The 288,358-nt window shown below is 43.9% G+C and overlaps 2 protein-coding genes, 4 long non-coding RNA genes, 2 other non-coding genes and 1 pseudogene across 13 annotated transcripts; 2 read left to right on the top strand and 7 right to left on the bottom strand.

Annotated features, from left to right (window-relative positions):
* Positions 1-88,810: 88,810 nt before the first annotated feature.
* Positions 88,811-90,502, bottom strand: LOC125163427 (uncharacterized). Its single transcript, XR_007151457.1, has 3 exons — positions 90,483-90,502; positions 89,276-89,324; positions 88,811-88,890 (listed from the first exon to the last, which is right to left on the bottom strand). It is a non-coding gene; the product is annotated as an uncharacterized LOC125163427 (long non-coding RNA).
* A 1,955-nt stretch (positions 90,503-92,457) lies between these two features.
* LOC125163379 (uncharacterized) lies at positions 92,458-97,798 on the bottom strand. The gene is made up of 3 exons (XR_007151428.1): positions 97,746-97,798; positions 97,176-97,374; positions 92,458-92,818 (listed from the first exon to the last, which is right to left on the bottom strand). It is a non-coding gene; the product is annotated as an uncharacterized LOC125163379 (long non-coding RNA).
* A 60,490-nt stretch (positions 97,799-158,288) lies between these two features.
* USP46 (ubiquitin specific peptidase 46) lies at positions 158,289-217,689 on the bottom strand. Of its 3 annotated transcripts, none has more exons than XM_047856028.1 (9): positions 217,428-217,674; positions 193,582-193,662; positions 190,336-190,549; positions 188,663-188,892; positions 175,034-175,110; positions 166,269-166,352; positions 163,997-164,194; positions 160,772-160,850; positions 158,289-159,729 (listed from the first exon to the last, which is right to left on the bottom strand). In XM_047856028.1, the coding sequence occupies exons 1-9, from the start codon at positions 217,461-217,463 to the stop codon at positions 159,628-159,630; spliced, it is 1,101 nt and encodes a 366-aa protein (XP_047711984.1). In that variant the 5' UTR covers positions 217,464-217,674; the 3' UTR covers positions 158,289-159,627. The 3 variants fall into 3 exon arrangements, with proteins under 3 accessions (XP_047711984.1, XP_047711985.1, XP_047711986.1); XM_047856029.1 differs by lacking the exon at positions 217,428-217,674 and adding an exon at positions 214,895-215,001; XM_047856030.1 differs by lacking the exon at positions 163,997-164,194 and having other exon boundaries at positions 217,428-217,689.
* A 32,820-nt stretch (positions 217,690-250,509) lies between these two features.
* On the top strand, positions 250,510-256,982 carry LOC125164582 (putative uncharacterized protein DANCR). 4 transcript variants are annotated; one of them, XM_047857405.1, is made up of 3 exons: positions 250,510-250,849; positions 251,121-251,258; positions 256,627-256,982. In XM_047857405.1, the coding sequence occupies exons 1-3, from the start codon at positions 250,572-250,574 to the stop codon at positions 256,649-256,651; spliced, it is 441 nt and encodes a 146-aa protein (XP_047713361.1). In that variant the 5' UTR covers positions 250,510-250,571; the 3' UTR covers positions 256,652-256,982. The 4 variants fall into 4 exon arrangements, with proteins under 4 accessions (XP_047713361.1, XP_047713359.1, XP_047713358.1 ...); XM_047857403.1 differs by lacking the exon at positions 256,627-256,982 and adding an exon at positions 251,552-251,873; XM_047857402.1 differs by lacking the exon at positions 256,627-256,982 and adding an exon at positions 252,141-252,850 and having other exon boundaries at positions 250,520-250,849; positions 251,121-251,385.
* On the top strand, positions 251,539-251,660 carry LOC125165092 (small nucleolar RNA SNORA26). Its single transcript, XR_007151978.1, has one exon. It is a non-coding gene; the product is annotated as a small nucleolar RNA SNORA26 (small nucleolar RNA).
* Positions 254,575-259,394, bottom strand: LOC125164583 (uncharacterized). The gene is made up of 4 exons (XR_007151815.1): positions 259,073-259,394; positions 258,801-258,865; positions 256,977-257,111; positions 254,575-255,546 (listed from the first exon to the last, which is right to left on the bottom strand). It is a non-coding gene; the product is annotated as an uncharacterized LOC125164583 (long non-coding RNA).
* A 12,329-nt stretch (positions 259,395-271,723) lies between these two features.
* Positions 271,724-279,123, bottom strand: LOC125164894 (60S ribosomal protein L14-like; annotated as a pseudogene).
* A 921-nt stretch (positions 279,124-280,044) lies between these two features.
* Positions 280,045-281,651, bottom strand: LOC125164504 (uncharacterized). Its single transcript, XR_007151796.1, has 2 exons — positions 281,567-281,651; positions 280,045-281,293 (listed from the first exon to the last, which is right to left on the bottom strand). It is a non-coding gene; the product is annotated as an uncharacterized LOC125164504 (long non-coding RNA).
* LOC125165091 (small nucleolar RNA SNORA26) lies at positions 280,757-280,878 on the bottom strand. The gene has a single exon (XR_007151977.1). It is a non-coding gene; the product is annotated as a small nucleolar RNA SNORA26 (small nucleolar RNA).
* Positions 281,652-288,358: the final 6,707 nt, after the last annotated feature.

The raw sequence follows: 288,358 nt of genomic DNA, 5'->3' as shown, positions 1-288,358 counted from the left end.
CTAACCCTTTCCTTGTCCACTGAGGTAAACAAGCCAGAAAAGGGATTGGATTTGGCCAAGAATGAAACATTCTCTATTCCACCAAGCATTTTTCCCTTTGTCATAAGGGAGTGCTCAACTGGTATTCCAAAGGCACACGTGCAAAATGGAATTATCTCTGCCTGGTTGTGGTGGCTCTTCCTGTCTCAGTACACTTTTATAAAGGCTGTGTCTCTCCCCAGTGGGACGTGTATGACTTATAACTCTGGAGGGAAGCTTACACTCCATCTAATTGGGTGGTCGACATTTGGACTCAATTTTAAAATTCTTTTTCTCCTGCTGTCCTTATAAACCAAACAGAATAAACCAAGTGTAGTTAATTTGGTTGTGTCTGGGCTTTAATTTTCATCCATGTGTACCTTACAGCTTAAATTCAAAAACAATGAGACCAGATGACTCTTGCCGTTGGAAAAGCATTCTCTTTACTGTGTGTGCATGTGTGTGCGTGTGTGTGTGATTCCAATAAAGAAACATAAGGAGTCACTAGATTATAAGCTCCTTGAGGGCATATCTCTTGTTATTAAACTTTGCATTTCTTGTGTCTCCATTTAGCACCCAGTATACAGCAGGCACTCACAAAATGTTTCGTTCAGTTATTTTCTTATTTAATTCTCACAACAGCCCTATCAGGTAGGCTCCATTATCCCCACTTCCTAGCTGTGGAACTGAGATGCAGAGAGGTTAAGTAACTTCCCCGGGGTTGCACAGCTAGTAACCCCAGTCTGACCCCAGCATCCATGCTCCTGATCGTGCCACTCTCCCTCCCCTCTCTGCCGTCCTGCCAGTCCATACACAGCAAAGAGGAAGGCCCACTACCAAGCGCTCTATCTCCTTAGGGCAAACTTTCTTCTCACCTCACAATCATAACTTCAGTAAGGAAACAGATGATCTGGTTGAGCTGTACTGACCAGCAAACAAGAAAGAGCTGCAGGAACCAACATGAGTGTAAGGATTCCATTTGTCCAACATTGCATGTGCCTGTGTGTGTGTGTGTGTGTGTGTGCATAAACAGATGCAAGAAAGAGTACTTACCAAAATATGATGTTTGTAATCTCAGGGTGCTGGGACTTCAGGTGAATTTGACCCTTTCCCTTATATTTTCAAGTGTTGCTTGAATTTCCACAATGTTTACAAATATGCAGAAATATACATATATAATATGTATGTTTGAAATATTGTATACAATATACAAATATAATCAGAAAAAAACATGCTAAATTATTTTTATTATGATATAAACAGTCATGGCTCTGGAGTCAGCTAGGGTTTGAACCACTTTGCTCCTGAACTTGGGCAAGTTGCTTATCCTTTCCACTTTGGGCTTGTTTGGAGGCAAACAGGGGCTGATGGAAGGTGTCTGCTCTGACAGGACTGGGCATAGTGCAGAGCCCTAGTCACCAAGTTGGCACTCTCATCAGGCCTGAGGAGGAATGACAAAGGACAAATGCCCTGTGTTCAAGGAGCTCATGCAGGTGGCTTCTGGGGAACAAATGAAATTTGCCCATAGGCTCTTATTTCCAAGGATGGCCCAGCCGCCCCATGGCCACCACTCAAGCAGTTAGATATGTTCCGACTCCATTTGGGTTGTCAAAACCCCTTTTCTGGTTTGTATCAGGAGTTCAGAAGAGTCCCAGGCAATAGCACTCCTAATGACTCTGCCCTTGGCTTTCCTTGCATGGGAATCTGCGTGTGAACAACATTCCAGAATGTTTAGTCCATTCATCTCCTTTTATCTGGCCAAAGAGGAGGCATTTCACATAAGACAGGGACAATAGTTCTTTTCTTTAACGCTGTCACTACGTGTTTGCTCTTTAAAAAGAGCAGTGATGGGCAAGAAAATCCATCCTCGCCAAGGACGGAGGATGATCACTGGGACAACTGGTTTCACCACTGCTTGTGGGGTGGAGGGCACTCCTGGAGAAGGTGGTGGCAGCTCAGAAAAGAAAAATGGGCCTCAGCAATAATAACCACACCTTGTCACCTTCCCTGGCTGTGGAAGAACTTGGTGAGGTTTGGAGGAATTCCCTGACTTCCATGGCCAAGTTCAGTAAGAACCTGCATCCCTAGGTTTCCGTAACAGCCAGAGCAGGGCTTGTGACGGGGGCTCCTTTAATGACGCTCACTCAGGTGAGACTTGTATTTCAGGGGACCTGTTCTATTGGTAAGGGCTGCATGGAGGCATCTGGCTTCCAGAGGTGTCAAAGGTCAACAACGTCAAGTTCCTGGTGGGGCCGTGGCCCCAGTGGTTCTGCCCACGTCTGATGGGGAAGCAGTGGCAGTTTCCTGATCAGGCCATCCTGGGCTTGGTTTTGTGCACCGCTCCTGGAAGCTTAGCCTCAAATCACTCCATAACTTTTTACCAAACTCTTTCTGCCTAGTTAGCAACAAGCTTCTTTAAGTACTAAGAACCCAGAGAAGAGTTTTCAGCCTTCCAAGGAGGCTGAGCTGAAGGAGCCAATCACCACTTCACATGCACTGGGATTCTAACGCCCTCATCATTCTTCACATATGAGTTTTTGTTCCCGTGTCAGTGGTTCTCAAATTTTGCCGCACATTGCAATCATCTCGGGAGCTTTGAAAACCTCTAGTTTAATCGCAGTCAAATTCAATGAGTCACTGGGGCTGGGGGTGGGGGACCATGGGCATCATTCATTTTTACATAGCTGAGTCTCAGAACCAGTGGGTCTAAAAGTGCCTCCCCAGACCAGCATCACCTGAGAGATTGTTAGAAATGCAGCTTCTCGAGCCATACCCAGACCTACTGAATGAGAAACTCTAGGGAATGTTTACCACCCCAGAAAGCAGCCTTCTAGATGGTTTAGGGGCACAATCAAGTTTGAGAACCACTGGGCTAAATCACTGTCAGACCATCGTTTAGGTATTTTTTAAACCTTACTCTTTCGGTGCAGTGGTTAAGAAAATTTTCATTCTTGCAATAAATATGTCATGATACAAATTTCTGCATGGAGAGAATTTTCTGTGTCCCAAAGTACAGATTCCAAACCAACTCAATTCCTCCCATTCAAGTTTAGAGTGGATCCATTTTTTTTTAATGTCTATTCATTTATTTTGAAAGAGAGAGAGAGAGCACACAAGATGAGTGGGTCAGAGAGAGAGAGAGCGAGAGCGAGAGAGAAAGAGAGAGAGAGAGAGAGAATCCTAAGGCTCTACGCCACCAGCATGGAGCCCAACGCGGGGCTCAATCCCATGAACTGCATGCAAGAACATGACCTGAGCTGAAATCAAGAGTCAGATGCTTAACTGACTAAGCCACACAGTGGATGCCCCAACCGGATCCGGTTTTGAAAGCCTAAAATATCTATTTCACTGTATGTATTTAACCAGAACTACATTTATTTAATTTTGAAAGATTGAACTAGAAATAAAATAAGGGGGATCAAGCATCAACTTGATGAGCTGAGGATCAAGCCTCAGCTTGAACCACAGCAGATGCACATGTACATGCGTGCATGGGCACAAATGCACATATTCACACACGTGCACAGACTGTCACACACAATTCCATGAAGCGACTATTGCCTGTCCCTAGCAGCGCTCCTGGACCTACGGGACAGGAAGAAATTGCTGGTTGACCGGGAGAGGCCTGTAGGAGATACTGCATTGCTTAGTACAAACTCATACTGGGTGAGGAAAGGTTATCCTGTGATCTTTTCTGTGCAACAGAAGATCGGGCTTGCTTTCAAAGCCAGCTTCTGCCACTTACCAGCAATGACATGAGAATAGTAATTATGATCCTTTAGTAGCAAGTTCCATCAATAAATGGGTTTATGGTTGTTAATTTTATTATTGTTATTACCGTCATCATGGCAGTGGGCACCTGGAGGGCTTCCAGATACAACCACCCACTTGAGACTTGCAAGCACAGAGAAGAATTTCCTCATCAAACTTATTTTTTCCGTCCAATCTTGAAAAAAGGGACCCTCCAAAAAGCCTGAAAGGAGAGGCTGAATAAACTTTAATCACGATGCCTCTTCCCCAACCTTCAAAATAAAATGGAGGATCTGAGCTTCAGAAAATCATATAAGAGGGTGGGTAATTAAGAATGTTATAAGGGGCACCTGGGTGACTCAGTCAGTTAAGTGTCTAACTTCGGCTCAGGTCTTGATCTGTGGTTCACGAGTTCGAGCCCTGCGTCGGGCTCCCTGCTGACAGCTCAGAGCCTGGAGTCTGCTTCAGATTCTGTTTCCGTCTCTCTCTGCCCCTCCCTTGCTCACACTCTGTCTCTCCCTGTCAAAAATAAAGTTTAAAAAAATTACAAAAAAAAATTTTTAATAAAAAAAAGGAATGTCATAAGATGTCTATTCTGTATGTAATACGCTCCTATTCATTATTTTAAAGCTAGCATTGTGATTCGCAGTCATCACCTTCCCCTGAAGGGCCTATTAAGGGACTTATTCCTTATTTTTCCTTATTAAGGAAAAAGGAAGAGCGATGTTTACACCTCATCTTATGTGGGGGAGGCCCTTGGAGGAGATTATAGCAACTTAAAAATGAAGAAAGCAGAAAGCCAGGGGTCTCAGAAGTAATGGTAAAATCACAACCAATATTAATTCAGTACTTAATAAATGCAAATTAAGCACTAATGGCCAGGCCCTGAGATAAGGACCCCAACTCATTTCATCCAGGTCCAATCATGAGCCCTGTTACAGATGGTAGCTGAGGCACAAGCATATTACCTAAAGTGTCCCAACTGGCGGATGTCTAAATTGGAACCTATTTGCCACTCTTGACCAACCAAAGAGTAAGAGGTGACTACCCTTCTTCCCATGACTGAAACCTTCTAGAGTCCTGTTTACCTCTGTTATAAAGACATCATTATATTTATTGCCTGCCAATTATGTGGTAAGTACTGCCTTAGTTTGGAGTGGATGTAACGGCAGATAAGGGAGGCACAGAACATCTTCCAGTGGGCATACAGAATAATAATTTCAGTAGGACCCTGCGGTCTTCTCAGAGAGAGTTACAGCTGAGCTGAGACCTGATAGTGTTATCACTGGCCAAGGAGGGTGAAGAGAATCCCAGACCAAGGCAACAGGCTAGTGAAGTCCTGGAGGCTGGAAAACATGGCCCTTCAGCAAGATGTGAGTTCAGCATGGCTGGAATACAGGTCAAGACTCTTATTAGGTTCCTTAAGGACTTTTGACTTGACCTTGATAACTGAGGAGTCATGGAAGGGCCTTAAATAGGAAAGGTCTTGATCAGATTTGAATTTTACAAAGATTGTTCAGATTGCAGCATGGAAAATGTGTTGGGTTTGGATAGCTGCTAACCAGAAGCAGGGAGCCCATCAACAAATATTTACCGAGCACTTACTATGTGCTGATCACCATTTGAACATTGGCTTCTGTAGTAAACAAGACATCAAGAGCCATATTCTCCTAGGACTCACAATCTAATCAGAGAAGGAAAAAGATTAGTCTCCACATACCCAGAGGCCATGGTAACCTCCCTTTAGGTGACAGACACCCCCACCCAAGCTTCTCAAACTATTGGTAGTGAAAGATTGGATTTTCCCCCCTTCATCCCAGACTGATACGTGATTCTAATGGACGTGATTAGCACAGCCTCGTGCCACATGTGACCTTCCACCCCGATATGACAATACCTCAGGTGGCTGCTACTCCATTCCAAGGGACAAGTCCATTGATTTGCACGTAGATGCTGCAGCAAGGGGAAATTACAATAAAAAATGTTGACCTTTATCCTCGCTTGCTAACCACTAGGGAGGTTATGAGATAGAAGAAGGTCTGGAGGAAGGCTCAGTGTTGGAAGTACTAGGTTATACCTGGTAGGATACAAGAGATGTCAGGGCAAATGGATATGTAGGTTTGAATTTTAATCCACAAACTCAGGTAGGAAAGGAAGTATGCATTGTTATTTCCATTAGTTCCTCCAAATCAGCTTAAGTCTGCTTCTCATTCATTGTCCCAGCGTCTTGGACCAACTAATTTAAGTGATAAAGCTCCTTGCAAAAGACTTGAAAAAGAAATGAATGATATTGTTAACCAAATTATCTTTGAGGGACTTGAATGCCAGTGTGGTGGGGGAGGGAAAAGGGGTGGAAGAGACTCTAGAAGCAGTGTGATTCCTAGTATACACAGCAAGTGTATGCCCTGGCCCCTGCTGGTAGGAAACTGCATTTTCCCAAAAGGATTTGGCTCCCCAGGGGGAGGTCTGCGGTCTGAAACCTGAAGAGAAATCCTTGTTCCATCATTTGTTGGAAGCAGAGGGAGACCCCAACTTTCTCCTGTTGGGCAGCCAACAGCGGAGATGTACTTTCAGTGGCCTTGCTTCTACTCTTGCGGTCGAGTTCTGGGATCAGGGCCTGGCTCCAGGCACTTCTGATGTCCTTCAGCCCCGGGGCAGTGCCTGGTGGTAACCAACCATCCCAGAGAAGCTCTACACAGAAACACTCCTTCCTACCCCTAAGAGAACCCTTCTAACAAACATGGCATCCAAGGGAAAGTACACAACATTTCACCTTGCATGTGGGGGTACTGGGAAGACTGGGGTGGGGGACAACTCTGTACTCCCCACCTCCCCCTTCCTTTGCTCTGCCCCCCTCACTAGAACCTCCCTGAGAGTCAGTCTCCTCAGCACTATCATTGGGAGGGTGGGAAGGCCTCTCTGCCTCACCTCACTATGGAAAAGGGCCTCGCCATCATCCCAGATGCAGTGCCAGATGCAGTCACAGACCAAGATGTACTAATAGAATGAGAGAAGACTACACTATGTCGCATCACTAGGCCAGCTACCACCATATTTTAAATTGATACTTTTACAAATCTAATTATCTTGTGGAAACACAATTATAGTATATTGTAGTTGTGTGTGTTTGAAAATACTAAGCAGTTAGGGGCATCTGGGTGGCTCAGTTGTTTAAGCGGCCAACTTCAGCTCAGGTCCTGATCTCACTGTTCATGAGTTCAGGCCCCACATTGGGCTTCCTGCTGACGGGTCGGAGCCTGGAGCCTGCTTCAGATTCTGTGTCTCCCTCTCTCTCTGTCCCTCCCCTGCTCACACTCTGTCTCTGTCTCAAAAATAAATAAACATTTAAAAATTTAAAAACATACTAAGCAGTAAAATACAAACATGTTTCAAATATCACAATTACCATCTCTTGTTTTTGAAAAAGTAAGAATTTCAAATAATGGAAACTGTCTGGCCCTCTCCCTCCTTCTAAGACACTTTGCGTCTCCCTCACTCATCCACCCTTAGGAACCTGTTCAGTTCATTTCCTTAGTTAAAAGAAAGGAAGGAAGGAAGGAAGAAAGAAAGAAGAACAGAAAAGAATGATTTGCCCAGCAGGGGGCAGCAAGAGACAAAGAATATAATACAGCTTTTAGTTTCCGGCTCCCCCACCCCAACCTTGTCTGAAATCTTAGATTAGAAAGGTTTAAATTGGGAAGAGGGCGGTAGGGGAGCAGGGACTGGATCCAAACCACAGAACCCAAATTCATAAAGTTAAGTGGATACAGAACTTGCTGGAACAAGATCTACTGAAAACAATAGCTAGACGGCCATTTTTTTGGGAGCTGTATGCAAGAAGGCAGCCCAGTGGACTTTTTAAAGAAAATCTGGCTCTCTGTGGTGACGTCCACAAACTTGGTAATATGAATGTGATTTAGGAAATATCCCATAGATAAGAGGAAAGAATATGGTTCTCTTTGAATAAAATCTCACAACCTATATTCATGCCACTATGATTTGGAAACACGGCTCTCACAGGCTGGGAGTACCTGGGCACTTGGTTTGTATGGTAGCCAGCACTGGGCATCTTAGGTAGGACTCACCTGACTGGGTGAGAAGGGATGTGGGATGCTGGAAAGAGGGGGGAGGAGGGGCATGTGGTCCAGGACAGAATCTCTCATGAATCCTTGAGTTGTGTGAAAATGCAAACCCTGATATAAAGGACCTCGGACCTGAAGGGAGAGTATGAGGAGAAACAGGAAAGAAAAGGATTGTAGTGGGGAGTTCTGGCTGGGACATGTTTATTTGGGGTCCTAAGCTGTAACCAGCGTGATTAAAAATCCTGGCAACAAACGTATGGAAGACACGGGCTTGTGTCCATTTTGAGAAATCTATATTGGTTTCCCAGGGCTACCATAGCAAAGTACCACCAACGGTGTGTCTTAGAACAACAGAAATTTATTCTCCCACCGTTATGGAGACTAGAAGTCCTAAATAAGGTGTTGGTGGGGCCATGTTCTGAGGTTTCTAGGGAAGAATCCTTCTTTGTTTCTTCCTAGCTTCTGGTGGCTCCCAGCAATCCTTGGGGTTGCTTGGTTGGTAGCTACACTACTTGATCCCTGCCTCCATCATCACATCCTTCTTCTCTGTATGTATGTGTCTGTGTGTCCAAATCTCCTGTCTTTTCTCTTGTACAGACACCAGTCACCAGACTTAGGGCCCACCCTGATCCAGTATGACCTCATTTTAGTGTAATGCATCACATCTATTGGATTTGGGGGAACACACTATTCAATCCAGTACATAGCCCAAATAGTAGTCATGCTATGACAATAAAGCTAGACGATGCTACTCTCGGATCCTGGCTCACCTTCCTCTGTCCCTTAGTTTCCATAAACCTTGTGAAAATGGTAGCCAGAATCCCTAATGGAACCGTGAGACAGGTCAGAAATCATGCTCTTACTTCAGCTGGTGCACCACTTCAGTGGTGCAGCCAAGAGGTTGGGGGTGATGCAGTGGAGGCACCTCTCTTTCCTGTGCAGGCTGCCCCAGGGACTCATCCAGAGCTCCCGGAACGTTGCAGGCATTTTCCCAACTGCTTTGCCCCAGACTCTACTCTCAGGAGTTTTGTTTGCCAGGTTTCTGCTTGGGATCTGATTTATTAATCTTTCCCTATGAGTTGGTACGTGCCTCCTCCCGGGAGAGATAACCTTTAAAGGGGAGATGGCCCGCTTAGGTTCTGTTTCAACTTCAGGGGGTGGTGGCAGGGGTCTCTGAGACCATTGGGAACCAATGAGGGGAAAGGTTGGGGGCCCTTTGAGCAGGGCCATGATTCTTCAACCTTCAAGTGACTCCGCGTGGTCAACGTCTAACCTTGCTACTGGGGGGGCCAACCTGGGTGCAGCAGGGCTTTGCTTTGGGAATCTGGTGCAATCAACAGTCACAACTCCTGGTTGGGGGGAAGACAGCAGGAACATTCAGAGTTGTGCTGCAAGCTTTTTACAGGAACATTTCTTGCTTCCAGCGGCTCCTACTTTGAGGCTGGTCTAGGTCTGGTTTCTGCATTTAGCCTCCATACCAGATTCACTGAGATAGATAATGGCAAGTTATTTGATATTTGATGTTGATACTCATTTATTAGTCTGAAGTCTTTTTTTAAAGATTTTTTTTTATTAAGTTTATTTATTTAGAGAGAGAATGAGTGCAGGAGAGGGGCAGAGAGAAAAGGAGAGGGAGAGAATCTCAAGCAGGCGCCACACCGTGGGTACAGAGCTCAGTGTGGGGCTGGAACTCAACAACCATGGGATCATGACCTGAGCCAAAATTGAGAGTCAGACGCCTAACCGACTGAGCCACCCCGGCACCCCTGGTCTGAAGTCTTTATTGTATCTCTGTTGGAAAAATTTATTAATTCCAAAAGTGGATGGGGAGGGGGGGTGCTGATAATCATCTTTTTCTGTTTGATCAAGGAAATATTTTCTTTTATAAGCCCAAGATATTTTTAAGCCTGAATCTTTCTGAGTGGGTCAATAATAGCTCATGGGAAATGCTTAATTTCCCCAGTCAGATTGGTAAAACCCAACCAGACGCAAATCAATATTTTATGGAAGTGCCTTCTCCATGCCCTACTGATTCAACTTTTTATTTTTTTATTTTTTATTTTTATATTTTTGGGACAGAGAGAGACAGAGCATGAACGGGGGAGGGGCAGAGAGAGAGGGAGACACAGAATCGGAAACAGCCTCCAGGCTCCGAGCCATCAGCCCAGAGCCCGACACGGGGCTCGAACTCACGGACCGCGAGGTCGTGACCTGGCTGAAGTCGAACGCTTAACCGACTGTGCCACCCAGGCGCCCCCACATTCATCTTTTAAAGAAGGTAAGTGAGAAAACAAGTCATAATTCAAATCCAGTACCTACCTTCACGACTGCCTCTGCCGCGTTCCGGTCCCATGTCCTACCCAGCTCAGAATCCAACATGTTCCCCACCCACAGCTCCTGCTTTCCTTCTGCATGTATGTATTAATGGAGAATATTGATCAGTAGCTTTCTTTTTATGTAGTGTATTCATTTGATTTTAGTATCCGGGTAATGCTACCTTTATAAAACGAGTTCATAAGTATCCCTTCCCTTCTGTTTGGTGAAAGAGATTGTGCAGAATTGGTTTAATTTTCCCTTGTATGTTTGGTAGCTTTCTTCAGTGGAACCATTTGTGCCTGGAGATTTCTTTTGGGGGAATTTCAAAATTACAAATTCAATTTCCTTAATAGTTTTAGAACTATCCAAATTATTTCATATTGGCTGAGTTATGGCAGTTTGTGTTTTTCTGAGGAATAAGTTTATCAACTTAATGTCAACACGATGTCAAATTTGTCATCAACAAACGTTGAATTTATGTGTGTAGAGATTATTCAGAGTATTCCCCTTTTATCCTTTTGGGGTTTGCAGGGTCTGTAGTGATATTCTCTGTGTCATTCCTGATGCTGATAACTTGTGTTTTCTCTCTTTGTCAGGCTTGCTAAAGGTTTGTTTATTGATCTTTTCCAAGACTCAGCTCTTTCTTTCATTGATTTTCACTACTGTTTTTCTGTTTCAGTTTCGTTGATTTTTGCTCTTATCTTTATTATTCCCTTCCTTCTACTTTCTTTAGGTTTAATTGACTCTTCTTTTCAAAGGTTTTTGAAATGGTAGCTTATATTATTTATTTGAGAGTGTTTTCTTTTTTAATTTCTTTTTTTTTCTTTTTTTTAAATTTTTTTTTCAACGTTTATTTTTATTTTGGGGACAGAGAGAGACAGAGCATGAACGGGGAAGGGGCAGAGAGAGAGGGAGACACAGAATCGGAAACAGGCTCCAGGCTCCGAGCCATCAGCCCAGAGCCCGACGCGGGGCTCGAACTCACGGACCGCGAGATCGTGACCTGGCTGAAGTCGGACGCTTAACCGACTGTGCCACCCAGGCGCCCCGAATTTATTTTTTTTTAAATTTACATCCTAGAGTGTTTTCTTTTCTAATGTATGCATTCATTGCTGTGCATTTCCCTCTCAGTACCGCTTAACCGTGTCCCACATTTTCTTCAGTTTTATTGACATATAATTGACAAATAAAAATTGTATTTACTTAAGGTGTATGACTTGATATTCTGAGATGCACACACACACACACACACACACACACTGTGAAATAATATCCAAAATTAAGCCAATTAACATCTATCGCTTCACTTGGTTACCATTTTCATTGTGTGTGTATGTATGTGGAGGGGAGGACACTTAAGGTCTACCTTCGCGGCAAATTTTATCTATACAACACAGTATTGTTAACTATAGTCATATTACTGCACATTAGGTCTCTGGTACTTACTCATCTCGCAGAACTGAAACAGTCTTACACAGTTTTATATGCTGTATTATTTTCATCCAATGTGTTTTTTAAATTTCCCTTGACACTTTCTCTTTGATCCCTCAATTCTTTAGAAGTGTGCCGTTTCCAAGAGTTTGGAGATTTTCCACTTATCTCTTTTATCGATTTCTAGTTTCATTCCTGTGTGGTCGGAGAACACATTCTCAACACTGTATGAATTCCATTCTTTTCAATTTGTCGAGGTTCGTTTTATGGCCCAGGATGTGGTCTGTCCCGGTATGTATTTCATGGGCGCTTGAAAATAATAGGTGTCCTGTTATTTGGGGTAGAGGATTCTATAAATATCAATTCTACCTTGGGTGGGTGGCGGTGAGTTCTTCCATCCCTTCGCTGATTTGGTTCCAATTATTTCAGTTGGGCAAAGGGGGCACGGAAGGCACCAACTGGAACTGTCGATTTGTCTATTTCTCCTTTCAGTTCTATCAGTTTTGCTTCACATGTTTTGTATCTCTGTCGAATACACATTTCGAATTAATACGTTTTCTTGGTGGACTGGCCTTTTTTATCATTACGTATGTTCTTCTTTGTCTCTGGTAATTTTCTTTGCTCTGAGGTCAACTTTATTTGATATGAAAACAGCCACCCATTCTTTCCTTTGATTAATGCTTACCTTAACTTTTCCCATCCTTTTGGTTTCAAGTGGCCTATCCCATTATATTTGAAGTGAATTTCTTATGGACAGCATATAGTGGAGTCCTGTTTTTTAATTCACTCTGCCAATCTCTATCTTTTAATTGGTGTATTTGGACAATTTCCATTTAATATTATTATTGATGTTAGTGCCTAAGTGTGCCATTAAAATTTCTATTTTATTAGTTATGCTGTTTTCCATCTCTCTGTTTTTCCTTTTTCCTTCCTTTCTATGGATGCCTTGAACATTTTTTATTTATCTACGGTAGTTTTGACTGTATATTTTTTTTTAATTTTTTTTCAACTTTTTTTATTTATTTTTGGGACAGAGAGAGACAGAGCATGAACAGGGGAGGGGCAGAGAGAGAGGGAGACACAGAATCGGAAACAGGCTCCAGGCTCTGAGCCATCAGCCCAGAGCCCGACGCGGGGCTCGAACTCACGGACCGTGAGATCATGACCTGGCTGAAGTCGGACGCTTAACCGACTGCACCACCCAGGCGCCCCTTGACTGTATATTAATAAAGATTTTTTAGTGGTTGCTGTCTATATTACTTTACATAGACAGAAGTCAACACAATCTACTGGGGTAGTGTTACCAGCTCTACCAGGATGTGTAGAAAACTTACTTTCCTTTATGTCCCTTTATTTATTTTTACATTTATAATGTAAGTATTGTAGATATCTTCTAGACATGTATTTAGAACCATAGAGACAGTTTTATCCCTTATGCTTTCACCATCAAAAATAATTTAGAAAACACAAGAGGAGAAAAAAAGTCTATTGTATTTATTAGTATGTTTGCTGTGTTCTTTCTTTCTTCCTGATGATCCAAGGTATATTCCATTACTGTTTGTTTGGTTTCGTTGCTTTGGTTTTTTTTTCCTGTTTAGAGAACTTTAGTTAGCCATTCTTTTAGGATTGGTATGCTGGTGACATATTCTCTTAGTTCCTTCACCTGAGAAAGCTTTGATTTCTCCTACATTCCCGAAGCACATTTTCACTGGGAATAGGATTCTGAATTCATAGCTCCATCTTTCAGCGCTTGAAAAATGTTGTGCACTGACCTCCGTGGTTTCTGATGAGAAACCCAATGGCATTCGTTTTCCCCCTTCGTTTTGGGTGTTGTTTCCCTCTTACTGATTTTAAGATATTTTTCTTTGCTTTTATTTTCCAGAAGTTTGACTGGAATGTATTTTGGTCTTAATTCCTTAAGGTCTTAATTCCTTAATTCCTTTAGGTTGATCCTGTTTGGGATTCACTCAGCTTCTTACATCTATGGTCTTCGGTCTTTCGCCACATTGGGAATTTTTCAGCCATTACTACTTCAAGTACTTTTTCAGCCCCTCTCTTTTGGGGACGCTGGTGACATGAACATTAGAACTTTGGTTATAGTCTATCTTTAGTATAAGAAACGTCATCCTGATGAATTGCAGGGATGGCTTGCCATTTTTCACACAGTCCCGACCAGGCACGGTATCCAGCAGGTACGCAAAAAGAAAGCCACGCCCACTACCAATCCACTTCTCTCACAATGCAGTGACCTTCTGTTAGGGCTCCCACATTTCTTTCTTTATTAAAGCCAGGTTGGAGCTTCACAGCGTTTAATGTGCTCTTTATCTCTTACCGACAATTTTATAAAGGGTATATAGAAAAGGCAAAATGAAACTTGGAATAATGAAAATAATTTTTAGAGAAAAAGATCAAAGTGGTAAAAAGATTAAATATAATGCTTTGTAAAAAGGCTGGCTCTGAACATAATACTCCCTCAAAGAGGCTTGAAGAGAAATAAAATCGTGGTCTAAAATTCCTCATGCAGCCTTCACAACAGAGTAATTTCCACTTGATAAATGATTGGAAAGCCCTGTTCTGGGAGCAGTTGCGCCTCCCTTATTGAAGACAGGTGCTGCCACGAAACAGTTTACCAGTGTTTGTAAAGATGACAAGTCCATTTGTATCAGCTCTGGTCTCCTCATCTGTGGGCTCACGCCTTTGCTACTCAGGAAACTAAATCCAGCTTGACTGACATGTGCAGAGTCTAATGAGATCAGAACATCGTTATTTGTCCCCAAACCTCGAAGTGCTTCCAACCCCCCCTGAACCTCCCCTGTTGACACGTTTCACACTTTACTGATACTCCTTTTTGAACATCTGCCTCTTGAGAGGAGACTTGGCTCTGTGAGGTTTGACGAAAATCCCATCTTGTTAGTCAGCAAGTGGGGGGCACTGAATAAATGTCTAATAACTGCCTAAATGCACAAGATGTCTCTGTAAGTGTAGAAAATATACCCCCCATCTCAAGCTGTATACCTCATTCATTCAGTCATTTATTCCAAAAACGTTTTAGGGAATGCTTACTATATGCCAGGTGGGATGCGAGATGCTGAGAGTCCAAGAGAAAACAGGATGTTATTTATATTCTGGCCAGACGCTCCTGTGGACATATCATGTCTGACCTGTGCTCATACATGGTGGCTTGGGCTCCCACGTGTGTCCCCAGATCAGGCACCGGCAAATTATGGTCAGCGGGCCAAATCTGGCCATTGCTTTTTTTTTTGGGGGGGGGGAATAAATTTTGTTGGAACACAACCACACTCATTTATTTACCTATCATCTACAGCTGCTTTCACACTACAATGGTGTGCAAATGCCTAGGGTATTTGTTAACTGAACATTGATGGAAAAAATGTTGCCGCCCCCTACCGTAAGTCATGAATTGGGGAGTGTCTGATATACCCTCCCTTACCTAAAAGTTCCTGCAGTGTCACACAGGCAAAGTCATGGTTGTATCCTTTAGGCAACTCATCCTTTGGTCAAGACTATTGGCGGGGGGCGGGGGGCGGTATATTTAATACACAAAATAGATATTGTCCCCCAAACTCTCCAGATCACATATCAGTGTCACCCACAGTCCTTGATTCTATTAGAATGTCTTTTATATTCATTAAAACTCACAGGATGGAAACAAGAAAGGTGGTGTGCGATCTGAGTCCAGGACAATTGTTTGGTTCCCATCACTTAGCAGCGGGAACCCTGAGGGTTCAGGAATATACAATGTACAACTCATGTCCCGTTGGTGTGCTTGGCATGTTGGAGATGTTCGCTGAACAATGAGGGGTTCAGTGAGACTGGAGGGGAGTGGGGGAGAGGCTGCAGTGAGAGATAAGAGCAGATCACTATGGGGGGTGGGGAGAGAGAGAGAGAGAGAGAGTCTCTGAAAGGATGAGCTATCGGTTGGTTTTGGCAGAAAGGTGATCTGATCTGACTTGTGTTTTGGGAAGATCACCCTGGTTGATGTGTGGGGATTAGACTGTAGGGGTGCAAGGATGGAAGCAGGGCCATCAGTGAGGAGGCCATGGGAATGACCTAGATGAGACATGACAGTGGCTAAGTCCAGGGAGCATGGTGGAGGTATAAGAAGTGTTTAGATTCTGCGTTTTGGTGATGGAGCCAATAACATTTTCTGATGGGTGGAATGTAAGAAGAGGAGAGTCAAGGAAGGCTCTGAGGTTCTCAACCTGAACTACTGGAAGGATAGAACTGCCTTTGAGATTGGAAAGACTGGGGAGAATCAGGGTTGGGGGTGACATCAAGACGTGGTGTGTTTGACATGTCTTATTTTGTCCCAAATGTCATCCTTCTCCCTTGGGTTACCCTCGTTCTGAATCCAGGGCCTCTCCATTCGTTTCTAGGTCTGCCCTACTCCCTTCCGTTCATTAGCCCCCCACCCAGAGATGGCCTGTAGAACAGTGGTGAGAAAAGTGGACTCCAGAGACAAAATTCTGCATTCAAATCCAGGTCTGCCGTTTTCCAGCTGTGTGATTTTCCTGAGGAAAATTGACTGTAATTTAGTTCTTCTCTTTATAAAGTAGGAAAAAAAAAATCATTGTCTCTCAGAGTTGATGTGACGATTACAAGGGATAACATATGCGAAACGGGCAAGCACCCGGTCAATATTGGCTCTCTGCCTATATCCCAGGCTTTGGTCTCCAAAATGTCCAGTATCCTGTGACATATTTCAGGACTGGGGTGTGGGGATGAGGTTCCTGTGGGGAGGGAGACAACGTGGGGCGGGTGGGAGCGGAAGGAGCCAGGGTCCAGTGCAAGAAGCCCCGCCTACTTTAGAATGGGTTGGAGGCGGGGCACAGGTATGATTCACAGAAGAGAGCTTGAGCAGACAGGTAAGTAACGTTAGCATCCTTCTGGTTCTCGGAAGTAGCACCTCTCAGCTGTAGAAGTGGCAGACGGGGGGTAGGGGCAGGAGGAAGCCAGGACCTGACATGAGGCAGGGCCAGGAGAAGAGGGTAGTGGAATAGTAGCTGTGCAAGTAATGCCCGGTGTTCAAGGATGAGGCAAGACCGCATTAAGATGAAGGCAGTGGCCTGTTGTGGGCTTGCAAGAGGAAATGGAGGGATTCCCACAAAGGCAGAGCCATAGGGATGGAGATGAGACATCATCTGGAAGGCTTGTGCATGGCTGGGGACCACCAGCGGAGCTCAGGCCCTTGGTGGGGAGCAGGTGAGAATGGCAAAGTTACTCCTCCAGACCCACGACCCAGCTACCCCTGCCTGAATCTGGGCACAGATTCAACTAAGTTGAATGACTTAGTTGAATCACACAGTACGTGCTCCTGAGATGGCAGCCATGACTGTGATTATACAGGTAACTTGCCTGCTATTCACTGCTTGGTCATCAAGCGGGGTGACTATCTCTTGCGGTATGGAAAAAGGTAAAATGAGTCTAAATTTCCTTTTGTAATGCTGGGTACGAGTGCAATTCTTTTTTTATTTTTTAATGTTTATTTCATTTATTTTTGAGAGACGGCGTGAGCAGGAGAGGGCAGAGAGAGAGGGAGACCCAGAATCCGAAGCAGGCTCCAGGCTCCGAGCCGTCAGCCCAGAGCCCGACGCGGGGCTTGAACTCACGAGCCGTGAGATCGTGACCTGAGCTGAAGCCGGACGCTCAACCCGACTGAGCCACCCAGGCGCCCCACGAGTGCGATTCTTTAAGAAGTGTTTCACGTGTGCAGCAATGACATGAGAGGTTCCTATGGAAGATCTTTGGAAGATGGCCCTCGTTTATATATAAGAACTCTAGTGTGTTTATTAAAAGCCAGTCACACCTTCATGAATGAGACATGAGCCTCAAGAAGGCGGGGAAGGAGAACGTTTTATTATCAGGAGAGTTCACACATCCAGAGCAAGAACAGTTTTGCTTCAGAAAATTCCAGTCAAGGCGGCCTTGGTGTTAATTTTTCCTACACGTGCAGCCGACACGGCTGTCTCACCAGATGCCTTTTCATTCTCTTTAAGGAGATGCTTCATCCATCAGTTGTCCAGACTCTCACCCTAAGGAGACACCTGCCTAGGGTTCATAGCAAGACACCCCCTCAAGCTCTAACCTGGTTCTCTAAGTTAGCAGAAGCACCTCAGCAAAGCCACGTGGTATGATGTAGCAGAAGCCACAAAGATGTCAGAAATTCTCTTCCTAAGAATGTGTTCTAGGGAGAGGTTCACGGGAAGGCAAAAATTATACGCGAGAAGATGCCTCCTGCAAATGTTACCTAAAAAACGACGAAAAGGAGGGAGGGAACTAATTGTACAACAATGTAGGAATAATTTAGTAAGCTCTGGACTGTTGTGCAAACACTGAAACGTTTAAATATGAAGGCTATGGAAACAGAGAAACTGTTTTGGATGTGCTGCTAAGTGACATTGCAGAATGCAAAGCAGGCCTTGCTTTGTGGTTGCAAGTGTATAAAATGCTTACGCGCGGATGAGCCGGGGTAGATAATGGGCAAAGATGAAACACGACCCGAGGGGGCTGGAAATAGAATTTGTCCCTTCGAAACGTTTCTTGATGCGGTCGCTATGACAACTTTTCAACAAAAATGTTTAAAATAATTAAGTAAACCCGAGGCACCAGAGATGTGGACTCCCTGAGGCTGGGTGAAATGATACGCTCTCATATACAGCGATTACATGAGAAAATTCCTTCTCTGTTGCTTAGGCACAGGTTATAGATCACCTGCTGAACATTTGTCTTCTCACCGAGGTGGGAAGCCTCTGCTGCCTGGTAAATCTTCGATACGTGACTCACAGACATCAAAGCCCCCAAACCTACGTAGCCAGAACTAGAAACACTGGCAGCCTCTACCTGGAATTTTCTGATGATTGATTTCCTGTCCAGAAAAACTGGGTTTGGGGAAGAGAGAGAAGTTTGACTTATATCCCTTTACCTATAGGAACCACATGGTCCACGCCTTTGAATAATTAGTCCTCTAAGCCAGACTAGGCTTGTCAACAAATTCATTTTTCCTGGCCTGTAGTCACTCACTCACTCACTCACTCACCAAACCTGTATGAAACATCTTTCATGAATCCAGCATTTGCTCTGTGTGAAGAGTGAAAATGCATAAGAAATAATCTTATCAAGGAGCTCAAAATCTGATTAGAAAAAACAGACACCGCTGTAATTTTGTATGATGACTTAAGGTCTTGCTTTCATCATCTGTGAAGTGGGGGGAGGAATTCTTCGCCAAGTCAAGAGAAGGTTTGATGCAATGACACATGCACTAAATACCCAGAAAAGAGACAACGCTCGGGAAATATTGGTTTCTCGCCCAATATCTGAGCGTCAGACTGCTGTGTCATCCTAACTTGGAGGAAGAGCAGAATTCCTAGGATTTTGCTAATGATAGAGAAGCCTCTGCAGAAGCAGGGACTCGTGCTGAGCCCAGGGAAACGAGTGGGATTTCTCCAGGGGGAAGAGAAGAGACAGGACCATCCAGACAGAAAACACTGGGTGCACAGACACAGAAGGGGCAGGGGCAGGCTACACGCATGCCTCTCCACGACCTGACTAGCTTGGGGTTCAAAATTAGGCTACATGACTTCCAACACTCGATGGAAATAAATGAAGACCAGCTAAATGAGAACAAACGAAAGCTATTTATTCAGCGCTTACTATGGTCAAGCTGCCATCGGTTATGTCTTGGCCAAGACCCACAGGCGGGTAGAGCTGCAGGAAAGCTCTAAGCGGGAACAAGGGGACGCTTCAGTTTTGTCCTGACTGCAGGCTGTTGGCCTGGGGAGGCGGTGCGGAGAGGGGGGCCGGAGGGAGGGTCCTAACTAGAAGCAGGCTTCCTATGTGATTGAGAAAGAGTGCATGTTTGGCTTTCTCTGACTGGTCCTAAGTTGGAAGTGGTGATAAAAATTAGGGAAGCTGACGGTTATTAATCAAGTCCTAGCCCTTTGGGACTGATGGTTATGGGAGTTAGTATTTGGCTTCCTGGATTGTTGCTAGAAGTGGCAGTCTGACCTCCTACAGGTCTCACAGCAGGGTGGCTTCCTGAGCTGGTTATTCTAAATAACGGATTGGTTTCCTGAACCGTTTGCTGCAGGTGTGGGGCAGAGTTCTATTCCATATGGTCTGGCCACCGTCCATTGGTATACTCGGACTTATTTGAAACTCAATGTCCCAGGTCTCCCATTTCACTTAGAGCGAAAATGTCTTTTTTTTCCTTCCCTAGGTTTCACCTGAGGGCTTGCTTGTGTCCAAAGGACCAACTGTGAAGGCTTGGAAGATGCCCAGGCCAGCCCAGCCCCCACGTTTGCTGTGTTACTCCAGAGCGGGCTTCTTTCCTTCACACGCACTCACCACGGTCATTTCTTCTGGCCCTTCCTGGTCCCGGCCTTTGAAACTGCCCGTGTTCTGTCCAAAGGCACCTTCTGGCTTTTCTTATCTCACTGCTGGAACCGGAACTCAGCTCACTCTCAGGAAGCAGGCATTGGATTATAACTGACAACAACTCTGTGATTTCTCAAAAGACAGATTTTCTTGTAGATGAGTATTTCGTATATTTCCCTTTACCAAAAAAAAAAAAAAAAAAAAAAGGCAAAATTACAAGTAGGCAAAGGCACTTCTGTGAAAAGCTTGAATAACAGAGCCCCAGACCTGTTGTTCTTCTGACGAGCTGACTCTGGGCCGGGGTAGAATGAGAGAACTGAGAAGAACAGGGAGTTAATATGCCATTTAGACGGGCTCCTTGAAAATCAGATGTCTCGGTCCCACTCTTGGCAAATGCTGAACTGCAATCAGTTCTTTGGTAAATTCTCTGACAGGTGTTCAAAGTGATGATATTCTGGGCTGTTGATTAAAGGGTGACCCATATGTTTCAGGTACCAGATGTGCAGTCAGCAAAGTCAACAGTTAGTTGAGAAACGTAGGGGCCTGACTGGTATTTTCCCCAGACGGACCGCGGGAACACTGGCAAGTGAGCAAAGTATTATTTTTTTACGGGTTAGGTCATAAAGCATGAAAGAGATCATTCTGGCCTGGAAAAAAAAAAAAGAAAAAAAAATCATTTTGAATCTACTCAGATCTTAATCAGTTTATTTTTAAGTAACCTGACCTTCCATTTAAGAAAATAAATGTAAACTGAGGACCTATGAGATTAGCTTTCAATTTACTGCAAAAGAGGCCTTTTAAAGGTAACCGTAATATAAAGTAAGGGGTAACTATTCTATATTGGGTGATTCTCAGAACACTGTTTTGAGCCAGCACAGGGCTACTGGCTGATGGAACAAGGCATTTTGTCTCAAAGGGGATCTGTCCTCAAGTTATGTAGACCTACTAGATGGAAACACTATATTTAATTCTATGGTGGGTGATCGAAGCTAGGTGACCTCTGTCTAAAGCCGTGATTCTCAGCCGAGCCATTCTGTCTCCCAGGAGACATTTGGCAATGTCGAGGCAGGCATTTTCAGTTGTCACAATTTGGGAGGTGCTATAGACATCTAGCAGGCAGAGGCCAGGGGTGCTGCTAAATGTCCTACAATATACAGGAGAGCCTCCCACAGCAAAGATTTATCTGGCCTCAAATGTCAATAGTGCAGAGGTGAAGAAACCCTGGTCTTGAGGGAGCCATATGCTCACCTCCCCTTTCTAGCCTCACCTTCCTGGCATGCCCCATGTATCAGCCAGTCACCCCCCGGGAAACCCATGAATCTTGACCAATATCTATTAGTCTCTCTGCTCGCACGTCCCTCTCCTCCTTTCTTTCTGGCAATTTCTTGCCTATCCTTCAAGACCCTCTTTAAATGCTAGATGCTTTCTTTCTGACATCTCTGATCCCCTCCTCCCGGCCCACCCTGACTCTCTAGGCAGAGAAAATTCTCTCTTTCCCCTGCCTCTCACTATGGCATGCATCACATTGTACTGCGATTGTTTGTTTGCATTTTAGAGAAAGCTGACCTCCTGAAAATTAGAGATGAAGCCTTTTCCATCTCTGCTCCTAAGACCTGGCACGGACATTCTAACACCTTGTGGGGGAGCAATGATTTTATGCCAAATTATTCCTTTAAAAGGATCCCCGAGTACTATGCCTTTCCCACAGGGAGCCCAAATTTCACAGAGAGAAACAGCTTTTGTTGTGACTCAGGGAGAACATGTGTTGTCTGGGTTGTATGTAAATCACCTAGCGTAGTGCCTGACACATAAATTTTATTAAACGAGCATCGTTTTCCTTCAGTTTCCCTTCAGAGCAGCCAGGGTAGCTCAGGGAGATGCGTGGTTGTTTTGGGGAGCATGCAGGCATGAAGGTATCATACCCCACTGCTGTTATAGACTAGTAATTGTCATTGAGCAGATGGTAATCCTGCCCAGTTCTTATCATTGCCGCTCACCTGCATTCTAGGCCCGTACACGTGCAGCAGGAGACCAGGTGGACAACCACATCCAACTTTCTCATCATCACATAGGGATGCAGCTGAGCGGTAGGGACTACCTTGTCCAGCCTCCTTGAATTTTGCTGTGGGCATAGGATCGGTTCTTACCAACAGAACGCAAGCAGATAAGATGTGCGTGCTGCTGGCCCAAAGCTTTTGAGAAACCTATGTGCCTCTTCCACAACTTTCTTCTCTCCTGCTGGCCAGGCATGCTAGGGATGGCAAAGGCACAAAGGTCGCTGAATCTCTGCATTAAGGACAGCAGCTGCCAGAAACATTGGGCTATTATCGTAATGTGAAATAATCTATCAAATGCATCCTAGGATCAATTTGTTACAGCAATTTAGCCTCCCTTAATCAACACAATAAACCATGTTTTTATAATTAAAACAAATGGAACAGTGCTTAAGGTGACAAACTAAGCATAATGCTGATCTCCACTCTTTCCCATGATCATGGGAAAGTGACACTAAAGAGTAACAGCCAGGACAGGAGGGACCCCAACAGATTATGAGAGATCTTAGCAAGTTCCCAGGAGACTGGAAGTAGATGGAAGAATATTGGCGGATGAAGCAAATTGGACAGTGCGACACTTAGTCCTGGCGGGCCCCGTAAGGACAAAGGCTTCAGTGTATCCGGGATCTTGTTTGCTAGCATCCCGAGGACATACCACCCTTGCAAACTGCATATGGTACAATGGAGGGCAGGAATGAGAAATGAGATAGAAAACACAGGCGTTATTTAAGAGTCAGATGGGACAAATGACCCTCCCATGACACCCCTCCCCCAGTGTGTGCTCAGAACAACCAGCAGTCGGGCATCTAGCTCCTCTACCCCCACAAATACATAGAAGGTTGTTCTCTAAAGAGACCACAGACGGAGAAAAAGGAACCCCTGTGCACCATTGGTAGAAATGAAAATTGGTGCAACCACTGTGGAAAACAGTACGAAGATTCCTCAAAAGACTAAAAGTAGAATTGCCATATGATCCAGTAATTCCACTACTGGGTATCTACACAAAGAAAACAAAACACTAATTTGATAAGATATATAGCGCCCCTGTGTTTATTGCAGCCTTATTTACAGTAGTTAAGACATGAAAGCAACACGTATTTATCCATAGATGAATAGATAAAAAAGAGGTGGTACACACACACACACACACACACACACAGTGGAGTATGACTGAGCCATAAAATAGAATGAGCTCTTGCCATTTGCAATGACCTGGATGGACCTAGAGAATATAATGCTAAGTGAAGTAAGTCAGTCAGAGAAAAACACCATATGATTTCACTCATATCTGGAAGTTAAGAAACAAAACAAATGAACAAAGAAAAAAAAAAACAAACAAATAAAAAAAAAATAAACTCTCAAATACAAAGAACAAACTAATGGTTTCCAGAGGGGAGGGGGGAGGCAGGGGTGGGTGAAATAGATAAAGGGTATCAAGAATACCCTTATCTTGATGAGCACTGAGAAATGTATAGAATTATTTAATCATTATATTGTACACCTGAAGCTAACATAACACTGTATGTCAACTATACTTCAATAAAAAAATTTTTTTAATTTTTTTTAAATCTTTATTTATTTTTGAGAGAGAGGCAGAGTGTGAGCAGGGGAGGAGCAGAGAGAGAGGGAGACACAGAATCGGAAGCAGGCTCCAGGCTCTGAGCTATCAGCACAGAGCCTGACGCGGGACTCGAACTCATGAGCTGTGAGATCGTGACCTGAGCCAAAGTCGGACGCTCAACTGACTGAGCCACCCAGGCACCCCCAATAAAAAATTTTTAATAAAATATGTATATTTTATTACTTAGCTTAAATTAAAAAAAAATAAAGAAACCACATAAGCTAAGAATTACCAGGATAGCTACTGTGAGTGTTGGTGTGTCAGATAAATCTCTCTGTATTCTGAAGGGCCCCCAGCACAAGGAACAGCTCTCTTCTTACCCTAAAGTGACACCTGTAAGCTAACAAGTTCCAACTCCCACAGACAAAGGTCTGAGTCCTCCTGTTTATTGATTTCCATCTGAATATAAATAACTAACCAAGGATCTACAGAAATTTGAAACAAAAAGGCCTGAAAAGTTGGAGAAAGACTAAGATAAGCCAACTCCTAAAGAAACAGAGACATTCAGAGAACGAGAGCTTTCCTTCCTTCTAATGACATCGTCAAAAAAAAGTGGAGAAGATATAGCATATGTGGGTGGGACGCTATGAGAAAAGGACAATCAGAGAACAAGTTTAAAATTTTGGAAATTAAAAACCTGATTACTGAGCAGAGGAGACAAATCTCCCATGCAGAACAATTCCAAATAATTTATATAGGTACTTCACCTTCAAAGAGGGAGAACTCTTCACTCCTCAGGGCGTGGACTGTGCATAGTGACTTCCTTTCGAAGACCAGGATATGGAAAAGGAAGAAGGGAAAGGGCAGCGGTGGAGAAACATGGCAAGCACAACCCCAGCCAGGTGATCAAGGCCAGGGTCAGCAGCCATAAATCATGCTGGTGGAATGTGCCCTTGATAGTGATGTGATGAGTATGTCTTCCTCCCAATAATCCCTACCCCTACTGATCATGAGGAAGATATCAGACAAATTCCAATAGTGGACAGGAGCCAAAAGAGACATGACAATTCAGAGTAATGTGGTCTCCTGGATGGGATCAAGGAAAAGAGAAAGGACTTAGGTAAAAGCTAAAGAAATCCAGATAAACTACGAACTTGAGTTAATAATGCAGCAGTATTGGTTCCTTAACTGCAACCGATGCCTCGTACTAATAAGATATTAATAATAGAGGAAGCTGGGTGCAAGGTGTATGGGAACTCTCTGTACTATCTTTCTAATATTTTCTGTAAATCTGAAACTGTTGTAAATAAAAAAAAAAATGTAGTTACTGAATTTAAGAAGTCAGTAGACTAGTTGAATAAGAAAACTGGAGAAGTTTTCCAAAATGAAACAAACAAAAACCAAGAAAATGGAAAGTAATAATATTAAGAGATATTAATGATTTATTTGGTAGATCCAGCTTACTACTAATACGGACTCTAGAAAGAGAAAATAAGGAAAAACGAAGGTGGGGGGAAGATTATCAAAGAGTACAAGAATATTTATGAAATAAGACATTAGTCTTCAAAATAAAAGTATCAAATGCCAAGAAGGATAAATGAGGGAAAAAAAAGATTATTAACTGTAATGTTCAGTTGTTGTATTGTTTGAAAGTATGCATTCCTGCTATAGGAGAAAAGAAAATAAATAGGATGGATGAAACTCATAACATGTCTTAAGCACAGATAAGTAGTAAGCAGAGCACGTATGTGTTAAGCATAAATAGAAGGGATGGAAGAACCAAAAGATAACTAATATTCATGAGCAACTAAATATACAAAAGGTGCCCAGATGCTAAATATTCGTGATATATTGAATATACAGCAGGCACTAACTAAATACTCAAAATTCACTGAATATACATGAGGCATGAAGCATTCAGTCTATATTCGGAGGCCTATCAACCAGCCATTAGTGATGTCCGTTCTGGCTCTATGTGTCCTCTGCTCATGAAACAATAATAAAATCCGTGGCTACTAAGCAGGCTAATTGGCTAGCTCTAGTGGTGGCCCGGCATCCTTGTCTTGCATCCTTCCAACAAGACAAGTCTGTACTATTGGCCGAGGACACCTTCCATCTGTGAGCCCTCTTGCTTCAACACTCTGGTCCTAATAACCTACCATCATTGGGGAAGGTTGGAGTGGCAGAAGGAGAGATAGAGAGAGAGTGCTGACACAGGAACATCGCATACCCCAGGATCAGTAGCATTCTTTTACCCTGCTCGCACCTTATCCGAAGGGCCAACTTACCCAATAACTTGTCTTACCTTCTTGCTGTATGCTTTCAACTGATTTAATAAACTATGTGGTCTGAACGTTTTAATTTGTTCTGCAAGCCTTTCTCTTCTGCGACTTGTGGAGCAAGCAGGTATATTTGGAAGCTCTACCGCAGCGAGGCAATTTCCCACGTGACAATACCTGGTATATCATTGTGAAATTTCAAAACTTTAAGGATGAAGAGGACATTTTTTAATGCGTTCATAAAGACAAAAGAGTTCACTTACAGAGAAATGAGAATTAGACAAAGCCTTCTCACCGACATCAGAGACTAAAGGACGAATGAGCAATGCCTCCAAACAAATCCAAAGTTATTTTCAAACCACGATTCTATAGACTGCCAAAATACCAGTAAAGTGTGCTTTCGTATTAAAGTTCTTGTCCGGTATGCAAGGATTCTAAAAAACTACCTCCCTCATATCCTTTGTCAGAAGCTGCTTGAAGATGTGATCTAGCAAAATGAAGGAGTCCAAAATCAGGAAGACAGGCATATAGAAACCTGGAAAACAGGGGCGCCTGGGTGGCGCAGTCGGTTAAGCGTCCGACTTCAGCCAGGTCACGATCTCGCGGTCCGTGAGTTGGAGCCCCGCGTCAGGCTCTGGGCTGATGGCTCGGAGCCTGGAGCCTCTTTCCGATTCCGTGTCTCCCTCTCTCTCTGCCCCTCCTCCGTTCATGCTCTGTCTCTCTCTGTCCCAAAAATAAAAACAAAAAACGTTGAAAAAAAAATTAAAAAAAAAAAAAAAAAAAAAAAAGAAACCTGGAAAACAAAAGATTTGTGGATGTTTCTAGATATGTAGTACTGTGCATGAGGCTTAAAAATGCAAGTAAGAGGGGCACCCGGGTGGCTCAGTCGGTTGAGCGTCGGACTTTGGCTCAGGTCATGATCTCGCGGTCCGTGGGTTCAAGCCCCGTGTTGGGCTTTGTGCTGACAGCTCGGAGCCTGGAGCCTGCTTCGGATTCTGTGTCTCCTTCTCTCTCTGTTTCTCTCCTGCTCACGCTCTCTCTCTCTCTCTCTCTCTCAAAAATAAAGATTAAAAAAAAATTTTTAATGTGATTAAGAAAAAATAAAGGCCATTAGAAACAACAGAAAAGACTAAACCTACAAACAGCAGAGCAACAGGACCAAGGCAAACCATTTGGCCCTGAAATGAACAATCTTTATGGAGGTATAACGACGTAAGCACTATTTGCCAACTTTGTACAGTTAGAGCTAACCTACAGACATGGCTTAGTTCTGGTCACAGAAAGGAAGCCAAATGTTTCAACCACGAGGATGTAAAGGTTAAACTACCTATGGCAAAAATTGGGGCAAGGAGACTACTATTTTCATCTTATAAAGAGGAGAGTCGAGGGGCGCCTGGGTGGCGCAGTCGGTTGAGCGTCCAACTTCAGCCAGGTCACGATCTCGCGGTCCGTGAGTTCGAGCCCCGCGTTGGGCTCTGGGCTGATGGTTCGGAGCCTGGAGCCTGTTTCCGATTCTGTGTCTCCCTCTCTCTCTGCCCCTCGCCCGTTCATGCTCTGTCTCTCTCTGTCCCAAAAATAAAAAAAATAAACGTTGAAAAAAAAAATTAAAAAAAAAAAAAGAGGAGAGTCGAAAGATCGAGATGATCTTTGTATTTGTATTTGATAACTCAAGAAATAATGATGTAAGTCTTTTGCTTAAATTTTCAGAGGTAACCAAGGCAAGCACTAGAAAGAGTGTTGAAACTATTTGGGGGAACTGTTTTATGTGGACTAATCCCTCTTCTCTCAGGGAGAAATTAATACATAATTTCTTAAATTGGTAAGTTATATAGTAATATACTTAGCAACATGGAGGACCCATCGGAAGAATCCAAAACAGAAACTATTTTTTTTTTCAACGTTTATTTATTTTTGGGACAGAGAGAGACAGAGCATGAACGGGGGAGGGGCAGAGAGAGAGGGAGACACAGAATCGGAAACAAGCTCCAGGCTCTGAGCCATCAGCCCAGAGCCCGACGCAGGGCTCGAACTCCCGGACCGCGAGATGGTGACCTGGCTGAAGTCGGACGCTTAACCGACTGCGCCACCCAGGCGCCCCCAAAACAGAAACTATTAAATAAATTAACATAACCACCCCTGAGAACTGATCTTGGGAGGATATTGACCAGGGGGCTGTTGCTTTAAGTTTTAAGTCTTTGTTTATAATTTTTATAACACCACATACTCACGTTGCTTTGATAAGTATTTGTTACGCTCCTCACTCTAGGCCGGCACCAGGCACCTGGCTTGGTATCTCCCCTTTGCAAGTAGCCACGAGGACTGGAGCTGAGATGTTGGACATCACCTCTCTCATTAAACAAGCCTTGGTCAAGCTTAAAGGCACAGCACAAAATAATTTTTTAGAATCAGGGTCATTCAGTTACAAGTTCAGCCCATACATCCTGCAACACATTGGCTCTTACAAAGGGAAAATGCCAAAAAAAAAAAGAATTAAAAAAGCAAAAACTGATCTTTCTCTCCTCTCCTGAATGTCCCCTTGTACCTACCCCCACCACCTCCACTACTGTTCACACACACACACAACCACATACATTCAGACACATACACACTCACACAACCACACACACATTCTCATATACACATGATATACACATGCGCACACACACACACACACACACACACACGAACTCATACGAACAAATTCTTGCTCAATCTGTTCACCTGTCTGAGACTTTTCATATAGTTTCCCCTCCTGAATGGCTTCTTTACCCACCTCCACCACCATGATACACACACACACACACACACACACACACACGCACACACACTTGCACATATGTTTTACCCACTGGAAATCTCCTAGCCGTCTATCAACGGTACCTGGTTCATGGTAGGGCCTCAAATAGTATTTCTTGAGTAAATGTGTCAGGGCACGTCCTGGGTGAGAGTGTCTACTCTCCACCCTGTGACTGAGCTCTGCAAAGCAGGGACCGTGTCTCTTCTGCCATGACTCCATAGCAGAGTGATTTAAGGCTTAAAAGCAGTAAGTGGAATTTTGAAAATACGTTTGCTAAGTTGAAAAGTAGTGAATTATTAAGTGCAATATTGCAAATCAAAGAGGTTTTTAATTCAACAGAAATTCTGTGTCAATGTTTTAATTTACTATTAATTCACACATTTGGGCCAAGTTGTTATGTCTTAAGTCAAACTCAACACTTTTGAACTCAAAACAGTTTTTTTTCCCAAAATTACCTTCACCATTCTCACACTTTGAGAGAAGCTTATTTTCTCCACAGTTTAAGCAGGGTGTGTTTGTTTTTGGATGGTGATAGGGCCAAGCAAAAACATGGGGCCGCTAAGAACTTGAATTCTAGAGTTCGATTGCCTGGATGCAAATTCTTATCTCCACCACATAATAACTGAGTATTTGAGAGCAGACTACTTGTCTCTTACATGCCTCACTTTCCTCATCTTTTAAATGGGAATAATAAGACTTAATATGACTATTGAGCAGATGAAATGAAATCGTGCATATATTAGTCTCCTTGGGCTGTCATAGAAAGTATCAGAGAATGGGTAGCTTTAACAACAGAAATTTATTTTCTCATATTTCTGGAGACTGGAGGCCCAGAATCAAGGTGCCAGAGTTCGATAAGAACTCTCTTCTCGGGTCACAGATGGCTGCCTTCTTGCTGTGTGCTCATTAGGACTTGCCTCTATGCGCGTGCTTGGAGGGAAAGAGAGTAAGCGTGCTCAAGTTCCCTGGTGCCTCTTCTAACAGGGACACTGGTCCTATTGGATCAGGACCCTACCACTGCAACCCCGTTTAACTTTAATTACATCTTTAAAAGCCCCATCTCCAAATATAGCCACACAGGAGGGGGTTAGAGCTTCCCTACATGAATTCTGGGTTGACGCAAACGTTGAGCCCATAGCTGCGTGTGAGGAAGTTAAGAACACCTGGTGTACGTGGGCAATAATGTTAACTGGTTTTGTATGCCTCTTTCTGTTTGCAAGAAGAATCATGCTAGACCTCTCATATTCCATCTGTAAATATTTATTTCATGCCTGAACCTGTCCCTGGCTTAAGTATGACTCAGTTTGGATGAAAAGATTGGGAACTGAAGCAATGAAGTAAGTGTAAACCAGGCAAGGTATTAATGGCGAGGGAAAGCCAGGAGCCACGAAAAAGAAACAGATCAGAGCATAGCAGAGAATTCAAAAGAGAGGGGAGGGGGGAAGAAAAGAAAGGAAAAGCAGGGCAGGGGGTCGACAGTGAGAAACTGATGGACAGGGAGGAGGACAAGCTATCTGTGGACCCAGCAGGGACCCAAGAACACCTGTCTTGGTGCTTTTGCATCATTCCAGGGCTTGGCTCATCTTCACAGACTCAGAGTCTGGATTTTTGTCTTCTCATCAATAATGAGTCACCTTTGGGAGAGAAACTCCTGAGAAACAAGTTGGTGAAATTACAAAGAATTAATCATATAATCAGTGTATCTATTCTTAATAATAGACTTATCTCTCCAAAGTCATGAAGGCTAGATGCGTGCTCCCCTGGTACCTACTACTGATGCACTTAAGAAATAAAATCAGCAGAAGATGCTCTTGGTAAGCAAAGTATCAGGTCAAAAAAACGGTCCTGAAGTATAGTTCACAAGAAAGGGATCCATTATAGAATAGCCTTCATTTGCTTCTTGCATGTCCAGAATGTTCATATGGGATTTTTCTCTTTATTTGCTCACTTAGGACTAACGCTTAAAAACGAATCTCATTGAAAATCGGTCTCAGTCCCCCAGGGGTAGGACTGAGTAGGCACTTAGAGAGTGCTAGTGGTTTGTGAAAGGGTGGAAAGAGAAGTCTTTGCACACATACCGCATAATCGACATTCTGCTGGTTGTTCAAAGATATTTTATGACATGTAATCCTCACACCGTTTTATTACCCTCTAATTTTCAGTTAAGGAAATTAAGCTCAGAAGCATTGTTAATGACCTAAGCAAGAGCACACACCTGACCAGACTTTGAAGTAGGTCTAATGGCAAGCATCGTTGTTGGGGACTTCTGAACACAAAGACACACAGATACGAAGAGTCCACCGCCATCATGAGAGCTCAGTGGCTGAACGCATAGATGGCACAGAATTATCCATCTGCTAACAAATACCTGTAATCAGCAGATCGTGTTATCGTATGTAATACTGACGTTCTGTTATTTGAACTCAGAGAGGGAAGGAAAGCCTCAGTGATTTGTCACAAGGCAAAGGTAGTTACGGTTTAAAGCTTACTAATAATGTAGGCTGTGTCTCTGAGTTGAAGCAAAGAGAACCCAGGGAATCCAAATAGATGTCTTCTAATTAAAAGCAAATGCAACCCTTCGACACACATGATTAGGGCGAGTTACGTTGGCTAGAAGGAAAGATAGTCTGAGACTGCGTGATGGCAACCATCTGGGTTTGGGAGAACGGATGACTGGCTGAATTGAATTGTACATATTTGGACAGCTGGATTATATCATATTTAGGGCACTGTCTTCTCACCACCCTTGCCCCGGCTCCCCATCAAACAAAAATAAGTTACTTCTCCAAAGCAGTGCCGCTCATGTTTCCAATCTCCACTGGTGCGCAGATAGTTGGGGCTAGAGGCCATCATTTCCTCACGCGACTGACCTGTGGCCTGAGGCTACCAGGCTAAGGCAGGAGGCTGAAAGCCTTCCAATCATAATCTTAGCTTTTGGGAGACATCGGCAATAAACATCTCTCTTGGTTTCTGAAAGAGCAAAGTCACATCATCTCACTGCTGCTGGGTCTCTCTTTGCTCTCTGCTTAGAAAAGGAAACAAGGTCATCATCAGATCCAAAAGTACTTTTTTTTTCAGCTCTTCAAGGTCCTGTGTAAAGTGACAATTTGGAATGCTTCTGTTCTCCCTTAGGTTTCACTTGAGCAGTGGTCACTTTTTTAGCCGAGGAAGCAAAAAAGAGGTAAAAGGTGTGATCCCTGTTCATACACAAGAGTTTTCACTGTAGCTGTGTTCATTACAATAAAAAAATGGAGACAGCAAAGATATCTAATAATAAGGGGCTGGTTAAATAAATAGATCATGGAACACTTGTAACTTATACTGTGGCACTATTAAAAATTGTGCATTTAATTTTTTTAGTGTTTATTTATTTTTGAGAGAGAGAGAGGAGAGGAGGGGCAGAGAGAAAGAGAGAGCGAGACACAGAATCCGAAGCAGGCTCCAGGCTCTGAGCTGTTAGCAGAGAGTCGGAGGTGGGCTTGAACTCACAGACCATGAGATCATCATCTAAGTGGAAGTCAGATGCCCAACGAACCGAGCCATCCAGGTGCCCCCAAATTTAAAGAAACGTTTAATGACACACAAAAATATTCAAAATAAAACATGTTAACTGTTAAAGAAAACAGGTCATCCCCAGTTTTGTTGAAGAAACACAATTAGCTATAATAAGGAAAGGACTGATCCCCAAAACGTTAACAGTGGCTATATATCATAATGGGAGTATGGGTAGTGTCCATACAATTTAACATCCAAACTGAAACATTAAAAAAATTTTTTTAAGTTTATTTATTTTTGAGAGACAGAGACAGAGTGTGAACAGGGGAGGGGCAGAGAGAGAGGGAGACACAGAATCTAAAGGAGGCTCCAGCTCCCAACTGTCAGCACAGAGCCCAATGTGGGGCTTAAATTCACAAACTGTGATATCATGACCTGAGCTGAAGTCAGACATTTAACCAACTGAGCCACCCAGATGCCCCTAAACGGAAACATCTTTGAAAATAAAAAGGGATACAAAAAATAATTTAAATGATATAATCATTGAAATCGTTATTTATTAACTGACCAGTGGTTTCATTATCCTGGTAAACCCACAAAATGGGCCTAAAAATCATCTTCAAAATATAAAAAATATTCCTTAAAAACTAAAAATATGTTTATATGTCTTAAAGCAACATAAGAAACTATTTTCTGTTGATCATTAAAAAATATCATAATGATTATTTTGACACATATTGACATACTTTGGTTCCTTTTAATGTACTTGACTCTTGGCTTATCTTGCTTTGTCACTGGTATTTTTAAAGAATGTGTTTGTTCCAACATGCTTTAAATTTTCCAGAAGAATTGTCTAAAATCTTTGTCAAAAGTGCACTTGAAGGTTGTGGTAGATTGCAAAATGGCCCCAGTTCACCATCCCTCCCTGTATCCCAGCCCTTTGTCAGGGTCCTTCGTCAGACCATCGCCCTCCATGCCTCTAGGCCCAGCCATGTGACTTTTTTAGACCAGTGGGATGGTAACAGATGTGATGGGAGTGCGGTCTTGAGCAACCACCACAGGAACCCACCCAGTCTACTGCTAGTGAACAGTGACAGGCAATAGAGTGAAGGTCATCCTAGCCAAGGCCACCTGAGGGCAGTGAACAGCCAGCCAACACCCCAACAATGAAGCCCAGCCAGGATCAGCAGAGCCCCTCTCTGACCACCCACATATGTGAACCATAAACACCTATTGTTACTTGTCGCCGAGCTGTTGTGTGCTTGTGGGTTAGCTACGCAGCATCGTTGTGGCAATAGATGGTTGATGCCGTAATTACTACGTTTAAAAATACCGACCTTTTCAACGGACTCCTCTCTGGGGTCATAATATTTTAAATTAAGAATATTTTCTCCCTGTAGATGCTGAGTTTTGGTGCCCACTGTGGCAAGTGGAGGATATTCTCTATTCCTTATGGGGTTCTTTTTTTCATATCGAAATATAGAACGATTCTAGTTGAAATGTTTTCTTTTTCTTCATTGAGGTTGCCATTTTCTAGACAGAAAATGGAAAAGAAGAGAGCTGGAAGGGAGACGAGGGAGTTGTGGAAGAAAGGCAGAAGAATTTAAACTTGACAAGGGAGTGAAGTGGGCAACATGGCCAGTTCACAGTCCTTACTGGTGGAAGGAAAGTGGGCTTCGTGTATATGTGCAGGATGAACTGGACTGAAGAAAGACTGGAAGCATGGACCCCACGTCGGGGGCATTTGCAGTAATAGAGGCCTGGAGTAGAAAGCACCTGGGCTATGTATTGGGCTGGGGGTGACGGTGAGAAGGGTGGTGAGGTGCTGCTGTGCATTAACGATGGCGATGAGTCATGGAGGCGATGATGGAGGGGCGGTGATGATTATGGTGGTGATGGTGCTGGTGGGCATCGGTGGAAGAAGAAGAGGAGGAAATGGCTTATATGTTTCTTTAGAGAGAATCCGTGTGTTCTAAGCATCACCTACTCCGCCCACTCTAAGCGTTTAGCTTCTCTTGACGGCCCTGGGCAAATGGTCCAACTGAAGCCGTACAAGGGCCACCCTCACAGTTTTGACACAGTCACGTCTTATCTGAACTACCGTTTGCTTCTTTAAATCACTCACTTTTAAAATCCAAGGAATATTATTTTTTTTAAGATTTTTATTTATCGTGATGAAAGGGAAATGTATTTTTAAAAGGAACCCCGATGGTTTATTCTCACAGATAAAAACAATGTATCATTTGGCATAAATTCAAAACGCCAGTGGAATTAAAAACTGCAACCCAAAAAAAAAACCCTCTGTAATTAAATTCTCAGTGTGCCCAAGACTCTGAACATGTGATGTGTTCTTCCTTTGTCACAAAGGAAGACTAAAACGTTAGAGAAATGTTCAAGCATAATTGTCCTACCCGGAGACTTTCCCCTTCATGGAATCGAAAGGACTAAAAGAGAATTGAGATGAAAATGGTTTTCTCAGAACCTGATAAGATGTAACTTAATGACACATCTGCGTGTCACCTAAAATCACCTAAAATCACAACCCACAGTTTAGAAACCCTGTTCCAGGAAAGAGTTGTTTCTGCCCACCTGGAACACTGGGGACTTCTCTTTCTTGGGACTAATGGGCTCATGAGGGAAGAGGCAGCGAAAGAAGAGAAGAAGGAGGGAGAGAGACAAATAGGCAGGGTCTGTTCACACAGCAAAGCCTGAGGGATGGCTACAGGCTGCTCCTAAAAATACCTTTGCTTGTGCTTTAAAAAAAAAAAGTATCATTAGCAAGAAAGAAACCATAGATGATCATGTAAGTACTTCATGGTCAAGAAGTCAAAAATCAAAAAGACAAAAAAAGCACTTTGTTACAGACGAGCTTTGGAAAATGCCCATATGAGCAAACACATGGTGGCTGGCAGGCTCATGGGACGCCATCTGCGAAGCCGTGGAAAGACTGGGGTGTCATCGTCTGTGGAAATTTAAAAGTGTGTATTTCTTTTATATTTGGGGAAAAAAAAACACAGAACCTTGACATATGCCTCCCGACTTATGTAGCTGATTTCTTACACCCTTAGGAATCGAACCATGTCTTCAACAGGAAGAACACTGTTTTCCCTCTGGGAAGTGGTTGGAAGGGGTGACAGGCCTCTCAGCATCTCCCCCCAGCACTCCACGGGTGTTTCCATAAACATTCTCATTTTTATCCTCACAACTGCCCTATTAAATATGTGATTCTAGCCGTGCCCTAGAGCTGAGGCTCAAGGAGGCTGGTGAAAGGCTAGTCGGAGGTTCATCACAAGTCCCTGCCTTTCCCACCATCCCCAGTGCCCCCAGATAAAGGGAATGATCTTTGGTGTTCCAGAATTGTGTGTGTGTGTGTGTCTTCTCCTCTGTGCTCATAAGGACTTCCACGCTTTGCTCAGCAACGCCATCAGGTGATAACGAGCAGTCCTCAGCAATTTCATGGTTTTTCTGCATCTGGTTATTAAGCTGCCCGAGAGTCTGGTTGGCCCACAGACATCACAAATAGGTGGACAGAAAGCAAATGCCCGGCACTGGTTCCAAATAATATCCAGAAAACCCAGTGAGTCATTTGATTTTAAGGCTAGGGTTTTCACATCCAGTATATACTTTTCTTTAAAAGGGGTTGTTATTCAGGAACAGGAAAACGCCTTTTGGTTTGATGAATAGATATTAGCCTCTCCAAGTAACATTTATCCAGTGCTCACAAGCATGTGAAAACTGCAGTATTGTTTGGTGTGCATGCAAATTAATTGGTGGCTTAAATGTTAATAACAAGTATCTTAGAAGCACCTCAAAAGAAATTGCCGAAGGAGTATCCGAAGCTGACTTGAAGGGAAGTCCTGCAGTTATAATCAACACAGAGGTACTCAGCTGCTTCCTGGGTTCCAGGAGAATTTTTACTCTCCCACGGGTGCCATTTAAAATACCCAAGAAGCGAATGTAATGCCGTAGAGTGAAGTGCCTTCTGTTTATCCTCACGCCTCTACTAGAAACCTTTTCTTCCTGCTTCTGAAAGTACCGCACAGCTGGAGGGTGAGTCAGTGACATTACAGTCGGTCAGTGATTCAATGTTCAGGGACTGCCCATGTGCCCGGATCTGTTTTCCTAGAGGATCCAGAATTCCTAGTTTTGCTGAGTGAGCAGATGATCACAGGAGATTGATTATTCAGGGTGGTGTGAGCTGGGGATCACGATGACAGATTTCTATTTCTACTTTTGCTAACTTGCTGGGTCTTGTGAAATGTGTTACATTTTACCTCGGTAAGATGAGGAAATGAGTTAGAGAATCTCCAGTTCAAAAAAAAAAAAAAAGAAGCCGCAAACCTCTGGAGCTTGAATTCAGCAGAAAATCTATAAAACGCATTGTTTCTCAGTGTGAACTACCATAGTGAGTCTGAAATGTTAAGAGGCTCTGTGATGTATCAGGTCTACAATAAGCCAGAGCGATGTCATCCCCAAGCCATTCCCTGCACATGGTCATGGCCTGTTCCTCTGTAGGATCCGTAAAAGAGACAGCAAGTTGCAGGTGCTCACTGGAACGTGGTCCCTCCGAATGCCCCTTAGGCCAACCTTGGCTTCATTTCATGGGCTGCGTTGTGCAATCAGTTTACAAACGAACCTTGGGAACTCAGGCTCTTCTGTGAATTGATGCCATCCGCTGTGGAGCCGAATTTGGAGTTATGAAAACATGTGCTCTTAAATGCGCATATCCCGATTGGCCTGTGGGACCCACCTCCACCGTTAAATCGGACACTGAGCTTTAGTTCCACCTAGGTCTCAAGTACACGAAGAAGGAAGGGTATTAGAATTAGGCCGGGCTACAGGCGATAGAAAGCCCGGAGAAACATTGGCTCAAACCGGTGGAAAGTTGATTTCTTTTTCAGGCAAATGTAGATCATCCATGCGCAGAAACGTTAAAGCAGCAACTGTGAGACTGCTCTCCTTGGAGAGGTCTGTCTGCAAGGTCAGCCCTTAGCTGGCAGCTGGAAATTCAGCTCCTGGGTGTCCTGAGTCAACAATGAGCTGATATTGGGGAATAATGCGAAAAAATGCTGGGGGATATATTTTTAATTGAGATCAGGGATCTTATACCACTAAACACTGTGCATTGACTCTCTGTCTCCTTCCCTTGTGAAGGTTTGGAATTTTGGTGTGTGCTGGGCAGGGGGTACCTACTGTGACCAGTTCCCAACTGGGCACTGAGTCTCTAATGAGCTTCCCGGAGCAGAGACATCACACATGTGTTGTTGCATTTTCACTGCTGGGGGAAGAGTGAGTTCTGTGTGACCCTCACTAATGAGGAGAGCACAAGGAGGCCTACATATGGATTCCTCCGGACTCTGCCTGTGTGTGTGTGCGTGTGTGTGTGTGTGATTTTTTTTTCCCTTATGATCAGGCTGTGTATCCTTACCACATGGCCGTAATAAATCTTAGCCACGAGCACAATTAGGTGATGACTCCCGAGAGTCCTTCTAGCAAATCTCCAAATGTGGGGGTGGGATTGAAGAACCTGAAACAATTCAGGACCAGTGGGGCAGCTCCACAATGCAGGCTCTTCACTGTGGGGGGTCCAAGATGGCTCTTCCTTATGTTTACATTCCAACCAGCACCAAGGAAGAAAGGAACAAGAGAAGAGATACCCTCCCCCACCAGTATTTAATACAACATCAATCAAAACCCCTCTGCCAGAATTTCGTCAGATAGCCACACCCAGCTGCACGTGGTGGGGAAATGGCATCTTTACTATGAGCAGTCATGTATCCAGCCAGGACCCTTGATTCTCTACTAATGTACATATGATATACAAAATCGTATGGAAATGTCCTTTTTTGTTGTTCATTTCATCCGCTGATCAAAGAAGTGCGTAACTCCCAACGATTATGATGCATTCCTTACACAGTTTAATTTCTGACTGTCTAGCGGTGACAGATGTGCTGTGATCCGTTCATGCTGACCTCCTGAAGACTAGCAGGGAGGGGCAATTGACCAGCCAGCCTGTCAGTCGGGGCCAGAGGTGTGGTCTGGATAAGAAGCAGAGCAAAGCAGCAGGCCCCGGACAATTGGGACTCACAAGCTAGATTTGAAGTACAGAGTGTCTCTACCAAGCAACAGCTTTTCTTAGAACAAGTCACTCTTAAGCAACTTGTGTGACTTCCATAGGATGGCTTGTAGTCTTCTAGATTGGAAGTTAGTGCCAATCCAGGGGCCCCCGTTTTCCCTATAAATCCTGAGCTCCTTCCACTGAGCCTCCTGCCGCAGTCCCATTGGTGCCATACCATGAGTGTGACTTCTGCTGTGCCCTGATGAGGGCTACAAGGGAGCATTAGGGCTGGAGAGCACAATTCAGGAGCCCTGGTTCAGACAGGTAGTGATCAAACAGATCACATCTGCTCTGGTATCCTTCAGAAGCCAAGGTCCATGAGATACGATAACATACAAGACAATCAGTGTGTTGTCAAGGAATACGGGGGACGAAACTGATCACTTTCGTTTGGCACATTTCCTTCTCTAGACATTTGACAAGAAGGCTGCAGAGAAATGTAATGATCTGAGCCATTCTGCTCAGTGATGGGAAAGCAGACATCTTCTGAGATTAGAGCGATTGCAGTCTCCAACCATTTGTCGTTACGTATGGGCACGACGTGGTCTGACATCTGAAGGTTGTGGTAGACCTCTAAAGCAACAGGGACATCCAGGATCACACTGTTTAGGGACGAAGGTTGGTAATACCAGAAGGCAAATAAGCTTTTGCCAAGGGGTCTTAAGTGGCAACCCATCACCACTGGCCCTTTTTGTATATCTGGAATGGCACAGCTCTGACACCTTTGGAAACTTTGAATAGTGTTCTTACATCATGGACATTATATTAGTTAGGGAATAATTTAGGAGACAAAAACATTACGGTGGCTCAAATAGAAGAATAGAAGTTTCTCTCTCACCAAGTGCCCAGAAGTCCAAGCGCCGCTCCACCAAATCGTCCAGGGACCCATGTTCAGAAACTTGCTGATCCACCATAGCAGGGAAGACCACCGGCACCATGCCAGGTTCTGGCCACGAAGGGCAAAAAGAAAGTGGAGAGCAGGTAGCCTCCCCCTCAGGATGTGATGCCCAGGTAGCTTACAGGCACCTTCGCTCAAATTCTGTTGGGGAGAACTAAATCAGAAGGTCACATTTAGCTACAAGGCAACCTTGGAGATGAAAGCCACAGCTGGGAGGCCATGTGCTCTGCTGAAACTGATGAGGGTGGGAAGGAGGCAGTTCTATCTCCAGAAAGAAAAAAAGGAGAACAGATTCTGCGGAACAGCGATCCGTCTCTGCCACAGTGTGAATTCCCTTTAACAGAACTAGTCAGAGGCAGCAGGGTAGAGTAGAGAGAGCTTGGGGTTTTGAGCAAAACAGACACCTCTCCACCCTGTGTCTCTCACTTAACATCCGTGTGATTTTGAGCACATCACTCTGCTTCACTGAACCTCAGTTTCCGTAACGATAAAATAGCAATAATAACACCACCTAACTCACAGATCTGTGAGGATTAATGATGTGCTCCCGGTGCCTGGTACATAAGACAAAAAGATATGGACGCGTACGTACACACATAGCTCTATATCATCTGTCTCTCTAGCTGTCTATACCCATGTCTATCTATATATGCTTTCACCAAGTTGTTCAAGGAGAAGATACAGGGAAGGCAATGACCGAGGTTGCAGTGACCTTGTAAATGGAAATAAGGAATGAGATAACTTGCCCTTGCAAAAGTTCCATTTGGTCTGTGCCCTTAACGAAAAGGCACATTCATTTCTGAGAGGGGAAAGGGACAGAATGCTTCCGTTGTTGTTAATAAGTCAGCAGATTTACAGTCTAAGGCCCTGTCCCATAACGAATTGGGAGCCGACGTTAAGCTTCCAACTTCGGCTGTTAAAAGTCGGAAGTGAATATTCTTTCTTTCTCTGTAGTATGCCCTATCTTCTCTCATCTTGAGGATCTTGCTTTTTCAAGGCCCAGCCTACGAGCTAGGTCTTCTTCCTCGAAGCCTTGCCTGTTCGCTCACGGGCAGAATGAACGTCTCCTTCCACCCTGGTTCCAAAACGGTGGCTTCGGCCCCTTCTGCCCACGTGACTGCTGGAGGTCTACCTGCCTGCATGCTGTGGAAGACACTAAGCCCTTGAGGGCAAAAACCACATTTTATATCACATGTGTCATTGTCTCCCTCCCTCTCCAGCCCCCGGGGGCAAAACGTCACACATAACACATGCAAAATAATCAGTGGGGGCTAAATGGATAAATGAAGGATAAATACGTAAACTCCTACTCAGCCATGCCGGGTCAACATACCAGTGACTATGTATTCTGAGTAAAAAATTAGGACCTGTTGTCTGATAAAGGAACATACTGGGAGAAAGTCCAGATTCCCTTAAATCTTAACCGTCCCGGGGCGCCTGGGGTGGCTCAGTCGGTTGGGCGTCGGACTTCAGCTCAGGTCACGATCTTGCGATCTCGAGGTCCGTGAGTTCGAGCCCCGCGTCGGGCTCTGGGCTGGTGGCTCAGAACCTGGAGCCTGCTTCCGATTCTGTGTCTCCCTCTCTCTCTGCTCCTCCCCCGTTCATGCTCTGTCTCTCTCTCTGTCTCAAAAATAAATAAACATTAAAAAAAATTTTTTTTTAAATAAATAAATAAATAAATAAATAAAAATCTTAACCGTCCCAGGGAAGATCTGAAACATTTGGTTACGTTCAACAGTCACGCATCTCTCAGTGAGTTGATGTGGTTTTAAGTTTGTTTTTTCTTAAGTAAGACACGTAACCGTTATAGCTTCTCGTTTCTTCTCTTGGCCCAGTGTGGGTAATAATACTTGACATGCCTACCACAAGGGGTCGCTGTGATGAAAAGCGATGGAAATCACCGTGTGGGCGAAATCTCTTTGGGAAATTCTAAATCACTGTAAGATCTGAGGTCATAGCTACAGAAGTAGCTCCTCATTTTATGGAACGTAAAAATTAAGCCCCCACTTTGGATCTTCTGGCCCCACAGCCCCATCATCTTTCAAGGCACAGGCTGGAGTTTCTTCTTGTTTGGGGGCAGTAACTTCTCATCTTTCATAGCTAAGAAGTTTCAAGACTTGGAGGTCACTTCATAAATTTGGAGGTTTGAGTTAATCCAAAGAATGTAATGACCTGACTCGAACTTTCATTTTACCGCAAAGAGATTAGACCCGTTGGTTCCTTTTTCTATCAGTGGTGGACTTTCCTCTCTTGCCTTTTGCCCCAGAATGTACAATAATCCACGCTCTTGAAAGGAAATTCGACAAAAATAAAGTTTCACCGAAATGATGGATGAAGGCCACCCTCGCTGTTAAGATGTTAGGTTTCTGCAAAAGCAGAGCAGACTGTAAATTTAAACCTTAACAGGCTCAGCATCAATCTAAGATATGGCCTCGTTTCCTAAGGCTACAGTCTACTAACATTACAAAGAGAGTTTGACTGAGGACAGGCTTCTCTGGTTTTAGAATTATTTCCGAGAGGAGGAAGAAGTGTGCAAAATTCTCCAGGAAACAGGAAATGATCCAAGGATCAAAAGCTCTTGTCCCCGAAGTAAGCTTTCATTATTCATACAGTCCTTTTTTAAAAACCAGAAGGGTCCAGAGGAAGCAGATAAGTAACATCCGAGTGCTGAAAGCTTCTTCTCGTGTCTGAACAACACAGAATATAAAGGAGAAATTCAGCAGAAAGGTGTGGGGGAGCTGCTGGTAGACGAGGAAGGTGGCGATGCCACAAAGCTAAGAAAGCCTTGGAACGTGATGCCTTTTTAAAATTTCCACGTTCTTTTAGAGCAGAGTTTCTCAACCTCAGCACGATTGCTGTTTTAGACCAGATGATTGTCTGTTGGGGTTGTGGATGCGGATCTTTGCATTGCGGGATGGTTAGCCACCTCCCTTGTCTCTACCCATTAGATGCAGTCAGCATTCCCCAGTTGCAACGACCAACATGTCTCTGGAATTGCCGAATGTCCCCTCACTGCGTCCCCCAGGTGAGAACCATTGTTCTAAAGCCTATGAGTACCGGGAGTGTGGGGGTCAGTTCTTAGCTCCTCATTCTCATGCTTCGTTTAGAAAGAAGTTCCAAGTGTGGTTCAGGAATGTGATGCTGTCCTTTGGTCTTGCTCAGACATAAATAGAGCCGGCAAAGCTGGTGCAGAGGATAGGGACTTGGGAGGAGGACAGGACTGCTCTGGAAGGAACTCTACAGGAAGGGGTAGAATTCTGGGACAGGGTGGGCCAGGGGATGGGGAGGAGGTCCCTCGGGGGAGTATGCAGGCAGGGAAGATTGTTTAGGTAAAGTCAGCTCAGGTGGGAAGAATCCAGTCAGCACCACAGGCCAAGGCAAGCAAGGTCAAGACTGCATCTCCTATCTCTAAGTCTGATGCACTTTCACGGGCTGTGCTTTATAATTACATAGTTACTATGCCCTAAATGCTTTACTGAATGGTGTCCCCTTGGAATGATTTCAGCTGCAATTATATACAGAACACAAGTTAAAATGGCTTAACCAACAAGACTAGTATCTCAGATTACAAAAAGCCCCGAAGGAAAATGTCTTCAGGTTTGGATGATTCAGCAGCTAAACAATGTGGTTGGACACGCAGGTTCTTCTCTCCTTTCTACTCTGCCATTCTCAGTGGGTTAGTTTGACCTCAGCTAATTCCCTTCACAGCTCCAGAATGGCTGCCACAGCTCCAAACATCACAACATGGAGGCAACAACATAAGGAATCACTTCCTATGCATCTCTGACTAAAGGAGAGAAATTATTTTAATTTGCCTCCTGGGCCTGGAGATAGAGCTTAGCTACCTTGAGCCTGTGGTTCTGTGGTTCTGTACATCCCCAAATTAAACCATGATCCATCAGCAAGGAAGAAGTGGAGAACGGCTACAGAGCAGGCATTCAAGGATATCTACCCTATATGGATGATTTGATGCAAACTCACTACAATTCTGTAAGGGAGGCACTATTGTTAACTTCATTTTACAGATAAGGAGTTTTGGCAAATTATGTCACCCAAGATCATTCAGCAGGCAAATGGTGGGGTAAGGTTGCAAATATGTGGTCTGACTTTAGACCTCATGTTCCTAAAGAGTCATTCTGTGACCCCTACACCCAAGCTACCTTATTTGTACTGAACTAGGCTACTGCAATTATCCTGCCCCATTATGTTCCAGAAATAAGTCACACTTTCAAGGTCATTTTTTTTTAATTTTTTTTTTTAACGTTTTTATTTTATTTTTGGGACAGAGAGAGACAGAGCATGAACGGGGGAGGGGCAGAGAGAGAGGGAGACACAGAATCGGAAACAGGCTCCAGGCTCCAAGCCATCAGCCCAGAGCCCGACACGGGGCTCGAACTCACGGACCGTGAGATCGTGACCTGGCTGAAGTCGGACGCTTAACCGACTGCGCCACCCAGGCGCCCCTCAAGGTCATTTTTGAAGAACTCATAAGTTGTGAGGAGTGTGTGTGTGTGTGTGTGTGTGTGTGTGTAAACACAAAAACTAATAGGTGAGTTTTTTCCTTTCTTTCCTCTTTCTTTCTTCCCTTTCTCCCTGCATCTCTCCCGACTCAATCTTTCACTTTTTCTTTAAACACCTAAGTCAATAAACAGATACTTGTTTTAACCCCGCACCCAGAAATCTGTGGAAATCTCTCCTGGACCACCCAGGAAACTGACACCATTTCTGCCATTTACAGATAGCATTTACAGATTTCTCCATGATGTGTTAAAGGTAGTTTAACGAAGCAAAAAGAAAAACCAAGAAACATCCTTTCTATGACACCATCTTCAACAGTAAGTGGAAATGGTCAGAGCTCATTCCTGAATGGAAGTCTAGGAATGAAAATTGGATTTCTGCGAAATCCATTGGATGTTAAAGCTACTGAGGAAATTCTGTGTGTGCAGTTAGGTCAGACACTGGAATTAGCAAAACTGACATCAAGATGATGTGCCTCTTAGCATTCTCAAAGCTTATTAAACATTTTTGCCTGAATGCAGAATGGTCCTGATGTGCTTAGGATCCAGAGAGGCCAAATCAATTAATCCCTTGTTACATGGCCACTTCTCCATTACATTTGGGTAGTGCAAGTGCTAAGAGTGCTACCTTCCCTGGCATCTGGAGTTTTAGAAATTCCTAGAACTAGCTGGGAGCAGCCTCTCACTTCTAGGGAGTTCATTGGCTGGTTAGTAGATTATCCAGAATGCTGAGACAATGGCCACATCAGTTAATGATTTTCTGCCTTTTCGGGTAGAAGCTAGAAACCTCTTTTTCATTTCTCCTGGTTTTGTCAGGATTTGGCCACATTTAACAGGGGGAGAGAGAGAGAGAGAGAGAGAGAGAGAGAGAGAGACTCTGCTGTTGTATCAGAGCAGGGAAAAATGCCTGTCATGAGGGATGAACAACTTTGGAAGCCATCTTCCTATTAGTGAAAGTTTAGGAGTTTAGAAGACTTTTTTTGTTTAATCATAAACTGTGTCATCAGTTTGTCTTTATTTTTCTGAGCCTTAGCTATAAAACGCTGAAATTCATCCAAGTGTCCAAATGGTAATTTATCTTTTTTTTTTTTCAAGGATCCAAGGACATCATTTCTCTCTCCAGACAATATGATCTTTAAGACTCTTGCTATTAAAAGATTTTCACAGCTCTAGTGAATGTTACGCATTCTAAATGAAGGGAAGTATACTGATGTCTGCACCTTCCTTGAAATGCACCAAAAAATAAAATGGATTGACAGATGGATAGGGGATCGGCTGAATGGACAGAAGTGTGATAAATCCAGTATAGGAAGGTGTTAATTGTGGAATCCAAGTGGCGGCTATGTGGGGAATCACTGGAAAATTCTTTCACGTTTTCTGGATTTAAAAAAATGTTCATAATGGAGCACCTGGGTGACTGACTTCGGCTCAGGTCACGATCTCATGCTTCATGAGTTCAAGCCCCAGTTCATGTCGGGCTCTGTGCTGACAGCTCAGAGCCTGGAGCCCGCCTCAGAATCTGTGTCTCTCTCTCTGCCCCTCCCCACTCATGTTCTGTCTGTCTCTCTCTCTTTCTCAAAAATAAACATTAAAAAAATTTTTAAATACCTTTGTAATCCCTTATAATTTCCTTTGTTCAAATTTAGACATACCTGTCCTTGAAATGAAAGACAAAAATTTTATAGACAATCAATCTAACCACCATATTTTTTTAATCTCATTAGCATTATCTTATCACCTCTCTCAACCTTAACTGCTCATGAAAATCTCATTTCCACTGAGACCTATAAAAGGGAAATTACTTTCAATTACCCACACACTTTCCAAGTAAAACATAGACACACAAAAAACTAGGGATACCGTGCCCCCAAAATGAATTTCTATTTGTTAAATGTATACTTACTCAATAAGTTTTCCTTTGAAGATAGCCTTACACTAATTTAACTGCCTATTTAAAAGTTCAATTAAATAAAAAAAACAGACTTTTACAAAGGATAAAAGAATACATTTTCCTTGGCTTAAGATTGTCAAGATACAACTGATATATTTCTAAACTAGCAAGGGCCGTTTCCTCCTTTTCTCAAAAAGTTTCCTTTACTTACTGAAAGACATTAGCTTCAGATTTGCTCCTTTTGTCTGGCGAAGAGAAAATTACATCTATTTAAACATCTAATTCCATTAATTTAGCTAAGAAGAGCTAGTCAACTAAACCCACATGCTCCTGCTCGTGGTAGTTACATCTTTCATTAAGTGAGCAGGTGTATAATATTGAGGAGTTTGAGATTTATTTCCCGTGAGAATGGAAGAAAATGCAACACAAATACACAAAGGCAGTCATGTGCGTATCCCAGAATTGCCAAATGCACCTGAGAAATGAAGGTGTCTGCACACACAGGGGATGGAACCAACGGCATTCATATATTGTGCAGCTGTAGCCTCTGATTCCATAAAATTTTAATTAAAATTATACAGCAAGAAAAAAGATGCGCTGTATAACGCTCATTCCATTTTTATAGCAAGAAAGCAACTCAGTTAACCAGGTTGTAATAATTCTTATCAATGATTTAGAATTTGTATGGGGGCCATAAAAATGTCCCACATTTATACTCATCATTCAACTGGTTCTAACACATACTACGCATGAAATTCAGCTTCTCTTTGACATTCACTACTCAGGGCAGATCTCTTCCTTTTCACATTGACTAACGCTTTCAGAGGAAATGTTACCTGAAAGAGGAGGTGAAAAGCCTAAAACGAGGGGCACCTGGGTGGCTCAGTCGGTTAAGCGTCCAACTTCGGCTCAGGTCTTGATCTCACGGCTTGTGAGTTCGAGGCCCGCGTCGGGCTCTGCGCTGACAGCTGGGAGCCTGGAGCCTGCTTCAGATTCTGTGCCTCCCTCTCTCTGCCCCTCTGCCCCCGCTCTCAAAAATAAGTAAACATTAAAGAAAAGAAAAAAAGCACAACATGAGCTACCACGAGGACCATCAGAGCACCTGCCACCGTTCGGACATGATTGCAACCATGTCTTCAAGTGGAAGCAGCACCAGGAGATGGAATGATCTGTGAGCATCAGGCCACCAAGCTGAGATGAGGGTAGTTTCTGTCCCCCCCCCCCCCCAATCAAAAGACCAAGGACTGTTGACCTTGTGGGCTCAGGCACTCTGCAAGTGGCCACTCTGTATCAGCTGAGGCTAAAACCACCCCGGCCACTTCTGTGAAGCCTCAGGAAAGCACATGGCATTTATCTTTAAATGAGCAGAATCTTCCCCACGACATTTAGCATCATTTCTCAGGTAAAGTAGATAATGTAGCAGAAGGACTGGGTTGTAGCTGGAAGCTGTTGCTTATGGCTACAGGGGCTGAAATAATGTCCGTGCTGGTGGGAGCAACTCCGCTTGTGCCAAAGGTCAGGTTCGGCTGCCAGGGCAGAAACAATTACGGCGCCTATTCCCTTCCAGGGAAGTGCTATTCGCTATTGCAAAATTTATCCTCTTACGAGAAGACAGCTTTTCAACGTTGAATATGTTCCCAAGTCATTTTGCTTCATATGTCGTCCTCTGAGAGTGGAAGCCAATGTCATGGTTGCCAGCAACTGCGCCGAGCTTCCCATGAAGGGGATGGCTCCACACCCGTCAACATCTTCGCACATCATCCGTCGGCCTGGAAGGAGCTCTGAGCATCCCTGAGTAAAGATGATTTCAGGTTACAGCAACCATGGGTGATCTGGAAGTTTCTCTCCATTGGCTATTGTCTTCATAATCCCTCTATCTAGTGACTTCTTGTTTTCCCAAGATGATCAGTGCTCGCACAAGTTCCAGAACCCTGGTTCTCTACGAAAGCTGGCATGTTCACCTCAGGCCAACGATATTGAAAGATCACTAAGTCATAGATTGAAAATTCATAAAACAGAAGACCTGCAAAGAGAACAGCCACAAGCATCAACTGCAAATAGCTCTCCCTCTTTAATGGAAGAAAAGATTCCGCCTTCCAAATCCTAAACTGATTGAAGACTTTTCTTCTGCATAAATTCGGTGCCAACGGTGACGTGTTAAATCCAGTAAAAAATTGCCATGAGAAAACCTGGAAATGCCAAGCCAGATGAGGATGTCCAGATCTCAGCTTAATACTTGGCATAAAGACTTCAAGTTGGCACACACTCACCAGGAAGAAAGTGTGCTTGTATCTAGTTTATATTCCTCTAATCCCAGGTGTTTCTCTATTTATTTACTTGGTTTTTTTATTTATTTACTTACTTACTTTTCTATTTTCTTCGGTCCTTAACATTGCCACTTATGGAACACGTAGACAGTTCCTTGTGCTTCTAGTCCTTGAACTAGAAGGTTAAAGATGAAGAATTGGGGCGCCTGGGTGGCGCAGTCGGTTAAGCGTCCGACTTCAGCCAGGTCACGATCTCGTGGTCCCTGAGTTCGAGCCCCGCGTCAGGCTCTGGGCTGATGGCTCAGAGCCTGGAGCCTGCTTCCGATTCTGTGTCTCCCTCTCTCTCTGCCCCTCCCCCATTCATGCTCTGTCTCTCTCTGTCCCCAAAATAAATAAACATTGAAAAAAAAAAAAAATTAAAAAAAAAAAAAAAAAAAAAAAAGATGAAGAATTGGGGGGTGTGGCCTAAATTTCCCATCAATACGGAGGTTGGCTTAGGGATTTTTTAGGCGTTCGATTTGTCACAAACTAATCTCAAAGACCCTCTGGAGACAGTGTTCCCTCAAAATTTCATAGGCTTCTGCTCGATTTGTTCCTATCAAAGTGTTCCAGGACTCGCAGCCAATGCTCTGGTCTTCTAAGAAGTATACTTAAAGGAGGCTACTTAAAGAATTTACAAGAATAGTTTTGGGGACTAATTTTTAACCTAAATACAATAAAATTAACTTTTTTTATGCACGGTTCTGTAAGTTTTGAAAAATGCATAGAAGTTATGAAACTACCTTCACAATCGGGATGCAGATTAGTTCCCTCCCTCCAAGGAGATTTACTCCTGCTGCGGCTGCTGCTCTGTGGTCAAATCTCCCCCACCTCTAACCCATGGATCTGTTTTCCATCCCTCAGGTATTGTCTTTTCTAGAACATCAGGTAAATGGAATCAGACTGTATATAATGTTCTAAGTCTGACTTCTCTCACTTAGAAAATGCCTCTGAGAGTCACCCATGTCATCGCAAGTATCTACAGCGCATTCCTTTTTATTGTTAAGTAATACGCCATTGTACGGATGAACTGTCTCCTGTGTATTCGTCTACCAGTTAAAGAATGATGGGTCGTTTCTAGTTTTTGGTGATTATGAATAATGCAGAGACGAACATTTGCCTCCAGGTTTTTGTGTGAACATAACTTTTCACTTCTCATTGCTGGGTCATATGGTAGGTATATATTTAAATTTATAAGGAACTGCCAACCGATTTTCTAAAGTGGCTGTACCATTTTGCATTCCCACCAGCAATGTATGAGAGTTCCAATTGCTCTACCCTTGCCAGCAACTGCTGTTCTCCATTTGTTCTTACTTTACCCATTTTAATAGGTGTGCCACGGTATCTCATTTGCACTTCCGTAACGACTAATGATGTTGAGCATCTTTTCGCATGTTTATTTGCCATCCATGTATCTTCTTTGGTGAAGCGAAGGTTCTTTTGCTCGTTTTTTAATTGGGTTGTTTGTTTTCATTTTTGAGAGTTATTTTCAGATACAAGTCCTTTGTTAGATATTTGATTTGCAAATGTTTCTCCCAGTCTTGTTTTGTCATTTTCCAACAATTTCTTTCGCAGAGCTGAAGTTTGGAATATTGACTAGGTCCCATTTATCGTCCTTTTCATTTATAGATTGTGCTTTTCATGTCATATCTCAGAATTACGTGCCTAAACCAGGGTCATGAACATTTCCTCTTATGCTTTCTTCTAAAAGTTGTATTGTATCACATTTTAACACTTAGGCCTATAATTCATTTTGATAATTTTGGTATAAACTGTGAAGTATATGTCAAGATTCATTGTTTTATTTTTTATTTAATTTTTTTTTAATTTTTTTTAATGTTTATTTATTTTTGAGACAGAGAGAGACAGAGCATGAATGGGGGAGGGTCAGAGAGAGAGGGAGACACAGACTCTGAAACAGGCTCCAGGCTCTGAGCGGTCAGCACAGAGCCCGACGCAGGGCTAGAACTCATGGACCGCGAGATCGTGACCTGAGCCGAAGTCGGCCGCTTAACTGACTGAGCCACCCAGGCGCCCCAAGATTCATTGTTTTAAATATGGCTGTCAAATTGTTCAAGTGTCTTTTATAGAAAAAGGCAATTCTCATTGAATTGACTTCACAACTTGGTCAAAAATCAATTCCATTGACCGTATATTAGTGTGCATCTGTTTCTTGACTCTAGTCTGTTCCCGTGATGTGTGTGTCTATACTTTCACCAATATCCCATTCTCTTGATTACTGTAACTTTACAGTAAGTCTTAAAATCAGGTAGTCTGAGTCCTCCAACTTCTTTCTTCTTTCTTAAAATTATTTTAGCTATTGTAATTAGTTTGTGTTCTGTATAAATTTCAGAATCAGCTTTTGATATTATAAGAAAATCTGAAGTAGTTTTGATCAAGATTGCAGTAAGTCTATAGATCAATTTAGCGAGACTTGGCATTTAACAATATTGAGTCTTCTAATCCATGAACACAATATATCTCTCCATTTATTTAGGTCTTTGATTTCTTTCATCAGCATTTTGTAATTTTCAGCATACACAGCCTGTCTATATTTCATTGGATTTACAACTAAGCATTTCATTTGGGGGGAACTATTGAAAATAATACTTTTGTAAATTTTTGTTTCCAATTGTTCCAGGTGTAAATATACTTGATTTTATATATTGATTATGTATCTTGCAACCATGCTAAACTCACTTATTCCTTCTAGGAACTTTTTTGTAGAATTCTTGGGATTTTCTATGTAAGTAATCATGTCATCTATGAATAAAAGCAGTTTTTTTCTTTCTTTTCAGTCAGTATGTCTTTATGTCTTTTTCTTGCTTTATTTCCCTGACTAGAGTGACAAGTATGATGTTGAATATGAATTCTCAATGCATACCGCCTTGTTTTGGTCCCAACCTTAGAGGGAAAGCATTCAATCTTTCATCATTAAGTAGGTTTTTGTTTTGGTGGGGGGGGTTGTTGATAATTTTTATCAGTTGGGTTTTGTCGTGAATGCACATTGAATTTTGTCCATTTGTTTTTTGCATCTGTTGAAATGATCTTATACTTTTTCTTCTTTAGTCGATTAATATAATATGGTGAGCCATACTGATAGATTTTAGAATGGTGAACCAGCCTTGCATTCCCAGGATAAACCACTCCCCCTGCCCTGCTTTGGTAGTGTTATGTTATGTTTTTATTTATAGCTGGATTTGAATCATTAATAGTTTGTTAGGAATTTGTGTCCCTGTGTTAATGAGGGATATTAAGCCATAGGCTCCTCCTCCTCCTTTCTCTTCTTCTTGTTAACTTCTCTAGTTTTGCAAGCAAGTTATGCTGGCCTCATACAATGAGGAGAGATCATGTGGTATTGATACTATTTCTTACTTAAATATTGGAATAATTCACCAGTAAAGTCATCTAGGCTTGAAGTTTTCCTTGTTAGGAGGTTTTTGACTATGAATTCCATTTTTAAAATATGTATAACTACTTGGGTTACCTACTTCTTGTATACATTTTCATAATGGGTATCTTTCATCAAAGTTGCTGAATTTATCAGCATATAACTGTTTATTGTATTCTCTTGCTGCATTTTCAATCTCAGTGTCACTGGGGTCTATCATGATATTCCCTCTTTTGTTCTTGATATTGGTAATTCATGTCCTCTCTTTCTCTCGGCTCAGCATAGATTCTCTTAGTCTTTTCAAAAAATCAGCTTTGGCCTCATTGATTTCCTCTATTATTTTTCCGTTTTCAATGTCACTGATTTCTGCTGTTTATTGTGTCCTTCCTTCTGCTTGCTTTGGGTTTAATTTATTTTTCTTTTCTTAGCTTCTTAAGGTATAATATCAGATTTTTATCTGGGACCTTTCTTATTAATATGCCTTAATATTTTAAATTTCATATTTTTTAAAAATTTTTGTAATGTTTATTTATTTTTGAGAGAGAGAGACAGAGTGTGAGTAGGGGAGGAACAGAGAGAGGAGACACAGAATCTGAAGCAGACTCCAGGCTCTGAGCTGTCAGCAGGGATCCCGACACAGGGCTCGAACCCATGCACAGTGAGATGATGACCTGAGCCGAAGTTGAACACTTAACTGACTGAACCACCCAGGTGCCCCTAAATTTCACATTTGTACTCAATGTTTTAAGTTTTCCTCTGAGCACTGCCTTAGTTGCATCGCACAGATTTTGATATGTTCAGAATATTTTTAAATTTTCCATGGCTAATTTCTATGTATCCATTTTCAAGTTCCCTGATTCCTGAGTTATCTGCATTCTGCTAGTGAACCATTCTGCAGGGTTTTTTTTTATTTCAGTTATTGTAAGATTTGAGGTCTAAACTATTCATTTAATTTTCTTATTTCTTTCTTTTACTTGCTTGCCGAAAATTTTAATCTTCACCTTCATTTCAAGAGTGTTTGCCCTTCATAAAGTATATCTATATAATAATTGCTTTAAAGTCTTTGTCTGATATGTCCAACATCTGGGTCATCCTGGCATTGGAATCTGTTGATTTTATTTCCATGAAAATGGTTGAGATTTTCCTGGTTCTGTGTATGTTGAGTAATATCAGATAATATCCTGGGCATTTTGAATATTTTGTTTGGAGTCTCTGGGTCCTATTTAAGTCCTCTGGAAAATGTTGATGTTTTGATTTAGCGAGCAAGCAATCTGATTAGATTTAGAGTACAGTTCCTGATGCCCCTTTGTGCACTGTGGTTTCTGTCTCAGTTTAGTTGTCAAAGCCTTTGCTGTACTACTTGAGTCTGTCCCCATGTGAGCACTTCCTAGGTTTGGGACCTGAGAGTTGATTCATATTGTGGTTTGGTTTCCCAAACATTTGCTGGGCCGCTTCAGGTCAGTTTCATGCATGTGTAACTCCGCGATGGGTCCAGGATCTGACACACAGATTTAGAGGATCTCTTTGTTCAGTCCCCTTCTCCCTGTGGTATCACCATACTCTCCATCAACAAGGGGCACCTTTTCTGGTCCTATAGGTAGGAACCTGGATGTTTATCGTCCCTGAACGGTGTCACCCTCTCTGTGTCTGTGTGCCTCAAGGACATAGCAGTACAAGACCACAGGGCCTGCAAGTCAGAGAGAAAGGTTTTCTTTCAGAGACTTAGAAGTCTGTGTTCTAGATCTGAGGTTAACTGTCTTGGTGATTTCACGTACAGCCTTTTCTGCCACTATGGAAGTACAGCTTCACAACAGGGGCTTGCCTCAGAGTAGGATTGGGAGAGTGAAAAGGAGAGAAAATGAAGGGCCATTTCTTCCCCATGTTCTGCTCTGTAAAGGTCCTACTTCCTGGTGAGTAGAAAAAGCGAAGGTTTTTCTTGGAGGTTTCTCTGTCCTTACCTCCTGTATAATTTCAGGATGCAGTCTGCTCTCAAGTATAAACCAGAGGTTATGGTGGATTCAGAGAAAGAAAGAAAGAAAGAAAGAAAGAAAGAAAGAAAGAGAAAGAAAGAAAGAAAAGAGAGAAGGAAAAGAAAGAAGGAAAAGAAAGAAAGAAAGAAAGAAAGAAAGAAGGAAAGAAAGAATGCATGAGAAAGAAAGAAAGAAAGAAAGAGAAGAAGGAAAGAAAGAGAAGAAAGAAGGAAAGAAAGAGAAGAAAGAAGGAAAGAAAGAAAGAAAGAAGAAAGAAAGAAAGAAAGAAAAAAAGAAAGAAACGCCTGTATCAGTCATTCCTCAAGATTGTACTTTTTTGCCCAAGATGCCTACTATTATTTACTCCTCAGAGTTCTCAGACAGTTGCGTATGTATTTAGGGTAGAGTGTGCTTAATCCACCGCCGCCACTCAAAATTTATTTGGTCTACGAGCTGCGTATTTTCATTTTATCCACTGACTGTAGACTCTAACCACTGATTTGGAATTCAACCCCACTCTTTTTGTTTTCTCTCTTATCACAGCTGCTGTTTTCAAAATGTCATCAGAGGTTCCTCGTTGTCATTTCTCACGTGAAAGCACTTACCCCTGCAAAAGGTCTCACAAATAACAACATTGGGTCAGGATGAGAGCACGTGGGTTGGTGACGAAGAACTCGGGTCGAGTCCAGTTCTGCCACTTACCGGCGGTGAGATGTTGAGGAAGTTCCTGAATCTCTCTGACCTGTGGTTTCTGACCTGGGTGAGGCCAGTCAGAAGCTTTTTTTAAATTTTTTTTTTAATGTTTATTTATCTTAGAAACAGAGCACAAGCAGGGGAGGGGCAGAGAGAGAGGGAGACACAGAATCCAAAGCAGGCTCCAGGCTCCGAGCTGTCAGCACAGAGACTGATGCGGGGCTCGAACCCATGAACCGGGAGATCATGACCTGAGCCGAAGCCGGCTGTTCAACTGACTGAGCCACCCAGGTGCCCCAGTCAGAAGCATTTTTAAAATAAAGATCCATAAGAGATCTGTTTGTTCGTGTGTTTTTTGAAGTTGTGATTATGACAGATGACAGTGACCCAACAATCGCCGAAACACAAGTGTCTTCTGGAGAAACATTGATGAGAGATTTGGTAAACCTGAATGAAAGAATCAAAATAGCTGTGGAAACACAAAGGAGGGTATGAGAATACGGTGACATATTCTACCTTTGGCAGAATTTTCTCAGCCTCCTAGCTTTTTTTTTTTTTTAACTGTATCTTGGACTCAGTTCTTTCTTTGTTCCCTGAAATATCCTGATAGCAATTCTTTTCTATTCATCAATCCTCATTGTAAGTTGAAAAGCTTGTCGCTGCCTGGAATTTCTTTGTTGAAACTGAAGCAGCATTTTTCATAATTCAGCCTTTTGGGGGGGGGGCTAATTATCTTTTTCTATTTGCTAATTAGTGGCCATAACTGTTCCTTTCTTTCCTTTCTGAATTTCTATTGCCTTTCTCATATCTGGCAGGTTATAACTTGCTTCAGCGTTTGCTTCTTGAATTTTTCTTCTTGCTAGCTCTCTTGTTTATGAGCTTTATGCTTGCCTGGGACTTTTTAATTGCACTCTATTTGAACACAAATGGCTTCTGAACTTTTTATTCTTCACATTTTTGCAATGATAATAAGTAGTAGAGTCAAATTTAACTAAAGAAGAAGAATATCAAAAGTTCTCCAGAGCAGAACACCGAATAATACAGCATTTCATTAGTTTTCAACACCCACACTAGAAATCTCACTTGCTGATAATTCTTTTCCATTCCGTTGCTATTGCTTCTGCATTCACAATGTCTGCCATTATTTCAAAAGTGCCAAAATAAAGCAATGATTCCTTCCACGGGGAGACGTAGGGCTGAAATGAGCTGACTGCTAAGAAAGGAAAATTACCAGTTATACTGAATATTGAAATTCCGTACCCACCAATAACCAAGTGTCTGTTTTCTACACGAACACCTACTGTATACGTAGCAATGTACAAAAATAAAAATGAAATATGCCCAAAGTTCCTCCCTTCTCTATACCATTCCTTGCTTCCTTTTTATTCTGGCCAACCCATCTTCATCACAAGTACTCTTTCTTGAAAAGCATGAACCTTAAAAGCTTCACGGGTTTAACTTTTCAGCCCACCAGAAATTGTAGGTACAAAGAATCCCAAGAGCCTGAAGGAGCAGACTACCAGAGCTCCACTATGGAGTGTGCTATTTTTTTTTTTAACGTTTTATTTATTTTTGAGACAGAGAGAGACAGAGCATGAACAGGGGAGGGTCAGCAAGAGGGAGACACAGAATCTGAAACAGACCCCAGGCTCCGAGCTGTCAGCACAGAGCCCGACACGGGGCTTGAACTCACTGACCGTTCGATCATGACCCGAGCCGAAGTCAGCCGCTTAACTGACTGAGCCACCCAGGCGCCCCAACACTCAGGTTTGTGAGGGTTCTTGCTCACAAGAAATGGCCTAGGAGTAGAGCTCAACCGTGAAGGAAGCTATAATAGATCTCTTCTGTTTGGGCTGACGAGTCTGGAAATCTGCCCTAAAACATGTTTATAGGATTCATTTGATCTTTTTTAAGGATATTATCATGATGGTAGGAGAAGTGAACACCTGAAGATAGATCTACATTAGCGAGATCTTCCAACCTGTGATCTGGGTTTATTGCTGTCTTTTGTATTTCCAAGATTTTTTTTTTTTGTATTTCCAAGATTTTTAAACGTTTTTAAGCAGCTAAGGAGCAATAGACCTTAGAATGATAATACTGTGTCAAAAATAAATTTCTAAAAATGATAATGAAAATAAATGTTATGTAACTGACTATCAAAAGCCTAACTAGAGATGTTTTCTTCCCAATGTGATGGAGTAATGGGTCTTCAGCCAACCTCCCTGTTGAAAACAAGTATAAAACTGACAATGATATATGGAACAACTAATTTCTTTGCCTACAGAAAGTGCAGAACTGTGATCCTCGAGTGAAGGGAAGTGAACAAGGGGAGCCCCCCAGATGGTCTGGCACCTCTGGACCACAGCACAGGAAGCAGAACACTGTTGGATGCTGGCCATCTCTGAGACCTGAGTGACACAGATTAGAACTCAGATTCTGGGGGTGCCTGGGTGGCTGCGTCGGTTAAGCATCTGACTCTTGATTTTGGCTCCCGTCTTGATCTCATGGTTCGTGGGATCGAGCCCCACGCTGGGCTCTGTGCTGACAATACGGAGCCTGCTTGGGATTCTCTCTCTACCTTTCTCTCTGCCCCTCTCCACCCTCTCAAAATAAATAAATAAACTTAAAAAAAAAAAAGACTTCAGATTCTGATTTGGCTAAGATGGGTGGGGGTCAACTTGGCTGCTGAGTATTGTCCCGTCTACTGTCAGGGCCTTCTTGAAACAACCTGCAAGTCAAGGTATAAAGGCTAAGCCCGAAGCTCTCAGGAACAAGACTGGCCCCAAAGCTCCCTGCCTGCAAGGTTGACCAAGGCTTGCTAGGCCTTTACTAAAGTTTCATTTCTACCTTAAACCCATACTTCACCCTCTCCCAGTATAGGTGTTGATCACTAAGAGACATCTTTCACCCTCAAACCCTATCTCAGTATTCACATATAGAGAATTCAACTTGCCACACTGGTAAATTCTAACATTTGAGGATATAATAATGATATTGCACACACTCTGAAAATAGAGAAGGAGAGAGTACATCTACTTTATATGGCCAGTGTAACCCGATATCCAAAGTCTGACAAGGGCATTGTAAGAAAACTAAGATCAAGGGGCGCCTGGGTAGCGCAGTCGGTTAAGCGGCCGACTTCAGCCAGGTCACGATCTCGCGGTCCGTGGGTTCGAGCCCCGCATCGGGCTCTGGGCTGATGGCTCGGAGCCTGGAGCCTGTTTCCGATTCTGTGTCTCCCTCTCTCTCTGCCCCTCCCCCGTTCATGCTCTGTCTCTCTCTGTCCCAAAAATAAATAAAAACGTTGAAAAAAAAATTAAAAAAAAAAAAAAGAAAACTAAGATCAATATCCTCCAAAACATAGGTGTAATTTTTTTTAATTCTAAAACAAATCCAATAAGTTATAAAAAAAAGAAAAAATGTCATGACAAATGGGGTTTGTACTAGAAATGCAAGATAGAATTACCATCTGAAAATCCATAATCTCCTGCATAACGAAATAAAAGAGTTAAATCATGTGATCATTTCAATAGATGCAGAAAGAGCTTTTGACAAATTTCTACATGGCTTCATGATAAAAACCCTTAGCAAAATAGAAAAGAATACCCTTCATCTGATAAAGAGCATCTGTGAAAAGTCTACAAATAGGATGATTTTTTTTATTAAAAAAAATTTTTAACATTTATTCACTTTATTTTGAGAGACAGAGACAGAGCGTGAGCGGGGGAGGGGCAGAGAGAGAGGGAGGCACAGAATCTGAAGCAGGCTCCAGGCTCCGAGCTGTCAGCACAGAGCCCCACACGGGGCTCTAACCCACGAGCTGTGAGATCATGACCTGAGCCGAAGTTGGACACTCAACCAACTGAGCCGCCCAGGCGCCCCCAAACAGCATGATATTAATGGTGAAAGAATGAGTTTCTTTCTCCTAAGATCAGGAATGAAATGAGGATGCCTAAAATCACCACTCTATCCGACATCATCCTGAAAGTTCTAGCTAGATCAATACAACAACAGAAGGAAATAAAAGGCAAACATCTTCAAAGACAGGAAGAAGGGGCGCCTGGGTGGCGCAGTTGGTTGCGCGTCCGACTTCAGCCAGGTCACGATCTCGCGGTCCGTGAGTTCGAGCCCCGCTTTGGGCTCTGGGCTGATGGCTCAGAGCCTGGAGCCTGTTTCCGATTCTGTGTCTCCCTCTCTCTGCCCCTCCCCCGTTCATGCTCTGTCTCTCTCTGTCCCAAAAATAAATAAATGTTGAAAAAAAAATTTAAAAAAAAAGAAAGATAGGAAGAAGTATGACTCTTTCTTGTCCACAGACGACATGAATGAAATCCTAATAAATATATAGAAAATGTTAAAACAATCAAAGGAATTCAGTAAGATTGTAAAATACAAGGTCAATATACTAAAATCAAATATTGCTTATTTATACCAGTGACCAAAAAAACCTGGAAAATACATTTTAAAACAATACAATTTACAATAACAAAAAGTACTAAAACCTTTACGAATAAATGTAATGAAAAACACACATTACCCCTACTTTGAAAACCGAGCCAATAAAGACTGAAATAACTGGGGAGTTATCCTATATTCACAGGCTGGAAGACTTGATTTTGTTAGGATCTAATTTCTCCTCACATCAGTTCATAGATTGAAAGCAATCTCAGTCAGAATCCCAAGAGGCTTTTTGTAATAATTAATAAGCTGATTCCAAGATTTATATAGGAATGCTAAGACGTAGAATAACCAGAGCAATCTTGCAAACAAGATCAAAGTTTAAGAACTTACTCTACTTGATTTCATGACTTACTATAAGGCTATAGAAACCAAGACCATATGGTATAAATGAAAGGCTAGACAAATAGATCAATACAGATCAGAATAGAGCGTCCAGAGATAGAACTTAATGGTGATTGATTTGATCAAGTAGTCAAGGTAATTCAGTAAGGAAATGGCTACAAGAAGTGCTGGGACAATTGGATACCATATTGGGGGAATCTCAACTTTTAACTCATACCACATAGAAAAATTAACTTGACGTGCATTATTAGCCTAGGCATAGACGCTACAAGTCCAAAACTTCTGAAAGAAAACACGTAAGAAAGTTTTCACAACCTTGAAATAGAAAAAGATTTCATAGACAGGACACTAAAAACAGAAAACACAACAGGAAAAAAAAAATTGATAAATTGCCCTGGAATCAAAATTAAAATTTCTCCCCTTCGCAAGACATTAAGAAAATATAAAAAGCAGGTTACACACTGAAAGGACGTACGTGAAATACAAGTATCTAACAAAGAACTTATTTAAAAAACTCAGTGTTAACTCCAGAAAACAATTCAGTAATTCCCCAAGATATATGACCCAACAATTATACTACTAGGTATATACTGAAGAGAACTAAAACCACAAAACTTATAGCCCAAAAGTAGAAACAACCTAAATGTCTGCCAACTGATTAATGGATAAATAAAATGTGGTATATTCATAGCATGGAATATTACTTAGCCATAAAAAGGAATGAAATTCTGATACATGTTATAATGTAAATGAGCCTTGAAAACATTACATGCTAAGTGAAAGAAGCCAGACACAAAAGCCACATATTATAAGATTCCTTCTATTTGAAACGTCCAGAATAGGCAAACCCCAATGGACAGAAAGTACATTGGCGGGTGCCAGCAACTGGGGAGAAGAGGAAATAGGGAGTCACTGCCAATAGATAAGGGGTCTCTTTTTGGGGCGAGGAAGGTGTTCTGGAATTAGACAGTGTTGATGGCTACACAACATTGTGAATATACTAAACTCCAAGGAAGTTTAGTTTTTAGTGAACTTTATGCTGTGTGAATCATATCTCCAAAAAAAGGTGGGCTTCTTAGTAATATAGAAATAGAATAATTGGCACAAATTCCCAGAACACTTCAGTCATTATCAAACTAGAGTTTCTATTAACTCCTTGCTAAAAGCCATTGCTGACATGACTTAATTTTTGGAATGGAAAAGATTGTCTCTGCATCCATAGAAATTATGATTGTTCCCAACATCTCCCCCAGACAGACCAACAGTTGTCCTCTCCCACCCACACACGAGGGAGAATGGGGCATGGTGTTACTTATACAAACTCTGCCACAGCAAGAGGTTAATTTATTTTTGAGCTTTGAAAAATAAAATCTGGATTTTAGTCTGCTTAATGCAAAATGCTTACAGTGTTTCTTTGTTCTAACACTTGAGTTTTTACTTTAGTGATGTTGGCGTTTGCTTGTGGAATTCAATCACCAATTCAGCTACCAGACAGGTTCTAAACGCTGTTCTGTTCCAGGGCTGACCATTAAAATAGCTCAGTATGTTTGTTTTCCACATCTTCCCATCATTTTAGCTCAGGGAAAAACTTCATATGAAAAGTGAATTTTTATTTTACAGTTCCTATGGAGATTGCTCAAATAATGTGAAGCTTAAGATCAACTTTGCTTGAGAAGCAGTATATGAATATGCCTTTTAGTGAAACCCAGTGTGTTTTCATCTGTGATGTGACCTGAAAGACAAGAAAGCATTATATGGAGAGAACATTAGACTATTAGAAAAGTAGGTCTAGGGGCGCCTGGGTGGCGCAGTCGGTTAAGCGTCCGACTTCAGCCAGGTCACGATCTCGCGGTCCGTGAGTTCGAGCCCCGCATCAGGCTCTGGGCTGATGGCTCAGAGCCTGGAGCCTGTTTCCGATTCTGTGTCTCCCTCTCTCTCTGCCCCTCCCCCATTCATGCTCTGTCTCTCTCTGTCCCAAAAATAAATAAACATTGAAAAAAAAAAATTAAAAAAAAAAAAAAAAAAGAAAAGTAGGTCTAGTCCTACTTTTGTGGCTACCTGATTTGTGGGGGCCACAATGATCCTGGGCCCCAGTTCTCTCATCTGTTACATAGAGGGACTCACCTGTGGCTCAGTCACCAAATTAACAACACAAGTGGGTAACTCTTTGTTCAAACTGTATCTAATGCAGAAGTCAAATATGGAAAACAAATGGAAGGAGATGCTGCACCTGTTGGAAGATTTATGGCAGGGTCACCCTGTCTCCTCATCCTGTGATGATCCCAATGGTGAATGTGGACTAAGAGGCAAGACAGCCACATGCCCAAGTGCCTATCTCGAAGGGAGCACTAAAAACCTAAAACATCATAGGAAAAGGAAATCGTTGCCAGGTTTATATCAGTACCCATCTTATCACCAATGGTGGTTTTTAGCTGAGCATAATGCTCCTCTGAAGAAAGGCTATATAAACTAGGCACCCTTGTGAGTGGGTGCTGGGCAAAAGGATGAGAATGAAGTAATGTGTGCCACTCTAGGCCCTGGCCTTAAGAGAAAAGGATGCACATCCTCCTTCCTCTTTCCTCATTCTAACTGGCCAGAATACAAACATGGCGGTGAGTCATTTTGCACCATATGGATGAAAGTACCATCACCCAGTTGGTGGGTCAAGAAGCGAGAAGGAGTCAAGGTTCCCAGTGATCTTGCGGTGCAAAGCTGCTACGTCAGCACAGATTTTTCTGTGTGAGAGAAAGAAACTTCTATTTAATTTACACCATTGCTATTTTGTTTCTGTTACATGGAATTGAAATTATAGCCTAACAGAAAAATGAATCTATTGGAATTTCTCTAAGGGAGAACAATATGTATGTTTAGAAGGAATATTTGGAAAAGTGAGATCCTTAATAAAGAGCATGCTTAATGGAGACATTTTACATCTGTGAGGTAGGCGCATTGGGTCAGTGCTAGACCACTGGCTTCCAAAGAGACTGATAATGACCATCAGTGACTTTGTGACTTGATCCACAAAGGACAAAGCTCACTTTCTTCTCCAAATAAATTTAAACAAAGGTTTTAAAAATATCACTATGAAGAGAAACTAAAGTACTAGCAGGTATAAGTGACTATGTGCCCCCATCCAATCTTGAGGGGCAGCTCTACAGATTGGTTAGAACACTTCTTTTTTTAAAAAAGTTTATTTATTTATATTGAAAGAGAGAAAAAGAAAGAAGCACAGAGAGAAACGGAAAGAGAGAATTCCAAACAGCCTCTGTGCTGTCAGCATAGAGCCAGACACAAGGCTCAATCCCATGAACTATGAGATCATGACCTGAGCTGAAACCAAGAGTCAGACGCTTAACTGAGCAAGCCACCCAGGCACCCCCTGGTTAGAACTCCTCTTAACAATCATTTGAAGATACCAGACTTCAAGCTGTATTACAAAGCTGTAATCATCAAGACAGTATGGTACTGGCACAAAAACAGACGCTCAGATCAATGGAACAGAATAGAGAACCCAGAAATGGACCCACAAACGTATGGCCAACTAATCTTTGACAAAGCAGGAAAGAATATCCAATGGAATAAAGACAGTCTCTTCAGCAAGTGGTGCTGGGAAAACTGGACAGCGACATGCAGAAGAATGAACCTGGACCACTTTCTTACACCATACACCAAAATAAATTCAAAATGGATGAAAGACCTAAATTGAACACAGGAAGCCATCAAAATCCTTGGCAAGAAAGCAGGCTAAAACCTCTTTGACCTTGGCCGCAGCAATCTCTTACTCAACACATCTCCGGAGGCAAGGGAAACAAAAGTAAAAATGAACTATTGGGACCTCATCAAAATAAAAAGCTTCTGCACAGTGAAGGAAACAATCAGCAAAACTAAAAGGCAACCTACAGAATAGGAGAAGATATTTGCAAATGACATATCAGATAAAGGGTTAGTATCCAAAATCTATAAAAAAACTTATCAAACTCAACACCCAACAAAACAAATAATCCAGTGAAGAAATGGGCAAAAGACATGAATAGACACTTCTCCAAAGAAGACATCCAGATGGCCAACCGACACATGAGAAAATGCTCCACATCACTCATCATCAGGGAAATACAAATCACAACCACAATGAGATACCACCTGACACCTGTCAGTATGGCTAACATTAACAACTCAGGCAACAACAGATGTTGGTGAGGATGCGGAAAAAGAGATCTCTTTCGCACTGCTGGTGGGAATGCAAACTTGTGCAGCCATGCTGGAAAACAGTATGGAGGGTCCACAAAAAATTAAAAATAGAACTACCTTATGACCCAGCAATTGCACTACTAGGTATTTATCCAACAGATACAGGTGTGCTGTTTCGAAGGGAAACATGCGCCACAATGTTTATAGCAACACTTTCAGCAATAGCCAAAGTATGAAAAGAGCCCAAATGTCCATCGATGGATGAATGGTTAAGGAAGATGTGGCATATATATATATATATATACACACAATCGAGTATTACTCGGCAATCAAAAAGAGTGAAATCTTGTCATTTGCAACTACATGGATAGAACTAGAGGGTATTATGCTAAGCGAAATTAGTCAGAGAAAGACAAATGTAATATGACTTAACTCATATGAAGACTTTAATATAAAAAACAGATGAACATAAAGGGAAGCAAAAATAATACAAAAACAGGGAGGGGGACAAAACATAAGAGACAAATATAGAGAACAAAAAGAGGGCTACTAGAGGGGTTGTGGGAGGGGGGATGGGCTAAATGGGTAAGGGGTATTAAAGAATATACTCCAGAAATCATTGTTGCACTATATGCTAACTAACTTGGATGTAAATTAAAGAAATAAATGAAAAATAAAGTGTTAGTGTAAAAAGTGTTGGTGGTTTTCATTTTGAGTAATGAATGAAGGGAAAAGCTGTAACATTTTGTCTTGATTTTGTAGAAAGTAATACCTAGTAATTGTCATGAATTGTTTATCAGTTATAAATTATTATGCAGCATGCAGATTGTATGTGTATATATAATTTTGTGCTACATGAATATACGTATGCATATATTAGGGGAAAAAATAACAATCATTGGAGGATAGGGGCACCTGAGTGGCTCAGTCGGTTAAGTGTCTGACTCTTGGTTTCAGCTCAGGTCACGATCTCATGGTTCATGAGTTCAAGCCCCATATCAGGCTCTTCACTAACAGCAAGGAGCCTGTTTGGGATCTTTCTCTCTCTCTCTCTCCCTCCCTCTCTCTCTCTCTCTCTCTCTCCCAAAATAAATAAATAAACATTAAAAAAAAACAATCACTGGAGGATATGGTTCTTAAGCCCCCATCCAGCATCATCATTCTCTAGTATATTCTTTCCAGAAAACAGTATGCAAGACCCATCAGTATTGTTCAAATATAAAGAGCATTATGTCATCTCATCTGATCAACACAGAAGACACCACCTGGAAAGTGTTCTGCACTTTACTGTCCCTTCATTTATTCTCTTTAACCCACCTCAATCAGGCTCACATTCCACCACTCATTTTTAAAGTTTTTGTTTTAATTTTTATTTTTAATTGAAGTATAGTTGATACATAACATTGTGTTGGTTTCAGGCATACAAACACAGTGATTCATCAGTTGTAGTCGTTACGATATGCTCACCACAATAGTATAGTTAACATCCGTCAGCACACAAATTTATTAAAATACTACTGACTTTCATCCCCATGACCTACTTATTTTATAGCTGGAAGCTTGTACCTCATAATCTCCCTCACCTATTTCACCCATCTTCCCACCCTCCTCCCCTCTGGAAACCACTAGTTTGTTCGCTGTAGTTACCAGTCTGTTTCTCTTTCTGTTGTTTTCATTTGTCTGTTCATTCTGTTTTGTTTTTCAGATTCCACATATAAGTGAAATCATATGGTGTTTGTCTTTCCCTGCCTGACTTACCTCACTTAGCACAACACCCTCTGGGTCCATCCGTGTTGTTGCAGATGGCACAATCTCATTCTTGGCAGTGTGACATTCTTGTATGTTTCTTCTTTTAAAGTTACCAATGGCTTCCATCTTGGAAAAAATGGATGAGCGGTTATTAGTGCCCATCTTTCTGTATCTCTAAACAGAATATGACATGATCATTCTGTGCTCTTTGAAACACTTCCTTAATTTGACGTCTTCATCCTCCTGGTTTTCTTGTATCTCACTAGTTGATAACTCTCCGTGTTCTTTGCTGGCTTTCCTTTACTACCCCAACTTCTAAGCGTCAGCGTGCCCCTGAAAGCCTTGGTCCTCTGTCTTCTGTACTTTTAGTATCTGAGTGATCTCATTCAGTCCTGTGGATTTAAACACCATGTCTACATAATGACTCAAATGCGTAACTCCAGCACCAACCTGCACTTCAGACTCACATACCCAATTTACGTGTCACTTTAACATCCCCACCTTGGTATCAAATAAGAATCTGAGCCATAACATCTCTACAACTAAACTTTATAAATTGATGCTCAATTTAAATACTGAGTATATTTTACCTAGAGGAAAATACGTTGATTTTTAAATATAAACTTTGAGAAGTTTTCATAGATGTATATACCTGTCTATAAAAGATATCAAGATGTAGAATGCTTTTATCATTCCAGAAAATTCCCTCATTATCTTTTTTAGTCAACCTCCCTCCCCTCTGCCCCTGAAGAAGCAACCACTGCTCAGATGACTATTAGCAAGGACTGATGTTGCTTGTTCTGGCAACTATTGAGAAACACATGTTAATACATGCAATTGTGGGGTGTTTATTTCTTCCTTTACTCTGTCAGTTTTGCTTTGTGTCGCTAATAAGTGCATACATATCTCGGATTTACTTGACTTCTTCACGGATTGGCCTTTTTATCATTATGAAAAGTCTTTCTTTATCTCTGCTAATACTCCTCATCTCGAAGTCTATTTTATTTGACACTAATGTAGCCAAATCTGCTTTCTTATTATTAGTGTTTATATGATATTTTTCTATCCTTTTACTTTCAAGCTATCTTAGTCTTTGTATTCAAAATCTAGGTCTTTATATTCAAAGCAAATCCTTGCAATGTTTCTTTCTTTTTTATTTTATTTTATTTTTTAAAAAAAAATTTTTTTTAACGTTTTATTTATTTTTGAGACAGAGAGAGACAGAGCATGAATGGGGGAGGGGCAGAGAGAGAGGGAGACACAGAATCGGAAGCAGGCTCCAGGCTCCGAGCCATCAGCCCAGAGCCCGACGCGGGGCTCGAACTCACGGAGCGCGAGATCGTGACCTGGCTGAAGTCGGATGCTTAACCGACTGCGCCACCCAGGCGCCCCTGTTTCTTTCTTTTTTAAAAAAAAAAAATGAGTCTGACAATCTCTGCCTTAAACTGGGGTATATAGACCATTGGCATTTACTGTCAATTTACTGCAATTATATGGTTGTGCTGACGTCTACTATTTTAGTATGTTTTCTATTGGTCCCATTGATTGCCCTAGGGAGTTGAGCATGTATCCTTAACTTTCATCACTTACCTTGAGTTACTATAATACCATGTAACATGTAATGTCAGAATCTTACAAGAGTAAAATTCCATTTGTAATCTCTATTATCCTTTATGCTATTATAGTATTATACTTACATTTGTTATCTAGCTCAAAACACATGTTTTTGCTTTAATTTTTTTTTCAACGTTTATTTATTTTTTGGGGACAGAGAGAGACAGAGCATGAACAGGGGAGGGGCAGAGAGAGAGGGAGACACAGAATCGGAAACAGGCTCCAGGCTCTGAGCCATCAGCCCAGAGCCCGACGCGGGGCTCGAACTCCTGGACGGAGAGATCGTGACCTGGCTGAAGTCGGACGCTTAACCGACTGCGTCACCCAGGCGCCCCGACATGTTTTTGCTTTAAATAACCAATTGTAGTTTAAAATCATTAAAGAGATAAGACAATTAAACAAAAAAAAATTCTTTTATATTTACCCACATCTTATCCATGTAGTTTTTTTCATTGCTTTTGAATATCCAACTGGTCTTATTGTCCTACTTGAAAAGCTTCCTTTAGCATCGCTTATAGTATAAATGAGTCTATTGGCAAAGAAGTCTCTCAGCCTTCATTGTTATGAAAGCACATTTATTTCACCTTCCTTGTTGAAGACTATTTTTAGTAAATAAAGAATTTGCAAATGACAGGCTATTTTCCTTTCAGGACTTAAAGATGTTGTTCCCTGCCTTCTTTCTGCATGGTTTCTGATGAGAAATTAACTGTCATTATTGTTACCGTTCTCCTGTCCGTGATATGACTTTTTCCTCCGAGTGCTTTTGAGATTTTTCCTTCTATCTTTGGTTTTCGGCAGCTTAATTACAATGTGCCTATGTCTGGTTTTCTTCGTATTTGTCTTATTTAGGCTTACTGAGCTTCTCAGTTATGTATTACCCACAAAATTTGGGTTTGTTTTGTTTTATTTTTGCTAACGTTATACCACACTGGCTTTGTGACTATTCTTCAAGTAAGTCAAGCTCCTTCGTTGTCTTTGCATGCACTCTTTAGTACAAATGTCCCCTCTTCGAGGAGGTCTTCCTTGACAGCTCTGTTGGTCTTTAATGTCTTATCCCGCATTGTGTTTTCATAAGATTTTTCACCGCTAACCATTATAGTGTATACATATTTGTTTGTTTTCTATTGTCTTCATCATTGGCCGTCCCTGGTGGTCTAATGGTTAGGATTCAGCCCTCTCTATTGTCTTCATCATTGAACTCCATAAGGGAAATGGCTTTATCTTATTCATCATAGTATCATCTATAACAATGCCTGGCAGTAAGTAGTCGGTAAATCTCTATTATCTGTTGATAAGTGCCTCAAAGCAAACCAGTTCTCTCAATGACCTAGTATATAATGGCTTCTTCCTAAATTAGGCTCCTGGAAAGATACATTCCTTTGTGCTGCAGAATTCTGAGAAGCTCTTCATGGTGAAAGATGGGAATATCTTTCTAAAGAATGAGGGCTTCTTTGACTGTGGCCTTTTAAAACGTTTCTCTCATCTTGTAAAGGAAAATTTGCAATGATAGGAAATCAAGGGATGTGTACTCAAAAACTTGTAGACGAGGGGCGCCTGGGTGGCGCAGTCGGTTAAGCGTCCGACTTCAGCCAGGTCACGATCTCGCGGCCCGTGAGTTTGAGCCCCGCGTCAGGCTCTGGGCTGATGGCTCGGAGCCTGGAGCCTGTTTCCGATTCTGTGTCTCCCTCTCTCTCTGCCCCTCCCCCGTTCATGCTCTGTCTCTCTCTGTCCCAAAAATAAATAAACGTTGAAAAAAAAAAAAAAAACTTGTAGACGAGATGCTCATATCTGCCTCCACTAATGCACTCATGAGACTGTGAGTCTGCAGCCCATCAAATAGAGAGAGAGAGAAAAAAAAAAATCTTTCCAGGAGCTCCCATACCCATGTCCAGTGGCTGGCTTGCATGAGACTACTATTCTAATGCAGAGAGATGGCCATGATAAAATGGATTTCAAGAATGACTATGTCACAGGGTGAGAAAGACTGCCACAGCTCCCCTATTCTGTTCTCCTATGAAAAAAGAACATTTGGATAACTGAAACTAGCTCAACTGAGTACAATTTAAGAAACATTTCTCAAACAGACACTATGGAATGTGTGCCACGGAAGAACAGAGGAGAAAATGAATACCCTCCATCATGGTCTTTGACTAGGTTAGAGTTCCAGGAGTCTAGACTAGTCTAGGCAAGCCCAGTTTAAATGCATAATGCACTTCTTTTTTAACTCTCTTGCACTTATTATTTTGGATGGGGAATAGTCTTTCCCCAATATGGTGATGTTTTGCTACATTTCAAAACAAGCCTAAATGAAATGCATCCCCTTTCACATTGGCACAATATATTACAATAGCTTCTCCGGGGTTATAATAGTCTATTGTCTTCTTTTGCTTTCTCTGTGAAAACATGCTACACTTTCGTTGGGAACATGTGGGAAGAACCTGCAGAAATTCAGCTGCATGGATCTAATGTGGCTGTCAACTTCAATAGAGTTTGTTTGTTGCCTTAGTCACAGTAATTATGGAACAATAGCTTTTAACAATCCCAGCGGAGGAGGTCTCTTTGCTTTGACCTGGTTTCTGCCTGTTTCTTCACTGATAAGAAAGACAAATTGGGTTTACAGTTACGCCAGAGCTCTGCTTCATTTGGAAAGATCACATATCCCAGTCAAACTAAGAACCTGATGTTTAATTGGGCAGCTAAGAAGCCAAAGGGCTTGCCATTCTAGTTGGCATTGCTGCATTTTACAGCTAATGTTGGTACCGTGCCAAAGGGAATCTAACTCCAGAAATGTGGTTACTGGGGAGATAAATTCTTTCGTGCTACAGAATCCTGAAAGGCCCTTCATGGTAAAAGACGAAAGTCTAACAAAGAAATACGTTGTCTCCTGTTGGGACATTAACACCCATCTTCATATTCTCCATTAAGGTGGATAGGCCGAGTGTGCTTAAAATGTAAATGCAGAGTGCATTTAGTTATTTTCCTGAAATTAAATTTCCTTGCTGGAAGTGGCTCAGCTTATGATCTGATTGGTCCCAGCACCTTTCTTTTTTCTCACCCCGCTGCCACCCTCCACCCGCACAGTAAGCACGTATCATCAAAACCCTGAATACTTGGCTTCTTCTGGGCTTCATCAGTTCACACAACACGAGCACAGATTTTACAGTTGCTTATCAACCCTCTCTGCACAAAAGCTCTAATGTTTGTTCGTCAAAATGAGAAAGGCTTCAATATTTATTCCAAGTTAATGAAGAGCAAAATAGGGGGAGGAGGAAAGAAAGAGTGAGAAGGAAGAGGAAAAGAAAGATAATAAGGAAGAATAGGAGGGGAAGGAAGAAGACCAAAAGACTAGCGAGTCAGTCTCTGAAAGGCCAAATGGAGTAATGAAGATAATTCCTGTTTCTTCCCACCTTAACCGAGTTAACACATGTCTCTCTCTCAGCTCTCAGTGTAATTGTCACTTTTACAGGGAAGTCTTCCCTGACCCTCCAGCCCAGGTCAAACCTCCATTACAGGTTCCCTTGACACTGTATACCCTCTCTTTCCTACTCTCTAGGATAGATGGTACGTTAGGTGACAAAACAAGTTTCGGTCAATTTAAAAGACTGATACCATACAAAATATCTTCCCCAGCCATGACGGAATAAAGTTAGAAATCAATGGCAGAAGGAAATCTGGACTATCCGCTAATATGTGGAAATTGAACAACACACTTTTTTTTAAATGAGTATGTTGTCTACATACAGCAGGTCCCATGGGGATCAGCCAAGTGTCAGGTCACAGTGAGGTCAACACCTGCTGGAGAATGCATGGGAAGTATGCTGGTAGACATCATTGGAAGGTCCACAACCCAAAGGAGCAGGCAAAGAGCTCTGCAGCTTTTCTTCTAGAACAGCGTGCACTCTTCCCTCTGAAGGCAATGTCATGGTCCGTGGATGTTGGCTAAGCTCTCCCTCGGTGTGAGCCAACAAGTGAGGGCCTGTGTCGGGAGCATTCTGTCCCCTTCCTCCCACCAAGTCAGATCTCCTTCGATGCCCCCACCCAACTCCTCTAAGATTCATCTGCTCCATGTCAAACCCAAACCCAGGTGAAGGTGCATAATGATCTCTTTCTTCCTCTATATGCCTACATTCTTTCTAGTTCCATTGTTATGTCGTATACTCCATGCCTGCTTTTCCTCAATATTTGCCTTTGAGCCTCAAAAAGCCTATTTATTTTGTTTTTTTAAGCTTGAACTTTGACATTGAATAGCTTTTATTCCTTCCATACTAATCCCTTCTATAGACAATATGTTGTCTTTTTTTATTTTTCTTAATGTTTACTTATTTTTTGTAAGAGACAGAGCACGAGCGGGAGAGGAGAAAAGAGAGAGGGAGGCGCAGAATCCAAAGCAGGCTCCAGAATCCGAGCTGTCAGCACAGAGCCCGACACGGGGCTCGAACCCACGAGCTGTGAGATCATGACCTGAGCCGAAGTCGGACACTCAACAGACTGAGCCACCCAGGCACCCCGACAGTATGCTGTCTTTGACTGACTAGGGGTGACTAACTTTCAAGTGATCTGACATAAAAAGCTTAACGATGAATATTTCTAGATATTATCTTGGTTTTCTTTTATTTGTTTTTGTTTTCAGGTTTTATAGGTTTTTCTGCGCCGTTCAGTTCCCATTCCCTATGTTTAATACCAAGCATGTAGTAAAGAAGTTTTGTTGTTTTTTAAACCAAGAGTTGGCTAGCTAATTCATTCAGCAAATATTGTTTGCTCACCTACTATGAAAAGCACAGTTTAGTTCCAACAATACACTGCTAACACAGACTATCCCTGGCATTGCTTCTTTTTTTCTTTTGACCTTGACCCCCTTCACTCGTTTTTTTCCCACCACTCTACCTGCCTGCCTCTGACAACCTGGCAACCACCAATCTGTTCTCTGTATCTATGGTTTTTATTTTCGTTTTAGATTCCACATGTAAAAGAGATCATTTGCCTTTCTCTGACTTATTTACTTTTTTATGGCTGAGTAATATTCCATTATAGATAGATAGATAGATAGATGATAGATATCATGATCTATTTATCCATTCATCCATCAATGGACATTTAAGGTATTTCTATACTTTGGTTATTACACATAATGCTGCAAAAAACATGAGGGTGAAGGTATCTTTTCAAGTTAGTGTTTTCATCTGCTTTGAAGAAATACCCAGAAGTAAAGTAGCTAGATCCCATGGTAGTTCAGTTTTTAATTTTTTGACTGTGGGTTTAAACAACACACTCTGAAACAAAGAAGAAAACACAAGAAAAAGTAGAAAATAAAGTAAAACCTTGATTTGTGAACATAATTCATTCCAAAAGCACACTTATAATCCAAAACGTTTGTACATCAAAGCGAATTTCCCCATAAGAAATAATGGAAACTCAGGTGGTTCATTCAAAAACCCAAAAATATTCATATAAAAATGATTACTGTACTGTGATACAAATATAAAGAAAAATAAACAAATTAACCTGCGCTTGCCTTGGAAAACCTTCGTGGCTGATGTGAGGGAGACAAGAGAGAGGAGGGTTATTATGTAGGACGACTTTCACTATCACTAACGGAATCACTGCTGTCTATTGGCTCAAAGGAATCTTTTTCTACATGGGGGCCATTGTATACACTTGCATGGATGTTGACTACAGTTTAGGGTTAATGAACTCTTGTCATATACTGTATCTAATGTAACAGGCAATAAGGCAGCAGAGGAAAGGGTCTATATCTGCAGGCAGCCTAACCTAGAATGAAGCAAAGCATTCCTAGGCTTCCTCTTGTATGGAAAAGCAAAGGACTGTCCACAGGTGCTTTGAAGCAACAAAAAGTACACTCGTGTCAGTTGTGGGCACCTTCCAATGATCTGAAAAATCACTGATTTCTGCCAAACACCACTGCCTGAGACCAAGCATCAGAGCATGGGAGACAATCACCCACAATCTTGCAGTGAGAAAGAGAGAAAGAGATAGAGAGAGAGGGAGGGAGAACCATTGGCTCAGTTGTGGTCATGTGCTACTCATATTGAAAGACATCGCTTGTTTATCAAATTAAAATTTATTAGACATGTTTGCTCATCTTGCAGACTATTCGCAGAACAGGTTACTTGCAATCCAGGGTTTTATTGTACTTTGGGATGAGTGAAAACTAAAAGACAACATACCAAACATGCAGCAAAAACAACACTCAGGGAAATTTAGAGCTCTAAATACCTATGTTTACAAAAAGAACAAGACATATCTCAAATCTCTAACATAACCTTCCGCCTTAAATAATTATGGGGGGCAGGGGGGAAGAACAAACTCAACCCAGAGAAAACAGAAAGAAGGAAGTAATAAGGATTAGAGTGGAGATCAATGAAATAAGGAATAGAAAAGCAACAGAAAAATCAATAAAACAAAAGCTGCTTTTTAAAAAAGATCAACAAAACAAACTTCTAGCTAGATTGACCAAGAAAAAAAAAAAAGAGAACACTCAAGTTACAAAAATCAGCAATAAAAGTGGGACATTACTAATGACCTTACAGAGGTAAAAAGGACTATAAGAGAATATTCTAAACAATTATGTGCCAACAAATTAGATGACCTAGATGGAATGGACAAATCCCTAGAAACACACAAGATACCAAAACTGACCCAAGTAGAAATAGAAAATCGGAATGAACCTATAACTAGTAAGAAGATTGAATCAGTCAGCAAAAAAACTTCCATCAAGGAAAATTCAGGACCAGATCATTTCACTGGTGAATTTTATCAAACATTTAAAGAAGAATTAATACCAGTCTTTCTAAAAATCTCCTTAAAAATAGAGGAGGAAGAGGAATCACTTCCTAACTCATTCTGTAAGGTCAGTATTAACCTGTTAGCAAACTAGGTGAAGACATCACCAAAAAACAAAACAAAACAAAAACAAAACAAAACCCTATGGATCAATATCTTTTTAAAGCATCTGTGCAAAAATTCTTAGAAGACTCAGTCCTGTTAAGATACAGTTCTCTGCAAATCACTCGATATATTGAATATGACTACAATCAAAATCTCAGGAAGATTTTTTGTAGAAATTGACAAGCTGATTGTAAAATTCATATGGAAAGGCAAAGAACCTAGAATTGCCAAAACATTTTTGGAGAAGGAGAAGAAAGTTGAGGACTTATACTACCTGACTTTAAGACTTATTATAAAGACAAGTGACCAAGACAATGTGATTTTGGCATCAAGATAGGCAAATAGGTCAACAGAACAGGGTAGACTTTAGAAATAGACCTACTCCTCTGTGGTCAATTTATTTCCCACAAAGGTGTAAAGGCAAGTTGGTGGAGAAAGGAGGGTTTTTTTTACAAATGTGCTGGAAGGATTGTATATTCATATGCAAAACAATGAATTCCATTACAAACCATATACAAAATTACCTAAAAAGGGATCATATCCCTAAATGTAAAACCTGAAACTATAAAACTTCTAGACGAGAATATGAGAAAATCTTTGCAGCCTTGAATTAGGCAGATTTCTCAGTCAAAACTCCAAGCATGATTCAAAATAGAAAAAATTGACAGAGTAAGTTTTCTTCAACATTAGGGACTTCTGTTCTCTGAAAGACACTATTAAGATAAAAAGCAAGCCACAGACTGGGAGAATATATTTACACATCTCATATCTGATTAAGGACTTTTATCTAAGATACATATTTTTAAAACTCAAAAGAAAATGATGAAAACATTCCAATGGAAAGTATACAACATATTTGAATAGACACTTCAATAAAGAATATATATAGGTGGCAAATCAACGCATGAAAATATGCTCGACTTTATCAGTCATTCAATTAAACAACAAGAAGATGTCAATACACAACTGTTAGAATGACCAAAATTGAACAACCATTCCCAGCATTGGTGAGAATGTGGAGAAACTTGAACTTTCATACACTGCTGGTGGGAATTTAAAATGGTACAACTACACAAAAGCACTAATTCAAAGAGATATATGCACCTCTATTTTTTTTTTTAATATATGAAGTTTATTGTCAAATTGGTTTCCATACAACACCCAGTGCTCATCCCAAAAGGTGCCCTCCTCAATACCCATCACCCACCCTCCCCTCCCTCCCACCCCCCCCCCCCCCCCATCAACCCTCAGTTTGTTCTCAGTTTTTAAGAGTCTCTTATGCTTTGGCTCTCTTCCACTCTAACCTCTTTTTTTTTTTTTTTTTCTTCCCCTCCTCCATGGGTTTCTGTTAAGTTTCTCAGGATCCACATAAGAGTGAAAACATATGGTATCTGTCTTTCTCTGTATGTATGCACCTCTATTTTTTAAATTTATTCATTTATTTTGAAAGAGAGAGACAGTGTTGGGGGTGGGGGGCAGAGACAGAGGAAGGGAGAGAATCCCAAGCAGGCTCTGTGCTCTCAGCATGAAGCCCCACTCAGGGATCAATCCCACAAACCATGAGATCATAACGTGAGCTGAAATCAAGAGCCAGATGTTCAATCAACTGAGCCATCCAAGTGCCTCTGCACCTCTGTGTTTATGGCAACATTATTTACAATAGTCAAGATATGGAAGCAATCCAAGTGTCCATTCATAGATGAATGGATAAAGAAGGTGTGGTGTATATACACAATGGAAGATTACTCAGCCATTAAAAAAAAAAAAAAGAATGGAATCTTGCCATTTGAAACAACATGAATAGATTTAGAGGGTATAATGTTCAGCGAAATAAGTCAGTCAGAGAAAGATGAATACCATACGATTTCACTCACATGTAGAATTTAAGAAAGAAAACAAAGGCAAAAGAGACAATTGAAAAACAGACTTAACTATGCAGAACAAACAGATGGTTACCAGAGGGGAGCTGGGCCGGGGGAAGGGTGAAATAAGTAAAGGGGGTTAAGAGGACACTTAACCGTGATGAGCCCTGAATAATGTACAGAATTGTTGAATCACTATATGGTACACCTGCAGCTAATATAACACTGTACATTAATTACACTGGAATTTAAAAAACAAATGAATTCATTTTTAAAAATAAAAAATACATTTAAAAAATTAAAAAATTAAATGGTACGACTACAGATCTTCCTCGACTTATGAGAGGGTTACATCTCAATTGAAAAATGTCATCAGTTGAAAATGTCGTTAAGTTGAAAACGCATTTTTAACCCCCCTCACCTACCGAACATCAGGTAGGTGTAGCCTCGCCTGCCTTAAACGTGCTCAGAACACTTACTTCAGCCTCCAGTGGGGCAAAATCGTGTGAGACACAATTTTCTAAGAAAGTCTTGAGTATGTTGTGTAATTTACTGACTGCTGTACTGAAAGTGAAAGCGGATTGGTTGTCGGTGTATCAGTTGTTTGCCCTTACAGCCCGGCGGCTGCCTGGGAAGTGCCACACAGTCACTGCCTGACCTCAGCAGAGTCTGTACCAACACATCACTAGCCTGGGGAAAGATCAAAACTCAAAATTCAAAGGTCAATTTCTACTGAACACGTATCACTTTCGCACCATTGGAAGGCTGAAAAATGTCAAGTCGACTTATTATAAGTTGGGCGCTGTTGGCGCGTCGGAAAACTCTGGCAATTTCTTAAAATGTTAAGCAGACACCTAGCATATGACCCAATCATTTCTCTCCTTGGTATTTACCAAAGAGATATGAAAGCATATGTCTATCCAAAAACTTCTTTATGAAGAGTTCGTGGCAGCTCGATTTGTACTAGCCCAAACCTGAAAACAATCCCAATGCCCATCAGCAATTATCTTAGTCCATCTGAGCTGCTATAACCAAAACTCACAGAGGGAGAAGTTTATGAACAATGGAAATTTATTTAGTTTTTACAATTCCGGAGACTGAAAGTCTGAGATCAGAGTGCCAGCACAGTCGGGTGAGGGCTCTCTTCCTGATTGAAGACTTCACAGTGTATCTTCATGTTGGTGGGACCAACACACTCTCTGGAGCCTCTTCAATAAAGGCACTAATCCCATTTATAACGCCTCTGTTCTCATTATCTAATCACTTCCTGAAGGCTCCACCTCCTGGTAGCACCACCTAGGGTATTAGGTTTTCAACATAATGAAACTGGAGGGGACACAAACATTGAGACCATAGCAATAAGTGAATGGAGACACAAATTATGCTATAGCCGTACAATGGAAGAATGCTCAGGCATAAAAATGAATGAGCTTCTGGTACATGCAAAAACACAGGCGAATCTCAAAATAATGGTCCTGTGAAAACAGCCAGATGAAAAAGTGCACAAATTCTTTGATTCCACTCATATAAAATTGTAGAAATTGCAAGCTAAATTAGAGTGACAGAAAGATCAGTGATATTCTAGAAATGAGGGAGGCAGGCTAGGGAGGAAGGGATTAAAAGGGAACAGAAGGAAACTTTGGGGAGTGGTGGTTATATTCATTATTTTGATTTGGGGGGATAGCTTCATGGATGTATCATATGTTAAATCTATCAAATTGTGGAATTTAAGCATGGGTGGTTTGGTGTATTTCAATTATACCTTAATAAATCCATTTGAAGAAATAGCGACGTTTTCTAAAATTAGTGAGAAAGGTGTCATTGCCTGATATTTCTGCACATTTGTTTTGTCACACTTAATAAAAGACAGCTGGATTCTCATATCTGCTTGCTACATTTAATATGTAGAATTATGTCGTTTTAGTTTAAGTATATAAAGAAAATCCATTTTCACACAAATATATAGCGAGAAAAGGGAGAAATATTTTAATAGCCTTCTCAGGTACTTGTCGATATTCTTCCTTGATATCACATCAAAACTTGACAAGTGGTACTTTCTTAGAAGTTAGTTGCGGTGTGAAATCTTAAACCAGATTAATGAGTTTTTCATACTGTGCTATGTTAAAATCCCCTGATTCATTTTATAGTTTGAATGGATCTTTTTCCATGTGTAGTTTTATTATGGCATGCATTGGTCATTTGGAAACTATTGACTCACTGAGTTATGCGGAGTTTTCGAGTGTAGACACTGATCTTATCAAAAAGTCCTCAAGTATTGGAGAGCTGTCAAATTCACTGTGGCAAGTACAAGTTTTCCAAAGCTCCTAATTTTCCCTTGAAAACTCAAGTCTTAGAATTGGCAGCAGATGCTATTCATTGTTTTTCTCGAAACAGCCTCCTTTCAATCATTTTCTGAAAAAAAAAAAAAAAAAGAAGAAGCCTGCCAAACATTCAAATCTAAATACCCATAGTTTCTATGTCACTTATTCTCTTAAAAAAAATGGTTTCCCCTAAGGCTAGTGGCGAGTTCAGCTTGCAACTCCACCATTTCACAAGGGCTCTGTTGGAGACGGCCATCTTCCTTTGGTAGACAGCAAAAGTGCTTCATGCATACCTCTCATCCCATCACACCACATATTAAAATGTTCTTTTCCAAGGATTTGAGACTGAGTAGAGGAAGTTTTCACATTGAGAACATTCTTTTTTTTTTTAATTTTTTTAAATGTTCACTTATTTTTGAGAGAGAGAAACAGAGTGCGAGTAGGGGAGGGGCAGAGAGAAAGGGAGACACAGAATCTGAAACAGGCTCCAGGCTCTGAGCCATCAGCACAGAGCCCCATGCAGGGCTCGAACTTGCAAACCGCAAGATCATGACCTGAGCCAAAGTTGGACGCTTAACCGACTGAGCCACCCGGGTGCCCCTCACATCGAGAACATTCTTAAGTGACACTGGTCCTTCTATTTTGGTGAGGGCATGACAGGGAATTGGACATTGAGTGCTCTGCTAATAGTTTGGTGCCACTGCTCTAATGTGTACTATGCCATTGCAGGTTTACTCCCCACTGTTTCTGAACTTTGTGTCCAAATGTTAACACAGTGAAAAGGGGTCTCTGGGACCCCTATGGGAGCACAGACCACATTTTAAGAACTGCTTCCCTAGAATGAAATTACAATGCTTGTGCTTGACCCTCATCATCCTGCCTAGAAATCAGTGTGCCCTTAAAACAAGTCAAGCTTCCAAAGTCCTACTCATTCATCTCATACGTGTTTACTGAGTGATTACTTTGGGCCAGCTCCAATTCTAGGTGCTGAGAAGAGAGTGAAGGAAACATAAGCCTTGCCCCCTTAGATCTTATATTCTGGGGGGTGGGGGGGAGACAGACCATAAACAAACAAAAAATAAATAATTACGATGCCCGATGATGATAAGTGTCATGCAGAAAAACACAGTTGGGAGATGGAGATACGAGGAGGGAACCTCCATTAACAGAGTGTCAGGAAAGCCCCCCTGATAAGATGCTTGAGGTAAACCTTAAAGAAAGTGAAAAAGCTGACTGGGCAATATCTGTGGGAGGAGCATTTCTTCGGAGAGGAGCCAGTGCAAATGCACTAGATGCTTGGCTCATTGGAAGGACCTCAAGCAGGATGTGTGACTGGAGGACGGTAGGTGAGGAGAGGAAAATGTAGTATCAGAAGTGATGAGGGAACATACCATGTAGAGTTTTGTGGGCCAGTGGGTTTTAATCTAAATAGGATGGGATGTCATTAAATGACTTTGACCCAGTGAATAAATAACATGATCCACTGAATGTTTTCTAAGGACCCTTCTAGTTGATGTTTTAAGAATGGACATTAGAAGGTACAGACAGAAGCATGGAACCCCAAGCACCAGGCCAGAGCAGGAGCTGCAGAAGAGGTGAGAAGCAGTCAGGTTAGGGATATACTTTAAAGGAAGAGCTAGTCGCATAGTATAAGAGAAAGGGGTGACATTTAACCCCAAGACTTGGGCCTGGATAGCTAGAAAAATGGGATAGCCATTTATGGAGACGGGGAAGCCTGCTGAAGGTCGGAATTTGGAGGCCAGAGGAGACAAAGAGCTCCATTTTGGACATCTTAAGCATGAGATACCTTCGGCCACCCAAGCTCCCTTACTCTTTCCTCCCGGTAGTCACCTTGCAACATAGAGTTGCTTTATGTCACATGACACCAGGGCCGGTTTTACAGGCACACGATCTGTGTAGTGGGACAGGACCCACCCTCAAAAAGATCCCATTCTTAATTTAATGCTCTGTCGTCACTGCCTTGAGACTTCTAAGAATTTTATCCTTGAACTTGTGCTCTGTAGGGGAAGTCCGATGGGGAAATGGGGCGTGCCTGTGAGCAGCGGAGACGCACCAGGCGGCCACACTCACTCCCAGGCACAGGGGGCAGCTGGGGTCTGAGCAGTTGGCCTTGCAGCCTGGAGCGCATGTGCGTACCTCAGGGCGGTGGGACCTGGCCACAGGTTGACTGCGGTAACTGAGGCAGCAGCAGCAACAGTGCAAGCATGTGGCCGAGGGAGGAAGAAGGGCAACAATGAGACCCTCAGGGGGAGGCCGGCTGGTCCATCCAACCTCCGGAGCTCACGCCTGCAACATCAGCACAGACAACTTCTGGACCTGAGCACCAAGACCGGAACTGCTAGCTCTTGGGCAGTGACCTCTGCCGATAACTTATTACAAAACAGAGACATACACGTGGATATTGCAATAAAGATAAGCAGGGAGTTATTAGAATTCTTGAAAGAAACTCCAGTTTTAAAACCCAATGCAACATCAAGGCGCCTGGGTGGCTCCGTCAGTGAAGCCTCCAACTTCCGCCCGGGTCATGATCTCACGGTTCGTGAGTTGGAGCCCCACGTCGGGCTCTGTGCTGACAGCTCGGAGCCTGGAGCCCGCTTGGGATCCTGTGTCTCCCTCTCTCTCTGCCCCTCCCCCACTCATGCTCTGTCTCTCTCTGTCTCTCAAAAAAAAATAAATGTGAAAAAAAAAACCTAACGCAACATCACAAAGCAAATACGCACAAGCCTAGAAATTAAGATGTAAAGGTCATCACAGCTGATAGAAAAGAGAGAAATTCTCAGATAAAGTTTCAGAAGAACCAATCTTTGAGGAAGATGATTTTAGAATGATCTTTTGCTGCACTGAAGCAAAACAGGCTTTTGGGATGATGTCTGTATCACGACACCACTTTCTGTTTCTTGCACTACCTCCATGTGCTGCAGGAACCACCCGGAGAAAGACTAAAACGCTATTGTATAAATTAACAGTTAAAATTAAATCATTTCAGACTTACTCAACGCAGATTTGGATGAAGGGTCAAATCCCTTTAGAAAAATAGGTCGGCGAGAACCATCAGCTCTAGATGTGCTAAAAATTCTATTTTGAAAGAATTGGCAACACATAGGTCAGTGTTGTTCAAACTATAAAGGAATCTTAGTAACTGCGATCATGGTTGTCAGCAGAAAGAACCTTCTCAAAATGGAAAATGATTAAAAAAAATGATTTACAATCTCACGTTGGTCGAAAGCAACTGAGGTCTTTCAATTATATCAATTGAAAATAAAGCTGCTAAAAGTATAAATTGTGATGAGCTAATACATTTACAGAAAACTGAGCCAGGAAAGAAAAATCTCATGATCAAGTTCTCACATTAATAAAGCATTATTATGTAGAATATTGTACAAAAATATAACACTAAAAATATTCTTTGCAGCTTGCAAGCTTATGTTGTTACTCACTTATCACTCTTCCTCCTATTGCATTTTATAAGTAATTAGTGGTTTTAATGGAAAAAGCTTTATATTTTAGTAAGTATAATAGCATTTTTTCCCCTGTTCTTTTTACACAAAGGCCTCCTGTCTGACAAAGAAGTCTGACCAAGCTTTCGGTGGGTTTCAGTGCATTCCGACCAGACTCTCCACATTGGCCACAAACCAACAGGGCAGTGACTGGATGGGGCCCGTGTCTTCAGGTACCTGCCGAAATTAGCATTGACTGAGTGATGCATGAATTCAGGGATATTCTGGCTTCCTTCACTGGCAATGCCAGGATACTTAGAAACTACTTGTAAGGGGATTGTTTTGAGTATGGAAACGAAAAGACACAACAAATGATCACACATGGTTTATTTAACTATGACCCTGTTCATCTCAGGTTCTGGATATCCTTTCTACGCAAAAGTAGTTTCACTCGAGACCAATATAAATGTCATTGACTGAGGTCATCGTGTCATGAAGAAGCTTATTCATAACATCGTAGGTCCCAGATGGAGTCTAAATGACAGCCAGATATGTATGGGCACATTTGGTAAAGTGGCCGTGTGGGTCTGCCAAATACTGACTGGCAGAAGAAGATACTGGATAAAATTAGCAGGGCTTAATAAACACACCTGTGAGTAGAGGGGAAGGAGGCTGTTTACAGCACGGTGGTTGTAACTTGGTTCCCTCTCTGTTCCAAACCCATAGCTGGGGGCCAGGGTTATAGAGAGCAAAGTAAAAGCCATAATAGCTACTTGGCTGATGTGTGTAATTGGACCCCAAGCAGCACTAGTATAGGGCACTTTTAACAGAGTGTAGCACAGGGGTGCCTGGGTGGCTCAGTCCGTAAAGCGTCTGACTCTTGATTTCAGCTCAGGTCACGATCTCATGGTTCATGGGTTCAAGCCCTGCGTCAGGTTCTTCACTGAGCGCACGGAGCCTGCTTAAGATCCTCTCATTCCCTCTCTCTCTGCCCCTCCTCTTCTTGTGCTCTCTGTCTCTCTCAAAATAAATACACAACAAAAATTAAAAGCAAAACAAAGAGTGTAGCACAATGCAAGTACAGACAACGACACTGGGGGGGTGGGGGGGCGGTGACGGGGGTGGCAAGGAGCATGGACCTTCCCACACTTTCATCTACCTTCAGTCCCTAGTCCAACCAACAGCCAGAGAAACCTCAAGAAAACAACCAAGTTTTGCCTAGAACCTTTCAGATTAATCTAAGGACGTGGTTTTTCTAAGATAAGATCTTGGGATGAAGTCCAAGCTTAAGTCACAAACATGTCCACTAAACTGCTATGCAGAAGACAATGAAGGAAATAATTCTTACTCCTAGAAAAGATGGAGAAACGGGTGTCCCATCCAAATCATCAGTAGAGTGCCTAACACCCACAGATGTTTAGTGTGAGGGCACAACCAAGGCAGCATTGGGGGCAGCTGGTATCCAGGATTCAGAGGAAGCCAGAAGAGCCAGAGTTCCCCTGATACTTGATGGAAATCCCTGGAAAACCATTGGACTTGCACATAGCATGGGATGGTGGTGTTCAAACAAAGCTCATGTAGATCTCACAGAATAGGGAGTTCCTGGTTGGCATCTGAGATAAGGTTGAGTGAATGGAATGAATGAGGAAATGAAAGAATGAATGGAGTTAGAGGTGTCAGTTACTTTGAAGTGAGAATGGAGAATTTTAGCATTTTATATACTTCAGTAATCCCAGAGGAGTCTACGATGATGTCTGAGTATCAGACACTCCAAAGTCTATCCATTTGATTAGAAATACCTCCGATAATACTTCTAGGCACTTTAGCACCAGATTTCAAGTTTTCATCAGTCTAAAACCTTGAGGTCAGTCTTGTATCCTCTTTTCCTCTCATACCCCACATCTCAGCTGTCAGTAAATCCCAGTAAGTCTACCTTCAAAACATATCCAGAATCTGGGGCCCCTGGGTGGCTCAGTTGGTTAAGTGTCTGACTTCACTCAGGTCATGATCTCACAGTTCGTGAGTTCGAGGCCCGCATCGGGCTCTGTGCTGACAGCTTGGAGCCTGGAGCCTCCTTCAGATTCTGTGTCTCCCTCTCTTTCTGCCCCTCCCCTACTCACACTCTGTCTCTCTCTGTCTCTCAAACATAAAAAAAAATTTATAATTTTTTAATTTATAAAAAAAAAAAAAGTATCCATAATCCAACAACTTCTCACCAGTCCACGGCTACCACCCCAGTCCCAGCCAACACCATCTGTTTCCTGGATAATTGCGGTAGCTTCTTTATTGATCTCCCTGCCTCCATGCTTTCCTCCCTTGGAATTGTTCTCAACTGTTCTTAAAGTTTTCAGGTCATGCTACTCCTGCCCAAAACCTTCAGTTGTTTCCATATCTTGGTTACTTTGAATAATGCCGCTACAAACATGTGAGTACAGATGTGTCTTCTGCATAATTATTTCATTTTCTTTGGATAAACATCCAGAAGTGGGATTGCTGGATCATATGGTAGTCCTATTTTTAATTCCTTGAGAAATCTCCATTCCGTTTTCCATAGTGGCTGCACCAGTTGACCTTCATGGATGTGTTAACTCAAAGGGAGAACCCTTCCACAATGTATGCATGTATCAAACATAGGGTATGCTTTAAATATCTCGTAATTTTATTTGTCAATTACACCTCAATAAAGTTAAGGGGGAAAAGTCTTCAACAGCTTCCATTTCACTCAAAGGGAAAGTTATAGTCCTTACAATGGCCCACAAAGCTCTATGGGATTGGCTTGCCCTAGCCTCACCTTATCGCCTCATCTCCTACTGTTGTCCCCACCTTCTCTTCACTTAGCCACACTGGGTTCCTTACTTTTCCTGCATGTGTCTCATGTCACGGCACTAAGCATCTCCTCTGCCTACTACATTCTTCCCCCAGATAGCTGTACAGCTTCCTTCCTTGATTTCTTCAAGATTTTGCACAAATGCCACTTTCATTGTGAAACCTTCTCTAGACACCCTTTACCACTGTGAAACTCTCAACCACCTGGGACCCTTCCCTTTTCCTGCTTCATTTTCCTCTAACCATACATTATCATCTGACATAGGATATATTTCACTTAATGGTTTTATTTGTTATCTGTTTCTTCCCAATAGAGTGAAAGCCCCACCAGAGCAGGGATTGTTATCTATTTTATCAGAAGCATATCCCTAGCTCCGCTAACAACACCTGACCCTACCAGGTGCTCAATAAATAAACAAATCAATGTGTTGGTCATTCTAACTCTTATTAGAGGCCATTTCTCCTGCCAAACCTCAGTTTATTTACAACCCTCTTCACGGCGACCCAATCCTGGCAGCTGGCAGTGGCATGTGAAGGAAACTGTGCTTGGAAAAACACAGTCCATCATCGGAACCCCTAGGGGCATTGCTAGGGTAACACAGATTATGGTTCAGCAAGTTTGGACTCAACTGCTTCCTCTCATCATTCATAAATCTGGAGCTGAGATTGGCAGAGAACAAGTGGACTCTGGCTGCCCAGCAGTTAGAGGAGGGACCTTTGATAGGCCCCCCCTGAGAAGTCTAACAACCCCGTCCGAGAACCAGCTGGACTCTGGCAAAATCCTCAGAATTCTGGGAAGCTGTGTCTCAGCACAGGAAGTACTAATTCTCCCTTTCTTGGCCTGCTGACTGGTCATTCCCCACAGAAAAGTCCTTCTTCCTAAACAACAACTATTTCACTAACATCAGACCAATACCCCTGCACTGCTTGGGATATGTATATTCTTCACCTACCCACTAGTTTTGAGGTTAAAACCATGACATCTTATGTTGGCTGTGCATCTGTCCATGAAACGCAATAATTACAAGTTGACTTTTGATGATGCTTTCTGTAAGAACAGACTCTGGCGTGGGGTGGGGGGGGGGGTGGACATTCTAGGACAGATAAGGTAACCTTGCCTGCCTGGTGTGAGTGCTGACATTGGGGGAGTCTACCAATCCCCAGAAATTCTTCCTTACTCTAACTCACCAAAACAATAGAAAGGTTAGTCAAGAAGGCTTGCTGCCTTGACAGGATGGATTTTACCACATTGTATGGGCTGGACTGTATCTTCCCAAAGTCATATGTTGGAAATCCCAAGCCTAGTACCTCAGAATATAACTGTATGTGGGGATAATGTCTTAAAGAGGTGATTAAGTTAAAATGAGGCCATTAGGTGAGGCCCTAATCCAGTATGACTGGTGACCATAAGAAAAGGACAGGGTGAGTGCACACAGGGACGATCATGTGAGGATACAGTGAGAAGGTGGCCATCTCCAAACCAAGGAAAAGAGCCTCACAGGAAACTCACCCTTCTGGCACCTTGATCTTGGACTTCCAGCCTCCAGAACTGTGAGAAAGTAAATCTTTGGTGTTTAAGCCCGCCAGTCTGTGATATTTTATTATGGCAGCCCCTAGCAAACTAAGACATGACCTTATTTCTCATGCTCTATTTCTGTTCCTATCTGATCCATCAAAATCACAAAACGCTGAAAATTCTGAAGATATGAGGGCCTTCTGAAGCAAATGCATTTCTTTTTTTTTTTTTCCTTCATGTGTATTTATTTATTTATTTTTGAGAGAGAGAGCACAAGTGAGAGGCAGAGGGTGAGAATCCCAAGCAGGCTCTACTCTGTCAGCCCAGAGCCTGATGTGGGGCTCGATCTCACGAACTGTGGGATCATGACCTGAGCCGAAATCAAGAGTTGGACACCTAACCCACTGAGCCACCCAGGCACCCCTGCAAAGGCATTTCTTACGTACCCACTGCAACGTTCTTGTAAATGCCTTTAGAAATTATAGCCCGCAAGATGATTCTTATGGCCCTTAACTCTCATGGCGCTATAGAGTAACTTAGGGACAACCACGTAGGTGATTTGCAGGAAAAAGCTGACTGGAATCGTGCCCTTAATTTTGCTAGTGTACCAGAGTTGGGTGAGAACAAGAATGCTGACTTTTACCGCTGAAACTCACTGAAATATGTAAACCAAACTGCAGACGTATTACTTGACAGTGAGAGTTATCTCTCGCTAGTGGCTGAAATACTGCTACTCCTATCTGAGGCATGGTGTTCCCACTCACAGAACACTGTGGGAGACGTATTGGCAACTGGTGATCAGAAGTGAGCCATGTGTGTGGCATCAGATCAAAGGAGGGTAGTGGATAGTCACCCAGGTGTTTTTCCAGGTCATGGTCCCTGTGCCAGGAGAGAGCCCTTCTCCAGGCACCAGAAAGCTGGTGCTGCCCCAGAGCATCTCCCTCATCCGGACAGCACCAGGTACACACGGACAACTTTGCACGCTCCAAGCTGATGCCGCCCTTTCCTGTTCACCTACCCTTTCTCCTCACAGGACACTATGTGATTGATTCGACCTCCTTTTTCTCATGACAAATCACATTGGAGTTGGAGTTTTAGCTGTTCCCAAATTCTCTGAGCCCTCATTTACAGTTTCTTGCTTTACTCTCAGAGACAACAGTCATGTTCATTGCACGTGGATTTTATTAGAGAAACACTGAGGGCAGCCATTTCTGGCTGGCTAAAAACCAGGGAGCACGTTAGCACTACAATTTCATGAATGGATAATTATGCCTGGTTTTCAGTAGGAAAAAAAATATGTTCTGGGTGTTATTGTTTATTTTATTCCCCTTTTTCAATTCCTGGGGGGGCCGGGGGTGACAACCCAAACCGAAGCCTCCTTTCGCTTCTCTTCCCCTGCTTCCTGCCCTGTCATGTGTGTGTTTAGCTTCTCTGGCAAGTTCCATGTATGGCGGCCAACATCCCTCTTGAGTACCTAGGACAATAGAAGTAAACACTTCAAGGGATCTAGCCAGAATTTGTTTGGTTGCAAGAAATACCCAAGCTAGTTTGAATAAAAATAAGACTTCCTACCAAAGATACACAACCTATGGGAAACTGAAGCTATTAAGTCCAAACCTCACCCAGGCAAAGCACATCCAGTCTGACTCCAGTGCAGGGGTGGGAGGAAGGGAGAGCTGTAAGAGCAGGGTTTTCCCAGCCCTGCAGCGATGGATCCAAAATCCATGAGATCTTGTGTAAAACACCCTTCAAAGTTACTTGGGGGGCCTAAGAAGAAAAGGAAATCATTAAAATATATCTGTACGTGATTTTTGTTCAATTATAGAAAGCATTCTGCTGTGCCTCAGGATGAGAGGGTGTTTTGATGGCAAAGACCCCCTCTGTGCATCTTTCCTGTTCTTTCCTGTTCAGGAACTGTTGGAAGATTGATTAAGAGGGTCTCTCACAGAGCTTTCAAGTAATCTTTCTCTGCAGGTCGCCCTCTCGTCTGGTGTCTCCACCATTTCTCTTTGTACCTTGCTTCCGTTCTTTCCCTCGCTCTCTCTCTCGCTCAGCTGGCTTTTTCACTGGACCATTTCTGCACCTTCTCCCTTAACTGAAACTTGCCCTGTGGCCTTGGCATCTCTTCACTGGGCACAAAACTTATTCTGTAGCACCTGTCAGTGCAAATTACTAGTTTCTGTTACTCCCAGGCCAAATTACCAAGAGGGAGAGAATCTGAAGGCCATCAGGTAGCTGGATAGGTCTGCATCAGGCGTCCCCCATGGTGTAATCAGCATTGATGAAGGTAGACGTGCTCACCTCTCACATAGGATGGGGCACAAGAAGCCAAGAGGGAGGGTTGGGTGGCAGCAAATAGATCAATATGTTCTCTACTTCCAAGTCTCCTGGCTCCCCCTGGAGACACCAGCCCTGGAGGCCGAGGCTCCTGATGCCCATTCAGTGCTGCACCCACTACAACATATGCAGTGAATACACTAACAGTAGAATTCCTCCATCCAGAAATAGACCCACAGATACGCTGTCGCTTGCTTTACGACAAAAATGCCACCATACCGCGGTGAAATGGGATGGCCTTTGCATTAAGTAGTGCTGGAACAATTCGATATTCATATGGCAGGGAAGGGAAAGGAATAAACCCTGACCCCTACCTCAGGTCACACTCAAAAGTTAATTTGAGATGTATTATGGATACAACTGGAACTCTTACACACCGTTGATGGGATCTCAGCCATTTTAGAAAACCATTTGGCCATGAGCACTAAAGTTAAACAAGCATATACCCTCTGAGCCAGGAATTCTGCTCCCGGGTATGTACCAAAGAGAAATGAGTTCTTGTGCCAACTAAAAGACATATGCCAGTGTGTCCTTAGCAACCTTATTTATAATGACCCAAGATGGAAAACAACCCATATGTCCATCAACCGGAGAATGGTTGAATTCTGATATAGCCAGCTAATGAAATGCATTACCTAGTTTAAGAAAGAAAAATCCACTGATGCAAGCACCAGCACGAATGAGCCTCACAGGCATGTGGAGCGACAGAGGCTAGACACAAAAGACACACCCTGTGTGCTCCCGTCGATACGAAGTCCACCAGAAGGCAAAACTAATGGACGGTGATAAAAGTCATGAGTAGTCACGACTAGTAGGGGGCTGCACACGGGCAGGGGAGAGCATAAGGAACCGTTCTGACGTGCTGCAGATTTTCCTATCTCGATCTGAGCGATAGCTACGTGAGTGCACACATATGTCAAAATGTATGGAGCTCCCTACTTACAATTGTACGTCTTGCTTTGTCTACTTCGGCAGGCGTTCATTTTTGTGCCACAAGAGAAAAGTAAATGCAGCGATTCCAAGTAAGAGTCTAAGTGGTGGAAGCAATGGTTCTTCTCATTTTTTGTCTTTTCTAGACTATGCTCAAAGCCACCATGAAATGGAGTGAAAAATAATAGCACTGCCACACTAACGAATCACGAATAGTCTTTAAAAGAATCATCACGTCACCATATTGGGGGTCTTAAAACCATTTGTCCAGAAATCTATATTTTCTCTCATATGGAAAACAAAAATACATTTTACATGTTCCGGGCAGTCTTAACTTTTCTCATCGGTTACCCTGACACCACTCCGGAAATCTGGTGGGTTAGGAAAAATGAAGCAGGGAAAACAGTTTTTATCTTCTCCATCTGAAAAAAAAAAAACCACAAAACCCTAAGGGGGTTTCTATAAAGAAAGAATAGAATGGATGCTTCATGCTATTAACCATGTGTGCAATGGCCTCTCTGGCGGGCAATGCAATCACTGTACAAGTACGTCCCACACTCGGTCTCCTGTTTGTTAGGAAAATAAGAAACAAGATGTGAACACTGGGAAGATAAATCTTGAGCAGAGCTCTGCTCCAAACAAAAGTAATAGAAGCAGCCGCCGGTTCAGGACTGAAGGGGCGAAGGGAGGGTGGTGTGCACACGGAGATAAAGTCTGGGAAGCAAGAGGCTTTATCTGGAAGCAGTGTGCAGAAAAGCATCAATAAGCTTGAGCAGACAGAACACGTGGGTCTGAGTGATAGCTTACCTTCGTCCTGAGTGCCTCTGTGCTGACCTTCCAAACACTAGATTTGCACCTGACGGGAAAGTCTGCGTAAGTTTCCTTAGCCATTATTTATTTTTATTTTTTTATTTTTATTTTTATTTTTTTAAAAAAATTTTTAACGTTTTTTTTGAGACAGAGAGAGACAGAGCATGAACAAGGGAGGGGCAGAGAGAGAGGGAGACACAGAATCGGAAGCAGGCTCCAGGCTCTGAGCCGTCAGCCCAGAGCCCGACACGGGGCTCGAACTCACGGACCGCGAGATCGTGACCTGAGCTGAAGTCGGATGCTTAACTGACTGAGCCACCCAGGCGCCCCCCATTATTTATTTTTTAAAAATATTAGATAAGAGAGTAATAACACTTTAAAGGGGGAGGGAAGAGTGGAATTGTGGAACTGAAAGAATTTTCCAAGTATTTCTCAAAGCCTGGTTCTACTGTGAATGGGTTATGTGGCCTGGTGTGAGTCCCCCAGCATTTCTGGGGGTTGAGCTCTGCACTTGCAAAACAGAGGGACTGAGTTAGAGTCTGAGTTTCTATCAGCCCTCCCCGCCCTGACATTAAATTGTGCTCCATATTCCCCATTTAAAGCACTTTTGGAAAACATGTGATAAAGTTTCAGAAAGATGTTCATCAAATATGCTTCACAGTTTTATTTGTTTGTTTTGAGGGAAAGAGAGAAAGAGAAAGAGCATGAGCAGGGGAGGGGCAGAGAGAGAGAGAGAGAGAGGATCTCAGGGATTAGAGGATCTTGGTGCAGGGCTCGAACTCACAAATCGTTGAGATCATAACCTGAGCCAAAATCGAGTCGGACACTTAACCAGCTGAGCCATCCAGGCGCCCCTCAGATATGCTTTAAAAATGAAGGTTGGTGCTTGAAGGGCTAAGCTTCTGGTAATGTGACATTTTGCTCCTTTGAACATCTTTTGTGAGCTGGTTTCATTTGGGTACTTTTCCTCTCTACAGAGAGGCTCTCCCAAATGACAGCTTCTCGATTATCATCAGCCTCAACTCAGAACATCAACCACCCTTGTTCTACTTCTTTTCCTGCACAGTCTCGGGGGCCCCAAATAGGGGACCACTAGAAGAGCAATTTTCGTCTATTCACATGACTTTCATCTACCCTCATAGAGAGGAGAACATAATCATGGCCGCAGTTCCCTCCCTTTGAGACCCGGAACACGGAAACCTACCAGCCACAAGGGAAGGGGGCTTGACGCTCCGCAGTCCTGCCAGGATTTCTCCACTGGGCCTCCAAGGCAGACCCTGGGAAATCTGAAAACAGATGAGTGTCATGCTACACACAAAAGACAAGGCGGATGTTTATTCTGCATTTACATTATGCTGGATCTCAAGTTTTTGCTGCCCTCAAGTTTAGGCCAAACCTGTAAAATGTCCGTGACACAGAAACAATTCACAGCGCATGAATTCAATACAACAGGTGTTTAACTTTGGATCAGTCCAACAAGTTTCTGACTCAAGATTCTTTTTCAAATGAAATTGTCTTTTTTTCCAGGACTGCCTGGCTCAAGATGGTATCGCTGCTTATACTTTATCATTCAAGTTAACCGGGAAGACATTTGACACAAGTCTGCTAGGCTGAGAGAGTGAAATAGCCTCTCTTCATCATAAAACGTTCTTTCTTTTAGTGGGGAACCAGCAGGAAGACAGAAGGCAAAACGCTTTGACCACAGTTGACCTTGAAAATGGTGATTTGGTCTCAAGGGACACTGATCACAATCTTCAATAGAGCTCAGAGATCTGAAGGAAATGGTGGCATTTAACACCACCCTCTCTTCTTTTCTTAACTTTTCTGCATCAGATACCATGCTCTCGTCTTTTTAACATTTTCTGCTTCTGAAATGTGTACTTAAAATCCCCAACCGCGGTCACAAAATAGCGTTTGTAAAGATATAATTCCCAAAACACGACCCACGAACAACCGTCACCCAAAATCCACTGGGGGTGGGGGCGTGGTCCTCGCTAAAACGCAGATTCCTGGGCCCAACGTCAGAGCTAACAAGTCAGAATCTGTGAAAACGGAACTTGGCCGTGTGGGCTTTTAGCGGGTGTCCTGAGTGATTCTAAAGCACAATGAATTTGAGAACCATTTGTCCGGCTTCCTTGGCCTAAACAAAACTGAGGTTTGACCGTTCAATTTTAACAACAGCTTAAAGGAAGACAACAGAAAGAAGTCCTCAGATTTCTGATATATTTGAGGACAAGGCAGAGGAGCTTTTCTGGTTGACCAACGTGGGCTCTGAGGAGGGGCGTGGCTTGTCTCCACGACTGCCACCACTCCAGTGGAGCCAGTGGAGTCGCAATATGGAGATGGGAGGCCTCTGGGGGGATCGTCCTTGGGTGATGGCATGCAGCGTGGGCCACACGAAGTCTGAGGTGCACGCTAGACATGTAAATGTCAGCATCAATTAGACAATTGAATAGGATTTTCCAGTTTGGGAGACTTTACTTGTCCACACCCACAGAATGTCCAACACCAAGAGTGAACCCTGATGTAGACTATGAACTCTGGGTTACAATGAGTCAACGTGGGCTCATCGGTTGTAGCAGAGGTATCATCTGATGGGGATGTTGCTAATAGGGGACTGTGCATGTGGGGGGCAGGGAGCATATGTGAAGTCTCTGCACCTTCTCCTCGATTTTGCTGTGAACCTAAAACTGCTCTGAAAAATAGTCTAGTTAAAACAAAACAAAACAACGACCACAAAAACAACCCACAACCTGGGATGCCACCCCCCTGATACTGGCCACCAGGCCAGTTATCTCTTCTTTAGAAGAGAAGTTTAAATGACCACAGATCGTTCTATGATGTGGGGTATCAATGTGTGTGCGTGTGTGTATGTGTGTGTGCTTTTCATGCACGCAAGGCTTACCTGGGGATCTTGTTAAAATCAGATTCTGGTTCAATGGGTCTAGGGTGGGTCGTGACCTTCTGTGGTTCTAACCAGCACCTGGGTGATACCGTTGCTGCTGATGCATGGTCCACACTTTGAGCAAGAAGGGCCTAGAGCTTTAGGTCCATTCTGGAGTTCTCTATGTGTCTCACAACTGAAGGACCTGGTCTCTGGCTTCTGTGAACCCATGTATCCTCTTACTGATATGCCTGCATCTGGAACATTATGGTAACTGATTTGGCCACAGCCCTTTCAGAAGCTAGCAGCATTCTGAAAATAGTGATGAGTGTTTCGAAGTTACAAGTTTGGCTTCATGTCCCATTTTCACTGCCTGTTTCCCGCGAACAACCTTGGGCAGGATACTTAAGAAGCTATGCCTCAGTTTCTTCGTCTATAATGTGGGTATACTAATGCCTAACCCTCCATGTTGTTGGCAGAATCAGGTGAGGAGATGGAAAGTAACAACACTGTAAATTACAAAGGGCAGCGTCACTTCATGGGTGATTGAGAAGGTGGGCTCCAAAGTTTGACAGAGTCATTGTTTTCCAGTTGTGGCGCTTTAGATGAGCCCCATAATCTCTCCGGGCTTCAGTTTCCTTGTCTGTACAGTAGACCTGTCTCACGGAGTTAAGAAAATTTAATCAGATCGTGTGCAATGCAAGGTCCATAATTGATATATTGATATATCATATATATATATCATATATCACACATATGATATATATATATATAGATATATCATATATATATCATATATCATAATTGATATATTTCAAATGTTAGTAAAAACATTTTTTTAAAAAAAGGGGGCCCCTGGGTGGTTCAGTGGGTTGGGCATGCGACTTCAGCTCAGGTCATGATCTCACAGTTCATGAGTTCGAGCCCGGCGTTGGGCTCTGTGCTGACAGCTCAGAGCCTGGAGTCTGCTTTGGATTCTATTTCCCTCTCTCTCTGCCCCTCCCCTGTTCATTCTCTTTCTCTCTCTCTCTCTCTCGCTCTCGCTCTCTCAAAAATAAATAAAGATTAAAAAAATTTTAATATTACGATTTTTTAAAGATATTTTTTATTTCACTATTATAAGCATTTCAGTACATTCCGATTTTTTTAAAGAAAACATGTACTATATTCACAAATCAGCTTAATAAGTCACAGTTCCTCATGTGACAACCTTTCCTGGGTTTATCTAATGTCTAAACCCAGTTAAACATGAATCTCCTGAAAAAGACCATTAGGAAGGATCTGTGGTAGGAATCTGGGCAGAGTGGATGCTGTGGGATGAATTGTATACCCCCAAAATTCAAATGTTGAAGTCCCACAAGAATATAACAAGTACTTGAGAATATAACAAGTTTAGAAATAAGTTCTTTAAAGAAGGTGATGAAGGGGCACCTGGGTGGCTCAGTCAGTTAAGCGTCTCTTGATTGTGACTCAGGTCACCATCTCACGGTTGGTGAGATCGAGTCCCGCCTCGGGCTCTGTGCTGGCATCACAGAGCCTGCTTGGGATTCTCTCTCTCCCTCTCTGTCCCCCTCTGCCTGCTGCTTCCCCACTTGCTCGCTCTCTCTGTCTCAAAATAAATAAATAAACACTTAAAAAACATTAAAGGCGGTGATAAAGTTAAAATGATGCCCTTGGGGTAGGACCCTAATGCAATATGACTGGTATCCTTATAAAAGGATGACTCCAGAGGCGTGTGGATAAGGGGGCGACCAGGTGAAAACACAAGGAGACGACAGCCCTCTGCAAACCAAAGAGAGAGGTCTTAAGAGAAACCAACCCTGTTGACACGTTGATCTCAGACATCCAGCCTCCAGAAGTGTAGGAAAATAAATGGTGCCAAGCCCCCCCAATCTGTGGTATTTTGTTCTGGCAGCCTGGCACACTTCGGTAAAAGGAACTTGTGTCGTGCGTAAAGCATACTCTACAAATACGCTGCTGTTTTCCAGGAGTGCCCCCCAATTCCACCTCATTATTATTACATTCAATAAAACTATTCAATGCACAGCTGACATGTGTCATTCTCATACTTTCACATGTGGAGGTTCACATTTTTCACGTGACCCACTTTGTGACTCTGTTCGTCATACCGCCGTATGAATTTTGACTCATACTCCAGTCTCCCCTCTGGGAGCTAACAGGTGCGCCTGTACGTGAGGCTCACGCGAAGCCACCACACGTGGGGACCACTCTCTCATCTGGCATGCCTGGGGAACTGTGCAGCTTGAGGAGGAGCGTGCTGTGCAGAATAACAGCCCCTCAAAGAGGTCCACGCCTATGGGGCGCCTGGGTGGCTCAGTCGGTTAAGCGGCCGACATCGGCTCAGGTCATGATCTCGCGGTCCGTGAGTTCGAGCCCCGCGTCCGGCTCTGTATTGACAGCACAGAGCCTGGAGCCTGTTTCAGATTCTGTGTCTCCCTCTCTCTGACCCTCCCCTGTTCATGCTCTGTCTCTCCCTGTCTCAAAAATAAATAAAACATTTAAAAAAATTAAAAAAAAAAAAAAAAAAAAGATGTCCACGCCCTAATCCCTGGAACCTGTGAAAATGGTAAAAGGGACCTTGCAAGTGTGGTTAGGGTAAGCATCTTGGGATAGAGGGTGATCCTGGATCATCCAGGTGGACCCAATGGATTGACAGGGGTCCTTATAAGAAGGAAGCAGGAGGGTCAGAGTGGGGAATAAGGGATGTAATGGTGGAAGCAAGAGGTCAACAGGATGTGAAAAGGGAGCCATGAGCCAAGGAATGCAGAAAAGGGCAAGGCAACATTCTTTCCGGAAGCTTCCAGAGAACCATAGCTCTGCTGACACGTTGATTTTAGACTTTGACCTCCAGCACTGCGAGGGAAGAAATCTGTATTATTCTCAACCTAAATCTGTGATAATTCATTGTGGGGAGCTCTGGTTTGCAGAGGTGACTGGTTCCCGAGGAGCAGGCTGTCTCCCCAGTGGGTGACAGTGTCATCCAGGGTGTGCCAACTGCGGGAGTGTTTGTGGCCACCTCTGCTTGCTCCCAGCTCTCCACTGCAGGGCATTGCCAGCCCCCCATCTCTGTCTGGGCACCTCACCAACCTGTAGCCAGTCTGACACCCCAGCCTTCCCTGCCCTGCTTACGGGCATGAGCGGTCAGAACTGTCCGTGCCAGGACCTGGAGTGAGGTCTCAGAGGCCCAGACTGTATGGGTTCTACCCTTTTGGTTGCTGGATCCTGGGAGTCCGGAGGCAGGGGCCTGGGCAGCTGAGGGCAGCAGGGAACAGTGGAAGGACACCGAGGGACCTGGGATAGTAGCTATAGAAATATTTCAGTGTTTTAGCCTCTTTGGCAGCCTCATTTATCTGACCTGCTTGTGATCTAACCCCGCCACACTCCTTGTAGGGTTTTGTCCTTGATCTCTGCCTGAGATAGAGGCCCCACAGGTGGGCGACAGGGCCAAGATGGATTGGGTGTCCCACCCACGGATACTCAAACCGGCAGCACAGCCACGCCGGGCAGCAAATCACAGCCCAGCCACGGGGCCCGCGTTGGACTCCAGTCTGCAAGACAGGAGGAGATGGCAAGACACCAGTTATTGGAGCCAGAACTCGGATAGGGGAGCGAGAGAGGCCCCCGTTATGGAAGGACCTTCACTGTCACCAACCAGTTGGGAGCAGATCTGAAACACAGCTCTTCACGTGGCGGGATCCTGCTCTCCTGATCCTGCGTTGCTCTTTGAAACAACAGTGATGGAAAACACCAGCAGGAGAGCCAGGGTCCCTGGAACCCGGAGCAAGGAAGAAGGACCAACAGCATCTGCCCACACACACCGGCTGTTTGCAGCCGTCAGTCCGCAGCTGCACTTCCCGGTAGAACCGAGATGACCTTCTGCCTTCAGATGCCGGAGGAACATGCTGGAAAGCGGCCAGGGAAGGCAGTGGGAGCAGGAGTGCTTTTAGCTTATGCAGCACTTAGAAACCCAGATCTCCATCTGTGTTTCCCCCAAAGATGTTTTTGGTCTCTTTGAAAAGAACTCATTCATCTTATAAATGTCATTAGGGAAATTGCATGTAACAGGAGGTAAAAGCAGGACCAGAGCATCCAGAGGCTTTGAGGACTCCCTACCCCGCTCTCCCCATCTCTTGCTATTGTGCTCTGTGCTCTCTCTCTCTCTCTCTCTCTCTCTGTTTGAATCATGCAAATCTAGAAAGCTCTACTATTTGTAAAAGATTCAAAACAATAATATTTTTCAATAGCAACAGACATTCAATATGTTCAGCATTCTTTCACTTCTTCTTCCCTTCATGTACATTACACACACACACACACACACACACACACACATACATCAGCTTGATCCCCGTATGATCTACAGGGCCACACTGCCAACTGTGACTTCGGGACTGGAGATCTTCAGCTGACTGCCAAATCAGGAAGGCAGCAGCCTGCCAGGATGTATCCCTCTCTGAAAGCTAGATGGACTGATAGCTGGGGAAGCCTTAATCCCCAGATCAGCTGCCTATCCTTGGGCAACACTGTTTCATTCATACCATGAAATGAACTAACCAGATTCTTTGGGTACCTTTGATTATTTCCAGATGGGACTTGGGTCTTAGAACCTACCCGAACAGCTCAACTCTGGTCCTGCACACAAGGGAGTTTGCCCTGCATCTTAAACTTAAGAGGCTCCCCAAACATTTTGCATTGTCGTAAGTAATGTGTATGGAGCATTCAGCATTGATGTCTTGGGAGTCTATAAATGATACCCTCTTTCTTCCCACTCCAGAGCTTGGAACGTGAGCAGTGAAACATGGAAGGACAGATGGAGACCAGAACACAGCCCTACTACTGATGAAGTGGCCACAGGACAAGGCTTTAGCTCATACACAAGTAAGCAAATGTATATATTTGATCCCTGAATTGGACTGGATCGCCAATTACAGACAACACTCCACAACCACAGACCCCTCCCCCTGAGGGCAGAGCTAGTCCCCCTTAACCTACCTCATGCGGAGACAGACCAGAACACATCCCTCTGTGGCCTGGCTTGTTTGAAATGACAGTGACTGAGCCATTAGGCTCATTTCTTCTCCCAGACTCCGTATTAGAGAAGTCACTCTGCTGTCCTTCTGGATAGGGGTTGGGCGGTGGAGGGGGAGGGGAAGAAGTAGTGACTGAGGAAAGATTCCTGAAGTCCCTTCACCTGGTAATACAAAAAGTGACATTTCCCCAACATTTCTTGTCTTGGAGCGCTGTGCGAATCGTCTCCTTAACAAGCGTTAATTCACGTAATTCCCCGAATAACCTTGTGAGTTAGGCTCTCTCATTTAACCAGATGGGCAAATCTGGAAACTTTGGCTCAGGGAGATGCCCAAGAACCTACGGCCAGTGAGTGGCGGCACCAGACTTTGAACCGAGCCAGTCTGATGCTAGAGCAGGCAAGCCTAAATCACTTCATTGTAACTGCCCCCATCCATCAGTGTTCCTAACATCCCCGTAGAAGAGAAATCACAAAGGTTACAGGCGGCAGGGCAGTTACATCCAGCCATTCCACCCCTAAAGAAACTCACGTACCTACGCACAGGAACTCTGTCCCAGAATGTAGAAAGTACCATTGTCAGTGAGGGCAAGAGCCAGAAAGAGCCCGTGATGGAAGAATGGATAAATAAATGATGGGGCCGTCCAACAGCCGTGCAGTGCAGGTCAGTGAAAGACAGTGAGTCACAGCACACGCAATGATGAAGAAATCTCGAGAACGTGATGGTGGGAGAGAAGCAAGAATGAGAGTATGGTTCCATTTAACCTAAGTTTACAACATTCAAAACTAAAATGTACACTGTTTAGAGACAATCAGAGGTGATAAGGCTAGAAGGAAAAGCAAAGACTTAATCAACAGAGAATTCAGACAATGGTCACCTCCAGAGGAAGGGAGGGAAATTCAATCAGGAAAACCGCACAGGAAGCTTCTGGGCTTTAGAACATAGTATTTCCTGGCCCAGGTAGGAGACGCTTTTATGTTGTGTTACTATTCTTCACACTGTAGAAGTATTTTGTTAAGTTTATTTATTTATTTTCAGAGAAAGAGAGAGAGAGAGAGAGAGAGAGAGCAAAAGCAGGGGAGAGGCACAGAGACAGGGAAAATCCCAAGCAAGTTCCCCACAGTCAGCTCAGGGCCCAACGTGGGGCTCGACCTCACGAACCACAAGATCATGACCTGACTCAAAATCAAGAGTCAGATGCTTCACCAACTGAGCCAAGCAGGCGCCCGTGTACAGGTATGTTTTATACACTCTTGTTCGTAAGGTATGTTTTACAATAATGTTTTTAAAATAAAAACAGTGGGAACATTAAGACGCAAAGAAGTCTGCAAAGTGACCCAAGTACAACGTTCATGAAAGAGCTGAAAACAAAACTCAACCTTTTCTGATGCATGTAGATTACAACTGTTATGGCAAATTCTCCTCTACATACAGTGAATCAACATTAACTCATTCAGTGAGAAGCAAGAGAAGATTCCTTGGCTTTGCAAAACACCCAGCTGCCAGTCAGTATCCTTTGTCCTGGGGATGCAGGGGTGAAGAGGGCAGACCCCAGAGACTGACTTCATTGGTAAAATGAGCCTAAAAGTCACGCTTATCTGTCAGGATTGATGTGTCTTAAAAATGATCGTGCACATAAAACCCTTTAATCAGGGGCGCCTGGGTGGCGCAGTCGGTTAAGCATCCGACTTCAGCCAGGTCACGATCTCACGGTCTGTGAGTTCGAGCCCCGCATCAGGCTCTGGGCTGATGGCTCAGAGCCTGGAGCCTATTTCCGATTCTATGTCTCCCTCTCTCTCTGCCCCTCCCCTGCTCATGCTCTGTCTCTCTCTGTCCCAAAAATAAATAAAAGTTGAAAAAAAAATTAAAAAAAAAAACCCTTTAATCAGTCCCTACAAAAGACAAAGTAAAGACTCAATGACCATTAAGAGTTATTACTGGCCTAGAGATGAAGAATCATTTCAGCAAATTTAACTTTCAGGGCACTAACAGAGTAGATGTTTCACACCTTTTAGTATTTTTGTGTTGAGGGTAGGATAGGGACCGTGGTTTTTCTGAATTAGGAAATCAATGAAAAGAGAAATCTGAATTCGTAGCCATGGGAAGAAAGACTTGGCTGCAATCGTGATGTGTTTCAAGAGTGGAATCTGGAACTTGGTCAGAGGCTCTAGTTTCTTTCACCTACCGCCTGCCTCCAGCCTCTTTGGTGCCTGAATTTTCAGGGATCGAATTGCCCTCAAGTTCCTTTCCAAACTGAGGGTCTCATGGGATCTCATGACACCTTCACATTAGGGGTCTTTATTCTTTTACTCAACTATCCAAAGACAGGAGTCTGCATACTGTTGTTGATATTAGTCCGAACAAGACAGAATTGGACAAGCAAATATGTTGTCCCGCCAATGTCTCCAACACCCACCCCCCGTATTTCTTGAACTCCCTCCTTGCTCAATTTCCCAGTGCTAGCACTGCAAGCCATATGGGGTAAGAACAAAGACTCTGAAGTATAACAAATCTGGGTCCAAATCTTAGGTCTGCCACAGGCTAACGGTGTGACCTTTGGTGAGTTATTTACTCTCTCTAGACCTCGATCGCCTCATCTATAAAATGGGCATGATTCCAACTTTATAACCATTTTATTGTTGTGAGAATCAAATCACATACCGCATGAAAAAGTATTTAGCATAGTGCCAAGCATATAGTAAGCACTCAAAACAATGCTAGCTATTCTTACACTCGCCCAGATGTTATCAGACTTGATAAGCACCCTGTTGGTTTCATTGCTTGGCTGACCCTTTCTGCCTGCACCATTGACATCGGGTTTCATTTCTCCCCTGTTTTGCACACTTATCCAGGGAACCTCACCCAGTCCCATGACTTTCACTGCCTACCACAGACAACACACACACTGATGATGCCCAGAGCTCTCTGTCCAATCTTGTTTCTAGATTTGCATTTCCACCTATCTGCCCCAGCCCCCTACTGCCTCTGCTTTGGTTCTGGTCCTCCTTACTTCAGGCTGCTTGAAGGAAATGGCCTCTATTTGTCGCCTCATGCCCCACACACTAATTCCCTCGCATACCCAATCATTCTCTAAATGCCACTCAATATGTCTCCTTCAAAAACAAGCCATGGTTGGACTACATCAATACTCTCTGAATGCGGGAGAGAGGAAACATCTTAACAAATATTTAACAGTGAAATATTGGGGGCATACCCACGAAGATCAAGAAGCAAAAATGATGCCTAATAATGGTTTTATCGAACATGGTCTGGTTTTTATCATTTACCATGGGTATATCCTTCTCCCAGATGGAAGCAGTCGCTCTGCCTTCTAGCCCCCCACCACACTTGCTTAGCGCTTGACATGTATAGCAACTCATCGTTCCCTCCCTGCCTAGCCCACATCATTGTCCTCTTTATATTTCCAGAATATGCTGTCATGCCTAACGCATAGTCAGAACTTGTTAACAAACAGAAAACAATCTTATAGTTGACTTTTTGTGCTTCCCTTTAAAAGCAAAGGCAATTGAAATTTTTCTTGAAGTCACAGAACGACAGTATCATTTTTTGTGGGATATAAGCATTTTCCCTTCTTAATAATTCAGAAGTGGTTGTTTTTGTTTTTGTTTTTTTTTAATTCATTGGCTAGGACCAAGGAGTGGGAAGGCAGCTTTGACCTATAACAAATGATTCATTTCTTAGCTTTGAGTTTCAAACTAGACTTTTATTAAGGAAGTAGGGAGAAAGTCTTGAAGGAACCAAAGCTTGGACAACGGAATAGACCAGAGAAGGAGGTCCTTGAAGGAAGCTCTCGGCCCCTGGGAGGAGGAAGCCTTTCCACTGGCAGGAGACAGTGTTCCAGAAACTTAATGTTATCTGTGTATACAGGACAACTAAGTTTGGAAGGTCAAGCTTCACCCTAACTAAATTCATAAGAGATCAGAGCATAAAACACAATGGCAGGGGTTGGGTTGGTTTACAACTGATTCACCCATTTAACAAGGACATACAGCAAAAGGTTAACACCAGTTCCCGAGTCAAACTATCCGGGCATGAGCCATTCACTAGCTGTGTGACTGGGGCCACAGACTCAGTCAGCCTGTTTATTTAGTCCTTTAGCACAAAGCGAAGATGGTGTTCCCCCTCCTGTAGAGTCTCAATCTTCTATTCTGTCTATGTTTGTCACATCCTTAGATTAGCATCTAGGAAGAAGTTTCCAAATATTAGCTATGGTTATCAGAACTAAAGTTATGGATACCTGATCCCTGTCCTTATGGTGTTCCCTGAATGCCGGACTAGAGTTCTGGTGTTCTTCATCAATGCGTTCTTTCCCCACGGGAAATCTGTGGAAGCCAAATGATCAATGGCTATGTCCCTGGCAAACAGTAGTCAAAGCCAGGGATGTTAGTTGGCCCATTGGTTCTAGTTGTCACACTCTGAAGCATCTTTCCTTCTTTGAAATCACAGGTGCATGCTTCTCGAAAACAAGGAACTCATTTATTGTAGCAGAAACTGCTGTGTTTGCATCAAAGACTCTTCTTACCAGGCACCTACCTAACCTCCTGTCTCATCTCCTAGCTTTCCTTGCAGTTAGGGGAGGTCGTGTGACTGGGCACTAGCCAGTGCAATGTGAATGGAAGTCGTGTGTGCCCGTCCTGGCCTGGCACATAGAAACTCCCCCCAAGCAATCCTCCACACTCATTGAGACTTTGAAAGCCGCATATTGAAAAAGTCACAGCCACAAGAGGAAGAAATCTGGGTCCTCAAATTTCTACTTGAATGAGGCATCTACTCACCAGCAACGCCCACCGTGAACTTCATATGAGGAAGAAATGAACTTCCATCATATCTGAGCCATTACACACTCTTGAGTATATTTGGTATATTTGCTACACATTGAATAATTACATCAACAAATACATGTCTTTATCTTCATGAACTTACAGTTCCTACAGCAGTGCCGGGTACATAGTAGGAACTCATGCCCACAGAACCTCAGATTTCACTAGAAAACAGAGCCTGGTGTTCAAACAGCAGAGTAGGGGTCATCATTAACATGCAGGAGGGGCGCCTGGGTGGCTCAGTCAGTTGAGCGTCCGACTTCCACTCAGGTCACGATCTCGCAGTCCGTGAGTTCGAGCCCCGCATTGGGCTCTGGGCTGACGACTCAGAGCCTGGAGCCTGCTTCCGATTCTGTGTCTCCCTCTCTCCCTGCCCCTCGCCCGTTCATGCTCTGTCTCTCTCTGTCTCAAAAATAAATAAACGTTAAAAAAAAATTTTTTTTTTAATTAAAAAAACATGCAGGAGACAAACTCCGGAAATTTACAGACGAATGTAGTTATTGAAATTTCCAAAACATAAGAATGCTACGTCCAGGAAGAAAATATAAAGCATTTTTTCCAATTTCAGTTCTCCTTAGATCTCACAAATCAGATAGATCATCCAGATCCAGAATGACCGGAAGTGATTTCACTTAGAAACAGTAGAAACCAGGCCATGTACGTGTGAGGAGAGCAGCCACACTCCGAGAAGATTCTTCTTTGCACAATCACTGACAGCTATTTAAAGAGATGGAAAATTGATATTGAATAGATGGGAGAAACTCTAGTTTGCACTAAATAAAAAGACTGACTGAACCATGTGACCCCCAGACTGGCACTGTCCCGGGATACCAGCAGTGTCTGGATAGATGCCTGAGGGAAAAGAACAGTGTTTGGATAGACGCCTAAGGTTTCTTTTCCAATACCTCCCACCCCGCTCCACTTCTCCACATTCCCCAGAAAGTTCTTCCTCTGGGAAGAGTCCCAGCATACTGCATTTGCCACCGATGGTGCACAAGATGTGTGTGTTGTTTCACACCACCATGAAACACTTCCTTCTTCTCAAAGTTTTTTTTTTTTTAATTAAAGAAGCAAAATCATACCAGCTCTCCACCACCCCATCTGTCACTCCCAGTTAAAGAGAAAAGTAACACTTGGGCTCTGTCCAAGTAATGCAGGTGGCAACCTATAAAATGTGATCTTGGGGGACACCTGCGTTGCTCAGTGGGTTGAGCATCCGACTTTTGGTTTCAGCTCAAGTCATGATCCCAGGGTTGTGGGATGGAGCCCCGTGTCGGACTCTATGCTTAGTATGGAGCTTGGGATTCTCTCTTTTTCCCTCTGCCCCTCCCTCCCACTCACACTCTCTCTCCTTGTCTAAAATATAAAAATAAAAAATAATTTTTAAAAATTTGATCTTAGACCAAGAAGATGAGCATTAGACAGGAAAATGTCATTGTAGGTGGGAGTTAGAGGCAGTCTACGGGTGTATATGGGACAGGAGAAGTCTTGGAACTCACCACTCCCACTGACCCCTCATAAAGGGTTATACACAAGGTTCCTCACTTCACTGAGATGCTGGTCTGTAAGCAAAAATGGCCATATCTGTGCCCTGCCTCCAGACTCACAGCTTATCGAACCAGAAATGGACATCCAGCCCAATGTAGTCAACTTAGGGTTGACCAGAAGTCTATGGGAAAGCCTGGTGAGAAATGGCTTCCCCCAGAGATGATGGTGATTAAGGCATCAAATTATCTTTCTCAGCAATATGAAATAAAGCCAAGAAGAGAGTCTGTCTTTGGTCGCAAGAGAGAAGGATAACAAACAACACAGGGAAAGGACAAACAGGATTGGAAACAAATATTAGAAGGTCAAGGGAAAGCAGAAATTGTGAAACTCGAGGAAGCAGAAGCTATGGGGACACAGAAGTCAAGATATATGCACGCAGAGAAGTAAGTAGCTATTCACAGTGGGTTGGAGATACAAACGGGAGGGGTGCCCCAGAATAGCTGACCACTTGAAGATCAACACATTCCAGCTTCTCAGAAGGAGAAGACAGGAGCTGAGGCTGGAAACAGGGTAACTGGTCTCAAGGACGATGTGAGTACTGAATGACCTTCCTGGTGCCATAATCCATTCTGGGTTCTGTGATGCTGTGCTTCCCGGTGGCTCTTACTCCTCTAGACAGGTTGCATGGCTTTACTTCGATTCCCAAATGGCCCGGCAACAAGCTTGAGATTCCGGTCTTTCTTATTTCCATGAAGACACGATCAATACCCACCTTAACTTGAAGTGACACAGGTAAGTATATTCCTTTGTATTCCTTGCTATTGAAGAGTGGAGTGTGTGTGTGTGTGTGCGTGCGTGTGTGTGTACAATGCGCATCAGCGTGCGGTGGGTTGGCAAGATGAGATAAGGATGTTGCGGGCAGCAGAGCAGTGATAAATTTGGGACAGCAGGGTTCTAGGGGAGGAGACCCTGGTAATGGGGGTAAAACAGAAATGGACAAACTCATTGGCGCCTTTTCACACTTTGTCTGGCACCAGTCTGGCTTCCTGTGTCCCTCAGATTCCCTTTCTCCTAAATATATTGCATGCAAAGAGAAAAGGGCCCATGTCCCTTCCATTCACATCCTTTATCTATTATATTTACTCAGAAAGTCAGCTCATCTTCTTCTAAGGAAGCACTTCATGCGCTGATTGCTCAGGACTCTCGGTGGAAAAGGGCAGGAGCTCAGTTCGGGCTAACCTCTGGGGCTGGTCTCTGATGGCTCGTCGGGTATCTTCTCACAGGCCTGCTGTCTGCCAGAAGCAGGAACCGTGAGGGGGTGGCTCCTGCCCTCACTCACTTCCCTGCGGCTTCACCAGCCTGGACCCCAGACATCCCTAGAGCGAGAGCTGTAACCAGAAGGGAACCATCAGTTCCTATTTGCGTCAAATGTTAGACCCGTGGCAAGGCGTGGAGGGAAGACTGGGCAAACTGCCGGGGGTTGTTGGGACCCCCCCACACACACACTGTTGCGGGGCCTGGGGGTCTCACTCTGGGCTGTGACCAGCACAGCAGCAGCTGTGTGTGGATGCACACACACCTGCAGCTCCCCTCCAGCCCAGAAGGGGGCAGCATTGTCTCCCTCTGCCTGCTAGGCCCTGGCCTCCCCACTGGCTGGAATTCCAGGCTTCTGTCTCAGCAGGACTAGAAATGGAAAAAAGATTTTATCTTCGGAAAACCATCATGCTGCCAATGTCAAGACTCTCTGAGGTCAATCTAGATTTTCTTCCTCCTTTTAAGGTCTCAACTTTTAGGGGAACCTGGGTGGCTCAGTAGGTTAAGTGACTAACTCTTGATTCAGGTCATGATCTCACGTTCATGAGTTCGAGCCCCACATCAGGCTCTGCGCTGACAGCACTGAGCCTGCTTGGGATTCTCTGTCTTCCTCTCTCTCTCTCTCTGCCCCTCCCTTGCTCACGCTTTCTCTCTCTCTCTCAAAAATAAGTAAATAAACATTAAAAAAATAATAAGGCCTCACATTTTAAAACAGTCATAATACCCCAATGCCAGAAGGAGACTTTCGGATTATATCCTATCTAGCACTCCGGTTTAAAAATGAATAAATAGGGGCGCCTGGGTGGCTCAGTCGGTTGGGCGTCCGACTTCAGCTCAGGTCACGATCTCGCGATCCGTGAGTTCGAGCCCCGCGTCGGGCTCTGGGCTGACGGCTCAGAACCTGGAGCCTGCTTCCGATTCTGTGTCTCCCTCTCTCTCTGCCCCTCCCCCGTTCATGCTGTGTCTCTGTTTCAAAAATAAATGAACATTAAAAAAAAAATTAAAAAAAAAATGAGTAAATAGGCCCTATAAAGGAAACGAGACTCAAATACATATTTCAACATTTGGTAGCAAATTGCTAAGTCATCTGAATCAAACATAAAAAGCAACGAAGGAGAAATAAAATATCTGAATGAAATATTGGGTATCAGTTTCTAGAAGGCAGGACTAAACTTTCAACAGGAAGACAACTTGTTAAAAAAATACCCAAATAGCCTTTAAGAGGAAACACGTGCACAAACGTTTTGGACACGCACTGGGCAACAGAAATATGATGTAAGCCAGATGTTAAGTCATAGATGTAATTTTTTGTAGTTTTCTGATATGAAATTTATTGTCAAATTGGTGTCCAATTTTAAAGTGGTTGCTAGAAACTTTTTTAAAGGTAAAAATCAACAGGTGAAATTAATTTTAATGGTACTTTAATTTTTAACCCATATATCAGAAATATTATTTTGCCAGGTAATCAATAAAAAAATTATGAATGGTATCTTTCACGTGCTTTTTTCATACCAAGTCTTTGATCGCTGGTATGTATCTTATACTTAGAGCACATCTCAGTTCTGACTAGCCACATCTCAAGTGCTTGGTAGCCACACGCAGGGAATGGCCACTGTATTGGACAGAACAGAACTGAACAACACATTCCTTCTAGACCTTGCAAAGACACTGCACAGACATTTACACTCACTCCAGAGCCCCCTCGAGAAATGTCTTTTACAAATAGACTATAATGGACTGATAACTTTTGATCAGAAGGAGCTTCCTGTTTCAAAAGAACCTGCTTTTAACTTCCCCCCTCCTCCTCAGAGAAACCCCAGAAGGACGCATCATAATTGCAACATTATTATTCCTAAACAATGAACTGAAGTTGACATTGTCCGGTCAGTGCCAATGGGAATTTGGTGGAAGAGGCCTTCTGTTTTACTCCCAGAGGGACCACCCACTCCATGAGCCAGAGGGTTTCATAAGATCTCATCAAGCCAGCTGAGAACAAATGGATATTTTTTTTTCCCCAGTACTGCAAACACCAGCGACAAGTTTTGTACAGCTGCCCTCCCTTTTTCATAGGAGGTGATGGGAGAGGCAGGCCGTAATCACAGTGTGTTATTTGAGGACAAATAGAGCACGTCAGGCAGATTGCTCTTTCGAAAAAGCAAAACAGCTTTCAGGGTTTCAAGTCACTTTCACGTGCTCAGGAAAGAATGGCAGTTTAAACTTGCCATCAAAATGGCGGACAGTCAAAGCCAACCGGGGCACAGCAAGGAGTGGATTCAGAATTCCCCAAGCCCCTCCTTCCCAGTAAAGATGGAGGTGCACGCCAGCGTCCCTTTGGGGGAGTGGATGTTTCACACTCTGCTCTCCTCAGCAGCAGCCTTTGAGATTTGTTCGTTATTGTTGTCTGGCATGGAGACAGGCACAATGCTTGTGCACACCTCCACCCACCTCTCCCTGGGGCTGCTGCTTCCCTGTCTTCCTCAAAGCCCTTGGCAGTGACCTCTGAGGTGAGGGTTTCTCACCCAACGGTGAGCCGCGCTGCAGGCACACCTTGACCCAGCCTCATCCTAACTGCATTGAAGTACAAGCATCCCCCCTAAAAGGAGGCAGTGTCATCCCTTTATTGATGGCATCTTCCTTCCATGGAAGAATCTGTGATGAGGATATTTGTCATTCCCAGCCTCTGAGTCTTCTGTTCTAACAATAATGATTGACCTTCCCTGACCACTTAACTACAGTCGCCTGGGGTTCGCGTAGTAACTCACTTAGTGCCCTTTTTCTGTTCCAAGTGCTTTACTTACTGTATCAGTTTTATGGGGCTAACAAAGGATCACAGACGGGGTGGCTTGCACCACACAGTTTTATGAAAGTCCAAGGTCAAGGTATTGGCAAGGTTGGTTTCTTCTAAATGTTTCCAGAGAGAATCAGCTCCTTGTCTCTCCCCTAGCTTCTGGTGGTTTGCTGGCAATCCTTGGCGTTCCCTAGCTTGTAGGCACATCAGCCCAATCTCTGCTTTCATTTTCACATGCGTTCTCCCCGTGAATATCTATGTCTGCGCTTCCCCCCTATCTATAAGGACACCCATCACACTGGATTAAGGCCCACCTAAATCACCTCATCTCAATTAATTGCATCTACAGTGACCCTATTTTCTAATGAGGTCACATTCTGAGATATTAGGGGTTAGGACTTCAACATCTCTTGTTTGGGGGACCAAATCCAACCCGTTTCATATACATTAACTCATTTCATCTTCCCCAAAGCCCTCTGAGATACGTTCTTAGAAGATTTATCTCCATTTGCATAAGACACCTGAGACACAGACAGAGGAAATGACTTGCCAAGGTCATATGGCTGGCCAGTAACAAAGCCACCCCAGACCACCCAGCTGCAGCACCCAAGAGGCAAGTGTGTGCTATGCAGCCCTGTGAGATAAGCACTGCTATTTCCAAGTAGAACTTACCCCTGAGGAAACTAAAGCACACAGAAGTCATGAAACCTACCCAGGTCTACACAGCTAGTGATTGGCAGAATTGAAATTTGAACCCACTGCTATTTGGCTCCAGTGTCCTAGTTGTTAACCACTAAGCTATACAACGTCTTTAAATTAAAGCAAGTTCCCAGAATTCAGGAAAGGCCACACTTTCCAAGGCTGCACAATTTTTTGGTATTGTTGATTCTATGTCATATTAGCCCGTGGAAGGGAGCGATACTGGTCATTTGTACCCAGTGGAACCAGGCTAATACCAGGAGTGGGGGGAAAAGGACTTAGAAACTTTGCCAAGTGCTTGAGGCTGCTTCCCCAGCATCGCCCTGGACCACCTCAGGCTCTACCATGGCCACGGGAAGAGGGTGGACAGGTACGGAAGCCATTCTGGGCTGCTTTGGCTAAATGAAGAGGGGGGTGGGGGTGAAAGGGTTCAGGTCTTTAAAAGAAGAGTCTGACAGACCCCACCTGATCCATTCTCCATACCTAGAAGTAAGTGAGGCTCATCCCACTCTCTCAGGAGGAATGGGAGAGTCTAGCTCCCGAGCAAGCGGACCAGTCTTGCTCTGCGTCACAGTGCAATGATTTTTCTCTCTGAAAAATTTAAATGAAGGGACACAGAAACTGGGAGCTGAGACCTGAGTTTCACTAATGTCATCGCTGGTGAACCACACAGGCCTCGGGATGGGCTGTTCAGCTTCTCCTTGAAATCTGAGAGAAATCCATTGAGTTCCCCTCTCCCAACCCTGCTACTTGCTGTCGGTTAAGAGAGCTTGAGTTGTCTTTTCAATACATTTAGTAAGAGTCCCATATAGTCAAAACAGTAGTGGCGCTAGCTTTCATTTCATCATTCCAAAAACCCTTCTCCCCGGGTTCACCCAACTGGAAGAAGGTTCCTTTACTTGGTTCTTACAAACTAGGTACCATACTTCAACTAGCTGCTTCTAAAATAAACCAGTTCTGTTTGCACTCCTAGGGTAAAAGCGCCCCAAGGATAGCAGTGTCGTCTGTTGCATTTACTTCTGCATCCTGAACACCTAGTGAAATGCCTATTACGTGGTGGGATTCAGTAATATTAATGATGGATGTATAGCTATGCATAAATAGTTTCTCCCATTTTATGCATTTACTTGCAATATATGCCGTTCTGCATGTTGCTTTTTTTTTTAAACTTATTCGTATGCATTGGAGATTGTCAACTGTTAGGCAGGAGGCAGGGGGTGGGACTCTCCTTTCTGTAAAGCAGAAAATAGGAAAAAAAAAAAAGCAATTCTCCGACCCCTTCATGCACTAATCCCAAGATACAGCCATCACCCAGCGTGAATTAAACCTGCCGTGTAGGGCATGCCTTGTATGTGACAGAGCCTTCTCTTTGTTGTTTTGAAGCAAGATGACCCACACGACAGCCACTAGTTCTTAGTGCCCAGCATTCAGGATCTGGCTACATTTTTTAATGTCTATTTTGCCTGTGGACTCCTGTTATCTTCCTGTCAAGCTAAATATGAGTGACGTCCGCATCACGGGTACTCAAACACGTATGGGATGGATTAAAAGTTAAGGTGCACTACGACATAAGTTATATTAATTTTTCTAATTAGGGTCATTAAAATAACAATAAGATACCGGTACTGTGTCTGGCCAAAATCCAAAACATTAACAACACCAAATGTTGGAGAAGACAGAGCAACCGGAACTCTCACCCATTGCCGGTGGGAATGCAAAATAGTACAGCCACTTTGGAAGACAATTTGGCCATTTCTCACAAAGCCTACAAAGCTAAACCATACAACCCAGCAGTTGTGCTCCTTGCCATTTACCCAAAGGAATTGAAAACGTATGTCCATTTGCGAGGTGGATGGAGTTAGAAGGTATTATGCTAAGCGAAATGAGTCAGTCAGAGAAAGACACATACCGCATGATTTCATTCATATGGGGAATTTAAGAAACAAAACCGGTGAACATATGGGGGGGGGGGGTAAAAGAGAGAGAGAGAGAGGGAAACAAACCGTAAGAGACTCTTAAAGATAGAGAACAAACTGAGGGTTGACGGAGGGAGGGGGATGGGAGATGGGCTAGATGGGTGATGGGAATTAAGGAGGGCACTTGTGACGAGCCCTGGGTGTTGTCTGTAAGGGATGATCTGAATTCTCCTGCAACCAATATTGCACTGTATGTTAGCTAGCTAGAATTTAAATAAAAACTTGAAAAGAAAAAAAGAAAGAAAACATATGTTCATTCAAAAACCTGCACACAGATGTCTGCAGCAGCTTTACTCATAGTTGCTGAAACTTGGAAGCAACCAAGATGTTCTTGAGTAGATGAATAAATGAATAAGCTGTGGTATGTCTAGGCAATAAATATCATCCAGGGCTGAAAAGAAGAGAGCTGTAAAGTCATGAAAAGGTAGGCAGAGGCCTTAAATGCAAATTACCAAGTGAAAGAAGCCAGTCTGAAAAGGCTGGATATGGGATGATTTCAACCATATGACATTCTAGAAAAGGCAGAACTGTGGAGACAGTAAAAAGATCGGTGGTTGTCAGGGCTGGGGGAGGGGGGGAGGGCAGGAGGATGATTTTTTAATGTTTTTCAATAAAGTAGCCTTTGGGATACCCTTGGGACTTAACACAACAGGCTACTTGTAAAGTCTTTTTTTTTTTTTTTTTAATTTTTTTCAACGTTTTTTATTTATTTTTGGGACAGAGAGAGACAGAGCATGAACGGGGGAGGGGCAGAGAGAGAGGGAGACACAGAATCAGAAACAGGCTCCAGGCTCCGAGCCATCAGCCCAGAGCCTGACGCGGGGCTCGAACTCACGGACCGCGAGATCGTGACCTGGCTGAAGTCGGACGCTTAACCGACTGCGCCACCCAGGCGCCCCTGTAAAGTCTTTTAAGTAGCTTGTCCCTGCTGCCTGCCCACCCATTGTCTTCATGCCCTAGAGCCAAATTCTTCTGTCTGCACTTGGGTGTGGACTGCTTCCATAAGAACCAGCTAATTCAAGAGTTCTATTCCCAGACAGAGTCAACTTTCTCATTTATGGCCAGGGACATCTCGGTTGCTTCCAGATTTTGGCAATTGGTGCACCGTAGGATAAAAAGTGGGATGTGGGCAGATGTCTCGGAATCTAGACGTTGTAACAGCGGGAGACAAAGAGGTCATCTGAGATCAAAGGGGACCATTTATCAGAGTTACTCTTGTCATAGACTGTTTCTTCAGGGCATTTACATCACCCTCTGAAGTCACTGTGACCAAGAGCTTCTTTTTGTCTCTGTCTCCTCCCAATGGGATGTATGCTTCAGGAGATGGGAGCCTCTGCCTGTCTCGTTCACAGTTCTATCTCCAGTGCCTAAAATCACTCCTGGCATGTGTTTGGTGCTGAACGGTTATCTGTGGAACGCACGAACAAAGCAAAGAGAAGGATGGGGATGGTTTTCGGCTTTGTACCAGTCCGGGTGCTTAGGAGTCCTTCATTTTGGGAACCCGTCTGGAAATTAAGAAAGCTTTTCCCTGACACACGAGAGGATCGTGGAGAAAGGAGCAGCCATCTGGGGATCGGTGGACAAAATGCTCCGAAAATGCAGTTACGGCCTGATGTCAGTGGAGCCTGACTTCAAGTGTCTCTTGGTCACAGTGACTTCAGAGGGTCACTTGGTCAAGTGTCTCCGGTCATTCTTCGGGCTTTCGCTAACATTCCTCTCCACGTCCTTCGGCCCACCACCCCACTCAAAAATCACACTCCTGGGGCGCCTGGGTGGCGCAGTCGGTTAAGCGTCCGACTTCAGCCAGGTCACGATCTCAGGGTCCGTGAGTTCGAGCCCCGCGTCAGGCTCTGGGCTGATGGCTCAGAGCCTGGAGCCTGTTTCCAATTCTGTGTCTCCCTCTCTCTCTGCCCCTCCCCCGTTCATGCTCTGTCTCTCTCTGTCCCAAAAAATAAATAAACGTTGAAAAAAAATTAAAAAAAAAAAAAAAAGAGAGATGAGGATAGTGGCGCCTGGGTGGCTCAGTCGGTTGGGCGTCCGACTTCAGCCAGGTCACGATCTCGCGGTCCGTGAGTTCGAGCCCCGCGTCGGGCTCTGGGCTGATGGCTCAGAGCCTGGAGCCTGTTTCCGATTCTGTGTCTCCCTCTCTCTCTGACCCTCCCCCGTTCATGCTCTGTGTCTCTCTGTCCCAAAAATAAATAAACATTGGAAAAAAAATTTAAAAAAAAAATCACACTCCTATTTTCAGGATTTTGTTATGACGTCATCCCTCTTCCAAGTACCGATATCTACATTGGTTACCAATTGCTGAGTAAAAACATCACCTCAGAGTTTAGTGGCTTAAAACAATCATGGTATAATGGGAAATATATATCTGGTCTTTGTCCCCAGTCCCCGACACACAGCTCTTAAAACTCTTGGAATGTACTGAGTGATAAGTGTCTTTATATGCTAATGAGATGAGGGGCGGCCGGGGAACCCCTAGATAGCTTCAGGATGGTGGCTGGCCCCCAAAACACCAAGGCATGATTAGCAAGTTGGCTCAGCCCCTCCACACCCCAATGCCAACCAGTGGGGGGGCAGGAGGGGGAAGGGCTGAAGGTTGAGTTCAATCACCAATGGCCAATGATCTAATCAATTGTGTCTATATAACGAAACCTCCATAAAACCCCCTGAACAATGGGGTTCAGAGCTTCTAGGTTGTTACACACAACAAGGTGCCAGGTGGGTGACGTCCCCAGGAAGAGGATGAAGGCTCTGCCTACCATCCCCTCCCCTATACATTGACCTGCGGATCTCTTCCACTTGGCTGTTCCTGAGTTGTATCCTTTATAATAAACCAAAAATAACAAGTAAAGGGTGTTCCTGAGTTCTGTGAGCAGTTCAAGCATGTTATGAAGCCTGAGGAGGGGGTTGTGGGAACCCCGATTTATAAGCTGATGGGTCAGAAGTACGAGAGGCCCAGACTTGGGGTTGGCGTCTGAAGTGCGAACGGTCTTCGGGGACTGAGCTCTTACCCTGTGGGGTCTGCGCTAACCCCGGGTAGTCAGTGTCAGAATTGAATCCAATCGTTCAACACCCGCCTGGTGTGCAGAGAACGGGAGAACCGGTATGGGTATGGAAAACCCACACACATTTGGCCTCAGCAGCGTTGTGAGTGAAAACAAGTCAACAATAGACGTTTACTACCGCGTAGTTTCTGTGAGGAAGGACTTAGGGAGCCGCTTACCTGGATGGTTCTGGATGGGAGTCTTTCTGTGAGGTCACAGTCAAGACGTCAGCCAGGCGGCGGCCACCAGAAGGCGTGACTGGGCCCGGAAGTCCACCTCCAAAGCTCCACTTCACCGTTGCCAAGTTGGTGCTGGTTGTTGGCAAGAGGCCTCTCTTCCTTGCCACTTGAACCTCTCCAGGGGGCTGCTTGGGACATGATGGCTCCCCTCCCAGCAAGTGCCCCCGGAAAGCAAGATGAAAGCTATAATGTGTTTTGGTGTCTGGGCCTCATAAGTCACACCGTGTCATTTCCACAATGTCCTGTGGGTTTCCCAGGTCCGCCCTAGTGTTTGTAGCCTGGAACCACACAGAACACGAATAGCAGGAGGCAAGAATCTTTGGCAGCCGTCTCGGAGGCTCAAACACGGGGCTCAAATATACTTTTCAAATCAATGAATGAATTACTTAATCAACTCCGCGTTTCTCTAAACCCAGTCCGTTTGGATCTAGTATTTAGCACAGGAGCTTAGGCTTCTGGCAACACAAAACTTTTTATGGGCTTTAGTGTTTTCACCCTGGAGAACCTCAGACAAATGGTGTACTTTCATTGTGTCTCGAGTCTGAAAATGGGAGTTGTAAAATCACCATGAAATTAAATAACTTCAGAGCCATGAAGAATGTTCATCATTAAAACTCTCCCACAGGCCTGGCCCCAGGCAAATCTGTGAAGCCAGGGAAGCTTGGCTTTTCTAACTTGACTCTGCAAATCTCCACGGCCCTCCCCCCGCCACCGTCACCTCAATGTGCAGTATCCCGTTTAGCGGACACAGACGTGCATTTTGCAGGACTCGCTTTCACACACTTTGAGAAAGTTCCGGCTGGAGATGGTAATACTGTGTAAGTGCGTGGTTAAGTAAATTCAGCAAGGTCAGTTTTTCTCCTCTGGCTTTGAAACACATCACCAAATCTTGGGGTGCCTGGGTGGCTCAGTCGGTTGGGCATCCGACCTCTGCTCAGGTCATGATCTCACGGCTCATGAGTTCAAGCCCCCGCATCGGGCTCTGCGCTGGCAGCTCAGAACCTGGAGCCCATTTCAGATTCTGCGTCTCCCTCTCTCTCCGCCCCTCCCCCACTCACCCTAGGTCTCTCTCTCCTTGAAAAATAAATAAGCATTAGAAAATTTTTTTTAATAAAATTGCAATTTAAAGCAGAGCCTCCCCACCTATCTTACTGTGCTGTAGGCTTTGTTTCCCAGCACTAGCAAGTATTGAAAGTATTCTAACAAATTATGTTAGTGTTACCCGCTAACATACTACAATGTACTTCCTTATTGTCTTTAATTTGTGTCTTTCTCCCACACCCGCATGCCGGGCCAGAATTTCAGCTCCACGAGGGCAGGAATCTTCATCTGGTTTTCGTTTGTTTGTTTGTTTGTTTCACTGACGCAGTGCCTGGCCCGTAATGCATACTAAATATCTGGTGAATGAATGAATGAGTGCTGGCGTGCTGGGGTCCAAGAGTGAATAGAACAAAGTTGTGTCTTCTGCGGGTTTATCTTTCTCTCTCCCGCTCTCCCCATCCAAGCATTCCGTCGCCATTCTCTGGGTTCAGTCCAACAATGATGCAGGTATCCTGTCCTGACCTTCCAGTTTTTTCCCGCAGGGGCCTCCAGCAAGCTGTGGCATCTCCTTTCCAGAGCAGCCCAAGTGCCTTTGCTGCAAAACCTAAATCCCCAGGTCACTCCAGATTCCAATTTCACACTTGTTCTTAGGAAAATAAAGTTTGCCTCCCAAATGTAAACATTCCAGAGCCCCAGTCATGCTTCCTAGACTCTCTTCGTGGCAGTACCTCTGGGCTTCGGGCAGAACACCTGCCTGTTTTTGCTCTCAAAATGTTCAGCAATGGGTTATAAGGCTACACGCGTTTGTCAGTAAAGATTACCACCTGCCCCCTTTCTTTACTATGAAAGAGACAACGCTGGCTACTCCCCAAAAGCCACATTAAGAGGAAGAACATTCCAGTAACAGTTTATTAAAAACACAGGACATGCCAGAGGGAAGTGCACAGAGAATGCCAACTGGAATCAGACAAGGTGGCCGGAGAAGCCAGATGACAGGAACACAATTAACAACAACCAATCGAGAACGTTTAAAGGGTTTCATTAAAGTGCAGGAATGCAGTAACCAGCTTATGTAACATCAACCACCTTTCTCCACAGATAATCACATTAGTGTATGTGCTACTGATGCAGATTAGACCCGAGGAAGTATTTTTCCAAGTACCAAAAAGAAAATGGGGACAAAAGGCATTGTATGTCATGACCAACTGGTTGAAAGACTGGAGAATTAGATATTTTTAAAAAATAGTTATTCATTTTTGAGAGACAGACAGACAGACAGAATCTGAACAAAGCAGGCTCCAGGCTCCGAGCTGCCAGCACAGAGCCCCACACGGGGCTCGAACCCACGAACAGCAAGATCATGACCTAAGGTCACGTCGGATGCTTAACCAACTGAATCACCCAGGCGCCCCCAAAGGCTAGAGAAATAAAGACAGAATGTGAGTGGGGGAAAGTTGCTGAAACCAGCTACTAAGAGCTACCTTGGGAATTTAAAGGAGTGTTTTGGGGGCAGGGAGTGGGGAGGGATGGACGCACAAAAAGGCTTTGTGACGTTTGGCACTTTGCTGAAGAAAGAAAGGCCAGTGGTACCGGTCCGCAGTCAAGACCGAATGGCCAAACCTGACCCTCTACAACTAAGCTGTCCCATAAGGCAGCCACTAGCCACGTGCGTTATCTAGAATTAGCTAAAATGAATTGAAATTAAATAGACTTTAAAACTCAGTTCCTCAGTCACACTATACACACGTCAAGGGCTCAATAGCCACATGTGACGTAGAGGCCTGTGCAGATATTTCGTGTTTCCATCATCCCAGAAAGCTCTGTAGGGCAGCATGGCTATAGAGCTTGACAGGTGGAAAAGTGAATACCCATCAATATCTATACCAGCTAGACCTGTTCTTCTCGTACGCTCCTAAAGAGAGGCACTCCCACAATGTCCTAGTTGGCAAGGACCTTGGCAAGCTACATCAACGCTCTTACTCTTCCTGATGCTTTTTTTAAAATCAGATGAGGCCGAGAGAGGTTAGCTTAAGCCATTCATTGAACATGTATTTTAAAAGTTGCCACAGACATTAAAGTGAATGAAACACAGTGAAAACCTCAAGGTGTTCACATTTTTTAAATTTAATTTATTTTTTTAATTCACATCCCAGTTAGTTAGCATATAGTGCAACAGTGATTTCAGGAGTAAATTCCTTAATGCCCCTTACCCATTTAGCCCATCTCCCAGTAACCCTCTGTTTGTTCTCCGCATTTAAGAGTCTCTTAAGTTTTGTCCCCCTCCCTGTTTTTATATTATTTTTGTTTCCTTAAGGTGTTCACATCTTAGTTAAAATGATAACATGAAACAAACTAATTATATTAAAAGGCAAATTTTATAATAGAGGTATGCATAGGGCACGGTAGCAGATTGGATTTTCCAAAAATGGTCTGGCAGTATTTTTAGTTCCACATGCTTTTCCAGAACCACCCAGGACCTTCCGCTCTTCATCAATAGGGGACATCTAGTTCCTCTCTTCTTTAACTTATGTGGACTCGTGACTGTTCTGACCAATATAATAAAGCAGAAGTGATGTTCAGGGACTTCTAAGACCAGATCATTTAAAGAATACAAGCTTTCTCAATTCCTCTCCTCTCTCTCTCTCTCTCTCTCTCGCTCTCTCAGTGTGCACCTTTGGAACCCCGAGCCACCTTGTAGAAAGTCCAGCTTCCTTAAAATTGCAATGCTGAATGTAGGGAAGCAACAGAGATATATAGAAAGAGCCTCGGGGCTCCTGCTGTTCTAGCGTCGAGGTGTTCAGCCCTGCCCCTGCAACAACTACCAGCCAAGTGAATGAACAAGTCCTCAGATGATCCCAGCCCAGTCTTCCAGTGTCCAGCTAAGGAGAGAGAAGCTGTTCCTGCTATGCTGTGTTCAAATTCCAGACCCATAGAATCCAGGAGCATAATAAATGGTTGTTTTCACCACTAGGTTTTAAGGTAGATTGTTAACATTGGAATAGCCACTCTGGGATCATAGAGGGAATTCTCAGCCTTCCTAGGGAAGTCATATAAGATTGTGAAGAGCTGCTAATATTTGAACTCAATCCTGAAGGATGATACATAGGAACAAGGAGGAGATAGAGAGTCTACCAGAAACAGAATAGAATGTGGAAAATACCGAGGCCAGAGAGCAAGGGCTAATCTGGGAACTGTCAGCAGTCAGGTACAACTGGAGTGCAAGTGGGTATGGTAAAGGTAGGAGTTTCATTCATTGGTTTTTACTCATCCATCCAAAAAAGTATATATTGAGTCCTATCCTGCTCCGCTTGTGTATCAGTTAGAATTGCTTTTGGCTGCAAATCCCACCTCCAGAAAAATTCGGCTTAAACAATAGGGACTCATTGTTTCCTTAGTGAGAAAATCAGAAGTGGGCAGTCTCAGAAATGGTTTGCCATCTCCAGCCAGTCTCTTGCCATCCTTCTAATACACTGACTCCAAATGTTGGTTTGTCATCTCGATGCCTCGTGGTTGCAAAATGGCTGCAATGGCTCCAGGCATCACAAGCACCACATTCTCTCCTACCACACCCAAAGGCGGGAAGTTACCATAAGTGAGTCACATGGCCACCCCAGCTGGGATGGGAGCAGGAAAGGAGGATGCTGGGAAAGTGAGGATCTGAGACACAGGCAAGGGAAAGGGGGCTTGGGAAAAGTTGGAGGAAGACCACCAGCAGTGCCTACCACAGCTCGGCACAGCAAAGCGCTTTAGACATCATGTCCTTTCAGGATGCCAGATGAGGTTGCCAATGGAGGCTGCACCAGATTATGCAACTCAGAGCCGTAGAAAGTCGTGGAAACACTGCAGCTAACACCCTGATTTGGTCAGTAACACAGAAAGCAGAGGACAGAGAAAGAAGGTGAATGAGAGCGTAGTAATTCCTATGCCACATCTTCACAACTGTCACTAATCACACGCACACACATGCATGCGCGCACACACACACACACACACACACATACACATACACACGCAGCCACCTAATTACTGTTTAATTCAATAAAAATACCAGGGCCTATTAGAAAACACTGGTGCTTATGGGAAATGGATTGGATAGGACTAGGTCCGAGGCAGGGAAACTAGACTTTCCCCCCAAATCCGCCTTGGTTTCAAAACAGAAATTGGAAGGTAAGTTTGAAAATCCTACTTGGTTACTGCAGAAACATAAAGACTACCTTCTCCAGAACTCCCTTAAATTTCAGTGTTTTAAATATCCAGAGAAATAGGGTGAAGGGAGAGGGTGAAGGCAGAAGTAAATTTCTTCAGATTCAAAAAAGTTTCCAGTGCATTAAAATGGAACAACGTAACCTTATAACACAAAGAAGTATCTGTGCCAGAGACAATGCCCAGCCCCTCCCTAGCACAGGGCTCCTCTCTCCCGTGCAGGAGGGGAAAATGTTACCAATTTTTCACTGAACTGTCAAACCCCATTTTCTCTTCTCCAATTCAGTCCTGGGCTTGATAGATAGAAAGTGTTCAAATAAGAAATGGCTCTAAGATATTCCAAAATAATAAAGCCGCACACACAATTGCTCTAAGCGGAAAGGGTCTCTAAGCATTTTTCAATGGATAGAAAAAATATACATGATTACCCAAAGGCTCTGGGTGTTAATATTCAAAAGGCGTATGGAGAGCAAGACTGAACACGAAGGATAAACTGAACATAAAGGTAAACTGGATTATTCTACCAGGAGAGGTTAACCTTTTTCGAGGAAAAGCGAATCCAACAATTAGGTGCTGCGTTTCTCCCAAAAGAGCGTTCAGCCAGGAGATTTGGAGGATCTTTAGGGATGACAGAGGACAATAGGTAAGTGTATGTCTATGGATTTTGCGAGGGGATTGAATATAGCTCATCGTGGAGGGTGGAAAGGGGGGTGGAGGAGTCCATCTAAGATACTTAAGGCCCCCTTTGGAATTCTCTTCATCACCGAATTGCCCCAGCCAGGTGTGACCTTAGATGAAATGAGAAAGCCCCCCCGGGTGCAGTGAGGGGGAGGTCTGAGTAAGCAGAGCAAATACACATTTCTCCCTTGCCCAAGTTTCTTGGCGGCTGCCTAAGCCTGATGGAGCCACACTTTGCACCTCCCCTCCCCCGCCACCGACCCTCCAGCCATTGCTTGGAGTCAGGCCATGCCCAGTTGTTGCCCAGTCCCGGCAGGAACATGGTACAGGTGAGACAGTGACGTGTATGGTTGGAAAATAAGGGAAAAGGGGAGAGAGGAGTTACAGAGAAACTATACCCCCTCTTGCTCTTCCACAGTTTGTCTCCCTCTGGCCCTCCCCCCCCCCACCACACACACACACACACACACACACACACACACACACATTGTGATGACTAGTTTTATGTGTCAACTTAGCCAGGCCACACTCTCCAGATGTTTGGCCAAACACTGTTCCAAATAGTCCTGTGAAGACATTTTTTAGAAGAGATTAACATTTTAAACCAGAGACTTTGAGTGAAGCAGATTACCCTCCATAATGCGGGTGGGCCTCGTCCAATCAGTTGAAGGCCTTAATAGAACGAAGAAGAAGAAGAGGGAATTCTGCCAGTAGCCCACCTTTGGACTCAAGCAGCAACCCTTTCCTGCGTCTCCAGCCACCATGCAGATTTTGGACTTGCCAACCTCCACTATGGTGTGAATCCATTCCTTAAAAAGCCCTCACTCTGTTGCTGTCATCTGTCATGCTAGGGGAAGCAAGAAGCCATGTTGGAAGTAGCCCTATGGAGACGCCCATCAGGGCAAGAAACTGAGACCTCTAGCCAGCCTCCAGAGAAGTTCTGAGACCTGACAATAGGCATGTGAGTTGGCTTAGAAATGAACATTCTGTAGCCTGCCAGTAATGACCCCAAGTGGGCTTAGAAGACCGTCTTGCAGTCAGTGCTTCAACAGCCCAGGCCAACAGCTTGACTGCAATCGCATCAGAGATCCTGACCAAGAGGACCTCAGATGAGTAACACCCTGACCTGCAGAAACTGTGAAATCATGGATATTTGTTGTGCTAAGCTGTTAATTTTGGAGTAATTTGTTACACAGCCATAGATGACTAATACATTTCTAATGGTAACACAACCACTTGGAAAGCAATTCAGCAACATCTACTAGGCAGAAGATATGCCTGCCTTCGAACACAAAGTTCTAATTTAGGGTATCATAGTGAACAGTTATTATGCTTTTTAGCCACCAAACACTCTTTGAAAACTGTCCTCCATTGGAGGAATTTCCTACCCTTAGCACCATGTCCCTTGGGCAAAAGCCTGCCTTCTCTTTTCCAGCCTCCCTTGCTGCCAAAGCTGAGGGATATGACCCAGGCTTCCCCATTCAGATGCACCCAGATGAACCTGTGATTGAGAAAAGAATAGGGTGACACTGATTCTGGCATGGGGGATGATGTGACATGGGCCCTTTGGAGGCAGTAGACATAGAATTCCTAGTGATGACATCCCAGCCTGGCATCACGGGCAAACAGCAGCACCCCTAAAGACAGTGGATATGTTTCCTCACTACAGGCTTCCAAACATTTATTCCTCACAATTCTGGAAGTTGGGAAGTCCAAGATCAAGGTGCCAACAGATTCAATGTCTGGTGAAAGCCCTCTTCCTTCATCAAAAGGCTGCCTTCTTGTTATGTTTTCACGAGAGAGAGAGAGAGAGAGAGAGAGAAGGGTGGTCTCTTCCACGTCTTAGAAGGGCACCAATCTCATCGTGGGGGCTCTACCCTCATAACCTCACCTCCAAAAGTTCCCACCTCCAAATAACATCACACTGGGGACTAGGGCTTCAACATATGAATTTTGGAGGGACACAAACATTTGGTTCATAACACTAAAGAGAGTTTTGCACTTTTGTAAACAAAAGGACATGCTAAAATGGTTGCTGCAACCAGAGAATGGAAAAATAAACTGTGGTGTATTTACAAAATGGAATTCTATACATAGGTTAAAATGAATGAAACATGTATGTGTCAACATAGATCTGAAACTGTAACGGTGAGTAAAAAAAAAAAATAGCAAGTCCTCTTGTATCATTTTAAAAAAACACGCAACTGCAAAACTACTTTTGTTTATGGATACATACGTAACAACCCTAGTCTTAACATATACACACTAAAGATAAATACCAAGTCCAGGGAAATGGCTAGTTCTGGGGTGGAGGGAGAGCAGGGGATTAGGAAAGTGTCTCGGGAACTTCAATCTGTTTTTTAGACAGACCTCGTGTTATGTTACTTCACTTTATTGGGCTTTGCAGATACTGTGTGTGCGTGTGTATGGGTGTGTATGTATGTGTATGCGCGTGTGTGCGTGTGTGTGTGTTGTATAAATTGCAGGTTTGTGGCAGCCCTGTGTGGAGCCAGTCTATTGGCCCCATTTTCCCAAGCAGAATTTGCTCACTTAGCGTCACATTTTGACACACAATATTTCAAACTTTCTCATTATTATCATATTTGTTATGGTGATCCGTGGCAGTGATCTCAACTTGCTGAAAGCCCAGGTGATGGTTAGCAGTTTGAGTATAAAAATAAAGGATTGTTTAACGACACAATGGACACAAAGGATTTTTTCAGACACAATGTTATTACACACGTAATAGACTGCAGCATAGCGTAAACAGAAGTTTTGTATGCGCCGGGAAACCCAAAAATTTATTTGACTCACTCATCTTCTTTTTTTTTTTTAATTTTTTTTTTCAACGTTTTTATTTATTTTTGGGACAGAGAGAGACAGAGCATGAACGGGGGAGGGGCAGAGAGAGAGGGAGACACAGAATCGGAAACAGGCTCCAGGCTCTGAGCCATCAGCCCAGAGCCCGACGCGGGGCTCGAACTCCTGGACGGAGAGATCGTGACCTGGCTGAAGTCGGACGCTTAACCGACTGCGCCACCCAGGCGCCCCTCACTCATCTTCTTTATTGCGGTGGTGCTTTATTTCTTTTTTCCCCAAATTTATAGATATAGTTGAGATAACATTGTGTAAGGTAAGACGTACAACATGATGCTGATACACGTAGATTGCAAAATGATTGCTACAGTTGGTTGTCTAACACCTCCATCACCTCATGTAGTTACCATTTCTGTAGTGAGAATATCTAAGATATACCTTCTTGGGGCACCTGGGTGGCTCGATCGGTTAAGCGGCCGACTCGGCTCAGGTCATGATCTCGCGGTCCGTGCATATGTAATATTTTATTACTATAAAGTAATAAAGCTGGAGCCTGCTTCGGGTTCTGCGTCTCCCTCTCTCTCTGCCCCTCCCCGCTCATGCTCTGTCTCTCTCTGTGTCTCAAACATGAATAAACATTTTAAAAAGCTTTTAAATAAGATATACCTCTTAGCAATTTTCAAGTATATAATACAGTATTGTTAGCTCTAGTCACCATGCTGCACATTAGATCCCTAGAGCTTATTCATCTCATAGCTGGAAGTTTTTACCCTGTGACAACAGGTCTCCATTCACTCCACACTTCCCCGCCCCAGCAACCACTGTCCTACTCTTGTTTCTATGATTTTTAGATTTCTACGATTTTTTTAGATTTCACATATGAGGGATATCAGACAGTATTTCTCTTTTTCTGTCTGACTTCATTCACTTGGCGTAACGCCCTCAAGATCCATGCATACTGTTGCAAGCGACTGAATAATATTCATATATATGACATATGTAATATTTTATTACCTATATATATCACATCTTCTTTATCCAATCATCCACAGACAGACACTTAGGTTGTTTCCATATCTTGGCTATTGTGAATAAGGCTGCAGTTAACACAGGAGCACAGATGTCTCAAGATCCTGATTTCATTTCCTTTGAATCTACACCCAGAAGTGGGATTGATGGATCATAAGTTAGTTCTAATTTTAATTTGGGGGGAACCTCCGTACTGTTTTCCATGGTGGCTGCACCAGTTTGCATTCCCACCAACAGCCCACAGGGTTCCCTTTTCCCCACATTCTCACCAACACTTGTTATTTCTTTTGTTTTTTTTTTTTCTTAGAGAGAGAGAGAGAGAGAGAGAGAGAGAGAGCATGCCCTGGGGAGGGGTAGAGGAAGAGGGAGACACAGAATCTGAAGCAGGCTCCAGGCTCCGGGCTGTCCGCACAGAGCCCAACATGGAGCTTGAACTCATGACCTGTGTTATCATGACCTGAGGCAAAGTTGGACGCTTAACTGACTGAGCCACCCAGGTGCCCCTGTCTTCCTTCCTTCCTTCCTTCCTTCCTTCCTTCTTTCTTTTCTTCCTTCCTTCCTTCCTTCCTTCTTTCTTTTCTTCTTTCTTTCTTTCTTTCTTTCTTTCTTAACTAGAACCATTATAACAGGTGTGAGGTGGTGATATCTCATTGTAGCTTTAACCTGCATTTCCCTGATGATGAGTGATGTTGAGCATCTATTCATGCACCTGGTGGCCTTGTATGTCTTCTTTGGGAAAATGTCTATTCAATCCCTCTGCCTGTTTTTAAATTAGATTGTTCGGTCTGCCTGAAACTGAGTTGTAGGAGTTCCTTATACATTTTGCATATTAACCCCTTAGCAGATAGGTGGTTTGTAATTATTTTTTTCCCATTTGGTAGGTTGCCTTTTCATTCTGTTGGTTCTTTTGCTGTGCAGAAACTGTCTAGTTTGATACAGTCACATGTCTTTATTTTTGTCTTTGGTGCTTGTGCTTTTGGTGTCATATGCAAAAAAAGGAAAAAAAAAAAAAAGAAAAAGAAAAAGAAAATCATTGCCAAGACCAATGTCAGGGACCGTTCCCTCTAGGTTTTCTTCTGGGACTTTTACCATTTCAGGTCTTGTACTTAAGTCTGTGATCCATTTTGAGTTAATTTTTGTGAGTCGTGTAAAATCAGGGTCCAATTTCATTCTTCTGCAAGTGAGTATCGGTTTTCCCAACACCATTTACTGAGCAACTACACTTTCCCCATTAAGCGGTCTTGGCTCCCTTGTCAAATATTAGCTCACATATATGCAGAGGTTTATTTCTAGAGTCTTGATTCTGTTCCACTGGTCTATGTGTCCATTTTCATTCTAATACTATACTGTTTTGATTACTATGTGATACAGTTTGACATCAGAAGTGTGATGCCTCCAGCTTTCCATAATCCCCTCCAGTACGTTAAATTTACTGCTATGCACCGTACTCTATGTACTGCCTGTATACCTGTCGGTTTCCTTGAGGGCAAGGTTTATGATTTACTCATTATTAAATGCCTAGATACCGGCAGCATGCTGAGCACATGGCAGATAATTGTTAAACAAATGAATTTGGCTCAATCTTTTTTTTTAAGTTTATTTATTTATTTTGAGAGAGAGAGAGAGAGAGCATGAGTGGAGGTGGGGCAGAGAGAGAGGAAGAGAGAGAGTCCCAAGCAGGCTCTGCACTGCCAGTGTGGAGCCCGACACAGGGTTCAATCTCATGAACCGCGAGATCATGACCTGAGCCAAAATCAAGAGTTGGACGCTTAACCGACTGAGCCACCCAGGCGCCCCTGGCTCAATCTTTTATAGCACCTGAGTATTGTTTTATATTTGCTTTACAAGGCACTCACCACTCCACCAGACATCTTGTTCCAGATTTAGAGAGTTCTAAATGTCAGAAAAATAAATCTTTCTTAGAATGGACTCACAACTGCCTTCAGGTAGTTTCCCCCAAGCTGCCTTTAATAAGCTCGATGCCTGTTCCATCAATGACTCCTTGAACGTGAGGAGTCACACTCTCCCTTTCCAGACGGGGTCGACCATCTCCCCTTTAGTCTTTAGATCAAGCATCTGGATACTTTCAACACATAGGACGTACGTATTTTCCTAGTGAATGCTGTTTATAGGAAAGCAAATAGATTTCAGACCCAAAAGGAGTAAGACATTCCTCAGGGCCAAAAACTCCATGTTATTTTGTCTATACCCACTTCCAGCACTCAATGGATGCTCAAATTAAACTCTTTTGGATATTCTTTTCCTGTCCTTGTATAAAAATGAACAGAAAAGCATGAGGTTCACAAAGTCTTCCCTAATATCACCCTTCCTCATTCTCACCCCCCATCCCTGTGGGAAAGAATTCACTGACCCTTCACGTACTTTCCACAGCACTTTGTACAAGCCTATCTCAAAGTACTGGTCAAGATGTATATGATAGTGAAGTTTCTGTCTGTCTATTTCCCCAGGAGACCATTATTAACCCCTTGAGGAAAGTCTCATTTGTTATTGTATCCCAGCATCTAGCACCGCGCCTGGCACATAGGGAATATTCAACATCTGTTGCGGGTAAGTGCAATAAAATATCTAAAATAAAATTACCTTATTTGAACACAGGATTCCTTTTCCATCCATTTTTAATAAAGGGATAAAGCTCTGCTTTCCTGGGTCGCGTTGGGGCAAGAAAAGATGACTGTACTTGTACATTATACATATTTGGGGGATACTGGAAGGGAGTCCTTGCAGGCTTTTGAGAAAGAAGATACAGGTTTTAGGCTTCCATGTAAGAAATTTGCAGAGCACAGGGTATACCTTGAATTGAGTTTAATAGCATGATTGCTTCCATAAGGGCACTCTGAAGTTCCAAACCAAAGGCCCAGAGAATGCAAATAACCCATGCCCCTTTAGGACAATTTCCATGGAGAGGCAGGTATCTGATCCAATACGCCTCCCCACCTCCTACCCGTGGGGGTACGAAAGCTTTAGAAGTCAACTCTTAAAATGAAATTTTCTTTCTTTTTTAAAAATTAATCCCCATCATCCCTTTAATCTTCTTTGGGGACCTGCTGGATGGGTGGGTTAGAAGTCAATAGCCGTGACAGCATTTTCCCAGGAGGTATGTTCATCAGCTGTTATGAAATCGGAAGTGTGTGTGTTGGGCGTGGGAGTGACAGACACGGCCAGGGTGACTTCCGTTCAAAGAGAACCCGAGCTACTGGCATTTTGTTGAGATGCCCCCAAGGACAGACACTCAATCTACAAAAGTGGAGTCCAGAAGAGAGTCCATGGCAACCATCCCTAGGAGATAGGGAGATAATAAAAGAGAAGGGAGCTAGGAGCAACAGATTGGCTTTTAGCGTGTGGCTATTTCAGGGTTGGCTTTTGAGAGAGCCAAATTTGTGACCCACCCATGGCAAGGGTGCCTTTACGATTTGTGCACAGCCTCTTTGCTGACCCCTTTTACATCTCTACCTTATTCTTTTCAAGGCCTCAAAACTTCATTCGGGAACAAAGTGAGAAAAAAATGGAAACTCTGAACACAACGTTTGTTGACGGGTGGGCTTCCCTCGTAGGATACCAGGCTCGAGACCATCAATTCTTTTCTCTTGAGCTGCTTGGTTTTACCAGACAGGAATCCTCCAATTTTCTGCCGTAGGATGGAGAAGGCTACAAAGCCTCTTTCCGTGTCAGAACCCAGTGGGGGAAGGGAACTTGTTTGCGATAGAAGGCATTCACTGTTCACTTGGTGTCTTCCTGTGATCTCACCTTTCGTTGTCCCCTCACAAGATATTGGTGACAGGGTGGGGTGGTAAAATGAGGTAAGTGTATGTGTTCAACACTCTGTGACTAATGGCAAGTCTTTGCAGTGATGTCTGGGAGGAGACATCACTTAGCCTCCTGTCAGCGATTCTATGAGCAGGAATGTCAAATAGCCATATGACCTAGAGAATACACGATGAACTTTCTGTACTAGAACCAAAGCTATTATTCTTCAGCTTACCTGTAGTTCCTTGGACTGTATTAACCTAGTATTTTCCCAAGGGATTAAAAGGATCCATCACTGAGAGTTGCAGAAAAGGTCCATTTAGATTCTATGCTACTCCCAATCACTAGAGACGTCACAGTCTTTGGAACCACTGTTGGGAGAGGTATGGGAACAGGCCAGCATGGTCTGGTCCCCCTCCCCTCAAAAGGGCTACTCCAGATTAAAGGCTAGCATCCTGATAAGGGTGCCTCATGTCCTTCTCTGTGATCATCATCTCTGGAAAGTCCCTCCAGTGTCCTCAGAGACTGACAGCCTTCCAAGCTGACCCCCAAGCAGACTCAAACCCGGGAAGATTTTGTTAGCAGGCGGACTGGGGAGACCTCAGGCCCTGAGACCTCGACCCAGCCTGTCCAGAAGATGTCCTCAAAGGCCTTTTTTGGTCATGAGAAAGAATTCAAGGACAGACCCAACACAGTGGATTAGCAGTACAAGCAGGAAAGTTTATTAAATCGAAAGTACGCTCTGGAAATGTGAGAACGGGTGAGCTCAAAAGAGAGCTGAACCTGGGGTTTGGGTCTCTACCTTCTGATGAAAGTTGTTAACAAGGGGGAGGAATATTCATCACTTAAGGTGGGGATGAGCAGGGAGCAGGGTTTCCACATCTTACATTCTAGTGGGAATGACGCAGAGCTTATCTTGAAAGGCAGCAGGACCAATTTTAGGAAAGATCTACCCATGCATTCTAATTTGATAAGAAGAGATTCATTTGGGCTTGTAAGTCGTGAGAAGCTCAAGAAGAGTAAAGGCAATGGCCCCGTGGAAGCAGAAGGCCAGGTGAGCGGCACAGCAGGATCCAGCAATGTTCCCTGACCCCCAGGGAGGTCTGGACTAGGTGTCCGTCCCCATCCATTGCAGAGCTGGAGATCTAAGGTCCTAATTTCTAATGTCTGCATTTTCTCTATTACGGAAACACGTATAAAGGGCTGAACACAGCGCTTTATTCTCCCAAAGCACTCGGATTTTACACTCTAGATAAAACTTCTCAGACAACCCTGAGCCAAAAACATCGGGAAACTTGACGTCTCCTTTTACCATTTAGGGAGTTACAGACCTCTTTGGTGATCTTAATGTAGAGGACAGGTTTAGACAGGAATGGCAATAGGCATTTGCTGATCTGGGGTCACCCGGTGTCCGTTCAGGCTACTTCCATTAACAGGCTCTGTTCTCATTCTTACGCCCTGGGGCTCAGATGCACACCGCCCCTCATTTACCCCCTAACCCCATCACCCCCCTAAAGCACCAATGATGAAACACGTGACTTCATTCAAGGAGCTCATTCAGCTCCCCCCACCCGCTCCCCACAGTGATTGGTCTAAGGTATCAACAGGTGTTCTAATCAGTGCGGGGGGGTGGGGGGGGACACAATGAGACCTTTTGCGGAAATGCTGCAAGGAAGCGCGTGCTCTTTCCTCCTGAAGCTGAACTTCACATTGGAAGCTGGAGGGCCACAGCCATCTTCGACACAGGTGGGCACTGAAAACAGAGCTAACTCCGAGAGAAAAAAGCTGGACGAGCAAGAGAGATGAAAGAGATAAAAGGAAAGAGGGATCACCAGATGGGATCTTGGTGGTATTATTTTGAAGCCTAGGCCAAACGTGCTAGAAGCCGAAGATAGAGCCCTGACGTTTCCATCACGTGAGGCAACGATCTCCCGTTTCTACTTGAGCCAGTTGGCACTGTATTTATGGTCACCTGCAAAGAAAGAAGCCTAGTTGTGGAGCTGAGTGGCAGCTACCTACCACACAGAGTAGGGGGAACGGATGCCTCGCTGATGTGACTTGAAGGAGAACAGGTCCAGGACAGCCGGGTGGGATGGGAGAGACGATGTGCAAGCAGCAGACTCCCCCAGTTGTGCTCCGCGAGTTGGGACTGAGAGCTTGGAAAGAAGATACCTCTGTGGGTGTTGTGCAACACCGCGCCTACTCGTTTGTAAGTGTGGGAGGACATGGGATTTGAGAAATTGCAATTAGAATAACAGTGGCGCCTGGGTGGCTCTGTGGGTGAAGCGTCCGACTTCGGCTCAGGTCACAAATGGCGGTTCGTGAGTTCGAGCCCCGCGTCGGGCTCCGTGCTGACAGCTTGGAGCCTGGAGCCTGCTTCGGATTCTGTGCCTCCCTCTCTCTCTCTGTTCCTCCTGCTCTCACTCTGTCTCTCCGTCTCTCAAAAATAAATAAAGATTTAAAAAAACGTTTAGAAGAATAACAACTGCCTAATAGGGTAGATGTCCTGGGTCTCTCAGATTCCAGAAAGGAAATGACTCTCGTAGGGTTCAATTCTATGGATTCATCAAAAGATCAGTGAGTCAAGAGAAAGAACCCAGGTCCTGCACCGTAAATCCCAAACAACCCTCTTTTTAATTTTTTTAATGTTTATTTATTTTTGGGAGAGAAAAAGAGAGCACACGAGCTAGGGAGGGGCAGAGGGAGAGGGGGACAGAGGATCCGAAGCAGGCTCTGCACGGACAGCCCAATGTGGGGCTCGAACTCATGGACCTTGAGGTCATGGACCTGAGTCACAGTCGGATGTTTAACTAACAGATCCACCCAGGCACCCTCCAAACAACCCTCTTTTTAAACTGAGGTACAAAGTAAACCCCTGTCTTAACTCAGGCTGTTATATCAAAACACCACAGGCTGGGACTTAAACAGACATTTATTGCTCTACGTTCTGGAAGGTGAGGAGTCTCAGATCAGGAAGCCAGCATGGTCGGGGTCGGGGAGGGCCCTCTTCCTGGCTTGCAGATGGGGCCTTCTCACCGGGTCCCCACTCGATGGAGAAGGTGGAAGCTCTGGTGTCTCTCCCCGCTCCTTGTATGGCACCCCCTACTCCCACCATGGGGGCATCACCTGCATGATCACATGTAAACCTAATTACCTCCCACAGGCCCCAGCTCCTAACACCATCCCTTTGGGGTTTGGGGCTTCAATATACAGGGAGGGGGGCGGAGAGGGCAACATTCAGTCCCTAACAATCACCGCTGCACTGCTGATATTCAGAGGGCTCCTGCCATGTTGTGGCTACTTAACTTTCATGCTATGACCAACCCTTTCTGGTTTTCCAGAGGCTGCTGTGGCGATTTTTATAGCTGAGATTCCAGAACCTCCGTTTTGGTCTAGCATCCAGAACCAACATGCCCCAGTTCTGCTGGAGTGGGCAGGTTTCCTCTTGTGTTTTCCTGCGATTCCAGGCTCGGGCCCGGTTTCTAAAATGGGTATGATGCCCTTGGCCGCTGACCGTGGTGACCTTCCAAAGGAGCTTAGCCAACAGAGTAATCCTTGCTCATATGAGCGACCCCTGCCGCGAAAGCTTAACTTAAACCACATTCCACAAATCACAACCCCCCAGGAGAAGCCTCTGTTCTAAGGAGATGATTGCACTTTTGTCTTTTAAGTAGAGCTCAAGCTCCTGTAAATTTTGTCAGGGATTCTCCATGGATAATGAGATTTGGGAATAGGATTAATACCAGAGTATGTGCTCCCCAAGTTTCTAAGAAGTACTATTATTTAAATCCCGTTTTTCATTTCGTTAGAAAATGACGTTAAAGGGAGTGCAAATTATTTGTTGGCTTGTTAATTAGAACAATATGAAGCGAGAATTCCATCTTGGGTCAGTTTGAACAAAGCATTCTGTAGCCAACGGATGTACCCCTTGAGTTCCAGAGTGTGATTTCTACTGGTCTGAGCAAAAAGGTTAAAAAAAAAAAAAAAAAAGAATAAAAGAGAAGGAAACAAGGCAAATATTCTCATCCTCTCTGTTATCAAGGGCACACGCACAATTGCAGGAAATAACCCCCATCTTAGTGACTTAACTTGAGACCATTTTATTTCTTACTCATGCAAAGCGCAACTGACTATTGGGCAGGGAGTCTCGTGGGTGCCATGGTCTTCTGGCTGAGCCTTAGAGTTGTCACTAGACCCCTCTGGCCCTGGCCAGCAGACATGGAAGGCAGGAGACTAAGGACACATGTGCAGGACGATTTAGAGGCAGAAGTCTCTCTACCCACAGATGAGACTGAGAAATGCACCCTGCTCTGTCCCCAGAAGAGGAGGTTCGGGTCTGGGGAGCTCTAGCTGATTCTGCTACCTCTGTTTTGCTCGGCACTCAATGTCAGTACAACGGCTTGCCTTCTCCCTCCGTCTTCCGCGTATTCCTTGTCAACATCACAGTATTTGCATAATACCCCGCACTGTATAAAGCCCTTGCCTGCACATTCTTTCAGTTAATCCTCCCCAGCAGCCCAGGAGCACCAAACAGTAATCTCCACTGGGTGTCGAACCCAGGTCTTCTGGCTCCAACTGCACTATCCCCCAGGGAGGCAGCGCGGTGACCAGGATGAGGGACCTGGTTGCGGTGCCAGAATGCCTGGCCGAAATGGGGGCCCCGGCGCTAGCTGACCAGCGATCGGGGCGTGCTGGGGACCTCTCTGACACCAGCCTTGCAGCACAGGGCCATGGAGAAGTGCCTCCCTCACAGGGCTCTGGTGGGGGCACGGGTGGTGATGGCCACGGGCCCAGCAAAGCACCCGGCTTCTAAGAAACATCCACAGTGACTTGCTGACGGCCGCTGTGGGAAGGAGACTAAAAACATCCAGACCCTTGTAGGGTCCTGCTTATACCTCCAGGGTTTCCTACTGCAGAGCATTTTCTCAGATTTCATTTTAACATAGAGAGAAAGCATTTCTGGCTGCATTTTCATTTTCATGACCACAAAGGGGTGCCCTCTGTCACTTGGTGAGGGACCCAGGGGCTAGGGCCCTCTCCCCAGACCATCAGTCATGTCAGTCCTTCCGCAATGGTCACGATATGCTCTGCCCCCCCACCGCCCCAGACAGGGAGGCTACAAAACTGGAAACTACTTCTGAGGGGCCATTGAACAAGGAACCCTTTCCGGGGACCCAAGGGGGCCTTTGAACTTGGGGTGTACAAACACTTCAACTGTTTCAACACCACAGGTAACTTTTAACTATACCAAGGCTACACCAAGTTTCTGTGAACTCTGTCACTTACAAAAGCATTTCTCATTTGACTGTCCCACAAGTCCCCCAAGAGGGAGACATGGAAGATGTTATTACTCCCCATTTCTAAGGCTAAGGAAACCGAACCTTAAAAAAGATCACTTTTTCCAAAACTATACGGCTACTGAAGAGCCTGGTCAGTACTGGAATATGCCAGAATATGAAGTGTTACTGCCTTTCTCAATATGGAATCCTCAGAAGCAGATTCTGAGACGAGGGTTTGAAAGCAAGTGGTTAGAGGTGATCCCAAGAAGTGGAGAAATGAGAGAGGAAAGGGAAGGAAGCCAGTAAAGTGTCCCCCATGGGCAACTGAGGCTCATCCTGCTGGGAAGCTCTGGGAGACACTGAGGGATGTTTATCCTCTAACCTCTGTCTGTTGTTGGCTGAGGGATCTTCCAAGGGCATGAGCTCCCTGGCCTGCTCAACCTACCTCATGCCCAGACTGAGAGCAGACCTTTGTGTGGAGAATCCCCGGGGCTGGCAGTAGGATGCTTCTGCCACGAGTCTGGATGGTGAGCGTGGAGGGGATTTGGGTGGGGCGCCAGCAGCATCTGCCAGGCTCCTGTGTGGGACCAGAGGCTCCTGCAGGCGCCCCTCCCTCACCCCAATATCACCCCAACCTATTGCCACTGACTCCTCATGGTGCAGCCCTGGTGAGGACTGTGACTTTCCCAAGGGCACCGCATGTTGCCTGAGAGGGAAGGGGTTAGAAATAGCTTACGATAGGGATGTAGGTCCAAGACTGAATCCGGTTCTGCCATTTTCTAAGGTAAAGAGCCCTAACCTATTAGTGCCTATTTCCCCACCAGGAAAACAATATATATTGCAGTGGATGGTTGGGAGAATTAAATTTATAAAAGCTAAAGGGTGAGCCCAATGGCAGCAGGAACTGTGCGTGTCTTAATCATCAGTGCATTCCCAGGACTTAACACAGTGCCGGGTAATGGGAGGAAGGAAGGAAGGAAGAGGAAGGGAGAAAGAAAGAAAGAAAGAAAGAAAGAAAGAAAGAGGAGGAAGGGAGGGAGAAAGAAAGAAAGAAAGAAAGAGGAAGGAAGGAAAGAAGAGGAAGGGAGAAAGAAAGAAAGAAAGAAAGAAAAGAAAGAAAGAAAAAAAGGAAGGAAAGAGGAGGAAGGGAGGGAGAAAGAAAGAAAGAAAGAGGAAGGAAGGAAGAGGAAGGAAAGATGGAAGGAAGGAAGGAAGGAAGAAAAAGAAAGGAAGGAAAGAAGAGGAAGGGAGAAAGAAAGAAAGAAAGAAAGAAAGAAAGAAAGAAAAAGGAAGGAAGAGAAAGAAGCTGACAAATGTCAGTAGCACAGAACCTGATCCTCTAAAGTTTCTCAAAAAGTGTTGTTTCCCAACCTGCCTTGCAGTTTCTTGGCCTGGTGATATACTACAACATCATAACAGCTGAATCAGGGAGAAAATGAAAGTTTTAAGCACTATTAAACGTAGTTTCATTTTTCAGGGGAACCATGAAGTATCGACTTGGAAAAGTGTTTCCCAAGAGGCTCAATGTCTCTCTAGCTTGTCTCTCTGTGAAACATTGTTTGGATTTGCCCTCTCTCCTCCCTCTGACCCTGTCCTGTTGTTCCTTCTACCGGGACCAGTAGTTTATCTGCCCGGGACTGCCAGGTGCAAAAGGCAGGGGTGGGACAAAAGCCCTGATGTTCTTGCTGCTTTCTGTACCTTTCTTCTTCCATCCTGCTTGCTTGCCACACACCACCCCTGCCTCCCCGCCTCCCCCTCCACCACCGCTTGTCATACACCATCAGCGAGCCCACGGGAGACCTCCTATCACATAGAATCTTCTACCCATGTTGGGTTCCAGTGAATATTACTGTGAATGCTCATGGATCATGAACCCCAAAGCCAGAAGCGTGCTGTGCACATTGCAAGTCATCATGACAAGGCTGAGACACCACGAAGCAACCCGGTCATTCCACAAACCTTTATGGAGCAACTTTTATATGCCAGGCACCGTGCCTGCCTCTGGGGATACAGTGGTAAATTTGGTGAAGCCTATCTCTCCTCTTACGGAACTTGAAGCCTCGTGGGTAGGCAGAGAGCAAACAAGTAATCAGCAAATAAATATGTGTGGTTGACCTTTGAATAACGCGGGGGTCAGGGGTGCCAACCTACTGTGCAGTCAAAAACCCACACAGAACTCTTGACTTCCCCCCAAATGTAACTACTCGTAGCCTACTGTCGACTGGAAGCCTTACCAATGACGTAAGTGGTCAATTAACACAGATTCTGTATGTCATGTGCATTATAAACTGTATTCTTATAAGAAAGTAAGCTAGAGAAAAGGAAATGTTATTAGGAGCATCATAAGGGAGAGAAAATACATCTACAGCACCGTACTGTGTTTACGGGGAAAACGTCTGCATATAGGTGGACCCACACAGTTCAAACCCGTGCTGTTCAAGGGTCAGCCGTAAATACAGTCATACGCAAGGTGGAGGAAATGTATAAAGTCCTATGAGATTCTGTAATAAGGAGAGGTCACCTCACCCGGGAAGTGTCATTTGGTATGTAGATGCTAAGAGAGGAGGTATGAGAAAGAGGGGGGAACTGCCTGGTAAAAACTCTTTAGGACGGAAGAAAGCCAACATATGCAAAGACCCAAGAGGCTCAGTGTGGCTAAGGCATAGTGAGCCAGGCACAGCAGGGCCCCGGAGGGAGCCTGAGAATTTCTTCCTAAAGTGATTCTTCCCAAAGTCACGCAGCCAGCACATGTGGGGCCTGGCTAGATTCTGAGCTAGATTATGCAAAGCATCGTTAAAGTCATTCATTCCATGGACATTTATTGAGTACCTATTGTGGCCACGCACTGTTTTAGGCTTTGAAGGAGAGAAGAAAAGGAAACAAAGTCTCGGGACGCCTGGATGGCTCAGTGGGTTAAGCGTCAGACTCTTGATTTCGGCTCAGGTCACGATCTCACGGTTTGTGAAATTGATTGAGCCCCCGCATCAAGCTCTCCCCTGACAGCTCGGAGCCCATTTGGGATTCTCTCTCCCTCTCTCTCTGCTCATGTGTCCGCTCTAAATAAATACATAAATCAATAAATCAATCAATAAATAAATAAACTTTTTTTAAAAAAATTAAAAAGGAGGAAAAGAAAACAAAGTCTCTCCTGTCAAGGAGTTTGATCTCTTGTCGAAAGAGCCCCAGATGCCCAGGGGGGACTTTCAGGCAGGAGATAGCGAGTGTGACAGAGGACTGGAAAGAAGTGGGTGCATTCGAGAGGTATTTCGAAGGTAACGTCCAAGGCCGTGTGATTAACCGGACATCAGGGTGAATGTGATGGGGAGGCCGCAGGTAACTTCTGGGTGAATGTGATGGGGACAGCACAGGTAACTTCTGGGCCTCCAAAAATATGCAGTGCCTTCTGAATCATCCAAGAGCGAATAGTTTATGTGCAGCGTGGTTTAAATATTTGGATTCCTTAAATGTACAGATACTGTTATGGGACCCCGTCTGAACCAGAACCTGCTCTTTTCCTAGCTGTGTTTTATTTAGGATAAATAAAAGGTGAGTGTGTGAGGAAGGGGTGTCATTTGTCCTAGCAGAAGTAGAATATCTAGGTCTACACTGTAGTTTTCTTCAGTTTCTGATTTAAAAATTTCCAGAAGAGTGCTCACTTCGGCAGCACATACACTAAAATGAATTTTTTTCAGAATGTTTTTTACTATCATGAGGGTTATATTAGTTTCCCAGTGCTGCCATAACAAATTACCACAAATGTGGCAGCTTGAAAGAAGAGGCATTTATTCTCTCAGAGTTACAGAAGCCAGAAGTCGGAAATCAGAATGCTGGCAGAATTGGTTCTTTCTGGAAGTTCTGAGAGAATCCACCCCCAGAGCCCCGCTGCTAAGTTCTGGAAATCCCTGATGTTCCCTAACTTGCTGACATGTCACTCCAAGCTTTACTTCAGTCTCCACTGTCTTTCCCCTTGTGTCTGTGTCTCTTTTTCTGTCCCTTATAAGGACCAGTCATTGGATTTAGAGCCCACCCTACATCCTGGATGATCTCACCTTTAGCTCCCTAGCTTAATTATATCTGCTGAGACCCTATTTCCAAATAAGTTCACATTCACAGGTACCAGAGCATTAGGACTCAGACACATCTTTTGGGGAGATACATTCAATCCACTACAAGAGAATAGATACCCATATTAGAAAATGTGATTGCAGGCAAAGACTTTCTGGGTTTTAAGGATGTACACAGGAATGCATCAGTTTTCTCTTTGTTGCTAAACATTAATTATGATAGTCTTTTTCTCCTTCCCGAAGTACCATAGAGAAGAGCAGAGATTTCAGTAAGTTACAACCCACAGTTTATGTATAAACAGAGGAAACAAAAGATTTGTTTCATTGTGCATAGCCTTGGAGATATATACAAATTTTTTCAAGCTAGGACTAATTGTTTAGTTTAAAGGTTGATAATTTATTTGCCAAGGAGTCAGAAAATAACCAGAGATTAAAGAACAGCTGTGGATGAATTAATTTTATCCCCAGTCACATGAGCAAGATCTGGAAATGTACCAGGAGGAAAAGCAAATGAGTTGAAAATCCTGGCCATGTGCATCATACTTAAGCTGATCATTTTCAATCTATTTCCCACTGCAAAGAATAATAAGAGCTCAAAGCATACCACAACCCTGACAGTTATCACCCCATATTGCAGAGGAGAATATTGAGGCCACAGGGAATTAAGTAACTTGCCCAAGGTCACAAAGCTGCTAGACAGTAGAGGCCGGGATTAGAACTCAAGCACATATCAGAGCACCTACTTTTTTTTTTTTTTTTAACGTTTTTATTTATTTTTGAGACGGAGAGAGACAGAGCATGAATGGGGGAGGGGCAGAGAGAGAAGGAGACATAGAATCGGAAACAGGCTCCAGGCTCTGAGCCATCAGCCCAGAGCCCGACTCGGGGCTCGAACTCATGGACTGTGAGATCGTGACCTGAGCCGAAGTCGGATGCTTAACCGACTGAGCCACCCAGGCGCCCCCAGAGCACCTACTTTTAATCAGTATGCAACTTTTTTTTAAACGGTGATTTTATTTTTATTTATTTATTTTAATGTTTTTATTTATTTTTGAGAGAGAGAGATAGAGTATGAGCTGAGGGAGGAGCAGAAAGAGAGGGAGACACAGAATCAGAAGCAGGCTGCAGGCTCTGAGCTGTCAGCACAGAGCCGGACGTGGGACCCGAACTCGTGAACTGCGAGATCATGACCTGGGCCGAAGTCGGATGCTCAACAGACTGAGCCACCCAGGCACCCAGTATGCCATTTTTAAGGTCTTTGTTATTTCAAAACTATACGTATAATAGTGGTTATTTTTCTGCTAAAGGCAAAATGTTGGGTAAACCCCCGCTGGCCTCTACTGAGCACCCACACTTCTATTTCACCCTCATTTTCCTACCTTCCAAAATGATCACTGGACTATATTTTATGTCTTTCTCCAAAAAATGATAGGTGTAAAAATGTCTCTTAGGGCAGGTTGTCTCTATTTGCATAGCTAGCTGGTATAACAAGGGAGTCCAGGCACGGGGGCAACGTCCTGTCAAAGACACCCTCCAAGATTAAAACCAAGAAAATCCTGACTGTGGATCTGGGTGGGGAGGAGAAAAAGGATAAGAAGAAACTTTAGATTAAAAGAAACTCAAAAGCCATAACGATTTTTTTAAATGATGAAAAATAAACAAACCATAGTGCCCAAGGATGCACAGCAGGTGATGAAACTATTTTAAAAACACAAGAAAGTGATAGCAAGAGAAGACAGCAGAGTGGTTACTTCTTGAAAAAGAGGGACAATAAGGCTGGGGCACATGGAGGGATGTGTCACAAAGGTCTGTTTCGTCTTAGTAGTTACAAGGTGCTCGGCTCACTATATCCCATTAAACCATTCATTGACTCTGTGTGGTGCTCTGTGTCTGTATTCTATTTTGCCTTAAATGCATCTTTTAAACTTTAATGATAATGCCAGCGTATTATTTACAAATCCAGAGGGAAACCCCAAGAGAAATGGCTAGAACAGGTGAGTGTGGGTTACTTCTGGGGGTTGCATGGCTTATGGGTGATGAATTCCTATATTTCGTCGTAAATCTTTGATGCCGAGCTTTTCTGATTAAAAAATAAATTTTTAAAATAAAATCAACCAGGGATAGTGAAACCTTACTTTTGGCAGGACTGCTAAAAGATTTCACAAGGGATATAGGGCACCCAAACCCAATGTCTAGGTTGTCCCAGGCCCCCCATAAGTAGTTGTGATTCTATTCATTCCCCCATGCCAAATTGCAGGGTGAAGAAATGTGTCCATGACTCCCCAGCACCGCCTGGCACATGGGATGCACTCAATAAATATCTACTTATTAAATAAGTATGTGAATATAGAGGTATCTTTACAAAATTAAAACTATTTCAATATAAACTTCCCGGCCAAACCTTGTTAGTTCTGGCTATGAACCAGCTTGGAAATGCCAAATCATATTAAAGCATTTGGAATTAGCATCAGGGAGGTATTGGAGCAGGGTCTGATCACAACACTTCAAAAGAATATAGCCCCTCTGACCCCAGAAGCAGTTGAAAAAAAAAAAATTTAATTCTAAATGGCGAAACTAGCACGTACGCTCACAATTTTGAAGCTGCCTTTGTCCCCATCCCCACCCCCAAATGTGAGCTGGATTTGGTGACTTGTTTCCAAAGAATGGAGTATGGAATGGGAAAAATAATGTTATAGTGGTGAAGGGTGCAGATATGACCTTAGCCGAGGGACCAAGATTAATACGACAGTGGTCAGTCCAGTTGGTAGGACACACCCATTGACTGGAGACAATGAGAAGACCCCTCACCTCTGAGGTTTTCTTCCCAAAAATTCATATCGCTGATCCCATGATGAGAAAAGCATCAGACAGGGGCACCTGGGTGGCTCAGTCGGTTAAGCAACTGACTTCGGCTCAGGTCACCATCTCACGGTTCCTGGGTTCGAGCCCCGCATCAGGCTCTGTACTGACAGCTCAGAGCCTGGAGCCTGCTTCCGATTCTGTGTCTCCCTCTCTCTCTGCCCCTCCCCTGCTCATTTTCTGTCTCTCTCTGTCTCTCAAAAATAAATAAACGTTAAAAAAATTTTTTTTTAATAAAAAGAAAAACATCAGAAAACTGAAATCGAAAGACATTGTATAAAATATCTGATCAGTACTCCTCAAAACTGTCGAGATCATGAAAAACATGGTAATTAACTTGATCGTGGTAATTATTTCACAATGCATACATATATTGAGTCCCCATGTTGTACTCTGTAAAAAGTATCAGTAAAAGTTTGTTGAATGATTTTTTTTTTAAAAAATCATGAAAAACAAGGAATAAACGCAAAACTACTCCAGATCAGAGTAGGCTGTGGAGACATGTCAACTGAATGTGTTGTCCTGTCCTAGATTAGATCCTAGGACAGGAAGAGAACATTAATGGCACAAGTGGGGAAATCTGAATGAAGTCAGGAGGTTAGTTACTAATAATAGGCCAGGGGCGCCTGGGTGGCTCAGTCGGTTGAGTGTCAGTCTTCTGCTCAGCTCGTGATCTCGAAGGTTGTGGATTCGAGACCCGCATCAGGCTCTCTGCTGTCCTTGTAGAGCCTGCTTCAGATCCTCTGTCTCCCTTTCTCTCTCTCTCTCTCTCTCTCTGCCCCTCCCCCACTCGCGTTCTCCCACTCTCTCAAGAATAAATGAACATTAAAAAAACAAAAAATAACATGGCCATCTTGATTCCTTAGTTTTGACAAAGTACCAAGGGAAGGTGAGATGTTAACAACAGAGGGAAGGAGTGAGGGGATTTACAGGAACTCTCGACAATCTTTGCAACCTTGCTGTAAGTCCAATTAAAAGTTGATTTTTAAAATGCTGCCTTTTAGATTCTCTTGTTGTAAGAAAAAACAAAACAAAACACTCCACCAAAACCTAAGCCTGTCACATGGAGTTGGGGTTGTACATCAGCGTGTGCCAAGTCCCAGTTATAGCTCAGCCTGCCTTTTGGGCAATCTGGCATTAAAAACTGAAGCAAAGCGGGTGCCTGGGTGGCTCAGTCGGTTAAGCGTCCGACTTCAGCTCAGGTCACGATCTCGCAGTCCGTGAGTTCGAGCCCCACATCGGGCTCTGGGCTGATGGCTCAGAGCCTGGAGCCTGCTTCCGATTCTGTGTCTCCCTCTCTCTCTGCCCCTCCCCCGTTCATGCTCTGTTTCTCTCTCTGTCTCAAAAATAAATAAACGTTAAAAAAAAATTAAAAAAAAAAAAAACTGAAGCGAAGAGAACGAAAGACAAGTAGCCTTAGGGAGGTAAAATGTTTTTAACAAAAATCGTCTTGCTGTGACTTCCATTTCAAAATAATGGTGATTCCTTACTCTCTCTCTCTGTCTCTCTCTGCCTTAGTTGAACTCCTGGAATATACAGACTGACCAAATGCAAGTAGAATGGGGTGGGAAGAGCTTCCCAGGGACAGGGGTGACCGGCTCAAGGAACTCGAAGAAGCCCAGTGCGGCGGGAGTACAGGGAGAGGAAGGGAGTGGATGGGACGAGGGAAGGTAAAGAGAAGTGGCCATGAGGCCGTGCGGGGCTCTGTGGCCAGGGCGTGGAAAGGTTACCTGAGGGAGAGGCCACCGGAGGGTGACAAACCCACAGAAGCACCAGCTGTCCAACGGTCTGTCGGATCCCTGCTGTGATGCTCTGAGAAGGGGCCTACCCAAATGAATCACCTGCATTTACTCGTGAGGAAATCTCAGACAAATCCAAAGGGAGGGGTGCTCTATAAATGATTGGCCTGCACTCTTCAAAAATCCTAATTTATGAAAGACAAAGTCTGAGGTTAAGAAAGCCTAAAGACATGGCCACGAAATGTACGTTGGGGATTGGATCCTAGAAGAAACAAATTATAAAGGCTATCTTGGGGACATTCGGTGAAATTTAAATGTGGACCGTTTATTAATAATGGTATTGAGTCGATGTCAAATTTCCCGAATTTGATCATTGGGCTGTATGTAGTTGTTATGAAGAGGATGCCCTTGTCCTTGGAGGATACAGACTGAAATATTTAGAGGTGAAGGGCCATGATGTCTCCTGCATACTCGAAGTAGAGCAGCAAGAAATAAATAAATAATAAATAAATAAATAAATAAATAAATAATTGTGATAGTGATAGCAATAAGATACACATATATAGGGGCATCTGGGTGGCTCAGTCGGTTAAGCATCCGACTCTTAATTTTGGCTCAGGTCATGATCTCCCCGCTTGGTGAGTTCAGGCCCCACATCTGGCTCCGTACTGATAACGCGGAGCCTGCTTGGGATTCTCTCTCTCTCTCCCCTTTTCTCTGCTCCTCCCCTGCTCATTCTCTCTCTGCCTCTTTCTCTCTCTCTCAAAATAAATAAATAAACTTAAAAAAAAAAGATACACATATATAAAGAGATAAAGCAAATACGGTAAAATATTACAATCAATAAATCTAGGTAGAGGTCTATATGTGCTTATTATTCTATTCTTGCAAGTTTTCTGCAGGTTTGCCATTTTTCAAAGTAAAAAGGTAAAGGCAATCCCTCAGGCTGCTGTGCCATGAATAGACTGGAGGGAGCAATCCAGAAGGTTGGTCCAGGCAAACAGAAACGCGGCTTGGTCTAGGCATTTGACAATGGACGTGAAGGGACGCCCATGTGGTTGACATTTTTCTTGAAGGTGAAGGAATAGGCCTGCGGCATGAGGAGACAGAGGTATCAGATTTACACTTGTCATTGTCATGCAAGTCTACATGTCAGTTTCTTTCACGTTGACCTATCAGCCTAATATTATCTTTCAACATATTACGATAATCCTTAAAGTCACCGTAAACATAAATGTAGTGTTATCATTCATGTAATTATTGCACACTACGTACTCATAACTTGTTCCCACTGATGTAACACATGTTCGTGGAGGAGCCATAACCACTCCTGGAGTCTGTGATTAGTTAGACGTGGGGTACGTGAGGGTGAGACCCGGGACACGGTGCTGCTGAAAGCTTCCCACTGGCCCTGAGACACAGTCAGTTGGAGAGCTACTGCTCCAGGCATAGTCTTGGCTTTGGACTTCAGTCTCTGACTCCTGTTGTATTCACCTCCCTCAGTGTTTGGGAGTAACCCTCCACTCGGGCTGGACAGGGTTTATGAATCGTTGTCCCAGGGATGGTCTGACAGACAAACAAGATTATTCAAGAGAGTCTAAAGTCAAAGCAACGTGTGATGGCATCACTTTCGTGAAGACTTTGAAACTGTAGCTTCTGAAGTCCTACCTGCTCCTTTCCAAGTCCTACTCTTCAAATTTCAGATCCCTCACATTTTATCTCAAGAAGAGCAGGATGAGAATACACTCTGTGGCATTTTTAATTTAAATCGTGTGACTTTGGCAACTGTTAAAACCCACTCCCAAATCAAGGAAAAACATTTCAGCAAAAAGATAAGTCTCACAATTGAACCAGTTGGAAATTCTAGACCCTGGTGAAAGGGTAACAATGGAAAAACACACATAATCAACTTTCAAGCCTCTTTTGGCTCTAGGACACTTGAAAGAATCCAAAACACCAGATGAGAATAGACATCAAGCCCATTTTATACTGTGTTCCAGTAATCTTAAAATTATGCCTGCGGTTACTACCCTTAGATGATAGCTCCAGGGTCTGTGTATGTCAAACAAACATGAAACTAAAATATCTCTTTGGGCATTCGTAAGCCCAAATAGTTCTGAAGTTCAGTGTTAGCTCTTGTCCAAAAGGTTTCACAGGGGGCATCTGGCTGGCTCAGGCCGTAGACCATGCAACACTTGATCTCAGGGGTCATGAGTTCAAGTCCCATGTGGGGCATAGAGATATCTTTAAAAAAAAAAAGTTTAATGAGTCCCTTGCAAAGATACTTACTACAAGGTTGCTTATAATAGCAAGTAAAGAACATAACTGTTCTTTAAATAAGTTATGATATATCCATGTTGTAGAATTATAGGAAATGACTTTTTAAAAAAAATTTTTAACATTTATTTATTATTGAGAGACAGAGAGAGACACAGCATGAGCATGGGAGGGGCAGAGAGAGGAGGAGACAGAATTTGAAGCAGGCTCCAGGCTCCGAGCTGTCAGCACAGAGCCCGATGAGGGCCTCGCACTCACGAACCACAAGATCATGACCTGAGACAAAGTTGGACACTGAACTAACTGACTGAGCCACCCAGGTGCCCCAAGGTAAAGTATCTCTTTAAAAAAACAATAAACACATCTGACCGGAGCTAGGGAAAGCAAGGGTGTTTCTGGATTTAAAAAAAAAAAAAAAAGCCCAGTAGGAGATCCCTAAATGGCTCAGAAAAGGGGCTGCAAAATTGCTATAGATTTGGCGCAGCTGGGCCAGTCTTCAGTGGATGGACAGGAAGTGAGAAGCCCTTCCACGTGGGCCCCCGTGACTGTCCCTTTAGGCCCGGGAGAGATCCCAGTATCTGTGAGTCAGGGCCTCTGCAAGCCCCACTGAGGCCCAGCTGCGTGCAGGAGGGCGGCCAGCAACCGGCAGGCCCCTTGTCCTTTCCGCAGTGCAGAAACGGCGCTTATGGAGAAAATGCTGACTTATTTAGACACCAGCAGCACGAACAGCTCTCAGGAGGGCAAAATTTGTCCCAAAGCTGCTCACAGGCCAAGTTCACTTCAAGTACAGGAATGATGAGTTGATGACCTCAGCTCCTTCTGCCCTTTCTTTCCACGGATTGGCCAGAGCAGCAAGCACCTATGCCCAGACCCTGATCTGCTGACTTTGTTGCCCTAAAGGAAAAGAAGACATAAAACACTAACCTTATGTTCTCTGACATTAAGTCTCTGCTCTTTAGGCTTAAACTGCACCGGGTGGGGGGAAGGGGCATGCGTTCCTTCTAGTAACTTCACTGTTAACCTGTTTGGGCCCAGAAGTGTTCCTCATCTATAAATATGACTTAAAATCTGAGCTATGAGGGGCTCAGTCAGTTAAGTGTCCAACTTTGGCTCACGTCATGATCTCGCGGTCTTTGAGTTCGAGCCCCGCGTCGGGCTCTGTGTTGACAGCTCAGAGCCTGGAGCCTGCTTCGGATTCTGTGTCTCCCTCTCTCTCTGCTCCTCTCCTAGTCACACTCTCTCTCTGTCTCAAAAAATAAATATTTAAAAAATGAATAAATAAAATCTGAGCTATGAATATGTTTTATTTATTAAAACAAAAGGTTTACATGGCGGGTATGGAGGAGGAGCAGTAACCTTGGAATTAGGCCACAGCAGGGGCACCTGGGTGGCTCAGTCGGTAAGCATCCGACTTCGGCTCAGGTCATTCATGATCTTGCAGTTCATGGGTTCGAGCCCCGCGTTGGGATCTATGCTGATGGCTCAGAGCCTGGAGCCTGCTTCTGATTCTGTGTCTCCCTTGCTCTCTGCCCCTTCCCTGCTCATGTTCTGTCTCTCCCTCTCAAAAATAAATAAATGTTTAAAAAAAAAAAAAAACTATAAGGAAAAAAAGGAACTAGGCCACCGAAGACACCAAACATGAGCTAGCACCTCTCAAGGCCATCATACCTTAAAAGAATAAAACCAGTCATCTAAATGGTATTAGCGGGGCGCCTGGGTGGCGCAGTCGGTTAAGCGTCCGACTTCAGTTCAGGTCACGATCTCGCGGTCCGTGAGTTCGAGCCCCGCGTCGGGCTCTGGGCTGATGGCTCGGAGCCTGGAGCCTGTTTCCGATTCTGTGTCTCCCTCTCTCTCTGCCCCTCCCCCGTTCATGCTCTGTCTCTCTCTGTCCCAAAAATAAATAAACGTTGAAAAAAAAAAATTTAAATGGTATTAGCATAGTGTCACTTCTTCTCTGAAATTAATCCAGGCAACTTTGTTTGTTCCTATTTTAAATACGTGCATAGTGGAAGATTTGACTGGTACCATCGTGTTCAGCCAGTCCAGACCTATTAATGAATTAATAATGACAAAATAATAACTAATACTTTCTGAACACTTATAGCATCGAATGTATTGAATGCACTGAACTCAGAGGCAAGAGTTGTGTTACGTGCCTGATATATTTCATCTCATTTAATCCGCATAATGTTTAGACATAAGTACTATTATTATCCTCATCCCCATTTTCCAGATAAGGAAACTGAGATTGACAACACACCGCAGGTAGGTGGCAGAGCCTATATTCAAATTCATGGTAATTTGATTTCAACGCCTGTGCTCTTAACTGCTCTGTTACTGAAAGAAAATCTGTTCTTCAGATGAACAAAAGCTTGGTTCTAAACCACCTCATTATTTGTACCTGGAATTCGAACCAGGTAGCTTTGGTGGCAGAACAGCAAGCTTCAGAAGTGCCAGCCTCAGTTTTCCCATCCCTAGATGGGAATAATACTAGACCCCATCTCACAGGGTTGCTGTGGGAACCCAAGGCGGTAACTCATGTAATGTGCTTGGCTTAGTATCTTGCACATAGCAGTTGCTCAATAAATACGTAATACAACTAACTAGTACTTACAAAAGGGTACAAAAGGGTAGACACAGCAGCCAAATGGATTTACCAGGATAGCCAACAAACTCCGTGCAGAAATAGGGTCTGAGTCAGGGAATACTGAACAGAGAGAAGTCTTGATGGAAGGACTGAAGAAGCCGTGGGCATCAAGTTCACCTACTTGATTTATTTGGCCCTGGAACACCCCCCCCCCCCCCCCCCCCCCCGGGCAGAACACGCTGACGACTTTATCCTCCTTTCCATCCTCCGACCAACAGCGCTAGCTTAGGGAAACAGTCAAAATGAGCTCAATCAACCTTAGCTGAAAGTTGCTAAGAGAGTAGATCTTAAGTTCTCACAACAACAACAAACAAACAAACCCTGTAACTATCTGAGGTGATGGATGTTAACTAAGGTAATGGTGGTAATCGTCTTGCCACATATATGTGTATTATATCATCACCGGGTACACTTTTTTCTTTAAATGTTTATTTTTAAGAGATGGACAAAGCGTGAGTGGGGGAGGGGCAGAGAGAGAGGGAGACAGAATCTGAGCTGTCAGCACTGAGTCTGATGTGGGACTCAAACTCACAGAGTGTGAGATCATGACCTGAGCCAAAGGCTGACACTTAACCTACTGAGTCACGCAGGCGCCCCTTACCTGGTATACTTTAAATGGATACAGTGTTGTGCGTCATTTACATTCCAGTAAAGCTTGGGGGAAAATCAGCTCGACGTGCTCATCTTGGGGGCGGGGGGGGGGGGGGGGGGGGGCGTGCGAGCCATGAAAGGGCAGCATTAAAGGCTGAAAGCTGTTTGGGTAAGGAAATAAAGGAAGCCTTACTTTTTGAAGACCAGATTGGTAGTTTTCAAACTGTGCTCCACACAACCCTGCTTTCAGGGGTTCCAGAAATGTTTTCATCAGGATTTTCCTTTTTTTTTTTTTTTTTTTTTTTTTTGAGAGAGAGAGAGAGAGAAAGCACAAGTGAGCAAGGGGCAGAGAGAGGAAGAGAGAGAGAATCCCATGAGTTGCAGAGAGGGAGAGGGAGAGAGAGAGTGTGTGAGACCAGATGGGGGCCTGAGCTCGCCCCGAGATCATGACCTAAGCTGAAGTCAGATGCTTAACCCACTGAGCCACCCAGGCACCCCATTAGGATTTTACTTTTTAAATATAATGTGGTTTAGTAATCAACAGACATACTCAAGTGTGTTATAAATCATATTTAAATTCATTGGAGACTTCCGGCTGAAATAACTTCAGAGGTTAACTTATTTTTATGAAGATTTCAAAAACAAAATTCCCCCACTTTCTCTACTGAAAAGAATACTGGAATTTGCGAGGCAGCTTTTTAAAAAACAACAGAAACAAAGAAACAAAAACAAAACCCAAAACATTATTTGTAATCATATATCTGTGTGAGCTTGGATTTTCTTAATCCTATGCAAGCAAAACAAAATTCATAAAGCTGGGTCCCGGGACCAATAAAAGGCGGCCACTTTCGAAATACCAGGTTCATCAAGTAGTCTCATTGTTCTCATTAGCTTTCTAAAGCTAACTTATAAAAGGAATGTAGACTAATAAAATGTGATATAAACTACTATATACACCCACAGTGAGGTTCTACATAAGATTTTATTTTTCAGAAAAGATCGTGCTACTAAGTGAAAAGTTTGAAAACCTCAGCCCTAGCCCATTTGGACAACGGGGTGGGGAGGGAGAAGTCTCATGCACCAGACCCTCAGGTCTCTGCTCTACCCCGACTGCTAAGACCACCTGTTTCTCTTTCCCTGCCCAGACCCTGCGGCTCTGAGGTCCTGTCTGCAGCCAGGCCCTCCTGCCTGACGCCAGGCCACACCAGCTTGGAAAGCAAATGGAGCAAGTCTTGCTAAGAGCTCAGGGCATCCGGTTCCTGTTAACCCGGAACTTCCTTTCCACGTTAGCGTTCATCCGTTTACTCCACTTATCGGCGAGATCTGTTCTTGAGCGGGCGGGAGGGAAAATACCAACAGGAAAGGATGGAGGCAAATAGAAATGTTGAGCCTGGCCCCATTTCTCTGGAAAATTCCAGAAAGAGAAGGGGTAGATGGAAAAGTAAAGACCTAGAAGAGAAGGCGTATTAGAGAGATCAGAGCCATAAAACTTTTCACTTTTGCGTAAACATACGGAGGACCGTCTTCTAAAATCTAGATTAGTTTATAACTAATAGAAGGGCCATTATGTTCATCATTATTTTCCAAATAAATGTGGTCACCCTCAAACCCTGCAGCTTCAGCATTATATTTCATATTATTTAGCCATTATACAAGTTAAGCCTACCTCCACCATAAATCTCTGTATTGCAAAAATGTCTCCACTTGTATGCAGAAACATTTCAGGTTCAAGGAATGACGTTAGAGGAATGACAAGAAAGACAGGTAATCCCTTAGAGCAGGTTGTTAATCTGAACTGTACTAATGCCTCATATATTTATTAGATATCCAGAAGAGTTGGAGGCTTGTGAGTTTGGGTAACTTGCCAGTGCGAACTGAAAATTCTATCAGTCTAACACAAGACCAGCCATAACTAACTGCTGAAGACCGGTCGTGGGTTCATGGAGGTTCAGTATTCTATCCTACTTTCATACATCTTTAAGTTTTCTTATAATAAAGTTTAAATAAGTGTGTGTATTTATTTGCACTGAAATAAATCTGAAATCTATTTTAGAATAGATCCTTCCTGAAATCTATTTTAGAATAGATCCTATCAGTCACCTTCATCTGAATCTCAGTGTGACAGAAGTCACACACTGACCAGCCATGCCTGAGAGGAATAACCGTTATCTCTCCCTGTTCCCTTTGGCTCCGCGATGCAATTTTTCTTCCTGGATGTTCTTCTCACACCTCATTCTCTCATTCACAGCTCCTGTCCCCAAATGTCACTATAGACGTTCTGTCCATACGTCACTCCCTCATTTGTCTAAATGCAGAAGAGAAAAACCCTGAGCCTAATTGTAATTAAAGTTCTGTTGTCTATACCCTACAGTTGAGGGTCAGCAGACATGATTACAAATACACACCTCCAGAAAAAATAATGTAAGGCTGCCCCCAAATGCAAAAGAGTTTTCCAGAAACTCTAAAACAATAAATGAATCCCTACCCCCATATCACCCTTGCAGAGGTCTTACGGTGTTTGTGCACAAAAATCAATAGCTTGCAAAGAACGTTCACCAAAATGTGAATAGCAGAAAAAAGAGAGAACAGTATCTTTTCCCTTGGGCAAAACCGTAAGGATTAAAATTACGTCTTGTCACCTTAGCTGGCTTGCTGTGGGGCACTCTGTCCTTTTACCTCCCAAACATGAAAGTAGCCGTCAGATGTTTCACTGAACTCTTTATATCAGTTCCTCAGTGATGCCATATTTTTTCCTTTCTTTTTCTATTCTTCCCTTCCTGCTTAGTAACATTAACAAGCTACATAGGACCAGGAATCAACTGCCCTCTGCTCTCCTGTCTTAGGTTCCTCTCCTCTAGCTCCTGCCTGATATCAAGCGCTTGTTTTCACTCTACAGCCTTTTCCAGGCATGAAGCTTCGGATGTGAAAGCAACACTCCTCTGTCTTCAGAGATCGTTTTCTTCTCCCCTGTGACCCCGCCCATACCTTGCTCCACTGCGCCATCTTGCAGAAAAGTGAGGGCCTGTTTAACTAAAGCCTCGATGTGGATTCAACATTAACTGTTGTCAGGTTTAGGGTTTGTTTTGTAATGAACAAAAAACCCATGGACAAATAACGTATATAAAATAAAAGCAGACAAACAGTAATTCTTTTGAGAAAATTCAGGGGTATTTTTAGGTCATTCCCATTAGAGGGCACTGGACCCTGCACCATGTTCTCAATCACCTCTAGGACCCTGGGCTTCCCCACCTCTCAGTGGCCCTCACCCCTCACTGCCTCTGTAATTCTAAAAGGCTATTCAGCATACATAACAAGGTCCAGACAGAACTGAGACCTTCTTCATTGGTGAGAATGGGAATTTCTCAGTAGAGTTTGCACCCTCCCTACAGATGGAACTCAGGCCCATCTCACGAGTTTTCAGACCCTGCCTCAAAATTGGGGTTCTGACACTTGGGTGAACTCAAGGGGGCTCTGGAGAGAGTCATACCTGAGCCTGAGAAATTCTAAGTGTGGGTAAATATGCAGGTACCAGGGATCCATAAACAATGAGCAATAGATATCCTATCCCGCTCATAATCCTCACGTTGTATGCCTACCATACTCTCCAGCGGTTTTCTGCTCATCACAGTCCTGCTCTAACTTCATCTTACAGGTTAGGAAAAACTGAGGTCTAGATTTATTCGAAGTCACTTGTAAGAAGCCTCTACAGGAACTGTTAAGTTCCTGTAATGACAACCTTGAATGTGTGTGGCTCATTTTCCCCAGCCAGGAGGATAGCCGATCCAGGCCAACCCCAGGAAGTGGCTTATCTGTCAGTGTAGGACACTCCTGTGTGGATGCTCTCCAGCCGGACCACCAGGAACACAACTGAAGCTGAATGGATCGTGTTTAATGTTCACAGCAGCGAGACCACACATGGTGCGGAAGCGTGGGGCCCTCGGGAACGGCGTGTAGAAAGATCCAGTGGGATTGGGGCTTTGGTCTGGTAATTTGGGGGAAGGTCCAAGGAACAGGGGTTTGCTCTGGAATGAGTGCTGTCGGGAAGTGGGGATAATTCTTTGATGGCGTATCACAATAAATCTCACCTAGGACAGATGAGAGCAAAGCTAATGCTGTCACCAGTAGAGCAGCGGCAGTGACTCAGACTTCGGTGGGAGAAATGAATGTTTGGTAGTTTGTGGCTTGCAGTGACCTTGTTTTTGCCTGGGCTTAGATAAAATTATGACGTGGTCTTGTTTTTTGTGTCACTTCATCGTGGTCACGGCATAACCTTGTTTGAGGTTGGTGTTTTGTGACATTGGGTGTGTCCAACCACAAAACACGGTGGCCCAGCCGGAGCGCCAGGTCAGCTCCTAACAACATCTAAAATGTTATCTGTCGCAAGCTAGCTCCCGCCTGTCCAGGCTGTTTTTCTCGTTCTCAGCTCTGTTTAGTCTTGTCTTTCACGTCTGGAAGATGTGGTTAGATTTAAAAAAAAAAAAAAAAAGCAATACACCATGGTATCCCAGAACTTAATTATTGAAACTGGGTGGCTCAGTCGGTTAAGCATCTGACTTCAGCTCAGGTCATGATCTCACAGTTCGTGGGTTCAAGCCCCGCGTTGGGCTCTGTGCTGACAGCTCAGAGACTGGAGCCTGTTTCGGATTCTGTTTCCCTCGGTCTCTGCTCCTCCCCCACTTGTGCTCTGTCTCTGTCTCTCTCAAAAATAAATAAACATGAAAAAAAATTTTAAACTAGCAATTACGTGCTTTCCATTGTTGTCAGCAGTTGTGTTTTTATCTGCCTTAGAGGCCTGTGGAGAAGGGCCCCTTTGCAAATACCATTCATTAGCACCCTAACCCCAACATTGTGTCCGACGTCTGACTTAGGTGACAGATCTCTAGCACCATCCAACTAGGATGGCAGTTAGGACTTGAACTCAGATTTTATGGCTTTTACTCTGGAAAACAGTGTGGAGGTTCCTCAAAAAATTAAAAATAGATCTACCCTATGACCCAGCAATAGCACTGCTAAGAATTTACCCAAGGGATACAGGAGGGTTGATGCATAGGGGCACTTGTACCCCAATGTTTATAGCAGCACTCTCAACAATAGCCAAATTATGGAAAGAGCCTAAATGTCCATCAACTGATGAATGGATAAAGAAATTGTGGTTTACATACACAATGGAGTACTACGTGGCAATGAGAAAGAATGAAATATGGCCCTTTGCAGCAACGTGGATGGAACTGGAGAATGTGATGCTAAGTGAAATAAGCCATACAGAGAAAGACAGATACTATATGTTTTCACTCTTACGTGGATCCTGAGAAACTTAACAGAAACCCATGGGGGAGGAGAAGGAAAAAAAAAAAAAAAAGGTTAGAGTGGGAGAGAGCCAAAGCATAAGAGACTCTTAAAAACTGAGAACAAACTGAGGGCTGATGGGGGGTGGGAGGGAGGGGAGGGTGGGTGATGGGTATTGAAAAGGGCACCTTTTGGGATGAGCACTGGGTGTTGTATGGAAACCAATTTGACAATACATTTCATATATTGAAAAAAAAAGATATTTATCAGAAAAAAAAACTGAGAACAAACTGAGGGTTGATGGGGGGTGGGAGGGAGGGTAGGGTAGGTGATGGGTATTGAAAAGGGCATCTTTTGGGATGAGCATTGGGTGTTGTATGGAAACCAATTTGACAATAAATTTCATATATTAAAAAAAAAAATAATAATAAAATTAAAAAAAAAATTTTATGGCTTTTGATCCCTTGCTCTCCCCACATGCTCTGCCGAGGGCACCAACTGGCAACCAACCCGCACGAGAACCTGGAGCGGATTCCGAGTCCGGGAGGACTTTCCACATTGCCACTGAATTGAGCCTAAAATTCTCTCGTCAGAGATCAGGACAGTAATGAAAATGGCGTAGCATCTGTAGGCTGTACATGGGCCAGAGGCACCTCTAGGGTTCCCTGGGGCTCATCTAATCCTGCAGGGCAAATGCAGATTGGGGCAGGTGCAGCAGTGAGACCCAGGCTAGAAGACTGGTAGATGGGTCTTATTCCCCTCCAGAGAGCCACACCCCCTTATTCTTCTACATTCTGTACAAATTCCCACTCGAAGACAGATTCTGAGGTAAGTTTCACAAACTTCCAGACTCCTCAGAGGACATAATTGAGCGACCAGGTCAATCAGTGAACATCCAGGAGGAGGGATCGTCTCCACAGCCTTCACCCCTCCTTCTGTTCCAAGTCCAGATTGGCACAGAGGACCAACTTAGGTTGGCAGCTCATACTTATTTTTGTTCTCTGGGCTTTGGGGTTGCAGAGATGGAAAAATGAGCAGAAGCAACCTCTTTTCAGAGTTTTCCCAAACAATTTATTCTGGGGGTGGGGGTGAATGAGTCTTCATGCAGCTTTTATCACCCATTAAAAATATTTTCCGGTGTGCCTGGGTGGGTCAGTCTCGCATCCGGTTCCACACTGACAGAGCGGAGCCAGCTTGGAATTCTCTCTCTCCAAATAAATAAATAAACTTAAAAAAAAGATATTTTTCTACCCCTCAGCATGGGAAACAGGGAATTTTCACCTGGAAAAGAGCTCCTTAGTGAAGAGACTCAGCTTGCTACAGGAAAGATGAAGGCTCACTCTTAAATTGTGTGTTTATTTTCAGTTATCCCAGTACAGAATGTTCTCTCAGGTAAGGTGGATTAAAAGCCTCTTGAATACAAATACAGTTGAGTTGGATCTCAGGAGGACTTGGTTAAATACACAGAAATGGTGGCTTCAACTATTAAATTACATTGCCTCTTGCCAAGTCAAATCTACATCTGTTTTCTTCTCCAAGCTCCCTCCTGTGAGGAGGAGGAGGAGGTAAAAACAAAATAAGAATTCAGCCCACAACACAAGCGCCCAACCTTCTCAGAGTTTCTGTGGAATCCCACACTGCCTTAGTAGAACCTGGGTGCTCACTTGTGAAGATGCGTCCACGTTAACTTACAACGCGGATACGCGACGCCAGGGTCATCAATAAAAACTTTATCATGAATGATCATGTGGGGAATGAGCACAAAATTAGGAATCCTTTTTACAACATTTAGTGTCGTTTCTGACTCTGGTGTCTCACAACCAAAACGGAGCTTTTCATTTGTTTCTAAGCTCCTACCTAATGTGCTTTGTTCAAAGCACTTGTAAAACAGAAGGGAACTTGGGACGCGTGGGTGGCTCAGTTGGTGTAGCGTCCAATTCTTGATGTCGGCTCGTGTCATGATCTTGCAGTCATGGGATCGAGCCCCACGTTGGGCTCCACGCTGAACACGAAGCCCTGCTTGGAATTCTCTCTCCCTCGCTCTCTGTCCCTCCCCTGCTTGTGCTCCCTTGCTCTCAAAATAAATAAACATTAAAAAAATAATAAAACATAAAGGAACTCAAAAAAGGGAACACAGTTGATAAAGTCAATAAAGTCATTAGTCGCATAGCTTAGAAACTCTCCTGCCCTGATCGGTCTTGCTAAGTTCAGACAGACTCCAATTACTTGGTTAATAATGTAAAGGGATTGTTTATCTTATTCAAAAATCCTCTGTTAAGACTTTCAAAATTCTGGCTCTTTTGACATGAAATTAAGAGGCAAAACGTTCAAGTCCATTGCTGCAACATAACAGATTTATACACTGGTTTTAAAGATGTGCTGGGACACCTGGGTGGCTCAGTTGGTTGAGTGTCCAACTTTGGCTCAGGTCATGATCTCATGGCTCTTGAGTTCGAGCCCCCCATCAGGCTCTGTGCTGACAGCTCAGAGCCTGGAGCCTGCTTCCGATTCTGTGTTTCCCTCTCTCTCTGCCCCTAGCCCACTCGCATTCTGTCTCTGTCTCTCCCAAAAATAAACAAACATTAAAAAAAAAATTAAAGATGTGCTGTCCCTCCCTCGAAGGAGCAGGCAGAGAGGAACATGGGACTCCAAGAATGGGACCCAGGGGAGAGAGGAACCCGCCTGCCTTATCTAACTGCTCCTGGAGACCCAGGCCAAAAGCCAAACTGTGCTCAATTGTGAATTCCCCTCACACACAGTACTTCCACAATTTAAATCTCTTTTCCACAAATCTTTTCTTTCTGAGGTTAAGAAATGAGAAAGGAGATCCTCTGTTTCCTCCTTTTGTCCCCCAACTCCCAACACACCTGGCATGTAACAGGTGCTAAATGATGGCTTCATTAGAAATCTCTCCACTGGGGGCATCTCTAGGACAGGTCTAAGTGGTTTGTTTTTAGTACTATCCCCACAATCAAAACCTTCCCTACTTAGCAGATATTATCTTCATGTAAATAGAAGGCAAAGGGAGACTTCTTTCTCTGTTAAAGGTGTTTTAGGTATCAAAATACAGAAATGGAGGATAAATGGAGAACACTCCTTATTCCCCAGGAACTGGGTTCCTCTGGCGGTGACAGACCTGTCCTAGAGACCCCATTTAACAGTTGGCCAACACCAGGCCTAGAAAAGACAAAGGCTTTCCGGAGGTCTTTCCTTCCTACAGCCTTCATGGAGGATACAGATGACTTTCCCACAAGCCTCTGTTGTTCCAGCTCGGTCACTCAGCTGACTCGACCTGAGAGAAGAGGGACAGAAGCTGAGAGACTGAATGGCACACTGTCCCACTCTTGGCCTGTGGGTTTGCATTTCTCATAATTGGGCCCAGACAGATGCATTCAGATGACAAGTTCCTGCCCACACATGGCCCCTTGAAGTGACTGGCTGGGGGCGGGGGGGCTGGGGTGCAGTGGGGAAGCCTTGAGCTTTTTAACAGCAACCTTGGGTCTGGGGGCGGAAGCCACATACTGCCCCTACTCTGGCAGGCCAGTGTAGGCAGTGGTGTGCACCCCGCTGGGGTCCCTCCCACCTCAGCTTGGAAACCACCTAGAGGTCCGGGGCTGGCTGTCAATACAACAGGGCCAGGGCCACACTGCCCGCTCTTGCCTAGAAGCCAGAAGCAGGAAGCTACTTTCTTACTTAAGGAACGGATCTTTTATTTCCTAACTGGGAAAGGACGTGTTGATATGCAGAGTCCCAGCTAAGGAATTCACTGTGATGCCTAATATACCGCCCCTAATTCACCCCACCCCCTACCCACTGATACCCTCAATTTGCTATTCCCCAAATACAGGTTTCTGGATTACTTCTGTTGATCTTTTTTTACTCGGCGCAAGGGATGAGTTACCTCCAGAACCTTGACAGTAGCATTGCCTTTATACGTCACAATGACCAGAATGTTCTATACATTTCCACCGCTTCAAAATTACATTTGGAATGATTAGCCAGACATGAGACTTGCCAATAACTCACATTTTATAAAAAAGGATTTTAAGTCCATGTGTGTAACATTACCAAGATATAATTCTCTAGGAAGGGAATTCCTATTTTATTTATTTATTTTTTTGCAAACAATTTTAGAGGCAGGGTGTTAAACTGATTGAAATTTCACAAGATTGACATTATTGCTTAAAGTGCTTGACTTGGTTACAAAAAAAAAAAAAAAAGATTAAGGTACAGATCATTTTAAATAAAAACTAAACTTGTTTTCTTTAGCAACAAAATGAAATGAATGCCACACAAATACAGTAACTATTTTGGTTACAAAGAAATGGAAGCCCAAAATAAATTAATGTAATACTGGAAAACAGAAATTTAATTAGGCAGAAAAGTAGGAAATAATTTTCCCTGACCCATGCCATTTACATGAGTTAATCACAATAGTGCCGATAAATGCCTTGACCATATAATAGCAAATGAGGGCAAAACATTTAGTGCACAATATTTTAATACACGTGAATATACAAAGTTGATCAAAATGCAATGTTTAAAGATAAAATCCATCTGTAATAAAGCTACACTCCAATATCTAAAATAAGCCCTAAGCTCCAGTTAGAACATAGTTCATTGTTAGGCATGCCCATGAAATTAAGCATATCCATGAAAATAAATGCATAGGGACCACTCCTGTCATTTTTTTTTTTTCCCATTTCACCTGAAATCCAAAATATACCAGGCGGTAAAACCAAATATGACTGGCTTCCGAGTCAAACCAACACCCTCCTGCATGGTGTTCCTTGGCTCTCTGAGAACCAGTCCATTCGATGTTGCCTTGGAAGGAAAAATGCATCCACGTAACAGGACTGGATGTCAGCTCATTTTGCCAAAAAGCGACTTTTAAACAAATGCCTTTTTAGCAAACTGTACCATAATCTAGATGCTCGGCCAGTAAGTCACCAATAAAGCAAATACTCTTCTCTTCTCTAGGTGTAAAACACTGTAACTTGTTTTAAAACCCTGCAGCAGTTAAAAGAAATACAGCAGGCCTACTCACTCCTGCCAGAAAAGGACCCACAAAAACCCTGCCATTTGAGGGAATATTGCTGAGCCTTTGTGCTATCGTTGACCTCAGAACGGTCTCACCTACCTCACACCATTCCCTGCCCTGCACGATGAACAAGGGTGAGAGAGAAAGTGTTTGCATGCTACTGTCTTTACATAAAGTGAAATGATTCTGGGGAAATGTAGCTGCCTAGTGTTTGTTCCATTTACTGAAGAGGAAAGAAATTACCAGATAGCTCGAAGTTTAAAAGCTGTGATGGAGTGTTGGTGGATAAGTGTGTTTTGGTCTTTCTCCAAGCTTCTTCTCCTGCATCACACAACCATTTTAATGCCTTCGCATTTTATCTTCCGTACTTGTTTTTATTCCTAAACTCGATCCATGAATTCAGAATTTTAACTGACCCTTTCAATTACTTCTGTTAAGTCACTGGGAAAAACTCTTCACACATACAGACCAAAAACAAAACAAAACAAAACAAAACAAAACAAAACAAAACACCCAAAACCAAACCAAACAAAACAACAAAACTCCAAACAAACAAACAAACCAACACACAAAAACAGTAGTGAATCTGTGACTTAGCATTTAGATGTTACCTCTGTAGGCTTCCAATTGAAACTTTCTTTCTCTAACAAATTAGCCTCAAGAGTCATTCCAAAGATAATTTTAATAGTTTTTCTTATGAACCAGCTCCAAATATATTAGATATGAACCATCATTTTTAAAAAAAAAAAACTTTGCAACCTACAGTCAAATATATGGGTTATATATAGTACAAACAGTTCCTCGGATCAGTTGCCTTCAATTGCAAAGTGTCTCCTCTTAAAAACGGAATAAATACTCACCTTCCAGGTAAGTGATTACTGCATATGTTTCATGAGGAAAAAAAAAAAAAAGACAAAATATTTATAAATATGAATTTGCCTCTAAATAAGGCAAGGTATATTTTCATCACTTGTATAAAATAACGTGAAGATCACCCTGTTTTTGTCTTCTCCAGTGAAAAGTAAAACATTTCACTTCAAGCATGAACAAATGAAGTGTTGGCATGCTTATTTAAGTTCTGAGCAATAAACAGTTCAAGATATCTTAAAGACAAGAAATCCAGTTTTCATCTAGATAAAGTGCTATGCTCTTAATTGTTACAAAATGGCTGCTAACATTTCCAATTTCAATTTGAGTTCACATTATGCCAAACATTTGCATGTTCATTCGCTGATTTATTAGGTAACAAAATAGTATGTTCACAGTATCTTAGAAGTGTATGGAAGTCAACCGACTTCCCAAAGGAAGCCAAGATCTATGCCTCATAGTATTTGTAAGAATCCAAAAACCAGCTCAACAGCAAAACGCCAAATTGACCCTTTTAATAAAAGGTACCAATACTCAAGTGATCTAATAAATACATACATAACAAAAGTGAAAAAAGTAAAAGTAACTACAGTGAGATGAGGTTCTTCCAAAAAACGGTCTTGTCAAGCGTTCTAGGAGTCTGAGCCAAAGAAAAGTTGCCATTTTGTTCACTCCTCCGCCCACCCGCTCCCACTTCCTTTGACCCACCTTCACCCCCAGCTGACTCCAGTGGTCCCTCTAGGGAAGGTTCCTTATTAGTCCTGGGACTCGCCAGCGCCTCAGTCAACAGACTGAAATGTTAAAAGGTGAACAGCTGTACAATGCGGCCAATGGTGGTGACACTGCAGTGTCTGGGTCCTTCCTGACCGAGAAGGTGGTGGGTACTGACTGGCTAAGGAGAGCTGTGCCGGAAGCAGTCACCACGGTAGCTCAGCCCTGCGGCCACAGCCTGCAGGACACCAGCCGGCCCGGGGCGGATGCCTTGGAAAGCTTAGCAGCGCCAGATAAAGGACAGATACAACTCACAGGACCTTACGGAAGTAGAGCATCACTAAAAACAAATGGCGTAGGGGTATCTTCCTGAAACGTGGTTTTGGTAGAAAGGTAAGAAAAGTTAAGTTTTCACTGTCCACAAAAGCGTCCTCCTCTGGGCTCTGCCTGCCCTGAGCTCCGTGCCTTCTTAGCCTCTGGGGTCCTAACGGCGGCGGGCGGCGAGGAGAACACAGCCCCAGGCAGGCGCTAGCCACCGTGAACAGCTTCTCTCCACCCTGTTCCACCTGGAGGATGATTTTAGTATTGAGGTTACTCACTTTTAAACGTTTTCACTTGCACAAACTTAAAGCTATAGCTGCAGCCCTAACAGGTGAACTTCTACCTGATTCTGTCCTTGCGTCAGAAAAGAGGCAGAGAAGCTACAAGTGGGTAGCAGTGCTTCCCGGGACAAGTTAAAGGAATGCATTGACATGAGATCCCGGAAGCCACTTGGGACGTTTAGCAGGGACCCAAAACAGACTGTAGACCTTCCCGTAGGAAATGTCACTCTAATTGAGCCAGACGTAGCCGGTGGCGTAGCGTTTCCCCAATCCTAAAATTAGCAACTGTTACTCATACAAATCTTACTACAATCTGATTGCAGTTAACTCTACCTCAGACTAAAATAAAACCACAAGTAGTGCTGCATGTAAAAAACCAAAGGGAGAGAAAGTCTAACCCAGCCAGACCATTACACTTGGCGTAGTACCACTGGCGGGGCCACTGGGGAGGAAAGTCTGCAGAGAAACCAGGGAATAGTGCCGTGAACAGTTCCCCCCATGTGAACTCGTCCCACAGTTCTTCAAGTTATTCTCTTGACTGATAGAATAAAATATATCCGGACTCTGAATTTTTTGATATATCTGACGTCAGGCCATAGAATTCTTCAATAGCTTGGGCATCTATTTTCTGCAATAAGAGAAAGAACACAATACAACTGTTCAATGGGATGACTGAGAGAAGGGAAGAAAAACAAATGGAATGAACAAGAAGACTGAAGCAAACACTGTTTGCTACAAAATCACAACTGGGAACTTTTGACAGCAAACAGCTAATTCCACAGACCTGGCAATGGGGCGATTACATACATACATTGCAAATCCTGGAGGAGGGAGGCCAGCCTTCAAGCTATCGGCAAACATATGTGGGCATGCTTTGAAGCAGCCAGGACGCCCGTCTTTCAAATGGTAAACTGGGGGGTCTGGGGAATAACCTTAATTCTTGCAGGTCGTCAGACTTCATTCCCATTAGTGTCACCCTCTGAGCTAAAACGGACCTTGTCTGAGTGTGGAATTCTCTCCGGCTAGTATTCCTTTACAACAAAATCAATATATGGGAACACTTGAGTGTAATATAAAGATTTCCAGGTCCAACAGACTGAAAACATATTTTTAAATGTCAATCCATACAAGAAGAATCTGGCATAATGAAAGAGTGCTTACAGAGCTTTTTATTAAGTTTATTATTGGGCTGTGTGCTGACAGCTCGGAGCCTGGAGCCTGGAGCCGGATTCTGTGTCTCCCTCTCCCTCTGCCCCTCCCCTGCTCGCACCCTGTCTGTCTCTCTCTCCAAAACAAATAAACATCAAAAAAAATTAAAAATTCAAAAAATGAAAATAAAGAGCTTATTATTTGGTCTGTAGTAGAGAGGGCTTTAGTCACAGTGGAAAATGAGACTTACATATGAATACGGTTTCAGGGGACAAAGAGATGCCACATCTATGGCTGATCAGTTAACAAGAAGGCAGTTAACTCATTAGTCCCCAGTCACACCCCTTTCTCCCTTTCTATAGAGAATAAAGAACAGCAGAATTTAGTCTTGAGAGAAATGTAAATGGTTTTTAAGCCAGGTTATGGGAAAACAGGCCTATTTTAGGAAATGTCCGCGCATACACGTTCCCCCAAATACAGTCTACGCTGCAGCCCCATTATAGAGTAATCTGCATACCAACCTCTACAATGTCATCATCAAACAAAAGCCAGAAGCCATGACTCTTCACAATAGTAATATAATGCCCACGATTAGGACCACTGGAAAAGAACAAACACAAGTTATCAAGTTAACATTAACTTCTTTCAAAAACTAGGTACTTCTTTTTAGGCAGTGATCTACCTGAACAACCTCTCTCAGCAGGAGAATGGGTGTAGGTCACGTCTATATCTACATTTATTTGGCCACAATTCATGGAGGAAGACCCACGTGGTGGTGCTGTGGTGAGCATAAAGGAATCTTCTGCAAAGATGCGAAAAAGTCAGGCTTCTAAAGACCCACGGTCCAGTGGGGAAAGCAGATATTCAAATTCAACAAATATAAATGAATAATTACCATACACCTACTACGTGCCAGACTCTCTTCTGGCCGTCAGACAAAAAAGCAGTGAAGAAAACAGTGTCCCCACTTTCTTGGGATGAGGGCTGGAGAGGCACTGAACAAACTAAAATAGATTTCAATGTATACTAAGCGTGACGAAGGGGCGCCTGGGTGCCTCAGTCAGTCTAGTGTCTGCCTCTTGGTTTTGACTCAGGTCACCATCTCACAGTTCATGAGTTTGAGCCCCGCGTCGGGCTCTGCACGGACAGTCAACGCAGAGCCTGTCTGGGATTCTCTCCCTCCTTCTCTCTCTGCCCCTACCCCCTCCCTCTCGCTTGCTCTCTCTCAAAATAAATAAATAAACTTTAAAAAAAAAAAAAAGTGCCATGAAACATAAAGCAGAGTAAAGCATGGTGAGTGACAGAGGGAAGTACTATTTGATACACAATGGTGACAGTCCTCTGCTAACCCAAGATCTGAGCAGAAGGAACTTTCCCTGAGAGACAAGGTGATGGTGACGAGCCATGTGACCATGTGATGGAAGTTTACAGCAGGTGCAAAGGTACTGGGCATGGCAGGGGTGGGGGGTGGGGGGGTTCCTGCAGGGTTCACTGAAGAGCAAGGAAGCCTGAGCCCAGTGAGCCAGGGGGAGGGGAGGAAGGAGGCCACAGAGGTGGGGCATGGGGTATCGTGGTTTGGATTTTGGACTCCGCGGTGAGTCAGTCAGGAAGACACTGGGGAACTCTGAGGAGTGGCATCATCTAAGTTTTAGAAATATGTTAAACTATAATATAGAATAACACGTGCTCAAAGGAAAAGGTATGTATCACATAACATGGGAAAAAGTGGAACTACACAGCTGTTACTATTAGTTAGATCTGCATGACTGAGGGAATTTAACCCCAAATCTAGAGTTCTGTTTTGTTTTTTCAGTGTACCACTAAAGTTCAAAAGCCAAATTTGCCTTTGTTTTCTTTTTTTTTTTTTTAATTTTTTTAAGTAACCTCTGTGCCCAATGTGGGGCTCGACTCACAACCCAAAGACCAAGAGTCGCATGCTGTACTGACTGAGCCAGCCAGGTGACCCTGTCCGCTTTCTTTAAATACAAGACAAGCCACGCGAACTATTCCTGCCTTTCTCCGACGCCATCCAGCCACTCTCTCCCCTCCCTGGGCTCTGGACCCCTGGTTTCCCGTTCTTCACACGGCAGGCCTCTGCCCTTCAGACACTCTGCCCGAAATGATCCTCTTCCGATGTGGGCCTTCCTGGCTCATTTTAGCCCTTAGGCCTCAGCCCCGATGTCACCTTGGTAGCTTCGCTTCACCAGTCCCCATCCCTGAAGAGGAACCTTCAACTGCTCTCTCTCAGCGCCCTGTTCATTCCTCATAGCGTTCCTCAAACTCGAAGTCATCTCCCAGTGCTTTTGTTTTGGTGCTGACAGGCGGTGTGCTTACTTGCTAATTATCTATCTTTCTCGCCAGAGGCTCAGCTTCATGAGAACAGGGCCCGTGGATCTTCATCACTGCTGTACCTTCAGACTCTGCTACGAACCCAAGAAACAAGGGTTCAAAGAATAACTGCAGTCGAAATCAGAGAATGAGACCGCACCAGCTGCATCCATGGGCCAGGAGGTCCTGGCGTGGATGAGGGAACGCTCAGCTCCCCAGCCTCGGAGATCCCCAGCGTCCACGGCCCAGAGCCACCTGATCCCCATGTGCAAGGCCAGCCCTGCTCTGTGTAGGAGGACAGTCCTGTCTCTAGTGGGGAAGAATTTAATGAATGCTAGTTAGTAGCACGTGTGACTCGGCACCAGTTGGCCCTTGCTGCCAGGGCCGCTCTGACCTTGAGCCCTCATTACAGAAAAGTCACTATTCTGCAACCCAACCTCACTTGTCCTCCAGGTCCCCTATAGGGGTCGCTGCCTTATCCTCACCAATGCTCTAGAGATTAGTCATCACCCACAGAGATCCGTACGGAAAACGGGTATATACTTCTGAGCACCTTCTGTCTCCCCATCACCTGCCCACATCAGCCCACTGCCCGCCTCGGTCACAATGCCCTCCAGGTACCGGGCTCTGCCAGCCCTAAAACCTTCCAGTTGCTGCCAGGAGGTCCCACCCAGCATTCACAGCTAGTTTCCAGATCACGAGCCTCGTGCGTTCTTTAGAAAAATAACTGGTGGAATTCCTCTTCAGGAAAACCACAGAGCTGGCTTATAACCGACCAAAACACAGAACACTGGGAATGTAAGAAAGGATCCTGTGACTTCAAGTCCGCTCTGCATGGGACAAATAAGGTGCTTCAGAGGCAAAGCATCCGCCGCCGTGCAGGGGGAAAAGGAAATCAGTCTACTCCTCTGCGTGGAACCACGCATCCTCTTGTTATGGTCTGTGCACCAAAATCCAATCCAGGCAGATGGAGAAGAAAATAATCCTGCTCAGTGACACACCCCTACCTAAAACCCAGAAGGGCAGGGGAACGACAGAACACAAATCTCTTCCAGCTGAGCAAAGGATAACAAACAGGTGTATTTTCAGTGGACTTTTCCATGCTTGTATCTATAGCTATGGAAGAAAAAAATATCTGCTCAAAGGACTTTCAGCAAAACACTTTTCTTCTCCGTATCTAGGAGCCTTCTCTCTTACTCTCTTTTTTCTGGTTGGGGAAGGGCTAAAAACTGCATGAAGAGTATCTTGAAGAGTACATTTTGGATTTGTTTTGAGATGATAGATAAGAGCCTGGAAGACATTCTCAGAAGTCCCATTACTAGGGAGTCTCACAGCCCAGGAAAGGCATAGCTGCCTCTGTTTCGGCACCCTTCTCGCGTGCACCCCACCGTGCGCCCCACTTTTCCGCCTGCCCTCACCTGCCACAGTGAACCACCACAGCGACCAGGTCGTACATGCGGTCCAGGTTCACGGCGTCGCTGGAGGTGTTGAAGAGCCGGAGCTCCAGCGGGAAGACCACCCGGTAAGACAGCTTGGTGTACCTGTGCAGCTGTTCCATGTACTTGAACCGCTTTAGGTGCAGGGCCAAAATCATGGGCAGCTTTTTTACTCTCATCCTAAGAAACCACGAAATAGAAAAGAAGTTGTACCCCCTAAGAGCTGTTGGGGGGCAGAATACACTGCTGCCACACAAACGGAGAGCAGAAGGGGTCTAACAGACTTCAGGTCGGCAAGTAACCACACCGCCCGCAAGAATAAAAGGATGCTTGCACACATAGAGCTGGTTAACCTGCTTGCTCGGCTAACCGGGCACAGCCAGCAGGAGAGGAGGGCAACAGCAGCTCTGTTCCTCTCTGGCCAAAGGAGACAGTCCTGAAGTTTTGTACCAATGCAAATACGGTGTGCAACTGCTCTCCATTACTGCCCCCTGCCTTCCAGAAAGGAACAATATTTGGACAGCCACACCCCCCCCTCCACCCCGCCTGGAGATAATGGAGAGGAGGGGTGACCACTTTTGGGAAGAGGACAAGCAGAAGGCTGCGGTATGGACTTCTGGGGTCTGAGGACCACGGGGGGCGCTTGGGGAAACCAAGCACGCTGGGCTCACGCTCACTCACTCTTGTGTCGGACCTTCCCCTCGTCTAGCTCTTGGTTTCCCCACTCGTAAAATGTAGGGGTTGGCTTAAGGGCCACACTTCCCAAACTGGGCTTGTGGAGCACTGGAGACATCAGCAGAGGCGGGGTTCCTGGGGCCAAGTTTGGACAGCTACTTTCTATTTCAAAGTTCCTCGCTGTGCACTGGCAGAGAGGTTCTGAGAAATCCTACAGTAAAGGAACTGTTCTCTTTTGTCTGATGTAGCATTTCCCAAACTTACATGAACACAGAAATCTTTTTTCACTAGGTGACCACTAATATTCCTTGGTAAAAAAAAAAAATTCCTAAAAACAATAGTTTATGGAGACAACTCTGCTGGAATAGAGATCTTTGGTCCTAGAGATCTTTGGTCCCCTTCCGGACCCCCATTCTAGGAATGCCCTGAGTCAGTGTCAGTGCTGTTCAGCATGCACACATTTTCAATGCATATTATTTGAAAAGGACAAATTTTAAGAGACTGCTGTTCAGGAATCTATTGAGGTAAAACCCTGTTCGTAAAAATAAGCAAAATAACGTCTGCAGAAACAGAAGAATCATGGGAAGCCTGATATTTTACAGGAACACACAGTATTTTAATGAACATGCCTTCATGCCATATAGGAAGGCCTGGGCTGGCCTTGGGTTGACTGAGATTGTAAGGACAGGGAGAAGTGAGCTCCCCTGATGACTCACAAAAGTTAACCAGCTATCACTCCACTCCCATCTGCCACAAGGAGTCACCTTTTGTAAGTTTTGATGCAGCAAGGGAAGATGTGCATGTCTAGGCGGGAAGAGCAGGGAAGGCTGAGCAGAGAAATGATTTCAACCTCAGCTCAAGACCCCTGAAGGTTTTAGATGGCGGTAATGAGCTTCTGCGAGCTGTTCTGAATATTCCACAACCATGGGCAGGGTAAATTCAATTCACAGTTAAGGCTTCACACGATAATTAAAATGTCAAGTTTCTTGGCTTCCGGGGGCAGATAACAGAGAATCACTGATTCGCACACATTGTCCAGGGGCTCTAACTTGCCGGTGCTGGTAAAAAGGCAACCGTGGATCCTGTATCAATTCAGAATGTGGTGCTTCTTATCACCTATCCATGCAACTGATGTGTTACTGGTTTCCTCGTGTTTCCACATTAAATCATTAACTTTTTAAACCTCTTGTGCCTCTAAATAAGAAGTTCCACTATGAAGTAACAATTCTACTAGATATCTACTATGTGTTACACTCTATGCTAAATCCTTTTTATAATCTGTCTTTAATCACAAGAAAATAGTAATTATATCTGACCACCACTCATTAACCCAGCATAGTATCTGATACACGGCACACAATAAATATTTGCTGAACGAATGAATGAACAAATGATCAAACGATCAGACAAATGGACAACTTTCCAAGGCAGGCACTCTTATCCTAGTTTATCCAGGGAGGAAGGCAATTGACTTCTTCAAAGCTACTTGGCCACGAGCCCACAGAACTGGGATCCAAAATCAGGTATGGTTCCTTCCCTCAAAACCAAGCCACCCTCTGGGCTAAACCCTTTTACACACCTTTTCTGGGCCTCCTGTTTGCTGCAGCACGTTTCACAATAATATTTCTGTTCACTACACAGTGTTTCTGTGTTGCTGAAGTCTCTGCAGAGAAAAACATTTTCAACTCAAAAAACAGTCCAAAAGGTACTTAGTATACACCATGTTTTAAACCCTTTATCACCTGCAGGGTAATTTTTAAGTGAATGCAGGGAAAGAAGTAATGAGAAAAGACTTTTCTTATGAGTAGGGGCTATGATTGCCATTACAGCATGTCTGCTGGACTGGGTTATGGTTTCACCTTTGCAGATTTCCAAGGATAGCTTTATTAAGTGGGACACAAATAGATATAGAGTCTCCAACTGATTAAAAAAATACCAAGTTTTAACAAAACTACCTATAAATTGGAGATTAAAAATTATAACAGAAAATACTATTGTAAACGTCCATCGTTACACTGTAAGTCAGGTCCCAAAACCTCAATCACATAAAATGCAAGGTGACATTATTGTATAGTTAATGAAAAACAGGGTATCTCAGGAGTCTGTATTTTCTAAGATCACGAAAGTAAAGATAATGAAATTTAAATCACATACAACTGCCCTTATATTGAACTAAGAAAATCCCAAATTAGCAGGAGATGCCAGCTTTCTACGATCCCCAGCTCCCCGCCCCCCCCCCCCGCCCCCCCCCCCGCCCGGCTCCTTTTGAGAACAAATGTCATTGTGATGTTATATCTGTATTCACCCCTATCATGAGACTTACTGCACTACTTATAAGTTTTCATTTTTTAAATGTCATGGCTTTTCATTCTTTTCTGGTCATTGAGATTCTACTTAACATTCCTGTGGTACCGCTTCAAAGGCTGAGAAGAACATCCAGAATATAATAATACCCTAGAGTCTTGAGAAAGCCTGTGATGTTTCTTTATTCATAGGGAGTATCCTAGCACCAGAATGATCAGATTTTATTAAACAGAAAGTGTTATTTACATGGTGTTATGGACTCACACACATAAACAGAGCTTACCAAAAGAAAACATAGATTGCTCATTTATTCACTACTCAAATGTTTACTGACAGCACTCTGGGCTTGGTGCTAGGGGTTCACAGAGGCACCTGCCCTCACACTGCTCACAGTCTAACACGTACACATGCGAGCGAGCCGCCTACGTGTTCAGTGCAGGTCAACAAGTCATTTCAGGGGCGCCTGGGTGGCTCAGTTGGGTAAGTGTCCGACTTCAGCTCAGGTCATGATCCCAAGGTTTGCGAGTTCAAGCTCCGTGTCAGGCTCTTTGCAGTCATCAAAGAGTCTGCTTCAGATTTTCTCTCCCTCTCTCTCTGTCCCTCCCCCACTCATTCTCTCTCTCAAAAATAAGTAAACATTAAAAAAGAAAAATCATTTCAGGGGCACCTGGTTAAGTGTCAGACTCTTGATTTTGGCTCAGGTCATGATCTCACAGTTTGTGAGATCAAGCCCCAAGTCAGGCTCTACACTTGTATCTCTCTCTCTCTCTCTCTCTCTCTGCCCACCCCCCCCCCCATCTCTCTCTCAAAAAAGAAAAAATAATAATTTCATACAATTCTCCTGCCTAAAATGCTTCAACAGTTCCTTAGTGCAATTCAGAATGAAACTCGAATTCTTTGCCATGGCCAGTAGGCCCTCAGTCCCCATACCCCTAGCTGTTCTGACCTCATCTCCTACCTTGCCTCACCTCCTTCATCCAGCTTAGGCCACACCAGCAGCTTTCTCCTGTCCCTCCAGAATGCCATACCCTTTCTGCTTCAGGGCTTCCGCAGGTGCTGCTTCCTCTGCACTAACAGCTCATTTCCAGATGCTTCCATGGCTGCCTCTGCTCATTGCTCAGAGCTCAGCACAAATGTCACCTCCTGAGAGACTTCTTTGTCCACCTTCTCCAAACCCACTCAGCCTCTATCTGGTTTGCAGTCTTGTTTTCTTCTGAGCACTTACCCTTATCTGAAACCATCCTCCTATTTGATTACATGCCTTCCCTCTATGTGGGCAATGACTCTGTCTCACTCACTGCCACAGCCCCAGCACCATGAAGAGGCCCAATGCAGCACAGCATTCCATAATATTTGTTGGCTGAGTGAAGACAGAAGCACGTGTATAAAGTCCAGGGGAAAGCACAGAGGAGGGAGAAATGAACTTGGGGTAATGCGAGTTGTTTCCAAGCGGTGATGTGGAAGTCAGGCTCTCGAAGAAGGAAAGTGTGCAGGTGGGTAAGAGGCAAGCATTCCAGACAGAGGGAACGCTCCAGCATAGGGAGACGGAAGCAAGGTGTGGGTGTGCCTTAGAAGCTGGTGTGGACCCTGTGATTCTGGAAATCCACTGATGGGTCTCGGAAAGGAAAAGATGTAACCAGACAGTGCTTTCTAGAGTAACCATTTCTGGCAGCACTACAGAGGAAGGACAGGAGGTGTTGAGAGGCAAGAAAACGATTTAGAAGACAATTATACTCAAATCTCAGATCTCAGCTGCTCAGTGCATAATACAGACTCACACTTAACTGAATGAACACAGGCTAACTCCTTTTTATTTTTATTTTTTTAAGTTTATGTATTTATTTGGAGAGAGAGTGAGAGCGAGCATGAGGAGCGGAGGGGCAGAGAGAGGGAGAGAGAATCCCAAGCAGGCTCTGCACTGTCAGCGCAGAGCCCGGCATGGGGCTCAAACTCACGAACCGTGAGGTCATGACTTGAGCCAAGGTCAAGAGTCTGATGCTCAACCAAAGGAGCCACTCAGGTGCCCCCAGACTAACTCTTTAATGGAGTAACTGATGTGAAATCCTTTCTTGGCCTGCACAGGGTTGGGGTGGAATGGGGCTGGGGGAGACAAGGGAGAGGGGGAGGAGAGTATGGGTAGGTGATGGTGGAGATTCATATCCATGGGATTTCTACCACAGATACAGCTCTTTATCCAGCTCAAGAGCCAGAATAACCAAGGCAAGCACAGCAGTGAATAAGGAATTAAATACTTTCTACTCTTACTTTTCAAAGAAAGTTTTCTGAAGTGATTGCAGACCCACACGAGTGGAAATATAGCAAAAGTTAGTACTTAATATAAAGACCTGATTTAAAATTCACCTCCATCCTGCCACACCCCGGCTGGCTGGGGGCTTACTGCCACGAGACACAGGGCAATGCTTCCGGGGCATCTGTGAGTTGAGAAGTGGAAAATGAGGCTACATCAGGGAAAAGGGCTGACCCCAGCAGGAGACTCGGAGGCAGAGCAGGTCTGTCAATAGAGGCTGTAAAGTTGTTGGAATCAAAGCAGGCAATAAGGGGTGAGGAAACCTTTCAAGGAGAAAGTCAAAGAGGAGGGAGAGAGGAGAGAGGCCTTTCTGATGCTGAGGATAAATGACCAAAGCACAGAGGTAAGGTTAGGGGAAAGCACAAAACTCTGTATTTCTTTACAAAGAGTTACAATAGCAATAAAACATCGTTCAGAAATACACTTTGGAAATGAATCTAGTAAGAAATAGAAGTCTTTATAAAGAAAACTATGAAATTCTAGAAAAATGTATGAAAGAAAACTTGAAAACCTGAAGAAAGACTATGTTTCCGGGTGGAAAGACTGCTGTAAAGACAGCCGTTGTGTCCAAGGTTATGTCCATGTTTGACACGTTTTTTAGTACAGTCTTAACTTTTCCACTCAATGCAATAGTTCAGAAATTGATTTTTTTTTTTAATTTTTTTTTTCAACGTTTATTTATTTTTGGGACAGAGAGAGACAGAGCATGAACGGGAGAGGGGCAGAGAGAGAGGGAGACACAGAATCGGAAACAGGCTCCAGGCTCTGAGCCATCAGCCCAGAGCCTGATGCGGGGCTCGAACTCACGGACCGCGAGATCGTGACCTGGCTGAAGTCGGACGCTTAACCGACTGCGCCACCCAGGCGCCCCTGATTTTTTTTTTTTAAATTCTCAAACAACACTTCCCGATAAGTGTCCTGTCATGATCCCCACAGAAAAGATTACCCTGTAGAAGAGTTAGCCCAGAGCAGCTCCAGGCTGTGCCTGACCTCCCAGGAGCCAAGGGGATCAATCCACACCTGTAACCTATGTCCTGGTGCACACCAGCTGGGAAACTTTGTTCTGGGGTTGACATCGGCAACATCAGCGGGTCTCCGGGCTGCCCGTTAGAGTTACCCGGGGAGCTTTCGAAACACACTCAATGCCTAATTCCTCCCCCAGGCCCCCACTTGATTACACCAGAATCTCTCCAGGTAGAATCCAGGCATTATATGCTTCAAAGTCCGAGAGCCACTGTGCTCTGTGCTTTGTATACCTTAACATGCACTTGAATCACATGGAGATCCTGTCAAAATGCAGATTCTGGTTCATTCATTCATTCTTGGGGGAGACCTGAGATGCTGTTCTATTGAGATCCCAGGTGATGTCAATGGTGCTAGCCCACAGACCACTGTTTGAGTAGCAAAGATTTAGAGCAGCGGATCTCAAACTTTGGTGGTATTAGAATCACCAAGAAAATTAATTAAAAATAGTGGCCAAGGCTCACTGAAGTTGAATATGGCCAGGGCCAAATTATGGGAGCAGCCTAAGGGTCCAACGATTGATGAAGGATAAAGAAGATGTGGGGTGTGTGTGTGTGTGTGTGTGTGTGTGTGTGTGTGTGTGTATTTCTGCCATAAATATTACTCAGCCATAAAAAAAGAGTGAAATCTTGGCATTTGCAACAACATGGATGGAGCTAGAGTGTATTATGCTAAGCGAAATAAGTCAAAAAAGACAAATACCATATGATTTCACTCAAACAAAACAAAGGGAGGAAAAAAAGACACAACTACAGAGAACAAACTGATGGTTACTAAGGGGAGGTTGGTGGGGGGCTGGGTGAAATAGGTGATGGGGGTTAAGGAGTGCAAGTGTTGTGATGAGCACTGGGTGTTGTGTAATTGCTTAGTCACTATATTGTACACCCGAAACTAATATAATACTAGATGTGAACTATACTGGAATTAAAATTAAAAACTTAAAAAAAAAAAAAAAAAAAGAATATGATGCCCAAAACAAATAAATCATTGTTGGGCCCTGGCTCTGAAAAGGAAAAAAAAAAAAAAAAAAAAAGAGGGAGAGAGAGGCCTGGGTTCACTGAAGTTGAATACTGGCTAGGCCCCTATTTTTATAAACTTCCCCAAGGTGATTTTCATACACACCAAAGTTTGAGAACCAATGAGCAGAGTATTAAGGAAGACTGAAAAAAGAAATCCACAAGAAACACTTAGATGTCAACTATTAGAAAATACTTTATATCAGTAATAACCCAATACAGGTCAGAGAAACAAAACAGAGAAACCAATAAACAAGCATGCAGCAATGGATGTGTGGTGGGGACAGGAGATATATGAACTTAGTACTTAAAAGAAATTTTCCAAAAGAAGTAGAAAAATAATTCGTTTTGGAGAGGATACATTTTTAAAACAGCTACGGGAGAATGAAAAGCTACTTTCCTCCCAGCTGCCCTCGGCAGTGCTGGAAGAACGGACATTTAATATGAGAGGAGGACAGGGGAGGGAAAAAAGGTGCTTTAGAGAGTGGAATGTTTCAAGAGAAGGTTTCTGTAAAGGAGCCACAGGGGAGACTAAGGCACTGAAGTGAAAGACAAAAACTCCCCAAAAGGCCATAGAAGGGTAATTAAGATAAACTTCACGTATTTGAAGTTTTTGCCTGAGGCCATCCCTGAACTTTTCAAAAGAAGAAAAAACTATCTTGGTATTCACTTCTGATACGGAAGGCTCCCCGGGCCTAAGACAAGGCGCTGACATATGAAATATTTGGAATATAGGTCAGTTACAGTATGGATTTAATGGCTTCTGTAGGCCTGTACCCTGAATAGAACCACTATTTATTTCATCATTTCTCTGCAACAAAAGCAGTGAAAACACACTGTAATCGGTCATCTAAAGTCCCTTGAAAGGAGGTGGCAAAGGCCCTACATTCAAATCCTACAATTTTAGGGGTCTTACTTCGGATCAGGTCATGATCTCACAGCTCCTGGGTTCAAGCCCCCCCTCCCCCAAGTGGAGCTCCCAGCTGTCAGCACAGAGCCCACTTCAGATCCTCGGTCCCCTTCGCTCTCTGCCCCTCCCCCACTCATTCTCTCTCTCTCTCTCTCTCTCTCTCTCTCTCTCTCTCTCTCTCTCTCAAAAATAAACAAACATTAAAAAAACGTCCTACAATTTTAGCTTGATTTTTAACTTTTCTTTTTGGCCGTCAAAATGAAGGAAAGATAAAATATCAGAAGAGGTGCAAACATAAAAAGAAAACTCATAGTTCTAATTTTAAAAACAAACCTTCAAGAATGCAAACGAAATTAAACCATGAATGGGGCCCAAAAGATCAAGATCTGTAATCATTCCTTCTCCCTTGTCTCAGACAGAAAATGCTAACGATCAGCTGGTATCATTTATTCCCCTGGGGCCTTGGCTCCCCACTTCACTCCTCTGGGGCAGGTGAGAAAGCCGCCACTCCCAGCACAGTACTCTCCCGGAAGGGTGAGGGTGGGGGTGGGTGGGCCTGGCAGGACCTGTCTTCCTGTTGTGGGGGTGATGTCAGGCCTGCCTGTGTGAGGGCAGGTGTGGGGAAGTCAGTCAAGGTCTAGTTTAGGGATGATGTAAAATGGCGGCCCGGAAAGCCCAATCGGATGGGAATCTAATGTTTAAAAAGGCATTCTGAAGCTATTTCATGCTCATCCATCCCAGCTTTAACGTCTCCAAACACCTCTACATCAGGTATGCATGACTAACATATACATTCCTCAAAATAATAATGATAATAATAGAAACGTAAATCTGGGTTACATTTCTTTATAACAAGGTTCCCCAAAGATTAAAATTATAACTAACAAGTTAGCCCTCCTCTAGCTGGTTGACTGAGATCTCAAAGCTACAGCCACTGCCATCTGCCCTTTTGAGCAGCCCAGGAATTTCTAAGAAGGAAGGGGAAGCAGTCAATCTAACTCCAAATGCTCCCTAACGCCCACTTGTTTAAAAAAAAAAAAAAAAGAGGCGGGGAATGAGGGGCGCCTGGGTGGCTCAGGTGGTTAAGCGTCTGACTTGGGCTCAAGTCATGATCTCAGGGTTTGTAGGTTTGACAGCCCTGGTTCTGTGGTGACAGCCCAGAGGCTGGAACCTGCTTCGGTTTCTGTGTTTCCCTCTCTCTCTGCACCTTCCCTGCTTGTGGTCTCTCTCCCTCTCAAAAATAAATAAACGTAAAAAAACAAAATAAAAAGGGGCGGGATGGGCAAGTGACACCTTTCCTCCCAGTCCTTTGTCTGCAACTGACGTTGGCAAAATCATAACTTTCCCCACTCCCTGTGATCATAAGACCTTGGGGAAATAAAAAATGGCTTCTTGTCACAGGAATATTAGGAACCCATGGTATAAACAGAACCATTCAGAAGAAAGAGGCCACCCTGGCCTACAAAACACTTTGCAAATAAAGAGTTATTAACACACCTGTCCTAGACATCTGGGCCTAAGGCACTTGGACACAAGGGCCCGTGGGCCACACCAACAGGAAGTGCTGGGTAACTGGTCACTCATGGGGGAGCGGAGGGGAACCTGGGGCCCTGGGAAATCAGAAAGCAATCAGCTCCCCACCCGCTCACACAAAACATGAAACCCAGATGAAGCAAGAAACTCTCCCATGTTGACGTTGGTGCCTTTGCCCCGCAAGATGACTTTCTAACAGCCAACCACCACAGCGAGTCCCCTTAACCTATCCTTCTAAAAGGTTCCAAGTAACCTGGACTAACACCTCTGTCACCCAATCACCATTGGTAAAAATCAACAATGCCTTGTTAGACACTATAAAATGTCTCAGAGCTCTGGGCTCCTGAGCAACGGGGAAGCCTGCCCTGACCACGAGGTCTATCTACACTGGCACCCCCATGACCACGCACTCTGTGGACCTGTTAAATTTCTTCGAGGCACCAATCGTTGCCTGTGGATCCCCCCCAGGATGCAAGTGCTGTGAGGGTCCGGAATGTGTCTGCCACTCGCTTCTCCATGCCTAGTGGCTATAGCAGGGCTGGGCTGCTGCTAAGCCCTCCCGACCTACTGAAAACAGGACAGGAAAGAAGGGATGGAGTAGGGAAAAGGGAATCGTGTCTCCGTGTCAACTCTGGGCACATTTCCAATGTTCAAGTCAATACACGACACGCATGGAACCCTGGACCTGAGCTGTTCCTGCATTCCAGGCTCGTACCTTCTCTCAACCCTAACAAGGAAGAATTCCTTCTATTAATGATCTCCACAGAATGCCGAAAGGTGGAGGAGAGGCAGTTCCCCTCACCGGGTCTCCACTCAAAAGTACATAATTTTTAATATTAGCTTACAAAAAAACCAAAAAACAAAAAAAAAAAAGGGTAACGGTAGGTATGTGCAGCATTTATTAGTTGTGTGATTGTGTCAAGGAGACAAAGAGGAGAGAGAGAGAAACTGATGAAAGCCGAAAGCCCACATCTGTGTTAAAGACTAAAACTTATTTTTAAACTTAATGACTAATGACTTCCACTTGATCCTCTTTCTTCTCAGCAGGATCCTTCTCTAGACCACATATATTTATTTTTAATCTCTCTTGGGAAAGAAGAAACAGAAAATAATAGGATTATATGGGTTTAACAGAAAGGAAGATTACCTCCTGAGGAAATACAGGATTCCCCGCTCCCCCCCTCCCCCCCCCCCACTTATTTACCGGTCTGATCCAAATCTCAGATCACAGTCAGAATTCATGAGGTTACCTCAGACAGTGGGTAATAGATGTATTCTGCTCCACGTCAACAGAGAGGTCAAGAAAATCTTCGTCTTTGCTACTAACCTGAAGCAAAATAAGAAAAAAAAAAAAGTATTAGGTACAAAATACATAATAGACATCGATAAAATTTTGAATGCTCCTAGGCAACCAAACCCCACGACTGCAGAAACAGCCACGTACGGTTTTGTACACTCACTGGCAACCAGCTACGCTGAAGACGACCTGGAGAAAATCGCAAATTCTCAATTTACCCACGGTCCCATTCCAGCCTTGATCTAGAACTCTTAGCAGTGAACACTCAACCAGATGTCTCTTCCTCTCTATTCATTTTCCCCATCATTTCAAAGTAGGAAGTTATCAAATAAACACCCGCATGGCCAAGACTGGCACAATGATAAAAACGGAAATGGAGAAAGGACAAGAGACTTTGAAAACCCCCGGCTCAGACGGTCACCTCTTTGTGAGGCTGTCTGCCAATCCCTTGAAATCACTCGCTCCTGCGCCTCGTCATCCAAACTGTGTCTGGGGCCAGGGAGCCTAGTGTGAGCCGGGCTGGACAGTCACACTAACGGCACGTGCACCTGTCTCGCAGCTTGGGAAGTGGCCATCATTTGCAGAGCCCTGTGCTGTCTTTGGTAACAGCTGGGCCCGGAGCTGGCCGGGGGCCCTGGCTCACACCAGCCCCGTGCTGCGGCCTGCTCTCGGGGGCTGGCTCCCTGGCCCTGGCTCCCTGGCCCAGCTGTTTGTCAGCCCCTACGGTTCACACCACACCAATCCTGGCTCTCGTACCTATCCAAGCTCACCGAGTAAGTGCTTGCACTTGCCAGAAGTTCACTGGCAGCCTGGCGTTTTACTCTCTGGCAGTGGGAGGAGCAAACTAGCTCAGCAACAACCTTGAAGTGTTCTGCCAATTGGCAACCAAACGAGAAAACACTCCTTTAAGTGTGACATTTACCCTATGACCCAACACTCTACCGCTAGGCCATTCTCTACAGAAATATTCAGAGGGTGGGCACAATCTTTTATATTCCCATTAGTATACACAAGGAAGGGTATTGAGGCAGGATATGAACTTTCCAGTTCCATATCCTGTCTCTGCCACCATGCAGTGGACGACTTAAGGCCGCTTAGCCTCGGTGTAGCTCAGTTTCCTCATCTGTAAAGTGGGGACAGTAAGAACATCAATTTCATAGGGCTGTCGTAAGGATAAAACAACACACGTAAAGTGCTTACAGAAGTAAAAGTCGGGGCACCTGAGTGGCTTAGTTGGTTAAGTGTCCAACTCTGGATTTCGGCTCAGGTCATGATCTCACGGTTCAGGAGTTCAAGCCCCACGTCAGGCTCTACGCTGACAGCACGGAACCTGTTTGGGAGTCTGTCTCCCTCTCTATCTCTGCCCCCTCCCGTGCTTGTGCTCCTTCTCTCTCAAAATAAATAAATAAACTTACAAAAAAAAAAACAAAAAAAGGAAACAGTCACTAAGTCGGAGAGGGGTATAAAAATTATAAATGGCCTAACATGGTCTAAGAGCTGGGAAAGGTTTACTGCATGGTGCGTAACACATTAAATGAATAAGTAGGCTATACTACCATCTATAGGCTAATTCCAATTTTGTATAAAAAAAGGCACATATACATCTACACACATATACACGCCCTTCTACATATACACACACTATGTCATTCTGCCCTTTTTTTCTTTTTTTTTTTTTTAACGGCACTTGTTACTGCTATGGTAGGATGCATAAAAAGCCCCAGATCTTCACCACTGCCTATACTGGCTTCTTTGCCATATGACTTTACAGATCCTCCCATCAAGAGACAAGCTTCCCTATCCTTGATTCTGAGTTCAGCCATCTGAATGCTTTGGCCAGTGGGATATTAGAGGACACGTTATGAGCAGAAGCTTGAACAAGGACTTATGAAATCGCTCACTTCGTTTCTGTCATCGCCATAAGAAAGATAAGCCCAGGGTAGCCCACCATCCCCAGGAAGAAGATGAGAGACTGACCCATGGAAGAGAGCTGTTCTCACTAAGGTGCCCCAGACAAGACCAGGCTAGAACAAAACGTGTAGCTAGCCTGTAGACATACAAGTGAGTCAGCTGAAACAGAAACACCCGAGTTCAGCCAGGTCCAGCCTAGATCAGGTCACCCTCAGCCAACCCACAGTTGAATGAATTACAATGAACAAGAGTTGATTTAAGTCTCAGTTTTGGGGTGGTTTGTAACAAAGCAATAGATAACTGATACAACTGTTTCATCACAGTATAAATGTTTTATTTGTATTTTTTTTAATTGTCTGACTCTCCCTCACTAAAATGAAAGTTCAAGACTGGCTCTAGTAATGACTAAAATCTTATGATTTCAACACTCCTCCAGAAAACTATATAAAGCTCAGAGAACTATAAATAAAAGAAGCTACCTGAAAGTGTTAAGAGAATAAACACAGGGAAGTCCGTACCCGAAGGAAGACAGTTGTATACAATAACCTTATGGTTTCACAGCCTTTATCTGGGAAACAAATGCAGTCTGTTTGGTTTTGGAACCAGAAAACTGAATCTGGGAAGCCATGTCTACCGGCAAGAAGGGAATGAGTCTGGGAAAGTATCCCCGACTCCATCTGTCCTCATCTCTGCCTGACTCCTGAGCACATTATGCACAGGATACGCTCTCAGCAACTCGGCTACAGACAAAAGGGCTGACCCAAGATTCAAGTGGCTGTAGTTGGATCGGTAGTTGGAGTCCAACCAAGAAAAACTGCCTGCTGAAGTTCAAGAAACACGATAATCACTGAAGAAAAAATAATAGAACCCAAGGACTCTCAAATTTTACATCCTTAGTGTCCTAGATATCACTCAAACTTACAATGTGTGTGAAGAACCAGGAAAATGGGAGACATTCTTAAGACAACTAACACCGATCCTTAGATGACGCAGATGTTAAAATTAGCAGACAAGAATTTTTTTTTAGCAGGTAAGAATTTTTAAGAAGCTCTTCTAACTATCCTCAGTAAAGTCAAATATACTCACAATGAATGAAAAAAACCAAGACATCTCAGCAGAGAAACAAGAAAAAAAAGGAATCAAATGGAAATTCCAGAACTGAAAAATTAATATGCGAGATGGACCTAACAACGAACCGGACATGACAGAAGAAAGAAAAAGTGGATTTGAAGACAAATCAATGAAAATTACCCAATGAGAAGAATAAAGAAAAAGAAGATTGGAATAAAAAATTAACAGATACTCAGAGAACTGTTAGAAAATATCATACATATAACTGGAGTCCCAGAAGGAAGGAGAGAGAATAGGGCAGAAAAGCTATTTAAAAAATAATGGCTAAATATTTCCTGACTGGGTAAAAGATATACATTTATAGATTCAAGATGCTCAACAAAGACCACGTAGGATAAATACAGAGAAGGCCAGCCAGCCAAGGCACATCACAGTCAAACCATTACAAGCCAACGGTAAAAAGCGAATCTTAAAAACATCTAGAGAAAGAGGACACATTACAAAAGAATGATTCAATTGGTAGCTGCTCTCTCATCAGATATTACAGAGGCCAGAGACAGTGGAACAACATCTTTAACGTGCTAAAAGAAAAAACTGTCAACGCAGAACTCTTAGAGTCCAAAAACAGATCCTTCAAGAATGAAGGAAAAATAAAGAGAATTCATTATTTACAGACCTGCACTGCAACAAAGGCTAAAGGAAGTTCTTCAGGCCGAAGGGAGGTGATACCAGATGGAAATCCAGAGCCTCAAGACAGAGTGAAGAGCATCAATAATAATTCTGGGGGCGCCTGGGGGGGCTCATTCAGTTAAGCGTCCGACCTCAGCTCAGGTCGTGACCTCGCAGTTCATGAGTTCAAGTCCCACATCGGGCTCTCTGCTCTCGGCGCAGAGCCCGCTTCAGATTTTCTGTCTCCCTCTCGCTGTCCCTTGCCCGCTCTCTCTCTCTCTCAAAAATAAACATTAAAAAAAATACAGTGATTTTGACATTGCCCTGTGGGGTTTATAATGTGCATAAATGTAAAACATATAACAACTACAGCATAAGGACAAGGTATGGTGGGGGTAGGCGGAAGAAATATGCCTGTACAGTAACAAGCTATGTTTTATGTGCACAGTGACATTATTAATCGCAAGTGGACTGTGAAAAGTAAAGATTATATATTGTAATCTCTAGAGAAACAACCAAACCACAAAATACACACAAGTGCACACTAAGAGGAAGATTAAAATGGAATTGTTCATATAAGCATATATGTATATGTACATATACTCAACATATACATGTATTAAAATACTTTTTTTTTCTTTAAAGCAGAGGAGGAACAGAAGAATAAAAAACTGAGGGGAGATAAATGGAAAACAAATAATAAAATGGGAGCCCCAAACTCAACCACACCAATAATTACATTAAACATCAGTGGTGGCCTGGGGCTTGCAACAGAGATTAATTGCTGGGTACACAAGGGATCTTACTAGTGTGACAGAAATGCTTTAAAACCAGATTATGATGATTGCTGCACAACTCACCAAATTACTTAAAAAAAAATTTTTTAATGTTTATTTATTTTTGACAGAGACAGACAGAGCATGAGTGGGGGAGGGGCAGAGAGAGAGGGAGACACAGAATCTGAAACAGGCTCCAGGCTCTGAGCTGTCAGCACAGAGCCTGACGAGGCTCTTGAACTCACAGACCTCGAGATCATGACCTGAGCCAAAGTCGGATGCTCAACCGACTGAGCCACCCAGGCACCGCAACTCGCCAAATTACTTTAAAAATTACTGAATGGATGAACTTTATGGCACACAAGTTATACCTCAATAAAGTTTTTTAAAAAGTAAAAGACTTATGAAGCGAAAGCTGACAGAATTAGAGGAAGAAATAAAATAACCCCATAATCATAGATATTTTAAACCCCTTTTCTCAGCAGCTGATAGAAAGGTTAGGCGGGAAAATCAAGAAAATCATAGAAAATGTAAAGAACTCTGTTATGTGAATAATGTATCCAATAACTGCAATATCTATATTCTGTTCAACCCAGTAGTTCTCAGCAAAGGAAACTTTTCCTTCCCAGGAACATTTGGCAACATCTGGACACATTTCTGCTGTCACATCTTGGGGAATGCTACTGGCATCTGGCAGGTAGAAGCCAGGGATGCTGTTAAACATCCCATGATACACAGGGTAGCACCCAAAGAGTTATCTGACTTTAAATATTAATAGTTCCGGGGCGCCTGGGTGGCGCAGTCGGTTAAGCGTCCGACTTCAGCCAGGTCACGATCTCGCGGTCCGTGAGTTCGAGCCCTGCGTCAGGCTCTGGGCTGATGGCTTGGAGCCTGGAGCCTGTTTCCCATTCTGTGTCTCCCTCTCTCTCTGCCCCTACCCCGTTCATGCTCTGTCTCTCTCTCTGTCCCAAAAATAAATAAAAACGTTAAATATTAATAGTTCCAAGGTTGAGAAACTCGTTTTCAGGTACATTTACCAGGATAGACCATGTGTTAGGATACAAAACATGTCACATTAATTTTAAAAGACTGAAATGATACAGGCTATCTTCCCGTTAACCACAGAGAATTTAATTTTGAATCAATAAAATTAAGGTGTCCAGGAAAATCCTAAATAATTGCAAGTTAAACAGCACATTTCTAAGTAATATATGGATCAAAGGGAAAAAAGCACAAGAGAAATTAGAAAATATTCTCAACTAATGACAAAGAAAAATCAGAATTTGTGGGATCTAGCTAAAGCAGTAAAGGGAAATGTATAGGTTTAAATGTGCATCTTAGTAAACAAAAGAGCAGGGACTATCTTTTCTGCTTGTTTTAAATGCTATATCCCTAGTACTTAAAATAATTTCCAGCATTTAGTAGATACCCAATAAATATTCACTAAGTGAATGAATACATAACTGAACAAGTGGAACGATATCTGAATGCCAATAGTGGCATCTGGAAAACAGAATTATAAATGATTTTCATTTTAAACATGCCTGTGTATGATTTGCAAAAAATAAATAAATAACAATAATAATAATAATCCATAGGTATTGCATTTTTTTTTTTAATTTTTTTTTCAACGTTTTTATTTATTTTTGGGACAGAGACAGAGCATGAATGGGGGAGGGGCAGAGAGAGAGGGAGACACAGAATCGGAAACAGGCTCCAGGCTCCGAGCCATCAGCCCAGAGCCTGACGCGGGGCTCGAACTCACGGACCGCGAGATCGTGACCTGGCTGAAGTTGGACGCTTAACCGACTGCGCCACCCAGGCGCCCCGCATTTTTTTTAAATTAGTAAAACTTTTTAAACCTAAATGGTCCTTGTCTGGGAGAAAATAAACGGATTTACGGCTAACTGAAATCATACATCATTTAGAGAGGGAGGAGCAGGTTCTAAGAAAGCTTTTATTTGAAGGGAGCAAAAACAAACAAACATGGTTTCCTGCTGGATGCAAATCTTTTCTCTACTTAATTATTTTAGGGAGGGGAGAAAGGTACAAGCCTAATTAATGAAATTAAGAAGCTTACTGTCTGTAACTTTCCCAATTCCCAGTGTAACCTGCTTCCAGAATTTACAGTGTGAGAAAGCCCTGCTCAGGTAGATCAACCCCGTGGGGAATATGAAAAAATGGCTCTAAACCACTTCCATCAGGATTCTTCTTCCCTCTGACTCAGACTGACATACTCAAAAGCAATGGGTGATCAAGCAATTTTTTTTTTTTTCCCCTTTCTATCTTCCCAGAAAGCTGCCAGATAATGAAACCATTTTCTTCCCACACACAAGGATCTCATTCTGGTCTAAGTGAAAATACAGCTTGTCTCCAAGGAAACATATATGTCACAAAGGCTCCAATACTCTCAGCAAGCACAGGCTACATCTTCTTCTCCTTTCTTCTCCCCTAGTTCTGGGCATGGAGTTCCCCAAAAACTAGTTGAAAAGGTATCTAGGAAAATTAAGTGACCCTACCTGCTCTTCGTTTTAACAAATCACCAATCAATTCATAAAACAAATTAATATATAAGGTATACATATAAATTAGGAGCTTTCCAAGGGCTCTAAGTAATTAACATCATATTCAAATGCGCTTTGAATCCCCAGATGCCTCTCCTTGGCCTGGTGGAAAAGGCCAGGGGGCTATTCGACGCCCATCGGCCAGGAACTGAAGATGTGCTACCTTAGAGCTGTGCCAAAGCAGTGGGCTTAGGAAAAGTGGTAACAAAAGCCCACCTGAGGGACTCAGAAGCACCAGTGAGTGATGTCACCTGGCCACACCACCCACCCCAACTCCTCCTCTTACAGAAGAGCTCAGAAGCTCTACTGAATCAGTGTTAACCTCTGCAAATAAGCAAGAAGGAGCCGTATGATTGGTACTTAATAAAGCAGTTCTTTAGACACCCTTTTGGCTCCAGCGACAGATATCAATGTGCCTTAAAGCCCCCGAGAAGCACTAAAAGCCATCAGTTTGCAAAGCAAAACCTCAGCTTAAATGGAAAGGGGGGAAATTAACACCAACAAAATTAAGCTCCAAATGGCCCAGCAAATCTTATAAACCAAGCAAAGGACAACCAAAGGAGCGCTGAGACTAGGCTGGAAAATCCCCATGCTGCAATTCTTAAGTGCCTAGATCAAGGTTATCTGGGAAAGTCTGCACTGAATTACCCCCCTTAAAACAGTTTCTCCAAGTCTATTGAAGAGGGAAACGATTTGTCTCCATAAATCTCGCAGTTGACATTTTGCACTGCAATCACAAGCAACATTCACAAAGGGTAAGACCAAGAAGAAAAACAATCACTGTTTTCTAAAAGCATGAAAGCCCGCACAAAGAGTTTTTTGCACAATTGGCTGAGGTGGCTACAATGGCAAGGCTCCCTCCCTGCTCCCCCAGGGGCTCATTTGCCGCTTAGGATCTAGTGCAGTTGAATCCCACTGTGAGATTTCACAAATGTGACTCAAGCACCATCTAAAGGCTGCTTGCCTTGGGCAGAGGACCTTACTCAAAGGCTGCCCCCTATTTCTCAGCCAGTGAAGGAAAACTTAAATGTTAGGTCTTCTTTTACACTAAATCCTCGACATTTTACGACAACCACTAAGACACAACGACCACGACCAAAAAAAAAAAAAAAAAAAAAAAAAAAAGCCTGCAGGCTTTGTATTTTCTTAGAAAGTAGAGGGCTTTTCTAACAATTAAAGCTTTCTAAAAATGGAATGCACTGCTGGGAAGATTGAGTTCCCCATCTCTGGACAGAGTCCAAGCAGATGCTGGTGACCAACTGGCTAGGATGTCACAGAAGGGACTCGGGCACTGGTAGGGAAGGATTAGATGACTCCTAGGATCCCATCCAGTTAAAGGTCTATGAAATGAAGGTGCCCACCTAAGGAACTCCACGGAAAACTCCTGCCACAAATCGAATCCCTTTTTAAAAAACACAGGTTTTTCAGAGTGTGCCATCCTCCATAAAGATACACTCACACAAAAACAAAACAAAACAAAACGATACACTCACACATTCACATTCACTTCCACCAAGTATAATGGTTGTATAATTAGAATCCCATTATCCCAAACAAATTTGGTCTCACCCCCAATTTTTTTTTTAATTTGTTTTTTAATCTTTATGTACCTTTGAGAGAGAGAGACACACACAGTGCGAGCAGGGGAGGAACAAGTGAGAGAGAGGGAGGCACAGAATCCAAAGCAGGCTCCAGGCTCTGAGCTGTCATCACAGAGCCCGTCAAAGGGCCTGAAGCCACAAACCATGAGATCATGACCTGAGCCAAAGTCAGATGCCCAACGGACTGAGCCACCCGGGCACCCATCACCCAAAAGTTCTGAAGGGTATCTTTGGGCATAGGTGTCACATCTATGGTAACCCTTTAGGAAATACCAGGCTAAGTGATAGTTACTGCCATACAAATGTCTGAGAGGGCGGTGTTTGCATTTGTTGGACTCAAATAACTGTTCACAGACAAAAAGAAAAAAAAGAAACTACAAATGTGACTAAGCCTATTATCTGAGCCTTCCTGAAAACTCTCACTTAGTTTTCCACAAGACAGATTTAGTAACCGTGTTAATTTCAAAGATAACCAAAAGGACCAGACCAGCCACACCGTCTGCTGCAGGCTTCCAGGCTAAATGAAGACATGTGATGCCCCACTGTTCTGGTTCATGTAGCATAAGTTCGCAGAGTATCTGGTACTTCTCCTTCACAGCATTTTATAATCTTAATTGCAAAACTAATTACTTATTTTGTTATTAATGCCTGTCTTCCATGTTGAAAGTTCCAGAAAGGCAAGGCTCTCATTATATCCTCAATATCTGTGCCTTTGCATAGCAGATGTGAGGTGGGTTGGGGGGGGGGGGGAGGGTAATAAAAGAGTATTCAGCTACATAGTCACTGTATTATCCAAAGTGAAGCCATCTAAGGATGGCTCTCTCAAAGGATAGTAGATATAGACAAGAATGTGGAGAAAGGAGAATGGTCATATACTGGATGTGTAAAATGGTACAACCATTTTGGGGATTTAACATTTTCTGATTAGCATACCATATGATTAATACATAGATATATACATACATATACGTCTGTGTGTGTGTGTGTGTGTGTGTGTGTGTGTGTGTGTAGAGGGAGAGGGGGGGAGGGAGGGGGGGGAGAGAGAGAGAGAGAAAGAGAGATATTTACGTCCACTAGATTATATGTACTGTAAGGTTCACAGCAGCATTGCTCAGAGTTGCCCCAAATTGGAAACAACCAAATATCCACCAAGAGTGAAATGAATTAGTAAAGTGTGTGTGTGGTATATTCATACAATGGAATGAATACTATATGGTGATGAAAATGAATGAACTAAAGAATCCTGCAACAACACAAAAGAATCTTACCAGGGATACAACAAAGCAAAACCAAAAAACAGTACACAAAAGAATACATATCGTATGACCTCATTCATATCAAGAAAAAAAACAAAACAAAACAAAACAAGCCAAATGGAATGATACATTTTAGGGATGCAAAAGTAAGTTGCAAGTTCTACCAAACACTCAAAGCACCCATAGACTGCTATAGGTTAGTAGGACAGTAACATGCAGGAGGCAAGAGAAAAGGCAGAAAATCCCAATAGGAAGTTACTGCGATTTAACTGAGACCGCCTGCCAAGAGCTGAGGGGGCCTGAGCCAGGGTGTGATAGTGGGGGCTGAGAGAAGTAGAGGATTAAAAAGAGCAGTGCCTGGGTGGCTCAGCTGGTTGTATGTCTGACTTTGGCTCAGGTCATGATCTCACAGTTCGTGGGTTTGAGCCCTAAGTCGGGATCTGTGCTGACAGCTCAGAGCCTGGAGCCTGCTTCAGATTCTGTGTCTCCCTCTCTCTCTACCCATCCCCTGCTCATGCTCTGTCTCTCTCTCTCTCTCTCAAAAATAAATAAACATTTTGGGGCTCCTAGCTGGTCAGTCAGATGAGCATCTGACTTCGACTCAGGTCATGATCTCATGGTTTGTGAGTTCGAGCACCACACCGGGCTCTCCACTGTCAGCACAGAGCCCTGCTTCAGGTCCTCTGTCCCCCTGCCTCTCTGCACCCCACCCCCCGATGTCTCTCAAAAATAAACATTAAAAAATAATAAATAAATAAATAAATAAATACATTTACTTACATAAATAAAATAAAATCAAAATTAAATAATAATAATAATACAACGCTCTGTGCTGACAGTACGGAGCATGCTTGGGATTCTCTCTCTCCCCCTCTCTCTGCCCCTCCCCTGCTCACCCACTCTCTCTCTCTCTCTCAGAATAAACCTTAAAAAAAAAAAAAAAGAAAAAAAGAGATACAACAGACAGAACCTGATGACAGAACAGATACGAGAGGTAAGGTGGCGATGGTACCAAGGAATCCTCCCTTATTAAAAAGAGGGAAGAAGGAAAGAACAGACTATACATCTCCAGATTATAATATTTATAATATAGCTCTAATTTTGATGTTTAAAAGACATGAAGGTATTCTAAAAATACATTACCAAGAAGAATAAAAAACTGCAATGGATTAAAACACGTAAAATGCTAAAATTCATGAGGTCCTCAGAAAACAGTAACACAAAAGAAGGAAAAGGGGATGAAGTATGCCACAGGTTCTAGCCATGTTGGGAAAGTGGTAAAAAATTAAGGCAAAGATGTGTATCATGGAGTCCAGAGTAACCTCTAAGAGAATTTAAACCTAACAATACAATAGATGCAGAAGGGGGGTTGGGTGGGGGAGAAGAATTCATTGATATAAAAGAAGGAAGAAAAAGGAATATAAAATAGGAGGGTTAAATAAGAACAAAGAATAGAATGGTAGAAACCTACTGCCATTTTCCCGTACCTGTTAACACCCCAGGATGCATCCAGAATGTGGGAAATTCTACAAGACAAACCTGATTTCTTCAACAACTAAATTGCAAGGAAAGAAGGAAGGAAGGGGAACAGTGGGTGGTAATTTATAGATTGAGACACATACTAGCTAAATGCAGTGTGTGGACATTTGGAACCTGATGTGAAGTAACCAACTGCTTAAAAAAAAAAAAAAAAAAAGGAAAGAAAAGGAAAAAAAAGAGACATAAACTGAGAAACTTAAACACTAAGTTAATAATGATTTAAAGGAATTCTTTTTAGGTGTGGTAACAATATTGTACTTTTGTTTAAGATGTTTTTTCTTACCTTCTAGAGATCTGTAACAAAGTAGTAAAGGAACTACAAAGGAAGTGATATGTTATCTGAGATTTGCTTTAAAATGACCATTCTGGGGGCGCCTGGGTGGCGCAGTCGGTTAAGCGTCCGACTTCAGCCAGGTCACGATCTCGCGGTCCGTGAGTTCGAGCCCCGCGTCGGGCTCTGGGCTGATGGCTCGGAGCCTGGAGCCTGTTTCCGATTCTGTGTCTCCCTCTCCCTCTGCCCCTCCCCCGTTCATGCTCTGTCTCTCTCTGTCCCAAAAATAAATAAAAAAATAAAATAAATTAAAAAAAAAAAAACGTCGGAAAAAAAAAAAAATAAAATGACCAGTCTGGCAAGGGTCGGGGGGGGGGGGGGGGGGGGGGAGGAGGGGAGGCATGAAACAAGAAATGATCAAGACAGGCCGACGTGTTAACAATCATAGTAATACTCATATGAGATTTACTCTACTATTCTACTTCCGTATTCATTTGGATTGTACTGGAATATAAAATATAAAGGGACAGAAGGAGAAAGGGAGGGAGGAAAGATCTCTAGATAGAAAAGTATGTGTAGAAAATGTTTTGGCAGGATGTATCTCAAAATGTTCAAGTGGTTCTCTCTGGGCAAATGTGATCACAATTTTTAGAAAATGTTACAAATTTATCATCTCTGGGTAGGGAGATCACTGGTAACTTTTAGTCTCTTTTCTCTTTTTGCTTAGCTATGCTTTCTAGTTGTTTCTACAATGAACAGATCAGAATGTTGATTCAAAAATTATTTAAAAGGACAGAAGAAAGACTGCCAAAAAAAACCCCAAAGAACCTCCCACTTAAATCCACATTTTTTAACCATTTCTGGGTCCTAGCCCCTTAGCAAAAACTAATGAGAGCGACTCTCTCTCTCCCCCCAGAAAAATGCACAATCCTACATAATTTTTCATATGATGTGAAGAAACTCTGAGATTCCTAACGAACTCGGAGGCTTTCTACGTTGTTAGCAGTTATAGTAAATAATAACAGCTGACATTTATTGTATATTTGCTACATGCCAAGCATGGCCCTATGTGCTTTCCAACTGTTAACTCATTTCACCCTCCCACACAACCCTATGACATAGCTGCTCTCATCGTCCCCAATTTACAGATGAGGAGAGTGAAGATAGACAGGCTGAATAATACGCCCAGGGTTCCATAACTAAGGAATGGCAGAACCAGCATACAAACTCAGCAGCCCGGCTCTAGAGCTGAGCTTTTCACTTCCCAATTATGAGACCATTCATAGAGTTAAGTCAAATATACCAAGCAAATGTGATGTCCTGAGTTGCACTCTGGAGACCATGACTTCAAATTCAACTAACAGTAAGTGCCCACCATGTGCCAGACTCCTCCAGACAGATGAACCCACCCAGCCCTTGCAACAGTGCTGTGAGGGACCCGCCCCAAAGACACCCAGTTAACTGCAGCAGGATCAGAAGCCGAGTCCGACTTCCAACTTCAAGTTCACCATCCCATAGCTGATTCCTTTCAAGTTGGAGGGATGGTCTGTTCTAAGCCTCACGTGACCTCCGCATGAGCAAAATCTTTTCAAGGTAACTGGTGGAGATCTAGTTTAACCCTTAATTTGCACCCTTAATTTGTGCACCCTTAGTTTGTTCAATATGTGCACCCTTAATCTGCCTGCCCATGATCCAAAGACATCCAAGTTTTGAGATTTTCCCTCATCAGTCTACTTTAGCCACAGCTGAGACATCTTGGATGGAGACACGCTTCCACAAGTTTGCTCATATACATAAATAGAACTGTCTGCATATCCTGAAGACAAGTGCCAGGTGCTTGCACTCACAGACAATGCACTCACACACACCACGGCCTGTACAAATACGCACAAGCGAATTCCACGAAAGCCCTCATAATGCTCACAGTTTCACAGTTTAAGCATCGGGTTTCATTGGTGAGCGTTCCCTGAAAAATCTCATGGACCCAGGTGAGTTCTGGTTTATTATTCTCCGCAGGTTCATTCATGTTGCCATTTTTTAATTTTCCATTTTGTTTTTCCTGTTTCTTCTCTTCCTGCAGGATGTCCGCAATAGTGTTTAGCAAATAATTTAGAAACTCGTGAGCATCCTGCTGCATGTAGTTATCAAAGAGATCTGGAAAAGAGAAGGTCATCGTTTCAGTCTCTGGTTCTTGAAAAGAAAACACGATGCTCCATTTTACACACCACGCTTCAGTTTCTATATTGAAATGTCCAGGGGACAGGTATCACATATATTCATCTCTATTTTCCAACTTTAATGGGTACATTTTAAAAGAATTTTGTTCATTTTTCTCACCACCCACCAAGAACTAAATTTCCCATGTCTCCTAAAAGTCATCATGTATATAAAAAGCTACCAAAATTTTTATTTGTTCTACAAAAAAAAACTCAAGAAATTATTTGATAAGTTCCCTGATAAAATATCAATATTTAATATGATGTGACCACCAATGATCAATTATTCATGTTGCAATTTATCTAGAGCAAAAGGGGTCTCTTCCCAAAGATCATATTAAGCCCTGGACCAGACTGGAAGCAGCTTAAACGAAACACATATGGGAGATGAGGGATGTGTGTGTCTATCTGATAGTGTTCCGAAACCAAATACGAGTGATTCCAGAAGCCTACTGCTGTTCCCTGCCGTAGGGACAATCAAGAGACGAATGCAGCTGTGAAACTTCGTTATTAATCACGTTCGCGACAAGACTCGGGGGCGCTCTTCCTCCTGCTCACATTATTTTTATTCTGGCACGTATAAACTACAACAACGTTAAGAGACAGCAATCAAATTAAATGAGACTTTATAAAACAAACATCTGATTAACTGTGCAAGTCTGTTGGAGTAAGGCTGAAATCTAGGATAAACACAAGTTGCCATACCAACTATTTCTAGTCATAGAAATTACCAATGCAAATCTTCTGGAATAACCTAGTCCCCACCACCACTCCCCACCCCCCGGCCAAAAAAATAAACAAAACCAAAAAAAAAAAAAAAAAACCAAAAAACAAAACAAAACAAAAAAAAATCAGAAGAAAAAAAAAATCAGGTGACAGCCGGGCATTTTTATAGTATAAAGATATCAACTTAATATCCTTCAATTGTCTCAGGCATAAAAATCAGAGGTATTATTTTTAAAAGAGCAGAGTCTCCAGTTAGAGAATATACATTTATTTTAATCACTTACGACAACTTTATAAGAGTACCATTTTATTCAATTACTGCATCAACTTATTTATTCCAATCAGTGTACTGGCCTAGAAGGCTGCCTTGGGCAAGTTTTCTCTTACATGGGTCCTAGCCAGAAAAAAGCCCCTCCCGATGCACAGCAAATAAAAAGTCCATTCCAAAACGAAATGATAAATCCGAATTTGTAAGCTTTTTTTTTTATCCAGTCTTATTTTATGTATACGTGGTGGAAAAGGAGAATTATATCTGCCTTTATGAGTAGCTGGCCAGACCATTTTCCCATGAAAAAAAGCAAGAGGGGAGGTACATTTTGAGGATACACAGAACTATGAATACTCCTTTTCTCGGACCTTCAAACACATTACTCACCATTCTCTTTTCTCAGCCTCGAAATGAACTTCTTTGGTGGGATCACGCCAACCTTCTTCTTCTGCGTGGCAATGCTGTGGAAAAGGTCTGCCAGGCACGTCAGTAAGTTTTCCTTCTTTTTTTGCTGGGCCTTGTATGCCAACACATTCTCCCGGAACGGCCGACAGAAGTATAATGCCTGAAGCACGGAGTTACAGTAGCACGTGTTTCCGAACTGACAAAGGACAACAGGGATGGTTCAAGTTCATGGTCTGGAGACGCGCCACCTCCGGTGGGAAGAGGGAGAAGCCCACCCTCCAGGAGCCAGCCCAGATTTCCCAGTATCAGAGGCCTGCTCGCCATGTTAGGAAACTAGCAAACCACTCTAAACACACACCAGTGACTATCTGAGCAACAGGGAAACGAATACAGGTTTATATCAGCCTGGTGCCTCTCTAGCCCATGAAAGTCCCTAAAATAGATAAGAAGCTCTCAGCCTTAATTAAAAAAAAAAAAAAAAAAAAAAAAAAATCTAAGGAGAGCTTCTGGTGCTTAAAAAGAAAAGAAGAAAACTCGACATAATATGGTGACGAAGGAAAGTAGCTGGCTAAATAAGAGAGGCCATGTTGTAGGGGGGGTGCCTGGGTGGCTCAGTCAGTAGAGCGACCAGCCTCGGCTCAGGTCATAATCTCATGGTTCGTAAGTTCGAGCCCTGCATCAGGCGCTGGGCTAACAGCTCAGATCCTGGAGACTGCTCCGGATTCTGTGTCTCCCTCTCTTGCTACCCATACCCCACTCACCCTTAGTATGTCTCTCTCTCTCTCCAAATAAATAAACATTGAAAAGTAACAATAATTAAATAAATAAGAGAGGCCACATTACGACATATCTAAACTCCTATGGTGGAAAATAAAAATCCAAATCAGAACCCAAGAAAAAGAACCAGTTGGTCAGCTGGAGCAGCCTCATCTACATGGGGACTTGTTTTAGTCTTACTCTTCCAAGATTCTGGTGCCCCTGCGCATTGCTTCAGACCCCATGTCCTCACTTACTCCAGAGCAATGGGGCAAAGAGGTGCCTCCCTAGGTCATCCCACCAGCTTCTTCCCCTCCAACTCCTGAGTCACCCTCAGTCTTTTTTCTGCCATGATGGTAAGTGTCCCAACACAACAGCACTCAGTTCCTGGTCTCCTACAATCACATGAGGACTCACACCCTAATATTCTGTTCCTCTCAAAAACCACGGATACTCAGATTATGATTAAAGAAGGAAAAAGTCATCATCTCAATGGTTTTCAACAGACTGTGACACCAACTCTGTGGAAGAACACAGCCCAGACTATCACTTTAGGAATCTTCACAGAGAGGAAAATAAAAAGGGAAAAATCTAAAGAAACCACAAGATTAATAACATAGATTTCAAAATCCTTTGTAAGATTAAAATAGAACATGAACATCTTCTCAAGATTGGTTGTTGGCTTGTGTGTCATTTTCCCAAGGGTGAGACAGATGCTCCGCCATACTTAATGTGACATTTCTACGTATGCTAAGAGAGAACATTTCCTATTTTTACATATTTTAATCTACTTTGACATAATTATGTAATAGGAGACAAACCTCTTTTTAAAGAGAAGCTGGAACTTTCATGAATTACCATTTGAAGTGAACATAAATGAAGCTATTAATAAATGTAATCTCACAATGCTTCCACAAACTAGGAAATGGACTTAATTCTTTTTTTCCTCGTTTGTATTTTCCCTAGCTAGGGCAGAATTTTCCACAACTTGAACAACTATCTTCATAGACCTCAGCAGAGGCCTGTGCATAATGGCTAAAAAAATTGTATTAAAATTAGAAGTCCAGGGGCGCCTGGGTGGCTCAGTCGGTTGAGTGGCCAACTTCGGCTCAGGTCATGATCTCATGGCTCGTGGGTTTGGGCCCCGCGTTGGGCTCTGTGCTGCCAACTCAGTGTCTGGAGCCTACTTCAGATTCTGTGTCTCCCTCTCTCTCTGCCCCTCCGCTGCTCACGCCCTGTCTCTCTCTGTCTCTCAAAAATAAATAAATGTTAAAAAAAAAACATTTTAAATTGGAAGTCTGTATTTCGCCAACAGAATGCCCTATATTCTAGTACTTTAGCCTTCCTTCTTCCATCCTTTTCTCTTTGACTCAGTGTATCCGCCTTTGCCTAGACACCCTTTAGTAATGCTTGGCCCCGATCCAGTGGATGACTCTGGGAAGGAAAAGGAATTAACGTTTATGGAGTGTCCACAATGTGCCTCAGCCTTGTGTCAGGGTCTTCAGTAGGAGCTCGCTCACTGATCCTTCATTATAACCCAAGAGAAAGATATCGTTATGGTGTCCAATTTACAGATGGAGAAATGGAGGCTCAAAGAGGCCCAGTGACTTGCTCTAGATCACACAGCTAGTGAGCAGCACAGGCAGAATTCAGGGCTATATTACTTCAAAGCCAGTGTTCTTTCCATTATGCCACAAGGGGCATTTGTTCACTGAGAATACTTCTAGCTTCCCCAGTGGAAATTACTAGCTGTTACACCTGGGTACTGACAGATTCTGCTCAGAGCGGTTGTACCAGAAAACCAGGTGCTTGTGAGGTGCTTATGAGGTGGAAAACCTTTACCCCAGAGGGAACGGATCAGGTGAGGAAGAAAGCTCACAAGGGTATTGGGTAACATCGCCTAACGACTTAGTCATAACCAACTCATCAAGGAAGCAGAGCCTAAGTGTGGTCACATGCAAGGCAGCATTGCTGAGCACAGATAAGACGAGGCCCAGGAATTGGGAGATAAATTGGTCCCAGTCTTCCCCGCCACAATCCACCCCTGCTTTCAGTACCAGCATCAAGTTTGATTGTTAAACAGTTCCTGGTGATGAGCTGGTAACACTTTTAAAACTCTGTACTCATGCATACTGAAACGGAGACTGGCCAAAGACCAGTTCACCTACATGATACAAGCAGATTTGGCCACAAAGGCTAATAAAATTATTCCAAAAGTTACAAAGGAAATCTCATGAGCACCAGGGAAAAAAGTGAGAATGTGACCCAACAATGCAGTAATTAAACCCTTTTTTCTGGGACAACTGACACTTTGAAAAACTGAACTAAATTTCTCCTCCCCAACACCTGCCATTTCTAGGAACTAAGGCGCATGAACAATTATTTAAAAATTGGTGATAAGAGAAACTGCCATGGAGTTGCTTCAAGTACTCTAAAACATTTGATAAAAATAAGACATCTTTATATACTTACATTGACCAATCCAAAATAGTGTTCATTGATTGGAAACTGCTCTGGACCAATGTCTTTTTCCAGAGCAGAGGCATTGGTGCCCTGAAAGAGAAAAATAACAAAGTTTCTATTGTACATAAAATGGACAATAGACTCTTAAGAGAGTCCACTATTGAGATCAGCATCTCTCTCGCCCTCGTGGTGGTTAGTGCTGTTTGTGCTGGGGAAAAAAAGTGTCAGAAGTAAGTCGGTAAAGGAATTAATAATGTCAGCCTTATTCTTCTCTTCATCCAATGTAATCATCCCTTCAAACCCATTCTACCTGACTTCCATGATCTTCTATTAGTAAAGTTGGTTTGAGATAGGCAAATAAGCAAATTATCATTAAGAGCTTGTGAATAAAACATTGTAAATTGTAAGCCCAGCAGCTTTTATAATACTTGGTGGTGTAGAGAATCATATCACCACTCTCAAAGTCAACGTCTTCATTCTGATAACGATTTACTGCACGCCCACTATGTGCCAGGTACTATTCCAGGCAGTGACAATGTAACAGTGAACAAAACAGACAAGGAAGCCCACACTCACGGAGCTCACATTTTAGTGAAGACAGCCAGAAAGAAAAAGCAAATACAATGGACAGTATACAGGAAGGTGGTAAGCGCAGTGATGAACAACAAATCAGGAAATGAGGGTGTGGACCTCAGGGAGGAGAGAAATGAAGGCGGGGGGTGGGGGGAGTGTACATAGTTGAAGCTTTAAATACGGTGCTCAGAGAAATGCCTTAACTGGGAAAGTGAAATGTCCAAGGAATACTGTGAATAATGGAACGATGTACTTTAAAACCCTTCCCAAATGCATCAGATTGGTGAGCCATGTGAACCCAAGTTGAAAGCTCCAACGTGATGATGAGAAGTTACTGGGTACTCCTATTAAGTGCCAGGGACTGTACTATTCATTCTCACAACAATCCTAGAGGGAAGTACTATTACAACGCCTACTTAACGGACAGGAGCATGAAGTTTACAATGATTAAAAATCTGCCCAAGAACCACAGGCAGTAAGCGGCGGAGCTAGGACTTGAACCCAGGAGTCAGGCTTGGGAGCCCCTGAGCTTAACCAAATGCTATGCAGGACAATCGAACGCACCGCTGAGGGCAAAGTGGCCACTAGCGACACGACACCCATTTCTCCCGGAAGGCCCAGACGAGCCCGCTGCAATTAGGAAAAGTGACCGAAGTCCAGTCCAACAAGGTAAGCCGTTTGGGGTGCGAGGATCAGGCTCCACATATGCCTGTGGCTCTATCATCATTCTATAGCCTTCTCTCGTCCTCAGGCTATCAGAGAAGGACTCTGTTCAGAGAATCTCAAAGATCTGGGAGACAGGAAGAGACACCATTGTGTTTTCTAAAAAAAATGAATCTGCTGCTAATATCTATTCTTGATCCATATAATGGGCATCTCCTGTCATGGGAAGAAATGGCCAAAAGGTGGACTGAGAACCAGACAAAATGGTCACTTGTCAGCAAGAAAATGTTAAATGTAAAATAACCCAATTTTGAGCAAACAGGACTGCAGCAGAAATGGCCAATTCTATTCCCTTATCATAACATCCTGTTTTCATGTGTTTTCTAGGTCCATTATACAGCCCACCAATCTAAATTCCCTTTCCTGTCAGCTGAGACTTTGAGCTCTGTGGTCATTTGTGCATATTTGATAGTTTCACTGTCTTTTCGTGCGCGCGCGCGTGCGGTTTTCATCACCTTTCACAATAAGCGACGCCATATACAAGGCTGAGTCTTTTAAACAGCAGTTATAATATTACAGCAGGATTTTATGGTATAGACAAAAACCACTAAAATTTTTCAAAAAAGCCACATCCCAATCATAAATCAATATAAATAATGCATATTAAATACACCCACGGCCATATCTGAAGCAACATTAGAATATATGGCTTAGAGCCCAGGAGGAATTTCAGATATAAAAGGATAGCGCATGGAGACAGAGCTCATTAAATCTCTCTTTATGAGGTAGCCATATATTCAAGTGAATCCATGATTTTCGCTATTTAGGAATTCTTGGATCAAGTCTGCTTTTCTCTACCTAGCTTAATATTTTCCCACTGGAGGGAGAGTTGGGGAGGTGATTACCCGAACGGAGGGCAATGTTTAAGAGGAATAACCTGTGCTAAACACCTGCCCTCCTGAGGTCCACACCTCCCAGGTCTGTTCAAGGCCCTTCCCATCTCCTTTTCTTGGCTGACCTCCATTCACAGACGACCTCACCCTCCCCTCTGCCTCCTGCTGTCATCCGGGGTCATCTCAATACCCACGTGGAGGAGCATTCCCACAGCCTGCTCTCTCGGTAACTGGATGTCCTCTTTACCAGCTGGCTTTTATTCCACTCCACTCCAGCTCCTCTGGACCTGGTCACCACCCTACAATCGATCCAGGCTCCGCTCTGCCTGCCAGCTTCCTTAAGCATCCCAGCACCATGGCTACATTCACACCACCTGATCCTGTCACGCCTCTTCTTTCTTATTCAGCGTAGAGCCCAGGGAGCATGACTTCAATTGCTCTTAAAAACCCTGTCCTCTGGTCACACCACCTGGCAAAAAACTAAGCCAGTAGGAGCCAAATGGTCCACCATCTCTGAACATACACCCATAGAGACGTGCAATGCTAATGGAAGAAGTCCCACAACGATGCCGGCTGGACTCACTTGAATTCACCAAGCAGGCCCCGAACATGTCCTGCCTCCAATAATGTCTCTTCAGTGCACTCATTCTCTCCACAGTGACTGTTTCCAACTTTCCTGGAGCTCCTCAAATCTTCAACATCCCCTAGTTCCCCTCTGCCCCACGCACTGGCTTCCTACTCAATAGGGGAACATTTTTTTTAATTGGATTAAATTAAACCAGCAGAGAGGAACTCTCGTTCCCAAACCTTCAAACCTACATGCCTCCCTCTGTTAATGACGGACACGTCTCTCGTCCAAGCCCGTCTCTCCTCCACAGTTAGATCCTTCCCGTCAGAATTTAACATGCCTACTGCAGGGCCCTGTAGAGGGTGTTAACATGATGTGATTTCTGCCCAGTGCTGCAAATGTCAAAGTGAAGAATTTAGCATGCCTAACTGCCTCCCCCTCTAAAAATGCACACGTGCACACTCTCCCACACATCTCCCCAGTGACCTCCCCCTCATCACTGTCCCATGAGAGCTCAACTTCTTTAAAGAACTCTATTCTGAAACATCTACAGATGAGTCAGATAACTTCTAAGATTTATTTTAAATAACCAGTGGTGAGGTGGGGAGAAGTGAGGACACGCTGTGTTGTTGAAGCTGAGTGCTGGGTACGTGGGGCTCGTTATACTATTCTGTTTATACGTTAACATGTATGTGTACTGGCAGAGTAATGGTGCCCCAAAGATGTCTATGTCCTAATCCCCAGAACTTGTGAATATATTACCTTACATGGCTAAGGAAAATTCAGCTTGCAGATGGGATTAATTTGCTTATGAGTTGACCTTAAAATAGGAGGACTGTCCCAGATTATCTTGGCAGGCCCAATGTTATCACAAGCATCCTTAAAAGTGGGAAACACGCAGACCGACAGATCAGAGTGACGCCACGTGTGAAGGACTCAACTGGCCCTTGCTAGTTCTGAAGACGAAGGAAGGGGGCCAGGAGCCAAGGAGCACACGCAACCTCCAGAAGCTGGAAAAGGCAAGGAACAGTCTCTGCTGGAACCTCCAGGAAGAACTCAAATTTATACATCCTATATGTTAGCTCCGGGAGGCCAATTTCAGGTCTTTGACCTCCGGAACCATAAGACAAGAAATTTGTGTTAAGGCACTAAGACAATCCTAATTTCTTATAGCAGCAATAGGAAGCTAATACAATGTTGGGAAGTTTTCCATAATACTGTTTAAGATTCTTCTGTTTCTTCACCTCCACATTTCTTCATCTGGATTCTATCTCCACTTCACCCCTGATGAGCTCAAAACATTGCCAACTACAGAGGGCGCTTTTAGCTACCCTGGGCTTTCTACAAGCACTGAGGCCCTCTTCCCTCTTCTCCATGCCTCTCTGTAGGGTCCAGGCAATAACCACTCATGTGGCATCAATCAGCAGCTACCATTTCCAATTTCATCTTCATTCCAGAAAACTTCTGAGCTCATTCAGACTGGATGAATATTGACATTTCCACTGGTTTGTCTCATAGGCCCTCAAAATCAATCTACTCCAAATTAGAGCGTTCCCTTCTCCTTCCCCCCAATTCCAACCCTTTCCTGGTATTTCGCCACAAATGACAATGCTGCCACCTTCTTGGCCGACGCTTGGTCTAGCCTGGGGGTCTCGCCCGACCCACCCACTACCATGTCTGTGGTTTCAATCTCTCAGAGCCATCTGCTTCTCTTTCATCTTCTGCCACGAGCAAGGCAAGGCCCCCAGCATCTCCCACCTGAATTACGACAGCCTCCTGTGTGGCCTCCAACACCCTCCATACCCACCTCTAACCCCACTGTCATCATGGCAGCACAAGTGTTCTTTGTAAATACAAAGCTACTCTAAAACCCTCCAGTGACTTCCCCTGCTGTCTCCCGCGTCACCTCTCAACACCCAGTCCCTTGTACACTTGGCTGTCACAATAGCCTTTCGTTCCATTCCTCATACAGATCAGGACACCTCAAATTCCATCCCACTCACCACCTGAAGGTTCTTCCTCAGCTTCTTCACCTGCCTGTACCCCATCATCCTTCTCAGGGCATTCTTCACTGACTACCCCCAGGCTCTGGTAGTCCCTCTGACAGAAAGAATAATGGCCCCTCCACACCCTAATCCCTGGAATCTGTGAATCTGTTACCTTACATGGCCAAAGGGACTGTGCAGGTACAGTTAATTTAAGGATCTTGAGATGGGGACATCACACTGGATTATCTGGGTGGGCCCAGTGTAACCACAAGGGAGGGTCCTCAGGAGAGGGAGGTGAGACGCAAGAGTCAGTGAGAAGACATGACAACAGAAGCAGAGTTCCGAGAGTTCCTGGGCGACGGAATGTAGGCAGCCTCTAGAAACTGGAAAAGGCAAGGAAACGCATTCTCTCCTAGAGCCTCTAGGAGGTGTGGGGCTAGCCGGAACCTTGACTTTAGGATTTTTGACCTCTGGAACTTCAAATGAAGCTCTGAAGTCTGTGGTAATTTTTTACAGCAGCAACAGGAAACTTCACCCACACAACCTCCACCCCCCACCCGGGGACCCTGTATGGTATCCATACCTACTACAAGGGGACTTGGCAGGTGTCAGCGGCCATGACCAGCTAACATCAGAAATGGAAAACGGGTGCCTGGGTGGCTCAGCCGTTTGAGCGTCTGACTTCGGCTCAGGCCATGATCTCACGGCTTGTGAGTTCAAGCCCTGCATCAGGCCGTCTGCTGGCAGTGCAGAGGCTACTTTGGATCCTCTGTCCCCTTCTCTCCCTCTGTCCCTCCTCTGCTCGGTCTCTCTCTCTCTCTTCCTCTCTCTCAAAAATAAATAAACATTAAAAAACAAGAAACAAAAAAAGAACTGGAAAATGGATATCAAGGGGAACAACCAATGTTGTTCCCAGAGGGCCCTCAGTCAATGTCTCAGAGGGCCCTCAGAGCAAGGTTTGTGACAGAAAAAGTTAGAAACAGCTTGGACTGGTTAAAAAGTTATAGTGATCCATACAATGGAATACCATGCAGCTATTTAAAGAAGTTGCCGTACAAGTCCTGCTATGAAAATCTGTCCAAGATAGAGCAAGAAGTAGAAACGTGCTGGCGAGTGACAATGTGCAGGATGATGCTGGAGATGCCACTCATTTAATCAACGGACACCGCACCCTGCTTTGTGCCGAGCACTTATATCTGAGGCACACAGCACACGCAGACCAGGCCTGTGTTTAATGCCTACATTTTTTTTTTTTTTTGTTAATGAGAGAGAGGGGCAGAGAACACGTGTGCATGCCTGAGCGAGGGAGGCACAGAGAGGATCCGAAGCAGGCTCGCGGTGTCAGTGCAGAGCCCGACGTGAAGCTCAAACCCACAAACTGAGAGATCATGTCCCGATTTGACCTGATTTGATTTCACGATCATGAAATCAAAAGTCAGATGCTCAACGGAGCCACCCAGGCGCCCCTCCGTGCCTACATTCTAATGGAAACCCCTTCAAGAATACTTAGGAAATTATGAACACTAGTCACCAGGGTCTAGGAGCAGGGCTGGGAACTGAGGAGGCCACCAAAGGGCTTTTCGTGTTCTCTTCCCAACTATTCATCCTTTTTACACTGGGTATTGTTATTTTTGTCATTAAAGAAAGTTAATGGGGGCGCCTGGGTGGCTCAGTCGGTTAAGTGTCTGACTTAGGCTCAGGTCATGATCTCATGGTTTGTGAGTTCAAGCCCCACATCAGGCTCTGTGCTGACAGCTCAGAGCCTGGATCCTGCTTCAGATTCTGTGTCTCCTTCTCTCTCTGACTCTCCCCCACTCACACTCTCTTTCTCTCAAAAATAAACATTGAAAAAAAACTATAAAAAAAAAAAAGTTAATGAAAATTAGCAAACTAATATCCTGCAGACCAGTTATCTCGAGGCCACAGCACACAATTCAGACTGTATTTGGCCATTTTTTCCTCCCAGTGTGAATTTGCCTTTGGTGTTGGTCACTCTTCTCTCTTGGCCTTGGTTTCCTGGCTGGGAGGGTGTGGGTAGGGGAGGAGCTGGAATCGGGCCAACCCACTACTCAGGGTAACAGGGAGAATCAAGCAAAACTGGGAATGTCATCAGCACCATGCAAATTGCAAGGTACACTACAAATCCCAGCGCCTACACTCCCACTGCTAGCACCCAGCCCACAGGCACAAAAGGCAAGTGGGAGGCACTGAGAATAATTACTCCATGACCAGATGCTGAACAAAAGAACTTATCAATGGTGGTAAATCACAGGGTCTGGAGGTATAGAAACATAAAGATCTTATTTCCATCAGTAAAAAATTTGGTAACCTTTGAAAAACAATGCACCACACTTTATTAAAAATAGAATCTGAGCTGGGACAAGTTCCAACAAGAAGACTGTAACGTTAGCTCTTCAGAGCACTTCTGAGAGCAATCCTGTGCCTGCCGAGGGGGGGCTACAGAACCACCAAATAAACAACCACTGCCACCGGGAAGGATGAATCGTAAATGCATAGATGGATATAGAAAGGCATTTCTTTTTAAAGTGATTTTAAAGGCAGTTTATAAGGAAAGCATATTAGGAGTTCTTCCAGTGGGGGACAAAAAGGAGATAGAATCTTGCTCAGGAGGATGGTATAATCAGAACAGCAGCACTGCAAGGTCTATAAAAGCTAATGAGAATATTGCCAGACTATGGGAGCACCTGAACAAAAGCCACAGAGACCAGGAAGAGCCCTTGGAGATCATCTAGACCCATTTCACAGATGAAAAAAACTCAAGGCCCAGAGAAGTAAGCCTACTTGGCCAAGATAACCCCAGGACAGCCCATTTGTCGGCATCCTAGGTTAGGCAACCTCTCTTTCAAGTTTTTACAAAGTAAAGAAGGGCCACACACAAAAAAGGCCAAAGAGAACATGTAAAAATCTCCAAGTATACACAGAATAAGTCATCAGTTATAAACCCGGAATTAAAGTATGTGACGGGAGGGGTTCCTGGGTGGCTCAGTCGGTTAAGCACCCGACTTGGTCGTGATCTCCCAGTTTGTGAGTTCGAGCCCCGCATCAGGCTCTGTGCTGACAGCTCAGAGCCTGGAGCCTGCTTCGGATTCTGTCTCCCTCTCTCTGTCCCTCCCCCAGCTGTGCTCTGTCTCTCTCAGTCTCTCAATAATAAGTAAACGTTAAAAAATTTTTTAAAATAAAATAAAATATGTGACAGAAGAAGATAATGTTGTTGCCAAAGACATACTTTTAGGTCTATGTTCAAAAGGCTATTCTACTTATCAAGTAAGTTTTCCAAGTACAAAAGTACATAAAGAACTAGATTTCAAAAAAACTAGTTTTCCCTAACTTCTGTTGATTAAAGTCACTCCTACAGCTTTACACAGAGGGTGAAACAAAAATGAAGTGATACAGCCCAAGATCTCAGGATGAGTCAGGAGCCACTTGCCAGAATTCAAGGATGGTTAAGGAGGAATAGGGCCACTGGTTCCCCAGCTGTAACTAGTAATAATAACAACGGATAACACAAATCATCCTCCCTACTGCAGTCACTGCTCCAAGGACCTGATGTGTATTTTATTCATTTTACTCCTCTAATCCTCTAAATTTAACTCCATGAGGTTAATGCCACGATTGTTCCCATTTTAAAGAGAAGAAAACTGGGACCCAGAGAAGGTAAGTAACTTGATCCAAGTTCACACAGCCAAGGAACAAAACTGGGTTTAACTCACACCAGTATGCTCCTAACCACTGCACCGCAATGACTCTCATGCAGGCAGAGTCCCCTCGGAATCCCAGAATGGCAGAAAGAGAAAACTTGATGGGGTCACAAAGTTGTACAGACAAACCCCTAACTCCGAGGCACCCCTTCAAATAGTCCACAGTGAGCAACATACTTTTCCATAAAATCTCTACGGAATACTCTAAGATGCTACAACCTGTCTAAAGGAAATGTACAGGGGTGCCTGGGTGGGTCAGTCGGTTAAGCGTCCGACTTCGGCTCAGGTCATGATCTCCCGCTCTGTGAGTTCCAGCCCCATGTCGGGCTCTGTGCTGACAGCTCAGAGCCTGGAGCCTGCTTCAGATTCTGCGTCTCCCTCTCTCTCTGGCCCTCCCCCGTTCATGCTCTGTCTCTGTCTCAAAAATAAATAAACGTTAAAAAAAAAATTAAAGGAAATGTACAATTGAGGTTGGAAATTGGGAAAAACTCAGGATGTAGTCAATAAGAAAACAGATTTTTTTTTCCCAAAGTGGTTTTAAGGTCTGTGAATCTTTAGCCAAATAGGAAAAGAAGAGAATCTTAAGTTTAACCAGGCAAAAAGAGAAAAACAACATCAAAAAGTAAAAATGAGTTCTAAGGGGTAAAACGTCTTATACCTAATAATGAAATAATGTGCAATCTTACTACTCTACCTTCTGAATTTTTAGATACTGACAATATAATGAAAACACCTGCATAGAGAAAATAACCTACCAGAAGAATGCATAACAAAATGTGTTTGTTTATATATACATATATATCTTTTATATGTGTATATATACCTTATATACATATACATATATCTTGTATATATACCTTATATATATACCTTATATATATCTCTTATATATGTGTATACACACACACACACACACACACCTTTTTTTTTTTTTTAGAGTTTTTTAAAGTAATCTCTACACCCAATGTAGGGCTCAAACTCACAAGCCTGAGATCAAGAGTCACATGCTCCAGGTGCCCCAAAATGTGTTACTATATTAATACAGTTCATCTCTCAGTGTTAAGATTATAACAGGAGTTAGGGAGGTGGGAAGGGGAAGACAACTGGCATGAATTATATTTCAGGGGAAATTTCCCATTTCTGTTTAAATTTTTTTTTTAATGTTTACCTGTTTTTGAGAAAGAGACAGAGCATGAGTGGGGGAGGGGCAGACAGAGAGGGAGACACAGAATCCAAAGCAGGCTCCAGGCTCTGAGCTGTCAGCACAGAGCCCGATATAGAGTTCAAACTCACAAACCATGAGATCGTGACCTGAGCCAAAGTCAGACACCCATTTCTGTTTTAATTCAAAGAAAGCTTCAAAATATCCAATGTGCTCCAAAAGACAGAAATGCAGGCTGTAATTCTGAGCCTCTTAGCTAACAACTGGTGTGGCAAGTTTAAAACTGGCCACTAGAGCTATGCCTGCTGCAGCTGCCCTTTCTTCCTTTGGCTACCTTCCTACCATTTTGCTTCAATGTCACTTCTTCAAAGCTACCTTTCTTGACCTTTTTCTTATGTAATCCTGTGAGATTTCCGTTTTATAAAACCCATCACGACTTCTGATAACATATTTGTGCTTACTTAACATGTTTTCCCACTGAACCACAGGTTGACAAGTGATGATCTATGGACCAAATCTGGCACAACTGCTTTTGTAAATAAAGTTTTATTGGAACACAGACACAGTCATCCATTTACTTATTGTAGCTACTTTCACAATATGATAGTAGAGTAGTTGTGACAAAGACATTATGGCCCAGAAAGCCCAAGATATTTACCATGGAGCCTTTTACCGAAAAGCTTGCTAATCTCTACACTAGACCATAAACCCGACAAGAACAGACTCTATTACGTCTGATTCGTTTGCCAGCACCTAGCAGAGCACCTGGCATATAAAAGGCACTTAAATAAATTTGCTAACTGAATAAATTTGGCTAATGGGGAAGAGTAAGTGCTACATGCCACTCATTCAGAAATTTCATGTCTATATATTCGCTTAATTTTGTCCACTAGCCCAAGCCAGATTATGTTTATTACCTCTGTTCTACTTATGAAGAAATGGAGGGAACTTGCCCACCTTCACTCAGTCTGTAAAGGAGACAGAACTTGAACACAGGCCGTTCGGATTCAGAGCCCGAACTCCTGACCCCCAGGCAAGGGAGATGATCTTTTCATTTGTATTTTTCATAATTCCATAGCTGCAGATTATAGGGACTAGGCAGGGAGCCAGAGCTGCTCCTGAGCACGTGCTCTCTGGCCCTTGGTCACACATCACCTCATCACCTAACCATCGAACGCTAACCACCGAGTACGCAACACCCCGGTATGGCTATCGGTGCCCGTCCTGCTTAGAGGGCAGACAGGTCACCCAGGCCCAGTGAGCAACACTGAACAAAACTCCCCTTCCAGGTAAACCACTCCCGGGGACCACATTTCATAGGTGAGGGAAATGTGGTTAGCGGGGGGTTAAGGAACTTGCCAAGGTCAGGTGTTAGTATGTAGCAGAGGTCTGCTGTGAACCGACAACCTAAATCCTGACACACTGCAGCCCCAACTCCTGGCAGGAGCACTCACCCGCCTCCCGGACCTCTGCCGGCTTTCCCCGGGAGCCATCATCCACGGAAGGCAGTGACAACACATCTTCATTCTGCACCACGATAGCATGACATTTCCATGCCTTCTATGATATTGGGTAGGGGGAAACACGCAGAAAAACATCTCAACAGGATTTAATTTAATGATCATGACACAACAAAACAAAAACGTCTGCTACTGAAGAAAGATGACCCTGGGATACATAACGATCCCAAGTCATCACAGGAAGGGACATTAAAGAGCAGCTCGAGACTCTGGTTTGTAAAATAGCTCTCCGCGTGACTAGAGACAGCGTAACAAAGTCCTCATGCAAAGATAAAATTTCAACTCAAAAGCAGAACAAAAGATACTGGTCTGTGTCTATATTCTGGCTGAAGGGGGAGAAAAAGGAAATTTCACCCACAGTCACTGAACTCAGTGTGCTAGAAGAGAAACTCATCCCCAATCCAACGTTCTGCAGAGCCACCAACGTGCCACCTTGATTATGAGGTCTCTTAAGGTCTTACTTTACCCAGGAACCCCTCCCATCACCTCCTAGAAAAGCAGCATGAATGGCATGGGATACTGGCAAAGTCCCAGGTCATAGAGGTCAGCTCTACAAATTGGACTAATTGGGTGATTTGGAGCTCCACCCAACCCTGTCTAGTAGTTCAAGTTCAAGGTCTTCATCCAGTGAAAAACCAGGGCACCAGTATTCCATGTTACAGCCTGGGAGAACTGAAGGGGTTAAGGCACCTGGATGGGTTTGCATGGCACCCTGCCCTTCTGGATCAGTACTGCACCACCAGAGATATTCTACTCTAATGGAGCAAAAACATCTAGTACTGATTGTGAAACATAAAATATAGAATTCTGTGCTCTCTTCTCTCATCCCCAAACAGGGCTGCAATGGAAAAAAAAGAAACGACAGGAGTTCTTTACAGCAGTTATCACCCAAAGTGTTGATAGTGCCATGAGCTAAGTTCCGAAAGTAAAAACAGGTATAATGAATGGACAGAGTAATTCTGTACCTGTCAAGTTAATCATAAAAAATAGGGGTTTTGAGGGCGCCTGGGTGGCTCAGTCAGTTAAGTGTCCAACTTCGGCTCAGGTCATGATCGCACGGTTCGTGAATTCGAGCCCTGCATCGGGCTCTGGGCTGACAGCTCAGAGCCTGGAGCCCACTTCAGATTCTGTGTCTCCCTCTCTCTCTGCTCCTCCCCTACTCGTGCTCTGTCTCTCAAAAATAAATAAACATTAAAAAAAATAGGGGTTTGTGTGCTTACGTATCTTTGGAGCTTTTAACTCTATTTTGCTAATAATTCTTTTTTATTGTATTTTATAAAAATATCAGTCTGCCACAGATTGAAAATAAAAATAAAACTGGTCCTTCTCTACAGACTTCGAAAGTAATTGCCAACAACAAAACAGTTAAATGAAATTGAGCTGGTTTTCTTGAACGTGTGAATAGCTGCTCAAGCTCACTTCTAACAAGAGAGACGCAAACTAAAAATATACTAAGACTCCATTTTTCCCCTGACTGGCAAGGATCAAAAGGTTTCTGGATAGCACACGGCTTTGGCAAGGCTGTGGGTAACGAGAGTCGCACATATTGCTGGTGGAGGGCAATTTGGCAGAATCCGTCAAAGTTACAAATGCAAATCCATTTCTGAGAAGTAAGCCAACAGCTATATTCCCACACATGTAAAATGATTTATGGACATGAGGATATACGTTCGTTCCCTATAGCCTTGTTTGTAAAAACCAAAGGGTGGAAAACTACCTTTATGCCCATTAGTGCTTCAGTGAATCCAATACATTCAAGCAACTGAATACTCTGTAGCCATTAAAAAAGAATGAGGGTGCTCTTCACTTACTACTAACACAGACCCACCTTCAAGGCATAAAAGCAAGGGGCAGATCAGGATAGATCAGAATATGCCGGAGGTACTACCTGTGTTTTTAAAAACTATGAGAGAAATATAGAGGCGCCTGGGTGGCTCAGTTGGTTGACCGCCCGACTCTTGATTTCGGCTCAGGTCATGAACTCCAGGTCGTGGGGCTGAGCCCCGCATCAGCTCCGCGCTCAGCACAGTCAGTCCCCTTGGGATTCTCTCTCTTCCTGTCTGTCCCTCCCCTGCCCCTTCTCTCTCTCTCTTTTCTGAATAAATAAACATTTTTTAAAAAACAAAAATACTCTCTCTCTCTGACCCTCCCCCGTTCATGCTCTGTCTCTGTCTCAAAAATAAATAAAAGTAAAAAAAAAAAATTAAAAAAAAAAGGGGGGGGGCCTGGGTCCCTCATGCGGTTAAGCGTCCGACTTCAGCTTGGGTCATGATCTCACGGTCCACGAGTTCGAGCCCCATCTCGGGCTCTGTTCTGACAGCTCAGAGCCTGGAGCCTGCTTCAGATTCTGTGTCTCCCTCTCTCTCTGACCCTCCCCCATTCATGCTCTGTCTCTCTCGGTCTCAAAAACAAATAAACATTAAAAAAATTTTTTTAAATAAAAATAAAAACTATGAGAGAAACATAAACATATTTGTTTGTATATGCATAGGATACGTCTGAATGGAAGCAGAAGAAACTGCAAATATTAATCAGGCCAGTTATAACAACTGGATGCTGGCTATATTTTCAAGATATATCCTTTTGTACAATTTGAAATTTCTACCATAGGAACTCATATTACCTTTTTAAAAACTTAAAAAAAATTTTTTTTTTACAAAGAAACTGAGCTCAGTTACTTATGTATTTTTCAGGTAGGAACACCTAACTGCAGATGCCAGGTAGTACAAGAGGGTATGTTAGACGCTTATTAGGTGATGAAAAGTCTTTGACTAGATGACGTGCTCTCATTATCAGGAAAGGGAAAAACATTGTATCCTGACCGATGATTACAAAAGTTTTGCCTGCACTGTGCCTCCCCAGGACCTTTCAGTGGGAAATCACAGCTTCTTCCTCCTTTTGTCCCCTCCCGGCTTTCCCCACAAGTCCAGTCTCTGACTGGAAGCCGTGCTAGATTGCAGTGTGCAAACCCAAAGAGGTCTAAGTCACCTGCCCGTGTTAGGAAAGCTACAAAGTGGCAGGATCAAGACTGGAACCTGAGACCTCAGATCCCAAGGCAATCTCCACTCCATCCTTTGGACTGCAGTGCTAGTGGGAAAAACAGGGGCACTAGAAGGCAATAGTAGTAAAATGGTCAGGCTCTGGGCTAAGCACCAGACATTAATGAGTCCATTTCAGCCCCACGATACCACAGGGAGGGAAGTTCTCTTGCCACCGACATTATGGGTGACAAGCAGAGTCTCTGAAAGGGGAGCATTGGCAACTCTCACACTCAACCACCAACAGTGTGGAAACCCCAACCAGATCTCCTCCACTTGTTAACCTGCCCCCCAAGGAAGCTCGCCAACCTGTAACCTACAAACCACCGTAACAGTATTCCTCCAGAGGCGCCTGGCTGGCTCAGTCGGTAGGGCATGGGACTCTTGATCTTGGGGTCATAAGTTGGAGACCCACATTGGGCATGGCGATTACTTAAAAAACAAACAACAACAACAAAACCATAAGTGTTCCTCCAATAGTCGGTTATTTGAACCACCATAAAGAACCTCTTATCTGAGCCAATGCCTCCCAAACTAGGAACCATGAATCCCAGTGGGAGGTTAGATAATCTTAGGTGGCCCAACTATGAACACTTTTAACTCTAGCAATTATGCATTTTTGATTGAGGTATAATCGACATACAGCATTAAATTAGTTTCAGGTGTACAACATAATGATCTGATATTTGTATCTATAGCGATTATGTTTCTGATATGCATTACAAAAGCATATAACTAGCTCACCAAACCCATTACTTCACAGATGTCTTAGCACAGAATGAGACCAAATTAAAAGAAGTTGGACAGATTTAAGGAAAACTACTACTAAATTCAAGTGGTTCAAAGATACAGTGAAGGCGTGCCCAGGTGGCTCAATTGGTAAGCGTCTGTCTTCAGCTCTGGTCATGATCTCGCAGTTCGTGAGTTCAAGCCCCGCGTCGGGCTCTGTGCTGACAGCTCAGAGGCTGAAGCCTGCTTTGGATTCTGTGTCTCCCTCTCTCTCTGCCCCTCCCCACCGCCTCTCTCTCTCTCTCTTTCTCTCTCAAAAATAAACAAACATTAAAAAAAAAAAAAGATACAGTGAAGACTGGGAATAAAAACAAAAAAAACTGCAGCATACAATACACACTAGTTCTGAATGTCCCTTTTATTTTATTTGTATTTGCCCTCCTCTCTCCACACCACACTGTCTCTTCTCAGGTGGATGAGGCAGTATCCCCAGTAAATAAAGCACCCTGAAATGCTGCATTTAAATGACAGTGTCCTTCGGTGGCTTAACCTTGGGTTGACCACAAGGCCTGGTTTGCCCTGAATAGCTTTGATTACACCTACAGTAAATCAATTAATGCCTAATAGCTATTTAGAGCATCCCCCTCTCACTGTAAGAAGTGTCTGACTTGGGGAAATAAACTAGAGAGCCTCCCTACTGTCCTATCACCTGCTACAGTGCAGAGCTGAGTGGGAGAGAGTTCTGGGCCTCTCTCTAGTCCCGTTCCTCCCCCTGCAGTGAAGAGGGAACCCCACGTCCCAGCACCGCAGTCAGAACCACACAAGGTGAATTTTGCCTCTGCTCTTTGCCTGACCTCCTTCCCCCCACTCCACTCCTCCCAAAATGTCCACTAAACGTAGACAGCAGGCCAAACGAGAGCAGAATTCCATCAAACCAGTGATTCTCAGACGTCAGTGTGTTATCCTTTGTGGTTTTCAGTGTATCTAGAAACTACCTGAACTTATTAGCTGCTTTCCCTAAAGCCGTTCAACTTCTTTTAACAACAGCTTCGTGCTTTGGGTAACCTGAGGGAAAACATTAATTCCCTAAAAGAAGGAGAATAATTATGAAAAGTAGAATGTGTGAGGGCATCGCAGTTCACAAAATGCTTCCACAGGCAGCAAGATCGTCTTTGATTCTTCCCCAGAATGCTGTGAGAAAGGTACTTCATCACCTGCCTTTTTGTGTTATCAAGAGATGAGGAGACAGGCTTTGAAATTTACCAAGCAGGATTCCGAATCCCAAACTCCTCCACTTCAGAAAAAAAAAATAAAAATTTTTTTTTCTTTTTTTTCCCCGGGGACTTGCTGTTCTACGTGTGCTTCCCAAACCAGGACAATCTGGCCACGCTAGAAATGCAAAATCTAGGCCCCACCAGAGGCCTCCTGAATCAGAATCTGCATTTTAACAAGCTCACCAGGGAATTCCGGTGGACGACAAGGAAATCCGAGGAGCACTACCTCCCTCCGAGGCAATTCTCCCATTCTCCCAGGCTCCAGCTCTTCATTCCATCAGCCAGGAATCATTGGTTGAGCCTCTGGCACGTATGTGCCAGGGACTGCGCCGAATGCCAGTGAAGAAGATAACCTTGAGGAGCCGCCAATGTAACACCCTGGTGTCTAAGCTTGGGATGTTCCTCAGAATCAGCTGTGGCACTTAAAAAACTCGCAGGTGATTAAAACCCACTGCAGACCTACCTACACCTCTGGACAGTCACAAACTCTGAGACTAGGGCCCCCGAAGCTACACATCCGAAAAGCTCCATTTCATGCAACCACCTTGGGGAGCAATCTGGCGACACCTAGTAAAGCCCCACATGGGCACACTCGGAGAGCAGCACTTTCCTTTCAAGGCCTACATCCTGGAGAAACGAAGGCACGTGTGCAAAGTAGACAGGCGTGAGCACGTTCACGGCAGCACTGTTTCCAGAGAAATACACCGCCTTTCTAAAAGAACTTCCGAAAGCAACTGGGTAAACAGGAAAACTCTGTAAGTCCAGCCTCACTGTTGTTCTCACCGGAAGAGGCCCCAGACGCCAAAGCCAATTTCAATGAAACGAAGCATGAACCACATAACTTGAACTGGAAGGCCTGGCCCGCCCGACGACGTATCACGAATTTACTCTCAACACTCAATGTATCTTCTCCCTTCTAGTCTGTAGTCTCGTCGCTGCAAGTCTTCAGCCCCTTTCTATCACTCCGTCAACCTGTATCTTCCATTCCACCCCTACCGTTCTCAACTTGTTCTCTGGTCTCCCCACTTTCCCCCTGCATCCTCCCTTTCCCTATTTTCAGATAAAACCAATGCAATCCTGACTTTCAAGCCCTGGAAAACTGCCCCGGAGTCGCTGGATGAAAAACAACCCAGCACAATAAACACACGAAAAGATGTCCAGCCTCATTAGTAAACAGGAAAGTGCACATTTTAAACCACAAAGATCCCACTTCAGACTGGCAAAACATCAAGTCTGACAATGTCGGGCGTCTGAAAGCACGTGCGGCCGCTGGCGCTCCCCAGCGCTGCTGGTTGGAATGCAAATCGGCACGACTGCTTTGGAGAGCAACCAGGCAATATATTAAGAGTTGAAGATGCCCATTTCCTTTGACCCAGCAATCTCTCTTCTACGTATATGCCACAGAGAAACTTCAAACATATGCACAGGGAGACAAGTTCAAAATGTCATGACAAACACAGAAAAGTGTAAAGCCAAGTGCTTATCAACAATAAAGTGAGTATATTGTAGCATACGCATGGAGAGCAGTTAATAACCTAGAATCACGTAGACTTTAATGGATGAATCTCGAAATCAGAGTTTATTTTTTTGTTTGTTTGTTTTTAATGTTTATTTATTTTTGAGAGAAAGAGCACGAGTTAGGGAAGGGCAGAGAGAGAGGGAGACACAGAATCTGAAGCAGGCTCCAGGCTCTGCTCTGTCAGCACGGAGCCCGACACGGGGCTTGAACTCACAAACCGCGAGATCACGACCTGAGCAGAACTCGGACGCTTAACTGACTGAGCCACCCAGGCGCCCCTCGAAATCAGAGTTTAAAACAAAAGCAATCTCACTATCAGGGAGCATGTTTAAAACATGAGGAAGTGACTCTACATGTGGTTGATGAACATACACGTATCTAGTAAAAGTATACAAACAGGGGATAAACACCAAATGCAGAATAGCGGTCACCATCTGGAGGAGGGGAGAGTGAAATGAGGAAGGGTTCGCCTGTATTTATATTTTATTTCTTCACTGGGTGGTGGATGGAAACACACGGGCATTCACTCTAGTATTCTCCGTATTTTTCTGTGTGCCTGAAATTTACCACCCAGGTAAGCACCCAGAAAAAGAGTCCCAAGTCTGAACAACTTTAAAGCGTTTTTAGGCTCTGCAAGTGGCATGAAAACTGGACGGGCGGGAGAAGAATGGACCGACAGGTGAAACGTGAAGCTTTGGGAACCAACAAGGTTTTCATCCACATGCTCTTAAAAATATCCAGCACAAATAACCATTCTTAAAACTGTAGTAACATCTCATGTAGAGGACTTATGGCATACCCAAAATTCTTGGCAACAATCTCCGAACACAAACATTCCAAAAGCCTTTAATGCCAGGTTTGATTGTTGATACAGAATTTATTTGTCTCAAAAAAGTATCTGCTTGTTCATGTTGGAGTGGCTTTTTCTCTTAAAAGATCAGCAAGGCCTTTCAAACCCTTAGATTACCATTGGTTTCACCACAATTGCAATTTAATCTGCATTAAAATATTTGGTCCAGAGCACTAACTAGACTAAAATACACCAAACTCTTCCAGTCTGTTTGCTTTGGGCTGGCTCCATGAGAAGGCTAGAGATAAAACCACCCAGAGACACCTTTTGATGATACCACAGAATTGAACACGATTATAAAGCCTGAAGTCATTCAAACAAACAAGCTGGGGAAAAAGGAAACATGTGACTATAGATTTCTCTTAATTGCTAAGAGAATCAAAATCGAAAAATACTTTCAATTACAACCCCAAATACCCAAATTCCACATTAGTTAAAAAATAAATAGGTTTGGAGGCGGCTGGGTGGCTTAGTCAGTTATGCGACCGACTCTTGATTTCGGCTCAGGTCATGATCTCGAGTTTGCGGGTTCAGGCCCCACATTGGGCTCTTTGCTGATAGCGCAGAGCCTGCTTGGGATTCTCTCTCTCTCTCCCCCTCTCCCTGCCCCTCTCCCACTCATGCTCTCTCTCTCAAAATAAACATTAAAAGAAAAAACAGGTTTTATTCTGTGGGTGAACTGGAACACAAAGTTGATATCTAGAAAATAATATTATAATCTATAACGCTAACTAAATATTGGCATTCAAGTTTGTTTTCATATAGGAATCCAAGAAAAAACAGAGAAAAATCTATAGGCCTAATTGTCAGGTCCTGATCCAACACAAACATCTACATACTAGACCAAGAGGCCAGAAGAGGAGAATTTTTTTTAAACCTCAGCCCACCCCACCCCACCCCAGGCTGCAATTTCTAAACTCTGACCACTATCGGAGTAGACCCTCACACATGACTTTAAAGACCCCTTGCTGATACATTAAACTGAGTCTCCAATTCTCTTTGGGAAGGGGAAACAACAGTAACAGGACTAGAGGAAGAGATAAGTTATGTCTTCTCCCATATTATAAGATGTACATACTTTTTGAATAGTTTAAAAAATTTTTTCCAACTAGTCTCAAAATACTGCCTCAGGCAACTGACTTAGCAAGATAAAATGATCTCTATAAAATTCTCTAGCTCTGTTCCAAATTGCTACTCAATTTACTTTCCCTTCATAACAAGGTGACTTCATTTATTTAAGACAATTCAAATACGGCACTCACTATGGTGTCCAATAACATCCTGGGACTGTTCAGTGAATAAAAAAATGCTAATATGTGGTAAATTCCACACAGTTTTAAATAAGCTGGTTCGGTCCTCAAATGGTTGCTAACCAATTAGGAGATGGAGATTTTTTATAAAGACTCTAAGAAATACCGTTCACTAAGAAGCTTTGGACAACCCCAAAAAGTGTATGAGTTTTACAAGGTGAGAAAGACTAAGGTCCCAAGAAATACGACAACTTGTCCAAAGCCACCCTTAGACTCATGCCTAAAAAAAGAGACAGCCATGGAACAGATGCCAGGTCTAAGCTACGCTACTATAAAATAAAAAATAACCCAACTTTGGTCAAATGCAAATTACGTTAAAGAAACATCCTGCTGTGTTCATCAGCCTTTTCTTTGTATTGCTTCTGAGATTCTGTTCAACGTTCATCTGTGCAGATACCACACCGTACGCAAATTGTTTCATCTTTACCAATGTTATGCCCACAAAATACGAAATTGCTGAGCTCTGTGGGGATAGGGACTCCCCTCATTCATGAAGCACCAACACATAGTTTATGCCAACCCAAACATAGCAGGTCCTCAACAAATGGCTGCTTATGCGAACGAAACTGTAGTCTATTTGACACACAGCATTTCCTCTATGGTACATCTTAGAGCGCTCCCAACAAATGAAGATTCAATGATTCAGACCAATTTGCATCGGTACAAGTCCCATTTCTAGAGGGCACATTTGGTTTCTCCTAACAAATGCTTCCTCTTTAGAAAATTTCTCAAGCTCTTCAAACTGAAAACAGGAAAAAAAAAAAAAAAAAAAAACCCACACCAAACCTTTTCATTTGTAGAGCCATAAAAATACACAGGAAGTTAAATCCATTGATCTGGATAAAAATCAGAGGATTATCAACGAGGGACATTTCCTCATGCTTGGCAGCAGCTAGTACATTTTAAAAATTACAACACACCAGCCAAACAAGCTTTACTCTCTCTGAACCAGATGCGCGGTGTGGCGAAGCTGACACAAGCAAGCTGATCAAGAATCACTACGGCAGGAGTTCACATGGAAGTAAAATGAAAACAAATAGGAACTCGCATGAAACTTCCAAGAGACAATAAAATTTCAGCGGGCAAGGACACAGGCAGAGGGGTGTGGATAGTCTCCAAAACGCCCGTATCTAAAACCGGCACGAGAAGTGCGGGGGCAAGAGAAGGTGATCATTTCTCAATCACATAAAGGATTTGCTCCAAGTTTAGTTTCTGCTCTGTTGGGTCCTTTCTTGTCTGGTAGAGGAAACAAATCTACTTTTCAGTGCTAGGTTTTGGTTTGTTCAAGTCTTACCTGGATGGATGGTATCTTTTAACACCCTTTCTAGACACATCAGCCTGTTTAAAATATGCCAAACGACCTGCTTATAAAAAAAAAAAAAAAAAATGAAGCTGCCACTTGCTCTTACTACAACTACTCAAACCAGCGAGGACCTACCCACGTTCGGAGTGGAAAAGACCAGTCAGAGCCCCAGAGAGAAGCTAAATAGTGAAGAGAGATTCAGACAACACCTACCTGGAAACAATTCATAATCGTGAAGAATTTAAAGGGGGATCCGGTGCAAAGGTACGTGCGGCCAGGTGAAAAGACAGCAGTCGCCTCATCAGCAAGCCTTTTCGCGTGGGAAGGAAGACTGGGAGGGACAGGGGTGATCTGAGCAGCCTTTTACAAGGGGCGGGGTAAAGGACTCCCATCCCAGCCTTCCCATAGTCTCTCGGCTTGGTTTGCATAAATGATCCTGGGGCTCGTTTACAGCAGTGGCTGCTTCCACCAGGTCCAAGAACGCATCATCTTCATTGGTCTTTTAAACCATTGGAAGGTGCCATAAGAGCGAAAAAGAGCTTAATAATAGCAGCTGCCCCTCACTGAGGACCTGCCAGGTACCAGGCCGTGTAGTGCAGGAGCTCATTTAATACAACGTCTGATGAGGTAGGAGCCACTGTCATCCCCTTTTGCTAGATAAGGAAGACAGCAACTCGTTCAAGGACAAAAAGCGGGCACATGTTAGAGCCAGGACTTGCACTCGCTCAAGACAGTGTCTAAACAGGAGCGGAAAAATCCTTTTTTTAGGAATTACCGGATCCTCACTTCACCCGGGTGATGATGCTAATAACCCTGATGCCTTTGCACTTACGGTGTCGACTCTCCAGACACAGTACTGGCCTGCACCTCTCAGGTCCTCCCTGCAGTCCGCCTCCCTGAGTTTTACTGGAAACTGGTTGTGACATTCCACCCAGGTGTGCCAAGAAGCCCCAGCAGCACGGAGGGGCGGGGGGAGGGAGGAAAGCTGGAGGCTGGCTTCCTCTTGGGACATGTAAGCTCTCAAGTTCCCAGCCTACTTCAATACAGAGAGGTGTCACCACATCCAAGCACGAGAGGAACGCCACCAAGGGCTGGGACCATGCCTCACTGCCCTGTAAGCCCGAGGCCACACAGCAAGCACGGGAGAGTATTAGAGCTGCTCTGGTTTCACAGTTCCCCTCAGGAGCTGGTCTTCGCAGAGAGAGAGAAACCGAGAAGAAAGGCATCACCTTTCCACTGCACCAAGCAACGTTAATGCCACTCGACAGGAAGGAGCAGGAGACCCATCTCTGCGTGGAGAAGGAAGGAAAAGGGAGGAAATGGAACGGCTCCAGGGGCCACCCACCACATCTAACTGGTCCTGCGCCAATACCTTTGCAGCTATCACTCTGGGAAGCCCCAGCCTTTGCTCTGCTGGCCAAGGCAGCAGCGAAGTCCAACGGTGCTGAAAACCAGGGCCAGTGGGTCCTGATTCCACCCCTGAGCTAACAACCCAGGGCTCCGTAATGCTCCTTGAACATGTGTTAATCTTGTAGGAGAATGTGGGACAGAAGATTTAAAAAGCTGTGTGACGGGGGCAGGGTAGCCAGATCACCTTACCCCAAGGCTTCTCAATCAAGCCTTCTCAGATTCCCTTTGGGGGCCTGTATTATTAGCTTCAAGGGAGGTTCTCCCCCAACTGGCATTAAAAGAACACATGTTCCAGCTTGGGGGGGGGGGGGGAGACGCTTTGATGGAAGGGAAGGGGACCCTGGAGAATGGAAGCAAAGCACAGTCTCTCACCCTGCACAGGAGGGCAATGCTTTATGCCAGGGGTCAAGCTGAGGCTTCGCAAAGCTCTGACAAGTGGGGGGTGCCAGCAGGACGCACCCTGGGCACCCAAAGGGCTGGAGGCTGTTCCCACAGAAACTGAAAAGGTAGGGAGAGCCAAGGGAGAAACCCAAATTAAAGTGAGCACTACATCATGGACCCAGCCCCACCAGAGCCCAATGGCGTCCCCTTGCTGCCCTGCGCCCCTGCTCACCAGCCTCTACTGGGTCTGGCAGTGCATCAGGCAGGATAACCCTGGAGACCTCCTCCAGGCCCAAAGACCGCCCCACCCTCTGGGCCTCCACGCGTTACCGCCAATAACCTTGACCCTCCTTCACAGGTGGGGAAATTGAGGCATCCACCACAAATTACCGTGCTTTCCCAACCAGGTAGAAGTTCACTTCTGCACCTACAATTCTGCACTTCTTTACAGCTTTATTGCATTTCAAATTTCTCCAGATACAACCGGCTGCCTTTGCAAAGTGAATTTTAAATACACTTGAAGGAGTGAACTCAAAATGAGATGAGGGCGGTCAGGGAGACCGGCAGGGCTTTATCTACCGCAAGGGCAGGATGGGTGCCTCCGATCCCCGGCATATCCCCCCAACCCCCAACCCCTCCTCCCCCGACGCCTCCACCGCAGCCCGAGGGCGGAGGCACGGCGGCGCGGCCAGGCACCCGCGGGCGAGCTCCCGGGTCCCCGGGCTGGGAGGGGGGCGGGGGATCGGGCCCCTCCCCCGCGGCCGCCCCGGGGGCTGCGGCCCGCCCGCCGAGAGCAGGGGCCGGGAACTTCTGGCCGCGCCGCACGGACCCCGGCGCGCCCCCCCCCGCCCCCGCCCCCACCCCGGCGCCCCGCGGGTGTGCGGCTCGGGCTTCCCTTTCTTCGCCTCGTCGCGCCTCGGGCGCGACCCCCGAGGCGGCGCTGGCCGCCACTCACCATATTACAGATGGAGGCGATGTTTCGGACAGTCATTAGTCTAAAGGTTGCAGCGATCCCGCACCGCCATCTTTATAAGGTGAAAACAGGACTGTCCATGGTGGAGCGCTCGCGGGGAGGCCGGGCGGCGGGGCGGCGGCGGCTGCGGGGAGGCGGCCTGGGGTCCGGCTAGCAGTTTGGCTGGGAGAGGGAGGCCGGGAGGGAGGAGGAGGAGGAGGAGGAGGGGGAGGAGGAGGAGGAGGCGGGGAGGGCGGGGAAGGCGGGGAGGCGGGAGGGAGAGCGGAGGGGCGGGGAGTGGCGGAGCGAGGGAGCCTGGGCCGCGGCCGGCGGCGCGGGGAGGAGGGGCGGCCCGAGCGCGCCGCGTGCAGCCCGCGCTCCGAGCGCTCCCGCCGCGCGCCCGGCCCCGGCCCCCGCCGCGCCCGCGCCGCTCCCCCGCCCGCCCGCGCCCCCGGCCACCCGGCCCGGCCTTTCTCGTGGCCTCTTTATTTCCTGCTTCCCCCTCTCTGGGCTGGAGCGCACGGCCAGGCCCTGGCTCGCGTGGCTGCAGCAACCACACCGCGCGGGTCCCCCGGGCTGACTCCGGCGCGGGGGCGGCCGTCCGGGGCCCGCGGGGAACCGGGGGCCGCCTTGGGCGCTGGGCGCCTGGAGGGGCCGCGCCTCCCGCGGTCCGAAGGCCGGGGAGGCGGGGGCTGCCTAGAGGGCCGGCGGGGACCCGGGGCCGTTTCCCGTCTTCGCTTTTTCCTTCCTGCCGCTCGCCCCCCCCCCCCCCAACAGCCCCGGGTTTTTCATTTGGGGCGAGTGGAGAAAGCCAGGGGCAGGGATGACCACGTCCAACTGTTGGTTTCTCCCCATGGTTCCAGCCAGATGGCACCGGCGGGGACCCAAGAAGTAAATGGGGTCAGGTCATGGGGTTGTTGGAAAGCCCTGGCCGGCAGCGGGCCGGCCGCCTGGTAAAAGGCGCCGGGAGGGGACAAGAATCTGGGGCTGGGCGGAGGCCAGCCACGGCGCGCTCAGGCAATTTGTGACATTAGCAGGTACAAAAGAGAAGTCTGGGTTCTGGCCGAGGACTAGAGACTGCCCAAGGAGCGATTTGAATACGGATAGAATGGGAACCAAACTTTTACGCATCTTCAGGAAACACAGACCCCTCGGGCACGCAGCCTCTTTAAGGCTTTGGTGAGGGTGCTGCCTCGTTTCCGGCATAAAAGGTCGTGGCTTGTGGCTCAAAATGCGGATCTACACCGCTTAGCCGATTTGTTCGCCTATAGTGGGGGAGCCGCTTTCCGAAGGAGTGAAACAATTCTACAAAGTTGCAGTTCAGTGCTTTCAACAGAGGAGTTACAGAGGTGGAACCCGTGATAATTCTGAAACCGATGTATTTAATGACAGATCGAATTAGAAACGAATACAATTGAAGGTAGCTTTTTACTAACCAAGGCTGACATACTGGCACAATATCATGCCTCCAAACCTCCATTATTTCCGTAGTGTTCCATTGCCAGGGATGAGAGCATTGAGGGCTGGGATCTCGAGGACCTGAGGTGGAAATAGAACACGGACAACTGCTGCCTGAAGTTCTGTGGGATCCTGTTGGCTCTGTTTAGTTCTTTTTTTTTTTTTCTTTTAAGTTAGTTAGTTTGTGTGTTTGTTTGTTTGTTTGTTTATTTATTTATTTATTTATTTATTTATTTATTTATTTATTTTGAGAGAAAAAGAGGGAGAGACAGAATCCCAAGCAGGTTCCAGGCTGTCAGGGCAGAGCCGGACATTGGGGTTGGACTCATGACCTGAGCTGAGATGAAGTCAGATGCTTAACCAGCTGAGCCACCCAGGCGCCCCCCCCCCCCCCGGCTCTGTATATTTCAATGGATTTAAGGAATAATATTCCTGCTTATGTTAAGTCATCCTGGCAGCATCTTGTTTCCAAACGGATCCTGATGATCGCAATAGCCGACTGTGACGTCGTACCATCGTCAGCCATGATCTTCTATGCAGTCATGGCCGTCAGTCACCACCATAGCTATCAGATGATGATTATTGCCTCTTGCAGGTGGGTAAAATAAAACTCAGAGGGTCCAGTATCCTACCGCCATGGTGTCACCCACGCATTACAAATGAAGCAGGTCTGAAAAGCTGGCAGAGCACCATGGGAGAGAAGAGGACCACAAGACACCCAATATGGCCAGTTGGGTAAAAGGCCTAAAGAGGTTTGAAGGCTTGGAGGAAGTCACAAAATATGTGCAAGAAGCACACTTGAGGCTAAAACTCAGGCCTCAGGACTCAATTTCACAGACATTCCATTCTAAAGGCATTAATCCAAAGCCTTAAATGATATGGAAATTTTATACCATACTAGAGGCATTATTTCTGCCAACATCGGCACAGTGGATTGCAAAGGCCAGAGGATTGAAAACACCAATGACATAATGAGAATTGAACATCATCCGGTGACTGAGTGCTATATCAGCAAGTTCCAAGGATCTTTTGCATGCCTTTTAACAGCCTATAGCCTAAAACTGAAGTGTTCGATACAGACAAACACCCAGATTGAAACTCAGGCAGTGAATTACATACACAACAGATCAATGAACACCGCAGATCTTGTCAGACTCATGAATAATTAAATGTATTTTTATACTGCCACAAGGTTAGTGTTCACAGGTCTAAATTGGAAAAGGCATCAGTTGAAGAAGAATCCTAACCTCAGCGTCACTCATCGAGGAGACATTTGGAGGTGATAGAGGTAAAGTCATAAAAATGTTGACAATGAGAGAAATTTGAGGAAAAGCATTTCACATATAGGCCAGCCAATATGAAGGTATGGAGTTAAAACAGGAGAGTGGGCAAATGGAAGGATGGGATACAGGCTAGTCCTAAACAGTCTAAGTAAATTTGAGGGAGGCAGTCACTCCAGATCGTATGGCCCTGCTCCACAAAATGTGGTCCATAAACCAATAACACTAGTCTCACCTGGGAGGCTGTTAGAAAGAAGCGTAGACTCTAGGTTCCCATCCCAGACCTACTAAATGAGACTCTTCATATAAAGTGCAAGGAGATGGGGCGCCTGGGTGACTCAGTCGGTTAAGTGTCCCAACTTCTGCTCCAGTCATGATTGGTGAGTTCGAGCCCCGCGACAGGCTCTGTGCTGACAGCTTGGAGCATGCCACCTGCTTCAGATTCTGTGTCTCCCTCTCTCTCAAAAATAAATAAACATTAAAAAAAATTTTTTTTTTAAATGAAGTGTGAGGAGCACTGCTCCAGCCAATCACTTGTGGTGCCATTCCCAGTGTTTACCTGTCCAGCTTCTAGAATCTACTTCAGGAAACTTTCTCATTTTCAGAACCTAAGGTTCAAGTGTGGCTGCCCCTGCCCCCTGGCTCCAGAGGAAAGCACATGATCCAGGGCTGGCCAATGAGAGCACCTCATGGCCCAACCACAGTGATTGGTTCAACAAGGAGAATGTAATATATGCGGAGCCAATGAGAGTCTACCCGGGCCTTTGGAAAAATAAGTACTCCCCTTCCTGAGTTTGCTGAACTGATAGGATAAAGTCTAGAGCTTCCATATTTCCATGCCTGAGACTGAAGCCAATGTAGAAAAATGGAACTGAGGAATGTAAGAGAGGTCCTAACAACATCTTTATCTACTTGCTGCTAGATCTATAATCTGGACTATTCAGGAACTTAGGCTAGTAAAGCCATTGCTTTCTTTGGCCAGTTTAAATTGAGTGTCTGCTATTCGCAACTGAAAGAATCCTAAAAACCAGTGTCTTCCTGTCCCCCAAATTAATTAGGTTCAATCTGAATTCATGTTTCCTTTTCTTCCCTGCCCTACAAACTAAACCAATATTTCAAGGTCTTCCTTCAGATCTGCCTCCTCCATGAGGCCTTCCCGATCCCTTCCTCCCACCCACTACCGCTACCAATGAACCACACTATATCCAGGTGGTTCCATAGTCTCCCCTCCGTTGTGACCAGTTTCATGTCTTTCCCTCTCCCACTTCCCCTTTTTGCTTGGTTAACACTACTGAGCCCTCAGGGGTGCCTGGGCCACTCACTCGGTTGAGCCTCCCACTCTTGATTTTGGCTCAGGTCATGATCCCAGAGCCATGGGATGGAGCCCCAAATGGGGCTCCGCCACTGAGCTTGGAGCCTGCTTGGAATTCTCTCTCCCTCTCCCCCTCTATCCCCTCTCGTGCTCTCTCACTCTCTTTATCTAAAAATAAAATTTAAAAATTTTAAAAAACCACCACTACTCAGCCTTCAGGTAAGCCAAGAAAAATTGAGATGCCCTGTTACATGTCCTTATAGCACCATCCATCTTCCCTTCATGGACCTCGTATTTGTAAATATGTCTTTGCTGTATAGCACACAGCATGGAGGCAGTAGAATGGGTGGCTAAAAAAATGACCCCTTGGGGCGCCTGGGTGGCTCAGTCGGCTAAGCGGCCGACTTCGGCTCAGGTCATGATCTCGCAGTCCGTGAGTTCGAGCCCCGTGTCGGGCTCTGTGCTGACAGCTCAGAGCCTGGAACCTGTTCCAGATTCTGTGTCTCCCTCTCTCTGCCCCTCCCCCGTTCATGCTTTGTCTCTCTCTGTCTCAAAAATAAATAAACGTTAAAAAAAAAATTTTTTTTTAAAAATGACCCCTGAATCCAGACTGCCTGGACATTGTATGGCATTGGCTGTATGACATTCGGTAAGTTTCTTCACCTCTCTTTGCTGCAATTTCTGTCTCTATAAAATGAAGGTGTTAAGAGTACCCCTCATAGACTGTGACCGCATTAATTTATGTAGACTACTAAAAATATGCCTGGCACATACTCACCACCGTATAGAATAGCTGCTATTATTGCACATGTGATTATTTGATTAATGTCCAATTCCCAGTCCTTATCAGACACAAAGAGACTGAGAGACAGACCTGTTTTTGTTCACCGTTTTACACCCAAAGAAAGACACAATGCCTTATCCATAGGGAGAGTCAAGAGAGTGAATATTAAATTTGGGGGCGATTGCCTCTCTCCAAGTGGTCTGGAAGCTCCTGGAGGGGAGGAGGCTCGTCTGCAAGTTTGTAAAAATCTCATCCGGCCTCAGGCACTGTGCCTGGTGCTTTCTTTCCTTTCTTGTTTTCCTCATTGCCAAATAGGTTATTGCAGCTCATTTGCTATGCAAATGCTAGTAAACATTTGGCTGTCCACGGGGAAAATATTTTGCTGCCTGTAGAATTTGCAACCAAAGTGGTTTCTGTGGATTATATTTCAGTTCTGTGAGGAACTTTATGGCAGCCTTTTTCCTTTTTCACCACGTATCAGACACCTGTTTACTAAACACATACCTTGTGCCAGAAGTTTTGTGAGCCACCGGTGATCCTAGGATAAAAGAAGCCAGTCACAGTGTTTGCACTGTTTCATTTCTAATGCAGTGTTCATTGGCACTGTTTATGGATGTCTTTGCTACTTTTTGCATGCAATTAGTATAACATAAGGACAAGCTAACTTTGGAGTGAAGATCAATTGAGAGGTCCTACAAGAGGGAAAGTGCATCGAAGATCATGAGTGTATCTATGGGTGGTTAAGATTCCCTAAGCCTTTGGAACAACTGGCTTATCTTGAAGTGCCAAATGAAAACTCCATGGATGGATTTTTAAACTAGGTTGGAACATGATTAGATTGCTATTCGCTTATACATTTTGATTGACTGAAAGAAAGCTGGCTACCATCTGGAGAAAGGGTCGAAGGAGAGCAAAAGCTCTCTTTGTGAGGCTATTTAGAAATTTGTGGCAAGGGGCACCTGGGTGGCTCAGTTGGTTAAGCATCTGACTCTTGATTTTGGCTCAGGTCATGATCTCAGGGTTCATGAGACCAAGCCCAGCATTGGGCTCTGTGCCGACAGCCCACAGCCTACTTGGGTCTCTCTCTTCCTCTCTCTCTTTGCCCCTCCCCTGCTCATGTGCACGCTCTCTCTCTTTCTCTCTCTCAAAATAAATAAACTTTGAAAGAAAGATAGAAAGAAAAGAAATCTGTGGCAAGAAAGTTGTTGGTAGCCTGAGTCCACATAAGTAGCAGCAGTGGAAAAACAGAAAAGTGGACAGATTGCAGATGCTTTTGGGAGGTAGTCGGCTGAATTTGGTGATGGACTGGGATGAGAGATGAGGATGAGTCAAAGATGGGTCCCAAGTTTCCGACCAGGATGAAAAAGAATGTCTTTTTTTTTTTTTTTTTTTTAACGGTAGGGAATGCTGATGGAGAAGGTTCAGAGGTAGATGGTTGGGAAGAAGTGACATTGGTTTCACAGGTGTTGAGTTTCAGATAACCATGAAAAACCTGAATAGTTATATCAAGTACAAATCCGGGGCTCAGAAGAAATGTCTGTACTGGAGGAGATCCATCTAAAAGTAGTTAATACATAGAAGATAATGCAGGACATGCATTTATGGGTGAAATTGTGTAGGGAGAGTGTCTAGAGTGAGAATAGACAAGGGGAAAGTCAAGAAGGGCTCCACCATGGAAGGACCAGGTGGAGGAAGAGGACCCAAAGAAAACTAACACAAACTAAACTAAACTAAAGCGGTAGAGGGAAAGCAAACAAATGTGCAACATTGCAAAAGCCAAAGAGTGTTTCAAGATGGAGGGAACAGTCAAATGCATCAGAGAGAGCTAAGGGATCAAGGAAGATAAAAATAGTAGCAATGGTCAATTCTTGAGCAAGGCTTTAAGATATATTTAATCCTTCCGACAACCCTTTGAGGAAGGCAATATTATAATCCCCATTTTAGAGCAAACTGAGGCTCAGAGAGTGTTAAGTAACGTGCCCGGATTCGTGTACGTATTCTCTCAGCAGGACCTATTACTCAGGAGTCCTTTGAATTGTCTCAAGGGCAGTTTGCAGGGAATGATTAGGAGAGAACACATACTGGAACCGGGTGGTGAGTGAAAGGGAAGTGAGTAGATAAAGACGTTTGGCTTTGAAGGGAAAGAGAGATGGGGGAGTAGAAGATTGAAGCGCTCAAAGGTACCTTTAATGAGTGGCTCTGCCTGGTTTGCAAGGACTTTCCTAATGTGGCTCCGCCCCACCTCTGCCAAATTTTTAAACCAAACTAGCACATCATTCCCATTTCCTGCTTCCAGGTCCTCAGGCTCATGGCTCCCCTCTACCCTCCCTCAGCCAATTATTCTTCTTTCGGTTTCAAGTCCACCCATTCCCAAAAACTCAGCTCGAACCTTACTTCCAGAGGAAGTCTTCTCAGCCACGTCTTCCTTGTAACTTTTCATCAAAGGTCGCTTTTTGTATGTCGCTAGAAACCTAACATTCCTGGCACAATGCCTGGCATACAACAGGAGGCTCCCAGATAATTAGCAGGTAATTATTTTACCTGAAACCCTTGGCTCACTTGGTCACAACTGTTTCCTCACCGTCCTGTGTTCCTGGTGGTTTTCTCTTTTCTCCAGGTTCTGATCTGCACTCTACAGAACCAACAGCCTTCATTGGGTGTGGGGAAGGCAGAGTTTGGAAGGTAAGTGGGCGGTAAAGAAGTTGAAGCAAATGAGCCTCCCTTAGAAATGAGATTTTCTAGAGAGATTTGGTGGTAAAATAAGGAGAGCTCTCAGCAGCTTAAGGGAGGCAAGAGAACAGTGGAAAGTTTCGATCATGTTATTTGTCCCTTTTTTCATGACTATTAGTCCGGGGAGACCCTGTGTATGTTTGTCATCAAAAAATGAGGAGCTAGTGAACCCAGCAGTGCAGCTTGATGAAGGTAGTTATTAGAAGGGTAGAGGGACAGATCAGAAGCCTTAGGGCTTTGGAAAATCCATCTATTAGGTTGCGGAAATTAACATGAAATAACCCCCATCTTCTTAGTAAAGTAAGGAGTAATATAAGCTCCATCACTTTTAAGAGGTTTTGACTGCTTTGTTCACTGCCATACCCCCCAGAACAGTAACGGACATAGTAGGTGATCAATAAAGTGTTGAATGGGGATAGGACTGAATGTGTTCGAAAGAAGACTGGAAGAAGTCCAAGTATGGACTCTTGAAGTCAGGTGATTTGTTCTATAGTCTGATCAGACTTAGAACAGGCTTTTGTTGGGGGCATTTACATCCCTTCCATTCATAAACACTATTTTCAATAAAGGGAGCATAGGTCTTTTTGCCAAATTATACCCTCCTGCCCTAGCAGCCCATATGCGATCACTTCCATAGCTTTAACAAACCCCACTGCCACCACCACCTGGTGGGAGGGCAGGGATTCACATGTGACACCCGAAATGAGTTTTCTTTCAAGGGGCAGTACCTATAATTCTCCTCTTTGGTCCTGTCCTTCCAGAGAGTTGGCAGCCACTGAAAACAAGACACGACCATCCTGAACTCGCTTACTGTACAGCTTGGTCCCCATTCAGGGACAAAGAGGCTCTACTCTTCCATTCCTTTTTAGAGAACAGAGTCAGGGGGCCAGATTCAGGGTGCCGCTGACAAAGCCACCTGAGCGGCATGGCAGTGGATGTGATGCTGTTACCTCGTAAAACACCGTCCACATCCTACCTATCACTTACCATCAGGTTGGCTAAAAGAGATAGGCCGTGAGCAACTGCTTGGCTTAGAATGCTGTATTCATCGGATAGACCTTTCAAAATCTGCATGAACCAAGCAAATGAATTCAAAACTTTCAAGAGTCCTACTTAAATAAAGATGCTGTATGCTGTTTTGTTACTATTCTGGTTCAGTTGCAGACAGAGCCAGAAGTAAAATTCTGGTCCGTACACCCTTAGCCTTTTATAGGATACCTAGAATTTTATTGAATGTACTTTCTGAAATCTAAACTTTCTCTTTGAACTAAATTTGATTTCCCCAACTTCAGATTTATTTCTTAGGTGCGGTAAGTTAACCATGAAAAGACCACCATAACTTGTTAAAGAACAGAATTCAGTGGAGTAAGTTGAAACATCTACGTGGCTTTATCTAAGATTCACATCCCATCTAATTAACAGAAGGGTATTCCAAGGACTTGCATAAAATGGAAGGCTTTGATAGGCAGAACCGGGGTTGGACAAGGAAGTTCCCACCAAAAGAAAAGGAAGGGTTGTTTCTGGCAAGGTCACCTTCCCTTAGGGGGAAGGGCAGGGGGATCTTAGGCGGATCACCTCCCCAGTGCTGATCAGGAAATTCCAGACCGAGTTTAAAACCAAGAGAGGCTGAAACGGCAGGTTAGACATGAAGTCTTGGTGCAGCTTAACACCAATGACTCCATTTGGGGCCCGTTGCTTCTTTTTAACCATTCCCCCCTTTTGATCAAACTCTCAGCCTCACTGAGAGAGGTGATCAAAATTTAAGGCATTAGCGCTTCTCTCAGTGGCCGCTCTAGTTCTCGAAGCGTTCATTCATCCTGGATTTTGCTGACTCTGTGGTACTCACAGGTCATGACTTCAGGCTCGCGATTTTTCAGTTGCTCATTTTCTTTGTTCCTTTTTTGTCATCCCAATCTTAGGGACATCGTTTCCTTGGTGGCTAGTGGCTGCAAACACACATGTAAGGCTTTCAGGAGGATGAAGCATACAGGGAGATCATTATAACTCTAAGCAAGATAAGTCCCAACATTCGGAGTGCACTTCAGAGCCATGGTCCCCAAGACCAAACCAATCAAAGAATGACCCCATTGAAGAAGTCCCCCTTTTAAGCCATGTGGCTTGCCCACTGATCTTACATAACAGAGTTGCAGCCTCCACAGGAGTGTTAATCCAGGTACAGCACGTTGTGTTGGCTACAGCACTGACACCTCCTTGCTCAGAAGAGCTTTGGCCAGAGAGTGTAAGGGTCTTTGCTGGGCAGCTAGCATCTTAGCAACAGAATCTACAGTGTGTCCAAGAGTTAAGGAGAGGGCTCAAACCATTTTCTTGTATTTACTCCTAAACTAGGGGTCAGTCAGGTTTTTAGCCTGTGTAGGAAGAGAATCTCCAACCCTGAAATAGTCATCCTAAGTGCCTTAGAAAGATGGGTGCTGCTGGTGAGATCTCTCGGTGACCGGGGGCAGATCTGGTCTAGATAATCATGGGAACATAGGGTCCAAATGTGCTAAGATTCACATAGGTAAACATGTCTAATTGGTACATACTTCTAAGTGGTGGTGGGGGGGGGGGTGGTTTCTCAGACATAGTTTGCATTGGCATTGGAAATTGAAGAGAAATTGGTCACAGGGAGGATCTCTTGCATCATGACAAATGTTGCAGTCTGAGAGTGTACCCCCCTTAGCAATGGCCTTGGGGGTACGAATAAGAGCATTGTCTCTCCATGCCAATGCCAGAGTAAAGAAAAGAAAAAGGAGAAAGGGTTTCATGTTTAAAGTATAAAATCTTGATCCAGCGTCTTGGGTGAAGTGAAGGCAGTCTACCTCCGTGTCAGCTACCTCTCTTCCTTGTCAATTCAGCTTGTAGGTGTGCATCATCTGCCCACATGTCAGGCAGAACCTTCTTTATCGGTGAGACATGTACCCAAGGCTCAGTGTGTTCTAGTTTTGCAGTAGTGTGTGATTGGGAGCACTTGCTAAGGTCCTTTCCAATGAGGAACAATGGGGTTGTCTTCCTCTGATGACATTTCCAGAATAATCAACAGGGTCTAGACTGTGAACTACAGGATCCCTTGAAATGGGATCTGGGAAAGCTTCTTTAATCTGTTGACCATATGCTTAAACATAAGACAAACCTAAGACTTACTGTGGCTGGTCATACTAGCCTGAAAGTTGTGTATCTTCAGCAGAAGGTTGTATACCAATAGACACTGGTCTGCCGATGACTATCTTGTGTAGATGGATTTTCCTGAAGGGAGTGCTGTGAACAGTCAGCAAGACCAAAGACAATACTGTAGGCTATGGAAATCCAGTGGTTTCTGCAAGTTTAGACATTTTACATTTGAGGATCCATTGGTTCTCTCAACCTTGCCCGACGATCGAGGGGGATAGAGACCGTGGTATCTGAAGAGGTCTGCAAGGTATTCATAAAGGCTCATATGGTTTACCCAGTGAAGTGGGTGCCTCAATTACTGGAGTTATAGAAGGTATAACCCAAGTGGGAAACACATTTTCCAACAATTTCTTTGCCGCTGTGGGGTCACCGACCGATGTCAGGGGATGGCTTCCGCACACCTGGAAAACACACTTAGGATAACAACGTATCGATAACCCGTACCAAGTAGCAGTAGAATGGAGAGCAGCTGCGGGTGTTCAGAGTCCAGAGGAAGGAGGGCTGAGGCTTCCGGGGACAAAACTATCTTGCCAGGATTATGGCCGTGGCAGGCCAGGCGTTGCTGGTAGACTGTTTTTTGCAATCTTGCAGAAGCGTCCCTACCAATATCAATTTATAACTTGAGTCATCCTAAATGCGCTAAGGTGGGCGAAGGAATACAGAAACCGAAAAACGGGGTTTGGTTTATTTAGCTCCAACTGTTTGTTAAATCTGCAGCCATCGTTTACCCATCTCCATTTCTCTGATTCAGGAGCAGACCGCTGCCATGTTACAAGGACATCGGGATGGCAAAACTATGGCAATGCCCAGCCATTTTTCACAGAAGCAGAATGGACTTCCTCCACATGTGCCACAATCTGTACACTCAGCTGCTTCTGCCTTTGCACGAGAGCCAGCCAGGGCATGCTCCGATACTCCGTGCCTTCAGAGTGAGCCTCAGTTTTGATAACAGCAATTCCAGAAGGTAAGAGAATGGCAGAATAGCAAGCACTAAGAACATCATTTACTGGCTGCCCATTTTTGACTGGAGTCCCGGAGGACGCAAGAAAAATCCCTTTGTCTCCAGAACATTCTAAAATCATGCATGACTCCAAAGGCACACCAGCTCTCCATATCAATATTAACAGTTTGTCCTTCGGATAACTGGCGAGCTCAGGTGAGGTGTGGAGCTCTGTGGATCTGGCTTGTGACAGGTTTCTGCTTTCTGGTTGGTCGTATTGAGGAATAACAGCACGACCTGCCTGAAAATTTCCTTTTTTTTGCCTCTACGGGATGACCCATCAATTAAGCGAGATTAGATCAGGATTAAAGGGGCATCTCGTAAGTCAGGATGAGGCGTCACAAAACGGGAGCTAAGACCTCAGTCCGGGGGCTCACCTTCATCGGATAGCCAAATTAAGGGTGTCGCAACGTAGAAGATGTAGTTTAGGTGGTCAAAGCAGAAGGACCTCAGGAAGTCAGTCGACTTGCAGAGAAACGTTGAGTCAGTGCAGAGCGAGGAAGACTTTGGACACAGTGTGAAGTTTCCAAGTAGATGTCGTTCCCCTGGGTCAGGCCCACGCAGGCTTCCACTCCCCTAGCAGCTGTGGCTCTAGCTTCACATCAGCTGGGACAGGGGCGAGCAACTGAGCCACACTGTATGCTGTCATAGGCGGCAGGCCTACGTTATCACTACGTCCGTGCGTGAGCATTCCCAGGACTTCATTATCCCCTCCTTGTACAAATAAGGTGAAGTGTTTTGAATAGTTAGGTGACCCTGAGGCAGGCGGTTCCTACAGAGCTTGTTTTAGTCTTATAAAAATCTTCTCACATTTGTCTTTCCAAGCAAAGGGTTCAGGGACTGACATTTTAGGGAGTTCACGGAGTTGGAGGAGTTAAAAGAGGATAATTAGGAACCCATAGTCTACAATAAATCCACACAGCTGTCACTTAACTTGTAAGTCTAAAAGATTCCCGAATTGGCCTAGTTCTTTTTGGAGACAGCTGAATTCCTTCAGAGCTTAGATCATGACCTAGGTACTGAACAATGTCTAGAGATCGTTGTAATTTTTCCTTAGAGACTTGCTGTCCCTTTTCAGCTAACTGTTGCAGCAAATAGATAGAGGATCCCTCTTTGGTAACCACGCACAGCAAAAAGTTTGTCTACATGCCATAAAAGGCTCGGTTTCCCGGGGAACTGGAGGGTACTTAGAGCTCAGTGAAGCTAGTTGAGAGAAATAAGGGGCCTGGGTGAGCCTTTCAGGCATAACTACCCGGGTCCAGTGTTGATAGTTTCAAGTAAAGGCAAATAGATAACTGGCTGATGATGTCTCCAGAGATGCCCCCAAAGCAGCAATGAACAGAGTCACGTGGAACTTGGGACATGAGGGTGTTCGGGTTTGGAACAACTGGGAAACCAGGAATGACCATCGTATTCATAGCTCTCAAATCCTGAACGAATTGCCCTCTCTGTCCGTTGGGGGTTTCAGAACAGACGAGATCTATAGTAACTGGTACAGGGAATGATTAGCCCCTGGGCAGTTAGGCCTTCTATTAGGTGGGGTGAGGCCTTGGATGGCCTCACGCTTGAAGGGACATTGAGACAACATAGGGAGAGTTTTATTTATATCTGTCTGAATCATTATGGGTTCTGTACTTCTTATTCTTCCAGTGTCAGTATCAGAAGTAGTCCACAGATTTTCGGGCTCCTCCATTAAATTCGGGGACTTTTGTTGGAATTCTTCCTTTCTTGTGTCAAGGACAGACTATAAGGACCATAAAAGATCAGGTTCTGGTAGGTCAGGAAATTCTAAGACAAAGTCTCCATTGGAGGCAAAATATATTAGCCCTTTTAGTTTAGAAAGGAGAGCCCTACCTAATAGATTATCTGGAACTGACTGGCACAGTAAAAAGGAATGTTTGTCAATAAAAGGTCCCAGAATCATTTGTACTGGTTGAGATAAAAATTCTCTCTGAACTTTATTAGACACCCTCTCCTCCAACTGTGGAAACCTCCTCTTTGCTTTGAGGGTAGGGTTTAAGGTATAACGTGTAACTCCAGTATCTATTAAAATTTGGCGAGGTTTCCTGTTAATTTTAACATTAGTTTTCCCTTGGCTATTTAAGGGAATTTCTGGTAATAGTTTAGCAGAGAACCCCTCTGAGTCCCTTCAACTCTGTGAGGGGCCCCCCTTTGAAGGTAAGTATGAGGGCATTTGAGAAGAATTTGCATGGGACCTTTGAGGACAATCTCTTTTCCAGTGCCCCAGTTGATTACAGCTGAGACATCAATCTTTGGACCAGAGTTTTGATAATGGACCCCTAGGAAGGTGCAGTGCTAGACGCCCAGGTGTTGTTTGGGTCTCTGGCCTTGGAGCTGTAAAGCTAATAGCTTGGCGGATTTCTGTTTATGATCTTGCTCCAGGGTGCTTTCAAAATACTCAGCTATAGTCATGAGTTCAGGTAGAGTAGTGGCTTCCCCCCCTATTTTCTGCCTCTTTATTGATCCACTAATCTCAAGAGATAATCCATGTACAAATAGGGCAGCCAAAACAGGTTGGGTGACCCTATTTATTGCATGGAACCCCAAATGCCATAGAGAAAGAGCTACCAACAGCCTTCAAAGTCTGCCAGAGATTCATTGGGTTTTTTTTTGTTTGCAAGTTTGTATAATAGACCAATGAGGATGGGCAGGAAAGACTCTAGGAGTGGCTTGTAAAAGTTCAGCTGCTATTTTGTGAGCTTTTGCTGGGCCCTGAGACCTTGTAGACCAAAGATCTCAAATATCATCTTTGGCGTCTTGCCATCTTGCTTCCTGCATCCATATTTGGCCTTTACCAGGTCCTACCAACATGTATATGAGCTGTATACACCTGGGGTCATAGACCCTGATAATGACTCTAAATTCTTCAAACAACTTTTGGGGCTCCTCACCAGGTTAAGGACATTCTTAAACTATGGCCGTTGGTTCAGTCTTTGGCCAAGGGGTGAAAGGTACGTGAGGAGGTTCACCTACAACCGCAAAGTTTTATTTTAAAAGGTAACTGTCGGATAATCTCTTCAGAATGGAAGGGTAGATCAGACAATTAGTGAAATGTGGGTTCTCAGGGAAAAAAGGATGAGGGGGGGTCACATCAGTCTTTTTATCTTTTTGTTTAAGGTGCCTCTTGTGTCTTCAATTTTTTATTAGCCCTTGTAAAAAGTCTTTGAATGAAGCTACTTTGGAATCTTAAAGCCTTTTGAAAGCTTCTGCTCACCAATTAAATTAGGCATCCCATTCTGTTTGTTCAACTTGGGATCCCTTGCTCTCAAGTGTGTTTCTTAAATGAGCTATCTTGTGTCATTGGGATGATCCCTGTAGTGGCCATTGTAATTCTAGGTTATCGTTAGTAAAGTTTTGCCATTTTGCTAGATATGTGCAGCTTCTAGGATTATAGCTCTTAAACATAAAGTCAGCAGGTGTGCCATAAGCTGGTGCCCTCAACTCTTTGGATATAAAGGATCCCATTTCTTTCTTTTATTTTCTTTCAAGTTTATTTATTTATGGGGGGGGGGGGGCGTGGCAGAGAGAGAGAGAGAGAGAGAGAGGGAGAATCCCAAGCAGACCCTATGCTGTCAGCACAGAGTCTGACGCAAGGCACTCTCTCATGGACTCTGAGATCATGATCTGAGCTGAGATCAAGACCCAGATGCTTAACCAACAGAGCCACCTAGGTGCCCCTAAAGGATCCAATTTCCTTTTTTCTTTGTTTAAGTATTCTTCTTCTTTTTTTTTTTTTAATGTTTATTTCTTTTTGAGAGAGAGAGAGAGAGAGAGAGAGAGAGAGAGAGAGAGAGAAAGCAGGGAAGGGGCAGAGAGAGGGAGAATCTGAAGCAGGCTCCCGGCTCTGAGCTGTCAGCACAGAGTTGGATGCAGGGCTCAAACTGACAAAGCATGAGATCGTGACCTGAGCCGAAGTTGGATGCTTAACCCATCGAGCCACCCAAGCATCCCAAGGATCCCATTGCTTAACTTAGCTAGGTCTTTGTATTTCCTGGAGCCAAACTAATACCGAAGAGGGTCTATCATAGGAGTCCTTGAGGTGGCACATCCTCTAACCACCTTTACATGCTGGATCTGTGCCCACCAACTTTATTGACTTCTGAAATTCCCATTAGCAACTAGCCCTTGTGTAATATTCACCTAAGGCCTCCCACTGGACCCAGTCTAGCCAAAATTGGATCCAGTCTGATCTTGGACCCAGTCCAACTTTGGTTGGTAACCAGTAACAGTTTCGTGTATGGAACCTAGGAACTGGGGAAAGATTTGAACCAGCAGATCCCAAAGAACAGGACTGTGGACTGATTCCAGACAGCTGCCACCAACAGGTCTCAGTGTGGGGTCAAGGGCTAGAACCAAGGACTGGGGTTTCCAATCAAATAGAGAACTGTAGAAAGTCAATTAGATCAGGAGCTCAATGCAAAGAGAAAAGAGATCAGAACAGAGAACTTAGCAACAGCCCTTGGAAACAGGAGGAGAACTCAAAGGGTTTGCAGGTGCCACGCCTGGGTTTCTTGTTCCCAAATCTGCCAGTTCTCTTCAGTCCCACCCCTGCCACCAAATCAGTTAAAGAATAAAAATTCAACCTAGGAAATTAAAAGATCTAATTGGATTTATTCAATGTTTCGTGAATCGGGTAGCATCCCTTAGACGGGTGCTCCAAGGAGCTATAGAAAATGGAAGGCTTCCATTTTCATACACACAAATAGGGCAGGACAAGAAAGTTATCTGCAAAAGAAAAAAAAAAAGAAAAAAGGATTGTTTCAGGCAAGGTCACCTTCCCTTAGGGAGAAGAACAGGGGGTCTTAGGCAGATTACCTCACTAATGCTGATCAGGAAATTCCAGACTGATGAGTTTTAAATTCTACTCCAAGGAGAGGCCAGAACTGCACTAAGTATTAAGGTATTAAGTCTTGGTGGGGCTTAATGTTAGCGACTCCATTTTGGACCTGTTGCTTCTTTTGAACAGTCCATATGCAGTAATTATATAGTCATGCTTTCTCTTTCTGACTAAGTAGAAGACAACTTGACACCAAGATCTACTCCCAGCAGAACACGCTATCTGGCTATCACTCTTCCGAAAGAGGAAAGCACTCCGTCTAAATTCCCACTACCTTCTTTTCCTGCAAGTCAGACCTTTGGGTTTTAAGAAAGCAGCCTACATGCTAAGCTCTGTTTTCCTGCGAGGATTCAAAAAGGGGGGCCAGCTCTGTAATGATCGCTTTCTTGTAGGAAGAGGTCACCCCTGACCCACAATCATTAGAGTGTGAACTTTGAGTCATGGCTCTGCCCTGATCCATAAGCATTCATCCAGAGCTTCGAGGTGACAAATGGCACACAACTGCAAAATTCAAGCCTCTGGCCACTGACCAGAATAGAGCTAATTTATCCCTATAAGATTTATGGTTTAAGTCTCTGCTAATGGCATCAGCAAACTGGCTTTAGACTCTTAACTTTTACTCGTCTTGATCTGGGAAACATAAGTTCTCTTCTATTTCACCGTGGTATTAATTTAAAGTACTGTATCCCCTAAATCACAAGCCCGAAAATAGTGGCCCATGGGTATATTTACTTTAATCATCGCTATGTTTAAAACCTGTTTGAATTAATGCCAACATTTGAAATCTAGACAGTTCTCATAAAAATTCAGATTATTGGCTTCTCTCAAAATGTCAAGAGCCCTAGCCATTCAGGGTCCACATTCCGGGCCACAGCCAGAAGAAATTGAATGGAGTAACCCGCTTCAGCAGAGACAAGTCTCCATAACTCACCAGTCTCCTATCCAAGTCTCTTCACTCCTTTACATTATTCCTGGCCCCCATAGGCATTTGGGTTTACGAAGCCTGCCCTCATCAAATAGCCTCCGAAGCCCAGGATTCTGCCTGGAGGCAACAATGCTAGACATGGGCAGCAGCTGGAAGAATCTCCATACAGGCTGCATATTCTGGTTCCCTGCAGGATCGCTCAACCCTGTCCTTTGCCACACCCTTTCTATTGGCAGGATACTGGCACAACATAGAGCTTCACCGGCATACAGTGGGATTTCATTCAGAGGGAGATCTGGGACTTCCACTGTGCTCTAGGACCCTGATTCCCATTCTCTCTTTCCAAATACAAGGGCAGAAAAGTGCTGAGTGATGTGTTTTAATGGTCTCCAAATCTGCAGAAAAATTCAATTGACAGACAAGTTTGCTTCTTCTTTCAAACATCTGTATTTTCCGCCCCGTGGGTCAGTGCATTCCACAACACTATTTAATATTCAATAAATCGAGGCAAATGAAATTACAAAAATGGATCATCACTTTTATGGAAAACCAACTAAACAAATGTTTTGCTTAAAATGTCAGGCACTAGGGGACTTTCATAAAATATTAAAAGTGAGTTCCCTGGAGGAGATGAGCAATTCAAAAATAGAACATATGAGGACAGTGCTAATTGATACTTCAAATATGAATGGCACTCCATGTCCTAATGGATGAGGAATTGTGTTCCCTGATGAGATGACACAAATCACACAGGGGGAATCTCGGGGGCCCAGTGGACAGCAGCTGTGTAGGATCTGAGGCTGTGGGTGTGAACAACAGAGGTCCACGGGAATCCACAGGAGGAATTAGTTCCATGCCATGTAGAACCACACTATACAGGATTTAGGGTTATGAAGGTTTCCCAGAGTCCTAATTATAAGGTGTAGTCTGAACCCAGACTGTCTCAACCAAGATAAAGCTGTGTAGGGAGGCCAGCACTGCATAGCACTCCTCGTGTTTGCCGAGCCCTTCTTCAAGGACTTAATTTACCCCACCCTCCCTTCTCCTGAATTATCAGTGGTTAATCTCATGCTCTTATTTTGGAGTAACTGCTTAGGTGTGTACCCACTTTGATGCTTTGTCCCCAAACTCTGATGAGGTGCTCCCAAAAGGCTATCCATTCCATAGCTATTTTAGCAATCCCTAGAGGAGTTTTTTTAGGAATGCAGATTCCAGGGTTTATTCCCAAAGACTCGAACCCAGGAGGTCTTGGCGGGGACCGGATATTTACATAATGTCCCCGGGGACTCTGATGCATGTAAGGTCTGTGGCCATACCTTAAGAAATGCTATCGTAGAAGGCTGATGCCCACATTTCAGGATTCCATCCCCAGCAACAATTTAAAAACTTACTTTTGAAGAAATGTAAAACATAAAAATCCTGAATTCATAATAGTATGGAACCTCCTTGTTCTTATTAGAGGTTGTATTACTTTGAAATTTGAAAAATAAAGAAAAAGAAAAAGATCGTATTCTGCCTTTCCTGTATGAACTGGTTTTTTTTGGGGGGGGGGCGGGCGGCGGTAACCAAATAGTGTTTGAGAGAAAGTTGTTCTTTATAGTCCAGCTAATAAAATGCAGAAGAAATTATTTTTTAGCAATTTCTAATCACTATTTTATAACTAATGGGATAGAGAGTTTAAGGAATGAACATAAGTGGGAGCTTAAGACATGAAGTAAAGGGTGATTGTTGACTTTGTAACAGAGGAGTCACATGGACACCATCCGGACCCACAAAGGAAGCCTAGAAAAATGGCACAACTGTGCCATTATGTGCCTCATGATGTGATTCACTAGGAAGTGTGAAGTTTCCTTGCCCCAACATTCAACTCAAATCTCATCAAGCCGGTTTATAGGAAATAAAGAAACAAGTTAAGTGACACCAAAGGGAAGGAAGAAGACAAATCCGGAAAGTGCCATGGTTTTACAGGACAAATTACTCAATTTCTGTGACAAATCAGCGGTCAGGTGAGGAAGGAGGATTGTTATAGAATAAAAGAGACTTAAAGACATAACCAAATAGGTCGTGTTTGGATTCTGATTAGAAGAAGCTAACTGTAAAAAGACTGCTCGGAGACGATAGGGGAAATCTAAGTATGGACCTGGTATTCGATGATAAAAATGAGTATGGTTAGGTGTGGAAGTAACATATAATTACATTCAAGAATGTTTTTATCAAGGGGTGCCTGGGTGGCTCAGTTGGTAGAGCATCCAACTTCGGCTCAGGTCATGATCTCATGGTTCGTGAGTTCGAGGCCCGCGTCGGGCTCTGTGCTGACAGCTCAGAGCCTGAAACCTGCTTCATATTCTGTGTCTCCCTCTCTCTCTGACCCTCTCCTGTTCACACTCGGTCTCTCTCTCCCTCAAAAAAAAAAAAAAAAGAATGTTTTTATAGATTAGAAATGCATACTAAAGTTTTTACAAGTGAAATGACACAATGTGTGGGATTTTCCTGAAAATGCTTGAGCAAAGCTAAATCCTTGGGTGGATGAAACGAGATTGGCAAAACATGGCTAATTGCAGAAGCCTGATGCTGGGTATGTGAAGCTTTACAATATTCTCCTTGTTGGGAATACTTGAAATTTTCCACCATAAAGTTTTTTAAAAACATAACTTTTGCTGGGATGCCTGGGTGGCTCAGTCAGCTAAACATAGAACTTCAGCTCGGGTCATGATCTCGTGGTTGGTGGGTTCATACCCCACGTTGGGCTCTGTGCTGACAGCTCAGAGCCTGGAGTCTGCTTCGGATTCTGTGTCTCCCTCTCTCTCTGCCCCTTCCCGCTCATGCTCTGTCTCTATCTCTCAAAAAAATGAATAAACGTTAAAAAAAACACATACTTTTGCTGTCGGCACTCACCCCCTATAAGTCAGGCTACTAAGTCAAGAAGCAGGGGTGATTATTATTTAGGAATTAACATTCCTTTCTAAGGATAACTCCCCTGTAAACGCTCCTAGAAGGGCATTTGAAAGTCAAAACTCAGTTTTCATATCCAGAAGTCCATTTTTTTCCCCCTCTCACGGCCCAGAAAAGCACAGCGGTGTTTCCTCGGCCACATTACCCTCTTCTGTGATAGCTTGATGAGACGAAGAGCATAAATGGAAGTTCATTTGCTGCTTTGACTGCTAGAGAACCATTAAAAGACCTTTAAAAGCATCACTCATCTGTTAAGTGAAAGAAAACTCATCATTAAGTTAAGGGAAAACAACTCTTCCCACTCAGGAGTTTTGGGTGTAAAATGCACTAGATAATGAAAAGAGTGAAGCAAAGGTGTTCGTGCTTTGTTGTAGCTCTTTTTCTAGAGCACACGGAGAGCCGCCTTAGAATATACACAACGGGCTTTCCTCTTGGTCACCAAAAAGACGATAGCTTCAGATTAAGAATTAAAAATCCCTGAACCAAAAAGTACTCTAATTATCTGGGCACACTTGTAAATTTTGAGCTCAATACTGTAAAGATGCGTGCAGTCCTTTAATTCTGAAAGGCTCTCTGGCACGCATTGCCTTTACAGCCACATTTGGCAGCTTCGCTCACTCGGGGCGGCTAATTAACACCCACAGCACAATTCTCTTGGCCAGGATTCCTTCAAATGCCTATCTCCAAGCCACCAGACATCAGCTAGGATGTTAACCTAGGCTCTTTTGAGCAATCCCATAATACCTCCAACTTTGTTTTTTTAAAAATCTCAGCCAATGACCTACCGGTTGCTTTTATGGCATCTAGTGCCATTAAAGCCAAGTTCTAAGGACATGAGCAGAGGTTCGCAGAATGTGTTCTGGTAATACCCTCATCGGGATCAACCAGTGTGTTCAAAACTGCAGAATCTGGGCCCCCTCTCAAGTCTACTAAGTGAGACTTTCTGCTGCTGCTGGGGCCCTAGATTTCTGCTCCTTAAAGCAAGAGTGCCCGGTGGTTGGTTCTTCCACACACAATTTGACAACGAGACTTTCCAGAATGGAGGTGGCTCTTCAAGTTTATGAGAAGAACAGAGGGTAGAGAAACAAGTGAACCGGTATCAAGAGGAGGCAGTCAGCCAGCTGGCCGAACACTCTGCGAGACAACTGGCCTGGTTTCTAGAAAAAGCCAAAGGCGTAGCCACCGGCTGGTAAATACCTTTTATTTATTTATTTGTTTGTTTGTTTGTTTGTTTATTTATTTCTATTTATTTATTTATTTATTTATTTTTTAATATATGAAATGTATTGTCAAATTGGTTTCCATACAACATGGTAAATACATTTTAAAATGCCGTATATCCAATCAACGCAGCCATCAGTAGGGATGAAGGAGTCCAGCACTGCCTAGCGGTACTCTTGTCTGTTGGGCCTTGAAAACATCAGGCTAAGTAAAAAAAGGCTAGACACCAAAGACCACATGTTGTGTAATTCCATTTATATGAGATGTCCGACACAGATCCATAGAGACAGAAAGTAGATTAGTGGTCGGGGAGGGAGAGTGGGGAGTGGCTGCTAATGGATCAGTCTCTTTTTTGGAGTGATAAAAATGTCCTGGAATCAAATAATGCTGATGATTGCCCACGTCTATGAATATACCAAAACCCACTGAATTGCGCACCTTAAAGGGATACATTTTATTGTATCTGAGTTATGTCTCAAAAACCGTTCGATAGAAAAGCTGAAGTTGATAACGTTGGTTCCTATATCAGGACCCACAGAACGGAAGCCACCCGTGAGCCTGGCCCTCCTCATGAATCAAAACCTAGGGCAACCTGCACTTACAGGAAGCACCTGTCAAAGAAACCTAACGTAAACGGCCACTCTAGTCCTCACCCTCCAACTCGGGCTCAGTGAGCTTACCTTATCTTACAAAATAGGACCTGCTAGTCTTATTTAAAATCTCTGACTTCCTAGCCACTCATGCCCTGTTTCTGTTGCCCCTTCTAAGGCTCTATAAAACTCACTTATGCCCAAAATCCTTCAGGAAGAGTGCCCCACTCCTGTACTCCTCCGAACCATGGACTGTGTTCCCTTGAACAAAGGACATCAAACTTGTTACTAAATTGTTTTGATTTTGGGGCACCTGGGTGGCTCCGTTGGTTGAGCGGCTGACTTTGGCTCAGGTCATGATCTCACAGTCCGTGAGTTTAAGCCCTGCATCGGGCTCTGTGCTGACAGCTCGGAGCTTGGAGCCTGCTTCTATTTCTGTGTCTCCCTCTCTCTCTGCCCCTCCCCCATTTGCACTCTGTCTCTCTCTGCCTTTCAAAAATGAATAAATGTTAAAACAAAATTAGAAAAAAAATAAATTGTTTTGATTTTGTTATTTGACAAAGGTGTTGTGGAAAAAAAGGGCATTTTTTTTTCTTGACTAAAGGAGGCTTAAAAGAAATGAAATATAACCAAATACAGTGAGTGGACCTTGTTTGGATCTTGATCCAAACAAATTGTAAAATAGACAATTTTAGGCAATGAGGAAAGTTGAATATAGTTTGGAATTATTGTTTATTTTCTTAGCAATCATACTGGTATTGTTAGGTATGATTATGTCTTTTGAGGTGAATACTGAAATAGTTAGGGGTGAAATAACATGATATCTGGGTTTTCTTTAAAATAATTTCGCAAATTAGCCTGCAAAATGAATGGTTTTAGTTGATAGTTGTTGGCTGAAAAATAAATACCCAGGGGTGTGTTGAATTTTATTTTTGTGCATAGTTGGATATTTTCTTTTTTTTTAATTTTTTTAATGTTTATTTATTTTTGAGAGAGAGAGAGAGAGAGAGAGAGAGAGAGCACACAAGGGGGGGCGGGGGGGCAGGGGCAGAGGGAGAAGGAGACACAGAATCTGAAACAGGCTCCGGCTCCAAGCTGTCCGCACAGAACCCGTCTCGGGGCTCAAACCCACGAGCTGTGAGATCATGACCTGAGCCAAAGTGGGACGCTCAACTGGCTGAGCCACCCAGGCACCCCTGGATATTTTCACGATAAAAAGTTAAGAATAAAGGAACTCGGGGTTTCTTGATTATCTTCACTTTTTTTGATTCCAAAACTTTCAGTTGTAGGAATACACACTACAGTGTCAGGATGAGATTAAAGGGAAAATATTAGAGGTAGGTCTTTAGTTTTGAACTTTCCAGCAAGGAAAGGCCAAAGGGAGAATTTGAATACCTCCTTGAATTCAGAGAAATGAATGGACAAATAGAAAGGCACTGGGCTCAAAGTTCTCTGGTCATTTTAAAAAAGAAAACACCTATTCACATTCCTCCCAAGCCTCTTGAAGTTCTAAGAGGATGAAATTATTGTTAACTATTCAGTTGATACTTTAAGCAACGAGTTAATTTCACATGAAAATCAATTTGTGGGGCGCCTGGGTGGCGCAGTCGGTTAAGCGTCCGGCTTCAGCCAGGTCACGATCTCGGGGTCCATGAGTTCGAGCCCCGCGTCGGGCTCTGGGCTGATGGCCCGGAGCCTGGAGCCTTATTTCCGATTCTGTGTCTCCCTCTCTCTCTGCCCCTCGCCCGTTCATGCTCTGTCTCTCTCTGTCCCCAAAATAAATAAACGTTGAAAAAAAAATTAAAAAAAAAAAATCAATTTGTGTCTAATTGGTTGGGCTCCACATTTTATTGTGTAAGACTTCCTGGAGTGATCGATTGCTTCAGAACTGAATTTTACTCTTACAATCTTACTAGAGACATTTACGTGCCTCAAAGATCTGCCTGCCACTGTATACACACACACACGCATATATAACTTAATATTATATAAAATTATATATGTATATATATATAACTTAAGGCTGGCTTTTGACCAGGGAATTCACCCAGATTATCATATCTTTCGTATGGGAGCATACCATGTGTCTTCAGCCCCTGATTTCAGTGTGCCAGGGGAGGGTGGCCTATGTGCTTCGTCATCAAAATCCCAGATTCTTCTCCAATGTCATCTGGCCTGACTGATAACCCTCTTGCCACGTGTTAATTAGGCTTTGGAAAAAACCATCGACTAGGAAATACTCTACCTGGACACCAAAAATCTTGGACATGTGTAAGTTTGAGAGATCATAAACATTCTTTTCAGGTTATTGATACTGAGGAGGCTGGTTCCAGTGCCCTCTTTATGAAGAGCCGTGGAGGAAATTGTTTCAGGAATATTTGTGTTTCTCTTGAGTGAATGGTTTCTATTTTCTGATTTTTGCATCAACTGCCAGGCAGTGCAGAGCAAAATTTTTGGCCTTCTTCCAGCAAAGTGTACAGAGCCTCATGGGTATATTTTGTGTGCTAGACCCCGCACTCCAATTTCCTCACTTTTTTTTTTTTCCTTTTTAAATCTCATTGCAATGTATTCTTGTAAACTACAGCCATGTCCTCTTTGGACTAACATGGGGGTATAAACAAGAAAGAAAGAAAGAATAAATTACAAATAAGCAAATACAAAAACAAATACAAAAAATATTACAAATAACTACAAGTTGTTTTCAAGTACTTGGTTGACACCATTTCACTTTTTAACTTGTACTACTGCCTTCTTCCTTTATATATGGATGTCTGGCTCCCTTCTGACATTTATCACCTGTGTACAGAGCTGGGGTTTACCACAAATGTCACGAATGTAGGGGCACCTGGGTGGCGCAGTTGGTTAAGCATCTGACTTCAGCTCAGGTCGTGATCTCGAGGTTCCTGAGTTCGAGCCCCACGTCAGACTCTGTGCTGACAGCTCAGAGCCTGGAGCCTGCTTCAAGATTCTGTGTGTGTGTCTCTCTCTCTGCCCCTCCCTCCCTCACTCTGTCCCTCTCCCTCTCTCTCTCAAAAATAAATAAGCATAAAAAAAAAAGAATGGAGAGAGAGCAAGACTCAGAGGGCTTTCGATATATTATTAGGACTTTCCTACATTGGGAAACCAAAAGCATGCCTTACAGAGATGGTCTGAGAGTAATTGTGTGTGTGTGTGTGTGTGTGTGTGTGTCCGCACGTGTGCATGCAAGACAAGCGTGTGAGGTATGTTCCATCCCAAACGGCAGAGAAAAGCAGTGTCAGACTGTTCCCCAGTCATTCCCAGCAGCTTTTTTATCCAGAGGGCTTGGTGGCTGTTCAGAGAGTATAGGCAGTTGACCATTTTTATGCTTGAGGTTGTGGCTGTCAGGGAACCTTTCTGCAGGTTGACTCATCTTTTCGAAGTCTCTAAAACCAATCTCATTTTGTGTAGGAGAGATTCCTGGAGCTCAAAACCAAGCTTCTCCACACCTGCCCTCCAAACTTGGATGAGACCTTCTGCCCAGTTCCGGTAACTGGGTCCACCTTCTAGTGACCTATCTGGTCACTTGGAGACCTGCCCATTCTTACCAAATTCTTCCTAGAGCCAGGGTCACGTGGTCAATCTCAGCGTGGTGACCCAGTGTGCTCTCTCCCACCAGTTCTGGAGTCAGGCAGAGAGACCGCTGCAGCAGAAATTCCAAAGCTAGAAACCAGTTCCCGCCTCTACTTGCGTTTCAACACACAGTTGGTTCATCTTCTGGGGCAAGTGATCACCTGTCTGGGTCGCAGTTTCTACATGTATGAAATGAAACCATCACATTATCTATTTCTCAGTGTTAGCGTGAGGATTCAAGGAGACAACATGTGTCAAAAACCTAGAACAGTGCCCGACACATAATAATAAGTGTGCAATAAAAGCTGGCCATTATTCTGATGATTCAGCAAGAAGGCCTTGCGGTACGAACACGGAATTTTCTCCCTAGCTGTGCCGTGCTAGGGATGTTGTTGAAGGAGAGCCAAAGCTTACCTTTTCTCACGCGTCCGAGCAACACAGGCCGGTTTAGAATGAAGCTGCTAAAGTTTAGGTTCCAGGCTTGGGAGGGGCCCTACAATGTGTTCACATGTTTGAGTATTTTTGTTCAATGCATAAGAGTAGGGTGTTTTTGCCTTCTTTTCCATGAGAAGGACCACTCAAATTGTCTCATTGTCAGGCCTCCTAAAGTCTGGCTCCATCTGGTACCCAAGTCATATTATATCTCTGGAGCCACCACGATATGGCCAGATGGGTGCTGACAGCAGGGAAATTGATAAATGGGTATAGACTTATGGATATGATCGTACACGTTAAAGAGGCTGACTTTAAATGGTGTCATTCGCTTAGATGACACACCTTTGCTCCAAAATAAAGACTATAAATTTTCTTCTAATCTGTCTTTAGAATTGAATGAATGTTTGCATCATACCTTAAATAGCTAGCTCTCTAGTCTAAAAAATGCCACCTTCATCTTGCTGCTTAATCAAATTTCACAATATTCTCTGACTTTGCAGATTAATTGCTGTGCAGAATGTTTTGGCCCCAGGCTATGTTGCCTCCTCTGTTTGCGCTGATGGCTTTTTGTGGCCCTACTCTATAACTGGACCCCATTGATTTCCACAGCTGATCCCACTAAGCCTTGCAGAAATTGCCTCCCACCGCTCAGCAAACACATTTTGCCACGAATTTAAAATAACCTCTATAGGTAACTGTCACACTGTTTCCAGTGAAGAAAACATCGCCAAAACTTAGAAAAGAATGGAATGCAATATACAAAAACACCGGTTCTTTTTTTTTTTTTTTAATTTTTTTTCTACGTTTATTTATTTTTGGGACAGAGAGAGACAGAGCATGAACGGGGGAGGGGCAGAGAGAGAGGGAGACACAGAATCGGAAACAGGCTCCAGGCTCTGAGTCATCAGCCCAGAGCCCGACTCGGGGCTCGAACTCCCGGACCGCGAGATCATGACCTGGCTGAAGTCGGACGCCCAACCGACTGCGCCACCCAGGCGCCCCAAACACCGGTTCTTAATAGAGCAAATCCATGATGCTTCGGGCCAGCTAAGATGCCACCCAAGGTGCCCAAATGCCTCTGCAGATACCTGTAATGAGTCTAGGTGACCATCTCGGGACACTTGACCCCACTTTGAGGCTGCAGCCATAGAGAGGAACCCAGGCAGGGGATGCAGGATTGTCTCTACCCTGTTAGGATCATGTCTATTGGGGCACAAGGGTAGACATGAGAGAGAACAGCAAATGCGTCGCAAGGCAGACCATGATGTTTTCTTCATCTGATTTCAGTGAGCGGTTGCCCTGCTGCTCCCAGCCATTAATCAAATGAGCGTCTCTACCTGTGGAAGGTGTCAGCTGTCCTTTGGAAAAGCACTATACAGGTGTCCCTTCACCAACACAGGTTTGGCCTGCCCAGAGCTGCCTCTGTGTGGACTTTTGAAATAAATACAGTGTGATACTGTTAACGTATTTCTCTTCCTTACGATTTTCTTAGTAACATTTTTCCTCTAGCTTTATTTTAAGAATACAGTATATTTAAACCTATAGTATACAGGATTGTGTTAATTGACTATGTTATCCGTAAGACTTCCAGTCAACAGTAGGCTATTAGTAGTTACGTTTTGGACGAGTCAAAAGTTATATGCAGATTTTTGACCATGCTGGGGTCAGTGCGTCTAACCCCCACATCGTTCAAGGTTCCACTGTACTGTATTCTGATATCACGTTCATACAGGTATCTACAGAAGGCAAAATAGGCTTTCTTTTATTTTCTGTAATGAAAATGATTCTTATTTTATTTTTAAACAATTTTTTAATATTTATTTTTGAGAGAGAAGGAGAGAGAGAGAGAGGGAGAACGAGTGGGGGAGGGGCAGAAAGAGAGAGAGAGAGAGAGAGAGAGAGAGAGAGAGAGGGAATCCCAAGCAGGCTTCACTCTGGCAGCACAGAGCCCGGGACTCGGACTCAAGAACCATAAGATCACGACCTGAGCCAAAACCAAGAGTCAGATGCTCAACCAGCTGAGCCACCCAGGCACCCCATGATTATCATTCTATTTTCTGATTACAAATAATATATACTCATTGTAAAGAATTTGAATGGCACCTCAGAAATATTTGAAAGAAAAAAATTACGTGAAATCCCACCATCTTGAGAGAAACACTACCAACAGTAACCATCTTTTCATGTAGACACACGGACTATATATAATATGTGTATATATGAGCATAGATACAGATACATAGATACTTGGGTTTACAAGACACATGTAGTTTTATCATTGACATCTTCTCTCTCCTTCTCACTCCTCCCCACCACTCTCTGTCCTCCAGATAACCATACTAAGAATAGGTTGTGCTTGCAGATGATGAGTCTTGAGGGACAAATAGGAATTAAGGAACAAAGGAGGAGACGTGATGGGCACTCCAGACAAAACGGCATGTGCAAAGGCAAGGAAGCAAGAGCTCTTAGAGCAGGGCTTCCTGAAACTTCAACGTGCATATAAATTACATTGGTTGAAATGCAGATTATGAATCGGCAGATGAGGGATCAAGCGTGAGATCCTTTTTTTTGTTTGTTTGTTTGTTTTTGAGAGCCTTTACTGCTGACAAGATTTCAGGTGATGTCCACGCTGCTGGACATCTTTGAGATATAAATTGCTGTGCTTTGCAATATGGTATCTACCAGTCACACAAGACTATTTAAATTTAAATCAGGGGCGCCTGGGTGGCTCAGTCGGTTAAGCATCCGACTTCAGCTCAGGTCACAATCTCAAGGTTCGTGGGCTCCAGCCTTGCATTGGGCTCTGTGCTGACAGCCTGAAGCCTTCAGATTCTGTCTCCCTCTCTCTCTGCCCCTCCCCCCCGGGCTCTCTGTCTCTGTCTCTCAAAAATAAATAAACGTTAAAAAAAAATTCAAATTAGTTAAAAGTAGGGGCGCCTGGGTGGTCCGTTAAGCATCTGACTTTGGCCCAGGTCACGATCTCATGGTTTGTGAGTTCGAGGCCCGCATTGGGCTCTCTGCTGACAGTGCAGAGCCTGATTCACATCCTCTGACCGCCTCTCTCTCTGCACCTGGCCCGCTCACACAGCTGCATGCTTTCTCTCTCTTGAAACATAAACAAAAACATTTGAAAATAAATTAGTTAAAAGTAAATAAAAATTTAAAATCATTTGTTGTACTAGTCACATTTCAAGGACTGACTAGCCACTTGTGGCTGCCATAATGGACAGCACAGTGATAGAACATTTCCATTATCACAGAGAGTTGTATGGAACAGTGCTGGACAGAACATTCAGGGAAATACAGATAGTTCAGTATGGCTGGATCATAACAGGTGTGTGGGATGGGGCGGGGGGTAGAAAGATAGACAGGGCATTGGTCTTGATCCTGGTGGCAGTGTGGAGCCATTTAAGGATTTCCAATGGAGATCATAGCAGTGTGGGGGTTATACTGGGGGAGGGAAGACTGGAGGGAGGGAGGCTGAATGGAGGCTGCCGCAGTGGGCCAGAAAGCAGATGATGTAAGCTAGAACTAAAGTTTAACAGGGAGTGGGTACAAGAGGGGAGACTCAAGGGATGATCTATAGAGAGAACTGACCGAATGAAAGGAGGTGAGGAAGCAGGGTGCTGAGAATTGGAGAGGAGGCAGAAAGAGGAAGTCATCTGGGCTGAATCCTGGACCGCGGGGGGCTAAGGAAGTGTTATTCATCAAGAGGACGCAAAAGTGTGGGGTTGGAAGAAGAGAATGAACTGCTTGAGACAAGCTGATCTGTGGTGTCTCTGGGTCCACCGGATGAGGATGTGTGCAGGGCTTGTGGGTATTTGGTACCTGAAGCTGGGGAGAGCAGTCTTGGCTGAGGGATCACCTCTGTATGGGGGGTGGGGAAAGCAGGCAGGCTGGGAGCCCGGCATGGGGATCCTAGCTCTGCCAAAGTTGTGCTGTCTAGGAAAATCACTCAGGCTTTCTTGGTCTCAGTTTATGATCTCTAAAGTGATGATAATGATATTTTTATGTAAAAGACTAAACACTATGACTGGTTCATAAGCTCATTCAGTGATACTAATAATATTCTCATTATCTCCCTTGCAGAATTGTCTTATGAATTAGAGATGGCATGTATAAAGTGTCTGATACTCAATTAATGAGTTGTATCACTATCATTCCTGGGAGGTGGGTCAGCAAGAGCAAACGGCGAAAAGGCAAGAGAGTTGAGAGAGAATGTCGCCGGAAAGGGTAGGACAAAAGAGGGAGGAGGAAGGTGTAGGAGGGAAAGCAAGGAAGAGTGGAGACTTAGAAACCAGAGGGAAGAAGGAATCAAGGAAGGAGTGGTCGGCTATGTCCAATGCCACAGAGAAGCTAGAGGAGATAAGGAGCATTGGATTTGGTCGCTGAGAGGTCACTGGTGACCTTGGAGAGTAGTGTCAGGGAAATTGGGAAGAGGAAAGTCAGACTATACTGACCTGAGGGCTGCATGAGGCTGAGGCCGAATAAGGCTAGAGACCTGTGTTGCTGTGGTCTTTCTGAAGGTCTCTTAGGAAGGGGAGGAGAGTGTGGTTTGGGGGGCTGGGGGACATTTGATGGAGGGAAGGTTTCTTCAGGTTGGGAGAGAGAGAGTATATATACAGAGAGAAGCTAAGAGCCAGGCAGAAGTGAGAGAAGAGACAGGAAGGGGGAAAACCCCAAAATAATGGACAGCTTGTGAGGCTGTGGCAGGCTGGCAAGAATGGAGCCTGGAGCTCAGGGGCAGGGACTTCAGGGTGGTCTAGGGAAGATGGACCTATTTGTTGATGAGGGAGTTTGGGGAACTAGGAAGACAGCAGAAGCCCATCAGGTCTCCTGTGCCTTTCCACCTGGATCCCTGGTCCTCTGGGTCAAGCTAAGTTCTCTCAGATGGGACAGATTTCTCTCAATCAGATCTGGTAATAAAGCCAATTGGTTCCATTTTCTTTAAACCGAATTAGAAGCATTTTTAATACCACATACAGATTACCCTGAATTTATACAATGAGTTAATTTCACTCCATCATCTCTGTATTAATTTTAATGAAGTAATTTTTTTCATAGCTGAGAAGCCATTTTTCCTCTACACACAATGAATGGTTTCGCCTTTTCCAATGAGCTGCAGTTGTCATTTGGCCGGGGTTGTGTGAAGCCTTCGGACTGAGGTGGGTTGCTCCCTGAGTTCAAGTTAAACACTCTTTGTACTGATTTCATAACCTCTTTCAGTTTTTATCACCTGGTTGGGGAGGAAGACATTCTGCACAACTACTGCCAACCCCGCTAGATCACCACTGGATTCCTACATTAGTCTCTTTATTGAGATTTTCTTTCTCTGTCCCAAGATTCTTGCCATGCAACTTGTCCACATTCACGGACATAATCGAAGGAAAGGTTAATGCCTCTCAGACATCCGAAAGGACTAAAACAAGAACAGGTTTGAAACCAGAGAGGTGTTTAGAAGAATCTGAGATGAGAAAGGTAAACGCACGAGCAAAACTGGTGTTCCCTCTGCCACTTTAACCCATTTTACGTTGATCTTATGAATACCTGCAAAGCAGCGGCTGGCTGCCACGATGTATTAATAAAATTTACTCCTTTTCTTCTCGGCAAAAGCAACTTACTGACTCTCAAACCACACCCTCCATCAGATCCTATCATTTCCACTCCTAAAAACTGCTAGAACAGCTTTCCATTGTTCTTAGCATGTCATACGCCTTCCACCAGGGCCTCAAGCTTCGTCTGGCCCGGAGCCACCCTCATCTCAGACCGCTCTGCTCCTACATCCTTAAGTTCCATTTACATTCTGGGCTCCTTAAACGGGTCAAGTGCTTTCCTGTTCTTCCACAAGCTGTTCTTCGTGCCTCTTGGACCCGAACCACATAGATGGCCTATCTTGATCAGCCCATCAAATGTAGATGCTACGTTTCCCTTCCAGCCCCACCTTACACACCTCTGGAAAGGCAGTGTGGTGTTTTTTTGTTTTTTAACATTCATTTATTTTTGAGACAGAGAGAGACAGAGCATGAACGGGGAGGGTCAGAGAGAGGGAGACACAGAATCCGAAACAGGCTCCGGGCCCTGAGCCATCAACATAGAGCCCGACGCGGGGCTTGAACTCACGAACCGCGAGATCATGACCTGAGCCGAAGTGGGACGCCTAACCTACTGAGCCACCCAGGTGCCCCCAGTGTGGTGTTTTAAGGGGCTATACTTCCAGACTCTTTGAGTTGAAATCCCCGATCCACCACTTACTAGCTAATTTGTCACCTTGGAAAGTTACTCAGTGTGTCTGTTTATCCACTTAAAATGTGGGGCTGATAAGATATTTTGAGGACTAAATCTGACAACGGATGGTAAACTCAGGACTGTAATACAAGTTACTTTAGCACATAGTCCGATTTTATTCCGCTTGTTTGTCAAGTGTGAGTCTGTCACCTAGGGAAGGTTTATGGTGCTCCCCAACCGCTTGCTGATGGAAGTCCGCTCTTTGAACGCGGTTAACGAATGAAGGAACAGTGGTCCTTTCAGGTTTAGGAGGAGCCGCTGGGTGAGCCTGGTCAAAGAGACAAGGTCCGGCTTCTCTTTAAGCTTCCAGATTAGCAGGACAGACTCAAGACACATACTGGATCGGTGTAGTTGTACGAAAGGGAATCTGGATCCTGGCACAGCCCTAGAGTAACCACGAACTCTCTCTAGGAGGGGCCCCTAGGAAGGCACAGCGCCTGCGAGAACCACGTCCTTCAGGGTAAAGGGGAGGCGCTAGGGCTCCGGAGCTTCCGAGAAAGATGCTCCGGCAGGCCTAGCGCATCTTCCGCCCGCGGAAGAGCGCGGAAGAGCGCGGAGATGCCCGAAGGAGCGCGGAGATGCCCGAAGGAGCCCGGAGGGGCCCGGAGGAACCCGAAGGAGCCCGGAGGAGCCCGAAGGAGCCCGAAGGAGCCCGAAAGACCGGGGCGGGCCGAGAACCGCGGGCGCCAATGGCCGGGCCCGCCCCGCCCCCTGGCCGGAGACTTGAGGGGATTGGCTGCCCGCCTCCCGCTGCGCCGCCGACCTCGTCGCCGCGCCACCGCCGGGTTCTCTGTGCCGCACGCGAGTCGTCGGCTTCAGTCCCGCGGAGCTGAGCCGTAAGTGTCGGTGGGCATGGGGGAGGGTGCCAGGCCTCCGGGCCCGGGTGGGGCTGCGCTCGCCCCGCGTCCCCTCGAGCTTTGCCCGCCCGGAGCTCCGCTGCTCCCGGCGGCCAGAACAGAGGGGTAGAGCAGCCCTCGGCGGCCCGGGGGGCGGGCGGTCCAGCCCGTCCCGGGGCCGCGCGAGGCACAGACGCAGCGCGGAGCCGCCGGGAGGCTTCCCCGCGGGCAGGCCCGAGCGCCCTAACCATCTTGCGCTTTGCTCCCCCAGGGCGCGGTCGCAGTGGCGGCTGCTTTGCGGCGGGTTCGGGGCCCGGCCCCCGCCTGCGAATGCGGGAGCCCGACCCGGGGCCTGCGGAGTCGGTCTCCGACGTGTGCGGGGCTGCAGCGGCCTGACTTACAGGCTCAGGTATGTCCCCGTCCTGGAGGGAAAAGCGAGGCGCTCGGCCCGGAGCACGTGGCCAATGGCGACCGGGGGTTCCCACGTGCTTGGTTCCAAGGCCCCCCAATTGGCTGCCCCTTCGGATAGAGGGCATGTAAGTTCCCGCCTCCCCCACCCCCCGCAGGACAACTGCTTCCGGTGGGTTTTCCGACTTGGCCCTGGAAACCGCTGAGGTTCAGGGGGTGTTGTCGGGAGAAGAGAGCAGGGGTCGTAGAGAAGCCTGTAAAACCCCAGACCGCCCTTTCCTGTGCCCTTTTAAGGTTGACGCAGTGCCTTAAGAGGCTAACACAGAAGGGTAAAGTAAGTCTCCATAAAACCCAGGGATGAGACTGTAAAACTCCTCTCTGGATCCTGTCTGGAGTCACAGCGGAACCAGAGGAAATTTTTCTTGAAGTTTCAGCACCTTTGTGATATTTTCATACGTTAATAATAGCACAGTGATAAATTTAACCTTAACCTTAGTTTTGACGATACCTTCAGAGATGCCTTTTATTTATTTATTTTTTGGACGATTATTTATTTTGAGAGAGAGAGAGAGAGAGAGAGAGAGAGAGAGAACATCCCAAGCAGGCTCTCCGCTGCCAGCGCAGAGCCGGAAGTGGGGCTCAAGCTCACAAATGGTGAGATCATGATCTGAGCCAAAATCTTGACCCCCATGCTTAACCAACTGAGCCGCCCAGGTGCCCCAAGGGCAGCTTATTTTTAAAGGTGAAAAACCCAGGTATTGGAACAGTGCATACAAGGCTTTTTTCTGCGCCTCCTTTGAGACAAACTGAAAAGAATGTACCTCAAAATTTGCTTTCTGTTTAAAATGTAAAAAGGTCATTTGAAAATTTTTCTTTTTTGTAGGTTGAAAACTACAGGCACAAGCCATGGAAGCTGGAATACTCTAATGCTGGTATTTTAACTGATTTATCCCAACTCTGCAGTTTACAACATGCACATGCCTCTAATGAGGTCAGATTCTTATTTCACTTGTAGCAACCATGTATCCAGCGCAGGACAGCCCTGGCAGTGAGGGCAGCACAGCAGGTGTTCGATTTCTCATCTTGTCATTTAGTTCTTACAACTTTGTGAAGGTGACGCTGTGCTCTCATTTTACAGATGAAGCAACCACAGGTTAGGGACTGACTCAAGCTCCTGTCACATGTGTAGCCCTGACCACGGATCCTCATGTAACTTTCTGGCTATGTGACCTCTTGGAAAGTTACTTCCCTCTCTTGGCATTTCATGTTGTAGCGTAAAGGTAGAAATGCTGAAACAGATGAGGCCAGTTTGGTCAGGGGAGAGCACAGAGGTATTAAGAATATAAGCTCTTCATAGTATTTAGTTACATTGAACCTACAGAAGTTGCAATTTGGCACAAAGGGAGCATCTGTCAGCATGTTAGGTGGTTTTGATGAATGAGCAGAACGGCTATGAAGGGGGAATTTAAAGGGCAGGACAGTGCTAAACAGAGCCTAGTATCAGCTAGTTCTTCCTTCTGACCTGCCCTGATTGTCTGTAAATACCTCGTTTTCCAGTAATTTTAAATAAAGATAATTAATATTCACCTTGGAGGGTTTGTTTTTGTTTTTGTTTTTTTTTTGAGGGGCAGATGGGGAGAGATTCTCAAGCACTTTCCATGCTTAGCTCAGATCTCCACGTGGGGCTTGATCCCACAGCCCTGGGCCGAAATCCAAGAGTTGGATGCTGAACCCACTGAGCATCCCCACCTTGGAATCCCTCTTAATGCTTATTTCATAACACTGTTGAAGCCTTTGTATCTAAATTGCATTTTTTAATATTACCTATTACATTGTAAAACCCAGCCTTGTGATTTTTAGGTAATTTACACAACAAATGTGTTAGAAGGCCAAAATTGCTAGAGGGGAAAAAGTGGGAGGGGGGATAGCAAGTGCATGTATTTGCACTGACTGGAGGACATTTATAAGCTCAGACAGGGCTGGCCAGGGAGTGCTGATGATAAAAAACCTGAAGGAGATGATGTGGGTGTGTGTGTGTGTGTAGTTGGGTGAAAAATGTAAGCAGTCTTAAGCCAGGCAGTGAAACAGTGCAGAAAAATAGGGAACTCATTTTTTTTTAAGGTGCCACAGAGACCAGGATTTAGAACTACAGACACTGTCCGGTGTGATAGCCATTAGTCACATGGGGCTACTTAAATTTAAATCAAAACTGAATAAAATGAAAAATGTGGCTCCTCAGTTGTGTCAGCCACATTTCAAATGCTCAGTAGTCACAAGTGGCTAGAAGCTACTGTACTAGCAACAGATACAGAACATATCCATCGCTACAGAAAGTTTCATTGGCAGTACTGTTCTAGAGGTTATAGGGTGTTTTACAGAAGAGAAAAATCTATGGGATAGTGGACTGAAGAATGACTCCCAAAGATAATCGAGTCCTAATCTCAAACCTGTAAATGTTACTGTATTTGGAAAAGGTGATTTGCAGATGTGATTAGATTAGGAATCTGGAGATGGGAAGATTCTCCTAGATAATCTGTGAGCCCTAAATCTAATCACAAATGCCTTTGTAAGAGGGAGGCAGAAGATTCCATGCTCAAAGGAGGAGGCTGTGTGAAGACAAGTAGAAAGAGATTAGGGACGCCTGGGTGGCTCAGTTGGTTAAGCAACTGACTGGCTCAGGTCATGATCTCACGGTTTGTGGGTTTGACCCCCACCTCGGCTCTGTGCTGACAGCTCAGAGCCTGGAGCCTGCTTCGGATTCTGTGTCTCCCTCTCTGCCCCTTCCCTGCTCACTCTCTCTCAAAAATAAATATTTAAAAAAAATTAAAAAAAAAAAAGATTTGATTTTGGCCTTGAAGATGATGTAGATACAACTTCAGGCTAGGTAAGGCTGGCAGCCGCCAGAAACTGGGAGACTCAAGCAACTGACCCCCTCCTCCCCAGAGCATATATTTGATTTCTGGGGCTCAAAAACTGACAGAATAAACTTCTGTTGTTCTAAGCCACCGAGCTTGTAATCGGTTGCAGTAGCTAGCCTCTGGTAACTAATACTTTAGACTGAAAGCTTCAGATCACAAGTCTAGCTGGAGCTGGAACCTCACCACATTGCCTCCTACGCTGTGTTTTTATTATGGGTTATGGGTCTGCGGGTCAGGGGGGTTAGATCTTACCTATCCATTAGTCGATTTTTTAAAAATTTGAGGTATGGCAATGAAGTTAAACTTTATTTAGATTAAAACCATTAGAGACATGAGCAGGTGGCTAAAGTATGGAGGATTAGCAAATGCCTCATAAAACACAGATGATCAACACTAATATTAAAAAATCAATTTATGGTTTATTGGGACGTCAGTTATTTATGTACATTTTCAGTAAATTTCATTTACACAGTACAAAGCACCTCCAAAGATCAAGCTGTAACAAAGTCAGTAATAAAAAACTAAGACAATATGAAAAACATCATTCTAATTTTTGCCTTGTGGGCCACACAGCTTTGACCAGCAGGGTCCCAGAGGTAATATAGACCATTAAAATGAGACCATTTTCCATAACAACCTCAATTAGTTTGGCTCATGTTCCACAAAATGTAAATTTGGATTTCTGGGAGTCTTTTAAAACAGCAACAAAAAACCCTTAATAGTATAACTAATAAAACTAGTCTTTTCAGAGTCACTGCCATGGGGCTCTGACTTAAGTCCTATATGTTGCAATTTGGTGCATCTAAGTTGCTACAATACCAATACTGAATGATGACAGTGTCCTACTGGAGACTAGAAAGGAAACTGGGGCAAAAGCAAGTTTCTCAATGAGAAATTCATCCTGTTGTACTCAAAATCTCTTCTTATGGGAAGGAACAACATGTGATTCAAGTAGCTCTTTAAACTAAAATGCTAATGTTAATGGACAAAAATAACTGAAATTGTTTTCCAGGTTTATCAAAATTTCTTTTATGTGAAATCATTTTTCACCTATTATTTTGTATCTCATTCTGACATGAATTACCAATGCTTTTCTATTAATGTTTCAGCAAAGCTACCATTTGACTTGACCATAAATGTACTTAAAGCTCTTTGTGGCCAACTGAATATCCAAGATCGTACCTTCCCTGTGATGAATGCTTATTAGAGCTGAAGCTTAGGATATGACCCCACACTCAGTAGCACACGTAGACAATGTGAAGGTCAGAATGCAGTTCCTTGTTGTCGATGAAGAGATTGTGTATGTTGTTATTCACACGTTGCTAATGGCAGTCATGCCTTTCAAAACTCGAAGCATGGAATCTCGTTCTCCTGGTGAAAGAAGTTAGGAACAAAATTGAACTCTATTTGTCTACCCTTCAAGCCAAATTCCAGACCCAAACAGTTTATATATAAGAATCCATTTGAAACTAAAATTTAGATTACATAAAGAATAGAAAGTTTTGTGGGCTTTTGACCAAAATCAGGTCCTGATTTCGGGGTGGGGGGAGTGGAAGGGAAGAGTATATTTTTACTAAAACTGCCCACTATTCCTACAGCCTCTTCTGTTTCATTCTTGCTGACAGATTTGAATTCCAGTTTCCAACATCTGACCTCAATCTCCCACCACAAAAATTCCATTATTACAAGTCTGAATATTTCTGCCTAAAGATGGCCATTCTTTTCTTATCGTTGTTGAAATAGTACCATAAAGGGGCACCTGGGAGGCTCAGTTGGTTGAGCATCCAACCTCAGCTAAGATTATGATCTCACGGTTCGTGAATTCAAGTCCCGCATCGGGCTCACTGCTATCAGTGCAGAGCCCGCTTTGCATCCTCTGTCCTCCCCATTGTCTCTTTGCCCCGCTCACACTCTCTCCCTCAAAAATAAATAAACATTAAAAAAATAACATGAAGTATTTCCATACAGAGTAACACTGATGTCCAGCTCCCTGTTGAAAGTTCATCTGCCCAGACTGTAGGTAACCTACTGATTATTCAAATGAGCTCACCCTGAAAAGACAAGGTAGAAATTTAGGTACTGCGGTAACAGAGGGCCAGGTTCCCAATAAACCTCTAGGCTCCACGCTCTCTCCTTTGTCACACTCAACTCCACAGGTTTGACTCTGCTCAAATCATGTACCTACAAAGCCAACGGAACACGTTTGAAAAAGCTCAGCTCACTTGAGATTCAGATACAAGTTACTCCAAGACCAGTGAAACTGAACTGTCTGTAGGATTGTGCCCTGAATATAGACCCAAGTGTCAGGTTCATGTGCAGCTCTGTTATCGTTTGGCCTCGGCAGGGTCCTGAACCACAACAGAATGAGATATAATCCTCCTAGAATCTTCCCTCATGTGCAAGTTTTCTTTCAGCATGAGTTTGTTTCTTAGTCTACATTTCACTTTTCAGCTATCTGAGCCAACCCGATTTCTGACCTTCTCAATGTTTTCCCGTGTTCTGTGGATAACTGGACAGCCACGTTTCACATCACCATGGATATCATCTCTGCCTTCTTTAAACCTTTTGTGCCAGTCAAAAACTCTTGCTCTCGACATTACTTCTTCATCATAAACTACTTTTAACATCTCAAGTGTCTCACTTGCAGATTTATTTAACTTTACACAAAACTTAACATGAATTCGTTGCTCTAAATAACGGTCACTCATTTTGATGGTGGAAAAAAGAATAATTCTATTCACATGTACTCACAAGGTTAGTGGGCAACCTGGAAAGCACTGCTGTGCCAGCTAAACACGTACCTGGGCAACAGTCACTCCTCCTGTGATTTCACAAGCCACACATGGAAAAACAGTCCAAACAGAAGAGTGCAAACAAGCTTTGGAGGAGTTGATGAAGGTTTCGGCATCGTATATATACCATCTCAGCTTGAACACCTTGTATTTTCCCATATACAAAAGGGGAGAAAATAAATCAGCATTTTCTTACTTGTCGAATGGCTAAGAAAATGGTATTTGAAATATATGAACTATGCGCAGGGAGCATTTAGCCTCCCCGCCTCCCAAAAAAACCTCTAAGGTAAAAATCCATCCGAATAACAGTATGGGAGATGCCATTTGTCTTGGCTGTATGTTTAGAAAGAGCCAGTTTGAAATTGTGGGGCTTTTTTGTTTGTTTTTAACACTTTATTTTTTTAAGTTTATTTATTTTGAGTGTGAGCAGGGAAGAGGGGCAGAGGGAAAGAGAGGATCTTAAGCAGGCTCCACACTCAGCCCAGGGCCTGATGTGGGGCTTGATCTCATGACCATGGGATCAAGACCTGAGCTGAAACCAAGAGTCAGACGCTTAACCAACTGAGCGACCCAGGTGCCCTGAAATTATGGTTTTTCTAATGATGTTGATTGATAGGTCAAATGTAAGATATCAAAATAGTTTATTTCCAAATACATAACGAGAATAGATTTGGTTGTCTCCAGTGTGTATAATACGATGTATGTAGTTGAGTGTTTAGGAATTCTAACATTTAAACACCGTAACCTATATTCATCCTGCACATACTATCTAGTGTATTCAGAATTTAAAACAAACACACATACACTGAAAAACAGCATCTTGTAAGCTTTGAACATGAATTTCTCTCATTTAGTTCTGAAATCAAAACTTGAAAAGGTTTCACAAATTATGTTTGTACAACCCAAATGCTGGAATTAAAGTTACCCAATGATTGGTTGCAAATATAGACTGTATTTGATGAGTTCTGCTGTGTGTGTGTGTGTGTGTGTGTGTGTGTGTGTGTGTGTGTGTGTATGGTGGAATATACAGGCCATAAACCATTTTTAAGTGTGTAATTCAGAGGCGTTACTTACATTCATAATGTTGTACAACCATCACATTTCCAGGACGTTTCCATCATCCCAAACAGAAATTCTGTACCTATTAAATAGTAACTCCCCATTCTCTCCTCTCCCTGGACCCTGGTAAACTCTGTTTCACTTTTTGTCTCTATGAATTTGACTAAGTTCCTCATATCGGTGGAATCATACAGTATTTGTCTTTGTGTCTGGCTTATTGCACTTAACATGTTTTCAAGGTTCTCCTATGTTATAGCAGGTATTACTGACTCCTTAAGGTTGACAAATACTCCATTGCATGTACATACCACATTTTGTTTATCCATTCCTTTCTACATTTACTTTGGTTGTTTCTACCCTTTGGCTATTGGAAACCATGTTACTATGAACATGGATGTACCAGTAACTGAGTGTCTGCTTTCAGTGGATCATATGGCAACTCTGTGTTTCATTTTTTGAGAAATCATCCAACTCTTTCAAAGCAACTACACCCTTTTGCATGCCCACAAGCAATGCACAAGGGTTCCAGTTCCTCCATATCCTCACCAACACTTATTTTCTACAAACTTTCACACCGGTGGGTGAAAATTCCGGTATCTACAAGGTGAAGTATTTGCTTCCCAATCCTCCTTTGCCTCCCCATCTCCCCAGGCCCCCCGCTTTTTTTGGCAGTGCTTTTCCTTCAGTGAAAACACAGATAATGTTGTGGTTTTTGACAAGCACAAGAATTCAATAAATACTGATATGCTCCTTTACTGGAGGAATCCGCATTACCTTTTTGGGAGGTGAACAGAGCTGCTTTAAGTGTCTGCATTAGAAACGAAGTTCAAACTTGAACTCTGTAAATTAGCAGAAAAAGCACGTGTTAAAAACGGGCTGGGACACTTAAGTAAGGCGGTTAAACCCTAGAAGCATAGTATACTGTACTGTACTCCATGAACTCAAAAGGGCGTTAGCATTAGAACCCCAAGTTCACCCACTATTTTTAATCCAAATGTTCCTTTCAAGGTTGCACACCCTTCCACATAGGTGGAGTGAGTCAGTACCTGGCAGGGCTTAATCGGGTCTCGCTTTCCTACCACGGGGTCCTTCTGCCAAGTGGCAGCAGAGCGTCTCTGCCAGCCCATCTCCGTTCCTGCGGAGGAGAAGGCAGGTAAAGGTCCAGCCCGAGAACCCAATGCCCGGGCCGCGCCTCACCTGGGCCTCGGGCTCCAGGGTGGGAGGAGACGCAGCTCCCAGCCTGCGCCTCGTCAAGGTCCCTGGCCGTACCCACGACACCAGACAGCCCCCCACTCAGCCTCGACCCGGCAAAAGGCTCCAAGGGTCGGAGGAGCCAGACCAATTGACAAAGCACCGCCGAAAACCGGGACTCTCGCGAGACACAAGACTACTGGGAGGTTCGTCGTGCCAATCAGCGGATGGGGGCGGTCCCAGAGCGCGTTCAATTGGCTAACCATGGGAAAGCTCGCGTTCCATTGGCATCTTTTCTGGCCCCAACTCCACCCCTCGACCGGAATGCCCGCCCCCTTCAATGGCCCCACCTCTGAGCTGAGTGGGTAGGGAGGAGGGGTAACGCCTACAGTAGCGGTGGGTTCCAGGTGCTGGAGCTCAGGCGCCCGAATGGTCCTAACCCTTTACCTGGGGCACCATAGGAACAGGTCACGCTCAGGTTCTGACATGTTCCGTGGTATTCCTTACCTCGGCCATTTACTCTGTATTCCACACTATCCGGTCTTAGGCAGGGAGGTGATTTTACCTGTGCTTGAAAGAAGGCAAGGTTGCATGGACTAATTAAGATGTTTCCCTTAAAGCTTTCTAATCCGAATACTTTATATCTTGCTCTGCATGGTATGCAAGGAGCATTGATTTGTTTGTTTGATTTGGAACAATAATTAAACCCATTGTGCCTTCCCATTAACTCATCAGAAGAGCCCCAGTGAAGTAGGTGCTATTACTGTCCTTGTCAGCCCTATTGCCCTACTTTAATTCACGCCTTCATAATTGCTTGCCTGGATTACTTCTACAAACAGCCCCTTAGCTCCTCTCCTTGCTATCCTCTACAAAGCCGAGGATTAAACTTTCTAATGCAAATCTAATCATGTCTCAAATCCTTCTCAGGTCTCCCAAATGTCAATCCTTCTGTGGCCCTGTGTTGTCCACAGGTTCTGGCAGAAGCTGCTTTTTATCAAAATATGACATATCTATGGTAAGTACACAAGTCATAAATGTGCAGCCTGCTAAAATTTCACAGATAGATCACACTAGCAGTCAGCTCAAGAAACAACGTAACCAGCATCCCCGAAGTGTTTCTAATCACTAACCACTTCCTTCCCTGCTCAGAGTTATCCACTAGCCTTAGAATTGTTTAAGTGGTCAGTAGAGTAGCATCCTTGTGTTTGTACATTATACAAAGGGGTCCATTACAGCATGTAATCTTTTATGTCTAGTTTCTTTAACTCACTTTTATGTTCATCAGGTTCATCCATACGTTAACTACATTTATAGTTTGTTCATGAGGATGCTGTATTGCATTTCACTATGTGAATACAACACAATTTGCCCAATCAATTGTTGATAGACATTGGAATAGTGTATATTTTGGCGCTATTAAAAATATTGCTGCTATGGACATTGTAATAGAAATCTTTTGATGAACATGATGAATGCATTACTCTTGGATATATACCTAGAAATGGAAATGTTGGGCCATAGGTTGTGCCGTGTTCAAATTTAGATATTTTTAAACTTTTCCAAAGTACACCAATTACATTCCTATCAGCAAAATATGACAGTTCCATCTTTTCCACATTCTCATCAACACTTGGTATTTTTCATCTTTTTTCATTTTGGCAATTTTGGTGGATGATAATCATGTCTCATGCGAGTTTAATGTGCATCTCCCTGATGATTAAGGAGGTTGAGCACCTTTACATATGTTTATTAGTTGTTTATAATTTTATGAAGTGTCTGTTAAAATTTTACTCATTTTTGTCAGCTGAGTGTCTTTTTTATTTGTATTTTTCCTAACGTTTGCTTACAAAAAATTTCAAATACTTAGCAAAGTTTAAAGAATTTTACAGTGAACATACATAAATCTGCCATATAGATTCTATGAATAACATTTTATGAAACATGCTTTATTATATTTCTATCCTTTATCCATCTGAATGTTGTTGCATTTCAAAGTAAATTGCAGATAGCAATACATGTCCTCTAAATACTTTAGCCTGTATATCACTTACGTGAAATTAAAATCACAAATCTTTATTGTATATTTGCTGAGTTTTGAGCAAGTGAGTCTTGAGTTCTATGCCTCCTCCCAGTCAATCTCCATTTCCACTTTCCTGGGCACAACCTCCATTCTGATTTATTCTCCACTATATAGCTTTATGTGTTTCAAAATTTCATAATCCTGGAATGAACAGTGTGTACTCCTGTGTAAGCCTGCTTTCACTCAGCATACTGTATTTCTCATTCCATGTTGTTGCATACGTCAGTAATCTATTTAATTGCTGAGTGGTATTCCACTGGACACATATACCACAGTCTGTTGATATGTAAGCGGTTTTCTTGTATGCATCCTTTGTCAGGTATATGTGTTGCAAATATCATCTTCAATTCTGGGTTTCTTTTCATTCTTTCAGTAAATGAAGTCTTTTGAGAAATAAACAAGTTCTTCATTATAATCTTCCAGTTTGTTGATTTCTATGTTGACTGTTTCTGATGTAAGAAGTCTTTGCTTACTCCAGGTCATTAAGATTTCTCCTGTGTTTTCTTCTAAAAAATTTACTGTTTTTTTTTTTTAATTTTTTTTTTCGACGTTTTTTATTTATTTTTGGGACAGAGAGAGACAGAGCATGAACAGGGGAGGGGCAGAGAGAGAGGGAGACACAGAATCGGAAACAGGCTCCAGGCTCTGAGCCATCAGCCCAGAGCCTGACGCGGGGCTCGAACTCATGGACCGCGAGATCGTGACCTGGCTGAAGTCGGAGGCTTAACCGACTGCACCACCCAGGCGCCCCAAATTTTACTGTTTTAATTTGCCCATTAAGAACAGTAAACTATTTGGAATTGACTGTTGTAAGTGGTGGGATTTAGAAGTAGATCCAGATGCTTTTTCTTCCATGTGGATATCCAATTAATCCAACGTGTTAATTTAAAAGATCATTTTCGGGGCGCCTGGGTGGCTCAGTCGGTTGGGCGTCCGACTTCGGCTCAGGTCATGATCTCGCAGTCCGTGAGTTCGAGCCCCGCGTCGGGCTCTGTGCTGACCGCTCAGAGCCTGGAGCCTGTTTCGGATTCTGTGTCTCCCTCTCTCTCTGACCCTCCTCCGTTCATGCTCTGTCTCTCTCTGTCTCAAAAATAAATAAACGTTAAACAAAATTAAAAAAAAAAATAAAAGATCATTTTCCCCACTTGCAGTGTCATAAATCAGGTAGCCATGTGTAGACCTATTTTGCACTGCTATTGTGTTTGATCCATTTGCTTTGTCTATATTTGCATCAAGACCACCCAGTCTTCATTACTATTTGCTGTATAAAGACCCTTTATAGTACATCACTGAACTGAAATTTCGATTTAATTAAATTTGATCTAAATAGCCATGAGGCTAGTGACCACCAAATTGGACAGCACAGATACAGAACACTTCCATCCCCATGGGAGGTCCTGTTGATAGTACTGCTTTGGAAGACATCTAGAGCCCAATACCAGATCCTTCGTAGCAGACAGGCCATTTTGAGTTTATTGCTGGACTGCTCTTCAAAAATATCTGTGTATAATCGCATTTGAGAAATTCAAAACACATCTTCCCACATGTAGGTAAGACACCCAGCTCTTTTGACCTTGCAATTTCAGCGATGAAAATACGATTTGGGAGACATTTCCTATGATGAGACACCATAAAATATGTAGCCCCAAATCATGTGAAAAGATGCCTGCTGTAGTACCATTACATATAGTTTACTATCTGTTCTGGTCCAAGGTCACACTTAATTCTCTTTTGGAGGTCTTTTCTGGGCCGTCACAGCTGTGTTTGAGAGAGTTTGCCCTTACACCTGCCATCAGAAGGCTGAGTCAGATCCGGCTCCTATGTGTAAGGAATTCCTCAAACCATTTTGTCCTGTTTATTCCACCAGTCTTGTGACATAAAATGATGCACATGTACTTATTATGTACTTCAGGTGTTACTTTTTACAGTAGATGTATTTATTTCTCCCTACAATGCTTGAATTTGAAAACTTTCTTTTTTAATGTCTTTTGTTTTATAGTACTGTGATGGCTATTTTATTTTATTTTTTTAATGTTTATTTATTTATTGAGAGAGAGAGAGAATGTGTGAGCAGGGGAGGGACAGAGAGAGAGAGAGAGAGAATGTGTGTGTGAGCAGGGGAGGGACAGAGAGAGAGAGAGAGAGAGAGAGAGAGAGAATCCCAAGCAGGCTCTGTGCTGACAGTTCAATGCAGGGCTCGAACTCACGACCCATGAGATCATGACCTGAGCTGAAATCAAGAGTTGGACCCTGAACTGACTGAGCCACCCAGGTGCCTCCTGTGATGGTTATTTTAATTTGTCTTCAATTTCCAGACTTGAGTATAGCACAGGGCTTTACTGGCAGTCTACATTTCCATTGGGGCAACGAGTATTTATGGAGCACCTACTCTGCGAGGTGCCCTGAGAGAGGCCCTGGAGAGACACTACAATGAATAATAGATAATAGTTCCCACTGAGCATCTATGAGAGCTCTCACATTTGCATTTGTTATTTTTAATGATCATAACAATACTATAAGGTAAATACTGTTACCTCATTTTTCAGGCGATAAAGCTAAGGTTTTGGGAGGTCAAATTTCTGCAGCCAGTAGGTGCTAGAGCTGAGATTTAAGCTTTGAATCCCTAACCTCTCTCCCACCTCTGTGAGACCCTTCAGACTTCAAAGGAGCTTTGTTTCCTCTCGAGGAACACCTTGTCTTGTAAAGGAGACAAACACGATAACCACAACCCACAGGAGAACAGACATTACAAAAGGCAGGGGGATGTACATGTAGTCAACCTGTGGGAAATGAGCCACATTGCCCAGCAACTTGGTCTTGTGAAATTGCCCTGAAATCTCTTCTTCTTCCTGAACTCCTTCTAGAATGATCTGAGAAGTAACAACCTTTCCTCTCCCTGTCTTCATTCTGCGGCCAAGCTATTCTCTGACCCTACGTCTGAGGAAGAGGCATTGCTAACAAATGGTCAATGCCCTCTTTAGGAGTACAATACTCCAGTGATCGATCAGAACCAGAATCTGTTAGCACTTCCAGAGCAAACCTCTGAGTCAATGTGGAAAAAGGACCCGCAAGGATGGGCCCTTAAAGGAGATTCTGCCTCTGAACATAGTGACTGGGTCTCTAGTGCTATCTTGGACCATAAGGATAAGGACCACATCCTAGGTGTTATGGGTTGAATTCTGTCCATCCCCTGCTCCCCATATTTATATGTTGAAGTCCTAACCTCCAGTATCTTAGAATGTGACCTTATTTGGAATGTGATCTTACAGGGTCATTGCAGATGTAAATTGGTTAAGATGAGGTCGTACTGAAGTATCATCCTAATCTAATCTGACTGGTGTACTTATATAAAAGGGAAATTTGGACACAGAGACATACACACACAGGGAGAACACTATATGAACACGAAGATGAAGGCAGAGGTGCCTCTACAAACCAAGGAATGCCAAAGGTTTCTAGAGATCCACCGGAAGCTGTGGGAGAGGCCTAGAACAGATTCGTCCTTATAGTCCTCAGAAGAAACCGACCCTGTCAGCCCCTTCATCCTGGGTGTCTGGCCACCAGAACTGTGAGACAATAAATTTCTGTTGTTTAAGCCACCCAGTTTGTGGTACTTTTTTATGACAGCCCTAACAAATAAATACACTAGGGATGGCAAAGAAATGAGGTAGAAGGAATCTGAGCCCCCGAGGTGCTTTAGGGAGCACAATCCCCACCAGCCTTGGTGTCTATAATCATCTGCCTTGTTTTAGGCACATACTGGCTGTGTCTTATCTGCATTAAAGCCAATACTAATTGACATTCAGGATAAAGTCCAAACTCCTTATCATGACCTACCAGGCCCATCAAGATTTGGCCCCCTCCTTCTCTCCTGCCTTGCCCCTTCTGACCCCACACATTCAGTCATATAGCACTACTGTCCTCCCAGATCCCCCTCTTAACCTCTTTCCTCTGTGCGTGCTTCCTCCTCTCCTCGTAGTAGCTTTCTCACCCCTTTCTCTCTGCCTGTGTTCTTTCTTATCCTTCTTGGCTTGGCCATCTCTTTACTTAGGTTTCACATCCTCCGGAATTCCTTCCTGGACCTCCCTGGGGTCAGTTTCTGATCTCACGCTCCCAGTGCTTCCTGTTACCACAACGTAGATCCATTATGTTGTAGACTGTGAACTACTTTTGGAGTTCGGTGCCTGGCCCATCATAAATACTCATTAAATTTTGTTCAATGGTGAAGGATCACTAAGAGTTTTCCTCATTCTATCAATGGGATGATGTGTTCCAAATCTCTAAAAAACAAACTTATGTAGATTTTTTTTTTTTTTTGAAGAGCAGACCAACAATAAACTCAAGATGGCTATGAAATGAAGCATCTGGGATTGGCCCTTTTTTTTTTCCATTTTAGTCATGAGTAGCTTGAAACATTTTTTTTTTTAATTATTTAAGTATAGTTGACATACAATGTTGTATTAGTTTGGGGTGCACAACATAGTGGTTCAACAATTCTATACATTCTACGGCGCTCACCGTGGCAAGTGTATGTACCATCTGTCACCACACATTATCACAATATTATTGACTATATTCCCTATGCTGTACTTTTCATCTCTGTGACTTATTTATTTTATAACTGATATTGGCTTTCAGATGACTTGTAAAGCAGTGGGGTCTATAGAACTTATTGTGAGTTTGGAAATGTACTGTCCAATATGGTAGCCACTATCCACGTGGCCAATAAAATCAAATTTCATTCCATTCAAAGTGCAGTTTCTCAATATGGTAGGTTGAATAATGGCTTCCAAACATATCCACCTCCTAGTCTCCAGAACCTGTGAACTTTATGTGGTAAAAGGGACTTTGCAGATGTGGCTAAACTAAAAATCTTGAGATGGAAAAATGATCCTGGCTGATCTGAGTGGACCCTAAACATAATTACGTAATATAAAACGTAATATAAACGTAATATAAAAATGTCTTTATAAGAAGGAGACACAGAGTGACTGGACAGCCGAACAGAAGAAAATAGCTCTCCAGCTGAGGCTATGCTGCTGGCTTTGAAGATGGAGGAAGCACTGCAGGGAAGGAAGCTTTGGAAGCTGGAAAAGGCATAGAAATGGGTTTTTCCCTAGAGCCAACAAAAGACGTGTGCCCTGCAGACAGCTTAGTGTTAGCCCGTGAAACTGATTTCAAACTGTAAGACAATAAACATGCATTGTTTTAAGCCCTTGCGCGTGTGGTATTTTCTTACAGCAGTTGTAGGAAATTCATACACACAGTGGCACTAGCCACGTTTCAGGAGCATGCTGCTGGACAGTGCAGTTCTAGAATCCTCTGCTTGGTGAGGAAGTATCTATGATAGATCTAGACACCGCATCTTTCAAAATTTAGAAATTCTAGATATTAGTGATTTGCTACTTGTATCCACCATGGGTTTGGGATGTGATTCTTTTGCATAGGAAAACCAAGCCAAGAAAGCTCACGTATCTTCTGTTGAAGCACATCATCACAACTACTGTGAATCAAAGCCTTTCTCTGATAATTGTGATCCGTTTCTTTCAGTCAAGACCATTTCTAAATGGCCTCGTTTACCTCATGAAAATTGACAGCATCAGAGATGCTTCCATTCAATTCATCTTTCTCTTTGAAACACTAAAAGCATTATCAAGTCAGATACAAATGATACCCCTCTTGATAAACGTCTCACTTAATAAAAATGGTGATTTTGAGGTCTCGGTTTTGTTTGGTCCATGTGCAGTCCAGGCGGGAGCCTCTGATCTTTGCTTCAAAAGGTCCCACACAATAGGCCACCCAGTGCTGTGCTGCCGGTTTCAGCATCATGCCTCCACCTGTCTGGACGCGTGGGAAGGTTTTATGACAGCCAACTGTTAAGAAAGTAAGGGGCAAACTTCTTTGAAAATGGTGTGCGTGGAGGGTGGGGGGGGGGGCGGGGTGGAGAAGTACCACCAGACAAACTCTATTAAGCCAATTACTAAACCACCTTGAATTATACTCCTTAACATTAACACTCTAAACCTAGTTGGAAAAGGTGGCTCATATCCCACCACTGGCAACTCTTTTTGCTTGAATTATTTTATTGTTGGAAAATATACATAACACAGAATTTTACCACTTTTTACCATTTTCAGCGTATCATTCAGTGGCATTAGGAACTTTCACAATGTTGTCCAACCATCATTACTATCTGCTCCCAGAAATTTTTCATCTTCCCAAGCTGAAACTCTGAACCCGTTAAAGAATAACTCCCCATCCACTCTCCTCCCAGCCCCTGGTAATCTCTGTTCTACTTTCCATCTCTATGAATCTATTCTAGGAACCTCATACAAGTGGAATCCTACGGTACTTTGTCCTCTGACTTATTTCACTCAGCATGATGTCTTCCGGGTCCATACATGCGGTAGTATCGAGCAGACTTTTATTCCTTTTTAACGTTGAATAATCTCCCGCAGGATGTACACACCACATTTTCTTCATCCATTCACATCCATCAGCGGACACTGGGTTGTTTTCATCTTCTCACTATTGTGAATAACACTGCTATGAAAATTGCTGTACACACTGATGGGTTTTAGTAGGAGCCTACAAAACCCCAATAACCAGAAATTGCACAGTGGGAGAAACAGGTTTAAAGTCTCCCCTAAATTTGTGGTTATAAACTTGGCCACCCATTAGAAGCACCTGGGATGTTTTAAAAAATTCCCCATTCTCAGTCGGTTGTGCATCCGACTTCGGCTTAGGTCATGATCTCGCAGTTTGTGAGTTTGAGCCCCGCATCGGGCTCTGTGGGGAGAGCTCGGAGCCTGGAGCCCACTTCGGATTCTGTGTCTCCCTCTCTCTCTGCCCCTCCCCTGCTTGTGCTCTGTCTCTCTCTGTCTCTCAAAAATGAATAAATGTAAAAAAAAAAAAAAATTAAAAAACAAAATTCCCAATGCTCATACTGCACTCCAGACTGATATCAGATTCCCTGGAAATGGGACCCAGGAATCAGTATCTTGTGTAAATCTTACCAGTTGATTCTAATGTGCAGCCAAGCTTGAGAACTCGTGCTCTGAACAGTATATTGGTAAACATAGCTTCACCTCAAGCTCGTTTCCCTTCCCTATAATCTCTAAATCATACTTAGGCTTTCCTAGACCTTCAAATCCAATTTAGCTGAATTAACTTCATTTTTGTATTTTCAAGATCTGCTAAGCCAAAGCACTTCACTTTGTAATTTAAGTGTGAAGGACGCCTGGCTGGCTCAGTCAGTAGAGCACGCAACTCTTGATCTCAGGGTTATGAGTTCAACCCCCACGTTGGGCGTGGAGCCTACTTTCAATTAATAATTAATTAATTCATTAATTAACAATATAATTTAAGTCTGAATGGGAGGGAAATCTCAGATCTACCTATCATTATTAAAGGAATGTTTGCTCCTATCGGAGACAAGATGAATATATTCAAATATGTTTTAAAAACACTTATGCAATTTGATCCAATAATGAAACGCTAGACACATCCTCTTTAACTTCAGGACTCAAGGTGTATTCCCACTGACACAATGATTCAATATTGCTTTGGAAATTCCGTGTTAATATAATGAAACATGAAAAGAGAAAAGCACCATTATTCATATGTGATGTAGGTGATATTCCTAGAAAATCCAAAGGAATCAGCTGGAAAATATCCTGGAGATATAAAAATAGGTAAATGGCAATAAAAAAAAGATAAAAGTCAATAGGATCCTTGTATGACCAGTAAGAGACCAATAAGAGATCTAATCTATAACAGTCACAAAAATATAAAATACTTCAAACAACAAAAGATGTAGTATATATTCGTGTGGTTATAAACCATATTGGGGAGTGCCTCAGAGATTGGCCTGTAAACCAGGCTGCCACCCTTAGTGGCTGTAGAAACTGGGAATTTACTTAACCTCTCTGTGATTTAGTTTATCTATCTGTAACATTGAGATAACAATAGTGCCTACCTCACAGAGCTGGGAAAATTACAAGTTGAAAATGTAGAGTGCTTAAAACAGTCCCTGCTACATAGTAAGTATCCTTTCAGTGTTAGCTTTTAACTTTATTACTGGGAGTCTTTTGAAAAAGGAATTGAATAGATGGAGACCTATGACTTTTTTTTTTTTTTTGAGAGAGAGCGAGAGCTCGAACAGGAGCACAAGCAGGGGAGGGGCAGAGAGAGAGGGAGAGGGAGAATCCCAAGCAGGCAGCGTGCTGTCAGCACAGAGCTTGAGGGAGGCAGAATTGTTCCCATGAGCCATGAGATCATGACCTGAGTGGAGATCAAGTCCGATGCTTAACCAGCTGAGCCGCCAGGTGCTCCACACAGCATATTCTTAAATAGAGTGAGTTTACAGGAATAAAGGATGGAGGGAGACAGAAAATAAATAAACATCGGATGACCAGGTATGTAAGAAATAGGTTCTGAAACTTGATGCTAAATATTTTTATGTCTGTTTTCCCTCTTGAATTTATCACTGCATAATGTGTATAAATTATGCAATTTTTATTTTCCTGCAAGCCCAATTGAATATATAGAGAATGCTAAATATAAAGAGAAAATTTATTTTTTTATTTTTTTTATTTTTTAAAAAATTTATTTATTTTTATTAAATTTTTTTTAACGTTTATTTTTTTTTTTAAATTTTTTTTTTCAACGTTTATTTATTTTTTGGGACAGAGAGAGACAGAGCATGAATGGGGGAGGGGCAGAGACAGGGAGACACAGAATCTGAAACAGGTTCCAGGCTGTGAGCTGTCAGCACAGAGCCTGATGTGGGGCTCGAACTCACGGACCGTGAGATCATGACCTGAGCCGAAGTTGGCCGCTTAACCGACTGAGCCACCCAGGAGCCCCGAAAATTTATTTTTTAATTCACATGGATTAGAATATAAAAGAATGCCCAGAGGAGCGGAGGGCTATTATCAGCTTTTACAACCTATTATGGAGCCATTTCAGAATAGCAGTCGAATAGCAGAAGTCTGCTTCAGTGAAAAAGAATCCAGAAAGAGATGCAACTCCAATTTAAACTTTTTTAAAGTTTATTTATTTATTTACTTATTTATTTTTGTAATATTATTTTTAATGTTTATTTACTTTTGAGAGAGAGAGAGCAAATGGAGGAGGGGCAGAGAGAGAAGGAGATGCAGAATCCAAAGCAGGTTCAAGGCTCTGAGCACTCAGCACAGAGCCCAACGCTGGGCTCGAACCCATGGACCACAAGATCATGACCTGAGCTGAAGTCGGATGCTTAATGGACTGAGCCACCCAGGTGCCCCATCACAGCTCCAATTTAAAAGAGAAACAGAAAACCTGGTTGTATAAGATTTTTCAAAATCACAAAGGTAAGGAAAACTAATGAATATATTTTGATAACTGATTCAAAATTTGAAAACAAATAGTCTATAGGTAAGAAATTAAATATAAAAGCTTAAATTTATGGAGAATTCTTAGTAGACAATTTTTGAAACACATCTGTGGAAGAAAAGTCCATTTCTCTCTGCTTTGAAGAACTCAACAGAAAGGGCTGGAATATCTGAATATCTATTACAACTTTAAATATCTATAAAATGGAAAAAGAAAAGCACAATAGCAGAATGGGAGGTTTGAATATCAAGTTTGACACAAAGTTAATCCCTCACTTCTCTTTATCTCCACTTCTACAATCCTGGCTATAGAATCTCTTACCTTGGCCTCTGAAATAACCCTTCCTCCAGCTGGTGTCTCTGCTGCCTCCTTTCTCGGCAAGACAGGCTGGGTGATCCTTATAATTTTTTTATTTTGTTACTTTTTAAATGTCTATTTATTTTTGAGACAGAGTGCATGCACCAGTGGGGGAGAGGCGGAGAGAGAGAGGGAGACAGAGGATCCAAAGCCGGCTCTACGCCGACAGCAGAGAGCCTGACGCGGGGCTCGAACTCCCAAACCCTGAGATCATGACCTGAGCTGAGGTTGGGTGCTCGACTGACTAGGCCACCCAGGTGCCCCCTGCGCGATCCTTTTTAAAGGATCATTGTTTTTCTGAAGCACTTAAATGAAAGTCACAACCCCTAGTCAGGCTGACACAGCACATGACCACTCTACCTTCTCCTACCTAGTTTCAGTGGCTGAACTGTCCCACTTGAATCTTTATACCAGCTGTTTCCTCTGCCTGGAATACTCTTCCTGGCCCCCATCTCCATAAGGCTGGATCCTTTTTGTCCTTTGGGCCTCAGCTTAAATTTTTCTTCCTCCACAAAACCTTATCTGAGACCCCAGCTTAAAGTAATAATGAAACTAACATTTATAAATTATTCTTCTATATGTCAGGCATTTTCTGACACTTTGTGTGCAAAGCTCATACTATCTCACAAAAACCCAGTGAGATAGTTTATTATTTGTCAAAAAGAGCGTTTATTATTACTTATTTATGCTTTTATGCTTTCTTGCCAGATGCCTTCGGAACAGGTGCTTTCTGACCCTTCAGAGCCTTTGGAGGCACTGCCTTCTGGCCTGCAGCGTTCAGGACAGGAACATTCTAGGCTGGAACCTTCTTGCCCACAGCAGCCATCTTTTTTGCTGGCACCCTTGCAGCAGCTGCTGAAGCCGTACCCTTAGCAGCAACTGCTTTTTTGGGGAGAAGCTTTCAGGAGAGTTGCTTTTTGTAGCTTCCTAACTTCAAGCTTGGTTATTCTGTTCCTCATTTTCTTTGCCTTCATGACTCAGAATCTGTCATCTTGGCTTTCCTTTCTCTGGTTTCAATTTTCTTGGCCCATCTCGTGGCTGCCCGTTTGATATCTGCCTTCTGCCAGGCTTGTCAGACATACTTCTGGCAGGCACTGTGAGGGAGCTTGACGACAGAGTCAGTGAGCGGCATGCACTTGAAAGGCACAGCCTGTCTCCTCACCTGACACAAAGGTCCATCAGCCAAAGCCCTGTTCTGGTCAATACCATCTACGATCATGAACAGCTTCCCAGCGTGAGGCCCAAGGGAGACGTAGGCCACCCTGGCCAATCTCCATGAAATGCTGTGCTGGCGGCATTCGGCGAGAAGCTGGATTTTATTTTTATTATCATTCCCATCTTATAGTAAGGAAACTGAATCCCCAGCAAAGGTATGCAAAGATCCTGATATAACTGAAAGACTAGCTTGTCGCAGATTTCACTTAATTGCTCTGCTGGGTATAAGGTAGCCTGCCAACTACTCATAATCACATCACTCTGTTTTTATTTTTACTTTTTTGAAGTGTGATTTGTTTGTTTGTTTTTCTTCTCTTGATCGAATGTGAGCCTTAATTCTGTTTTGTTCACTGCCGTGTGTTCTGGACCTAAAACAATGGCTAGCACATACTCAACTACCGTTTGTTGAATGAATGGATGAGTAAATAAGCAGATAATCAGGAAATTGCTGAACTTGATGAAGAAAACATACAGGATTACGAAAGGACAAAAGGATCGTTTTAAAATTCTCGTTCAAAAGTTTACTCTGAAAAAAAAAAAAGCCCACCTTTTTACTCTGAATTATAGATTCACAGAAAGTTGCAAAAATATTCACCCACATTCCCCCAGTAGCAAAACTATAATATCAAAACCAGGAAATTAACATTGGGGGGTGCCTGGGTGGCTCGGTCTGTTGAGTGTCTGACTTCGGCTCAGGTCATGATCTCACAGCTTGTGTGTTGGAGCCCCAAGTCAGACTCTGTGCTGACAGCTCAGAGCCTGGAGCCTGCCTCAGGTTCTGTGTCTCCCTTTCTCTCTGCCTCTCCCCCACTTGTGCTCACATGCTCACTCTCTTAAAAATAAATATTAAAAAAAATTTAGAAAAAAGAAAATTAACATTGGTATATGCATGACAGTGTTCCATGGTTTTATGTGTTTTGTCATGTGTAGATTCATGTAACCACCGTCACAAGCAAGACACGGAATTATGTCACCACAAGGATCTCCTTCAAAAATAGATTATTTTGAAAATATAATAATATTTGGAAAAATTTGGAAATTTTGGAAAATTGAGAAAATCCACATTTTCCTTAACAATTTTTTTTTTTATTTTTTCATTGTTTATTATTTTTGAGGGAGAGAGAGACAGAGAGCAAGCAGGGAAGGGGCAGAGAGAGAGGGAGACACAGAATCGGGAGCAGGCTCCAGGCTCTGAGCACTCAGGACAGAGCCTGGCGCGGGGCTCAAACTCACAGACTGCAAGATCATGACCTGAGCTGTGGTCGGCCGCCCAACTGACTGAGCCACCCAGGCGCCCCAACAATTATTTTTATTATACATGTTTTCCCACAGTTGTTACTACTTTGTGCTATAATTTTTTTTAATGCTCAATGGACATCCTCTTAATCTTTGATTTTTGCAGATCTCTTGGTTTGAAAGTTACATTCTACAAAATTGTTGCAAGGTAATAATGCAACTGTTCCTCCTGAAATATTCCTTTGCAGGAGTACTGGTTAAGACTGCTACATTTAAATACTCTATCTTCTATAAAGTCACAATGTAATCATCACAATAAAAAGTATTTGTTCCCCAGTCTTCCATCTGTGTAACACAGAAATGAGTGAGGAACTGACTTCATTTCCTTTAAGTAATTTAAGTGGTTTTCTTGATCACTTTCATTTTGTACTTAGATTATCTAGATCCCAATGATGGATCAACTTTTAAAGAGGTTATCTATATACCTATTCATTTATGATATATATATGTATGTGTGTGTGTATACCTGTTCATATATGATAAAATAGTTCATTGTTTCCGGAAAAAAAAATAGACTGACGTGAAAAGCTGGGGTTCAGGAGTGAGTGGTCAAGAAAGAATTCTTGAGACATCTTTGGTGCAAAAAGTTGGTCTTCCTAAAGGGGACAGGACCTGTGGGCAGAAAGAGCTGCATTGGGTATGTGAGGAGTGGCTGATTACACACTTTTAAGTCAGGAGGGGGTTAGGGATCGCATAAGTCTCTAAGGAATTTGGAAGCAACGTTTCCAGGACCTTGAGGGGCTGGGTGTTGTTGGGAAAAGGTAATTTATTACTGTAGCAAAACCTTAGTCATGAGACCCTTCAGATGTGTATCAGTGGGCCATATACATATACATGTACATGGAGGATGATTGCTAACATATATCTTGGTGGGGTGGGTAGAGTTAAAGGAAGTTTCTAATGGGATTTTTTTTTTACATGATCCTGGAGGTTGGGCTAATGTCAAGCTAAGGTTGCCTTTTTCCTCTAGCAAAGTATTAACATCGAGGCAGCTTAGCTCCTTGAGGAAGGTCGCTCTGCCTGTCCCAAGTACTTGTCAATGGGCTGCAAGTTATAAGGAAGTTTAATTTTTTCTGTATTTCTTTTGCCTTTGTTCTCCACATCACAGAGGAGTTGAAGAAATCAGTATGAACTAATTTATTTTACTATGTCTAGACACAGAAATATAGGTACCAACGCATATACATGGATTCATGGACACAGATTTTCTAGCTTTGTCCATCAAGGGTGGGCACCCTAATAGCAGTGGCAATGAGCATACCTTGTACCCTGCTTTTGGGTTTCTCAATAACATTATCAGGAAAAGGAACCATGGTTCCTTGGAATATGATGGGTCCTGAGGCTGGGCAGGAAAATCATAAGGTGAGGCTGGAGCATCTTGATGCTCCAGGAAGGAAGTGTGAAACACAAAACAAAACAAAGGACGGGAGTATGTCAAAAGGATGTGGGAGCCAACTTGAAAGAGCTCTCAGAGGACATAGCTGGGACAATTTGAGCAATAGTAAAAAAGACAGTCCTGCATTACAACCAAAGAACAATGTATATATCCAAGAGTCCATACTGATAAAAATGACTGAAACAAATCTTACTGGCAGTAGAATTTCAATTAATAAACAGAGAAGTAGAAAACCACCACGTAAAGGCCACAATGATAATTGCAGTGGCATGATCTACTGTTAACGCTACAATTTTGACAGTTCAACTTTAAAAAGAAACAGGGCATTTGCACAATACTTCGATTTTGATGTTTTCAATTCAGGCTACCAAAACTTCTAAAATGGTATCATTTTACAAACAAAACACTTAAGAACAAGGTCTTTTGGAGAGCCACCTTAGTCCTATTTGTAGATTTAAGACATTGAAATCATTCACCACAGTAACAATCACTTGGAGGATTAGTGTTAATACTAAAAGAATTGATTACAATGGCTCTTGATTTGTGGCATCTTTGAGTCTCAGTAAATGTTGATAAATAATTCAGTGAATTGCTAAAACATCTGGTGAGCCTTTTGAGTTGGCTAATAAATAATGAACTCTTTTCCCAACCAATGTATTGTGTTCGGCTGAATAATGGATATTTTCCCTGTAAGTTTCACATATCAAAAATGTCTTTGGGTCCATCATTAGTAAACTTGAAACTATTTTCTAGGACTGTCCATCCCCTACAAACTTTAAATATGGAAGCAGGAAAGCCTATCTTCTAACCCAATAATGTGGGGCTTAACATATTTCAGAACCATTCATGTTATTTGATAAGACTATCTTTCCAACAGACATTTTCTATCATGCCAATGACCGCACTCTCCTTTCACTTAGTCATTGGCATTGTGGAATACGCGTTTAATAAATACATTTGTAAGTACGTATGAGGTTTCGGATGTACCTGACTACTTGAAGGGAACAAAGCAAGCCAGAACAAGAACTCCAACTTTTATAATCAACTTTATTCAAAAGTTTTCAAATTTACACCTGACAAAAGTCAATGCAAAAGTTCAAATCTGCCAGAGACGCATATTGGCTACAGGTGAACTCAATCTTACATTTAGTTAAGCAATGCCCATGGTCAACTGTGAGGGCTTTGCACGCATTCTTTCATCTCACCACAACCCTCTTCACTGTGATTCCACAAATACACCTGTCTTTGTGAAGCTTACATTCTGGCAGAGAGCAGACAGCAGGCGCACAAGCAAACAAATAATCTAGTTTTGTCTTAAACCTCTTTAACACTGACTATGAACACTGAATCCAAGGGCCAGTGGCTATCAACCTTCTATTATGAAATTAGTAACAGACTCATTTTTATGGCCAAAAAAGCTAAGTAAGCAGTACTGGCCCTACCCACCCTTACTGTTTAATTCCATTTTACAGAAGAAAATTGAGGTTACTATGAATCTAGATTTCTTTTCCCCATATTTTCCCTGGACGGCTTAACACTTGTGCCACTCTAACACAGCACCCTGCATCCGTCATCTGCCTTATGAACCACATACCACACCGGATGCTGAGCCCTGCATGCTTATCTTCCAGTGGCTTCTCTAGTTTCAATGCCAAGAGTTCAGCCACATTTTGCTTAACACACACAGGGAAGGAACCGTTATTACGCTCTGTCTCACTGGACTAGGCTGTTTCTTCAATCTTTTGACAACACTACTATGAACAATAAACCCACTTCTAAGATGTACCCAGAATTACTGGGTTTATGTTGCATAACTCGTAAGAATTATTTTCTATGAAAAAGTTGTCAATTTGCTAAAATGTTCATCAGTTTGTTTATATGCAACTTTTAAAAAAGGGGGTGAGACTCTCACTGCCCATGCCTCTTATATGTAATCACCTTCACTAGCTTCTGACTTATCCTTTCTGAGTGGTCTATTTGCAAAACTGAGTAAATCTACATATATACGCATGTATACTTTATTTCCTCTGCTTTATGAACGGCAGTGCACCAGATACCCTGTTGTGCACCAGATACCCTGTTGTGCACCTTGCTCTTGTTTTTAGGAATAATGTAATCTTTAACATGTCATCTACCCTTGGAGTTTATTCACCTACAAACTGGAGAGGATTCTATAGAAAAATGTAAGGACCTCACCACAGGACTGGGCAGATGACGCGTTCAATACAGTAAATGCTGCCCCGTCTCTACAATCCTATCCCCTGCCTCTGCCCATGGGAAATCAGACGGCTACCATTCACCCCAGACAAACCTCCCCTTTAGACTGGAGATTAAACGTACACGGGCAACCAGGAGAGCACATCAAATCCTCCCAGCTATTAAAGGGTTTACAGCCTCCTCCTGAAGGGAAAGTCTTCAGTTATTAAACACACAGGTTCAAATGGTTGAGGGCCTACGAATTAACAGATTGATAGGAGCAACATTTATCATATATGTATGTGGAAGCATGTAAAGGGCCGCCACTGAACAGCCAGGGATAAGGTTTTATATACCAGCTTAATGGGATGGGGAGTGGGTATTAAGGCTTCAGTGGAAAGTATGGAAGGTGCAGTTAGGACTTATTTACACAATTCTTCGGATGCCCAGATACCAAGTCAGGCTCCTCCCTTACAAAAGGCTCCCTGGAGAGAGGGTTAGGACAGCTGAATTCTCAGAAAGGCCTGCTTTACTCATCAAAGAGAAGTCTGAAGTAGGCCTCCTTCTGCAGCTGCTGTTTGTTCAGATGCTGTCAGTGCAAAGGAGTCTTGATGCCCTTCGGGTGGGGCTGGTCCCCTGGTTTCCTTGTTTGAAACCTCACATGAAGTTCCACAGGCAAGGAGCCCTGTGTAGTGCTGTGAAGAGGACACTTGGGCAGGAACTCGGGAGGTGAGAGATCTGCGAACGGCAACACAGATGAGAACAATGATGAAGCCGAGCAGAACAAATCCAAACATGTGGCCCCAATGTCCACTGAACCAGTCTCTCACTCCTGAGACGAGGTCAGTCCAATTAAAGGCTAATTCCCTCATTCGACGTCGACTGTCGATCTGTTCCTTCACACTGTTCAAAAGAAACCTCACTTCTTTTGACTTGTTTACATAGAGGCAGCACTGGTTGCCAACGATCGTACACGTTCTTCCTTGTTGAGCAGCCGATAGATCCAGATGGTGATTTTGGAGTGCAGAGAGTAAGCTGCTAACTCTTGACTGGCGCGCCTCCGAGGTCTGCACCGTGGCAGCCAATCCTTGTTCGGTGGCTTTGGAAATGTTCAGAATTGCTTATTCCAGATCAGAAGTTCCCAATCTTGAAAAAAGGGCCCTTAACGAATTGGGGTTGTGATAAACGGGTGGAGGGTCTATGACGTCTCGTTGTGTACGTCTGTGTGGTGCTACTTTATGTATTAAGGAGCCCACATCTGTAATTTGGCTACCATTGAAAGCGGGATACTGGCTGATGGAAGGTGCCAGGTAGCCGAGTCCACATCGCCCTGACCAGTTAGGTGGGAACTCCTTATATACTTTATTACCACATAAGATAAAAAGACCAGAGTTGTTCACGGACAAGGTCAGAGTGGAACGTGTGACCCACCAGGCTGGCATCGGGTGTCCACCATGACCTTTGTCATTAGTTATGTTGGCATCTGCACATCTCCATTTACCACGTACCTCTGTCAGCCTATAAGAACAAAACAAGTTGCGAAATATCTGGTATAGAAGACCTTTGGTTTGATTCTGGCAGCTATAGAGATAGGTGTCATTACCTAACCAGGTCATTCCAGAATTTTGGTCCACCCATATGTAGTCTTGGGTATTGGGCAGACCGACTAGGGGAAAAGGTGAGCTGTTCCAGGTCCCAGTCGTGTGGCCTGCAAACCAGGAATATTGTCCAGTGACTAGGCAAACATTTGCATCATAATAATCAGTCTTGGACTCATTTGCAACATCTATAGAAGGTCTGAAGGTGCCATCTGTGGAATCAAACCATACTGTTTGATTACAGTATTGTTTTGGTACGTCACCTAGGAAGGGTCCAGTGCCATTTTTGTTTTCAATGCAAACAAAAATTTCCCTCCAAAAGTCTCACCTGAGTTAATGACAGACCTTGAGCTTCCGCAGAAGTTTCCCAATGCCAAAGTACTCTACCATAGGAGGAAGTAGAGTGATTGCGTCCTCTTGTTTGTGGATACCATTCCCTTTTATGCATCCACTGTCCAGAATGGGTCCACCAGGTGCTTACATGGGCAGGAACAAAAACTAATTCAGGTTCTTGTGTGTTATCTAGGTGTTGACATAACCAGCAGTCAGATAAATTCGCTAAGGCGGCCAGGGTTTGGAAGAGGGGTGGGAGTGGGTACTGGGATTGTGCTAGAATTGTTGAAAAAGCAATAACGGTTAGCTGAAGCAAGACACAGTTTGAAAGGGAGCCCATAGTGGAGGGACAGAGGGAGACAAGATTAAGACAAGCAAGCTCCACCCAATCTTTCTATAAATAAAAGAGGTTTGTTTTTGTTTTTAATTTCTAGGTCAGAGAACTTCCCAAGTCCGGGAGAGAGGCTTCAAGGGAAGATAAATGAAGACAACGTTCTTGATCCAAGATCTTGGACAAAGCTGCCTACTTCATGGTGTCATCTGCTTCTGGAACCTGGGAATCCTCAACTTGAGGTCACTCGTATGGATGGCCTTCTCACTATCATGTAGGTGTTGATCTGGATCTAGCTTGGTGTGTCTCATGTGAATCCAGGAAGATTTTTATTTCGAGGGCAGTGTTAGCAGTCCTTCTAAGGCCTCTTCCCAGTGAGGTCATAATGCATGTTTTCTTCTAAAAACTTTGATGGATGCTCCAACCCCTGGTAGAAAGGTATGGCAAGGCTATTTAGTAAGTGAAGATCATGTGTTTTTCACCTGTTGATGATATGCTCCAATAGTTCTCTCTACATAACTGTCTAAGTACTGTTCGCTCAAGGGCCCATAATGCTCACCCAAACAAGGAATGGAAGCAGCCCTGGGTGTTAACGCCCGAGGTCGTGAAACCCCCCACAAGAGACCACCAGAGTCGTAAGTCAAAGCCAAGCGGCAAGGGTCGTTTATTGCAGGTTCGAACCTGGACCTCCGCGCACTCGTTGCCAGTGACGCTAAGAGGCCCCGATCAGGGTTGGTACAGCGTTTTTATAGACAGAGACAAATAGCATAGGGGAGGTTTCAGATTATGGGGGGCCTGATTAGTTGATTTTAAAGTAAGGACATTTGTTGTTCTCTGATTGGGCGTCCTTTGTCTGTCCTTTGGCGGGAAGGCTTTGTCCGTTACTTGTGGCGGGAGAAAAAAAGGGGAAGGGGGAAGGGGAGGAATGTGTTAAGCAAGCAAGATTACAGAAGCCAGAAAATGCTGGTTAGTAAGTATTTTCATAATCTTAGGGTATAGCAAACTAAGTCTAGAAAAATGTAACGGTGCTCACATCGAACAATAGACAAGACATACAAAATTTTAAATTCATTTTCTACATGGGGTGACCAAAAACGGGTCAATTTCAAGTATTCTGGACCTGTTGTTTCTACCCAGTGAGGTGTGGCTCCAGAAGCTTTATGACCTTTGTGAGCCAGTGTCTTCAGATGTTCTCAATTTACAGTCTCACTCTCATAGGTTGTTCCTTCTTCAGTGATAAATACCAACACTTGAACTGAAAGTACCATCAATGTTAAGTTTGAATCCACCATTTGTGCTCTGAGATGTGTTAAAATATCACAAGGGTGCTTGAACCGAAAGAAAAATTTCCTCTGGTTCCGCTGTGACTCCAGACAGGATCCAGAGAGGAGTTTTACAGTCTCATCCCTGGGTTTTATGGAGACTTACTTTACCCTTCTGTGTTAGCCTCTTAAGGCACTGCGTCAACCTTAAAAGGGCACAGAAAGGGCGGTCTGGGGTTTTACAGGCTTCTCCGCGACCCCTGCTCTCCTCTCCCGACAACACCCCCTGAACCTCAGCGGTTTCCAGGGCCAAGTCGGAAAACCCACCGGAAGCAGTTGTCCTGCGGGGGGTGGGGGAGCCGGGAACTTACATGCCCTCTATCCGAAGGGGCAGCCAATTGGGGGGCCTTGGAACCAAGCACGTGGGAACCCCCGGTCGCCATTGGCCACGTGCTCCGGGCCGAGCGCCTCGCTTTTCCCTCCAGGACGGGGACATACCTGAGCCTGTAAGTCAGGCCGCTGCAGCCCCGCACACGTCGGAGACCGACTCCGCAGGCCCCGGGTCGGGCTCCCGCATTCGCAGGCGGGCCGGGCCCCGAACCCGCCGCAAAGCAGCCGCCACTGCGACCGCGCCCTGGGGGAGCAAAGCTCAAGATGGTTAGGGCGCCCGGGCCTGCCCGCGGGGAAGCCTCCCGGCGGCTATGCCTCGCGTGGCCCCGGGACGGGCTGGACGGCCCGCCCCCCGGGCCGCCGAGGGCTGCTCTACCCCTCCGTTCTGGCCGCCGGGAGCAGCGGAGCTCCGGGCGGGCAAAGCTCGAAGGAATGCGGGGCGAGCGCAGCCCCACCCGGGCCCGGAGGCCGGGCGTTCTCCCCGCCGCAAGGGACCTGAGAATCGAGCCCCACTCACCGCCGCACTCCGCGAGACACAAAAGCCCGCGAACACCAGAGACCCAGCCAGAGGCCGGGGCTAGAAAGTAGGCAGCCAATCCCCGGGAAGGGGGCGGGGAAAGGACGAGGCGGTGGGGGAGAGCAGCCAATCCTAGGGAGGCCTGGGGCGGGGTGGCAGGGAGAGCAGCCAATCCTCGAGAGGGCGGGGGCGGAAAGGGGCGGGCCCGGTCATTGGCGCCCAAGGTCTCAGCGCGTGGGACTTTCCTCTCTGGCTTAGACTGGGAGACTAGTCTAGTTCCTTTTTGGAGCTTGAGAACCGGGGCGGGAGAATGGCGTCCCTCAAGACCCTCGTGGATGTGATTCTCTCAGGCCAACGTTCCTTCCTCGGGGACTGTCCTGGAGAGGCTTTGGCCCTTACCTCTCCCCAGCTCAGCCCCTGGGCCACAGCTCTGGGTCATACAGCCTCCTAAAATCCTGAGCTGTTCTTTACTGTGCCACATTTTTATCACATTTGAGTGCCTGCTGTGTGCCATGCACGTTTCTAATCCTTAAATGGATGAAACAAAAGCCTTAGATGTTACAGTGGAGAAGAAAAATCAAGACAAAAATACCCAATATATCTTAGGGTGACAAATGCTAAGGAGAAAAACGTAATTATTTTATTATTAAGAAGAAGAATGTAGTGGGGGATGGGAATAGGGCTTTTCAAACCCTTCAGCTTCCCAGTCCTTCCTCCCAGTCCCTGAGTGAGCCTGCAGCAGTGGTTTAACTGCTATCCAAACTGCCCCTTGCTAATGTTGACCAACCAGACATTTCTGTGTTTATCTCATTGTTATCTCTTTTCTTCCCTCTCTTTGTAAACTTAAATTTACATTTTATTTTTCCCAAGTTATTTTAACCTCGTAAAACATGCATATTTTCATAATAGAGTTAAGGCCAGGGGTAAGGGGAACAGCGATTATGAAATAAAGTGGAAAGAGACATGCTCAGTCCTTGGGAGCCCGTAGCCTCCTATTGGGATGTGTTTGCTTATTTATTTATAGAACCCATATGAGTTGAGAACCTAACATAGGCCAAACGCTGCGCTAGACCTGGAGGTATACAGATAGTGAGGGGGAAAAAAACCCCAAAATGTGAACCTCGCCCTGGTGGAAGGGTCTAGTGGGTAAAATAGACATTAATACAAGAATCACATCAAAAATGTAAAATTAGCACTTAACAAGAGTTACAATAGTAATCAAAGACTCAGCTTTTGATTAAGCAGAAAACTGAAGACAAGTTTATGGGGCAAAGGAGAGGACCCTCGTCTATAGTTCCACACAGAGGGGAATGCATGTGCAGAGTGTGTGTTCTAGGAAAGAGCTCAGTGCTTTCATGGAATTGCAGGAAGGCTGCTGTGACTTCTGCACAAAACGCCAAGGGCGGGGGGCGGGAGGGTGGTGTGTGGAGAGAAATACAGGACGAGGCATGATATAAACTGGGCTGCAGTGGGGGATGTGGCCGGAGATGCTGGTGGCTGCCAGAACATGCCAGAGCCTGAAGTCCGTAAATGATGCTTATTGATAATGTGTTGTATAGATGTATGTCAATAAAACATTGCTGTTGGCAAGGCTGGCGTGTGTCAGGCCAGCGTGTTAAAGATATTAAGAGCTAACCTTCTTGGCGCCCTTTACTACCTGCTCTGTATGTGTATTGAGCCACGTAGATGATCTCATTTAATCCTTTTACCTGCCCACTGGGTGCAGCAGGCGTGATGAAATTCCTCATTTTGTTCCTGAGGATCCGCATCGTGCTAATATTTTGTGAGAACTACTCTATTCCCAGTGTAGTAGTATAGATGGCTGCTGGACACGTTAGGGTTTCTAAGCACATGCGAAACACTAGCAACACTGACTTAAGTTCCACTGCAACACTCGTACATTAACGCACAAACGTAGGGGAGGAAACGAAAATCATAGCTGCAGTGGCCAGATGGTGGACACAGGATGGCAGCATGGAATTCTCAACTTCTGAAACTTGGAAGGTGCTTTTTCTTAAAAGTGATTGCGGGATTTAATTTAGAACTCTTTTAAAATCCAGAGTTGTAGTAAGGCAGCTATGTTAGAGGTTGCATGTTGACCAGCTGACCCTAAGCAATCGTGCTGCGGTCCTATCGTGTTTGATTATATTGGATTTTAAATACTGCTTTTTCTTAAAAGAATTCTTTAAAATGATTACATGCTACCTATTTTGTTTAGCATCCAATGGAGCCTATGAACTTACTGTATAAATGAGTTTTGGTTGGTCAGTTAAACTAATTAGCATTAGGTACCCAGTTGAAAGTACAGCCATGATGAACTATTTAATTCTATTAAGGAAAATTGAATGAAGAGGCAGCCTCCTTCTTCTGTAGCACAATTTTAATGAGACTGCTTGGGTTGAGTCCTGTTCTATATCAAAAAAGGAACATGAATGCTTTCAGGTTCTATTTTTGGCTCTACCACGGGCTTTGCTATTATACCCAGAGCAAGACGAAACCTGTTACTTTTTTTCCATTTGCAAAATAAATGTAGGCAGTGCTTTTAGCCTTTTTCACAGGAGTGGCAGGATTAATAAGCGCCACAAATGACCTTGACCTGTTTTGTAAACTGCAGGTGCATTTTTATTGCCATATTTTCATGACAAATGGAGATCGGTTAGTTTCATACTTTTTTCTCCCCCCTGATGAGTTAATATTAAGCTAAAACTTTAAAGTCTGGAATATGTGCTTTATCAGCTGCTCTTCAACATTCCAGTTTCCAAATTCAAACAAAAGGAGAATAAGATAAATCTTTCAAGTGATAATCAAAACAGTAGAAAGGAAGTGAAAGAGTCGCCTTGTAAATGGAGGTCTGTTCATTTTGTTTTCAAAATTGCACTCTGTTTTCAGTAAGATGAGTAAGAATATCTGAAATACATTATTAAAGCCTACGTTGAATGAAGCTGACTTGCTGGAAAACAATAATGTCAAGAGTTGGTGTGTCAGGATGTGGTATCCGTGGGCATTTACCAGTTTGAGAAGTTTGTGATAATATGCTTTTTAGAGTGATTGCTGACCACTCTGGGATCTTTCTATGGATCCCAATGCTGACGCAGTGGACCTGGGATTGACGGTACAAGAGGAAGAAAACACTCTTGCACTTGGGGATTTTGCACAGCTCCAGCTCGTCAGAAGCTTCTTGTATCCATCCTAGGCGACTGTTACTGGTCTACATGCTGTGGGCATGGGCAGCCCTTATTGTGGTGATTAGGTCAGGCACACGTATGATTGACTTGGTTTTGAAAGACAGCATCCAGGTCAGCGTCACAAGGAACGAAATCGATTACTTCAAATACTGAGCTGGTTCCTGGAAAGTGCGCGATTCCCCACGCCTCCAGGTTCCAGGTAGAGGTGTTTCCAGTAGGGTAACATACCTGTCTGTCTCTGCCCCCTTTCTCACTCTTCTCCAGGGAGGAAGGAGTCCCTTCTCTCACTGATGAGTCTGAAGAAGGAACTGGGCTACGATGGGCAGCCTCCCCCCACGACTCTGAGACCGGCCGACCTGTGAGACCTAATGTGAATTTTGTTTTTTGCAACTGAATCCCTCTAATATATTTGCTTCATGCTTCTGGCTGTGTGGATCCCCATGGTTGTTATTTGGACTCTGGGATGAATGTTACATAAAAATTGAAAATAATCTCTCTTCATAAAATTCTCCCAAATCAACTCTCACCTCATTTCAGTAACTCAGCGTAGAAATTGCCCTTTTAATATGTGCTGGAATTCAGATGAAATTGGAAATAACAAATATTCTGTCTTTTGCTCTTGCTCACATTCTCCTGTGGCTGTGGAAGCACAGAGTGAGTGTGAAAAGTGTAATGTTTTTACATTTGACCATTGCTGTTCTTGCTTTCATTACAACTGTGATCTGTGTGAGGCCGTATCATTTGATCTAGCACAGTAGCTAACATGTATTTGAAACTCGGCACATATTTGTTGAGTAACGAATAAGTTCAGGGTATTGAGACTGAAAATGTCTCGAAACCATTTTCAGCTATTTCATAGTGCCTTCAATCAATAGCAGAGTCGGTTACTCACAGATGATCTTGTCAAGCCCCAGGGGGTGTTATCCAGCTCATACTGGGCCAGACTCATCATGGAGGCCATGGGTGTGCAGAACTGAGGAAGCTGTCCCCCAGTTGAGGGTTCTACCACATTAGCCTGGACCTCACATAAACACATAGCAAAGAAATACGAAATCCCGGCCACACACTTCTGGATGGAAAGAGTTAAAAAGGATAGAGTCCATCTGGACACTGATTACGCAGAAAATACCACCAGCCCTCTGGGGCCTGAAGCTCTGTCCCGGGCCCTCCAATGGCTGTATTATCATCTCTGTCACCGTTAGCCTGCGCCTAATGCACTCCTTTCTAGTAAGTGTACTTCTTCTGACTCCCTGGACCTCTCCATGTCACATACTCCAACTGCCCATCCTTGCACCAGCTGACCTATCCCCAACATGCTTGCTCTCCTTTCCTAGACCCCTGGGGACTCTCTTTTTCAGCCATATGCAGGAAGGGTGGTCTGTATTTCCATTCATTCACGTAATTGGACGGAAGCCACTAACTGAGCACCCACTGTGTGTTGGGCACTGGGCTATGTGTCTGGGCTACAAAAATGATCCAGACATGGTCTTGCCTCTCTGAGAGCTCATAGATGATGTCGTACAGTCAGTGATGTGGTTGAGGTCGCACTGGGCACTTGTGGGGCACCAAAATGAGGCGTTGAAGCAGCCTGGGAAGTGTGCCAGGAGCAAGGCCTCCTTTCTCAAGTTGCCATGTTCCAGAAGAGCTGGAGATTGAACTGAGAATTTCAAATAGGCCCCAGACCCAGACCAAAAGGCGCTGTGAAGCTGAGCATGTAGTCAGGAGAAGAGGGATAATTAGTTGTGGGTTCTGGAGAGGAGGAAGGAAAGGAAAGTTCTGCAGACAGTACAGAGAATGTCAGGTGTTTAGACTTCCGGGCTTAGAAAGAGCACCAGCCCTCTTTGTGATGGAAACTTGCTGGCACCCTTTTAAAATAGGTGTTAGAGAATCAGGGCTAAGGGGTAAAAAAGTGTCCATTTGCTAAATTCTCTTATAATACCTCAGGAAAAAAATTGTGTGTGTCCTGTGGGCATTTTTACTGCCATTTTAGAGGAGGTTTATAGTTTTCTAACAAGCTTCGTTCATTATAATGCACATACTTGTATCAACAAGTTGAGGAAAAACCTGATTGACATTAATCTCAAAGGTGTTGCTGGGAAGGTGTTTTTGTTTGGTTGTCTTTGAAGTGAAGATCAGAGGTGATTCTTTGTCACCCACAAAACTTTGATGTTTTCCTGAATTACTGCTCACAGCTAGGTCACAAACACCAACATACACAGGCAACATCCACAATCATTTTATGACCACGTGAGAAATTTGTTGAGGAAAATGTAATTTGCTACTGCTCAGCGTGACTTTGAAACGTTCCTGGGTATCCTGGGAGGGAAAACTAGTTCTAGAACAGCAGCATTAACATCCATTAAGAAAGTCTATGTAAAAAAGTGGGTTAACTGACTGCAGTCAAATGCATCAAAGAGGCAAAGAAAGGACTTGCTTTAGTACAGTTGGTGTGGGAGGGAATGAGGCTGTGAGTCTGACCGCTGGGTGTCCTGGACAAGGCTGAGGCTTTGCACCTGGACAGGCGCAGCTTGGAATCCCAGCTCTGTTATTTACTAGTTGTGTGCCCTCAAGAGAGGTACATCCTCTCAGCTTCCTTATAAACAAAAGGGGGATATTGACATTGTTGTCAGGATTAAGTGCAATGACATAGTTAAGGTGCCTCATATATAAGTGTGTGCTCAGAACCGTAGACACATTGATCTTGAGCAAAATAGTCATTTCGCAAAATTTTGACTCTGAAGTCTCAAGGTATATGTCTTGGCTTTGAATGTACTAAATGCCTTGCTTGCCCAGGTCGTCCTCATGTAATACTGGCTTACGTCTATCCTCGTGGCCACAGATGTCTGAAGATGTCAGACATGACTCATCAAAGGTTGTGGAGGAGATCTGGGGGAGAACCTGAGGACCTGTTTATTCACACACATAACTACAGTTATTTTACATGTTAGATTAACAAAGGCATGGATGATTTCTGGCTCTCTCTTACAAACATTATCCTCTCCTTAATTTAATTTATCCTCTCTTTATACATAGAAAGAGGTGAAAGTAGTACTTAGACTTTGAACGATAGAATGGTTGCCCAATCCCTGGGAAAGTCCTGCTGTGCTTTAAAGCCTCAGTAGAAAGAATAGGGAATTAAAAAGGGGAGGAACTTGGGGCGCCTGGGTAGCTCAGTCGGTAAAACGTCCGACTTCAGCTCAGGTCATGATCTTGCGGTGTGGGAGTTTGAGCCCCGCATTGGGCTCTGTGCTGACAGCTCAGAGCCTGGAGCCTGCTTCGGATTCTGTGTCTCTCTCTGTCTGCCCATCCCATGCTCATGCTCTGTCTGTCTCTGTCTCTCAATAATAAATAAATGTTAAAAAAAAAAGGGTGGGGGGAGGAATTCTGTGTGGCCCATCAGAACAACCAAATTCATCCTTGCATCCATCCATCCATCCATCCATGCATCCATCCATGCAACCAACCAACCATCCATCCACTGCCATGTTCAGATGCCTGCCCAGCATCAGAGTTACCTTCCTGTTTGGAGAATTCCCTATTGTATGAATCTTGGCCAAAGGCAGCACCTGTCTCAAACATACACTTTCCTCTGCCCTTTAGCATCTAG

Source organism: Prionailurus viverrinus, chromosome B1 (assembly GCF_022837055.1).
Source record: "Prionailurus viverrinus isolate Anna chromosome B1, UM_Priviv_1.0, whole genome shotgun sequence".
Classification (NCBI taxonomy): Eukaryota; Metazoa; Chordata; class Mammalia; order Carnivora; family Felidae; genus Prionailurus; species Prionailurus viverrinus.
This window is presented reverse-complemented; position numbering and strand designations above follow the sequence as displayed.

Excerpts from the sequence above, each read along its gene's own strand:
- USP46 (XM_047856028.1), bottom strand. The coding sequence starts at position 217,463 with ATGACTGTCCGAAACATCGCCTCCATCTGTAATATG. Across the intron at positions 188,893-190,335 it reads GAGGCTGAGAAAAGAGAATG|ATCTCTTTGATAACTACATG; the intron begins GTGAGTAATGTG and ends TCTCTTTTCCAG. Across the intron at positions 160,851-163,996 it reads GTGGTGGTTCACTGTGGCAG|TGGTCCTAATCGTGGGCATT; the intron begins GTGAGGGCAGGC and ends GTTCTTTTCCAG.
- LOC125164582 (XM_047857402.1), top strand. The coding sequence starts at position 250,572 with ATGCCCGAAGGAGCGCGGAGATGCCCGAAGGAGCCCGGAGGGGCCCGG. Across the intron at positions 250,850-251,120 it reads CAGTCCCGCGGAGCTGAGCC|GGCGCGGTCGCAGTGGCGGC; the intron begins GTAAGTGTCGGT and ends TTGCTCCCCCAG. Across the intron at positions 251,386-252,140 it reads CCCCTTCGGATAGAGGGCAT|GTTGAAAACTACAGGCACAA; the intron begins GTAAGTTCCCGC and ends TCTTTTTTGTAG.